The sequence below is a fragment of the Pelodiscus sinensis genome, chromosome 3 (assembly GCF_052426305.1).
Source record: "Pelodiscus sinensis isolate ZL-2025 chromosome 3, ASM5242630v1, whole genome shotgun sequence".
In the NCBI taxonomy this organism is placed as follows: domain Eukaryota; kingdom Metazoa; phylum Chordata; order Testudines; family Trionychidae; genus Pelodiscus; species Pelodiscus sinensis.
Genome location: NC_143054.1, coordinates 188,387,927 through 188,676,284, shown reverse-complemented (window position 1 = coordinate 188,676,284; position 288,358 = coordinate 188,387,927). Strand labels below are relative to the sequence as shown.

Below are 288,358 nucleotides of genomic sequence, written 5' to 3'. Positions count from 1 at the left end.
TACACAATGGGAAGTTACATTGATTATAACACTTTTGCAATCAGCCAATTCCCATAAATTTGCATTCCTTAAACTATTGTATGCTAGCAGCTAAAAGGTTTTAAAAGTGAGGCATTCTCTTACTGTATATTAGCCAGGAATTCTGCTCTAATGCAAAGTATGTTATAGCAAACAGATCCATATTGTTGATGGTAAAAGAAATAAAACCTCTTTTTTCTGAAGGCTTGGTTTGGCACACACCCATTTCTTCGTGCCAAGTGTAACTAAGACAGCACTTACACATAAGGAATGCAAGTAGTTTAGCTGTTGTGAAAGTTAAATGGTTGGAAGTAAAGTTGTGTTACAGAAGAATACATGAAGTAGAGGCTTATCTCTGCACCTCTTGGTTCTTGAGTGAATAATGATGATTTGCCAGGCATATGGAATCTCTCTTGGGCCATTATCCAGTGTAGTTTGCACTGTTTTGTCTCAAGTTGTCTAACAGTATTGTACAACATGAACGTCCACTCATAACTTGAATGCAGTACTGCACTAGTGGGTGTCCCGATTGGATGGCATTGTTTTCTTGCTTCCCAGAGAAACACCAGCGAGGCATGGGAGAGATGCACCCGTGCTCTGAGAGGAGGGTGTTGGTTGCTCAGTATGCAATTCGCTCCTGTGGGAAGCATCTTTGGTTCCAACCTCACTGGAAGCCAAAAATGTGGAATGGTAAAAGCAGTCAAAGGAGAAAGGTGTCAACCACATGAAAGGATAGACTGGAGGCGTGACAGGACGAGAGCTGTCTGGTTCAGTTAGAAATCTGTTTTCAACTCATGGACGAGGAGAGGTGCTGACCACAGAAGCCAAATGGAAGCGGTTTGCGTAGAATAAAAAAAATGGCCCCTTCAAAGAGACCTAACAACCTCAGTAACTAATGTTCGTGAAGTGCTTGAAGTCTCAGATGAAAAGACATTATACAAATGCCAATATTTGCATTCATAGTGCAGCTCACCATTAACTTATTGGTTTGTAGCATGGGCACCCCTAACCTTCAAAAGAGAGAGGCTCAGAACCATCAGCTATTATACCTTCTGCATGACTGGTATAGAACTCCTGCTAGAACAGCTCATATCATCCATGCAGCAGTTTTGTCCCCAGTTCTGGCTCTATCTCAGCATCAGGAATATTGACAGCAACAAATAGCACTGGCAGATACTTTAATTTTTGGCCAAATGAATAATGGCGCTAGACCAGTCAGACTAACAGTAAGAAGGGAGAGTGAAAAATGGCCGGTGCATAAATGCATGGGACACCACACCACCCACATTAATAACGCTGGTAGATACATCTGCATATTGTCCACAGACCAATAGACAAAATAAGGAAATGCGAGAGGTGGAGGCTCAGAAAACTCATGTATAAAAGCAGGACAATATAAAGAGGAAGGAAACAGCTGTGCAGGAATGAGGAAAACTGCATTGGAGGTTAATATACGATCAGTTCGTTTTTTGAAGAGCAGAGTTTGAGGCTTTGTCTCAGGCTGCAACCAGTGCTGGAATAGATGGCATCATGCAATCACCTCAAACTGAGGCCCATTGCTCAGATCAGAGAAGAAATTGCAGGTCCAAACTAAGGTGAATCTGCCATTGTGTATAGGGACATGAGCACAGTATGGACTTACACTGCTTTTCCTTTATCCAAATCCATGTGTGTGTATAAAATGATCCTTGTTATATTTAGCGATGGCATAGTTTCTACCCACACACAGAGGAAATTGCTATGGAAAAAAGATAAATAGACAGAATGCTAGTTGAAAACTTAGAAAATACTCAGCAAGCATCTTAACAACTACTGCCCTGAGAGTCTGGGAAGCTATCATATTTAAAATATAAGCTACTTGCATGCATGGAGGGGAAATGCTTTTCTTTTGGCCAAACCAAAACACTACTCAGGCCCAATGTCTTGGCTCTGCTTCAGGATGGAATCCTTCAGCCTTCACAAAACAGGCAGGGGGCATATACGGGATTTTAGGGCAGCAAAATGTCTTCCACTAGACTGTCCCTATTTCATGGGCACCTTGCCGGTCCCCACTTTGTGGGCATTCTGGGTTTGTATGTTCTGCATCACTTGCATATTCTCACATCTGTTAGAACTCCAAGTCACAGTTGTAATTGGTGCGAGTATTCCCAAGCAGACCCAATATATTACAGTTTCAAAGGAGACTTTGAGCCCCGTTGGGCTGCAGGGCCATGTAGCTATTGTTGAATAGAGCGGAGATTGGAAAACAGAAGCTGGCTGCCGATTAGGAACCCACTCTTAGCACATCCAGACTCTTGAGAAAGATAAACATCCCCTTTGGCACAAGCATTTGGCTGGGCCTGGAGAGTAGAGGCCCAATGTGTAACACTGCACTGTTCATGGAGCTGTTTGCCACAGGACCGGTCTAATGAACGATGATTGCAGTTGGTCCTGAGCGTGGCAGATGACTGAAACCTGATCACACATCTATTTCTCTTGCCTCATAACAAGAGGCAAGCCAGCAGAATGATGGCTAATGAGGCCAAGTCAGAATTTCTGTTATAAACCCTTGTTCTCGGTGGTTTATAACTTGGCTGTAGAAACTTCTTGTGGGCTGTGAGGTAAGATCTCAGCTAAAGAATCTATTTATCGTGTTAAGAGCCAAGGTGGTTTTGTTGGTTTTTTTAAGCTACTTGGCCATTTTGAAGCTAAAGGAGAGAAGATATGAATGTTTACTACTTTCATTATGAGAGTCTTTAATCATTCTCACAAACATAAAACAACTTTTAGTCCCATCAACTTTTTTATTTAAACAAGTGACTATTTTAATATTGGATGCTGCACAGTGGCCTTGTTAATAAACCCCAAATTCTGCTTTCCCACCTCTTGCCAACAGTCCACTGAAATCACTAGTCATATGAGTTAGGCAAGGCGAGCATAATTTGGGCCAAAGCTCAGAATGGTTCACTATACCTTTTACCACAGACTCATTGATATTAAGGGTCATATCATGCATTCCCATGGATAATACACATCTGCTGCATATCTCAGATTTTCTCTGTGGGCCAGAAAATATACACTTCATAAGGTATCTGATTCACGAGGTAGCCTTTATTTTGCTAAGTACAATAGGGGATTCAATGAGTCGCATGCATTCTGGGTAGCATTTTTTAAAAGGATTCAATGCTGCTCCCACACTGAAGTGACTAAAAGTGACTAAAAGCAGAGTTAAAAATCCCCCACACTGGCCTTTTGCAGCAAGAGGCGCTCCCTGCACTCCATGCATGAAACTTATTACCAGGCAGCAGGGGGAAGTTCCTATTGTGGATGCTCAGACTTTGCCAGTCCGTGCAGGACACGGAAAACGTCAGTCTCCAGGATGTCAATCCAGCAGCCTTCAGGAGCAGTAGATTTCATCTGAAAATATTTTAAAGATTATGGGGCAGAAGGGAGAGAAGCAGATGTACAGAAAAACCCATTCACTGAAAATAAGAATTTACATCCAGCCAAAGCATTGAATCCTTTTAAAAAATGCTACCCAGAATGCATGCATGTGAAATCTCAGGTTGTCAGGAATTCCAGGGCAGGCAGGCAAAGTGATTTTAACTTATCTGAACCTAGCGGTCATTTCAAATGTATTCAGCATTAAAATTCTGCATGAGTTCAAAATGGTGTTTAAGTAGGAAAACATCAAAGAAAATGTTCAGAAGTGAATCACCACAACTTCCTTTTTCAAACGCCCAGGTGGGTAGGGGACCAACTTCTGTTGGTTTCTTGGCTTGGCACCTAGACTGCCAGCCACCACAAGACTACCAAGTGGTGTTGGGTTTCCCTCCAAGACCTTTCCCACTCGGCTTGTCCAGAACCTTGTCCAGTTCTGAAAGAACACTTCAACCAGTTCTCTCTATGTTCCGAAACACTCCAAGTCTGGATTTCATCACACAGGTTCTTTAATTCATGCAGCAAAGCTACACTAAGTGGATCAGACTCAAACAAAGGGCGTTGCTATAGGGAATACCACCCATCCAAAATTATACATCTTTACCTTAGTCTACATTTACACATCACACCACACATTTTTGGATTGGATTGGTCACTTGGAAGGAATCAATCCCCAGACAGCATGCTCTGTCCATGTGCCGGTCACATGGAAACTGATCTTTACCTTCCAGAATTTAAGTTGTCCGTGTCTCTGTTATTTCCCCACCCTTATTCCCATCTTTCTTGCTGTGACCTTGATCCTTATTCATGGCCATCTTTCTTCTGGCACTGGGATGGAGTAGTGCATGGATCTCCAGCTCTTCGACTGACAGGGTATCATTCTAAAACTAAGGTCACTAGGATTGTTCTAGCTGACCTTCAGTTTGCTGAGGAGCTATCCTTACTCATGTGCCTATCATAGCTTGGAACTTTCCCTCAACATTGGGAAGACTAAGGTGCTTTATCAGCTTGCCCAGCACAAGTTGCTACCAATTGTAATTGGGGGTGAACCAACTTACAGAGCCTGGCTACTGACACACTAGAGTGAATTGATCTTAATGTGGAACTTATTTTAGACACCTTGAAGTGTTTTTGCTACCTTTAGATCTGCAATTGTGTGCCCAGGGAGATTGAGGTAGCCATCCTGCCGCAAAAAAACTTCAAGACCAGACTTCAAAGAGAAACTGCTGAGCTACAGTTCATCTTCAAGTTTGACACAATCAACTCAGGATTAAACAAAGACTGTGAATGGCTAGCTAACTACAAAAGCGGCTTCTCCTCTGTTGGAATTCACACCTCCAGATCAGCTACTAGAAGTGGGCCTCTTCCTCCCTGATTGGATCCACCTCGTCATCTCTAGCCTGATTCTGGCCTGCATATTTATACCTGCCTCTGGAAATTTCCACTACATGCATCTGACGAAGTGGGTCTTTGCCCACGAAAGCTTATGCTCCAACACTTTGGTTAGTCTATAAGTTGCCATAGGACTCTTTGTCGCTTTTGCAGATTCAGACTAACACGGCTACCCCTCTCATACCCAGCTGTGCTTGTTAAAGGTCAGTGTCTTGGTTCTAAATGTCTTGGCCTTCAATCCTAATGTTACAGTATGGAGAACAGGTCCAAAGCACTAAGGCTACGTCTACACTGGCATGATTTTCCGGAAATGCTTTTAACGGAAAAGTTTTTTGTTAAAAGCATTTTCGGAAAAGAGCATCTAGATTGGCACTGACGCTTTTCTGCAAAAGCACTTTTTGCGAAAAAGCGTCTGTGACAATCTAGACGCGCTTTTGCGCAAAAAAGCCCCGATGGCCATTTTAGCCATCGGGGCTTTTTTGCGCAAAACAGTACTGTGCTGTCTTGTGATTTGCGCAAGAGGGCTTTTGCCCGAACGGGAGCAGCATAGTATTTCTGCAAGAACACTGACGGTCTTACATGAGATCATCAGTGTTCTTGCGGAAATTCAAGCGGCCAGTGTAGACAGCTGGCAAGTTTTTCCGCAAAAGCAGATGATTTTGCGGAAAAACTTGCCAGTCTAGACGCAGCCTAAAAGCATATATAGTATGACTGGGAAATTTCCACTTTTCTGCATAAATTCCAAAACTGAAAAATTGCAGCAACAAACCCCAAAGCTTCTGATTTGAAAGTGTTTCTGAAAGTTCCACAAAAATAAAGTAGCCGTGGTGGCTCATGGGAATTTTATTTCAGGTGCCTCATTCACATCACCTCTAAGGACTGAGCTCCCTGGCCAGACTAAACCTCTCCATGCTGCATCATTGTCATATTTTGCTGAGTCATTGTGATGCATCCCTGACTTCCCAATTATGATACATCCTGGAAGATGTAGTGGAGTAGGAGAATCCAGCCTAATGGGGGAATGAATATCTGAACTAAAACTCTTAGGAGGCACTGGGTGACATTTATCAATGAAAACTTTTTTGGTGTGTGTGTGTGTGTGTGTGTGTGTGTGTATTTCTTGCCAGGAAGGCAAAATTTTCTGTGGAAAGCATACACATGTTCTTGTGAAAAAAATCATTTCGCTGAAAGCCCAGATTTTCCAACAAAATATAGTTTTGATATTTTAAAAATGGCCTGCCATAATACATGGTATATACATAAAGCACTATATTGTCAACACTAGGCATTTGCACAATTTAATTGATGCAGATGTAGATGCTTGTTTAGATACAAATTTTATTCTTACACATATATTGGATGTTTGCATGGACAGATGACCAGTTAGGCACTTAACTGACCATGTGGGCATGCAAATACCCAAGATGTATATGCAAATCAGGTGTTTGCATGTACAAATTAAGCAGATGTAATGGCATATGACAGTTTTTGAAAACCTGACCTTATGAATATAATTAACACATCATATGGGAGTGTCTTACATTTTGACATTGTATGTAATGCCAAGAAGCTTCACATGTGCATTCAGGAATCATGAATTTTCAGCAGCCAAAGAGTGCCTACAATTTCTGTGTTTTGTGAGCAGGTGCAGTCAGGTGGAAAGGTTTCTTTAGTAACACTGGGTCACAAAGAAAGTGTTTGATTATAGGAAGACTGCTACTAGCAGCATATTCCGCCTGCTCATCTAAACCCATTTTGGGATGGCATTTATGCCTCAATTAAATTGGCATGCTACTCTAAGCAGGCATCACGCCATCCCTCCTAACAGATGGGCATGGTCTGAAAGCAAGGCAATGATCATGCATGAGTATCAAGAGCATTAGTTAAGGGCAGAGTGCCCAGTTGTAAATGATGATGTGACAATCCAGTCTGTGGCTGCAGGACTAAGATTCAAGGAGACTGGACATTGCTTCAGGAGCCGTGCGATTTGAGTCATTCTGAAAAAATTAAAAAATGGCCAGGTATAGTGAGCTTCTGGTTGTGGGGAGTCATGGCTTGTGTTCTGTGGGAGTGAGGCAAAAGGTGGCTCTCACCACCCCTTTTAGCTCCAATGACAAAAATCCCTTCTTAACTGGATTCAAAATACAACCAGATACTCAGTTGTCAGGGGATAGTGCTGGAGGGGGAGATGTGACATCCCATGTTTGCTGACATGTAGAGAACTGTGCTGACACAGAAAATACATCCAATCACAAAGGGACAGAAACCAAAACTTTCAGAATTGTGTACAGTATGTATGTATTGTAGTCAGTAGACTCTGTAGTCAGTGGAACTTTTTCTGTCTGTGCCCTGTTCCTCTCCATATAATGTCCCTATTGACACAAGGAAACTTTCCAGTCAGATATTTTCCAGTGAAACAGAATTTCTTTGGCAAATCCTGATATATGAATCCTGAAATATTTCTAATGCTATTCAATAGTGAGCAATGAGGAAATTGACAAGAATCGAGTCAATTTAACTCAGAGCTTCCAAGGGGAGTGGGTTTTGGTTGGATCCTAAATGAAAAATTTATGAAAACTCCAGCTCATGCAGACTAAAACCGATTTCAAAATATTGACATTTCTTGCACACCAGAAATTCTGAGTACTAGGCCTGTTCTAGTGCAGACAGGGCCGGCCCAAGCCCTTTCGGCGCCCTGGGCCCAGGCATGAGGTGCTGCCCCCGGGCGCAGGGCGCATGCGCAGGCCAGGGCCCCCCAGGGAGCGCGGACATGCCCCCCGGGGTGCACGATGCATGCACTCGCTGGCTACGGCCGCTGGCGTGCAGCCCAGGGCCCGCCCCTGGGGCGATCGGCGCATGCGCTGCCCAGCTTGGCCCAGCCAGCACTGCTGGGGTGCGCACTGGGCTGCGCAGGGCCCCGCAGCCACGGGGGGAAGGGCGCTGCTGGCCAGTGCCGAGGGGCCGGCACTGTGGGAGCCGAGCGCGTGGTACCTGATGGCAGTTGTAAGGGATGCCGCACGCCCTTACAACTGCCATCAGGTGCCCCTCATCTATTGGCGCCCTGGGCAGCTGCCCGGCTCACCCATGCCTCTATCTGGCCCTGAGTGGAGAGAGGAAATATGAAGAACTTTGGTGTTATCAGGGTCTTTATAAGGGGGGAAAATGTATCATTTGGAATCTTGTATAGTTACACTTCAACCTCTTTAATCCAGCAACCGTGGGAACCTGGAGTATGGAGGTTATAGTGTATTTTCCCCAGCACAGCCTTCTGCTTTGGGTCTTTCACCTCCATGGATCAGCTCTCACTGTCTACTTCTGAACCCTGTATATGTCTATACTATATCTCTGTTCCCCTCCCTTCACCTGGTCCTTTCAAGGCTTCCAGTCCATCAACATGACATCTCTTCTGCTCAATGTCCCCTTCTTCCAGCCATTTCCCCCTTTACTCCATTTTCTCAGTCATTGACTTGTTCCACATCTCCCTCAATCCATTTGACTCCCCCCTCTTCCATTGCAAAGTCTTTCCAAAATCTCAGCTAACATAGGCAAGGAGCAAAAAAGAGTCATCATTGCCTGCCCCCTAGCTACCTGATGAAACCAGCATGATGAGGCAAGAGCTGCCCTCCCTCGAACACAGGAGAGTAGGGGAAGAGATCCAAGACCAGGACAGAGTCTGAAGTAACCCAACAACCTTTTCTGCTCTGAAAAGGGCTGTATTGTCTTGCATTGAGACATCACAGCTGAGTGCTATCTATACTACCCTCCAATAGCATGGAAAAGGGCAAGATAAGACCTTGCCTGTGTGTACACAGACTGGTGGATGCTCACACTTGCAGTGATATGTCAGAACCATCACGAATCCAAGTGATAGTCAGGTCTGCAACATGTATGTGATTAGTCATTGCAAAGATACTTTTCTTCAGTCAGCTCCAGACAGCTTCATTCTCAGCAGCCATGCATATGTCCACTCACCTAAAGAGGTAGGAGAAAATGGCTTGTTTTGGCAAGCTGTGAATAGGCATATAGATTTACTGGAGCTGTGCACAAGGCAGGGGTTATTATTATTGTAAGGGGAAGCTTTGTGTGGATGCAGTCATCTGCATAAGAACTAGCACCTGCCAGTGTTGGGCCCAAATGCCCCAGTTTCCAGATGGAAAACAATCTTCGCTGCTACATTTGTACTGAAACTCTGCCGCAGGCTGGCCCTTCATGGCAAGCTGGGCTCAGCCTCGCCTGTGATGTGACTTAGTTATCCCCTCAGGTGAGGCTGAACCCAGCTCAGAGGCCTCTGAGACAGTAGAGCTCCCCTTTATTTTTCTGTATGTCAATATTAAAATGTTGAAATCCTCAGTTATATTAGCTGAGTGCTGATTCCATGGGCCACAGATGCTACTAGCTACACTAAGGGGCATTAGAGTCATTGAAAAATTTTCAAATGCCAAAATAATAATATATATTAAACTCTACTAGGACTTCAAGCATTCAGGTAGCTTTTGCTAGTGGTGCACTGCAAACACATCAAAAAAATAATTATTATTAATGTATTTCTAAAATATATAGTGAATCTTAACCTCTCCACTGATGCTTAAAACAATGCACTATTTTTCATTTTTATTTGTTTAGATCTCAAGGCCTTTATTACCAACACTTGAGATCTTTGAATCAATATGATTTTTTAAAGGAATTTACAGACATACTGGAAGGTTTTAATCTCATCTCTAATATGTCATGTAAAAATCTCAAATATAAAAATATCAGTGCTGTTTGCTAAATAATATTGATTTTTCTTTAGAATGCCACTGATGCATATATTGGTTTTTTTAATTTAAAAAAACTTCCTTGACTTTAAGAACCATATCCAGTATAATTTTCTTTACAAGAGAACAACATGCATACTCTCCTGTGATACAAAGCCTGTGGGTACGGATAAGCAGCAGCAAGCACTATGGTCAAAGAACCTGTGGATGTGACTGCCATATGATGAACTCCTCTTCCTCTTAGTTTGTACTTATCTGATACAACAGGTCTTGTAAGCGAGCACTTCCCTACTGACTTAACTGAAGTCAAACAAGATTGTTATTTACAAGGTTATTTAATATCTGAGCTATAAAGGGCCAGGTTCTGGGGCCTCAAGAGTTTTATACCAATTTCAATTCATTGGCTTACACCAGTGTACACTGGGACTTTAGCAGGTTCAATGGTTACTTGTATGGAAAATAAAGGGCCAAATATTATTCTCATCTAGAATCATGGAATTGTAGAACTGGAAGGGACCTCGAGAGGTCATCAAGTCTAGTCCCTTGCTGTCATGGAAGGATCAAGCACCATCTAGATCATCCCTGATAGATGTCTGTCCAATCTGCTGTTAAATATCTCCAGTGATGGAGATTTCACAACCGCCCTAGGCAACTTATTCCAGTGTTTAACCATCCAGACTGGAAGTTTTTCATTAATGTCCAACCTAACCCTCCCATATCTCAGTTTAAGCCTATTGCTTTTCGTCCTATCATCAAAAGCCAAGGAGAACAATTTTTCTTCCTCTTCCCTTTTAGATGCTTGATAATTGCTATCATGTCCCCTCTGTCTTTTCTTTTGTACACCAAACAAGCCTAATTCTTTCAGTCTTTCCTCATTGCTCATGTTTTCTAGACCATTAATCATTTTTGTTGCTCTTATTTGGACCTTCTCCAATTTCTCCACATCTTTCTTGAAATGTGGTGCCCACAACTGGACAGCCCCTCCCAGCTAGGTATCATTTGCAAGCTTAACCCGTGTTCTTTCTATGCCAATATCTAAATTGTTGATGAAGATATTGAACAGAACCAGACCCAAAACAGACCCGTGTGAAACCCCACTTATGCCCTTCCAGCATGACTGTGAACCATTAATAACTATTCTCTAAGAATGGTTATCCAGCCAGTTATGCACCCACCTTACAGTAGCCCCATCTTGGTTGTATTTCCATAGTTTATTGATAAGGTCACGTGAGACCGAGTCAAATGCCTTAATAAAGTCTAGGTATACCACGTCCATCACTTCTCTCTTATCCACCAGATTGATATGATTTGTTCTTTACAAATCCATGCTGGCTGTTACCTATCACCTTATTTTCTTCCGCATGTTTGCCAATGACTTCCTTAATTACCTGCTCCATTATCTTCCCTGGCAAAGAAGTTAAACTGACTAGTCTATAGTTTCCTGGGTTATTATTCCCCTTTTTATAGATGGGTACTACATTTGCTCTTTTCCAGTCTTCTGGAATCTCTCCTGACTTCCACGTCTTTTCAAAGATTATAGCTAAATTAATGTATTTAATTTTAAAATGATTTAATTATTAAAATCCAGTGTAATTCCATTGATTAATTTCAAGGGTGCTCTCCTGGATTTTCATTGTTTCAAGTGAGGAGAGAATGAGGTTATGAATACCAAACTACTGTTCATGAATAAGTACCCAAAGTTACACTTCTCCTCCTCAGGAAGTTGATTCTGCCCACTTTTACTCATGAGTATTCCCATGGAAATTAATAGGACTAATTATAAAAGGAATTAATCCTTTTGTGTTGGGGCCAACCACCAAGCTCGAGGCAGTGAAGTCTAATGGGTAAAGTCAACAGAATTCCCTTTGCTTCTAGGTCTGTAAGGCACAACAATGGCCAGAATCAATAGCGTTTTATTGGTTAATCCTTCTCAGCCCATTGTGGGGTGGGTGCCCCCATCACATCTTACTGAATTGGTGTGTACAAGACTGTGATCTGCTTTTAATGTCATTAGATGTATTTAAAGCACAAGTAGTCCACAGGCACCTTCTGCAATGAGGGTGGGATTCTCAAGGGGTATGTAGGTGCCTAAGTCTAACCTTGGGGCACTGCGGCCAATCACAAAATCCTGCTTAGCTTTGCCTGTCTTGTAAGTGACACTGTGTTTTGTCCAATAAAGGCCTCACAGGCAGCACTTACATTTAGTTACATAGGCAGGCACGCAGCTCCCTAAATCCTGACACCACCTAGCAGGTCAGTGCTTAAGTCATGTTTAAGCTCCACTAGGTGTTCTTCATCTGTGTTGCCTTTGGGGCCCATCTGGTTGATGGATTTAGGCTATAGTTAAACCCCCACCAAATGGAGGAGGAGGAGGAGGAGGTATGATCCCCTCCATGTCACTTTTAGCCTACTGGCTCAAACATTCCCCCCTCAATGTGGGTGTCCCCACTCTGAGTTTGTCAGCAGGGACTTGAATACAGCTCACCTGCCCCCATGAGGCCCTCTGCTGGAACATCCTATTGTCCATGAGTTAGAGTAACTGCCGGACAATAGGATGTTCCAGCAGAGGGCCTCCTCTTTGACTCTCTTCCAGGGACTAGCATGCTCTACTGGGAGAGCCAGATTACAGTCCTTTCTCCAACGCCCTCTGTGTCATTATAAATGGAACAGCTTCCACAGGGGAGTCTGATAACTCCATGCCAGACTTCCCCAAAGCACAGGGATTAGTAGTTTTTGGAGATCTACTGGTAGATTTTGCCAACATTTGTCCCCAAAGCAAGAATGCTTTTTGACTCTAAAATGTCACACTTAACCGTCTGTTCAGTTTCTACCCTGAGGCATTGCCTAAAGGCTAAGTGTAGAAAAAAGGGGAACATGCAACTGCCCATCTGTTCAGGTTCACTAGGGATCACATCGGGATCTACTGGTAGATTTTGGAGTCTCTGACAGGTGATCCTGACAGGTATGGCCAGAAGGCTGTCAAGTGCCAGCACTTAATCTGCCCCTCAGCACGGCCGTGCTGCTTGTGCTCTCTGCCTTGGAGCTGCCTTGCATCCCCGGGAGCTTCTTGCTTGCTGTGCAAGGCACAGGAAGAAGAGGAAGGGGGGAGCTGATGTCCAGGTGCCCCTCACCCCACTCTGTACCCCATCTCCAGAGCAGAGGGGGACAGGGATAGAGAGAGTTTGTTGGATGCTTTTGGGAATGGTGCAGGGCCTGGGTAGGTGTGAGTCTGCTTTAGTCCCCTGTGCCACCACCCAGAAGCCACCTGTGGTAATCGGTGCCCAGTTGGAACCTGCATTCTGAACCTCGGTCCCAGTCCAGAACCCCTTCTGCACCCCAAATCCCTACCCTATCCCTGCATCCTCTCCTGCACCTCAGCTCCCTATGCCAGGCTCAGTTCAGAACTCCTCCCACACTCCTTTAGCCAAAGATCAGAGTCCACATCCCCCTCCCTGGCACCCCAGACCTCTGCCCTCAACCTGATAAAAGTGAGGGAGGCTGGGAGGACAGAGCGAACAGGGGTGGGGCCTCAGAGAAGAGGTGGGAAGGAGACGGGGCTAGCGTGCTTGGGTTTGAGGTGGATCCTGGATTGCACAAATTCAAAAAGTGATTTCATGCTTAAAAAGGTTGGAGATCCCTGGATTAGGGCATCTGCACGGAGTGTGGCAGAATCATAGAATTGGAAGGGACCCTGAGAGGTCATCGAGTCCACTCCCCTACCCTGACACAGGACCAAGCAGCTCATCCCTAAGTGTCTGACAGGTTAGTGTCTATCTAACCTGCTCTCCAATATCTCCAGTGATGGAGATTCCACAACCCCCTTAGGCAATTATTCCAGTGTTTCACCACCCTGACAGTCAAGAAGTTTTTCCTAATGTGCAACCTAAACCGCCCTTGCTGCAATTTAAGCTCATTGCTTCTTGTCCAATTAGAGAGCTGGGTTCATCTCTAATTGAGGATTTAAACCCAACTGATGGCTCTCAACACTGGGCGATAAGGCACAAGGGAGGTAGCACTAGTACTACTACCAGCACATGGGTTTGAGGGAATCTAATTTTAGACTTTTATCTTTTGGTGGCTTTATCCCTGGGACACTGGAACACAGAAGTGTCCTTGGGACTCTGAGCCGTAAGTGCTTTTGAAAATGTTACCTCCAGTTGCAACACCAATAGGTAGAACCGAACCTGGAACCTCTGGAGTGTAACAAAGTCACTTGCCTGCTGTCGTAGAAGGAATCTTTGGCACAGCCAAGAATTGAACTAATTTTTTCAATGCCTAGTTAAGTTTTCTGGCCACCCTACCATTCCCCTGCCTATTGTAACGAAGAGCACTGCATAATGACAGGGTCTTCTCTTGAAGGGGGAGATTATTTGCAAGCATTCACAGATTAGATATTAAAATATTATTTAAGTATATTTGTGAGAAACACATTACAAGCTATTCTGACAAGAACTAAATGAGACCAGTATTCAGATCCAGAGGGTCAGATTGCACAAATTGCCGAAGGCCTAGTGAACCTGAACAGATGGGCAGTTGCATGTTCCCCTTTTTTCTACACTTAGCCTTTAGGCAAAGCCTCAGGGTAGAAACTGAACAGACGGTTAAGTGTGACATTTTAGAGTCAAGAAGCATTCTTGCTTTGGGGACAAATGTTGGCAATTATTAAAGAGACATCAGAGACAGTGCACTGCTCCAAATGGAAATGACTAATAACCACATGCTCTTAGCAATTCATGAGGGGCTAATAAAATGCATGGAAAGGTAACTGAAGGGCCACCGTTGTCTTATACAAGACACTCCAACTGTAAATTTTAGAAATCATTAACATTCCATTCATAACTGCATAAAAACATCAATTGGAGTTCGGCACATCAGCCCACTTTACAAGCACTTGTCAGATTGAATTGGAAAGTGTCATCTAAGTGTCAGACAGGAACTTAGGATAAAGAACACAGTTCTCTGTTTTGGGTTCATGAAGAGAATCACTCTCACAACGTATAAGACAGTGGCTCCCAGCCTTTTAGAGGATACAGACCCCTTTCAATCAATTAACATTTTACAGACCCTCCCCCCAAACAACATAGGTGTGCCTACAGCCTGCACATCCCTCAGCCTGTGCTGCTTCCTGAGCCGTGTCCCTCAGCCCGCTGGGGAAGCAGCACTGGATGAAGGATGTGCTAGCTGCCAGCAGGGAGCCTCTCAGCTGAGCTAAGAGGCCCCATGTGAGCAGCCAGCAAGTCCCTGAGCTCAAGCCGTGGGAAGCAATGTGGGTTGAAGGACGTGCTGGCTTCAAGAAGCTCTGCACGAGCCCCTCCCCCATAGTACTGCCGTGAACCCCAGGTTGGGAACCACTGTTATAAGGCATTAACTCGCTGGCATTCACCTTCCTTCCTCCCCCCTCCCCCCCCTCCCCCCGCATCCCCCTTCTGTTCTGAAATGTGATTTGTCCTTTTCATATGTGTTCATTTTTTTTAATTGTCTCCTTTGGTATATATGGCTGTGACTATTTTCTTCCACTATTTGATCTGAGGAAGTGGGTCTGGCCCACGAAAGCTCATCATCTAATAAACCATCTTGTTAGTCTTTAAAGTGCTACATAGTCCTGTATTTTGTTTCTGTTATAAGGCATGATTTCCTGGCCATGAAAATGTAACATTAACATGCCTAAACAATAAAACATTTGGAAATATGCAGTGAGAAAGTACACAGCTGTTTCACAGCCATCTATTATGTTTGTGTTCTGGGCCTGGAGTACTCATGGGGAACAATTTGGGGCTGTGGAGCTCCCCCGACAGCTCTGACCTGTTACTGGCTCCACTGACCAAACCCACTCCTGCCCTCCCAGCACATCTGGAACACTACAAACAGCTGATTCATGGCATTTACGAATCTCCAGGAAGGATGGAGAGGAGCAGGAATGGGGCATTATCAGAGGAGGAGGTGAGGAAGGGGCAAGAGCTTGGGGCAGGAAGGGGGTTGAGCACCTGCTGGCTGGAGGGGAAGTCAGGACCTAAGAGCTGTTGGTTTTCTCCCAGAGATTTTACCAGGGCATTTTTTTTCCCATCTTCCCCGAATATGTACAAAGTACAGGTCACTCATCTGAGTTTCCCCATTTCATATAGACAGCATGCTCACCATGAATGATACTACTGAGCGCCATAGATCTCAGAGCTAAGTCTGGGAAACACTGCCATGCCTACGTTGCAGATAAGAAACACAAGTGACCCCAGTCATACAAGGTCACTACCAGCTCAGTGGCAGAGTCAGAAAGAGAACCTAGCTCTTTTAATGCCCGGTCTACTGAACGACTTTGTTTTCTTACATGACACAGAGACACAGCAGAAAGTTGCCTAAGAGAGAGACTCTCGAGAGATCTGTGTACTGACTGTTCTGTGTCAGTTCCCTGTGCCTTTATCATTTTTGTGTTGCAGTATACAACAAATGCTTCGAATTAGGCAAGAGCAGACACTGTTATAACTTGGCTAGCAAGAGTGAGTATGTTTGTGCATATGCTACTAAAGCCGAATATACGCAGTCAGAATTGTTCATCTGTGTCAGCTCTTCCTCTGCTAGTAGAAGTTGTCCTTTAGCCCAAGTGATAGAGGCCTTCAACTGTGATGCAACTGGGTCTGGATTCTAGGTACTAATTTCTGAGCATGAAGAACACCACAGATTCCCAACTGGTCACAGGACACATTTGTCTCTCAAGAGTATGGCATCATTTTATCATACACAGAGAGATGTGCTGAGCAATGCAGTCCTTTAAGAGAACACCCTTCAGTGTTGCTCTATGTCATGGCCCAAATACTGCAATGCAGCCTATGTACATGGAAACAACTGAGCAACGGTGTAATAATTCATCAGTTCTATCTTCTAAACATGAGTTTTCTTCTAATATATAAAACTAGGAGTTCCACAGTTATTCATCCCTTCTAGGCCAAATGGCAACAACTCAACTATGCAGTTGCAATCTCTTGGCACAAAGAAGATGAATTTGTCTTTGACTGACCTAGGGATTTCAAGCATAACTGTTGGGGGATTTGGCTGAATGTGCACTGCAGCTGATAAACATTTTCTAGGTCTGATACTTACTACGCAATTACTTGCAGTTACAGCTGTGTTTCTCCATTGCAGATGCTCCGCAAAATATAGCAGTGGCTTTCCCCCAGCATGGTTAGGTGCCAGAAAATAATACTCAGCGTTATTTCAAGTGGCAAACAGATAATGGGACAATTTATGAACCAGGCATTACGTGCGGTTTGTGGGTAGCAGAATGGTGACATGATGACTAATGTTTAAAATAAACAAGTATATTAGATCTTCAATAATATTTTTTTCGTCTCTCAATTGGAACGTAGGCTTTGAAGCACATGTGAAATCACTTTCAAGGACAGCAATTATGTTTTTTGCATTATAAAAGGCCACTCACAATATAACCCATCACCAATCTACATTTGTCAGTGGCATCATTCATGGGATAAATTACTTCTCACGGGCAGGATCGCACCCAAGATCTGGTCTGTAACTAGAAGGTGCTCTTATCCTAACTGCTTTGATGTTTGTTCATGTGAGCAAAGAGGATTCTGCCACATTTTTGACAAATCAGGGTTTTCTAGCTAAAACAGTTAACAATCTTTAAAAAAAAAGTTAATTTCTCGATTTAAGGAAATTTCCTTCTCCCTTCAGTAACAAAAATATACCAAGCCACGTTACTTGTGGGCAGATGCCTAGTAATGGCACCTTTTCTTCCTTAAATCCCCTGGACAAATCCACTTACTTGCAAAACAGAATAGGAGACAACTCCTGCGCCCCATTCTGACTTGCAGCAGGGCACGGAGTTATCAGTTGGTCCCGTGAAGTTTTCTGTCTCGTGTTTGTCTTCACTGAAAGATGTTTGAGACAAATCCAGGCACAGTAATGATGTACTACAACTCCCAGACTCAGAGAAGTCTCCACCTCCAAATTAGGAAACTTCATAACAACCTAAAACAGGACACGGTCTTCAAAAGACACCTGTGTGGAGGCATCTAAAAATGTCTGGTGCAGGGTGTCTGGCCAAACATACTGGATAGGCCTGTGTCTAAGGACTGGGTGGGTAGCACATGGACATTTTGTTGTTGGGGTGGTTAGTTTTAGGGCCAGTTTTGCCACACTTATGAATGGGCCAGGGCTTGCATCGCTGAAGTCAGCTTTGCCATGGACATCAATGGGTGCAAGATCAGGCATCCATTGCTATACATAACTCTGCAAACAGAGGGAAGACACCATTTGCAGATCGTGCACCAGACTGGGACTTGAGAGAACTAAGTTCAATTTCCCGTTCTGCTGCTACATGATCATAAGCAAGTCATTACACCTCAGTTTCCCCATCTGTAAACAGTCAGTATCATTACCCTCTCCTTTATAAAGTGCTTGGAGATCTGCAGGTGACAGGAGTTCAGTGGCATTACAGAGCTTCATGGTCTAGGGGAGGGGGGCATATATTTGGACCTTTAGGGCTTTGCTCCAAATTCTCTGCTGGTGTAAATGGGCAGAACTCCACTGCTGTGCTCGTGTACACAAGCAGAGAACACGTCCCTTTGCTCATAGCTGTGTACAAGTCCTGCAATGGGAATTTTTCCAGGTGAAGAGCGTTCTTGGTGGGGGTTTTTAAAGTGTGATCTGCCACCTTATGGAGAGAAGTCTATTTTCCCTGCTAGTTTGCATTCTTTAAAACATCATATGTTCTTCATTTAGTCCTGGTTGACACTAGGGAGTTATTTAAAAAAACACATTTATTTCAAAATAACAAGCAGAGTATCCACACTACTGAGCCCATTATTTCAAAATCGTGGTTATTTTGAAATCTCTACTCCTGCTTTCCTCAGGGAATACAGGCAGTCCCCGGGTTACGTACAAGATAGGGACTGTAGGTTTGTTCTTAAGTTGAATTTGTATGTAAGTCGGAACTGGTACATATTGTAGGGGAAACTCTAGCCAAACATTTCTCCAGAGCTCAGTTTTATTCTCCCACACCTCACTTCCCTCAGTCCTTTATTCTCAAACTGAGGTGTCTGCTGAGAAAAGCCGCTCCGCGTCTCCCTGGTCTGCTGGGGGGGGTGCTAGCTTCGCGTCTCCCTGGTCTGTTGGGGGGGGCGCTAGCTTCGCGTCTCCCTGGTCTGCTGGGGGGGGTGCTAGCTTCGCGTCTCCCTGGTCTGCTGGGGGGGGGGCGCTAGCTTCGCATCTCCCTGGTCTGCTGGGGGGGGGGCGCTAGCTTCGCGTCTCCCTGGTCTGCTGGGGGGAAGCAGCTAGTGCGGGGTTGCCTCACCCCGTTTGTAAGTAGGGATCTGATGTAAGTCGGATCCATGTAACCCGGGGACTGCCTGTACTGCTTATTTTGAAATGATTATTTCAAAATAGTGTTAGGGTGGAGGCTCCACTGCTATTTCAAAATAATTACTCCCTAGCGTCAAAGTAATTACTTCCTGGGGCTCTAAGACAAGGTGGCACATCCACAATAATGGAGCCTGCCTTGGACTATTTTTGAGTCTCCCCATAGTGGGGACACACTATTTCGATTTTGTTATTTGGGGAGTTATTTCAAATTTAGTTATTTCGAAATAATTTCCTAGTGCAGTCATGTCCCTACAGCCTGGCCCGGGCAATACATGAAACAAAACTATTCACAACTTTTTACAATGTGCAATATTGGGAAAACACAATGGGCAGCTATAAACTTTGGATTCTCTGCACCTGCAGAAGTCAAATTTTCTTGGGCAGGTGAGGAATTTCCCACCATTAAGGCAGAGAATCATTGCAGTTACAATAAATGCCACAGTGCCGTAAAATGCCACTTTTTAATTGCATCCAATGTTCCAGAATTTCCCTTGCTTTCCTTACCAGCTGGCTTGTGATTACACATGCATTTCTGAACTGGCGTCAGCAGTGGGGAGTGTGGGAGCTGAAAGGACTGCCCTGCTGAGAACAATCTGGGGTAGAGTTTAACCTGTAAAAGGTTCATTGATTGTCTGCTGGGATAATCTTGGGACATCTCAACTAATTAATTCCTTGCCTTTGCAAAGGCCTCAGGCATGACTGGCCCCTTGATCTCCTCTGTTTTCCTTTGGCTTACAACAGTTTAGTTTCCTGAGGACTGAAACGCTTTAATCTAACTAAAATCTAGGGCTTAATTTGGATAAAATTCAATGGTGTGTGATATGAAGGCAATCAGATTAGATGATCTAATAGTCCCTTCAGGCCTTGGACTCCACAAAACCATGACAAACATGCTGCTGAGTGACACACTTCCTTCAGGGTAATCTTCTGCCACCCTCAATCACATCGTGTAGTACTTGACGTCTCAGATGCTCCCATTGACTTCAGTGGAATTACACACATTGCAAGGTGCTATTTAGTGAGAGCACAGCTATTCTGCTCTGGCTCTTAATTCTCTGTGGGGAGGTGCTGCTTTGTTTCATATCGTTCCTGGTCACCTGCGGCTACAGAAAGAGGGAAGTCCAATTGCAAGGCTATGTTTTTCAGGATAGGACCCCTCGCCTGTCATGAGATTGGGTTTCTGTGAAGGTTTCACAAACACACTCCCTCGTGGGCGAAGGTTCACAGGCATTTGAGTCAACAAACGTTATGAGATGCCACAGCCTGATTGTAACCAGCTTCTCATATAATACAAGCACCGAGCTGAAAAAGAAACTCTGTTTAGCTCAACCTAAGGGAACCTCCCTCTAGCCCTCTTGATCTGGAACCTGCTGAGGCCAGCCACGAGGTGGTGGGGAGGGAGGGAGGGCAGGGCAAAAGGAGCAACTGTCCCAGGCCTGGTATTCAAAAGGGCCTAGGGCTCCCCCGACTGCTACTGCGGTAGTGGTAGCCAGAGTCCCTGGCCCTTTAAATCACTGCCAGAGTTCCACACTGCATGCTCCAGGCAGTCCTGAGGACTGACTCGGGGAGGATAGCTCTAGCTCCACCCCTTCTACCCAAGGCCCCGCCCCTTCTGGGAGTGCAGAATTGCCCTCCACCCCTGCTTTGCCCAAGGATCTAGCATGTCTGTCAGCCCCACTAGACCTGCCTCAGCCTCCCTCACAGAGGTCCGTGAGCTTTGAACACCAACCCATTGCTCATATAACCCATACTTTGAATGGAGTAAACCCCAGCTCTCCATATGAAAGTCAGGCTGTGTACATTTCTCTAACAAAGCTCAGAACAGAATAAATTGGATATAGTGGGGAATACTGAATTTACTAGGATTGGGACCCCTGATTGCCAAAGGAACGCACAACTTTCAAACATCTTCCCAATGATGCGATACCTAAATCACATCTTTATTGCATACCAAGAAAGGGTGGCAGAATTATTTTTTTCTAGTGTAGAGTTCAATCAAGGGAAGTGGAAACACTGCTATCTGATTGTAGAAAGAAGATGAGAGAGTATGGTAAAATTACTCAAGTAGTAAGTGAATAATCCCTGGATTATGCCTCTAAAGGAGACAGCAAACACATGCCAGCTGACATTTGGCTGCGTCTCAGCTGTGACTGCAAGTTAATCTGACTGAGGGAGGTACTAAAGTGGGGAAGAACTCACGCCAATAAAATCTCAACAATTAATTAAAACTTAAGACCAGAAGGACATTTTTCGGTCGAGAGCGGACGTCATGGAAAAGCTTGCCAAGGGAGGTTCCAGAGGACTTAAAGGAAATGCAGGCTCCAGTGTCCAAACTGATCATTTAAAAACTAGCCAGGCAACTCACAGGTTGATCATCAGACTAATGTAAATCATGCAGCACAATGGCAGGTAGCCAATGATTGGCTGAAAATGTATAGCACATGAGCACCACTAACATAATAAGAGACAGCTTGCACAGATTTATGCTGCACTAATGTTTGTAAAGCACTTCTGTAGCCAAGCAGTCATGCAGCCAAGATAGATAATGGAAATGACCAACAAGTAGATAACGAGACTTTTTGAAGCTTTTGAAATTAAAGCTATTGGGATTCTTTCCCTTTCCCAGGACAGGCAGGCGGAGAACCCTACAATAATTCAGGATAACAGGCCTGGAGGGTAGTATTGACTCCTTGGCACAGTTTGCTCTTATCTGACACTGTAGATGAGTGCGACTGTAGCTCCATGGATAGAAGACTCCATATTGGAGTAGAGGGGAAGGGGAAGGCATTTAACATAGTTCCATATAGGAAATTATTGGTTAAATTAGAGAAGAAGGATTAATATCAGAATTGAACAGAATAAGGAACTGGTTAAAAGGGAGACTACAACATGTCATACTGAAAGATGAACAGTCAGGCTGGAGGGAAGTTACTAGTGGAATTCCTCGAGGGAGCCAGTCTTGGGTACTACCTCTTAACATTTTTATTAATGACCTTAGCACAAAAAGTGGAAGCATGCTCATAAAATTTGTGGATGACACAAAGCTGGGAGATTTTGCCAATACAGAGAAGGAATGAAATATTGTAGGAGAAAATCTGGATGATCTTGAAAACTGGAGTAATACAAATCAGATGAAATTTAGTAGTACAAAACCATGCGTTTAGGGACAAACAACAAGGTTTTTTGCAGTAAGCCGGGTATTTATCCAAAACTACAGAGATGAGAAAGACCCAGCATATTGGTTGATTACAGGATGACACCGAGTTGTCAATGTGATGTGGCCATGAAAAAGGCTAATGCAGCTCTAAAATGCATTAAGCAAGGTATTTCCAATAGTGACAAGGAAGTGTTAATACAAGGCATTGGTGAGACCTCCGCCGGAATACTGTGTGCGGTTCTGGTCTCCCATGTTTAAGAAAGATGTATTCAAGCAGGTGCAGAAAAGGACAACTAGAGTAAAGAATAGAAAAATCTTATGAGAGGAGGCAAAGAGTTTGTTTGCTTAGCCTAACCAAAAGAAAGCTAAGGGGAGATAGGCTCTCTCTGTATAAATACATCAGAGGGGAAAAAAGACCAGGGAAGGGGAGGAGCTATTCAAATTGAAAGGCAATGTTGATACCAGAACAAATGGATATAACCTAGCTATCAACAGGCTAAATAAAGGTGTAGTAGAGAAAGAGTTTGAAATATAAGGACATGTATCAGAGGCCTGAGGCCTGAACCAAAGTAGCAGTCAAGCTTTATTAATATAAAGTTAACACGTGACAGGCTCACAGAACCTAGCAAGAATAGGGCTGGTATTGCACGTGCAAACACACACACACACACACACACACACACACACACACACACACTCACTTCTGACAAGGGTTAGGAACAAGCCTCTTGCGTAAACACATTCCAGAAGGGTGGTACACCCTAATACCAAGTTGGTACAAACACATTCTCCAAAGACAACAGGATCACATGGACCTCTCAAAGATAAGGTCAGGATGACAGTGTGACAGATAAAAAGTCTCAGAGGAGTAGCCGTGTTAGTCTGTAACTTTGAAAATAAGTAGTCCTGTGGTATCTTAGGCTATGTCTAGACTACATGGCTCTGTCGACGGAGCCATGTAAAATAGTTTATTCGGCATAGTTAAAGAAGTGGGGATTTAAATAATCCCCGCTTCAACGAGGTTTATCGGAGTGGTCAACAAAGGCTTCCCTTGTTGACCGCGCCGCGTCTAGACTGCCGCGCTGTGCCAGATCAGCTGATCGTCAGCACAGCGTGGCAGCCATTTTTATTGTAATGAAGCAGGAATTATTTAAATCCCCGCTTCTTTGACTATGCTGAATAAACTATTTTACATGGTTCCGTCGATGGAGACATGTAGTCTAGACATAGCCTTAGAGACTAATAAAATATATAGAATCATGAGCTTTTGTGGATAAAACCCACTTCATCAGATGAACTGGAGTGGGAATAACAGAAACCAAGACATTATATATAGATGTATACACACACACACACACACACACCAGCAGAAGAAGTACCTGTCAATTGTAGGACCCATGTTAATGAGGCTAATTAAGTGGACTAGATGTGTCCCAATCATAGCCTTTGATGTGAAAATGCAGAAGTTAAGGGCAGGAGAAACTGGCTTTGTAATGCACCAACCAGTAACAGGGTAACAGTGTCAAAATTGTAGATAAATTCCAGTTCTGCAGATTCTCTCTGTAATCAGTGAAATTCCTTTGTAGAATAGCTTCTTTTAAATCCATGTTTGAGTGCCTGGGTAGGTTAAACTGTTCCCCTACAAGTTTGTGTTACCATTCCTGAGGTCTATTTTGTGTCCTTTTATCCTTTGTCACAGAGACTGTCCAGTTTGGACAATACACATGGCAGAGGGGCATTGCTGGCACTTGATCACATGTATCACATTAGATGATGTGCAGTTGTATGAGCCCCTGATGGTGTGGCTTATGTAGTTAGGACCTGTGATGGTGCTGATTTGGCAACAGGGTTTGTTGCAGAGGTAGGTTCCTGGGTGAGTGTACCTGAGATACAATATGTGCATCAACTGTAGCAGTGCCAATCTACTGGCAAGCTTGGACATACCCATATTAAACCTCTAACAAAAGATAGATGCACACAGACAAACACACTTAGAATCTATTCCAGATTTCTATTACCACAAATGAATGTGTTGATGATTGCTTTGAAATTCCTATAGAAGTGAAGTGTCTTGATACAATTGCAATGCCTCTTTTTAAGCTGTTACTGGTCATACACATGTTGGGCAGTCTACCAGTGTAGGAGGTTGTTGATGGTGATGTTATTTTGACCAAAACCACTGGTACTGGTCACAAGCACTAACACACTTTTTAGGTTGGAAAATAAATCAAATACCTGTCTTCTAATATCCTTCCCTTGGATTTTCCTACATACACTTATTCAGCACTAACTTAACAGGCCCAGATTATACAAGATTAATATCGAGTTTTAAATGAATTTTGAAAGACTTTATACTCTATTGAATTTATTGCCTTCTAGTTTTCCCATGAGTGGCACAGAATGGAGATAAACAATTACAGGCAGTCCCCGGGTTACATGGATCCGACTTACATCGGATCCCTACTTACAAATGGGGTGAGGCAACCCCGCACTAGCTGCTTCCCCCCAGCAGACCAGGGAGACGTGAAGCTAGCGCTCCCTCCCCCCCCCCACCCCCCCCAAGCAGACCAGGGAGACAGGGAGCGGCTTTTCTCAGCAGACACCTCAGCTTGAGAATAAAGGACTGAGGGAAGTGAGGTGTGGGAGAATAAAACTGAGCTCTGGAGAAATGTTTGGCTAGAGTTTCCCCTACAATATGTACCAGTTCCGACTTACATACAAATTCAACTTAAGAACAAACCTACAGTCCCTATCTTGTACGAAACCCGGGGACTGCCTGTATCTTTATAGGACTTCACCAGACCCACTCAATCCTGCCACCCTGCCGCAGTGAAATTAAAGGATAGAGAGTTTCTGCTTCAGCAAGTGCCTAGTCTGGTGCTTCTTTAGGCATTATTTTTTTTTGAAGTGCGCTAAATCACATGACTGGTGCTAGATCATTTCATTCTTATCACTATCCCTTCAAGCCTGAGAGAAAAATGGCAAATGCCCTGCTAAAGGGCTTAGGCCTTCCAGTATTCTGTAGCCTAGAATGACCTCTTATTCATTTGGGGCTTTTTATTATTACTTGTCCAGCCAGTAGTTCAGAATATTGTTTAACCATCTTACTGCCATTGCTATTAACTGCCGTATTGTACAGTTCTTACTTTTATTACTATTTTTTAAAGCCTCGGTCTCTACCACTGTTTTACATATTCCTGTCCATGTTTCCCCACTATTTTTTTTAAATCTTGAGGCGGACCTCCTTTGCTGGCTAGTTTTCAACTCTGTAGGGATTCTGAGGGAGGGACTAAGGGGCTCCCTAGCTCAGTTTTCTGCCGTGTTAGATTGTGATTCTTTACAGAGGAGAGTTCACATACTTACTAGATGAATGGTCGGGGCCACAGTGTTGTCAGTTGTTGGCTGCATGTGTTCTCTCTGTGTGCTGTACCAGCCCTGTGCCAAGTAGCCAGCCCTGCTGACCTCAAACTGCCAAAAAAACCATAGAATATGCAGGAATGCATTTACATACTCCGTGTGTTTTAGCAATGCTAGCAATACCAGTACAGAGTTCATGTACCAGACACTGAACTTTCAGGCAAGTATCTGCTTCTGATAGGACCTGCCTTTGGCTCAAAGTACAACTTTTGCTGAATTTGGTTCAGGCCTCAGGTCTTTCAGCATCAGGCTCGTTCTCTCTACTACAAAAGAAAGAGGAAATGAATAAAAATACATTAATTTTCTAAGGGATGGAATAGTAAAATACTCAAGAATTTTAATTTTTCCTTGGACAGTTACACCTCCACTCTTTCTTCTCCCAGCCCAAAGAAATGTACCCAAACTTTATATTCCACTGGGCATAGCAAACTGTTCCTGGTCTACTTTCTTAACAATGGGGAAAGGAATCCTAGCACAGCCTGTTTGTGATTACTGCTGCCTGTTTACCCAGCTAATAAATCTTTTCCTAAGATAGAATGCTTCCACAGTGCCACAGAGAAATGGCAATTTGACCCTGTTGAGAGCCTTCCCAGAATCAGGCAGTAAAACATGAGGTGCTACCTTGCTCTTGACCTCCCTGGCTCCCCAGCCTGTAGGAAATTCAGCAGTTTCCTGATATCATAGCAAGATAATGTCTGCTTGGTGAAGATAAATAATTAATAGTAAATTCCTATCTGATGGAGCTGCAAACATTTCTGTGAGGATCTTATATTGCGTATTAGCAATTATAGAGCTAACTGATTGTGTTTTCTGGTGCTTCCCCCTTTCACTATATATGTACAACAGATTACGATCTGGTATGCACTTAAAGCAATGGCACCTGATGATCAAAAGGGCCCCTATCCACTTTCTCACCCCCTCTCCTCCTTTACTCTTTAAGAGAAATAAACAGGGAAGAAAGTCATTTAAGTCTTATAGGGGCCAGGACAAAAAAGTGAGATGAGAGAGTTAAGGAAGAAAACCTGTTTATGATTGTTGGCAAATGAGGAAGATTGCCTTAAAACCCTCAACTCTATTGCAAAAGAGCAGGTAAGGGAAAACTTGGAAAATCTAACCATGTAAAAATTCAGGTTGAGCCAGGCGATAAATATCCGATAGCACATAGGCATTTAGCTAATGAACTTACTGCACCATTGACAATGAACTAATGTATCTATGAGCAATACTACATGGATGGAAAACCAGCTGAAGCAATGTAAACAATGGGTAATTACAAATAATCTGTCTAGCCCCATGTGCTCAAAACTTCCTTTACTTCTGAGTAGACTACGACACTGGCTCTTTCCTTAGCTTGTCCATCATAAATCGATGGCACAAGTGCTGTGTGCATTACCCCTTCATGGAAATGGGATCACAGAACCTAGCTGCTCTATATTCCCCCATCATAGACATGCTGATAGCATAAGTGTACCCTACCTAGAACTCCAATCCTGTGGGAACTTTGGGCTACACTTTACTTCTCCAGGGCCACATTATAGTGAAGCAGACAAATATGCAGGCTTTGCTCAGCATGAAAAACACTTGTATGTAGGCAAAATAAGAACCCCCTGTTTGCATTTCCCTGACTTAGATTCCTTACCATTTTTTAAGATCTTGGGCCAGAGTCCTCTAAGGAGTTTAGCATTCCCCTTCCTACACATGGGTTCTCCTCCAAGTCTTTCTCTCAGCTTTCCCCATTCTGCCTTCCATCAACCTAACCAGGTAGACCAGACCTAGGCCACATTATACCGACAAAAGCAATTTTAATATATCTAGTCTAGGGCTTATACTCGCATAGCTACGTCAATACAATAAATCATGCCCCTAACCAACATAGTTATGTCAGCATAAGTTTTAGTGTAGACCAGTCTTCAGGCATTTAGGAGGCTAAGTCTCAATGAGCTTTAATACAATTTAGGCTCCTAAGTCACTTAGACACTAGAACATTTTAATCCTTATTCCAACTTTCAGAGCAGACCTGTGACATGACAACATCTGTAAAACAGAACCTCACTTAATATAATTATAAATGCCCTGGTAAACTTCTGATCTCCTCTTCTGACTTCATGCTGTAAGTGTTAAAGTTCTTCTTGAGAGAGTGGTTAATTCTCTTGACACTAATTCCAAGGTATTATTTTGTTGTGCAAAATTTACATATTGCAATAAGAATATTATCTAAGTAATTTTAAAAAAAGGCAAACCAGCCCAGTTCATTCAGTGGAGTGAATGGGAGAATACTTCAGAGTCTCTTCTCTTGCGAATCCTAGCAGCATAAATGCTGCTGTACTGATTTACCGTTATATGGTACGAATCCAGGATATGTTCATGTCCCTGGAGGTTTAGTGAGGCTAGTAGCACAGCTATGAGAAATCTTGTTTTCAGTTTGCAGAGCAGAGAACACATTCACATTGTCTCTAAATGCAAGCCCGCTTTCTGCACAAACCCTTCAAACATAGCCTTCTGGATTTCTTAAGGCTTATCAGCAACATAAATGAACCACTCATTGCGGTTTACCTGTAGCGTTCACACTATCCAGGTTGTTAATACAAGTGATACCATGTTCTGTCTGCACAGAGGAATTTCCTGTTGCAGCTCAGAGTATTTTACATTAGTTCTTCCCTCACAAGAGGAACAGCGATGCTTTTCTACTGTTTCATTCTTTTCCAGCCCTTCCCTTCTTTTAGGATGATCAATCATAGCCTCATTCATGCCATCCTTGCTGGAAGAATGCAGCATTGCAACAGGTTTGAGCTAATCATCTGACGTGAACATTTTATCTGCTGCTTTGTTTCATCCATTCACTGATGCCTTCAAAACAAATCTGCTCCAAAGAGCCCTGGCAGGTTCAGCCTTTGGACAAGGCGAGTGAGGCGGTTGCCTTGGGCCCCGGACATTTGGGGCCCTGCACTGGCCAGCTCCTAGCCCCGCCCATCCAGCCAGGAGCCGCGCAGTTCAGTGTGCTGCCTTGGACCCCCCACACTTTTTGGCCAGGCCTGAGCCTTAGGGTTGTGGTTTTCTCAGTGTTTCTTTTCCAGTCTGCTGTACTTAGTGATATTCTTCACCAGCGTTCCCTATATGTTTTCCCATCCAGAAATAATTTTATGCGCACCATATCAAGATACTGTGCAGATGTGCGCTACTAGTAAAAACCAAAAACAGTTCTCTGGCTAGCAAAAATCCAAGAAAGAACTTTGCATCACTGCTGCAGACAGATTTAGCAGCAAACACCTACTAATCCATTTTAGCTGGATAAGGTTATGCTTCATGAGAAACAAAAGATTATTAAAACTGAAGATCAGAAATCTAAGGGACCTAATATTAAGAAATGCATTCCTTTTACTGCTAACCTCACTGGTGCATGTACATTATTAATCTGAAACCACTAATAATTTGGAAAAAGACTGTAAATCCAAATCCCTTCATAAAACCTAAAAAGAAGCTTGAGATTAAAAATAAAAGTTCCATATAACATTTCTATTGCTCTGTTTTGGGAATTGTTGTAAGTAGTTTTTTAAAGGAATGGGTATCATTTTATTATTTCGTCCCCTCCCCTTTGGCAAAACTGGTCAAAATCAATCAGGCTCTAAGGAATTGAAGTAAAATGTTTTGATATAAAAATAATAAATCAATTGTAAGGAAGACATTATCAAGAGAAACAGAAGGTAACATTTTGACATATATAAGCATCTGATTACCTCTAAAAGCAGCAGTATGAGGTGCAGATAGATGACTGGTGATAAAACGAGCTGAGCTGAAGAACATCAGAAACTAAGCTCATCAAAGAAAGCATTGCAACTCCACACAGAATGCTTTATTTCTTGTGTCACCATCTCTGACTTTAATCCTTGTACTCACTTAACATCTCTCTTTGGAATTATATATGTTTGCTTATGTTTAATGTAATCCAATCCAGTGCTGTATTTGAATCTAACTATTGTATACTATCAGTTGAAGTAAAAAAAACAGTTGGATATGGACTCTTTAAAGAAGCAACAAAACTTCACATTTCTCTGGTTGCTCCACGACAGGGATGGCCATTTCAGGACACATGTTTTGGTGGAATTCAGTATTGGGAAGAGTTTGGAGTCCCTTACCAGTTGTTCACCAAAGCTGGTAGAGACCAGTGGAAGTCTGTGATATTGCAGACTGGTTTTTTGTTTCCATGCATCGGACCAGGTTTGCCCAACACCTATACAAAGTACATGCTTGTTGCTGACTGTGGGCATCATAGCAGAGAGCTACAGTGGCAAAGTCTTAAGAGTCACAGGGTAAGAGATCTCAGAGAGGTAGCTATGTTTGTCCATAACTTCAAAAACAACGAGTAGTCCTGTACTACCTTAGCCCTGGTTTAACTTATTTACCTTATTTCAAAACAAGTGGAACATCCACACTACCAAGTCTGTTATTTCGAAACAAGTGGCTGGTTATTTTGAAATAACTCCTGCTTTCCATGAGGAATAACACAGATTTTGAAACAGTTATTTTGAAATAGCGGTAATATGGATTCCCCAGAGTCATTCAGAGTAATGACTCCCCAGTGTTTCCTGGGGCTCTACATCAAGGTAGTGCATCCACATTAAGGGAGCCTGCCTCGGACTAATTTTGAGACTTCTCTATTGTGTGGACACACTAATTAGAAACAGTTATTTCAGGAGTTATTTCAAAATAAGTTATTTCAAAATAATTTTCTAGTGTAGACATGCCCTTAGAGACTAACCAAAATATATAGAATTTTGCTTTCGTGGGCAAAATACACTTCATCAGATGAATTGGAGTAGAAATAATGGAGATGAAGAAATACATATAACACCAGAAAAAGTGCCTGTCAATTGCAGGACCTGTATTTCGGAGGCTAATTAAGTGGGCTGAATGTGTCCTGTTCATAGCTTTTGATGTGGAAATGCAGATGTTAAAGGCAGGAGAAACTGGCTTTGTAATGCACCAATTAGTTAATATCTCTGCTCAAGCCCAGGGTAATGATGTCAAATCTGTAAATGAATTCTAGTTCTGCAGATGCTCTCTGTAATTGAACATCCACACTGGGTCAGACCAAAGGTCCATCTAGCCCAGTATATGGTCTGCTGACAATAGCCAATGCCAGATGCCCCAGAGGGAGTGAACATAATAGCTAATCATCACACGGTCCCTCTCCTGTCATCCATTTCCAGACAAACAGAGCCTAAGGACACCATTCCTACCCATCTTGGCTAATAGCCATTGATGAACCTAATCTCCATGAATTCATCTAGCTCTTTTTTGAGCCCTGTTAAAATCCTTCACTTCACAACATCCTCTGGCAAGGAGTTCCACAGGTTGTGTGCTGCATGAAGAAAAACTTCCATTTGTTTGTTTTAAACCTACCTATTAATATAATTTGGTGATCCCTAGTTCTTATTATGGGAACTTTTCCTTATTCACTTTTTCCACACCAGTCATGATTTTACAGGCCTCTATCATGCCTCCCCTTAGTCTCCTCTTTTCTAAGCTGAAAAGTCCAAGTCTTTTTAATCTCTCTTCATATGGGACATGTTCCAAACCCCTAACCATTTTTGTTGCCCTTCTCTGAACCTTTCCAATGCCCATATATCTTTTTGAAGCTGAGGCAACCACATCTATATGCAATATTCAAGATATGAGTGTTTTATATAGAGGCAATAAGATATTCTCTGTCTTATTTTCTATCCCTTTTTTGTGCATGTCTTTGATTTGTGTCCAGGTAAGAGGTGACAACCAGTCCGACTTTCACCCCAGAAAATAACCAGCAATAAACCTGGTATTTATATGAGTAGCCAGTATAAGGGACTGGGTATCACAAGGGAATGCTTCTAAAATGCTGAGGGACAGGGATGCTCCTATTTTTTATCCTGAAAAGCAAACTGAAGGCTACCATTGCCCTGAGAAGATTGGGTGGGTGGTAAGAGGCTGGTGTTGTCAGCGTGCTGACACCCATTTAAATACCAGCAAGTGTCTCTCTCTTTCACTGGAGACGAGGTGTGGGTAACAAAGTGACTCTCAGACCTGAGCATTGATTATTGATAAAAACATATGAAGAGAAGTAACAGTCAGTGACAATCAGTTTGTATTCACACCAAGCAAGTCAAAAATCACATTAAGAATGCTTGTGGGAAAATATAAAGAAAAGAGGAAGTCCCTGCACATAGTATTCATCAAACTTGAAAAGACATATGACCAGAGAACTCATCTGAGGGGATATGAGAATGAAACACATTCCTGAGGATTATATCAGACTTAACCAGGACATGTCCAAGGGTGAGGTGACGTTACCATAGCGAGAAGGCCCTATGGACAAACTGAAGAGTTTCAAGTGAGAGTCAAAGCACATCCAACCTCAGCACCAAGCATCTTTTCAGCACTCGATGCTCTTACAGAAAACTTCCAGAGTGTGACGCCTTGTGATTGTTTTTTGCAGGTTATGTGCGTGTGGGGGAAGAGCTCAATAATAGGAGTAATGGTGAGCTGAGCAATGCATTTATGAACAGAAGAGGAAAAGCATGGACTAAACAGAGAGAAGTGAGCAGAATGATTTGCACCAGAAAATGCTTATCAAATGCTACATCAGATCTACACAATAGTAATTAAGCCTGGACTTTTGGACATCTTTGAATGCTGCACACTGAAGAAGAAACAGGAGCAGAATTTGACAGGAGTGAAAATGAAATGTTAAGATGACTGCTTGGAGGTACAAGGATAGATTGTGTTCAGAACAAACCACTAGGGGAACTTGGAAGGTGGCATTACTGAAAAGCTTAGAGAATCCAGGCTTAGATGGTTTGGACATATGAAAAGAATATTGTAAGACTATACAGAAAAAAAGGTGTTGAACTTAGAAGTGGAGGATAGGAAAAGGGTTGAAAGACTCAAAACTACATGAATAGATGTTACACATGAAGATGTGACTACCTGTAGTGTTTCTCAGGAACTGCTTCAAGACATACTGGTAGGGAGAAGGAGGCCTCGAAGAGCCAACCCCATGCAAATGGGACTAAGACTAGAAGTAGAAGAAGAAAAAGTAAAATTTTTAGAAGACTGAAGTGTTTAGGCATGTCTGAAATTGGGACTCAGTTTCCTAGGTCCCTTGAAAAACGGATGGGATTTAAGTGGTTACATGACCTAGGGGCTTGTAAAATATTTAGCCATGCTTCTGGGATGCACATAGCCAGCAAGAGAGAAAACCACACATGGCGTGTTTCTCCAGCCTTAGTCTGCATAACTGTCATAACCAGCCCTATCCCAACAGAGGGGATAATAGACCAATAATCTGCAGTGTCAGTATAGAATGGGCTGGATCAAAGGCTCACTGAGGTCTCTCATTGACCCCAGGAGGTTTTGAATCAGACCTCTGATGCAGGAACTCATTAATATGGTCTCTCAAATAGCATAACTCCTATCATGAAGGCAAGGGTGTCCCTGTAGCAGGAGGCTGACGTGAGAAAACACTCCTGTCAACTTCCCTTACTCCTCATGAGGAATAGGAGTACCAGCACCAACAGGGGTGCCCTCAGCATTCAATGTAGCAGGTCTTTCCTAGACCCACTACATTGAATGCCAGAAGATTGATCACCGGAGTGCTGATCCATGGGAAAGTATAGATGGGACCTAAGTCAGAAAAGGACCTGGGGTTTACAGTAGATGAGAAGCTGGATATGAGTCAACAGTGTGCCCTTGTAGCCAAGAAGGCAAATGGAATATTAGGTTGCATTAGGGGCAACATTGATAGCAGATCTAGAGAAGTGATTATTCCTCTTTATTCAGCTCTGGTGAGGCCACATCTGGAGTATTGTGTAAAGTTCTGGGCCCCCCACTACAGAAAGGATGTGGACACATTGGAGAGCGTCCAGCGGAGGGTGACCAAAATGATTAGGGGGCTGGAGCACATGACCTATGAGGTGAAGTTGAGGGATTTGGGCTTATTTAGTCTGCAGAAGCGAAGAGTAAGGGGGGATTTGATAGGAGCCTTCGACTCCCTGAAGGGAGGCTCCAAAAAGTAAGCAGAGGCTGTTCTCAGTAGTGATAGATGGTAGAAAAGGAGCAATGGTCTCACATTGCAGTGTGGGAGGTCTAGGTTGGATATTAGGAAATCTATTTCACTAGGAGGGTGGTGAAGTACTGGAATGGATTACCTAGGGAGGTGGTGGAATCTCCATCCCTAGAAATTTTTAAGTCTCGACTTGTCAAAGCCTTGGCTGGGTTGATTTAGTTGGGATTGGTCCTGCTTTGGGCAGGGGGCTGGAGTTGATGACCTCTTGAGGTCTCTTCCAGCCCTATGATTCTACGAGAACAGAGCAATGTAAATTGGAAGGGGGAAAAATCCTTGCAAAGTTGAGTGATATCTTTGTAGTCCAATTAAGAATGGTTCTACCAATATGTTACTAAGCAGCAAAAAGATTAAATTAGTTCAGTTCATGCATATTTAAGTACCATCACCTGCATTAGGCTTCAGCTCAAAATGTTTATAATGGCACAATTAACTTTAGCAGATCATTTCACTAGGATCACCTACAATATGTATTTATTTATAAATGACAAAGATGAGAATTAAATTTTAACTTCTCTGTTGTCCAGGAAACAACTGTCTTTTAAATTTTTAATTTTTTAATGTTAAATGTTTGTATTCTCAGCAGAGGAAGTCATTAAAAGTGTATAAGGGGGGAAAAAAACTAGTGCATCTACTTGAAGCAGAACTGATGTATGCTGTAATTACAGCAGGTTACAGAGAAAAATGTACCTTTCATGTTAGACCTTTGTTATGAATGTTTCAGCACATTACTTATGATTGCTATTGCTTAAGAAGTAGAAAATCATTTATTCTGCACATGTAAATCTTTGGCAAAAATTGCAGGTAGGAATACATAATTTACTTAGTATGCTCAAGTTTTTATGTAAAATACTGGAATCATCACCATGAAAATGGCTGCTTGTTGAAGACAGTTTTACTATGATATAAATAGTAATTTATGTATTATCATTTAGTTACTAATACCCTAATTTAATGTGCTGAGAGAATTAGCGGGGAGAGCAAATGGATTTTCTTGGACAAATTTCTTCAGAAGCCTAGGAAGAAATTATACTAAGATACCTTCTATGATGTCTCACCAGGAGAATTTAGAAGACATAAAAATAGGTGAAACTAAGGCCATACATCTTGAACAATATAGAAGTACATTTCCAACTTCTACTTTGATTTCCATGTTCCCTCCCTCTTTCCCCGCCCACTTACCTATAGTACTGTTTTCACTTTTTATGTTTCCAAACTAAGCCATGCTTGTGTTTCCTGAAAATAGTTGCTCAGTCTAGTCAGATAACCAGATTTTGCACCAACTAAATCCTCTCTGAAAATAGTCAACCGGGAAAGGGATGTGGGATAGAGAAAATCCAAGCCTATTATGTGGGCTGTTTTAGGTGGTTAGTGCTGATCTACAATTAACTTCCTGAACAGTCATCTCTGATTCTGGACCTCCTCCTTCACTACAGTATGGCCTTGGGTGTTAGTAGGGCCCACAATGTGCGGGAGGAAGAAGGGTTGGTGATGGAATTCCAGCCTTTCACACTATGGATGATGGTCAGGACTATCCCTGAATGCCCAGTTCCTCATCCATTTCAGAGCATTTCTATGGCCACATGACCCACTCAGTCTTCTGAGCTGTCACCGAGCTGTGGAAGAACCTTCTTGCATCCCCTGGGATCTCTGAAGTAATGCTTCTGACCTCATAGCTGGCTGCAGCTGGGAGCAGATACCAACTGAAGGTTGAAGAGTTGCGTGGGCCTGTGACAGGTCGTGCTAACTATCACTGGATACTGCCATCTACTGGTGGTTCTGGGGATTAGTGCTGCTAGGCAGATGCCCCTCCCGCTGTTGCATGCAGTCTCTCTCTTAGCCCTCAGCCGTTTGTCAGTCCCAGAGCTGCTGTTGCCTCTTTGTGAATTGCACGTCCAGCCACATTCCTCAGGGTTTTCCCCTTCCAGAGTTTACCCACGTCCCTTCTAGCCAACAGTCGCTTTCACTGACCCTATGATGCCAATCCCTCAATGGCTGGCAGAAGAACCCAAGCCTGCCCTATACTCTAATTTGCAGCTCAAAGACCTGCTAGTTCACAGCCTAACTAGACCTCATTGCCTTTCCCTGTGCCCTTTCCGGATGTAAGCAGGGTCTGAACCACTGCTTCCAATGCAGCCAGCTGAAAAGGGAAAGGAGTCCTGGGTGTGGTTATGCTCACACAGTTGTTTAGCCCTGCAAGGTATTCAACTGTTATGTAAATACAGCTCATGCTGGAATAGGAAAGAAATCCTGGGTATGGTTATGTAAATCCAGTTCAGCCAGTGCTATAGACCTGAAGGATGGTCAATTGTTAGAATGGAATTGTGTGTATTGTAACTAATTTGGCTTCTGTGGGGTCACAAACCATGTTAACCCTAAATGTAGGAATTGTAAAATATGACACCAGTGCTTGCAGGAGAGACAGTCATTGTAAAGAGTCTTTCCCTTCCAGACTCAAGTGGATTGGATTGGGGGGGGAGAGCAGAGTTTAGCTCAGCTCTGAACCAGCAGGCTACATGCCCTCCACGCATAAGCTGTAAGACTTGTTCAACCTGTTTCTCTCCCCCCCCCCCCCCCCCCCCCCCGTTCTAATGATAGAACTAAAACAGACTGGCCTGTGTTGTCGGACAAGAGCTGAAATCACCGAGAAGCTAAAAATCACAGAGTTGAAATCACTAGGTTTGGCCCAGATCCAAACTCATTGGCAGCAGGATGACTGGCAGGAGCAAGCAGCCAGCAGGAGCAGCAGCAGGCGGCCAGCAGGGCAGCTGGCAGGAGCATGTGGCTGGCAGCTGGCCAGCGGGAGTGGCAACGGGAGCGGCAGCAGGTGGCCAGCAGGGCATGGCTGGCAGGAGAAGCAGCGAGTGGCCAACTGAGTGGGTGAGATGCCTCCTATTCCCCCCCACAAGAGTGGGAGGTGAGCTCTGAAAATCACCTCTGAGCTCTGGTCTGCCTTGACCAAGGGCAGCAACTGTGAGTGGAGTACAGAGAAAGGTTGGGCAGGTGAATGGGACACTTATATTACTGGATTTGTGAGCCTGAGAGGCAAAGGACATTGCTCAATCCGCTTGAGCTAGGCTGTTTACTCGCGGTTTGGTTATGAACCCTGGTTGTGGTGTTTTCCTGTTAATGCCACGTTACTTCTTTCCCTCTTTCATTAAAAGTTTCTTTTCTAGGCTCAGACTCTGTGCTTGCGGGTGGGGAAGCATTGCCTCCCAGAGGCGCCCAGGGGTGTGTGTTACTTTCCTAGGCTACTGCTCGAGCCAGTTCTGTGTGGGATGGATGAAAAGGAACCCCTAGATATTGAATCCGGCCCTGGCTGCTGCCAGCACTATCTGGCAGAAAGGTTACACTTATGATCCAGCGCCCCTCCCGCCCCTTTTTTGGGAATGCCCACCCCCAACTCCCTCCTCACAAGGAGTAATTGTAGTCAGGCTGATTGACAAGAAGGGGCAAAGGGACCAACTGCCTCGGGGCCTGGAGAGTCAAAAAGGCTGGGGGCTCCCAGCTGCTGCAGCAGTAGCCAGAGCCCTGGGCCCTTTAAATCACCACCAGAGCTACAAGCAGCGTGGAAAGGCTGGGAGAGGGAACCTACCCCCTAGACTGTTCCACCAGAGGCCCTGCCCCACCCAGGAGTGCAGAGCTGCCCTCTCACTTTGCGTAGGGGCCCAGCAATTCTGTCAGCACCATTGATCGTAGGCTGTTCCCGCAGCCTCCAAACATGCCTCCCTATTCCCAGGCAGTGACAGACTTTTCCAGCTACCTCCTCTGCCTCCAATTTCCTCTGTATCTAGCCCAGCTTGTTCCTGCATAAATGGGCTACCTCCCTGAGTTAGGCAAATTTCCTAGCCACCTGATTCCTCTCAGCAACAAAGGGCAACAAAAATGATGAGGGGTTTGGAACAGCTGCCATATGAAGAGAAAATAAAGAGACTGGGACTTTTCAGCTTAGAAAAGAGGAGACCAGGGGGGGGGGGGGAGGGGGAGGGGATATGATTGAGGTCTATAAAATCATGACAGCTGTGGAAAAAGTGAATGAGGAAAAGTTATTTACTTATTCCCACAATAAAAGAACTAGGGGTCACCAAATGAAATGAATAGGCAGCAGGTTTAAAACACACAAAAGGACGTTTTTCTTCACGCAGCGGCAGCCAACCTGTGGAACTCTTTGCCAGAGGATGTTGTGAAGACCAGGACTTCAACAGGGTTCAAAAAAGAGCTTGATAAATTCATGGAGGTTAGGTCCATCAATGGCTATTAGCAAGGATGGATAGGAAAGGTGTCCCTAGCCTCGGATTGTCAGGGGTTGGAAATGGGTGACAGGAGAAAGATCACCTGTTCTGTTCACTCTCTCTGGAGCATCTTCCATTGGCCACTGTTGGAAGACAGGATACGGGTCTAGATCATCCTTTGGTCTGACCCAGTGGGGCCATTCTTACATTCTTATGTTCATCCGTGGCCTGTAAAGTTAATGAGCCTCCTTCTCAATCTACATTAACTTTTTCATAGCCTCTGAGGGGTGAATACCCCATCACTGGCCCATAAAAGTTCTTGGTATATTGGCCATACTCTGTGTCTCTAAATGGGGTTCCCATGAGATGCACAGTGCAGCTGCTCACAGCAGTGTAAGCAGTTATCCCAGAAGTGCTAATCTACTGGAAGGCTTTTTCAGCTGGGCTGAATTTTGAGGCGGAGACGACCTCTAGGTGATTCTAATCCTCTAGCTACTACATTTTGAGGTAGCAGGAACAGTTGAGCATAAAAAGAGGGAGTCTCCCAAATCAGTCATGATTCAGCAGTGGGGCATTATCATACTCACCTCTGAAGTACAGTCGAAAATGTCCTGTACACTCAATCAGCAAACTCTCTCCCACCTGCAAAAAGACTGCACTGGCAACTGACCAACACAGGACTTGCCATATTAGACCTGAGCGGTGTCCATCTAGTCCAATACGCTGTCTTAGTTGTCAGCAGCAGTTCCTTGAATAAGAGACCCTGCAGTGTGTAGTTGTGGAATAACTTGTTTACAAGGAAATCTTCTAATCTCTATTATTTAATGGTTGGCTTTTGTCCTGAAGCATGTTAACAAAGGGTATTATTATTAATTATTATTATTGTTACTTCCATGGGCATTGGCTTCCATTGACAGCCTCAAAGCTCATTTTTCCCTTTCAGAGAAAGAACCCAAATGTATGTTCTATTTACAAGCTGAACCAAGAATAAAAGCCTCCAGAACAGGTATAAGCAAGTTCTTGGATGTTTTGTGACAGAGTTAGCAGGCTGGTGATCCAGTTGTTACTCGGCTATGAAAAAGTTGAGGACATTAAAACATGGATCACAGGTTAACCCCTTGGTGTCAATGGGTTCAGGGCTTCAGTAACTTTCATTTAACAGAGCTGGAAAATCCTTGACATTTTGCACCACCGGGTTAATTTGAAAAGGGATGAGAAATCAGTTTCAGTTACAAGTACAGGTTTAATAATAAGGGAATGAAAATAATAAGTCACCCGGAGACCAGGCAGAGTGTGAAATTGTCTTTGAAGATGCATTGCTATTCCAAGGTGAAAATGGTGGGGTTTTGAATACAATTACATTTGAGGAACAGATAGGAAATAAGGAAACAGCAGATACATTACAATATTTTGCATCTCCGTAAATAAGTGGGTAACAAGGGAATCATACCTATGGGAACAAAAGATCATCTCTGCAGAACTGTGCATTTAACCTTCAAAATAACAGGGATTAAAAGATTATGTACTTCTAAAAGAGCTCTCTGAAGGGAAACCAAAGATAGTGAGAGACACTGAGAAGCCACAGACCAGATTCTAGATGTAATTTGTGAGGAAGTCTTAGAAAATGATCATCAAGTTCACACAGATGAGTATTTACATGAGCACAGCTTCACTAAGGGCAAACCAAGAAGCTTGAGGAACAGAAAGGTGTCTGACACTATTGGGTTATACTAGGGATGCCGGGAAAGCTTAGACCCCAAAGAACGAGTTTCAGAATCAACTCTGGTCTCTCTCCAGTACCACCTTTCAATCCCAGCCTCATCACACCTGGCTTCCTGCGGCTGGTCAGGCAGATGCTAAAGTCAGGGAGTGGCAGTAGGTGAAGGCCAAAAAAGTTTCCCAAGAAGTTGGGGGAGGTTGGGGAAAGAGAAATTGATTGTGTAGGGTTCTTAGATTCATCTTCTTCCTGGCTCAGGGTTCTCTGCAGTAGCAGATCCACTCTCCGGCTCCTCTCTTCCCAGGCCAGGAAAGACAATGATGCAGTTTCTCCGGAGCACTGGGGAAACTGGGCACGTCTGATAGGTTGAAATGCCTCACCTATCAGCACAGTGTTGATAAGTTCTTTGCCAATATACTATCATGATGGGGACACTCAAGGAGTCCATGTGTTCCCTGCTTTCTGTCACAGAACACTAGAACTGGAAGGGACCCTGAAAGGTCATCTAGACCAATCACCTGCACTTTCGGATGACATGAATATAGAGCTGGATTGAAAATGGAAAAAAACCCTGAAGTTTTCAACCAAAATAATTTCCATTCAACCAGCTCTATTTTAAAAGCTTTCCCTCTCCCCAAAAAAGTGTTACCTTGTTTGGCTCCCAATATCAGATTCATTAACCTCAAACACTCATCATCCCGTTTCTGCTGGATTTCTTTTTCCATATTCTTTAGGAAGCCTGCTTTTGCTGTCCCTTTTCGGAGCACACACAAATCACATTGGCAGCAGCCCCTTGTCTGAGAACAGTGCTTCAGCACAGAAGGGAAATGAATCGCAACTTTTACCATCCCTTCTCCATCTTCCATACATTGACTATTACTTTAGTAAACCTTTCTTCCCCACATCTCTCATTCACTTTTAATATATTTCCTTTGGTTTCATCATCAAATTTACATACATTTTGATATTGCTATGAATTTCTCTCTCCGTGGTTCCATCTCAACCAATATGCAGCTTTCTGTACTCAAACAGGGACCACTAATTGAATAGGATAGATGATGCATTTTTTTCCCAAACTGGAAATAATATCAGATATCTCAACCTTCAGCACTTTCATTGTTTCTTTAAATTAATCAAAAGTTTTGAAGTGCTGTTGTAACTCTTCAAGCAAATGCAGCTCCAGTTAAAGAGAAAAAAATGAATATATTTTACTATAATATTGTAATAATATTTTACTATAAAAGTACAATAATACTATGTAATAATATTTTACTATAGAACCATAAAGCCACAATAAGATAGAAAGCCGCACTGCTTTAAAAAAAATCAATGTTGTTTTATAGGGGAAATTGAACCAGGTAGAACAAGACGGGGATTTCACAATCTTCCCCTTGGAAGCCTATTCCCAAGCTTAACAACCCTTATAATTAGGAAGTTTATTCCCTAATATCTAACCTAAATCTCCCTTGCTGCAGATTAAACTTATTATTTCTTGCCCTATCTTCTTCATGGAGAACAAATGTTCACAAACCTTTTATAGCAGCTCTTCCCATATTTGAACGCTTATCAGGCTCCACCTTCAGGTTTTTTCTTGAAGACTAAATGTACCCAGTTTTTTAAACTTTTCCTCAGAGCTTAGGTTTTCTAAACCTTTTATCATTTTTATTGCTCTCCTCTGGGCTCTCCAATTCGTCCATGTAACTTTCTGACAAGTGGAGCCAGCAGCAACAGGAATTCCTTCTTAACACCATAAAACAGAACCAGCTCAAGCTGCCACCTAGTGACCTGCAAACACTAACCACCCCCCATGCTGGCCTCTAAGGCAATATTTTCCCTCTTCCAAGAGCTGAGACTGCACAACAAAAGAAAATTATTAAAGGGGAAAGGGAACCCTGCAGTAATTTGAGAAAACAGCACAACTGTGATTGAAAAGGCTGTGCCATAAGCCAACACCCATCTCAGAGTTCACTGAACAGTGTCATTTGCCTCAGTTTCCCACCTTGAGGTGTGACATTCTGAAGAGCAAACATCCCATTAACTCCCCTTTCCCTCCACTGCACCCTACTCACAACTTGGTCCTTGGTCAGCAAAAGCTGAGCTCAGAGCTGAATTCACCTCCTACTTCCCAAACAGGCAGAGAGACCATCAAGCATTGTGTCATGGTCATTTTGAATTCTAATCCCATTCTCCAAAGTGTTTGGTATCATCTGCAAATTTTATAAGCATGCTCTGTAATGCATCATCCAAGTCATTAATGAAAAGACTGAATGGTTTGTTTCTTTTCCTAAAAATGTGACTGAAAGTTTCCCAACATTATCACTTAGAGGAGGAGTTAGGAAGAAACAATTTTATTTTAGGCAACATTCTTATCTCAGAAAATCCTAAATTCAGTTCAAAATTATTTACCAAGCCCCAGACAAGGGATCCAAGAGAAGAAACCAGATGCTCGTTCAACTAAATCCCAACTAATTGTACTAAGAGAATATAAAAATCATAGGACTGGAAGGAACCTTGAGAGGTCATCCAGTCCAGCTCCCTGCATTCGTTGCAGGGCAAAGCACTACTCACATCCCTGACACGTGTTTGTCAACCACATCTTACGAATCTCCAATGACAGAGATTCCACAACCTCCCTAGGGAATTTATTCCAGTGTTTAGCCACCCTGATAGTTAGGAAGTTTTTCCTAATGTCCAACCTAAATCTCCCTTGCAGCAATATAAACTCATTGTTTCTTGTCCTATTAGAGATTAAGAAGAATACTCCTCCTGGTAGCAATCTTTTAGGCACTTGAAAGCTGTTATCATGGGCAGCCATTAATATAGGCATTGGAAGGCACAGCCTTCCCAAAACTATCTACACATCCAGATGCCAGGGAAGGCTGGGGCTGAGGCACAGCAGCCTTGCTTCCCTGGCTGCTGGGGAAAGCTGAGACCAGGGCTTCAGCATGGAAACCATGGCCCTCCAGATGGCCAGGAAGAATTGGGCTGGGGTGGGCAGGGCTTGGCTCCAGGCGTGGGGCCACAGGCAGAAGGGGGCTGGGTTGGCACTTGTCTTCCCATAGCTTCCCATAGCTGTTATGTGCCCTCTCTGTCTTCTCTTTTCCAGACCAAACAAATCCAATTCTTTCAATCTTCCCTCATAGGTCCGTTTTCTAGACATTTAGTAATTTTTATTGCTCTTCTTCAGACTTCTTTTTGCAAATGAATTCTTTGCTTTGGTCTTCATGTCTGAGGACGTTAGCAAGATTCCCACACCTGAGCCATTCTTTTTAGGTGACAAATCTGAAAAATTGTCCCAGATTGAGAGGTCATTAGAGGTGGTTTTGGAACAAATTGGCAAATTTAACAGTAACAAGTCACTGGGACCAGATGGCATTCACCTAAAAGTTCTGAAAGAACTCAAATAAGAAATTGTGGAACTGTTAACTGTTGTTTGTGACCTATCCTTTAAATCAGCTTCTGTTCCTAATGACTGGAAGCTAGCTAATGTGATGCCAATATTTTAAAAGGGCTCTAGAGGTGATCCTGGCAATTACAGATCGGTAAGTATAACGTCAGTACCGGGCAAATTAGTTAAAATGATAGTAAAGAATAAAATGATCAGAAATATAGATGAACACCATTTGTTGGGGGGGGAAGTCAACATCGTTTCTGTAAAGGGAAATAATGCCTTATTAATCTACTAGGGTATGTCTACACTACCCCCCTAGTTCGAACTAGTTCGAACTAGGGGGGGTAATGTAATCATACGGAGTTGCAAATGAAGCCCGGGATTTGAATTTCCCGGGCTTCATTTGCATAAAGCCGGCCGGCGCCATTTTTAAATGCCGGCTAGTTCGGACCCCGTGCCGCGCGGCTACACGCAGCACGGACTAGCTAGTTTGGATTAGGCTTCCTAATCCAAACTAGCTGTACGCCTCATGGAACATACCCCTAGAGCTCTTTGATGGGGTCAACAAACATGTGGACAAGGGGGATCCAGTGGACATTATACATTTAGATTTCCAGAAAGCCTTTGACAAGGTCCCTCACCAAAGGCTCTTAAGTAAAGTAAGTTGTCATGGGATAAGAGGCAAGGTCCCCACATGGATTGGTAACTGGTTAAAAGACAGGAAACAAAGGGTAGGACTAAACAGTAAGTTTTCAGAATGGAGAGAGGTAACTAGTGGTATGCCCCTCCCCCCCTACGGGTCTGTACTGGAAACAATCCTGTTCAACCTATTTATAAATGATCTGGAGAAAAGGGCAAATAATTGAGTGGCAAAATTTGCAGATGATACTAACCTGCTCAAGATAGTTAAGACCAAAGCAGACTGTGAAGAGCTTCAAAAAGATCTCATAAAACTAAGTGATTGGGCAGCAAAATGGCAAATGAAATTTAATGTTGTTAAATGTAAAGTAATGAACATTGGAAAAAATAATCCCAACTATACATACAAAATGACGGGGACTAATTTAGGTACAACTACTCGAGAGAGAGCTTGGAGTCATTGGGGAAAGTACTCTGAAAACATCCACTCAATATGCAGTCGCAGTCAAAAAAAAGCAAACAATGTTAGGAATCATTTAAAAAGGGATAGAAAAATAAGACAAAAAACATCTTATTGCCTGTATGTAAAAGTATGGTAGCCCACATCTTGAATACTGCGTACAGATTTGGTTACCTTATCTTAAAAAAGATATATTGGCATTGGAAAAGGTTCAGAAAAGGGCAACAAAAATGATTAGGGGTTTGGAACAGGTGCTATATGAAGAGAAGACTTAAAAAACTGGAACTTTTCAGCTTAGAAAAGAGGAGACTAAGGGGGAATAGAATAGAGGTCTATAAAATCATGACTGGGGTGGAAAAAGTGAATACGGAAAAGTTATTTATTTGTTCCCATAACGTAAGAACTAGGGGTCACCAAATGAAATTAATAGGTTTAAAACAAACAAAAGGAAGTTTTTCCTTCACATAGCATACAATTAACTTGTGGAACTCCTCGCCAGAGGATGTTATGAAGACCAGAACTTTAACAGGGTTCAAAAAAGAACTAGATAAATTCATGGAGGTTAGGACCATCAAAGGCTATTAGGCAGGATGGGTAGTAATGGTATCACATGATGATTACCTGTTGGGTTCTCTCCTTCTGTGGCATCTGGTGTTGGCCATTGTTGGGAAGACAGGATACTAGGCTAGATGGACCTGAGATCTGACCCAGTATGGCTCTTCTTATGTTCTAATTTGTCTATATCTTTCTTGAAATGTAGCAACCAGAACAGAACACAATATTCCAGTTGAGGCCTAATCAACATGGAGTAGAGCTGAAGAAATACTTCTCGGGTCCTGTTTATGACACTCCCGTTAATACAACTCAGAATGATGTTTTTTTTTTTTTTTGCAATAATGTCACATTGACTTAATTTTTTAGTTTGTGATCCACTATGACCCCTAGATATCTTTCTGAACACTCCTTCCTAGGTAGTCATTTCCCATTTCGTATGTGCACAACTGATTGTTCCTTCCTAAGTGGAGTACTTTGTATTTGTCCTTATTGAATTTCATCCTATTCACCTCAGACTATTTCTCCAGTGCTAAAAGTTTTAGAACTTTTACACTGAGAAGCCTAAGTCAGTCTGATCACTGAAGCTTCGTCCTAGATCACAGGCAATAAGAAGGAACTATGCTGGAAGTGGTCTGGGAGTCCTCTTTATTCCATTGGTGCAAGAGATAAGAGTGGGATGTATGTGCAGACCACACCGATACTGCAGAAGAAAATTATTCAGTCCTGGGCACGTGCACAACCCTGAAGAGCACTATGCCTAAGGACACTGACTTAAAAAATATATCTTATATACTATCTTTTGTGTTCAGAGTGCTTTACAAACAATATCTACTTGGTTCAGTTCTCTAATCAGGTTTCTCAGACATAACAGCAATGAGGGACAGAGATAGAGAGAAAACCCTCATGGTCTATTTTCAGAGATGATGAGCAAGCCAGTCTCTCATCAAAGCTGATATTAACAGAAGGTGTTCTGAACCTTTGCAAAGCAGCCACTTTGAGTTTTCACAGTGCAGTTTTTAAAGCCCTCATTATTACAATGTTCAATTGGACTGAGAAAAAAACCCACACATGCTTCTGACCATATGCCTTAGCCTTTAATGGCCCAGATATAGGGTGAGAGAGAAATAGTGATGCAAAAAGTTTTTTAAAAAATAAGTGGGATTAATTCATTTACAACAATCTGCATTTTATGTCCTCATTTTTGAGATTTAGCTTTTCTTATATAACTAGCCAATTAGCCCGTCATAAGACAGGATTTTCAGGTCTCTCCTCCATGTCAGTCTTCTCTCCTGAGCCTCTGGTCTCTCACTCCTCCTCCTCCTGCCTCCCCCTCTCTCTCTCAGCTCTCCTCCGCCTTTTGCCTCTCTCTCTTTCTCTTCTCCCTCTCCTGCCTCTCACTCTCTTTCCGCTCTCCTCTGTCTCCGTCAGGGACACACGCTCATCCAGGCCCTGCCCACTGAATGTGTACATCACTGCCCCGCCCCCTTCAACTTTCAGTATGGCACTTGGCAAGGGGGGCGGGGCGGTGATGTTCACGGCCGGGGGTGGGGCCTGGAGCCACTGTCACGCCGCATGTCATCGCCCTGTCCCCCTTTGCCTCCCGCCGTGGCGCTCGGCTGAGTTCTGCACCGCTGAGCCAGGCCACCACGGGGGAGCAAGCGGCCATTTGGGCTCCCCTGTGGCAGCCCGGCTGAGCGGCACAGAACTCAGCTGAGTGCCACAGTGGGAGGCAAAGGAGGGAGGGGTGGTGACGTACAGGGCCAAGGGGTGGGGCCATGTACATCACCGCCTCGCTCCCCTTCCCCTCCTGCCGTGGTGCTCGTCTGAGTTCTGCGCTGCTCAGCCAGGACATCGCGGAGGAGCCCAAACGGCTGCTTGCTCACCCATGGTGTCCCGGCTGAGCAGTGCAGAACTCAGCCGAGCGCCACGGCCAGGGAGCGGGGACATGTATGTCACCGCCCCGCCTCCCTTCTCCTCCCGCCGTGGCGCTCGGCTGACTTCTGCGCCGCTCAACCAGGCTTCTGCGGGGGAGCAAGCCGCGAAGCGGCTGTCTGGGCCCCACACTCCCCATGCAGCACACGGGTGCTGCATGGAGACAGCGGCTCCCAAACGGCCGCTTGCTCCCCCGCAGTGGCCTGTCTGAGTGGTGCAGAAGTCAGTCGAACGCCACGGCGGGAGGCAACAGCGCCCCCCAGAGGCAAAACATAACGCTACAGCGTTACAGAGTCACAGACATTGGGCTACTATATCTATGATTTACAATACTGAAAAATGAGAAAGTTCATTTGTGCAGAAGCAGTTAAATGTTGGTCAAACCAGGAAAAGTCAACAGGTGGACCATGGGCCGAATTCAGACTGCCAAACACTTATTAATGGACTGCAAAATCTTTTTATTTACTTACTAGGAGGCTGCACCCTCTGCTTGCTATTCTTGCCTTCCCACTCTTATCAGCAAAGCAAAAGTGGCCAGAGCCTGTTGACACTGATGATATCTTTCTGTCACCTGTCAGGAACATTCTGTTGTCCATCAGGAAAAACTGTTTTATACATAGAAATTATCTTCATTGTCAATTTTTATTATTTTTTCTGAAGTCTGGGCCCTAAGAATACCTCGACCAAAAACTCTGGACCTTCACAAAAAATAATCAGATACTATGAAACATAATAAGGTAGGAAACATGGGCTTGACATACTGTTTGAGGAATGTCAGATGTTAAATATAGTGGAATACCAATTTCCTCAAGAGCTGTAGCATTGGAGACCTTTGGTTCAAACTATGAAAAAGACCAATGAAATTGAGTTCCATTTCTCTACATAAGATCTTCTTATAACCACATTTTTAAAATGATGCATTTTTAAAATATGTTCCTAATTCTTCAAAATAGCACAAAAAGGAACAAAAAGCAATTATCTAAAATTCAGGATGCATGAGAATCAGCTACTCAGGCTAGATTGCATTATGTAAAGATGGCAGGAGCTATTAACAGGATCTGTGCAAAGCACTTTGAAAAAAGTATGTAGTATAGTACTCCAGAAATGCCTGCCAATGTTATTAAAAAAATATTGCTGGATCTGTGCATGGACACACAAGCTACTCTGCAGGGAGTTGATACGTTTTTACTGTTAGCATGGCATTTGAGAAAAATAGAGGTGCTTATGAAAAGAACAAAGTTACGAGCAAGAAAACGGGGAAAAAATAGGGATTAGTACAAATACTGTAGTATTCCTGTTGCTAAGATGTTTTATGCATTGCAGATGAAATAACACACAGATGCTATTCCAACAGCTTTCTTATATTTTTATTACATGTTAAGAAGAACCCTTTAAATATTTTACAAAATATTTTAACGCTTAATCTGTAAAAGATAAAAGAATATAATTTAATAGTTACTATCTGTAATCTAGTATTTTTGCCAGATTTGAACAAGTTTAAATGTTTAACCACAATATATACATTGATGTCATGGAACTTTATACACTTCACCCTTGAAGCATTTATCCAGGTTTCAGTTCATCATCTCTGTGTTATTTTTATGCTCATTTAAAAAGAAAAACCCCAACATCTACAAATACTTTATACAATATAGCTAATAACAAATCCTCCATTTAAAAAATATAGAGAAAAATATAGTCAGTAGTAACTGGCATATAAAAAACTCAGTTATGATGCTGCAAATTACATATATTATGACCCTGATTTTGAATTAGATTTATATGGACAGACCTTACTCTCAATGGCTACTGGAGCCCCACTGACTTTAACATGGCTCCAGTTCAACAGAACACAAGTTTCTACACACATGGATCTGACTGGAAGATTGGCACCTATGATCACATCAAAAGAAAATTGTATAGAATCCAGTAAAAGTGCAAAATGAAGGTTGGTTTCATGCAAAGATCAGGAAGATAAGAATCTTAGTAAGTTAAAAATAATTTATTTCTCTAATTTTAGTCTTCAATTAAAGAGAAGAAAATTGTCTGCAAAAAAATTGCAGGGCCTATCATAATCTAACACATTATTTCTTACTCTCATGGGCTACATCTACACTGTAGTGCTATTTTGGGATACCTTTGGTATCCCGAAATAGCTATCCCTCTTCTTAACAGTGTGCCCATTATTTCAAAATGTAACGGGCTTGCTATTCTGACAGCCCTGTAAACCTCTTTCCACGAGGATTAAGGGATGTTTCGGAATAGCGGGTTATTTTGAAATTTGGGACTCTGTAAACAGTGCCAAATTCCAAAATAAGCAATTTCAAAATTGACTGCTCAAATTGCATAGGTTATTTTGAGCTACGCATGCAATGTAGATGCACCATATACAATACAAAGTTAAGATGATTAGAAAATGGCAAATTCTGCACCGTTATTACTAAAGTCTCAATGACTTAAATTGAAAACTATGGGATTGAATCTCCAAAGCAACTGTGGGTAAGTTGATCAATGGATTTTTTTTTTTTTTTTAATTTCAAAATTTTAATCACCATTTGCAAGAGTGTCAGTAGAAGTAACCAGCAAAGTTCTACACATTTCTCTCCTCTTCGTGTTTTGTCTCAAATGCCAAGAGGAGACAATAAGGAAGACCTTCACAGAGATAATTTAGGGACAACTTTTTCTCCCAACAATTCTGGTAAATAAATGAAGAGTTATTTCTTTCTGTACCCACCTTAAAATCTGCCTCACATCTGCTGGAGTCTCTGGGTTTTTTGGTGGGGCATGGGGAGCCTCCAACTAGCAGTACAATATAACACTGTCTTGTTACTAACCTCTTTTGTACCCTTCCTAACAGACTGTGTCACCATTGGTTGTATGGCCATGTGCAAAACTGGCTCAGGAACAACAGCAGAATTCACTTCATGCCCTCTGTTGCAGGTAATGAGGTCAAGGTTAAGTTGAGCCTGGAGGAGGTTTAGCAGCAGCAGCCATGAAACAAACAGAATGGACTTCAGATGAACTCTTTGGGGGCGTGGGAGCCCAGTGTGGAGGCTGCTCTTTGGTTTGGTCTCCAGCTTCTAAATGTTTTATTGAACAGTTCACACAGAACATCACTCGTGTACCAGATTAAGGCAACTTTGCCCTCCCTTTGGGACGGCCTGATGGCACAAAGTATCTGTATTGCTGGCCAGGATTTGATTTCTTAGGGTATGTCTAGACTGCATCCTTTTGTTGGCAGAGGGATGCAGATTAGGCAGGTCGACATTGCAAATGAGGCAAGGATTTAAATATCTCATGCCTAATTTGCATAAAAATGGCCACCGCGTTTTGCCGACTCAGCACTTTGTCGGCAAAAAGTGGCAGTCTAGAGGGGGATCTGTCGAGAAAGAAAGCTTTTTTCGACAGATCCCTTAGGCCTCCTGCAAATTAGGAGAGGGATATTTAAATCCCTGCCTCATTTGTAATGTCGACCTGCCTAATCTGCATCCCTCTGCCGACAGAGGGATGCAGTCTAGACATACCCTTATGGTCCAATGTGTTGAATGGAGACACACAACTTCATTTAACAAGTGTAAAAAGTATGGCTTCCATTCAGTAAAGCACTTAAACACACTTTGCTTAAAACATGTAAGTAGACCCACTGAAATTAATATGGCTACTCATCTGGTCAAAAATAAACATGTGCTCAAGGTCTTGCTGAATCTAGACCTGAAGGCTTAATTGTCCAGGCAGTGTGAAAACACAGTGCCCCGCTTTATTTAATAAGCACCTTAGCTTCCCCTCTCCCCTGTAACAAGCAGTTTTGAAACTTACATCATTATTCACAGAGAACAGATGCATGGATTATAGGGCCAAAGGGACCATTATGATCATGTAGTTTGACCTCCTACATAACATGGACCCATAAAAACTCAACTGCAGATTCTGTAATAACTTATGTGAAATATACAATCTCTTTTGGGAAGTGCTCTCATCTGGATTTAAAGTAAATTATTCTAATGGTTAATGACTGTGACTGTTAAAAATCTGTGCCTTACTTCATTTGGATTTGTCTTGCTTCATTTTCCAGTCATTGACCTCATGTCTTCTGATAACACATTTACTCATCTAGCTTTCAAACTGAGGACATATTTTGAAATTGGAAGCAAGTATTCAGTAAGTTTTATTCTGTGATTTTTGTTATGCACACTCAAGTCAATGGGCCAGATCAATCAACATAGCTCTGCAGAGAGAGATTTAGATCAGCTGAGGGCCCCCTTTATATGCACTAATCTGGGTCTGTATCAGATCCACGCTACACAGCTAGAAATGATTCTAGTTTTCAAAATCTAAAATGATATGAAACATCTGACTTACCTATGGGAATCTCTCCAACTCTTCCAGCAGACATATATTTTGTGTGTGGAACATCATAATTGCACTCAGGAAGGTCTGACAAGTACATCTTTGCTTTTTATGGGAAAGCACTGTGATAAACCTAAACAATACTGCAGGCAGTCTATGCAGTAAGCTTGCAGCAATTGGTAAAAAAGCAAGCAAAACGGATTCTTTGGTACATCAGCTTCTGTCATAGATGGAATGCAGTAAAGCATGTTCTTTGTATTCTATTTTAAAACCTCCTTGCTTAAATTCTTTTACAGTGACTGCCTATACAATATTTTATTGCAAAAGCAGCAAAACAATTCTTCCTTTTCCAATGAGCTTTCAGGACAAATTTTCAAGAGCAGCTAAATGATTTAAGGACCTAGATTTCATTTTCAAATGTGACAGGTGCTTAATTCCTCTTGGCTTTCAGTAAGACTTACTCCACAAAGAAAAGAAAACAACCCATCCCAGCGACTATCCAGGACAACCAACTAGAGTGTGGGTCTTGCACAACAAACGTTTCGGCTGTGCCGGAGTCTGGACTCAAACCCTGTTCCTCACCAGGTTTCAGAGCCCAAGCTACAGTCCAAGTGGGAACATCTACACAGTTATTTTCACCTCTGTAGTGCAAGCCTGAGTCAGTTGACCTGGGCTCAAACTCAATTCCACTTTTCTATTTGCAGGGCAGACATACCTCTAGGCTCCTAAGTCACTTTCAAAAATGTTAACTAGGTCAATGAATCACTAAGGTGTTTTTTTAAAATTTTACCATAAAGCTCATATTTACTAAGTAACTGGAATATGCACTAATAGATGTGTATCTTATTAGAACTATTCTATATACTGACAATCTTTTAGGTTTGAAAAGGTTCTAAAAGAGGAATTGTTACAATGATTGACTACAAATGTGTAGTCTAACATTATAAACCCAAGGAGAAAAAGGCTAAATGTTGCCACAGTTCAGGCTGTCAAATGCACATTGTCAGCTTTATCAGCCCAGGTTTTAATTACATGACCATTTCATGCAATATAAATTAGCACTGTTAATTTGAACTAATATATGAAAACTCAAATCGTAGTTCTGATTAACTACATGGCACTTTTTGTACTCATGAAAGTGAGCATGAAAATCTATGACATTTTAATATCTGAAAAGTTGTTTGAGTCCACTTTTTATCTGTCACATAGCTTCTGTACATGTCCTCATTCCAGTCAATGTTGTTTTTTATTCTATAGCAATAAAAAAATGGACATTATGCTGTATATACATGTGCAATTTTAAACAAGTCCCAAATAATTTAAAAGTATTAGTAAAACCTTGTAAATTCTAATTTCTGCAACTAAAATTCAGACAAGAGTTAGTCTACTGTGAAGAATCCATCTATTCCAAAATATATAGCATTTTACATTATTTCTATGCATTGCTGAGAGCTCTGTAAAGTGCATAGTATACAGTTACATTCCAGGTAATCAGAAAATGAGAAAACATGCTGACCTCATTTTTGAATAATGATTGTTTCTTTGTTTTTAATTAATGGCAAGTGATTCATTCTGTATCTGTGTAATGAAGCATGGAAGACTTTCACAGAGTTTGAATTCAAATCCTCTGCAGTACACACTTTATAAACGTTCAAGTCACAGGTACCTTGATTCTTATAAGGAAAATTGTACAATTAAATAGTTAAACGGAACTTTTTGGGATAACTAAATGCCAATGGAGCACAAGTATCATCTCAAATGCCACAATATGTTATGGGGAAATGAAAACTAGGAAACGTTCCTAAGAAACAGCTTGGTAGAAACTGAACATTAGAAAATTTCCCCTTGTGACTACATAACCGCAATAAACAGGAGACAATCTTGCAGTACTGTAACGAATTGTTTGAGCAAATGTAAAGGAAGCACTTTCACTAATGAGTGGATCCCCACACAGCATGAGAATTAGAATTTTTGTACATCATTACCAGAGCAACTAGTGTTAACAAATGTTTGTATATTCCATGCCAAGAAAATGCAGGCACTAAATATGACAACCGCTAAAGGCTGAAGGTTAGCATTGTTGCATATCTGTTTTTAACTGGCAAAATTCCTGATGGAAATTTTCAGGCATGGAGATTGATTTTTTATTTTCATTTTTGACACTCCAGAATGGAAGGCACAGCTTTGGCTTCTATTCCACTGGCAGAGTCCCTGGCCCAGCAGTTACCCAGTCCCATGGCTGCTGTAGTCAAACACTCCTTTCTTGAAGAAGGGGGAGAACTCACAGATGGTATGTTTTGACAGGGTTGGTCCCACTTTATCGATGTGTAACGGAGATGATGGGGACTTGAGCATCATGCAGAAAAAGTTCCTGAGGTATTTCTGGGAAAAGAAATCCACTATGTCAAAGTTTTCATGATCACTTTGGTTACAGTCATGTTGAGGAGTTAAATACAAGGCAACATAAAAAAGTGAAACAAATCTCCATGAACTTGGAAAATCTCATTTTAATATCTAATTATACTTAAATACCAACCTGTAAATGAGTCTCTTGAAATGTTTATGTTGTGGTCAGGAAATACAAAGGAAATGCTTAGAATATTCTTCTCCTGCCAGGACTGATACCATTTTATTCTATCCCTAGAGTAATAGTTTTTGCTCAACATGGCTTACCAACATTCGTGGAAAAGAACACCCAAAGCTAGCAAATATTGTAGCAGATACAAACTTCAGAGCTACTCTGTAGGAATTTCACTAAATATGGATGCAAAACAACTTAAGCCATCTTTTCACCACTTAAGTACCAAGATCATTAAATTGAAAGGGAATTATTTAAAGCAATATACATATGTGTGCTGTATTGTCCAGCTATACCAAAAGGTGAGAAGATAGCTGATATGGCTTTAATAAGGCAATAGCTCTTATTAGAGGCCTAGGACTATATGGCAGATAAAAGCATACTGTGTAGGTAGTCCCATGTTAATTATGCACTGTGTTGGAGTTTCTGCCATCCCTCCCCTCTTTTTTCCATCTAGGTTACCCAGCCAAGCCATCTGTCACCTTACCCACCCCTCCTTGTAGGAGAGTTAAGGTGGGTTATAAGAAGGGGCACTTGGCTCTCTCTCGGACCATTCATAGAAGCCCTTCACTTGTTCCTCCTCCCCACCTGTAAAGCACTATTCTCCCTTTCTTCAGCCAACCAGACAACAGCCCACCCCTGCACCTGCTTAATGGTGCATTGCAGTAATTCTCAGGACTGGGTCCCTTCCAGTGAAATCCCCCCTAAAACTGTTGAAAAGAAATACAAAATAGAACTGAAACACTGCTTGCAAACGGTTAATATTTACCAGCCATTCCACAAACCATATCCATTTACATCTCGTGAAATTGGGACAGAAACAACATGAAGATCACTTTTGCAAAATTAATGTTTTTTTTCCTGTAAGCAAGGTTTTGGAGGGAACATGAACATTTAGTGGGATTTTACAAACAGCACTTGAAATGTTCACAGGAAACGTGGAAAACAAAACATATACTAGGAAGACACACAGACATTTACTAGGGTACCCAAAAAAATAATTTCTCTGATGCCATACAGCTGCAAGGGAAATATTATCTAAAGTAAAAAGATAAAGACTTTTGCTCTGCTAAGACTGGATTAAAAAGATAACTGGCTTGTCATACCTTTAGATATTGCACACTAATCATGTATTCAGGGGAAAGAAATCTATTTAGTACAATATCCTATGATGAATGTGATGTTCAGTTAGCTGAATGCAGCCTCCAACCCTAATCCATCCATTCTGGAAAGCAGTCACCCTAATTAAAGTCCACATTATCTGCACTCTTCTCAAGAACTTCTCCATAATAAAACAAGCTATCCATTTGCTGTTAAGAGTCTTGGAAATAAACTATATCAATACTCTGGAATGCAGGATAACAAAAAAGCAGCTGGCACATAAGCTATTCCTTTGGCAAGACTGGTGGATTTTCTTTTTCTTTATTCAAATCTCCCACAGGTTGTATTAATGTTCACACACAAAAAAATGTCATTACGAAAATGCCTTCAAGATGAATTCCAACAGACTAGGAGATAATTTAAAGCAGGCAACAGATGTTGTGTCAACATTTGTCATAATTAGTTCACAAAGCAAGGTCCTTTAAAAAAAAACCAACCCAATAAAGCCTGAAGGATGAATAGGGAAGTAAATCAAATATAAAAATATAACATAATGCTTGAGTTTTAGTAGTGGAAAGTTACTGCAGTAATTCCAGTTTACTGGGTCTGAGGGTTCACAGAAGGTACCAATTTTTTACTCACAGTCACCAGAAAGGAAATTGTATTCACCTTGGCCTGCGTGGCCTGGTGATTTACTGCTGTGCTTTTCCTATAAAGCCAATATTCTTGCCAGAGGCAGGGCAATTCTAAGGGTAGCACAAAGAATCCCTGTGCTAGGCAAGGATATGCATGTGACATGGAACTGGTAACAGCAACAACTACTGTTTCCTATGATTCTTCCAGATCTTCACAGAAACCATTTGTTGTTCAGGAAAAGGAATGCCTATCTTCATTCAACGCCTATTGTTGGACTTGCTTTCCCTTTATTAAAATGGTAGTCTTGCTCTGAACTGTCCCTCTAGTTACCGTATAATCTGTTAACAAGAGAACAGAGTATTGCCAGTTTTAAGCCAAATTTTGGTTTAAACAATCCACACCGAAAAGCTATTTTCTATGGAAAAGATGAAAATATTATAAAAAGTGGCAGATTTCAAGCTCACTATGAGCATATGGTTTCAATGGCAGCATCTCAGTCAGTGTAAAAAGAATGGAGCTAAGGAGTTACAAAATGAATTAATTCTGAACCACTGGGATGCTACCTAATTCTCATACAGATAATACATAGGGTGGAAATAGGAGGATACTGAGAGTGCTAGCAGAGAGAACTTAGGATGGTTTAGAACTACTGTAGGCAGCAAGACTCAAGTTTCTGTGTTTTCTGGATGCCAGTAATCCTGACAGACTTGATACAGGAATCCTTCCCATTGTGGCTCCCTGATGCCATCCTAACAATTGTTTATTGATCCAGCCCTTAGGCTAGTAAACAGCATGGGGCAAGCAAGTACAGGCAGTCCCTGGGTTACCTACAAGATAGGGACTATAGGTTTGTTCTTAAGTTGAATTTGTATGTAAGTCGGAACTGGCTCCAGATTCAGCCGCTGCTGCTGAAACTGATCAGCGGCTGACTACAGGAAGCCCTAGGCAGAGTTGCTCTGCCCCCGGCTTCCTGGAATCAGCCGCTGATCAGTTTCAACAGTGGCTGAATCTGGACTCCTGGGACCGAACAGCTGGGGCACTGCCGGGTAGGTCCCCGCAGGACCAACTCGACAGCACCCCAGCTGCTCTACCCCAGGCGTCCCGCAACAAAAGCCTGGTCTGCTGGGGAGGTGGGGGGGCGCACTAGCTGCACAGCAGGGAGACAGGAGCAAAGCCGCAGAGGCTGGGGACCCCGCCGCCTGTGCGGCTTTGCTCCGGGGCAAAGGAGCAAAGCCGCACGGGCAGCGGGGTCCCGCCACCTGTGCGGCTTTGCTCGGGTCTCGCTGCTGTGCTGGGGAGTCCCCCCCAGCACACGAGGGAGACCCGGAGCGCAGCTTTTCTCGCCCCGGAGGACGCGATGGCGGGACCGCTGCGCTCTGGGCGGTCCCACCGCCCGCGAGCTCCGGGGCGAGAAAAGCCCCGTAAGTGCGGATCCGACGTAAGTCGGATCTGCGTAAGTCGGAGACTGCCTGTATATTAGGCATGCAGGTCCAGGGATCAGAGAAAGAACTAGAGCATAGCCTGGAGGCATCAGCAAGGCATCAGAGCTTAAGAACATAGAGAGGGGAGTAGAATAGGGTCATGTGCTGTCTATGATAGCACTTTCATTACCAACTACCCACAAACCCACACAGAGATACTGTACTTGCTTCCCAAGATAGACAAACAAGAGAATCCAGAAAGACCTATCATATCTGGCCATGGCATTCCTTTTGATGGATCATTAGCAACCATCCCCAAACCACTTGCCACATAAAGGGCCAGCATCCTCCAGGACACAACTGACTTCCTCCACAAACTCCACAACATTAACAACTCCTCTTAGAACACCATTGTTACCACCAAGCACATCACTTCTCTACACACCAACATCCCTCACAATGATACCATTGCTGCTTCCTTCTAATGTTTACAAGACAAAAGACGACCCTCAGATACCACTCACGTCCCCCAACTCATCCAATTCATTCTCACCCAATAATTTTACGTTCAACAAATACTTTACTCAAGCTATGGGAACAGATATGCAGATGGTTCCCCGGTATGCCAACCTTTTCATGGACAACCTTAAAGAGCTTCTGGACAAATGCATGAAGAACCCAGTGATTTATTTCATCCTCTGGACAGATGACAAACTCCCTCACTGATATTTACCACAACTTCAACAACCAACGATTCATTAAACTCTCTGTAGAACACTTCCACAAAAGCATCAACTTTCTAGACACCACTATAAGCTTCAACAATGGAACTCTATAGAGAAGCTTATATAAGAAATCCACTGATCACCACACTTACCTTCACAGATCCAGAAACCGAGACACCAAAAAATGTTACCCACAGCCAGGCACTAAGAAATCACAGGATGTGCTTTGAGGATAGAAGTCTGCCATATATGCATTAATGTGCTCAAAACCACCTTCACCAAACAAGGAGGCCTCACCATAGAAGCAGACTGTATCATGGAACAGGCCACTCAAACATCCCAAGGGAACCTACTTTATTATAGACATAACCCCCTCCTCTGACTGCACACCCTTAGTTTGCACTTACCTCTGACACCGGTACTCATTCTTGATAGGGAAAGGAATAAAGACATCTTTCCTGAATCCCTTCCTCTGGTCTTCAAACAATCCCTCAACCTCTCTATACTCACAATCAGAAGCAAACTCCCCTTAGACCAGGATACATTCACTCAAAGTGGTTCCAGATCCTGCTAGCTCAACAGATGCAAAACCTGCAAACCTATCTGCAGTGATACATTGATCAACAGTCCCCAAAATACACTTTTCAATGTCCATGCCTATCCCAAAATGTGGTGCATTGAATTCCCCAATAGCAACAATGTGGATGAAACCAGAAAATCACCACTCTCTCAGATGAACTCATCCAGGAAAAATGACAGAAGACAAAAACACTACATCAGCTATGGATTAATGCTGTGATATCTGGCCTATCAGTTCTTACCCTCACATCCTGCACTATGCTTTCAAAAGTCAAGCCTGGAGCTTAAATTCATAACTTTGCTGGACACTAACCATCATGTACTGAAGAGACTCATCGGATTTATTATTAAATAAACTGCTTATTAAAACAACCTATAATCTACCAACAACTCTACCAGCTGCTTTCTCCCACATTTTTTTTCTTTCTTATGACTGATGAGGTGTTAATGGCCCACTTTACAATGCTAAACAATCTATTCCACATTGTATTTAGCAGTGACATTCTGAGGCTTGATCTAAACTACATATGTATTTCAGTACAATTATGATGCTCAGGGGTAGGAAACATCCCTTCCCTTGAGAAACTTAGTTATATCAACCTTAATCACCTGAGTAGCCATCATTATGTTAGTAGGAGAGCTTTTCTTCTGCCTCATGTGCATATGGAGTTTTTATGGGAGTCTTCACCAGATGTATTAGAGGCACCAATGTAAATTTTTCCATGTTCCCTTGCCTAGGAACTCTGTGTAAGCTCAAACGTTTCCCTCTCTTATAAACATAGGCTCAAAACAAGATATTATCTCACTCACTTTGTGTCTCTAAGAGTTAAGCAATCAGAGATACATTCAAGGTTCTCACAAGAACTGGTTCACCCACCTTTGCTAAAAATATATTGGCATCGATTCTTTTCCAAGTTATCTAGGAACATCTTGTAAGATATCGTAAACTCAATTCTAGAGTAAAATTTATGAGTATGTTAACTTGTGTTATTCAATATCGTGAGTTATATTTTATGCACTTTAGATAGCAACTAGTCACCACTAGATCCCCTCATTATAGTATATACAATCAGGTTACCATGGGCAGTTTCAATTTTATATGAAGGGGTTAGTGCCTGAGAAAATATTTAGTGTTAAAAATCTATTATTTCTTTGAAAAGTTGAAGCACAAATGATACATTTCTAGAAATGTTACAGTATCGTCTGGTCCTGTATCTTTTATAGGGAAAGAAACAAATACTGGACACTGATTGTAGCAGTGCTATGTAGTTCTGTAGCTTTGTCAGTAGTGGACAGTTATGGAAATAACATTTTAGTAAAAGAAGCAGTAAATATCTCTGTATCGATTATATTCCTACACGTATCCATCAACCCTAAAATAGAGCCCTCCCCCTACAATTAGATAATTGGTGCAAACACAAAATTAAAAGATTGGTCAGGACATACAAGCGAATGAAGAATGACACATAAATGGATGTAAAGCAGCAGGCCACAACTGAATTAGTTACAATATTAAAGGGAGGGTGACCTGCTCTAAAGTTCCAGGAATTAATTAGGTCTAGTGCTTGGTGAAATAGCCTCATGCTATACAGCCAAAACAAATGGGTTCCTTCAACCAAACTCTTCAATACATGACCCAGCCAAATGCTGAATTTTACCACCTGCCCCTCCCACACAAGCAATACTGTTTCCTGGTGGCCCTGTCTTCAGCTTTTTGACAGTTGACAAGGAGAAGGCTGTTTGCACACATTTTCTAACAATTCAATTGTTTAAAAAAAAATCAAGGCAATCACCAGTTAATATCCAGTTCCACCTCACGTTGCATGCGTTACCACCCACACATTACAATCCTTAGTACCCATCAACTCCACAACAAATTGCCTTTCAGTTGCATCATTCAGCCATGCATAATGCACACAACCAATTCTTCGGAATCTCAGACATGCAATCTTAACTCTGGCCTCACCAAAAATAGATTGTTTTGCTGACACATCTGTTTCAGATGTCTATAATATGCTAATGAAGACAATCCACGGTGACATGATAGGGACACTCCATGAAGGAAGAACCAGAGAGAGAAACTTGCTGGGGAGGTGTATGTGTGTGTTGCAGAACAGACGTCAGGGTGTCAGTGCTTCTTAAGCTGGGTTGTTTTTGCTAGGAAAGCATGAACACAAAAGTTATGATGAATAATGCTAGTAACTTTTTTAAAACGAGTCAATGTTTGATGTGTGCACAGGTACATGCAACCAAACTATAACATGTTAGAAACACCACATTTGTTAGATAATGGGACCTGAACGAAATATTAGACTAAGTCTTTTTTTAAAAATGAGTAATTTAATTCATGTTTGTTATTCTCAAAAAAAATGAATACTGCCCGAAAGTAACTTTCTGGGTGTCTGGCTGATGAGTCTTGCCCACATGCTCAGGGTTTAGCTGATCACCATATTTGGGGTCGGGAAGGAATTTTCCTCCACGGTAGATTGGCAGAGGCCCTGGAGGTTTTTCGCCTTCCTCTGTAGCATGAGGCACAGATGACAGCTGGAGGATTCTCTGCATCTTGGGGTCTTCAAAGTATTTAAAGGCTTCAATATCTGAGATATAGGTGAGAAGATTATTCTAGGAGGGGTGGGTGAGATTCTGTGGCCTGCACTGTGCAGGGGATCAGACTAGATGATCATAATGGTCCCTTCTGACCTTAAAGTCTATGAGTCTATGAGTAAGTGTTGTGACTCTGGTGTGCATCCATAATATTCTACTTACATAACAAAAAGGATTTAACCCCCATTAGAAGTACAAATCTCAGCACAATCTGAATTAAGAAGCACACCATCCTCTGCTGGGGTAAATCAGTGCAGCTCCAGGCAGTGAAGCTCTGGCAATTACACTATTGAAGGATCTGGCGCAGAGTTGTTACAGATGTCTTCAGAACACGCACAAACCACAAAGAACAGGGATAGTATTTTCAAAAGCACATACGTAACTTAGAAATTTAAGTCCAATTTTCAGAATTGATCCAGAATTGATCAACAAACCATTTGTCAGAGTGATAAACAATTTGAATTCAATACATTAATATTCATTTTGGAGATCATACAAAGTATTCTGTTGGAAGCCGGTTAAAATTTAAGGTGAAATTGCTATTCTATTGTTGCAAAATTAAACTTTTCATTATAGCTATTTAGATAATTTTTCTGTTCAAGTCTAGCAGCATGAATGCATTATGTTGAATTATTATTATCTGGCATCAGCTGAATTAACTTCTAAGTCAGTCACAAACTGCAATAATATTCTTCTTGATATTACACTTTAACAAATGAAATTCATTTACAATCTATGGGACTTAATGTTTCTTACAATATCTCTGTGTTAAAAGGTTACATTCATTGCCTTCACATAGTTCCAATAAAAACCATACCCATAGCCTGTCATAGAACAACTGTGATTTACAGTTCCTATATCTGTATGAATCTGCTTTTGGAAGTAACAGGCCATATTAAAAAGATCAAAACAGACCTACCTAGTGAAGGAAATCAATCTTTTCTCCAGAGCACAAGTCAAAACAAATCCTGTCAAAATCTATTCACAGGCGGCAACAAAAGAATTGAATTTACTACGCATCCCTGGGCCAGCAGTGACAGCATGTCATCTGCTGCAATGGCCTTGGCAAATCACTACCAAAGTACTTGACATTCATCACCCTCAACTTCCTCTGGTGAAATAAAAAACTGGAGGCTCACTGATAAACTTGCCTCACCAAACAAAAAAAAAGAAGACGACAGCACTGACATGCACCTAGTGTCCTTGATCCAGAACAGTCGTCATTATCGGAAAACTATATAGATATGGCAACTATTCAGCTTGCTTTGCAAGAGGATGTTGAAGAATTTATCTTGAACTGACAGCAAAAATGAATGCAACTGTTACAAATGCTAAAGTGAAATTAAACTAAGTATGAAATAAGTTAACTCACAAATTTTGTAATCACTCTTAATAATTCCCTCCTTTTTACGATACTCTAAAAAAAATTTGCAAGAAGGCTGAAAATTCTGAATTATTGGTCTTATTTTTTCCTTTGAAAAGACAATGTATTGCACAGAAAAGTTTATATTTTTAATTGCAAAAAATCTGATCTACCTTGGTCCCTCCTATTCTCTCTGCCTATGGCACACAGCAGTTCACATTCCTGAAAGCTGTAATTCTTTAGTGTCGTTCTGGTTGTTGGGTGTAGTAAGAGTAACATACTGGAGGTCAGACGGGGGCTACATCTACACTGCAGGCTTCTTGAGCAAGAACCTTTTTGCGGAAGAGATTTTCTGCAAAAAGTTCTTGCACAAGAAAGCGTCCACACTACAAAAGTGCATCGCAAATGCTTTTGCGCAAGAGAGTGTCCACACTACATGGACGCTCTTGTGCAAGAAAGCTCTGATTGTCATTAACAGAATGGCAATCAGAGCACTTGTGCTTTTTCCAATAGGCTGTTTTTTCGCAAGAAATCCCTGTTTGCCATCCATACACATTTTTTTTTTGCACAAAAAGGCTTTTTCCTTGTAGAAAGATGAATAACTCTTGTGCAAAAAGCACTCTCTTCTTATGATGTACTATCAATTTCCTTGCACAAAATCATGCTTGTAGTATGGACATTCCACGAGTTTTTGTGCAAAACCAGGTGCTTTTGTGCGAAATCTCTGCAGTGTAGACGTAGCCCAGGTATCCTGGTGGCCCTTTTTGGCCTTAAATCTAGGGGATTCCTGAAACAATATTTAGGAACCCCCAAACTGTTTGAGGGGTATTTATAACAGTCAAAAGTAATGTTAGAAACCCAAGTTTGCAAATCACATCTTAAAGTTCCAACCCCATATATGCCAGACAGCAAATTACTTCTGGTCACTGGATTGAAGTGAATCAATCCAATAGGTTATTTCCAGTTACCAATCTATTGATGACTATGGGTATGTCTACACTAGCCTCCTAGTTCGAACTAGGGTGGCTAATGTAGGCATTCGAACTTGAAAATGAAGCCCGGGATTTAAATATCCCGGGATTCATTTGCATGTTCCCGGAGGGCGCCATTTTAAAATCTCCTTAGTTCGAACTGACTGCCCACATCTACACGCGGCAGTCAGAAGTTAATCTGAACTAAATCCTTAGTTTAGATTAACTGTTACACCTCATTGAAGGAGGAGTAACAGTTAATCTGAACTAAGGACTTAGTTTGGATTAACTTCTGACTGCCACGTGTAGTCAGTTCGAACTAAGGGTATTTAAAAATGGCACCCGCCCGGGAACAGACAAATGAAGCCCGGGATATTTAAATCCCAGGCTTCATTTGCAAGTTCGAATACCTATATTAGCCACCCTAGTTCAAACTAGGGGGCTAGTGTAGACATACCCTAAGAGACCCATTTTTAAGGCTACCTGGGGGTTTGAACTGAACTCTTCTAGAAAATAATTATAGAATCATAGGGCTGGAAGAGACCTCAGGAGGTCGAGTCCAGCTCCCCACCCAAAGCAGTACCAATTAAATCAACCCAGCCAGGGATTTGTCAAGCGGAGACTTTGAAACCTCTAAGGATGGAGATACCACCTCCTCCCTAGGTAACCCATTCCAGTACTTCACCCGCGCTCCTAGTGAAATAGTCTTTTTTAATATCCAACCTAAACCTCTCCTACTACAATGTGAGACCATTGCTCCTTTTCTGCCATTTGTCACTACTGAGAACAGTCTCTTGGTCCTCTTTGGAACCTCCTTTCAGGAAGTTGAAGGCTGCTATCAACTCCCTCCTCACTCTTCTCTTCTGAAGACTAAATAAGCCCAAATCCCTCAGCCTCTCCTCACAGGTCATGTGCTCCAGCCCCCTAATCATTTTGGTTGCTCTCTTCTGGACCCTCTCCAATGCATCCACATCCTTTCTATAGTAGGGGGCCCAGAACTGGATGTAATACTCCATATATGGCCTCACCAGAGACGAATAAAGGGGAATAATCACTTCTCTAGATCTGCTGGCAATGCTCCTCCTAATGCACCCTAATATGCCATTAGCCTTCTTGGCTACAAGGGCACTGTCATGGCTCCTTCCCCACTCTGACACAATAAATGCAGAAGTGGGGGCCAGCAAGTGTACCCCAAAGCCTTATCTACCAGGCTTTGGTATAAAACTTCCCCCAAAATCTTAAAAACCTAGATTTTGGGAATAAAACTTTCGCTGCCACCACCCAAATATTAATAACGAGATTAGGGGAAAGATCATTTGGGAAATCTCACCCCTATTATAAATTCAGGACATGCAAGTAACCAATGTCAGGTTAATAAAAAGAAAACAGAAAACTTGTATTATTACAACAATATTCCTGTTGCAAGCATAAGGATCAGATGGAAAGATAACAAAATATACTCATGGAGGAATTACACCATGGGCTAGAACTTAGTTAAAAAGAAAAGCCAAACATCTCTTAAGCAGTGCCAGATATCAGATCCCATACCCAACCCTTAAAACAATAAAGCCTAACGAAACTACCTACACTTTACCCTACTTACAGAAGTGAAGAATTGTTTCTTGGTGAGAGAGAGACATGCTTGTCCCTCCCTGTAGCTGCAGAGGATTCATCCAGAGAGACAAAAGAGGGCAAAAAACCCCATATTCCTTTGTCCCAGTTTGAAAGTCCTACCTACATTCCTATTGGCCACTCCACCTGGCTAGGTGTAGTTAAGCCCTTAATCCCCAGGCTGCTGGCTAACCCTCATAATCATGACAGGCACACTATTGACTCATATCTAGCTTCTCATCCACTGTAATCCCAAAGTCCTTGTCTGCAGAACTGCTACTTAGCCAGTCAGTCCCCAGCCTGTAACAATGCTTGGGATTCTTCCCTCCCAAGTGCAGGACTCTACATTCATTCTTGTTGAACCTCATCAGATTTCTTTTGGTCCAAGCCTCTAATCTGCCTAGGTCACTCTGGACCCTATCCCTGCCCTCCAACATATCTACCTCTCCCCCTAGCTTAGTGTCATCTGTAAACTTGCTGAGGGTGCAATCCATCCCCTCATCCAGATCATTAATAAAGATGTTGAACAAAACCGGCCCTAGAACTGATCTTTGGGGGCACTCTGCTAGAAACTGACCATCAACCTGACATTGAGCTGTTAATCACTACCTGTTGGGCCCAACAGTCTTGCCAGCTTTCTATCCATCTTACAGTCCATTTAACCAATCCACTTCTTTAACTTGCTGGCAAGAATATTGTGGGAGACCGTATCAAAAACTTTGTTAAAATCAAGGTACATCACATCCACTGACTTTTCCATATCCAGAGAGCCAGTTACCTCACCATAGAAGCTAAGCAGGTTGGTCAGGCATGACTTGCCCTTGGTGAATCCATGTTGATTATTCCTGATCACTTTCCCCTCTTCCAAGTGCTTCAAAATGGATTCCTTAAGGATCTCCTCCATGATTTTTCCAGAGATGGAGGTAAGGCTGACTGGTCTGTAGCTCATTGGATTGGATTGGCACTACATTTGCCTTTTTCCAATCATCCGGGATCTCTCCCGATCTCGACGAGTTTTCAAAGATAATGGCCAAAGGCTCTGCAATGACATTTGCCAGCTCCCTCAGTACCCTCGGATGCATGAAATCCAGACCCATGGATTTGTGTATGTCTAGCTTTTTTAGACATTCCTGAACTGAACTAAATCTCTTCCCCCAGTATTATTAGAATACAATATTTTAATATGCTCTGTTCTCTTTGAATCTCCAAGGAGTTTATTCACACTGTATTTCATAACCTACAAGTAGTTCAAGGGAGGGTATGGAAGTCTTTGGTGCATGTAAAAAATCGTACTCTCTTCTTTTTGTCATTAGGAAAAATCATCCAGACAGTGTGGCTACGTCTACACTGGCACCCTTTTCCGGAAATGCTTAAAACAGAATAGTTTTCCGTTATAAGTATTTCCAGAAAAAGAGCGTCTACATTGGCAGGATGCTTTTCTGGAAAAGCCCTTTTCCCGGAAAAGCGTCCGTGGCCAATGTAGATGCGCTTTTCCGGAAAAAAGCCCCGATCGTCATTTTCGCGATCGGGGCTTTTTTCCGGAAAAGACTACTGGGCTGTCTACACTGGCCCTTTTCCGGAACAGTTTTCCGGAAAAAGGACTTTTGCCCGAGCGGGAGCAGCATAGTTTTTCTAGAAAAACACAGACAATTTTACAGTAGATCGTCAGTGCTTTTCCGGAAATTCAAGGGGCCAGTGTAGACAGCTTGCAGCTTATTCTGGAAAAGTGGCTGCTTTTCCGGAATAAGTGGCCCAGTGTAGACACAGCTTACCTGATACAAAGACAAGAGAGCCACCTAAAAATATTGGAATGCTTAATCTCTTCACTGCTGATAGCCGTTACAATGCCCACTATGAACACAACCACTTCAAAGGGAATGTACACCAGATGTCTCTGGGCGACACCAGTGGTGCATCAGGACGCATGAACTTGGTATGTCATATAGCTTCAAAGTGGCTAACAACATAAGCTTTATTTCCTGAATACAAGTCAGTGCTTTATTTATTTTGTTTTTAAAAATATTTTCTTAATGCACATATACCTTATAAGAGGCCCAACCTAGCTATCAATAGCTAAAACAACTATCCTATAAATGTGTTTATATATTTGATATTCACAAATCAACATACTATGCTCTTCTTTCTGGGCGTAAATCTGTTTTTTTCCTCTCGGAGACTTCAGTGCCTCTCTTGTTTTGAGAATTTTTTTTTAAAAAGTGTTCTCATAAATAAGCAGCATTTCAAAGTTCATCCTGAATCTGGAACGATGCAACTGGCACTTTATCCAGTACAGTCAAGTGTTGCAAATCTGCAATTCGGTTTGCTTCTTTGCATGCACGTGTATATAGAACAAAAAAGCTTCAAGTTTTCTTTGAATGTCGTCTCAATATATTAACACTTTAAAAACCATCTGCGAGAGTGGCTTCTAAGGGCAATAGTTACAGTTACACTATCATAGGCCTACAATCAAACTGGAAGAACCACACTAATGAGAAGCTGGCTTTAAAGCTATTCTTAAAGCTCTGATATTAAGGAAGAATGGCTCTGTTGCAAGCTCATCACTAGAATCTAACAATTGTCTTTTAATAATCACTTTGAACTGACATCTAATCGGTAGCTTTGACAGTTCTTTGTATTTGGGATCACTGACATGAAAGTGAACCAGAAAAAGAAAAACTTATCTACAACACTCGACTTTGATTACCACATTTTTATATTCAACACAATTTGCATGTAAATAATGTGAACTCAGTTAGCAAACATACTGGAGTTGGGGTGTTAAACACCTGGCCCATTTAATACAGTTGCAGAAACTGAAAAACTAAGATTTTATTTAAAAAGCTTTTCGTTCTTATTATTGCAGAGAAAACTTTTGAAACAGAGTGCAGATATAGTAGTCTTCCTAAATTTGCAAACAACTTCAAACAATGATTTAGAGAGGTTAATTCATCCACCCTTATTAATCTCATTGGACACTTCTATCGCTAATGATGGTATTTAGATGTCAGCATTAACTAGTTCTTAGCTGATAATTAGCAGAACGGGGAGGGGGGGGGCAGAAGGAGGAAGAGAACACAGCCTTTTTTAGAATGGATCAACTTTGTTAGCATAGTTGTGCCATTTTATTGTGAATCTCTCAACAGCAGTGTTTTTCTTAAAAGCCCCACTTCCTCAAGTCACAGGAATATCAGGGCCCTAGATTCCTTTTTTAAAAAGCACAAATATTTGTAGCCCCGCAGTTGTGTAGAAAAGCTTGATAACGTAAGGCCCCTGTGTTATTTTTATGCCGATCTTCCTTTTTGGAGACTAATTTTTAAATGGTTGGGGGTTGGCAATATGACCTGACTACTTAAATGTTTCAGTAACTGCTAATTTCTAATGCCTCTTAGTGGAATGAGCATAATTTCATCATTTTCTTTGCTAGTGATTTATTTCCACATCTTGCATTAATGCCTACTACTGAGAACCCATCATTGGCCATTAAGAAGTAAGAGATTAAGAACAACTTTATTATTAATTCTGAATAAATTGAGTATGTATGACTATCTTCTGAAGAAGCTCACAGTATAACAGGATGAAAAAAACAATTTACAAAAGATGGATAGCATTTGATCCTTCAGAGCAGGAAGAAGGCTGCTCTGCTAAACTGTAACATTTCAGGCATTTATTTATTCCCTTAGTTCTGTGTGAAGGCAGAAAAATGGAACACACAAGTTTCCTGCTGGCTGAAGAACTACCTGCTAGTGCTTCAGTGATCAGGTATTTTTGCTAGCTTCATTTTGCTGTCCACAAACAGAACTAAGGAAGTTGAGCAATGGGAATACAAAGGGAAATGCTGATAAAGAGCAAAAGACTGTTTTTACAACAGCCTATTGGATTGCTTCCAAAATAACAGTCATGGTGAATGAATACCTTGCTGGCAGCAGCAATAGAAATGGCAGTGTAGTGCAGTAGATAGAACACTGGACTGGGAGTCAAGAAACTTGGGCTGCATTCACAACACTGAAAATAATGTGTGAGACCTTGGGCTTGCTAGTTTCTTACCCACAATCTCCTCTGATGTACAACAGGATAACGGCGTTAATCTATCTTTGTAAAGTGCTTTGAGATATATGAACCTAAGTCTCTGTATTATATAAACTGGGACGTACTTCTCTGTGTTTAGGAGAAGAAAAGCAGTAGATGATACAAATGGGATCTACTGGGAAAATAGGTGGGAAAAGTAAGGGTGGGGGCTCAGTGACATTTCCTTAGCCAATCTCCCCTAACGGGAATGTATCTAGCCAATGAACTAAGCAACCGCATTCTACTAAAAAAACATTTTGCAATCAAAATGGAAACAGCTGAATTTATTGAAACATCTTTTCCATGTTCGTTTCTTTACCACTTTCTTTATAAAAGCAAAACTGTCTACTTTCCTTGTACCTTTCTGAACAAAAATAGGACAGTTTAGTATATCCTTATTTTAAAAAGTGTAATGGCATGAAAGGATATATACACTCTTTTATTAACTTTAATCAACAACATTAGTGGCTATTTCAGTTAACACAGATTTAATTAAGTTTGGGTGTAACGTGAAGTTACAGTTGTTAAGCAGCTGAACAATTAATACAGAGTTTTACCCTAAACAGGTCTCTAAGGAAACAATTAATGGACTGAAAATAGAGTATTTATTGTTAAAAGCCCAGTATTTAAATCTAGTAATTTTGAATAAACTATTAGTATCTCTCAGTTCTTTAGAAGAAAAGAGAATTCTCTGTGCAAACTGACCAGTAGCGATTCAATATAGACACAAGAGATGTTCTGTGTTACATGAAAAAATCCAATGCCAAAAGCTTTGTATTATAAATACGCAGAATAGTCAAAGATTGGAAAGAATACTCTTTGGGTAATTTAAGTCACATTTGCCTACCAATGAATGCACTGAAAAAAGTTTTGAACTTCTAAGAACCAGAACACATTAAGATACATATAAACTTAAAGTAATTTTTACAATAATCCTGTTTTGTAGCCATCACTTTAATTTAAGGCTGTCTGAACTCACCTCATTCAACACATGGCCCAACGTGAGGAGAGCGATAGCTCAGTGGTTTGAGCACTGGCCTGCTAAACCCAGGGTTATGAGCTCAATCCTTGAGGAGGCCATTTAGGCATCTGGGGCAAATCTGTCAGGAATGGTAATTGGTCCTGCTGTGAGGGCAGGGGAAGGGACTTGATGACCTCTCAAGGTCCCTTCCAGCTCTATGAGATGGTATATCTCCATATATAATTAAAACATGTGCTGAGGACTTACACAGACCACAAGCTTCAGTATCTCCTTCTCCTACTTTAAAACATGGATTCTCTCTCAAATGCCACTCCATCTACCCCAGCCAAAATGAGTATCACATGAAGTATCCAAAAAGATTCTGGCCCTGGCTGGGTTGAACAATGCCACAAAAATCCTCATGCTATGTCAGTATTTTTGCTTCCTGTTTTTGCTGGAACCAAAAAGAAATCTATGGAAATTACATTAAACTGCTGCTTGACTACCAGGGGGATCCTGAAAAATAATGCTTTTGCCAAATGTTGCTATCATTAAGCATAAGGAAAACTTCCTTGACCAAAGCCAGGCAAGGTAAGCCAATTAAGGTAAGTGTGTTTAATCATCAGACAGCTTATGCTGCTGCACGAATAAAATTATGCATTTAATTCATTTTGAAGCTGAACAGTGGATAAACAAGCCTGTAAGGTAAATTCCAATTGGAGAGTCTTCACTATTTCTAAACACAGACACGGACAAATTTTGTAATCAATTACTAACTGGATCTGATGCAAAATTGAGGAAGCCACAAGCACCTTTCAGCTGCTGATAGTTCATTCAAGAAATAATTCTTATAGACAAACTGTTGAATTTAGTCTGACTTGGGAATTTGCTTAAAAGACATGATTGCCATGGATAGATACTGAATTAAAAGTTTTTAATTTGATGCTGTCTGCTTAATTCCAAAAAGTAAGAAAAACCAAAACTTTTTGTCTGCTCAAAAGGATTTCTTACTGCTCACCAGAGATGAGCTACTATTTGAATCTAATTAGTCATCAGAGTTTGATCTGTCCTGGATAGACGTTTTCCAGGAAATAATGACTGAAGCCAGAGTCTGTTCAAGATTCTAAACACGACTGGAATGTAAACAGCTGAATATCATTTATGAAGAGTGACCCAATTTTTCATCCATTAGAGAAAAACACCTACTTCTGGTCTGCCTACGACCTGCAAAATTCAAGTTCCAGCAGAACACTGAACTCAGTATCAGCTTATCCAATAAAAACTCAGTACTGAGACTTTGAAAAAAAGTAACACTTTTGTTTTGCAGAAACAATTCAATCTTTCTTCACACAATCTTACATCAACTCTAGATTAGTCATAGCCAATGTCAAAAATAAGGTTCCCCGAGGAAAATATTTTGCTATCAATATTTTCATGCATATTGGCTCCCAAGGCTCACAGGGAGATACAATGTAATGAGTAAGTTGAAGACTACTAAACCTAGGATTCTTCTGCATTGGATTCAGGAACAGAGATTTCTTTGCTGTGGCTGGCTGCAGGGAATGTAAGGATATGGATGAAAAGAAGTTTTCTTAGACTAGATATGGAGAAGCTGATAATTAAGGGCATGAACAAGTGGAGGCATAAGTCTGTTGATCACCAAGGTACTGTGACCGGTCTAACTACATTTCCCTGCCAGAAATGCCAAGTTTTATGTTCGTCTGGTCATAGCACTTCATCACTTGCTATAGCCATTTATTCATTAATCACCTTCAGATGAGGAAACTGAAATGTACCCTCTGGACTTAATCTTGAAGGCTACATGAAAGCCTCCACTATGGCAAAGTATAGCAGCCAACACTTTTAGAGAATCAGTACTTACAGTACAGGCAGTCCCCGGGTTACGTACAAGATAGGGACTATACGTTTGTTCTTAAGTTGAATTTGTATGTAAGTCGGAACTGGCTCCAGATTTAGCCGCTGCTGCTGAAATTGACCAGGGGCTGACTACAGGAAGCTGGAGGCAGAATTGCTCTGCCCCCAGCTTCCTGGAATCAGCCCTTGAGAGCCTGGGACAGAACAGCTGGGCTGCCAGGTAGGTCCCTGCAGGACCAACTTGGCAGCACCCCAGCTGCTCTACCCCAGGGTCCACAACAAAAGCCTGGTCTGCTGGGGGGGGGGCGCACTAGCTGCGCCCCCCACCCCAGCAGACCAGGGACACGGGGAGCAAAGCCTCAGAGGCGCGGCACCCCGCCGCCGCTGCTGCTGCTTTGCTCCCAGTGCCTCTGGTTTGCTGGGGACCGTCTCCAGCAGACCAGGGACACCCGGAGCAAGCCGCAGCGGCGGTGGAGTCCCGCGCCTCTGAGGCTTTGCTCAGAGGCGCGGGACCCCTCCGCCTCCCCGGCTTTGCTCCAGGTGTCCCTGGTCTGCTGGAGACGGTGCCCCAGCAGACCAGGGGCACCCGGAGCAGCTTTTCTCGCCCCGGAGATCGAGGTGGCACGACCGCTGCTCTCTGGGCGGTCCCGCTGCCTGCGAGCTCTGAGGCGAGAAAGCCCCATTCGTAAGTGCGGATCCGACATAAGTCGGATCTGTGTAACTCGGGGACTGCCTGTACATTATACCCACACTTGAACAGGGTATATCTGCTAAAGAATTTGCAGAACCAGGAAGGGCGCTACGGGGTCTGGATGTGATGGGGCACTTATTTGGCGTTCCAGCATCAATTAAAGGCCCTGGAGCTCCAGCTACCACCACTGCTATTGCAGCAGTGGCCAGAGCCCCAGCCTCTTTGAATCAGTGGGCCCTGGGGAAACTGCACCCTTTCTCCTCCCCCCCTCCCCCCACCAGCTGGCTTGGACTTGCATCCCTGTGCAAGGGTTGCAAAGTAGTGTACACTAGCAAAAAATCTAGTGCTCCCCTACCACAAATACCCTATTCCATAATGTTTAATGAGTTATTGATGAAAAGCAGAACCCTTCCTGGTTCCTTGTTAAATAGCTGGAAGGACGGGGCACTTGGAACTGTGTACTGTATACACACCACAACAAGAAAATATGAACAGTATCAGAAACAGCTCTGATTGCACTATAATCAAATTTAATTCTGAAATTAGCTTAGAGCGGAATCAAAGTAAATTCAAAAGAACAGATTACAAATAAAGCTCAATGAAGCCTAAAGACTGCTTGCCTCTTCATCCCCAGATAGTCTGATACAGTAATTGAGATAAAACATGGCAAATCTTCAGGTAATGAATTGAGTTTATAGTAAGCAAGGTTCTTTAAAATCTTACCCTGTATAGAGCCCATCTGGCTACATTAAACATTTACCTCGCCTTCTCTTCCTGAAATAAATATACCTCTGTAGTGAGCAGGGGTACTGCTCACTGACCCCAAGGAGGAGGAACCCCTCTCTGAGCCCAGGTGGGCGAGATGGAGCCTGCCCCTTGAAGTCGATAGAAGCCTACAGGTGGGGCAGGAAGTATAAAAGCCCAGCTCAGGAGCTCAGTGGGGTCTGAGCCACTGGAGGGAGCAGAGGCCTATGCTGAGCTCTCACACTTAGGACCTGAGGATCTGGCAGAGGTGGACGACTGGACTGGACTGCCAGGCCCAAGCACTGAAGAGGAGACTTTCTGTACCCTGTCCCCACATGCGGAGAACCTGGACCCTGCGAACCCGCTGCTGACCGGGAGTCAGGTACAGACAAGGGGGAGTTTGGAAGTGGCCCAGGGAAAGCAGATGATGGTCAGGCAGACCTGACAGCCCTTTGATGTATGTCAGCATGTTTCAGATCAGATTCCCCGCTGACGCCAGTGACTGCCAAGGCTGCTACTGCTAGGGCCATGGGTCGGGACACAGTGGAGTAGGGAGGTCCTGAACCCCCCTGCTACCCCATCTACTGGGTGGCAGTCTCCTCCTCCCCACTTGTGCTGGAAATTGTTTGTTTGCCTACCCCGCCCTGAACCAGGGCCTGGGCTAACACTGACTCTGGGAACTGTTTGTTTGCCCACCCCACTCTGAACCAGGGCACAGGGCTATATTGACTGTGGACTGTAGCGAGTGTTGCATCCTACCCTGTCCTCTGGGCCCACCGTCTTAAAGGGGCCGTTGGACTAGTAGGAATAGGTCCTATCATCAGTTAGGGGCCCAGGACTAAGCGAGACAGCTTACAACCTCCTATGAACAAAACTAAAGATGCCTTAAAAAAAAAAAAAGGCGGCTTTTTTTTTTTTTAATAGGCAAGTTTTATTACTTTGCAATCTACTGTTGCCATCTCCTGTGGTAAATGAAGCAGCAAGCAACTTCACACTTATAAATAGACCATTTAATGTCTGCCATATGGGAATGGTTCCTATTGGTCAGGCAGACAGAACTCTGTCTAAATACACTCTGAAAAGTTTGTTAAAAAAATTACCATTACCTCTAAGTGACTTCGCCGTTCCGCAATAACTCTTTCATCCTTATTTCCAAACAGCTTCTTTGGAGGGAATTCTAAAGTAGCAAGCTGTAATAGATATAAAATAATGTATTGGAACAGTAAATGATAAGCTAAGGTGAAAAAAAAATCTTTAAATCGTGAACTAATCGTAGAGAGGCAAATGACAAATATTCACAAGTTACAATATATGACATTAGATCCAATACCATTATGCCATTCTATTAACATTAACATAATACAGACTGTACTAAAACAACAGGATTGTACTATCACAAGTGAATGATGGCAAATACAGGAATTCAAATTTCTCCATCTACCAAAATAAAAATCAAAAGGTTGTAAACTGAATCTGCATATCACATTGGCTACAAATGAGAAGAAAATATGAGCTGTTCAGGAATTTTGTATATTTTATAGATCAGACTCTATCAGTTAAAATCATTGTAAACTTATCTTCAATTGTGTTACCAACTGTTTCACTTGATTTTGACTGATTCTTTCCATCACTGAATCTGAGCACTTTTACTGAAATCATGCTTTGCGGATAGTAATGCTGGGCTTCAGGTGACCCCAGGTTAGTGCAATTGTTATTCTTAGGTTGTTACTAAAAGTCACTACTGGTGAGCATAAAGACAAGTAAACCTATGATCAGGATATTTTACTGAACAACTGGGCTAATTTTAGAGTACCAAAACCAAATCCACGTGAGTACAGTAAGAGTGCATGTATTGTATTGAAAATGAAAGCTATCAACAGCAGTTTTATTCTAAAATATGACTACCTAAAGATGTCTTACCTATGCAACAGATGCACTGAAGGTAGATGTTCAGAATTTTATATGCTTACTTCACTACTTTTTAATTCTGTGGTAACTAAGAGCAAATTCAGCGAAAAGAGAGTGAATGGGATTCTATTCCCCCCTTGCACATGAAGAGCAATTGCTAACAAATTCTAGTCAATCAGTTATATCTGTTCAAACTCCTAGAAGGCAACAGATTTGCATAAGTGTTACAGAAAGTGTAATTTGGCCCATAAAGTCTTATTTCGGGTGAAGATGCAAATGGAGGAAAGAAACCACCATTACTCACAAAGACGAAGTCTGGTCTGCAGAGATGGTAGTGAAAAATATTTTCACTGATTCATGGACCATATCACATGAAAAAATAATTGTGGCACAAACAAGCAAACACATAATGTTATTGTTAGAGTTGCTTTTCAGAGTGGAAGCACTCAAAAAAAATTGCCTGTTTCCACACAAATTCAAACTGGCTGCCTGAGGATATGAAGAAAGAACAAAAGAAATATCACCAAGAATATAAGTATATTTTAGGACTGAAAGATGTTTATGCACAATATATTAAATTACTAGTTTTATTTTTGCCTTTGAACATTAACACTCAATTTAAGTTTCTGTACATCCTAAACTCAAAACCCCGGTCATCTGAAGAAGTGGGCTGTGCCCATGAAAGCTCATGATACCATCTACATGTTTTGTTAGTCTATAATGTGCTACCAGACTATTTGTTGTTTTTTAAATTTATCTTGTACAGACTAACTCGGCTACCCCCTGAAGATACTCAATTTGAAGGAGTTCTTCAGCAATATCCAGTTTTTCAGCAATAATTCCTGAACCGTATTCTCTAGTTAAACCGTAAGCTGGGTAGTTTAGAGAAATGTTACATTTAATTCCTATTTAAGAACATAAGAACAGCCGTACTGGGTCAGACCAAAGGTCCATCTAGCCCAGTATCCTGTCTACCGACAGTGGCCAGCACCAGGTGCCCCAGAGACGGTGGACCGAAGACAATGATCAAGCGATTTGTCTCCTGCCATCCCTCTCCAGCCTCTGACAAACAGAGGCAAGGACACCATTTTATCCCCTGGCTAATAGCTTTTTATGGACCTAACCTCCATGAAATTATCTAGCTTCTCTTTAAACTCTATTATAGTCCTAGCCTTCACAGCCTCCTCTGGCAAGGAGTTCCACAGGTTGACTACACGCTGTGTGAAGAAGAACTTTCTTTTATTAGTTTTAAACCTACTACCCATTAATTTCATTTGGTGTCCTCTAGTTCTTCTATTATGGGAACTAATAAATAACTTTTCTTTATCAGCCCTCTCCACACCACTCATGATTTTATAGACCTCTATCATATCCCCCCCAGTCTCCTCTTTTCTAAACTGAAAAGTCCCAGTCGCTTTAACCTCTCCTCATATGGGACCCGTTTCAAACCCCTAATCATTTTAGTTGCCCTTTTCTGAACCCTTTCCAAGGCCAAAATATCTTTTTTGAGGTGAGGAGACCACATCTGTACACAGTATTCAAGATGTGGGTGTACCATAGTTATATACAGGGGCAGTAAGATATTCTGGGTCTTATTTTCTATCCCTTTCCTAATACTTCCTAGCATCCTATTTGCCTTTTTGACCGCCGCTGCACTCTGTGTGGAAGTTTTCAGAGAACTGTCCACGATAACTCCAAGATCTCTTTCCTGATTTGTTGTAGCCAAATTAGCCCCCATCATACTGTACGTATAGTTGGGGTTATTTTTCCCGATGTGCATTACTTTACACTTATCCACATTAAATTTCATTTGCCATTTTGTTGCCCAATCACTCAGTTTGGTGAGATCTTCTTGGAGTCCCTCACAGTCTGCTTCTGTCTTGACTATCCTAAACAGTTTGGTATCATCTGCAAACTTTACCACCTCACTGCTTACCCCTTTCTCCAGATCATTTATGAATAAGTTGAAAAGGATTGGTCCCAGGACTGACCCTTGGGGTACACCACTAGTTACCCCTCTCCAATCTGAAAATTTACCATTTATTCCTACCCTTTGTTTCCTGTCTTTTAACCAGTTCTCAATCCAAGAAAGGACCTTCCCTCTTATCCCATGGCCATGTAATTTACACAAGAGCCTTTGGTGAGGGACCTTGTCAAAGGCTTTCTGAAAATCCAAGTATACTATATCTACTGGATCCCCCTAGTCCGCATGTTTGTTAACCCCTTCAAAGAACTCTAACAGATTAGGAAGACAGGATTTCCCTTTACAGAAACCATGTTGACTTTTGTCCAACAAATTATGTTCTTCTACATGCTTCACAATTTTATTCTTTACTATTGTTTCGACTAATTTGCCCGGTACTGAAGTTAGACTTACCGGTCTGCAATTGCCAGGATCGCCTCTAGAGCCCTTTTTAAATATTGGTGTCACGTTGGCTACCTTCCAGTCATTAGGTACGGAAGCCGATTTAAAGGATAGGTTACAAACCACAGATAATAGCTCAGCAATTTCCCATTTAAGTTCTTTTAGAACCCTTGGATGAATGCCATCCGGTCCCGGAGATTTGTTAACATTAAGTTTTTCTATTTGTTCCAAAACCTCCTCTAATGACACTTCAATCCGAGACAGTTCCTCAGATTCATCACCCACAAAGGACGGTGCAGATTCAGGAATCTCCCTAACGTCCTCAGCCGTGAAGACTGAAGCAAAGAAATCATTTAGTTTCTCTGCAATGGCTTTATCGTCCTTGATTGCTCCTTTTATAGCTCGATCATCTAGGGGACCCACAGGTTTTTTAGCAGGCTTCCTGCTTCTAATATACTTAAAAAACATTTTGTTATTTCTTTTTGAGTTTTTGGCTAGCTGTTCCTCAAAATCTTTTTTTGCTTTTCTTTTTACATGTTTACACTTGATTTGACAGTGTTTATATTCCTTTCTATTTGTCTCACTAGGATTGGACTTCCACTTCCTAAAATATACCTTTTTGTCCCTCACTGCTTCTTTTACATGGTGGTTAAGCCACGGTGACTCTTTTTTAGGTCTCTTGCTATGTTTTTTAATTTGGGGTATACATTTAAGTTGGGCCTCTATTATGGTGTCTTTAAAAAGTTTCCATGCAGCTTTCAGGGATTTGGCTCTAGACACTGTGCCTTTTAATTTCTGTTTAACTAACCTCCTCATTTTTGCGTAATTCCCCTTTTTGAAATTAAATGCCAGGGTGCTAGACTGCTGAGGTGTTCTTCCCACCACAGGAATGTTGAATGTTATTATATTATGGTCACTATTCCCAAGCGGTCCTGTAACGGTTATATCCTGGACCTGATCCTGCACTCCACTCAGGACTAAATCGAGAATTGCCTCTCCCCTTGTGGGTTCCTGCACTAGCTGCTCCAAGAAGCAGACATTTAAGCCATTGAGAAATTTTATCTCCGCTTCTCTTCCTGAGGTGACATGTATCCAGTCAATATGGGGGTAATTAAAATCCCCCATTATTATAGAGTTCTTTATTTTGGTAGCCTCTCTAATCTCCCTCAGCATTTCTATGTCAGTATCGCTGTCCTGGTCAGGTGGTCGGTAATATATCCCTACTGCTAATTTCTTATTATTGGAGCATGGAATTTCTATCCATAGCGATTCTATGGAACATGTTGATTCACTTAATATTTTTATTTCATTTGATTCTACATTATCTTCCACATACAGTGCCACTCCGCCACCCACCCGGCCTACTCTATCCTTTCTATATATTTTATATCCCGGTATGATTGTGTCCCACAGATTTTCCTCATTCCACCAGGTTTCAGTGATGCCTATTATGTCTATCTCCTCATTTAATACGAGGTACTCTAGTTCATCCATCTTATTAGTCAGACTCCTAGCATTTGTGTACAAGCACTTTAAAAATTTGCCACTGGTTATTTGTCTGCCCTTCCCTGATGCATTGGATTCCTTTGTATGCGGTTGTTTGTCAGCTCTGGCCCATGGTTTGCCCTCTCCCCTTCTCTCTTTCCAACTACAGCTTAGAGAATCTCTATCAACGGATTCTCCTCTAGGAGTAGTCTCTCTCTGATTTACGTGCATCTCCGCACCAATCGTCTTTCCCCCATCTTTTAGTTTAAAAACTGCTCTACGGCCTTATTAATGTTTAGTGCCAGCAGTCTGGTTCCACCCTGGTTTAGGTGGAGCCCATCCTTCCTGTATAGGCTCCCCCTCTCCCAAAAGTGTCCCCAGTTCCTAATAAATCTAAACCCCTCTTCCCTACACCATCGTCTCATCCACGCATTGAGACTCTGAAGCTCTGCCTGCCTACCTGGCCCAGCGCGTGGAACTGGAAGCATTTCCGAGAACGCCACCATAGAGGTCCTGGATTTCAGTCTCTTTCCTAGCAGCCTAAATTTGGCCTCCAGGACATCTCTCCTACCCTTCCCTTCATCATTGGTACCTACATGTACCACGACCACTGGCTCCTCTCCAGCACTACACATAAGTCTATCTAGATGCCTCGAGAGATCCGCAACCTTCGCACCAGGCAGGCAAGTGACCATACGGTTCTCCCGGTCATCATAAACCCAACTATCTATGTTTCTAACGATCGAATCACCCACTACTAACACCTGCCTCTTCCTAACTGGCATTCCCTCCCCATCAGAGGTATCCTCAGTGCAAGAGGATACCGCAACATCCTCTGGGAGGAGGGTCCCAACTACGGGATGGTTTCCCTCTGCTCCCATTAAATGCTCTGTTCCCTTGAGACTTTCATCCTCCTTAAGAACACTGGGGCTCTCAGACTGGAGGTGGGACATTACTACAGTGTCCCGGAAAGTCTCATCAACATAGCTCTCTACCTCCCTTAGCTCCTCCAGTTCAGCCACCCTGTCCTCCAAAGTTTTGGTGGAGCCCATCCTTCCTGTGACATCTTCAAGAGAGTAATCTGAAGTGGTGCACCGGGGGCAGTGGTAGTGGGTCTCTTTTCCCTCAAAATTATATTCCTCAACATTCACCCACCATTTTCTTTTAATCATTTGCTTCCATATGCTTGGTGGATTAGCAGCATGTTGCTTAATATTATTGTATAAAAGCAATTATGTCCTTGGTAACAATTCTCATTGTATTAATCACTTTTTTTGGTTAATCTATATAATGATATACATAGACAACAAAAATTTCACCTCTGAAGAAGTTATGCTGTATTAAGCATCACTCTATTATGTGTCCACTAGGTATACTAGTCAGACAAAAAAAATCTCCCAAAGGGATATTTTGGTTTTTAAAAACCATATTTTACATTATATTTTGGGATTACTTCTTTCTAAATAAAAAGAGCTTACACAGATATGAAGTGTGGCCACTTTTGACATTTGGCCTGAAGAGTAAGAAAATACTGTATTGGCTGAATGCAGGTGGGTTTCCGCTACCTAAATTCAATTTGAGATTTAGTAATCTTGCTGGATTACTGACTCAGGAAAAGAAGGATTATTCCATCAAGGTGTGGGATGGACAGCAATCCTAAAAATAAGTTTTGTAATGCATAAGCTTGTGGGAACCTGTTTTAGGAGCATAATCTTTGTTGATTTTTCTAGAACTAGAAGGTTCTCCAAAATCAGACGAAGGTACCTTAGGAACTCGTACAGTTTAACCACTACATAGCTCTGGAAACAGGGTACCATACAAATCTTTGCAATGAGGCAAGCAAGAGATCATTATACTGGAGATTAATTCTATATATTAGAGGTGGGCCTTTATCTCTAATAGAGCCAAACAAATGCACTCTGAACAGGACCCAGATCAGAATACCATGGGTCTGAACACCCTGAACTTGGGGACCAGGGTAAACGTCAGCATCTGGATCCAGATCACTGAGGCTCAGACCTATCTTTCGTATACAAATTATATAGCGTAAGCATCTTGTATTCTAAAAAGCCCACTAGGTCTAAGTTATGCAGCATTGACCATCTTACACCATTTAAAATCCCTTTAATCCAGGCCATTCGGTACATTGTTTTATTAATTTATTTTGCTATTCAACTCATTTTATCATATTCTACATTGACACACATTTTAAATGTGCTGTAAATTTTTGTCATGTTTGTGTCTTTATACTGACAACTAATAATATCACTCAATGAGCTACCCAGAGGCTTTGGCATGAAGGTAAGTGACAGCGGGAGGTTTTGGCATTTGGGTAGGGAACAGCTGGTGATTTTTTCTATCTAAGATGATGTGGAAGATGGTTTTGGTTTGGGGTTTCCAAATAGTAAATCTTTCGTGGTGGGGTTCACAAACATTTATTCCCTCCCACTTTCAGGGGAAGGGTTAAATTTGGAAGGGATGTGAATGAAATTTTTTCTTTCCTCTTATAACAATTCTTAAAAACTATTAATTATTCCACTCCACCTCAATATCTGTCAAAACAGCCAACAAAAGCATGCATATTAACTTGATGTTGCTGCTAAAATGATAGACAGTGAACGTTAATATTGATTACATTTCAAGAATAACTTATACAATGAAAAGCAGTGGAAGTTACTGTTGAAAGGTAATCAATATTGACGTTCACTGTGGACAATTTTAGCAGAGTGTCAGTCTTCCTTACTAACAGCCCACTGAAACAAAAGGGACACATTCAAACCACTTAGAACTCATGTTTCAGCCTGGCTGCAGACTCAGGCAGCTATCAAGCAATCAGATAATATCCAATTCACATTCCAAAGGTCACCTTTGGAATCATGAGGGCTGGAAACACTTTCCTGATATTACATAAGTGGAAAACAAGTTCATAATTATGAAAAAATGTAAACATTATTTGTAATTATGTAGTAGCACATATGGTTATATATTATTAGCAGTGGACTCCTTACAGCTGCCATAATTTGTAAAACCAATTAGAGTAAAAAGGGAAGCATCTTTTGCATTTTTGTGGAGAAAAAAAATCATTCTTCTTAAGAAGGTTCTACTAAACACACAACTGTGCTTCTAATCATATCAGAACTGTGAGTTTATAACAAATAAAAAGACTAAAGAAAAATCCCATTAATAGGGACATATTAAGCCATGAGAAATTTTGCACAATTTTTTACAAGCAGCACCTGGTTCGGGCATGCAGTTTAACATGAGGTTCAGAATCAATTAAAAGAAAATGTCACTCAATTCAGCAACCTGACAGTTCAAAAGTTAAAAAAAGAAGCCTCTACAGGCATAAACTGGGAAATGTATCTGAAACTACTAAATTTTTAAAATATTACTGGTATTTGAGCTACTAATGGTAGCAACATTTTAATGCATAGTGAAATTTTCGTTGGCAATGTGGAAAGCTTTTAAGAAACTGTCAAGCAACTGCAAATTATATTACATTTGCCAGACATTATCACACTCCTGATATTTATACATCACTGAAACTCACTTGCATTCATTTCTTCATGGACTCAAAGGCACAGGATGTCTGAGGGGACTAGATTATGTATATGGATCTCTGCCTCAGCTAAAACAAGTGTAAAAAATGTATATAGTATACAGCTCTGAAGACTGTCACAGATATAAACTAATTCCTTTGAAAAATAATTTGACCTTTCATTTACCACCCAGCTGAACTCCTAGGATGAACACCTTAGCTATTTGAACCAACTTCTCTCTAGCAGAATTTAAACAATGCCACACATTAAGACAGCAGCACAGGAGTTCTACCTTCTTACTTGTCTAGGTTTCTTCTTCAGTGACTTTTTTCCACCCTTGCTGCAGTAGTGTTGAAAATGTTTGCCAGCAGTTCTATAGTTTGGATGTTTTATCATTTTCTTGGGCTCCTGAGGACGTGATATGTGTTTTCTGTAGGGCAAATTAAAAAACCTATTCCCTAATTGATAGGAATAGTGAGTTAAAAGATTTCCTGAGGGGAAGTGTCCACGTGTGGCATGCAAAATTTCTAATCTTTTATTTTGGCTGCAGAGGCATTTCTCCACCATACTTATCGTCATCCTGATACAAATTTTGTTACGCACAGATGCACACTCAGAGCTAAATTACTCAGAGCTCTTCTGCTTGAACTCAAAGAAAATGGTGAATTAAATAATACAAGGAAACAGCTGATAGGAGACTGTATATCAGTGCTCTCTTAACGTGTGTTAGCAGATGGGTGGGGACTCTGTTCCACACTAGGTTGGTAGGGCCAATTAAAACTTCCCAGTGGACCTGGAGGAGGACCAGGGAGCAGGCCACTAATTATTAGCAGGCTCAGCTATGCAGGAAGTGGAGGGGCCAGTATATAGGCAGCTAGCTGGCTACTACCAGGACAGGGAAAGGCTGCAATGAAGTGGAGTCCAGTCACTACTGAGTGGAAGAAGCTGAAGGCTGGTAAAAGCCCAGGGAAACTGAAGCCAGGACTAAGGAGTTATAGACCTATAGGCTACCTGGGATAGAACACTGTGTAAAGGACAGATCTGGATTCACCTACTGGCCACTGGAGAGCGTAATAGGAAGCAAGAACCTGAAGCATGGCCTGGTACAAGACCTGAGGCCTGAACCAAAGTCAGCAAAAATTAGGCTATGAAGAAAAGTCAGGCCCTATCAAAAAGCAGATGCTTGCTGACATGTGCATTTGGCATAGGAACCAGTATCACTGCTAATACACACTGGATATGTAAACACCCCAATCCAGCACAAGATGATTTGAAAGTAGCAATGAATGTAGATGCTTTGTCTGAAGTGTCAAGGGGAGGTAATGAACATGCCATGAAATATGTAAGGTGGGATATAAGTTTATCTCAGATTGTTTGTCTCAATCTATCAACATGGAGGAACCTTGTTCATATCCTTTGTCTGGCATAGAGGAGAGAGGAAAGTTGTGTTACTCACTGAGCTGATCCATTGTAATAGAAATACATGTGCTAGTGCAATGGTCCCCAAAGTGGTGCTCGCGGGCACCGTGGCGCCTGCCAGGCCATTTCTGTGCGCCCGCTAAGTGAACGGGGCCAGCCCTGCCCCCAGGCGCACGGGGAGCATCGGCCCTGGGCGCACAGCACGAGTGGCCCTGACCCCAGGTGCAGAGAGTTTGGGTGGCCCTGCCTCAGGGTGCACGGTGCAAGGGCTGTGCCAGCCCCGGGCACGCAGCACATGGGCAGTGCTGGCCTCGGGCGCCCAGTGTTTGGGTGGCCCCACCTCCAGGTGCACAGCACATGGGATGTTCCGGCCCTGGCGCACGGCGTATGGGCAGCCCCATCCCTGGGCGCGCGGCACAGGAGCAGCGCCGGCGCCGGGAGTGCAGTGAATGGGTGGCGCCAGCACCAGGCGCGCACCGTATGAGTGACCCCAGCCCCAGGCACGTGCACAGCCCCGGGTGCGTGCGTGGCTCCAGCCCCGGGTGCCCGGCACATGAGTGGCTCCAGCCCCCGGGTGCCCGGCAGCCCCAAAAAGTCGGGGACCACTGTGCTAATGTAACAGATTACATTGATCCAGGGAGCTAGGACTGTGATTCGTTGACAATAAATCTGACTAAGTACCTTTGCCACTGAACTGAGTCTGTGGTCTCTTTGGGCAATTCAAATTGAGGTCTGGTGGACTGGCTATCAGCACGGAGAGAACGCACATGCAGCCAACAACGGAGAACCCTGGTAACCCATCTGCTCATCTGGTAAATAGGAGAACTATTTACCAGATAGAACTACTGGTATAGAAACTGTGATCTGACAGGGCAGAAAACTCCAAGTTAGGGGACAGTTTTATCTCCTCCTTTCAAATCCAGCATTTGAGGAGCTGTAGATGCACTGGGTAGCCAGCAAAGGAAGTTCATATGAGTTCAAAAAAGAGAATGGGAAATCATGGACTGGAATATGTAATTTGATGGCAGAAACTGAGGCTTTAAAAATAATAGGAGTAAGAAATGTATAATGCTACAAACTATAACGACAGCTATTAAATGGCTAAGACAACATGCCACAGAATTGTTGGGGCAGAGATAAAAAAAGCTGAAAGAAGCACAAGAGCCCTAGAAACCCCCTCTCTCAACAGGGTGAAAAGCAGCCCAGAGACATGATACGGTACAGAAAGAACAGGAACAAAATAGGAAATTGGAAACAGCTGCAGAAAATCTGTAAAAAAAAGTGCCATCCTTCCATTATAAATCTTGTTGCGTTATGGCCGTGGTATTTATACAGTGCCTGAAGAGTGGGGGGAGAAATGGAAAAAGGTGAACCTAACAAAATTAAAAGATGAAATGCTGGATGATGGCAATGTGAACATGTGGAATGACCCAAAAAAATCACCTAACAAGCCATGCACAGAGGCCACTACATTGAACCACAACCATATGATAACCAGATTAAGGTGAAACCTAAGCCACTTGTGGTACTGGCCACTGTTGGAAGGCAGGATACTGGGTGAGATGGACTATTCATTTAAGCTAGGACGGCCATTCTTAAGAAACCAAGACTGATACCTGTCAGAAAAGGAGAAGTGGTCACTGGATTGGTAAATTTTCCAAGTAGGGAAAAAATAGAACAGTTCACAGAGAAGAGGAGACACAAGGAAGTAGATAAAGAATTTCAAGGTAAAGAATCTAGAGTGAGTGGGTTAACATATAAAATTGATGCATTAATGCATGGAGTTGCCCAGAAACAGTTAACTGCAGCTTCTTCTTCTTAGTGTATGCACAGTGTGCCTCAGATGGCACACAACCAGGATTCAACACAGAATTTGGTTCACTGGTTAGATCATTAGCTTCCCTGGCTTGGGCAGTATATGGATGGGGAGTGCCACAAGAATGCTGATCCATGCCGCAGCAGCAAGGAAGGGCAATCCTGCAATCCATTTGCCATGCAGACAAAAGCAATAGGCAGTAAGAAAATGCAGGTTTTGCGAGAGCAGATAATCCATACTCTCCTCTCCGAGCCAGCATAAAAACAGGGATATGGGTTCTGAACCTCTTTAACTCACAGAGCCCCACTTCTCACTGAGAGCTAATACAATCTTCTTTCTGAAACATTTTTACACACCAGTTACATTTTTCTTTATATCCTTTGTTTGCTAAACATGCTGTTATTGCCCGCATTTTACGATTGCTTGACAGAGTTAATCAATCACTCTTGGCTCAGGTCTCCCTCTCTTACTAGGTTGCTCCCCCAACCTCTTTTCTTCTGTTTTACAGAAACCTCCATTGCTGAAAAAAGGAAGCAACTGAAAATAAAACATATAAAGAGAAAACAAGGTAAAAACTTTAAGCAAGACCAGAAATTATTTTAACCCTGTAGGAATGCAACAACTGGAAATATCCTTACTTAGTTGCCAAGCAACAGAAATGCACACTTTTCTTCCAATCCTAACCGCTAATATTAAAAATGTAGCTTTTCTAAATTGTGTAGCAGAGTTTTAAGAATAAATATTAATATAAAGTAGTAGAAAATGTCTAAGTATAGACTCAATACAAGTGGGTAAATAACAGTATGAATTTTAAACAAAAAGGTTGGTTATTTGTTTAACTCTTCTATTTGTCTATCTTCTAAAATATATTACCCTAATAATTAAGCTCTTAATACCTTATATTGTATAGTTGTGAATACAATTCAGAAGCCATTTCTCTTAAATTATAAGTGTGTCGTATACGTGTGTATATACAGTATATATATATATATATATATATATATATATATATATATATATATATATATATATATGTTGTCATTTTTAATATGTTGTGAGTCACATGACTACTTTTCTGTCTTAGTTTTGCTGGAACTAAAGTCAAATTTATTTTAACAGAAGTGGTATCATACTGGTTTAGTATCATGTTTGGGATATAGCTATATAATACCACTTAACTTTTTATAAAGCTCAAAAAGACCTCAGCTATCAGAATATACACACATATATTTTTTCCTATACAAAAATGCAGTTGCTAACAAGAAAATTGATATTATTAATCACAGGTTGGATTGTTTGTTTGAGTTTTTTCTAAATGCAGGAGGAAACCTTAACAAATACAAAAGTAAATGTTAACAAAATGTCAATTTCTTGTTTGCGATTTGTAAATTTGTTTTCCCCTTTATTAAATATTGAAATATAGTTGTAAGTAGGGTCCTACTTGAATTGTGGGATGATAGTCCATAAACTGGGGCTGAGTTCCAATGAATTCACTCTCAAGAATTAAGGTTGAAATGTAACTATGAATCTGACATTTCCTTATTTTCTAGTGCTTGACTGTGCAACCTTAGTAACAGTCTTAACTTTTCTTTTAAACGTAGTTTCCTTAATATGGTATTTCTTTGTTGTTTTTTCATAAGAAAAAAGCCCAAAATTGCTGGATCGAGCAAGACCTGCATGTTTTGGGAAAATAATACAATATTTATTCATCAAAATTGTGATGAAAGGCAAACTCAAACTCTCTGAGGCTATGGTCTACTGCAGGGCTGCCCAAACTTTTCCTCTTGGGTCCCCCCCTCCAGTAATGGAATATGTCCAGGCCATTACCCTCCTCTCCCCCGGGCTAGGAGTGGAGTGGGGCTGGGGCAGAACCAGACCAAAACTGGTGACAGAGCAGGACTAGACTGTATTCTCTCCCCACCCCTATGAGGCCTGGATCCTATATTACCTTCCTTTTACCCCTGATGGTTCCTCTATGCTCCCCTAGGATGACATGCCAGTTTGGGCATCTAGTGGAAGACTTAGGGAAATTCCTGTCCTGTATGCTTCTTACTGGTACAGTATTTATTTGTGCTTAAATTGATAATATTCTCATTCCAAGTACAATGCCAAGACCTGATTAGTTTGTTAGATGTGCATTCACTGTTCCCATCGACTTCATTGAAAGTGATAGGATAATTGGGCCCCTGGAGCTCTAAACTTACACACTGTATTGCCATTTGACTAATGTGCCTGACTTAAGAACAGAGATAAGAACTCTCTCTAGCAGTTTTAACAGGTCATCCAGAAATGATTTGCCTGTTGCATACAAGCTCATCTAAGTGACATCTGGCTGCATTTATGACTCTTCCTTGTCTCGTGTGACCAACTAATGTTGTAAATTTCAGTCACCCTTGCCTTTGAGAAATGCTAATAATGAAAACTCAGAGGACAGGAATAATTCTTTCTGGTGAACAGACATGGATTTCTGACTACTCGATATTAATGGCAGATTTGCAGGTTCTTAAAAAACAGCTGCCACAAAGAAATATACCTGCAAACAAATAAGCAGTATTTCTCTAAATTGATTTGTTGTAGGCATAAAGCAGCAACTCTTTAGGATAAAGTAGGCTGATTATTGAGAGAAACAAAATAACTTTATACATTGCTTAGAATGGTAAAAAAGGGAAACATTCAAAATAAAGAACCTATAAGCTAAAAGCCTCGTTTTTAAGTGGCGCTTTAAATTTAGATTGCTTACATATATATTTTAATTTATGTTTAATCTTTAAACAGATTATGAAAATGGCTGCTTAAACACAAAATTCATATTATAAGGTCTCTTGCAACTCATTCCCACAAATCATCAACTCTCAACTGTCTATGAGAGAGAAACTCAAAAGATAGTAACGTTTCCTAGCTGGACAACTATATTAAGAAAGAAATGGATTCTCGGGGACACACTTGGGGCAGAAGGCATTTGAAGTCAAAGGAGAACAAGCCACTGGGGGGAACAAAGGACATGAGTGTTGAGGACTCGCTAATTTATTGGGAGTCTTAAAATATTTTATAAGGTCTCAAATCCTACAGACAAATTAGCAGATGGGAGGATCTTCACCTCAATTTATTTTATGTTTCTCTCTCTCTCTCTCTCTCTCTCTCAAAATAAAGATTATAGGTTTCCTGGTTTCAGAGACAGCTTTGGAAGTTTGACACAAATGTGGCCTACAAGTTCAAAGTCCTAAAGGCAAAAAAATATATCCCAAGATTTATCATTTAAAATTTTCTGATTTTTAAAGCACTCATAATTTTGGGGCCTGATTCATGATAATTGAACATTTGGTTTTGGAAATACTGGGGCTTAAGTCAATTTCACAAGCTTCATGACTATGGAGTCATGGCTAGCACAATATATTACAGTACTTCCCGAGTAACATATATTACATAGCCAAATTAACATAATGGTGTCAGCCCACTTGTATAATGTTTGCTAATCCAGGCAAAGAAGATGGCACAAAGCTGCAATCACTTGAAAACATCCTTGCCAAGCTACTTCATCCTCAAAACACACACAAAATTATGTTATGTCAAGAAATCATTGAGCTCAGTTAGACAACACAACTGCAAGAGAGACTATGCACACTTAATAACCTCTCCTCCTCCCCCCTCCAAGTAATATTAAATCATTAACAATTTTGTGTTGGTTAATAGTTTGGCTGACTTTAGTGTAAATGATATGGTTATTTATTTCCACATAACAATTTTATCATTGGAATTAGAGTAGAGTATATAGACACCTGTGCTTAAAAACATTATAAGGCTCTTACTTCCCAACACAAGTATTACAAGTCTAGGAAATCCAGCAATATGTTTAAAGATAAAAGAAATCCACACAACATGAAAATACACAACTGAGGCACCCAAAGAACCTTAACTCCACCCAGGTGGTAATACCATGAAATAACTAGATGATTATAATCCACACATAACATGTATAGGTCCACATTAGAAGCAATTGACTTTTAAAGACAGAGTATGTATTTTATTGCTCATGGTCACATGCACATTTTACAGATTGAAACAGATCAGACAGGTTGACCAGAGAGCATATGTGAAAAATTAGGATGGAGATAGGAGGTAATAGGTATCTAGATAAGATGACTACTTCTTCTTAAACTCTTGTACTCCGAGTGGAGCATAGGTCATCTATAAGTCTCCTCCAATTCACTCTGTCTCGAGACAAAACTTCTAGCTGACTCCAGGAGTACCCCAGTTGTTGTCCTTCAGTCTCAATAGATGTTTTCCACGTTGTCCGAGATCTTCCTCTTTTGCATTTTCCTTGCGGATTCCATGTGAGAGTTTGATGGACTATGTTGGATAATGGTTTTCTGAGTGTGGCCTAGCCATCCCCACGTTCTTCTCTTGAATTGAACGTCAACTGGTTCTTGTCCTGCTCTGTTCCAAATCTCCTCATTTGTGACAAAGTCTTGCCATTTGATGAGAAGGTTGTACCTCAGGCATCTGTTTATGAATGTCTGTAGCTTGTGATTTGAAGACTTTTTAGTACGCCAGGTCTCGCATCCTCTTCACATCTGTGTTGAAGATCCACAGTTCTGTCTTCGCAGATAGCATTTGTAAGCTCCATATGGGATGAAGATAAGACTAAGCCCCAAATATTGAGACTGTCCCTATGAAATCAAGACATCTGGTCATCCTGCATTCAGAGATGGTCTGATCTAATGCCCACTAAAGTCACTGGGAGTGTCTCTCTTCACTTAAATGGGTGCTAAATCAAGTTTTAAGTACGTCTGCGGCAGGATCAAGAAAAGTACCAGAATCTGACAATATTCTGCTTTAAACATATAGTCATTTTCCTTGTCCTCTCTTCATTCAGCACTCTATTCATTCATTTTAACATTACCTTCAAAAGTATATCACCCACCGAGATGTGATGGGCACTTTTTAGCTGTATGATACCCCCAACCATCTTCTCTAAAAAGGGATTTTTTTCTCATGCGCGTTTCCAGTTACCTGTCCATTGCAGTATACGTTCTGGGCTACGATTTTGATATATTCCTTATTGTAAATCTGATTGCTTTGCTCACTTTTTATTTTCACCCCTGCTTTGTCCATGAAATTTTCAGTTCCCCAATACAGCTCAATTTATTTCACTCAAACCACTGTTTCTTTGTGTATTTTTATATTAAGCCACGGAAGATTGTAGTCTATTGATTTTATCATGCAGGGGCTTTAGTAACTTTTACTGCAGTCTCTTGCTTTGGGCTTTGTAGAGGGCATAGACATTCTTAGGAGGCAAAACTGTGCCTTCTATATGGCTTGTACTGCAGAGACAGGCGATGAAGAATTCACTTGATTGATTCTTTATTTAACTTACAGCAATCCAGACCACTGTTCTGAGAATGCCAAAGTGAGATCTCACTGCTCAGACAAAACTAAATATTCTCTAATTCACTAACAATAAACTGTTCTCAGCTCCAGAGTAGCTAAGAAATTAGTCATTTTCTTTAGTTACCCTATTTATTTAAAGAAGGCAAGGCTATGCTGTTCCCTATAGCCCAAATCTGAAAGTTCACGACAGAAAAATGTCTCTCACCATGAATGAGCTCACATTCACAAGAGATTCATTTAACCTGGATGGAATAAGGAACATGAGAGTTTTGTTCACAAGCAAAGCTTTTAATCTAATACTCACTGGAAGACATATCAAAAAATCATGACTGACCAAATATAGCTAGGTACATTTAATCAAGCCTATGGACTCCTCTAATAAAAGATACACACAGGTACCATTACTAAGAATCTGACGATGGTAGATCCCTGGCTGACATAGGCTTTATGCAAGGCACGTGGCCAGATACTCTGCATTGAAGGTGATGTCATGGTCAGAAGACGAAATGGAGCAGTTGCGTTTGTCTCTTCCATCCCACCCCCAAACCCTAAGGTGTCTTTCCTTTGTTTCATGAAGGAGAAAGAGGAGATCAAAGAGCCCAGGAGGCTGGTGTGTAGAAAAAGGCGGGCGGGGGAAGGCAAGGGAAGGAATGCATGTAATTTAGAACCATCTGACTTCCCCTCAGTACTCTCTGTATCTTCTCTTCTATTTCTTGTTCAGTGAAGGCTGAGTGGAGAGCAGATGTTGTCCCTTCATCCCATTTTGGGCTGTGCAGTGAGAGTCCAGGGCTTCCCTGTGAGACTGACAGGGAGGACCCTGGATACCCACACCTACCCCACTGAAAGCAGAGGGTCTGGATAGGAAGTACAAAAAGAGGGCACCGCAGCTCAGTTGGGCTGGAGCTGCCAGGCAGGATGGACACTTTTTTCCTACTATTGAAGTGAGAGCTTGAAGATGGCCCCAGCAGGGCTGAGGACTCGCCAGAACAGCCAGCCAACAGAGATGCCAAGGAGCTGCTGGTGGTGTACTCAAGGGTGGAGGAGGATGACCCTGAGGTATAGGTATACCAGAAGGGGAGGGGAGGAAGTAGCCCAGGGATACTAGATGATAGTCAGGTTGTGGTGTTGCTGGAATCCAGGTCAGTGTGTTTCAGCTGGATCCTCATTGACCCAGTAGCAGACCACTCTTCCATTGTTAGGATCCTGGACCGGGACACTGTGGAATAGGGTGGGCTTGGGTCCAAGCAATCTTTTCAAATGGGACCTTTCAGCAACAGAGAGGAGTAAGCATGGTGACTGTATGAATGATTTAATTCTGTCAAAGTAAAAAGTTAGTGCTTGTCTGATATCCAAAGTGTGTTGCATGGCCTCATGCTGGTTGCCATGTGGTTTAGGGAGGAAGTAAGTATGGTATTATACCCTGGATACTGAGGGAGATGCCAAAGGGTTGTACCTGGTTTTAGTAAAGGCTGGACCCCAGGGAAAATCTGAGGAATCTCCCGTGAGAAGGATGTATGGTGATATGCAAGTACATGTCTTGGAAATCTACAGGTAACAGTTGCAGAAGGTGGTTTATTTCTTCTCACAGAAGGTATTTGTGAAAAATGTCTTTGAAGAGAGAGGAGGAAGGTGGCTGAGAGAAGAATGGAACTGAACTGTCGCTGACTATTTGCAACAATTATTTGTTGTGGGGTATCAAACAGTTACCAAACTGATGGACTAACGTGTATGGTTGCAACATCTGGATTGGGGAAGCATCTTGGGGCCTCGACCAAATTTAAAAATTTGGTCTTTTGAGATAGATGGATGGGGAAGAGCCATCTCTGTTGATGTGTCTGAATTTTGGAGCAAGTCTCTGTTGCCTGCATTGTGGATCATAATGCCATTGAGGGGTGAAATATGGAGGTTTGGCTGACACATATCTTGTCTTTTCAGTGCAGGTGTGCACATGCCACATGAATGCAGAGTAACTCTGGAATTCTTCAATGAATGAGGGAATTAATTCATCTGGTGAACAGTGTACTCACCAAAGAGTTCAGACCCTTCAAACAGAAAATCATATCTCTGCATGGAAAGAGCAGGTTATGGGGTACACTCATTGGTACCAGTTTCAATGGATTCCCCAAGATCAGAACTAGAGTCCATAGTACAGGGTCTCTGACCTCCCTGCATGGTGATGGAAAAATGATTGACAGGACCCACACCATCCTACGCACCGGCATTCATGATGTGCCAATTTGCGCATCACCTTGGGGAGGTAGATGAGTCCTGACAGGACCTGGAGCAGTTTTGGTCAGTTTTATATGACCTTCTCCTTGGCACGCTCAGTGGGCAATGACACTTCCAACTCTTCAGAAAGGCATCAGCTCCAGAACATGAAATGGTAGCTCTCTCCACACATGAGAGCGACCTCTGGTCTGATGGAGTCCTTGGTGCTGAAGTAGATCACATATCCTGTTCGAGTAAATGCTGCTTAAGACAAATATCCCTCACTTCAGTCCATTTTGTAAATGGATTTGCAAACTGAACACTGCTAGTTGGTGTTTGCTTAGACACAGCAAGTACCATATATGGGGACTGCTGATGGGGATTGCCTCCTCACATGATGGACAATATTTATACCCTGTGGATATCTTCAGAGAAAACGTACACAATTAACTAACAAATCTAACTATACTCTAGATATTAAGTAACTATATACAATATGAAAACACAGTCAGTAAACAGAGGAATGTGAAGTAAAACCACAGAGTTGACTCCTGATATGGACAGTAAGGAAGAACTGAGGGAGGGCCGTAACTAGGTGAGGGCTATAGCCATGATGCATGAGCACTGCCTATCTACCAGTGCGGGCAGGCAAAATTCTGTGACTCCTGAGTGCTAGGTGCACACACATCCAAGTAGAATAGATAGCAGCATCTACTCAAAGAAGAATATTCTTCCAATATCCAATGGCTGGGGGGACAGCTTCATCTCTTAATTGATGTGATTTATGTGAGGAAAAAACTGGACAATGAATAACCTAGTTAACGTGAAGCCCCTATTTGGGTAATGAGGGGTCTGAAGACGGCATAAGCTTCCTTAGTACAAAGAGTGCGTTCGGAGTCTCTGTGGGCGAGGTCGTGCTTATATGGCACTTCAGGTAGCATTGATGAGAAGGATGATTTCAGTACCTAGGGCGAGTTAGGTACTATGGTAAGTTTGTACAGTGGCTCCAGGAAGTCTGATAAGCTCCCAGAACTAGAGCAGCTTGGACTCTCAGTGGTACCCTGTCTGGGACATGAGGTATCAGAAATAGTTTCAGTAGTGCCCTAACCATTTTTGACAAAGGCTCTCCATGAGGACATCTGGAAGACCTATTCTTGGGAACCTGTTTGGTATTCTCCATACTCTTATGCTATGTAGAATTCAGTTTTTCAAGTTAGCAGTTTATTCCACCTTGACTCTGATATGATCTTGACCTATGAACTCTGAAAAATCATGTGTATGTATATGATCTGGTAACTAATCTTCTTAACTTTAGTTTTTAGTTACTAAAGGATTACCATCAGCAAGATTATTGGGTATGAAGTCTAGAGTCTGGGTGATGAGCAAAGGGCTGGAATGCCTAATACGACTGCGTTTTGCACTTCCTGTTAACCAATGTAATGACAAGTTCACTTTCATTACAGACTTGGTACAGTCCAATGATAGAATAATCACTAGTTTCGTTTAAGTTTGTCCTATTTCTCAGCAGTCTTCCTAAATTTGGCATCTTCATCCATGACCCACTAAGTTACAGAAACATCATCATTAATCTTGCATTGAACAATATAAAGCAACAAAGGTTACAGAATTTTACAGTTTATTCATTTTAAGAAGTGTGTCTGCTCATATACATTTTCAGACTAATTTGCTGAACAAAGTGCTTGCTTTTAAGTAATCTAGAGCAAAACACATCCCTTCGCATGTGCAAGCCCCTCCTCCCAAAGCCAAAAACCTCCAACAATACCTGCACAGCATGGAGCAAGTACAGGACTATTTTTAAGCTGCTTTGGTAACTTGTGAAAACTAAAAGATAAACTATGAGCTGAGTATTTTTTCAGCAAACAGCATTTTTGCAAAATATGTGTTCTGAGGGGCTCTAAAACAAATTGTGAATAAAATATAATTCAATGAATTGCGTTGGTTGAAAAAGTAAAAACATTTAGTTTACTCTTGTGTCCCAAAACAATATTGTGTTTTGAAATTTGCCTTATTTAAAAAAACCCACGTAAGGGCAAAGAAACCACCCAAAATATAATGGATTCAAAATGAAAAACATTAAAAAATAAAAATTGCCTATGAAAAATGAGTTATTTGCTGACTTCGAATACAGACTATTCTGTGAGTACAAGAAAGAAAGGAGAGTCACTAAATGTGTAACAATTATGGGTTGGAAGAGCGTTTGTGATTTTAGTTTTTGTTACAAAAGCATTCTTCACTAATACTTCAATGATATATGAATATATATGATAAAATGGAAAATTATATATACTATAATTTGTGCTGAACAAAACTAATGCTAATAGTCTTTTAAAACAGTAATGTTCATAGACAGCTATGTATTTTTAACATTACTGTTTTGTTATTTTGCTTTCAATATTTTTGGAAAATGGCATCTTGAGCAGGGGCTAAACAGGAAAATTAAAATGAGGTAATTCATCCTTTTATGAACCATGTTTCATATAACATCTTGTTAATGCTTTTCTTTGTTTGACATAATTACACTGCCATAGGGCATCTTTACATGTATGATGCTTGCTGGTCACAAGCACTATAGTTAATGCTGCAAACCATTTCCTTTCTAACCTTGTGCTCTCACAATGAATTTTCTGTAACAGTCACCTTTTGGGGACAAAGTTTCTATTCTGCACCGTTAGCGAATACTAGGGGGCTGCACCCCCTGCTCACTGTACTCGCTACCCCCCCCCCCCCGCGCTCTCTGAGGGCAGGGTTTCTGGCCAAGAGGGGAGGGGACAGGAGCGGGCTAGGGATAGGTGTCTGGCTGGGGAGGGGGAAAAGCAGGAACAGGCTGGGTGTGTAGGGTCTTGGAGGAAGGTGAAGGGGCTGCGGGGAGAGAAGAGATCAGGCTAGGATGTCAGAGGCGGCATAGGGCAGCTCCTGGTGGGAGGGTCAGGCTCGGATGGCAGAGGGGACCCAGTCCTAACAGCTCCACTCTGGCGGTGCAGCCTCCCTGGGCATGACGCAGGACACGGAGCTGGATCAGCCCATACACGCTGGGGAATGGTGCCAAGGCTGGCCACAGCAAGCAACTAAGGAGGTGGGCAACGGCAGCAGCATGAGGATGCAGATGATGTCACTCGATCGTCCAGTAGGAAACTTTTTTATATAGAGAGATAAATGTATAATTTGGGAAACTTGACACAATCATGTCATTTCTCTGTGTCAAAAGGGCAATGCCATAAAAATACATTTTCAATTGCTAAAAAAAAAAAATAAATAAAAATCTAAGTACACAGTTCATATCAGGAAGCATTCTTTAAATGTCAATTATAATCATTCTGTTAGCTTATTTTTATTGGCACTGGGTAAAATTTTCAAAACCAGCAATGGAACTAGGATCCTTAATCACTTAGGTGTTTTCAAAAACAGTAGTCAATGACAATTTATTGTTGTGAGGTTGGTTGCTCTTAAAAGGATCTTCAGTATAGAGTTATGTACTATATTGGTTTAATTGAATAATTGTAGTAACTAATATAACTCTTTATAGCTTTAATTTACTTTTAAAACTGTCATTAGTTCACTGCTGAATTTGGGGTTAGCTAATAAAACTTATAAAAACAGAATAAACTTCACATTTATGGACTAAGGCCTCAATCCTACTCTGAGATCACCGCAGGATCAGGGCTTGTGCATAAGCAATAAGCTTCAAACAAATTCTTAGAACTATTTGACAAGTGTTTAATATAATCAATGTAAGCATTGCATTTTACACATCTTTCACACAATATAGTAAAATAATCAAAACTCTACATTGGTGCACTTAAAATGCACATACTACATAGGCCTGCACAGTAAGCATATGTTTACTGATGACAGTAATTTACACACTACAACAGCAAAACCAGAAGAGATTCAATCTCAGTGGCTCTGAAGCAAGGAGCTTTCAAGTTCTGCTGGCAAAGCAGTTTATTAAACCCACAAGCTCAATAGCTGCATGGCAATGGGCTTAAAAGCTCTGCAAGCTAAGTAGCACAAGGTTATTTCTCTCCTCGCCCTTTTGCTGCTAAAATAATCCCAGGAGATTGAATACAAAAAGCTGTGTTAATGAAACTACAGCTGCCCCGTTAAAAATTAGAAAGTCAGGAAATGGAATATTTAAGGTTCCAACAGAAACGGGAGCAAAAGGCTTTTGAAAAACCCAGAAAAGTATAAATAGACTGACATTTAATTTTTTCCCTGTACAAAAGCTAAGTCAGCCAGACTAGCCTGCTCACCCCCCAGACAATGGGAAAGTAAAGGGATTGGAGACATATGGGGCCTGGCTCCATCTTGCTGAGCCTCTGTTTACATTCCCTCCTCCCCAACATGTATGTGCCCACAGTGTCACATCCCTGCTTGCCATTTGGTCAAGATCACTGTGATGGGCCTAGAAGGATTAAGATCACATACAGGGCCTAGAAGGGCTAAGATGGCTAGCTGGTCCAATTAACTGCCCGGGCTGCATCTGGAGGAGACAGGAAGCAGTGATTAAGTACAAAAGGCTCATCTGAGCAGGAAGAGGCAGGATTTATATAAACCAAAACCCAGGCAACAGAGGGGGCTGAAGAGAAGGAGCCGTCCGTCACTCGCTAGAAGTAGGGAGAGATGGCTAAGGCTACTGACTGGTTACTCCCTGGGAAGAGGGAATGTGGCTTGGCAAGATCAGAAAAGGACAAGAACCAGAAAGGTACGCAAGGCTTAAGAAAAAGAGCACTGAAGTATGGTGTAGATCAATTGTTGGCTATTAATGAGGGAGCTTCTTAAATTGGGACTCGGTCCAGTGTTGCCTCTAAGATTTTCTAATGATGAGTTTAGTGACTTTTGGCTTGTGCACCAATATTGAGGTCTGGTATTTTGGCTTGTGTACCAATATTGATATGTGCACGCTGGTTTTGATGCATGCCACCCTGGCACCTAATTTATTAACACACATATTCCCGGCCGATGGAGTAGACCCCACCCCCAATGAGGCAGGTCCCGTTCTCCCCCTCCCCCGTGGCATCCTCAGCTACCGGAGCAGGCCTCCCTCCCCACCACGCTGCTGTGGCAGGTCCCGCCCCAGTGGCTCTCTCACTATGCTGTCTCAGCCGGCCCCCCCCTGCTGTAGCAGTCACCTGCCATGCATATGCTGTTGCCCAGCTCTCCAGAGGTGAGCACTTGGAAGAGGGGAAAGTGATCAGGAATAGTAAACACTGATTCACCAAGGGCTAGACGTGCCTGACCAATCTGATTAGCTTCTATGATGAGGTAACTGGCTCTGTGGATATGGGCAAGCCAGTGGATGTGATATACCTTGACTTGAGCAAAGCTTTTGATACGGTCTCCCACAATATTCTTGCGAGCAAGTTAATGAAGTATGGATTGGATAAATAGAGTGAAAGAGGGACAGAAATCTGGCTAGACTGTTGGGCCCAATGGGTAGTGATTTATGGCTCGATGTCAGGATGGCGGTCAGTTTCTAGCGGAGTGCCCCAAGGATCAGTTCTAGGGCCGGTTTTGTTCAACATCTTTATTAATGACCTGGATGAGGGGATGGATTGCACCCTCAGCAAGTTTACAGATGACACTAAGCTAGGGGGAAAGGTAGATATGTTGGAGGGCAGGGATAGGGTCCAGAGTGACCTAGGCAGATTAGAGGACTGGACCAAAAGAAATCTGATGAGGTTCAACAAGGACAAGTGTAGAGTCCTGCACTTGGGAGGGAAGAATCCCAAGCATTGTTACAGGCTGGGGACTCCACGAGGAGTAACGGTAGTTCGAACTAGGAAGCCTAGTTCGAACTACCTAGTTCGTGCCCCGTGTAGCCGCGCTGCATGGGGTTCGAACCAGCGGGGTTTTAAAAATGGCGGCGCCCCGCTTATGCAAATGAAGCCCAGGAAATTCAAATCCCGGGCTTCATTTGCAAGTGCGGTATGCCTACATTACCCTCCTAGTTCGAACTAGGAGGGTAGTGTAGACATACCCTGGCTAAGTAGCAGTTCTGCAGAAAAGGCCTTTGGGATTACAGTGGATGAGAAGCTGGATATGAGTCAACAGTGTGCCCTTGTAACCAAGAAGGCTAATGGCATATTAGGTTGCCTTAGGAGGAGCATTGCCAGCAGATCTAGAGAAGTGATTATTTCCCTTTATTCAACTCTGGTGAGGCCACAACGGGAGTACTGCGTCCAGTTCTGGGCCCCCCACTATAGAAAGGATGTAGACGCACTGGAGAGGGTCCAGCGGAGGGCGACCAAAATGATTAGGGGGCTGGAGCACATGACCTATGAGGAGAGGCTGAGGGATTTGGGCTTATTTAGTCTTCAGAAGCGAAGAGTGAGAGGGGATTTGACAGCAGCCTTCAACTTCCTGAAGGGAGGTTCCAAAGTGGACAGAGAGGACTATTGTTTTCAATAGTGACAAATGGCAGAAAAGGAGCAATGGTCTCACATTGCAATGGGGGAGGTCTAGGTTGGATATCAGGAAAAACTATTTCACTGGGAGGGTGGTGAAGCACTGGAATGGGTTACCTGGGCAGGTGGTGGAATCTCCATCCCCAGAAGTTTTTAAGTCTCAGCTTGACAAAGCCCTGGCTGGGTTGATTTAGTTGGGATTGGGTCCTGCTTTAGGCAGGGGTCTGGACTTGTCCTCCTGAAGTCTCTTTCAGCTCTATGATAGGTGGGCGGGAAAAGAATTTTTTTGTGTATGGCCACACAGGTGCACACCTTAGCAGGAACACTGACTGGGTCTCCCACCAGCTGCTAAAAATGAGTCAGTGAGCAGGACGACTTCCTGAGCCCATTTACCAAGAAGGACTATGATGTCCCTGAAGGGGAGAAACACATATAGGCTATGTCTAGACTGCAAGCCTCTTTCGAAAGAGGCTTTTTCGAAAGATACTTTTGAAAAAGCCTCTTTCGAAAAAGAGCGTCTAGACTGCAAGCGGAACTTTCGAAAAAGCAAGCCGCTTTTTCGAAAGGCAGTCTGGATGCTCTCTTTTGAAAAACCCCTGTTTGCATTCAAGAACGCCTTTTTTCGAAAGCACTTTCGAAAAAAGGCGTTCTTCCTCGTAAAATGAGGTTTACCACCGTCGAAAGAAAAGCTGCATTCTTTCGATTTAATTTCGAAAGAACGCGGCTGCAGTCTAGACGCAGGTGAAGTTTTTTCGGAAAAAGGCTACTTTTTCGGAAAAAAACCCTGAGTCTGGACACAGCCATAGTGACCTGGCTGGAGGACCAAGTCATGAAGAGGAGGCTGTGGCTCCTGGAGTGAGACGGAATCACTGGAGAGAGGATTTAGCTTCAGCTCAGGTACTTCTGCTGACTAGTACACCTCACAAGGAGAAAGGTTTCTTCCATTTATACTTGCCTAGTACCATAAATGCACATGACACTTGACGACATAAGACCACCTCTGCCTAGGTGAACTAAGACTGTAAGTTAACAAAAGGAGATGACACATAAGAAGAGCTCAGGAAGATGATTAAAACAATAAAAACATATTGTTGCTTGAATGAGCAGTTCATGCATCTTCAGTATTGTTATATTTTAATATGACCATAAATATGACAATTTATCTACCTTCCTGAGGAAGTTTCCAGAAGGGCCTTTCAACACACTTCTAGGATACTTGGGGGGGGGGGGGGGGGAGCCCTGTTTTTTGTATAAGTTAATATCAAAGATTTAAATAAAGCTAGGTGTTCATATATAATGTGAGGTTCAAAAAATCTGAGGGGGCTTTATTAGTATACAAAGTGCTTTATAAGAAAAGCTTATAACAATAATTTCATAGTGTGTAGCTCCTTAATTTAATATGAATAAAATCATTTGGCAGTTTATATCCCAGCATGCCAAGAAAAAAAAAGTTTTACATCTGTGCATCAGAACCACTGAGCTCTTTCAGTAACATTTTCTACTCTGAGTCAGAAATAATTCTTATAATCATAGAAAAACAGTAGAGAAAGGTCTATTAATAATCACAGTTGGCAATGACCTTAGGTCCTGTCAAACAAGAGTACCCTAATCTGTCAGACAAAGGCTTCTGATAAGTGGAGGTCATTGACCTGAGAAATGAAGAGGTGGTATCCCAGGAACATATAACTATTATTCACCGTACGGAAAAAGTCTTTCCTCTAGAAGGTTAGATTGATAAAACATAGACAATACCATTACTACAGAAACACTTCCCTGAAGGTTATAAAATGCAATTTTTATTGTTGGAGACATAAGGCAATTTGAAATTCCATAGAGAACCCCTACAATAACCGTGCCTATTCCTTTTACCCAGGGTTAGCAGACTTACTCATGGAATGTTCCGTGACCGTGCAGTACATCATAGCCAATTCATATGTATGGATGAAATAAAGGGGGTCACAGGCTATTCTGTCTTCTCCTGAAGGCACAGATTTACACTATACATTCAGCACCTTCAAACCTGGATATTCTATAGCCAACCAATCATGCAAAAGTATAAAGACAGGCTGGCTGAAGATAAGGATGTTAAAATGCGGTTAATTGACTAGCCAATGGAATTTCCGTCAACTAGTCGATAGGCACTTCAACATTCCTCCTTTGAAATATACAAGAGCCCCCACTGGAGCTGTGTCTCACTGCCACTTTGAAGTACCCCTTTCCCGCCCCTGGCCCCTCGCTGCCTCTATCTCATAGGGGGCAGCTCCCCCTCCCTGCCTCTGTCTCATAGAGGCAGCAAAAGGGAGGGATATCGACGAGTCAAAAGACTATCCCGATAAGCAAATGCTTATCCGATGGTCGACTAGTCTTTTACATCCCTAGTTGAAGAGGAAGATGCACAAGGGAAGGGCTAGCTTAATCACTGCTCGAAATGCTTTGAAAATAAATATAAGAAACAGTGATTTTAGTGTGTGCATGTGCTCAGCTACTGCACGTTATAAGATGAAGTTACAAAAATATTGTAGGGAATAGACAATCCCAACTTCCCAGGGAAGAAACAATATAGGAATCATATAAATATATAAAAAAGTGATTTTATAAAAAGTAAATAGCTTCAGTTTTGGAGTGTTTCTGTCAACATTCCTCATGTCTTCATATTTTAATTAAAATAGGTATTTCATATTTTAATGGATCCTGCATATTTGTAAAGATGCACATTAGCAAAAAGAAGAAATCCATTAATTTAGCCATTCAGTACTTCCCTGAATAACAGTTAGAGGAACAGTGAGAAAAGAAGTCCTCACTGACTGACAGCGTCTCTCCCTCAGCAAGGTCTACATTGGAAACAATAGGCCAGATCATGTCAGTACATTGGGATCTACAAGAAAGGAAAGCATCCTGAATGCTTATTACTGGACACCCAGACCTTGGGTTTAGGCATGGAGAGAGAAACAAGGACTTACTAACTGTCCTTCTGTGCTCACATTCCATCAACCTGTTTTTTGGGCACCAGTCAGGGAATAATCCAAATGGAACCCTTTGAGGAGGTGGGCTGAGCTCAAAGGGAGACCTTCCTGCCACACCCATCCCAGGAAGGCAGCAATGGAAGGATCCTCCAAGCAGGCTACCATGTCTGCACAGGAAGCAACCAACCAGAGCCCATGAGGCTATATAAAAACGAGTGGCAGAATATATCAAGGAGAATTGGTAAGAGCAGTTGGGCTGAGCTGCTATTAGGACCTGGGAGGAGACTGATTGGATGCCCAGCTGCCTGAAGGAACTATAGCATAACCCCAGCAAACTGTGGGCAGGAACTTGGAGAATAAGAGGCTTTTGTTTGGCTGCTTGGACTGAGTAAGGATTAAGCCTCCTGGGGAGGGCCTCAGGAGAACAGTGCCCCCAAGGTAATTAAAGAATCAATGTAAAAAAAAATTGAGACTGTTTAAAACTATTATGAAGACTTAATACAATACATAGAGTTAATACCAATGTACGGTATTGCCTGTAGCACTTAAAATCTCACACTGGTGCATGCCGCTTTGGTCTTAAAATTTCCATGGAATGCATTTCAATCTGATAAATTTTTATGAAAATCTATTTATTAATCTAATTTTTAATGTGTTGCTAAGTAAAATAATATACTGCATATTTTGAGATGGCAGGACATTAAGCAGCTTCTCTTTCTGAAATGTGAGACATTCTGCCATTCCAATAAATCAGTTTTTCAACACATTCCTTTTGGGAATTCACTGGCAGTAACACAAAATGCAAGATCGACAAATTATTAAAATACTGATATAGTAATTCAAGTGAAGTAACTAATCAAGTTTACTTCTAAAAGCAGGGCACTGTATATATTAAGCATGTACACAATATTTTTTGTGTTTATAATAAATAATTTAGAGTTGGAAGGTGAACTACATGAAATAATTAAATTCAAATAGATTTTTATGCAGCTGCTTTTTGGAACTGAATTTATTTGGAATAATTCATGGATGCAACTTTTCCAAACTTTAAATTTAAGCACTTGTTTAATAATTCAATGACAACTTATGTCAGTGAGAGATCAGCAGGAATTTAAGAGTGATTTTCAATTAGTTAAACTGAGAGTGCTCTTTTTTGACATTGCAAACTAAATTTGAAAGTATTTAAAAGATATTTAAATAAAGGTAAAATATAGAAATCACCTATTTAATGTAAGCATTGCTATTAATGAAAAAAATAAAAATATAAAAACCAAACAGTGCCTGGCTGCACACATTCCATGCTGGTTACCTCATGTTAAGTTTTGGTAAGCAAGTTTATTTCCCTACCCCCACCCTCAACCTTGCTTTCTTAAATAAACATGTTTGACACAAGAGTACTGTGTGCGGACATGCTGACAATTAGAAATCAAGCACAGATGTAAACAAACATCCCTTTTACCCATAAATTGGTCTCTTAATATTTGCAGTACTGAAAGTTGCTAAATAGAATTAGTCCCCACTGTGTCAGGTGAAAACCCCCCACACACAAGATGACATAGTTGCTGCCCCAAGATACGTTAAAATCTAGAAATTATCTATTGCTATAGACAAATGGAAAGCTGTCTCATTATCTTAGTAACTAAATAAATATTAAAATATATTGATAAAATTATTGTACCATTCTTTAGAAACAAATATGATTATGCAGGTTCTCTTAAATAATATATTTTATTGCAAAAATCATCACTAAGCTGCCCTCTTTTTTTTGCAAAAATTATCACTGTGCTGCTTTAAGAAAATATCTCATACTTCAAGAAAACGTAAAGTCCCATGAGAAATGGCAATGACTAATATACTGGGGCTGATCATCAGTGAAAATAGTTAAGAAGGGAACAAGTACAACATACAAGTCAGTTTATGTTAACATCATCCACATGGTTAAACAAGTATTTCATTTATAAAATTTTGGACCAGTCCCCAAAATTTTACTGGCTATATGTATCAAAATGGAAAGTGTCAGCAACAAAGCAGATTTGAGAATATTGACCTTGTGAGTATGATGATGGGAAGGAGCTAGAGAGAAGAGGAAAATTGCTTTATATTGCAAACATATATTTGCCAGAGAAGAGATAATTACTTACATGAAATTATTATTCCCCAAAGATACATAAATATATTGCAGCTCAATACTGGTAAGAAACTACCTCTACGCTGGTCGGAAGCTCACAAATGTCTAAGCTGTAAGCTCCAGCAGGGGGCCTCGCTTGCCACCCTGTAGTGGAGTTGCAGTGACACCTAGTGCTTCCGATTATCACTGCATTTAAAATGAAAAGTGGAAATTTGTGAAATTTGGAAAAATAATAATTAAAAATAATTCCACTCTGAGAGCAGGTAAGTGGTGGTCAGTCTGGTTACACCTTAACGTTAAATACAGGTAGGTGATTATCTCTTATCCAAAGATGCATGTTGTATTATATTGCTACGCAAAGTGCCATCTTGTAACAAAACATAAGTACACGATACAAAGACAAAGACATACTGCAAGGGAAAACATATGTTAAATAACATTTAAAATGTAAAGGAAAGAGAAAGCTAAGATTTCTTAAAAATTTGTACAGCAAAATCAGGAGGTGGCAAGAGAACTGAGATATTTCTAAACCAGAAGTTCTGTAACACCAGCAAGCCTGCCTTTGATTTTTGTTCAGGCAGTGATCAAACAATAATGTTGCTTTGAGAGCAAAAGTCTCTTCCTGAATCTGATAATTACACATTGCATTGAAGACAGTCTCCCTTATTCGGCTATGGAATGTAATGTCAGGGAAGATGTCTGTAACCCAGACTCAGATAAAAACTATTGAAACATGGAGTTTGTTTCTGGAGGCTGGTAGGAGGTGCATGTAGATCACTCTGTAAAGCTCCTTTCTATTTAAAATTGGATGCCCGGTTGGTAGATTTTTGAGCAGCTAAGAGGACTTAAGACATCAAACCTTGCACCTCTACTCTCATCAACTATGCCAGGATAATGGGAATCCCAGGCTTGGATTTAGATAGGGGAGATCTGGCTTGGCATGGTGAGATACAGCAAGACAGTCTGGGCATGCCTAAACTACATGTCTCTGCTGACAGAGGCATGTAAACTAGGCTACCCGACATATTCAAAGAAGCCGGGATTTAAATATCCCCACCTCATTAAAATAAACCTGGACGCCGCACTGTGCCGGCTCAGCTGACTGTCGGCACAGCACGTGAGTCAAGATGCGGATTGGTTGACAGGGGAAGCCTTTGTCGACCACTCCTGTAAACCTTGTTTCATGAGGCATAAGTGAGTGGTCGACAAAGGCTTCCCCTGTCAACCAATCCGCATCTTGACTCGCGTGCTGTGCCGACAGTCAGCTGAGCCGGCACAGCACGGCGGCCATGTTTATTTTAATGAAGCCAGGGATATTTAAATTCCAGCTTCTTTGACTATGTCGGGTAGTCTAGTTTACATGCCTCTGTTGGCAGAGACATGTAGTCTAGACATACCCTCTAATGGAACCTGGCACTGCCATCAATCACAGGGCTGACATTTGTATTATGCAACAGGAAGTCATTAGACTCTCCTAAGAGCTTCGTCTCCTGAGCTTGTTCAGAACCTTTGCTACTAGAAATACCAGAGGAAGTCATATGTGAACTTTTATAATCTATTTTTAATAAGCATTCATTTCTAATCTAGTCTATGGTGATTCCGGCTTTGGCATTTACAGGAATGATTATTATTTCATCTGATCAAAAGATCAACAATTGTGTCTATTAGAAGAGCTAATCTGTGATAGTGTTGTATTTTCCTGTTACACTGTAACTTTCTATGAATTTGGCTTCTATGAGGATCTAGTGTATAACTGTGGGACCTATCACATCAAACCTGCACTCACACAGACCTGGCTGACACAGGAGTCAACGCATACAATTAGGTATGTGACTTGAGAAGAGACTGGCTTAGAAATTTTTGGATGGAACTTTTTTTCTCTTGGAAATTCTGATTTGTCAAAAGTGACATTTCTGCTAAACTTTTTGAGCTCAACAAAATTTCAATAAAATTGATATATAGCATTTTGATAAGGTTGAAGTGAGAACATTTTGAATTTCTATTTTGAAACTAATTTTCACTTCAATTATTTTATTTTTTATAATATACTACAATATAAACTAACACCACCAGAAACAAAGTTTTAAATTATATTTTGGCGGAAATTTAATTGAAGAAGGAACAATTTATTATTGAAATTATGGAAATTCCTACAAAATGGACAAATGTGTGTTCCTATCTGGGTCCAATTTAGACTTGCAGCCTCAAAGCCCTCCAAATGGTTTAGTTTTTCTATTCACAGGAAACGCCAAGGGAAGGAAAGTGAGCCTTCCGGAGCTCATCCCAGGCAAGACCATAGTAATTCCTATTATGTGGTCCACCCTAAAATAAACCAAGCATGTTTGCCTGAAATGTGGCTCACACAGGGATATTCCTGAAGCTGTTGGGATGCTTTTTTATGACAATGGGGGAGTGGGGAGGGTTAAAAATAAAATGTTAAAAGTGAAGACTAGACTGTTATAACAACACTCTGTGTTGAACAAATGCACTGAGACACTATTCCTCAACAAAGTCTTAGTACTCAAAACCTTATACGTTAAATCTCATATGTTACAGCAACCTGCAAGGCACTATTATAAAAGGAACAATGAGAAGTTGCCAGGATGACTCAATGAGACAACAGCTGTGTTGCAAGTGAACTTCAGAGAAAAGCACAGCAATTCCCATGCAGCTCCAAGAAGGAATTAACAGTTTGTGGCAACATGATTTGTTGACAAGACAATGGCTACCTTATGAGACTTAGTGAATTTGAAACTTCAAACTATGTGCAGAGTCCTATACAAGGAACACAGATCTGAGAACAAGGAGCTACAACAGCATGTATATTTGGAAAACCTCTTTCTTTTCAAACCTCATTCCCACTTTAGCCTTCAAAACAAGAATCCCAGTGACTTACCTCTGGGTATTTTAACTTTAAAGTTTTATGCATTTCTCGAAAACGACTATACCGCCTAAATACTGCCCAGGTCTCATCCAGGACTGTTATCTATTCACCAGAGAACAAAAACAAAACAAAAAAACAGCGTGTCATTAAAAGAATCCAGCAAATGGAATTGCCATATAAAGCAGACGACATTCGCTCCCATACATGATGTGATGGACAGGAGGACTGCTGGCCTTTTCAGAACATCCCAGCATTCGATGACTAAAGGGTTAAGCTCAGGTAGCTAGGGGGTGTTTGCACCAATGGGAGAAAGTGTTGAGATCTGCCTTGGAAGATATACCTGCCTGCTGTTCTTCTTTGCATGAGTTTTAAGCCAGGAGTTGGGAAATAAAGATGAATTGAACGAGGCAGAACTACCATGCCTACAAAGAACACTAGGCATGGAAATGGATTGGACCTTGAAGCATGGATCATAAGTACATAGGGAAATTTCTATTTAGACACGATCAGGTTATTTTCTTTGTTTTGTTGTTTGGATAAAATTTTCTGTGCTACGTTCATGTGCCCTTCTTCCTTCCCCATACGCTGTACTTTAAGCTGTATCTCAAGGATAGAATTTTCTCTGTGTTTTTAAATTTTTCTTTTCTCAGTTGCTTTAAAACACCTAGCAACCAAGTATGCTTTATGAAGTATATCTTTTTGTTTTGTTTAATAAAATCACAGTTTTTAAGGCGGTAATTTGATTCTTGTGTCCTAGAAGGTAATAGGAGGTCTGTGTATGCATGCCTAAAATTAAGAAGTCAGCTATCAGAGATTACCGCTTGCTTTCTCTTTTTATTCAGGATCTTGTTTGAGAAGAGCTTGGGTTCCTCTCTGGGAGAAGTTCCAAGTGCTTCCCGGACTGAAGAAGAAAGGGGTTTTTCACTTGATGGTGGCAGCCTATCTTCCAACCAGGAAATCTGTGATCTTGGGAAGGTTTTAATCAAAAACCTACAGAGGCAAGGTATTTTTAAGGTCTTATGCGGGTCCCCACCTTCTGCACTCAGAGTGCCAGAATAGGGAACAGCTTTCACACACGACACTAAATATTTTGATAAATATTAATGCTTTATGTTTAATTTGTTACAGTGGCAGAATGTATTGGGGAAAACACCACAACTGGCTTTTGACAAAAAAAAAATTAATTAAATTACACAGCCAAACCAGCTTTAGCCATATTTGTTCAGTAACAGAGACTGAACACTTTTATTGCATTTTCAGAGCGATTTTACAGATCTGTAGGCATGTAAAAATATCCCCTCAAAATCTTTCATTGTGCAGTTAATGCCTTTAGACACCAAAATAATTATTTAAAATGAATGAGTGGGATAATCCATTACATGACAGAACACAGCATTTGATTTGTGTCTCTATACATGTATATATTGAGCACACACACTCTCATGCCATAATTTGTGTGTATTTAACATCTGTAAACTACATTTTAAATGGTCATGTAATTTTCTAGGCTTCAATTGAATATATTTCTTCAAAATGCAATGGACTCTGTGCTCATATGGGTTTGCACCTTGCTCATATGAGTAGTTTCACTGAAGCCAACATTATATTTCTTAAATAGGTTCTTATCAGTGTCACTAAGCGAGGAGGGGAGGGGAGAACCAATCCTATTGTGAATGGGAATACCCGAACTCCCTGTTTCAACTGAGAAATTCTTTTACAAAGTAAGTTTTTCATTCTGTGAAATTAGTAGAATTGATAGCGATTCCAAATTCTTAACCTATATACACAGCTAGTGCCTTAAATGAAATCTATTAAAGTGGTTCCTAAGAGTTACAGCTAGGGCCCTACCAAATCCATAGTTCACTCTGGTCAATTTCACGCAGAACACAAATACACAAAATATGCAGCAGCATTGGCCACCCAAAAATGTGGATCACCTTTAGGCCTTAATGTCCACCCCCCCTCCTCTTCCTATCCCTGGTGCTCTGCTTTCTCCAGAGAGGATCTAATTAACTTAAAAAGTGAAAGCCTGCAAGACCTATTAGCAGACATAGAAACTGTGAGAGCCATTCAGATGGTAATGAAGTAATTTAACAGGCATTTGCCAAGCCCAGGCATCTGCTGTCAGCTTCAGACTTTACTGTGTTAGTTTACAGGACTTCCATTTAAAGTTTCCTTTAAAAATATGTCATTCATGTGTTGCTGAAGATTATAAAATTACATCTATAAAAACTGTCAGCCTCCCGCCCCCCCCCTTATGGAATGCCATTGAGTATAGGGGCACCAGTTTCATGGTATTGCATAGGGCCCCATAAATCATAAGGACAATCCTGATATCGTGGTTCCAGAGTCTTAAAAGACGGCAATTTCACAATTTCCAATGTGTACATCTGTTGTAACCATGGGGGTCCTGCTCCAAAAAGGATTGTGGGAAGTCCCAAAGCTGTTGTAAGGGGTTGCAAGATTACCATACTAATTTCTGTGCTGCCTTTAGAGCTCAGCTGCTAGTCAGGGCCCGTGGAGGATTAAAACATGAGCCCATGGGACCCATACCCAGGGGCCCTGGACAATTTGAAAAATAAGTGCTTCAGTACTGGCAAGAGCCACAAAGTGGAAATTCTGAGCCCCAAAAGGCATTGTGGGAGTTCAAGCCCTGAAATTAGGTGCCCTGATCCATGACTGGACCCTTGGGGGTCGAGGGAGAGAATCCTGGAGCTAAGGTACCCTGAATCCCTGCCAGAGCCTTGAGAGGAGGAGGCAGCAGCCCCGATCCTGGGCAGGAGCCATGAGGAAGGGTAGAAGTTAAGGAGATGAAGTCAGGGAGCAGAAACCTGGAGCTCAGGCAGGAGCTGCAATGGGCAACGTTCCAGGGGACGCGGCAGCCCCCAGTCCAGGTCCCTGAGCCCAGGCAGGAATCAAGAGAGAGGGGATGTAGCAGCTTTGAGCTCAGGTTCAGGAGTTCTAGAGTATATCTAAAATAATTAGTGGTCAGTATTGATCAAGCAATGTGGTTAAAGCATTGGAGAAAAGCAGACAAGACAGCATAATAGGGGAGAGTGAAATGAACTTGGAACAGCAAGACCAGAAGGAGCTTGTGCACTAGTTTATTTGGTCACAGCTAAGTCATTAATACCATATAAATTATGACCCTTTCATTGCCTCGATGTGCACATTACAGTGGCATTACACAGTGATTAAAATATTGCAAAAAATTAAAAAATAAATGTGCAATGTCTAATACCTAGGAACAAGAAGAAAAGGATATATAACAAATTGAACTCAAAATATTCAGTTCTCTTTTTATTAGAGTTAAGAATGTGGGTTTTCTACCACTCTATGCCTTTAATAAGCAAATTCATTACCATTCCCCTTCTTTCAATTTTTTTTTTATAAAATCCATCTTTCATGTCACAAATTTGATCAAATGCTACTGAAACATAATAAACATTTCTGCATGATACATTTCATTTCCTTATAAACAATTCATACTCAATTGCATCTCAATATTTTTTTAATAAATGTTTCAAAGCTTTAAGAATTGCCAGAATGCACTTACAGTATATATTTATTTCAAACTGCAAACAGTGAAAGAAGATTCAACAATTTTACCCTTTCAGTCAAATGGTTTATAATTTACCTAGATGATAAGTAGCTAAGCAAATGTTAAACTATACTAGAATGTCATTCACAATTCAAAAATGATACATGGGATAATAATTAGCAAATGTTTGAACAGCTATTATGCTCAGGTTGTTTTACTGTTTGTTTAAATTATCTACCTCAGAGATAATAACTGAATGGTAAAATTTCACTCTGGGCTGACACACTTAAGCTGACAAGAGCTCAATCCAGAAATTTCAATGGGGGGGGAGGGGAAGAGAGTCTTAGCAGCCCAATGTAAGCAGACCACACTTCTCTTGGAAGAGCCAATGTCAATATGCCAAAAATGTCTGTCATATCTTGTGCTGCATCTGAGAACTGCATAGGTTTTAAGAAAGCAAAGAATTACCTAATTCAAAACTGCCTCAAGATGACCCCACATCTTAATTATCATCTCTCACCTCTATCCATTGAGACTTCATCAAAAGCTCAATGACAGTATTAACTGTCTTGCTTGATGTTGATGGAGTTGAGGTAAGTAGAAAGCAGTACAGAAAAGCTATGTTCCAATGCTGGTTTAAAAAGATGACATTTGATGGGTAAGAAGTGGGGGCTTGCTCTAAGTCCATGGTGTCCAACACACTCGCCACATGTGGCTATTTGGCCAGTTGAGTGTAGCTAGTTGGCTTGAACAATGTGGCTATTTGGCCAACAGTGTGACTAGTTCACTATGGCAGAACTGGTTGGACCCCATGGCTCGAAGTCATATGGCCTCTTTCGCTAGCATCAACCCAGCAGCCAGAGAAAGTGAAAAACTTCAACCCATTTCTATTCTCAAATTCTTTCTTGGTCAGTTGGTTTCTGCCACCCAGTGATACTTTCCCCCTACCCTCAATGCTGGGATTTTATGTGGCTTTATTTCAGTGTGTGGCAAGACCTTAAAATACCCAAAAGCCCTGTAATCTTACTGAATATTCATAACAAGACATATATTAGTACAGGGCAGTCTCTCTCTCTCTCTCTCTCTCTCTCTCCCCGAAAACAATGTAATTTTCTACATCCATTACAGAGGGCCTGATCCAACCGACGTCGTCAAAAGAGTCATTTATTTTTATAGGAATTGGACTGCTCTTCTATGGCCACACAGCCAAGAAAAACTGCAGAACTTCCCCAGAGCAATAACACAAAGTTAATTTGAGCTGGACGAGGCAGGTCATTTTTGTGCTGCTGCAGTTTAAAAAAAATCAATTTTATATCTGAACCATACAGACTATTGGTCCATATGCAGAAAGGTTAAAGGTAAAAATTTCAAAAGCTGACCTACAAAATGGGATTTAATTTCCTGATTCACAATAATGGATTATTTTTTTTAAATTATGGTATGTTTTGCCATAGTTTATTGTAAAATAATTTTATATTTTCACTGTTAGTATCTGTATACAAACAATTGCACATAATATATTTTTCCTATAACATTTTAAACACATTATTAACATTGTGACACTCGCTGCAATGCTAAAAATGGATTTGTGGAAATTAAGCAGCTATTTTTGGAACCCCCATAATCTAGCCAGATAAATATACTTTTACATTATTACAAAACAATAAATGAACATTTGATTATGTAGCCAAAAACTGTAGTTTTAGTTCTGCTCCAGATTCAACAGGGTTATTTTCTTCCTGAAAATCAGGTTTATGGAACGAGGATACGACAGTATAGACTGCTAAATTTTTCTTCTGCTTGGTGACAGAAAGAGTAAATGATCTAATCAACATTTTATCTTGATTTCTTATCAAGGTACTCACAAGGAAACTGTAGACATTGTGTTTAAGACACAGACAACACACACTACTGAAAAAAAGTAACTAAAAATGTACCTTATCCTGAAGCCAACAAGAAGGGAGATTCTAAGGTAGGAAAAGCATAGCTTGTTGAATTATTTTTGTGAAATTACTATGCAGTTATTTTCTCTCTGAAAATTAAGTTTGTCAACTCACCAGATGTGCTCCTTGAAAATAACTTCTGCAAGCTCTAGTTACAGAATTAAGTTATACTATTTTTACTCCTGTTATCATAAAAGAACAGGATTCAGCACTAGAAAACCAGATCAGCTATAATTGAGTGAGCTGAATCCTTCTCTGGTTGATTTGCCATCTGCAGAATTAAGTTTGATGCTATTTTGCAGTACTTTTTCCAGAGTATAATCACCTTTTAGAACATGAGCATCAGCCAAGAGGTCCAAATGGTATAGTAAGTGAAGGAGTTGAAGGAAATTCCATATGGTACTCTGCATGGGTACATCTACACAGCAGCATTATTTCAGAATAACAAAGAGCGGGTCTACACAGCAAGCCATTATTTCAAAATAATGGTGAGCTGGAGGACTTCCAATGCCTGTAACCCTCATTTTATGAGCAGTAAGGAAAGTCAAAAGAACAGTGTTTTTCCTTTGACTTCCTGCTGTGTAGTTAGCGCCAAAAGCCAAGTTAAGCTATTTTGACTTAAGCTATGCAATTGACGTAGCTGAAGTTACATAGCTTAATTCAGCGTTAGCCCTGCTATGTAGACGTAACCCAAGATCTTTTCCTTGGAAAAAGATTCCATCTCCACATTAGTGATAGCACTTCTCAAATGGGACTTTAACATGGTAGGACAGGTGACCTGTTTGGTTTTTGAATCAGTATGTTTTTGATCCAATAATGAGAAAAGCAGAAAATTTTGGTTACCTTTTTGTTTCTGTCACAGGCTATGAACTCAGCATCCGAAGATCTAAAATTCAATCACCCTAAATTATAACAGGACTTACAAGTCTCTCTTTTTTGGAAGACATTTTTTACATTAAATTCTTTGCTCAAGGGTGAACTAGGGATATTTTTACAAATATATGTATATGTATTGCATTTAGGAGGCTCTATGTGAGATTTTCCCTAAATCTATTTTGTATCTATTTTGTGCTAGCAAAAGACATTTTTCACCCTCATTTTTTTATTCTGCTTCTTCAAATTATGGTAATATCAAAGGTGCTGGCCACATTATAATTTAAGTATCTTCTGGTAAAAATGTATGTTACCAAAGATCCACAGCAGCTTGCTTATCTTTAGAACTGTGGTCACCAACCAGTCGATTGTGAGGAGTTCCCAGCCCCCCCTTGCTTCCCCTCATCCCCCAACGAGGAGCCCATGCTGGAGCTACCTCCTGCAAAATGGAGCTAGCGCCAGCTTCCTGTGGCGTGAGGGGAAGGTCCCATGGCTGCGTTCCAGATCTGGCTTCTCAGGGTATGTCTACACTACCCCGCTAGTTCGAACTAGCGGGGTAATGTATGCATACCGCACTTGCTAATGAAGCCCGGGATTTGAATTTCCCGGGCTTCATTAGCATAAGCGGGGAGCCGCCATTTTTAAATCCCCGCTGCTTCGAACCCCGTGTAGCGCGGCTACACGGGGCTCGAACTAGGTAGTTCGGACTAGGGTACCTATTCCGAACTACCGGTACTCCTCGTGAAACGAGGAGTACCGGTAGTTCGGAATAGGACCCTAGTCCGAACTACCTAGTTCGAGCCCCGTGTAGCCGCGCTACACGGGGTTCGAAGCAGCGGGGATTTAAAAATGGCGGCTCCCCGCTTATGCTAATGAAGCCCGGGAAATTCAAATCCCGGGCTTCATTAGCAAGTGCGGTATGCATACATTACCCCGCTAGTTCGAACTAGCGGGGTAGTGTAGACATACCCTCAGGAAGCATGTGCTGCCCCCCCTTTGAAGGAAGGCAGGCATCATGGGAAGGAAGAGAAAACAAGAAAGCACATGTGCCTTCTTGTCTTCTCTTCCTTCCCCATGCTCTGAGGCGGCGGGAGGCCGGGGGAGGGGGGGTAAGATGGTGGCACAGGATCTGGAGCAGCTTTGTCCAGCACTACTCAGAGACCTTCATCCCTGGAGACCCCCAGGTACCGGCTGAGTTGCCCCTGTTCCCTCCGCCTGGCCAGGCCCCCACCAGCACCCTGTCCCCTGTCCAGACCCCCATTTAGCACCCTACTCCTGCCTCCTGGCCAGACACCAACTAGCACTCTGCCGCTGCCCAGACACCCATCAGCACGCTGCTCCTACCCCCTGGCCAGACAACTACCCCCAGTTTGCTCCTGTATCCTATTTTCCACCTAGATTCTGGAGCCCCATCCCTATCTCATTCACTGGCAGCCCTGTTCCACACACTGGATCCCTCATTTTTGGCCCCACAAACTCCACTAACCCTAGAACCCCAGAAGAGTTAATCTGGCCTGAGGCCTTAAACCTCAGTCCTACCTACCCTTTCCCCATGGGGCTGGAGTTCAAGGAGAGAGAGGTGTCTCAGTTGGGGCCACATTAGTGAGGCTTGGGGGCTTGGTTCTTTGCATCTCACTTATGTGGTCCCCGACTGATTTTTCTGTGGCTCAGTAGCCCCAGACCCAAAACAGGTTCCCAGCCACTCTCATAAATAAAGACAATGCTGAAACATTTTGTTGGACATAATATTTTATTTAAAAATGAAGCCTGGCTGCCAAGCCCCCATCTGGCCACAGCATCATAACACTCCTACACCCCCCCACAAACTCCAACCCTGAGCCCCCTGCCCTGAGCCCCCCACAGCCCCAGTCTTCTGCCACCACACTCTTCCCCAATTATCATCTCTAATACCATTAGCTCACAGACATTTACCTGCCCCTCCCCCCCCCCCGCATCCCTCTTCTGTTCTGAAATGTCATTTGTCCTTTTCATGTGTGTTCATTTTTTTAATTGCATCCTTTGGTATATATGGTTGTGACTATTTTCTTCCACTATTTCATCTGAGGAAGTGGGTCTGGCCCACGAAAGCTCATCACCTAATAAACCATCTTGTTAGTCTTTAAAGTGCTACATAGTCCTGTTTTTTGTTTCAGCTACACCAGACTAACACGGCTACATTTCTATCACTATTATACAACTTAATATTACTGATAATTGACATGATGATTAATAATAGCATAAATGGAACACTGTACTCAGAGTTTATTTAATGGGACTTCTGCTGCTGAGGGGTGCAGGAGTCAGGGTGCTCAGGGCAGGCTGTTGGTGTGTGGAGATTCAGGAGATAGGGCAGGGCACAGAGGATGGGAAGCAGAGTATGCTGGGCGCGGGGGGGGGGGGGGGGGGGGGAGAAGAGAGAAGAGGATGCTGGGGTCAATTACCTTATCTGGCCGGAGCTAGGCTGCTACACCAGGACAGCAGTGGCTGGATGAGGTGCTGGGCCAGGATCACCACAGCCAGATCACGGCCTCCCCTCCTACCAGCATTGCAGCAGGAGGACTGCCACCAGCTCTGCCTATGGCCAGATGGGGGCTAGACTGCGGGTCCTGTCCCAGGACCGGAGCCAGGGACAGGACACTGCAGCCAGATGGGGACTTGGCCCCAACTAAGGCCTTGTTGGCCAGGCTGCCCCGGCCAGAGCCCAAGCCAGGCTGTTGCAGGGTTGAGCCACAGAGCACAGCAGCTGGGGACAGACCGCAGCAATCACATGAGGGCTGGAGCTGGGCAGCCACATCCAAATAGAGGTATCTGCCACTGCCGGCCCCTCTCACTATCCCGGCTGGGAGCGCACATATGTCCCTTACAGCCTGCTCTTATGTACTTAAAAAGTTACGTTTTTTAAAATTTTGAATTAATTTTTCACTTTATTTGAAAAAGTTGTGTGTATTTTGGGCATGGCAAAAGAGTCATATTTAGTTCTGTACTGAGCCATATTTGGCTTGACAGCCATAGATTGCTGACCCCTGCTTTAAATGATTTCTACCACCTGAGCACATCGATCTGCCCCTAGAGTCCCAGAGATTCCAGAGCGTCTTTCCTTGCCATTTAATTTAACATCTCCCTTTTTAAAGGATGATCGGGAGTAAATAAGTGTGCTTGAGTTACCTTTCCTATGGTCTCAGAGGGGTAGCTATTTTAGTCTGTAACTTTAAAAACAAATATTTCTGTGGCATATTAAGAGACTAACAAAAATATAAATAGTATTATGAGCTTTCATGGGCAAAATCCACTTCTTCGGATTAGATGGAGTGGGGAAAAAATGGGATCCCAGAATTTATAGCAGAAAAAGAATGGAGAAAGAAAAAAAATACCTGTCAATAGCAGTGCTGGTTCTTATAAGGTTAACTGAGTGGGATGGAAGTGACCCACACTTAGCTTTTGATATAAACGAGGTGTTAAATGTATAGAAGGCTGATTTTATAATGGGCTATCTAGTTAATGTCTCTGTTCAAGACCAGGGAAAGTGTCAAATTTGCATTTGAAGGTTAATTCCACACACTGTATAATTTGCTTATGAAATTCCTTTGTAGAAGAATAGCTATTTTTAAATCCATGTCAGAGTGCTCAGGCAGGTTAAAATGTTCCCGTACAGGTTTGTGTTACCATTCCTGATACCTGACTTGTGTCCATTTATCCTTTGTCGTAGAGACTGTCCAGTTTGGCCAATATACACAGATTTGATAATGGGGTTTATTGCAGGAGCAGGTTCCTGGGTGAGTGTGTCTGAGGTATGGTATGTGGCTGATTAGAAAGACTTTTTTTTGTTAATTTACAGTAATCATTTCTCTCCCACTAACAGTCATCTCTAAAATCCAGAATGGTTTCTGTAGTCAACACAATGAAATAATACATTTCCTTGGGATGATCCTGCTGATTTCTAATGTGTAATATTTTTTAAATGGGCAGTTTTCTTTCACATTGTTATCTACTGCTCTCTGTTTCTGTACTGCTTGCAGCACCACAAGCAGCAGTGAACTCAGTTATATCTACACACTATGGCCAAATGTATTTCAAAATGTTTTCCACCTTTGGAACTCTGATGGCTGGGCAGAGCAAACTAGTAACCATTTACATGTGAACTAAGAGCATTTTTGCTTTTTTCTGTTGCTTGGTAATGGCATACCAAAGAATCATACATGCAAGAAACCCAAACGCGAAAGAAAGGTAACTGAAAAATGCTTACCTTTATCTCAAACTCATAGTGCTCATCTTTTCCCTGCCCGCAAAGGACATAGCGCGGAATGCTAATTTTAATTGGGTCCTTTAAGTCATCTGGATTTGCTCTCAGAGATCGACAGATCATCCGCTATTAAGTAGATATCAAATAGGAAGAACAAAGGAAGACAAGAATCACCACATGGAAAATACTTTAATTGACTAGAAATAGGAAATTTCTCTTGGACAGAGTAGAGTAGAAAATAGAATAAAGGAGGCACAGGTAACTTAGAAAAGAGAAGGATTCTTTGAACGAAAAATGATAATCCTCTATTGAACCATCACATCCTTCTTTTAGTTAGAGAGAGGTAGCTTAGAAATAAAAAACTAAAAAGGAAGCGTTACACTTTATACTTTGACCTTACTAGATAATAAAAATATAGGATTTAGGACATTACAACCAAAATTAACCTTGTTTGTTTGTTTACAGACATCACACAAAGCTTGAGAAAATCTGGGCAATCCTAAAAATATATTAAATTCCAAGGCATTTTTAGAATTCAATAAGGTACAAATAACATTTTAATCCATTGTCCAAATAATTTCCTAAAATATCCTTTAAATTGCATCAGATTAACAGAAAAGTCAAATATAACAACTGTTCATGGTCTGGGCAGCAAGGCACTGAAGGTTGACTTATCTGTAAAGAAGTCTGGAATGAGAGCACATTCTTTTGATTAATAGCAAATAGGATCTACAATTTAGCATTCTTGTATTTTCCAAAGTTGTGTCAAAAATAAAATATTGTTGCAGTTCAAGACAGCCATGTTTTACACTGTGCATGTCCAAAAGTAGCACAAGAATTTATAACGAATAAGTACATTAATTATGTTATTTCTGGTAATATTAAGCTTTCCATCTTCTTATAGGGAAGAATTTCGTCTGAAAAGCTTAGTAATTTAAGTTTTATTTTAAAAAGCAATAGCACTGAGAGAAATACAAGTTTATACTATAGATTTTAAAACAACTTAATTTTTGCTAACACTTTTCATTTTTGTACATAATGATGTTACCCAAGGACATTTAGACCATCACCCATCTTCAACACTTTCCTGATGACCAACCGAGACTATGTTCTTAACCCCCACACAGCAAACCAACAAGCTATTTAGAGGTCTTATTTCTATAAATATTACAAACATCTGATTTATATTGTAAATTGATCTCTAAAACCAAACTATCCTGCATAATTTTATTATATTTCTATACCACATGTAAAGCAAGAGAGACAAGGCAATTTTCCATTATTTAGTAAGTGAAATCCTTATTTGTCTCATGGTGGATTGACAATCCTAGAAACCTAAGAGGAGCCACTACAGGATTACATGATTTCCGATGCTTAAATGCTCCAATTCTGATCAGCACTAACTTTATCTAGGGGAGAATAAGAGACACTGTAGTTCAGTCTTCAGCTCACTAACTCTTTGGTGTCGGCATTACAACTGTCTAAGCAGTGGTTGTTCTTTCTAATTATGATCGTGGTTTCTGTGCTGTGTACCCGTATGTAACAGGAACTGGACCAAGACTATCAATTCTTTCACATAAGCTTCTTTCTAGGGTATCTGTCTATAGATAACTTTTGATTACTTACAGATTTATCTGGCTTGAACTGGCTACCTAGAGAAAAAGTCTTTCCTTCTCTTCCCTATTACTAACCCCAATCTCAATCTTTTTCAGTATTATTAGGGCTGGTCAAGGAATTTTTTGTCAAAGTCTTTTTTCAATAGAAAATTAGGCTTCTGACTAAACTAAGTTTTTCACACAAGCCAACTGCTTTCTTGACATTTTTTTTCATTTTTTTATTTGAAAGCTATACTTGAAAACCAAAAGTTCTTCCTTGAAAGCCGTACACCTCAATAGTTTTTAGATTTCACAAAGGAAGGGAAAAAGGTCTGATTTTTTTATGAATTAGTTAACATCCATCTTCAAAAGAAGAACATTTCCCTGAGAGTGACAATTTAATCTGTCTAAAATAATATCACAAAAAGTAACTCTCACTACAGAGGGAGTTTTATTCAACTGTGTGAAAAATACACTGTTTTACTACTGAGAATTTACATACAGACAATAATTTGGAAAAAGAAATAATATAGTACCAAACAAAATACAAAGACTGTCCTAACAAATTAACAGAGCTTAGATGTTGATCAAGTAATATTTAAATTACAGTGGAATAGAAGGAATTTTTGTGCAAGACTGTTCAATGAAAAGTGTAGATTTACATTGCCTTAGATTTGAACACAAGCAATATTATAGAAATTCTGTGGTATATCTAACCAAATGCGGCCATACAGTAGATTATTTCTATATAATTCCGAAAAGTGTTACATACAATATGTATAGTCATATACAGTTTTAATTACAGCAGTTCTCTCAATTGTTTACTTTGCAAGTTCCAATGAAATACACTTGGAATGTCTTCTTAGCATAAGGTCTTGTCTACATTATCCAGTTTTGTCAGCAAAAAACAGCTTTTGCCAACAAAACAGTGGAGATGTACACACGACGGAGATACTTTTGGCAGCAAAGCTCTCCTGTTTTGTGACAAAAATAAAACCACTTCGATAAGAGACATAAAGCTTTTTGCGTTTTTTTTAAACTGGTATAGTTACACAGTGTTATTTTGGCAACTAAGATTTACAGAATTTTGCAAAAGCCTAAAATACTGTGCATAGAATTTTTATTTTTATTTTTGGTGCAAAATTCTCCCAGAAGTACCAGAAGTATAAAAACCTGTCCATCTATTCAAAACCTTCTTTATTGTCTTTGCAATTGTTTGAAGAAAATGTTAACATTTCAAATTCCTGAAGAAAACAGACTGATAGGCTTTTGTTTGTGGGAGACTGAATTGGGGTTTTTATTACTATAAATAATCATAACACACTCTCTCTAACTTTATCTATCTTTCTATCTTAGATCTCCCAATAAGATTTATTTTTTAACCTTTAAAAATTACATTATTATTCTAGTTTAACAATTTTAGGAATTAATGTATAATGTGTTTATATTAATGAAGAAACCGCACCTCAACTGGAGAGAGATCTTTACAACTAAGAATTTCAGATTAGACACCATCAATTTTTCTGCTAACGGTCAATTCCCTCAGATGATGCAGACAGCACATTCAGCCAATGAATTAGTGTCTATGTACCACAAAATATTATTAAATCCACAAACATTTACTCCTCATAGAGAGAAATGGGAAAAGTAAAGAGACAAGAGTTGTTGCTTTTTTAAAAAAAAAAAATCTGATATCTGTAAGAGAAGTAAGGAAGGGGTAGTTTTTTTTTTAAATATATTACAGTCATGCCTATGGGTTAATGGAACTTTCATAACAAGGAATCGGGTGGCACTTTAAAGACTAAAAAATTGATGAGGGTAGTAGAGCATAATGAACAAATAAACAGTTTCTGAGATGAAATGGTTACTTACTGCAGCTGTGATTCTTCAAAATGTGATAGACAAATATTGTAAGTAAGAGTGTCCATGCCCCTTGTGACATATCCAGAGACCTCTGCCTTGCAGTACCTGGTGCTTTTACTTCATGCCTATTGCCCAGCCTCTGGCTATATGGCTATACAAGACTCTTACGCAGAGGGGAAAGAGGATTAGTCATGGAATACACATCTGCATCACCTCTCAAAGAACCACACTTGTAGTAAATAACCATTTCTTCTTTGAGTAGATTCAGACATATATTCCAAGTAGATACTGACCACCGAGCAGGACTCTCATCCACAGGGGAGGCTCAGGGTCTGTCTAAGAAAGAATTGCGTAGCTACTCTTCCAACTCTAATGTCTGGTCTGGCAGAAGCAGTGATCACATAACATACACACAGACACTTGAACTCTATTTGCTGAGTGAGAATCAAGGCAGACTTCGTGGTGATTAGAATTAGACCCAAATGCCAAACGGTCAAATAAATGTAGCACAGTGTTGGTGTGATCAAGAACTTCCTCTCTGAAGCACCTTTCAGTAACTAATTGTTGAAGCAGGGGAAAATATGGATTCTCTTCTTTATGAGGTATGCTATAACTATCGCCATGCATTTGGTGAAGATTTGGGGATAAAAGAAAGGCCACACAAGAGAACAAAGTACTGAAAAAAAAATCATATTTGTAATTTCTTATAACAAAGCCATTTCCTGTGACTCACTAGGATGGATACATGAAAATAAACATCTAAGTCCAGAGCAGTGAATTAGTTATTGTGAGAGAAAGTCAGGAGGATAACAGAACAAGTGACCATAACGAACTTCATATAGCTGATGAATTTGTTGATTCCAAAAAGTTCAAACATGGCTCTCATCTTGCCCTTGAATTTTGGTATCAGGAAATACCAGTAGAATCCATGAACCCAGTGTCCTCATGGAATCTCCTCCACTGCTTCCAACATTAGCAGATGCAGGGATGGGATCTGGGAAGAGTCATGGAGAAGAACTGGATGGTGCAACCTGATCTGACAATGACTAGGACCCAGTTGTCTGAGGTAATTGAGACCTAAGCACTGTAAAAATGGACCAGTATGCCCTGAAAGAAACACGTAGATGACAAGGGAGGAAGAACAACTGAAACAGTGATCTGGGACCAATGAGTCAAAATGGGTGCTTAGCAAGTACCAAGGAAAGGCACACAGACCATCCTGGCCATAAGCCTGAATGCTTCCTCTTACACAACATTTCCCTCTTCCTGTGTGTGACAGACTGCTGGCTAAGCCAGAACTCTGCCACTGTAGCCTGGCTAAAGAGATGGAGGGGAAACAGCTGAGCAAGCCCAGGCTGAAGGGCTATTAGAAGCAGCTATTCAAGAGCAGAGGGCTATATAAGGCAGAGGAAGTAGGCCAGGAGGGGACAAGGAGAGCAAGGAGCTGGGTGTGCTTCCAGGTAGACGGAGGAGCTGGCTGAAGTGACTGTAAGCTTTGTAAACAGAAGGTGGTGGGAACTAACAATAAAAGTATGGGTGACTGCACCAAAAGTGTCTCTGGCTGATTAGTGGACCAGAAGGTGTCCCAGACCAAGTGGCCTGAGCAGGGACTCCACCACACCTGGTACCAGGAGAGGGGTGCAGTGCCAGCAAATGTGGTTGGTGGCCCAGAGATGGAGAAGAACCTGCAGTGGCTGGTCAAGCAGCAAGAGCAAGCACAGCAGGCCCTGTAGAGCTCCCAGCAGTCCCACCAGATGGAGAGGCAGGCTTTGCTAACATGCCAGGCAGAGCAGCAGCAAAGCCTGCAGGAATTTATAAAAGAGCAGGCCAAGGTGCAGCAGCAACTCCTGAAATAACTGGTGAGTCCTGGGGAAGAGGATGGTACCTGACCGTCAGGCCTGGAACTCTGTAAAATGGGGTCAGCAGATGACCCAGATACATTTTTGAGGACATTTGAGCAGGTAGCCATTGGTGCTGGATAGGACAGAGCTACCTGGGCTCTGTGTCTGGCTCTCTACCTGGCAGAAGAGGCTCAAGCAGCCTACTTGGCCTTGGGGGACAATCAAGCCCATAACTATGTGGCCGTAAGAACAGCCATTTTGGACCAGGTGGGTTTGTCCACAAAAAAGTACCGGTAGAAGTTTCAGTCAACTCGATGGACAGCAGCAATGAGGCCCCAGGCATCTGCCCAAAAGCTATTAGACTGGGAAATCCGTTGGCTGAGGCCAGAGGCACAGACGGTGCAAGAAATACTGGACTTACTCATACTCGAGCAGTTGCTTCAAGCTCTTCCGGAAAGTATCGTGTGTGGATCAGGCGCCACCAGCCTGACACAGTGGATGTAGCAGTCAGGTTGGTGGAGGAGTATGTCGAGGCAGAGGTTCCCCAGAGAGAAGGCCGACCCTACTGGGACAAGGAACCAGGGAGGAAGCCAGAGAAGACCCTTTCTGGGAAAGGCCCAGAGAGGAGGGAGTCACCTCGAGGAACACCTGTAGGGGCTGGTACAATGACCTGCTGGCAATGTGGGAGGCCAGGGCACAGAAAGCAGGACAGCCTAGACAATATAGATTGTGGACACGTGGGGTTCTGTCGGTTGACACAGATGAGAGGACTTGACAGGTGAAGTCTGCCCACTGTCCACACACGGGTGGGGAGAAAGGCCCGTCGAGAGCTAATGGACACTGTATCGGCCCTCTCGCTCATGTGGAAGGAGCTGGTGAGGCCACACTGGATGCTCCCTGGAGTAAGAGTGACACTAGGATGTGTCCATGGTGACAGAGGTCCAACCCAGTAGCCGCGGTGCCACTGGAAGTGAGAGGCCGGTTCCAGTGGAAGTGGGTTGGGGTAACAGACCAGTTACCATACCTGGTGGTGGTTGGTCGGGATTGGGACCAATCTGCCACAGAAAGCAAGTGGGGAGCCTCAAGGAACGTCAAGAGATCCTCCCAAGGGAGACAGAAACATAGTGATCGGTGCTACTGGTGTGGGGAACTCGGACACGTAGTTGGGCAACCCGGTGGCGACAGAAAGGTGGGAAGTGAGTCTGGCGGTAATGAGTAGCCCTTCTCCCTCCTACGGAGAGGAGGCACAAGTAGATTGCTCCCTAGAGCAGCCCCCAGAAAGAGAGACCCTAACTCTGGTTAGGGAGATGTGGGAAACTGAGGCACAAACAGTGCTGCACAAAGGGGAGACAGACCTTGATTCCCCAATGCAGGTCAGAGCAGTACCAGAGGAAGGGCACCAACAAGGATGCGGTTAGTGTGAGCACCTGTGGGCAATGCCTGCAGTATATGGGCCAGGCCCTTTCCCCTGTGATGGGGAGGGAACAAAAGAGCCTCCTGGAAAAACCTGGAGGGAGGGTTTAGGCACAAGTGGGGATTTGCCCCAAAGGGACTACCTTGGTAAGGACCCGAGTGGCCCACGGAGGGTGGAACCCAAGGGCAAGGGAGAGCTCCCCAAGTAGGACCCCAAGAAAAAAAAAGGGAAAGGCCACCTCCAGGAGCAGAGAGAGTTAAGCAGTGACAGGCCCAAACCAGACACATCACATGGGGGGAGAAGTGTGACAGACTGCTGGCTAAACCAGAACTCTGCCACAGTAGCCTGGCTAAAGAGACTGAGGTGCAACAGCTGAGCAAGCCCAGGCTGAAGGGCTATTAGAAGCAGCTGTGGGCTTCAAGAGCAGAGGGCTATGTAAGGCAGAGGAAGGAAGCCAGAAAAGGGCAAGGAGGCAGGGTGTGGCTGAGTGTACTCCCAGGTAGACGGAGGAACTGGCTGAAGTGACTGTAAGTTTTGTAAATAGAAAGTGGTGAGAACTAACAATAAAAGCATGGGTGACTGCACCAGAAGTGTCTCTGGCTGATTTGTGGACCATGTGGTGTCCCATAAGAAGGGGCCTGAGTGGGGTCTCTGCCACACTGTGGCCGTCTTGGGCTTTGTTTACACTGCAAGTTTTTGTGGCGGAAAATATGCTAATGAGGGACTCATTAGCATAAGTCACGATATCATTAGCATATTTTCTGCTGTTTCTTTTTGCGCAAAAACCCCATGGGCAAAAAGAAGCAATGTAGCCACTTTTGTTTTGTGCAAAAACCCCGTTTTGCACAAGATCCTTATGCCTCTCCCAGACAAGTGACCAGGGACTCATTAGCATATTTTTCTGCCGCAAAAACTCACACCGTAGACAAAGCTTGGCTATTGTGGAGGTTGTGGATGTGCCCCATAATGGCATCTTTGTATAGGTGTCATGTACACCGCTAGAAACCTTAAGATAGACTTTGAATCCTTAAGGAATGAAGGGTTTCGTCGGTCTTGTCCAAACACAAAGTTTGGCCATTGAAAGGAAGGTCTTCAATTGCTTGCTGGACATCCACCACAATCTCATAATTCTAGAGCCAGGAATCCCTCCTCATATAATTGCTGAGGCCATCACCTGGCCAAAGTGTCTGTTACATCAAGGGCAGATTGCGGGGACATTTCAGCCACCAAGCACCCCATAGGTGATAAATGTCCAACATTCATCATGAGTGCTAGGATGGAGGCCTCCATTCTGGCCTCGAGGTGCATGCCAACCCTAGTAGCTCTACTGATCTACTGGTAGATTTTGGATCTCCTCTGGTGAGGTGGAATAGGAGGACAAAGATTCTGAAACAGAGGACTCTCATATCTCAGAGACATGGGGGAGTAACTTCAGAGACAGTCAACATATGACCTGACTCAGAGCCCAGAAAGCAGTTATAATTGGCAATCCTGATATAACTGACACCACTGGTACCAAAAATGTTAGTACTGCAGGACCAAGTGCAAATATTGGTGCCCAACTGCCTCGATATCAGAGGTCGCAATAACTTCTATAAGACTATCTGCAGCATTAATTGTGTCAGTGCCAAAGGAGGACCCGGTACTGAGCAACTGGTATTGTCTCTCATACTGTATCAATACCAACCTCAGAGAGGGGTACTCCCTGCTATAGTGCTGAAGACCCAGAGAGTTCAGTGACATGCTCCACGAAGGCTTGGACTAGTAGCGAAGACACTACCAAAAGACAAAGTAGGTTCACTGCAGCCAGGTATAAGGATGTCACAGACACTGTCAGTGCCAGCTTAATTCTTGTTGGCACTAAATTCAATAGTTGCCTGGAGGCCAGACTGAAGTCAACAAAATGGAATGTCCTATACCAAGAGAGGATCAGAGGCACCTGAATCATTTTGCATGCCAGAGCTGGTCCTATGCCAGCCTGCTCTCTTGTTAGAGGAGGCAGAAGAATCACCCTGGAACCTGGATTGCTCACAAATGGTCTTATGAGACCCATTTTATGGCGTCAGCATTGGAGAACAACTCTTGTGCCTCTTCGGAATGACCACTGCCCCAGAACTGGAGGCAAAAATACTTTGAGCTACTGGGCCCAAGTGAGGAATTGCCACTCCACAAAAAAGGGCAGTGAGGACATCACAAGGAAGCCCTATCACTACTCTATTGTCTATAACTTTTCCTCTGACACTAATTAACTACACTATTAATAAAGTACAATAAAAGGAGGCTAAGGGTATGAACTGCAAGGTTATGAAGCAACCACCACACATAATTCTGACTCCAGCTGATAGCTCTGTGCAGCAGCGCTGCCCCAATGCCCATTGGAAGGGCTACAGGCATCTGTGCTACCCCCTATGGGTTCTGCTAGTAAAAGTCTCTGCTTCCAACACATGTGGTGTGTACATGTACACACACACACACACACACACACACACACACACACACACACGGAATATATGTCTGCATCTACTCAAAGAAGAATTCACAGAGTTTTTGCTCCTTAAAATTAGAAAACATTAGGAGAGGCCCTGCAATATTTTCAGATGGGGTTGTATGAATTAAAAAAACAACCATTATTAAGATTAATGAGCAGAACATTCATATTCAATTTTGACATTTCAATTCTTTCCCTTTGAGAAATGAGCTAAAAATTAAACCTTTAGATGCTGTCTCACAATCTCCGGACTACCAACATAATGATTTTTAGAAACTGTACACATACATCTGTAGGGTTCCCAGGAGATAATGCACATCTTATGGGGTTAAGTACACTCTGGACCATGTATAACAACAGAGTAAAGCTAATAGATACCACAAACATGAATACTGAGATCCTATCAACACCACCACCAAGTGGATGAGGCCTCTGAAATCAGGAGGCAAGAGATATTCATTTAAGCAGTTAAGAGAGTCCTCTGAAGGAGGATGTGATTCAGGTGGCAAGAGTAAGGAAGACACTAACAGGAGCTTTCTGGTGAAGTTGGAATAAGAGATGGCAGGAGTTAAGAGTCAGTACCAGAGAAGAGAAGGATGAATATAGTACTAGTAAGAGCAGAGAGTGGTTACTTGTGTATCAATTCTGATCCATTCACCAAATCACACAGGTGCACTTTAAATGTATAAGCCTTTCCAAGAAGCTGTATGCTCATTATACTACCCATACAAGGCAAAAAAGAAACTAATATGAAATGTTGGCAAAATAGGTATGTACCTCCACAATATACTCTACAAAACTCAAGTCCTAATTTTGCTATTTTGCTTACTAACAGCAATGATTAAAAGTACTTTATATCAATATTCAGTCATCTGTCTACTTTTGTTGTATCTAAAATCTATCTGGATTTCTATGCCTCGTCAAATACATAATTAACCAAATGGCGTCTTCATTTGAACTGAAAGTTAATTTCCAGATTTCCAATGGAACATTTAAATTGTCTTGAAAAAATGATGGAATAAGTGTCAGTTGAGTATTTGTTCCTTGTGAATGAGGTTTAGAAAAACCAATCTCTAAATGAGAGCCAACCTTACTCATTTTAGAAAAAACAAGCTCAATTTTTGTTAAATTCTCTTTATCTGGGACAACCACACACCAGAGCTCATTCAAACAGTACAACTGAATTTTGTCAAACTGGGGCCGCTGAGGTAAAGTGTGCAAAAAATTAGGAATAGGATGAAAAACCTTATCTTCCTTCATGAGTCCTATATGAGTTGTTGTTAGAACTAGTGATCTATAGGTCATTTGTTTAACATGGTCTTCTATCTTCACTGTGGTATAAAGCAATACACGAACATCTCCTAAAGAAGGTTTATTACTTTCCATATTTTCATGGACTAAGTACACCAAATCAGCTAAGGCACTCTGGAAATTGCAGGACAACCGTAGTCCACTTGCAAAAACTAAGTCAGTAACTTCTGATGTCCAATGAAGTGACAACTGCAACAAATCCCCTTTTAGCAGCTGGTGGTTTAAATAAACGGCATCATTTGATGTAGTAATCAAACTACTTAATATATTGTGGCATATTCTCTGAGTGAAGTCTTTATTATAGGTAAATATTGTGAGCAAACTATCTTCAGAAGAGCAAACAAGTCTGACAGTCTGTCCAGCAAAACCAACTTCAATCTGTCTTATCATGGTGAATGGAAGAACATGAAAAATTGCCAAAGAATCCTCACAGTTGTCTTGTCGGTTGACTGATAAAACAACAGCATACAAAACAGAGTTAAACAAAAGCAAACAAGCTGGCTCTGGATCAGGTTTCTTGCAATTGCCAACAGCAAGCCAGTATACACCTTTTAATTGATCCATCCTGGCACAAACTTGTGGTAAAGAGAAGATCACATACTCCAATAGCTTTTCAAGAGAACAGACTTGAAGTTTCAGTAACTCATCTGGAAAATGCACAAGTTTTTGCCTTAACACCAAATTCTGTTTCATTTCTTCATTTCCATAGCAGTAAACAGATCTTTCAGAATAATCTTGTGGATGTGCACTCAAGATTTTTGAGGATACACACTTCACCATATTCTCTGTTCGCAGAAGGTTTTCTGACTGAATGCTGCTATCAATGTGAACTTTGGCCTCAATGGAGGGAGGCGAAGCCTTCTTCATATCTGATTCAAAAGGTACCTTCACACGTAATATATTTTTAAACAGCAAATTTTTCAGCAATGATGCCATTTGTGCACACACCTCATGTCTGTCATACAGACGGCCCAGCTCTTTTATTTGTTTAATAACTTGGGTACTACTGAGCATTTGACTACTGGTGTTTTTGTAAAGACAAGATAGCTTGTTGAAAAGATAGCTCATGCCATAGATCTGTGCTGGTTTCACATCTGAACATGAAACTTCTGACTTTGGGGAGATTATTTTACTAATATCCAGGTTTTCAACTGTCTGCTGAGAAATGTGAGGTTGGTTTGGAATAGTATGAAACAGTGTGTGAAATGGATTTTTCTGTTTGGATGCTATTTCAGAAAGTATGCTGGACTGAGAGAGAATTATGTAAGATGTACTGTTAAAACTAACCTGCTCATTCCCACAGGCTAAAGATTCTGAGCCAGAGAGGTGTTGAGAATGGGAACAATCAAATTTAGTTGATGCAGTGTCCCAGTCCAAAGAAGTAATTTTTTCATATACAGAATTATTGAGATTCACCATTTTATACTGTGAATGCTTCAGGTTGCCCAGACCATAATTTTGTGAAGAAGTGAATGTAATATTTTTATAATGAATTTTCTCCCCAGTAAAAGTGTTAGTATTCATAGGGTGATTCAGGTCATATTCAGTATCATATAGGCAATCAAAGCAATCCAGTTCTGACCGGTTCCTTTCATTTCTAACTCCCTTTGCTAATGGAGAGGGGTAACAGATTTGATCAGGATTAGAAAGTAAGCTCCACATCTCTGGACATCTGTTGTGTCTTTTGAAGTCTGCTATTGTATTTTCTCCAGCCAAGTTTGAGCCAATATTGTCATCTTTAAAGTCAAAAGGGAGACTGTAATGTGGCTGCCAAGGTCGTCTTTTCTGTTTAAAAAGTCAAAATAGGAAGCATCTTTTTAAAAAAAAATTATTTGAAAATTTCTTGAATTCAGGTTTAATTTTAATCAGGTTTGTGTATTCATTCACAAGTAATCAAAACTGTGAGACTAGTTCCAATTAGACTGATTGAGGTCTGATTCAGGAACAATCTTAATGTCTGCACCCTGCACCATCATTGTGTGTAGTGTACAGTATCCATTTCACGTTGTCTAGTACTATAGTTGATTTCCTCACAAGAAACAGAATAAGTTAACTAATTTTCTATATACTCTCAAGAATTGTATGATATAAACTAGGATAAGAAAATGAGGAACGGATTAGGGGAATAAAACATGGTATTGCCAAATACAACATTATAGTCCTGCAACACTTAATGGTAAAATACTTCCAGATTGTCTAACATTAAACCATCAGGACACGTTTATAAATATGTGCCTTGTAGTACTGCTAGTATTATGCTCTGATAGTAATGCTCTGATATTAATAGGACAATTGGATATTAGATATGTTAAAGGGTACTTCGTTTAGAATTTTTTTCCTGATCATACATTATTTTTGTTCTATAGATTTAGGAAAGGGATACTGTTCCAAATAAAGAATTATGAAAAAGATCCTTCACCACAAAAATACGCTATTTAAGTAAAGCAAGAACTGTACCTAATATGCTAGATTCTGTTTATTTTTTTGCCAGAAAAATAGCGTGCCTTCCTATTAGCTATTAATCTTACTATGAATTTGAAATTCTAATTATGCAGTTAAATATTAAGGAATTTAATTACTGAGCATGCCATAATTTCAGACAACTATTTCATTCTGATGAATTATAACCTACCTCATACTTCAACTTGCGTTGAACAATACCATTATGAAGTGCTTCATTATCCTAAGAATCAAAAAGGTACATGTGATTAAAAAAAGTTTCCTTCTTGTAAAACTTGTACTATTCATAGCAACACAGACCTAAAGTAATCTGCTTAATTGTCAAAAATACCTATCAACTTCTACTGGTGTTCAATTAAAATATAAGACAATATCTTGGCAAATTAGGAATTACCAATTAGGAAAAGGGAAATTTTAACAAAAATGGTTCTTTTTGTACACATTCCTTTTTAAGCATGCATTATTAAAAACACATAGTATTCATTCTGATGGAACTTTATGTTGTCATGAACAAAAGCATAATAAAAGCAGAGGAATAAAACTCTTCATTATTGATTTGGAAAAGTTATGGGCTTTCAGAGAATGCTTCCACTGAGCTCTACATATATGAGAAAAAATTTAGATTAAGATGCAGTTCACTGAAAATAACCACAATGATGCAGAACATAGATATCCTGGGTGAAATCCCAGCCCCATTGAAGTAAATTGCAAAACTATCTGACTTCCATGGAGCTGGGATTTTACTGTTTGATTTTAATTAGTGACTGTCTATACAGTGATTGAGCATGTGGCAAGCTCGGAGTACGTGAATCTATGGTACACTTGCATGCTGTGCATTAAGAAGCTAAGTACACACTACAGCTATGTACAAGTTTCATAATATCCATTGATCTACTGCTGTTTGAAACCCAAGTATTTCAACCCTTAGACATTTGAACCTCCAGATATACAACTACGCTCCTCAGAAATAATTTGAAAAAAGAAGTTACTCACCCTGTGAAGTAACGATTGTTCTTCGAGATGTGCCCCGTGGGTGCTCCACTCTAGGTGTCGGGTCCCGTCCCGGCGCCGCGGCTCGGAGACTTTTCATAGCCGTGCTCCGCCGGCTCGCGCATGCGTGGTTCCCCAGGATAGCGTTCGCGCCTTTAATCAGCCGCGCGCGAGCCGGCAACCGTCAGTTCCTTCATCTGCTCATCTGCAAGAAACATTAAGAAGAAATTTCCGGAGCGGGGAGGAAGGGCGGGTCGTGGAGCACCCACGGGGCACATCTCGAAGAACAATCGTTACTTCACAGGGTAAGTAACTTCTTTTTCTTCTTCGAGTGGCCCCGTGGGTGCTCCACTCTAGGTGACTCCGGAGCAGTAGCCAGAACAGAATTAAAATGCTCCGGAATCAAGACTACCAGCATGATTCAGTACTGCTGTAGCCACAGAATAATCTGAAGTAAACTGATCGATTATGGCATAGTGCTTCACAAAAGTCGCATGCGAGGACCATGTTGCCGCTCTGCAAATGTCACGAAAGGACACCCCACTGAGACAGGCCGTAGTAGCAGCAACTGCCCTAGTTGAATGAGCTTTGGGACGAGAGGGGAGAGGCTTCCCTCGCAGCGAATGGCACATGGATATACACAACACTATGAGCTTGGAAATACGCTGAGAAGTTAAAGGCTGTCCTTTTGAGTGATTCGCCACTGACACTAGCAAACGGTCTGTTTTCCTAAAACCCCGCGTTCTGTCAATGTAAAACGCTAACGCTCTTCTCACATCCAACATATGTAAGTGTGCTTCTTGCGTTGAGGTATGGGGCTTTGGGAAGAAGCATGGTAAAACCACCGGTTCGTTTATGTGAAATTCAGAAGACACCTTTGGAATAAACGCTGGATGGGTTCTCAACGTTACCGATTCTTTCAAAAAAAACTGTATAGGGAGGCGAAGCAATAAAAGCTGCTCTCACCCACTCTGTGAGCTGAAGTGAGGGCTAGGAGAAATACCAGCTTGACCATAAGTAAGTGCAATGATACTGTCGCTAAAGGCTCAAAAGGGGGACGAGTCAAAGTTTGTAGGACCAGATCCAAGTTCCATGAGGGAGGAGGAGATCTCCAGGGAGGGTGGAGATTTGAAAGTCCCTTCAGGAACCTTTTTGTAGTAGGGTGAGCGAACAAGGAAATATCGTCATCCCTATGGTGGTATGCATTGATTGCTGCCAAGTGTACCCGTAGCGATGTAATTGCCAAGCCATTGTCGTGTAGTTGTAAAAGATAATCCAATATACACGGTAAGGATGCAAACCGCGAGTCCACGTTATTGTCCGCACACCATGCTTGGAACTTTGCCCACTTAGCTGTATAAGCGGTTCGTGTAGATTGTTTTCGACTGTGCATCAACACTTGCTTGACTCGCTGGAGAGCAGGATTGCTCAGAGTCGGTAAACCAGCCAGCATCCACGCAGTGAGGTGTAGAACCTCTGGTCGTGGATGACTGATGGATCCGTTGTCCTGGGTCAACAGATTCGGAATAGAAGGTAGAGGATATGGCGTTTTCACTGACATCTTGTGGAGCACTGAAAACCAAGGCTGATAAGCCCATGCTGGCGCTAGAAGGATTACCCGAGCTTTCGAGAACCCTGGGAATTAATACTGTCGGTGGGAAAGCGTACAGTAGTGCCGTTCCCCAGTGGAGAAGGAAGGCGTCCCCCAGCGAGTGGTGTCCTATCCCGGCTCTCGAACAATAATTGGGACATTTCAAATTGAGTTCTGTCGCAAACAGATCTATCGTCGGAAATCCCCATCGAGCGAAAATATGTCTGAGTACGTCCGTGCGAATCTCCCACTCGTGGTCATGTGGAAAACGCCTGCTGAGAGAGTCCGCTACTAAATTGTCGACACCCGGCAAGTAGGAAGCTGTTAGAACAGTGTTGTTGGCAATACACCAATTCCATAAACGGATGCTCTCTGCGCAAAGAGAGCGGGACCGGGCACCTCCTTGCTTGTTTATATAAAACATAGTCGCCATGTTGTCCGTTAAAATCCTGGTCGTTGTATTTTGAATGTGCGACTGAAAATGCTTGTGGGCATGCCGCACCGCTCTCAACTCGAGCAGATTGATGTGCAGTAGCATTTCTCGTGGCAACCAACGTCCCTGGACCGTGGAATTGCCCATGTGAGCTCCCCAGCCTATGAGGGAGGCATCTGTAGTTATTTGTATAGTAGGCTGAGGGCGATGAAATGGGACGCCCGTGAGAAGATTGGTCGGGTTGGTCCACCACTGCAGGGATTCCCGGACATACTGTGGTACCACTACCGGTCTGTGGACACTGTGTCTTGACGGGATGTAAACCGTGGCTAACCAGTGCTGGAGGCAACGAAAACGTAACCTTGCATTGTACACTACGATGGTGGCAGCAGCCATATGCCCCAACAGCTGTAGACAGACGCGTGTGGGAATTGTTGGAGCATGGACCACTGTGTGTATCAAATCTTTGATTATTATAAAACGTTCCATCGGTAAATATGCGCGCGCCATAGCTGAATCGAGGCGTGCACCTATGAACATGAGATTTTAGGATAGAAGTAGTGTTGACTTCTTCAAGTTTATGAGAAGACCCAGAGTAGCAAATTCGTCGGATACTGTCCGAACCATATGACATGCTTCCATATAGGTCATACCCCTGAGAAGGCAATCGTCTAAGTAGGGGAATATTGTCACCCCTAGTCTGCGTAAGTGGGCCGCGACTACTGCTAACATCTTGGTGAAAACCCTGGGAGCACATGCCAGGCCGAATGGTAGGACCCTGTACTGGTAATGCTTGCTTCCCAATTGGAAACGAAGGAAACGTCTGTGCGCCACGTGAATTTGTACGTGGAAATAAGCGTCTTGCAAGTCGAGGACTGCAAACCAATCCTTCTTGTTCAATGACGGAAGAATGGTTGATAAGGTTACCATCTTGAAATGCTGCCTCCGAAGATGCCGGTTTAGCTTTCGAAGGTCCAGGATGGGTCTCCATCCTCCCGACTTCTTTGGTATGAGGAAATATCGGGAGTAAAAACCATTTCCCCAAAACTGCTTGGGAACACTATCGCCCCGATGGTGAGCAAACGTTGAACTTCTTGTTCCAACAGTTTCTCGTGAGAGGGGTCCCTGAAAAGGGACGGGGGGGGGGGGGAGGAGTGGTAGGGGGAATAGAGAGAAAGGGGATGGAGAGGCCGGATTGAACTACCTCTAGCACCCATCTGTCTGTGGTGATCGTAGACCAGTGGTGGTAAAAAGAGCGTAGACGATGGTGAAAAAGATGATGAGCTTCCGTATTGACTATGGGCAATTGGTTTGCATCCTCGACAAGCAAGTCAGCTCTGTTGCTTAGACGACTGCCGATTACCCGAACAGTTCTGCTGTGGTTGTTTACGCTGGGGGCGCTGTCTAGGACGCTGGTTGTCAAAAGGACGTGATTGCGGTCTAGCAAAATTGAAGTCATATCTATGTTGGTAAGGGAAATAACGTCTACGTATGAAGGAAGGCGTGTACATCCCCAGTGTACGTAGCGTGGTGCATGAGTCTTTTCCCCGAGTGGAGGACCTCATCAGTGTTTGCTGCAAAAAGTTTAAGTGTGTCAAAGGGCAGATTCTCAACCTTGCTTTGCAACTCCTTCAGCGCCCCTGCTGACGAAAGTCAAGATGATCTCCTCATGGCGATACCAGTCGCAGCGGCCCGTGCTGCTGTGTCAGCGACATCCATAGCAATCTGAAGTGCAGCGCTACATGACGCGTACCCCTCCTGTACTATTGCTTTCAGGAGTGGTTTCTTGGTGTCTGGGAGATGGTGTAACAAATCTGCTAGTTTGGAGTAATTATCGAAGTTATGGTTCGACAAATGGGCTGAGTAATTTGCAATGCGAAGTAACAGTGAAGCCGAGGAATAGACTTTCCTCCCAAAAATATCCAATTTTTTATTGTCCTTGTCTGAAAGGGTATTTTTGTATTGTGGCACCTTACCCCTACATTGTGCTGCGTCTACTACCAGCGAATTGGGTTGGGGGTGATTGAATAAAAAGTCCAACCCCTTTGCTGGAACAAAATATTTCTTATCAGCTTTTTTACTTGTAGGTACAACTGATGTTGGGGTTTGCCATATTTCGTCCGCCACTTCCATAATCGCCTCATCGATTGGTAACGTGACTTTCGCATGTTGTTGAGGGCGGAGGTTCTTCAAAAGACGATGTTTCTTAACAGGCACATCTGCTAGCTGTATATCCTGCGTGTCTGCCACTCGTTTGAAGAGATCCTGAAAATGTTTCAGATCATCCGGTGGGGAGATTTCAACTGTGCAGATCGCTTGATCCGGGGAAGACGATGGGCAGTCCTCTGGGGAAGCTTCCGTCTTAGGGTCTTCTGTTTCCGATAACTGACCCTCCTCTGGTTCGGATTGGTCTAACTGAATTGTTGGGCTCTTAGCTGGAGAAGGTGAGCGCAGTGGTTGTGATCGATGAGGTAAGTATTCCGCTAATGGTGATTGGCAGATGCGAGAAGATCCCCAATACGATGGTGGTGAATGGTGACGCTGGGGACAATCGACATACGATCTATGATAGCGCTCACAGTAACATTCAGAGCGTGACGGAGAGGGGTATCGAGAAGAACGTGCGCTCGAGGGGGAAAGTAGTCGCGATAGCGACTTCACCTTTTTGGTGAAGCAGATGGGGAAAGAGATCTGTCCCTATAATGGGTCTTTGACAATTACTTTCTATATGCTGAAGTCTCATGCCTTGCCCGAAGCACAGGGGAACCAGGCACCAAGTGAAGGTGAGACGGTGCTGGAGAGGTCAGCTGCTGCTGATCTGGAGTCGGTGCCGGCAGGGCCCCCGGTGCTGGGGTTAGCAATGGTGCCAAGTCTGAGGCACTGGCGTGTCCCGCCTCAGGTCTCGGTGCTGAAGGAGACAGTGCCGACGTCACCGCCGGGGCCGGAGAAACAGGCGCCGATCTGCTGGGTGCCACAGAAGCCGTTGAAGCCAGTGCCGGGAGGCTGGTCAATTGCGTCGCCGGCGCGCTCGTCAATTTCAATGAGCGGGCGGCTGAAGCCGGTGCAGGCTTGCTTGTCAGCTGCAGCACCGCTCCCGGTATCAGCGCTGAAGCCGCTCTCCCTCCGGATGGTGGGGGCTCACGTATGCCAGCCCCAGCAAGTTGTCCGGACCCCCCGGGGTTCACTTTAGAAGCTGCTGCTGGGGTTGAGACTGCCACAGGGAGGGAGCGCGTCGGGGACGGCTTTGACGCTCTGGAACCAGCCGGACCCGGAGAAGCTGCTCTCCTCTTGTGATGGGAGGGTTTTGTGGCTGCTGGAGGGATAGGATGTTTGCCTTGCCAAACATCAGCATCCTTATCTTCATTTCCCGCTCCCTCCGGGCTCTTGAAGTTAACTTACGGCAATGGGTGCACTTGTCAGGGACATGAGTCTCGCCCAGGCACCTAATACACGTGTCATGGCTATCAGCCGTCGGCATGGCTTCATGGCACACTGAACATTTCTTAAAACCAGTTGATCCTGGCATTGTGCGAAGAGTTAAACAAAAAACTGATCCCCTCTGCTGAGGGTGGTCAGTTTCACAGTCTAGCGATTCACCGCACCGCTTCTGAGTGAAAAGCGGGTTTGAAAGAAAAACTTTTTTTTTTTTTTTTAAACAAGAGTACACGTAACAAGTAACAGGACACAGCTAACACTAAAATTTTTAACTATTTACAGGTAAGCAACTATCTAAAACCATAACTGAAGAAGAAATCAGGGAGCTCCGACTGCGACCTGAGGCGGTTGAGAGGAACTGACTGTTGCCGGCTCGCGCGCGGCTGATCAAAGGCGCGAACGCTATCCTGGGGAACCACGCATGCGCGAGCTGGCGGAGCACGGCTATGAAGTCTCCGAGCCGCGGCGCCGGGATGGGACCCGACACCTAGAGTGGAGCACCCACGGGGCCACTCAAAGAAGAATATGTTTTTTTTGCCTTTCACAAAGTACATTCACTATACATATATTATTGTATAAACTAAAATTGCATGTAATCCAGAGAAAGAATGTGGAATGTGGATAAAAGAATTAAACCGATGATTCTGAAGGTCTTTAAAAGTGATGTTTTCTAGCTGACTTTACTCACCTTTAGAATTTCTGTAGACTGAGAGAGGTCCATACTGTTATTTTCAGGTGTGTGGTGAATATTCTGAAGACGCCTTTGCACTTCTTCTTCAATTAATGCATTTATTCTTTTAAAAAAATGAACACACATACAAAAAAAATCTTTTCTTAGACAGTACTGTATAACTTAAATAGCAGAGCCTTCTGGATAGACTTTATTGGCTCCTATAAATTATGATTTTTTTCACCAGTTTTTGTTTAACTTTAAAATACACAAGTATTAACTGTCTGAATCACAATTAGTGGACCTCTGGCTATGCATTTTATTAATGTCTCTCTCCATTTACACACTACATTTCCATGTTTTTTTACTTTAACCTACTTGTTCCCTTTCAGCATTTTTCCAACATGTGCACTGTAAACAGGCCGGCTAAAATTTTTGGCCTTCACACAGAGTGAAAGTTTCAAAAGTCTATACTAATTATTGTGTGCACAAGTGTAAAATGAAATGAAAGAGAAAATCCTATAATTAATTTGTTTAATGTTATGCTATGCTGCTTCCCTTAATACAGTTTTTATTTACTTTGTCACTTTCAGTATGTATATGTGTCATGCAGACAGTTAAGCAAATCTAAACAAATAAATTTAGGAATAATTTAAAATAAGTATAAACCAAAAATTTCTTCAGGTGCTATTCTAATACAGAATATATCAGAAAAACATTTCAACATGATAAAAGCAGAGCATGTTTCTATCTAGTTTGCAATTAAAGTATCGTTTTGATAATATACTAAAAGATCCAGTCTTGGAAACATGCTGAGTCTTATTTGGAATGTTTCAATAATACTTTAAAGTCATTTAAAATCATGTTAAATCTGAATAAAATCAGTATATCTACCTGTCATCAACCAGTGGAACAAAATGGGATTGTGACTTTGTAGGGCTGGTAGGGGAACTGGAAATGGAGAGTCTCTCCTCTACTGTTCCATGATACCCTTTTTGTACATTATCACCTTCATATATCTTCTGCTTCAGCTGTTGAATTTCCTGGTCCAGCCTAGGAGTAGATTTTAAAATCTATTTCAATATCTATATTGTTTAAAAAAAATAATTCTACCTAGCTGAAGTGTTGTTTACAATACACTGTTTACAGTACACGGATTCCCAAGAATATCTGCATGAATATAAGACAGGAGATAAGTATGTGATATTATAATTAAATGAGGCTCTTCTAGTCTATATCTTTGTAGTCACAGAAATACTAATAAATATTATTTTAATAATGCATATTTAGATAGTGAATTACACACGTATCTGAAAACCAGACTTGAATAGAAACCTGTAGTAAATTACCAAGTATTAAATACAATGTCTAGTTATTCTTAAGACCAAAAAGGTATGTAAAAGGACATTCAACTCTATCAATGAATTAGTTTATTATATATATCAATTCCCAATTTTATATTATGTTTCTCTGTAATGATAGCTAGATGCTTTCTGACATTTCTCTAGTTTGCAGTTACAACTACTAAGTAAAAGCGGTGAGGAGTCCTGTGGCACCTTATAGACTAACAGAAGTGTTGGAGCATAGGCTTTCGTTGGCAAAGACCCACTTCGTCAGATGCATGTATTGGAAATTTCCAGAGGCAGGTATAAATATGCAGGCCAGAACCAGGGTAGAGATAACCAGGTGAATCCAATCAAGGAGGATGAGGCCCACTTCTAGTAGATGATCTGGAGGTCTATAAGGTGCCACCGGACTCCTCACCACGTTTGCAGATTCAGACTAACACGGCTCCCCCTCTGATAAATGACTAACTAGACTTTCGTGAGTGCCACTACAAGCTATATTTATCTGATTGAGATGAGGTACCCAATACCATGACATCCTTCCTTCATTTATTTAACATGATTTCCAATTGTTTTTCAAGATGTAAAACAACATTTATGTATGCATTTAAAACCACTGATAATTGTTTCTGTATAAATATAGCATGTGTGTTTGGATCCTTGCTCAGCTGAGCTCTCTGGATAGGAGAATATTATCCATACTGGGATAATGGACACAAATACACTGCTGATAAAAACAGGATAAGTAGCTAATAGAGCCCACTTGAAAAGCAAGAACTATAGTCTTTAGAAAAAGCTCAAAACTACACTCTCTTACTTCTGGGGACAACTACCTAAAATCATGAGTAGTGTGGAGAAGGCCGATAAAGACAAGTTATTTATTAGTTCCCTAAATAGAAGAACTAGAGGACACCAAACGAAATTAATGGGTAGCAGGTTTAAAACTAATAAAAGAAAGTTCTTCTTTACACAGCGCGTAGTCAACCTGTGGAACTCCTTGCCAGAGGAGGCTGTGAAGGCTAGGACTATAATAGAGTTTAAAGAGACGCTAGATAATCTCATGGAGGTTAGGTCCATAAAAGGCTATTAGCCAGGGGATAAAATGGTGTCCTTGGCCTCGGTTTGTCAGAGGCTGGAGAGGGATGGCAGGAGACAAATCATTTGATCATTGTCTTCAGCCCACCCTCTCTGGGGCACCTGGTGCTGGCCACTGTCGGCAGACAGGATACTGGGCTAGATGGACCTTTGGTCTGACCCAGTACGGCCGTTCTTATGTTCTTACCTGAAGTGCATTGTGGAACTGGAACACTTTCCTAATATCTAAAATATAGGCAAAACACACTTCTTTGTGTATAATCTATTAAATTGGTGTTACCTATAATCCTCACCTTTCTCGATCCTGTTCCAGGGCTTTTTGTTCAGCTTCTAGAGTTGCCTGAAGACCTGCCTGTTCACTGCAGCTGCTGTTCAGAATTGCAAGTTTTTGTTTTTGCTCTTCAATTTCAACATCTATTGTGGAACGACGCTGCAAAGCTGAGTGTCTCCTTTCCAACTTAGCCACTGCTTGCTCTAGCGCCTCTCTCTGCTGTTTTTCCCTTGATTCAAGAATTTCTTTTTCTTTTTTCCGAACTTTTTCCTCCTGACGAGCTATGTTGGCTGTAAATTCAAATGTTTCTTGAAGCTGCTGTAGTTGGTTAGTGCTGGCTCTATATTGTGCAAGCTGTTCTTCTTTTTCTTCCATTTCTTTCTCAACCTGATAAAGAGTATTGTCTAAACCTAGCAGACCTCTATCAAGAACTTCAAAGGCTCTCTGTTTTTCTTCCAACAAAGCTGGTAAGTGATTGTACATCAGGTATTGAAGCTGGCGCTCTTTATATTGTAAACTGTATTCTGCTGGCTTTATCTTGTCAAATTCTTCAACCATCATCGCAGCATCCACATTTTCATCGTCTTTCTTGAGATGTAAGCATTCTTTGTGTGCATATTTTAAATGATCCAGAGTTTCACATTCATCTGCTACTTCCTTTTCTAGATGATCTCTCTGTTGAAATAAGTCTTTCTCCAAAATAGTTAACTGTTCTAATTGCCTTCTTTTAAAGTCCATGAAATTATGCTGCGCTTTTTCTAATTCTTCACTGTCTTCATCACCTTCAGATCTGGCTTCCTTGACCCTCAAGAGAGATTCTCTAATATCTTCAAGTTCCCTTTTCTCTTCTTCCACCCTTTGCACATCCCCTCTTTTGAGTAGTTGTATCATGACCTGTTTCTCCCTAAGCTGTCCTTCTAAGTGAGCCACTTGCATTACCTGCTCCCTTTCTTGTTCTTCAAGCCTCCTCTTCTCTAATTCCAGCTTGATATACTGCTCATCTTTTTCCTTTTTAAGCTTTTCTAGTTCTTTGAAAATCTGCATTTTCTCAACTTTTTCATTATGATTAAGTTCTTGCAAGCGCTGGAGTTCTTCCTTAACTCGAGCAAAAATTTCTTCCTGTTGCTTCTCTCTCTGAAGTTCTATCTCCTGCTGTTCTCGTAGTCTTTCTTCTTCAAATTTCTCTTTTTCGGCCAGCAAGTCTTTTAACCTGCTTTCAATGTGAACACTTCGCCGCTTCAGACTCTCTTCCTGTTTTCGGATTTCCAGTTGTACTATTTCTGTTTCTTTGCGCTGTGACTCCACCTCTTGCTGCATTCTTTCTAGTTCTGCCTTGTCAGATTTTTGTTTTTCTTCCATTTCTTCTATCAGTTTCCTAAAATAAAATATGTACAATATGTATTTGAAATGAATACTTCCAAAAGTTCCTTCCTTTTCCCTAATATGTCAATATTCCTAAAAGTTAATAGCATTTGGAAGAGGATCTAAAAACACAAACAAAACAATTCAAATTGGTATAAGAGACAATTTTATTTCAGTCTTTTTTTATTTGCCTCATGTTAGAAATGTGCCTTCAGAATTTAGCAGCTTACAGTTAACTGTTTTTCTCCAGAAATTGAGGTATCAGATCCAAATTACTTCAAGCAAAGCTTTATTTGACAAGCAGATAGTTCAGTATATTTCAGTTCTGCAGTGTATCATTACATTATCTTTAAATTGTAGGTACATGAAATTACATGAAGTCAATTCATGTTAGTAGTAGCATAATTACATGCTTAAACCAGAACAACACCATCCAATGCAATAATATTTATTAAACACACACTGCGTGCCTGCACTGCATAATAAATTTCAGATATGATTACATTTTTAAAAATTGTATGCTCCAATCTTGTTTTAGTCAACTGTTTTAATCCAACAAAGCTCACGCTTTTATGCAACCTTCATTTTATAAATGGTACATTTTGTTGGAAGTGTTGGAATACCTGCTGTCGCCTAGAAACAAACTGTCTTCTCTTTCTTAATACACAAGATAATCTTCCTCTCTCCATTTTTTGAGGACGGAAGGGGGGGTTTCAAGATTAGTAATGAAGTAGAGTAGCAAAAGCCAAGCTACACATATTTGCATAGTGCAATGGCCTGAAGAGTAGTATAATGGTATTGTACAGCCAAAATTTAGCCTTGAATAAGTAAAATATTCAAACCCAGGCAAAATAAGAGAACAAAAGAAAATACATATAGAGAACAGATAATATAATCTGAACTCGGATCATACATATGCCTTCATATTTACTCAGCCACAGTGAGTATAGTGAGGAAGGATAGTCATAAGAATGACCAGACATAATAGGTCAGACCAAAGGTCCATCTAGCCCAGTAACCTGCCTTCCGACAATGGGCAATGGCAGGTACCCCAGAGAATGAATAGAATAGCTAATCATCAAGTGACCCATCCCTATAGTCCATTACATTAGGGCTTAAGCTTCAAAATCCCTGGACTTCCTGTGTCACTTTAGACAAGTAACTTTGCCTCTTTTAGTTTCCCATCTGTAAAATGGGGACAACAGTACTTACCTACTCAACCGGGATGTTCTGAGGATAAATTCATTAAGGACTGTGAGACACTCGAACATTGAGATTATGGGGGACAAATACCTCAGATGGGTAGTAGACAGAAGTTACCTTTTACTTTCTAATTTGTCCAGTTCCTCTCGTTGTTGTCTCTCAAATTCAAGTCTAAATAAAAAAAATAGGGGAAAAGGAGGGTTATTTCTTGAAAAATCACAGAATGGAAATAAAGCATGGTTTATTTTACATCATGGTGTCTGTTTTAAAACTTTACAATAAAAGTGTGACTGGCAAGTTTTCCAATAGCTTAATATGCTCTATAACAATTGAAAATACTTCCTTAAATATGGCCACAAATTAGATTGTGTGCTGCTGGGCACTTGTATGGATGCTGAAAAGTAAATGAACTTCTGGAAGAAACTATTTTAATAGTAAAGTTAAACAAGACAGATGAATGATTAGCAAGCCTCTTGAGTTAAGTATATGCAGACATGGCAATCAATATATAGAAATTGAGTTTCTCTACCTTAGACAGATTGGTCCTTTTACAGGGAATAGACTGCCACAGGAGGTAGAGAGAAACAAAGTGATAAATTAAGAAAGGAACTGATAGAAAAAATGTCAAGAAAACAGCAGTGATGAATATATTAAAGCCAACAACCTATCTACAAAATTAGCTTCAAAAAAGAGCAAACGTTCAGACTGTTAGTTTTGCTTTATCAGAGGTTACATTTGTTAGGTTCATATACTTCAAACAATAGACAATGACACTAACTCTAATATAAACATCTATTCACATAAATTCAAGTTATTTTTCCAACGCATGCTTTCATATGCCAATGATTGTTATTCAACTTTCATGTTCCTTTGGCTTATGAACTGGGCACAAACTTGAAAAAGCTAAAGGTATTTGAATTTCAAAAGGCCCTAAATAGAGCATGAAAGCTATTTTTTCCTCAGAATAAGCAAATACTCATTGTAATTCAGTTGTTATAATACAGCTAAGAAAAAGATGATTAGGCCAACATAAAATGAAACATGTATAAAAACCCCATTTCTAGGCATCAAAATCTTTGGATTCACAGGGGTTTTGGTAACTGGGGCTGTTACAGGTATTTTTAATACTGCTGGGAATATTATGTGACATTAGAAGTGTCAAGTGCCTGAAGCTCTTGAACAGCCGTCTCTTTTAAAAGTATTTAAATTTAAATAAAATATTGATTAAAAGACTCATGCCCGGGGCCATCACCTACATTTTCATGAGAAGTAATTTCATATTAAGGACTCAGCTGAAAAATATTTATATAATACATAATCTATACTTTATTTAATATTGTTTTCCATATATAATAAAACTGTCTACTACAGAAAAGGAAAAATAGGCACTGAATGGGACAGGTGTAACTGGAATGTAAAATATACAGCAACAGTCTATTGTTTATATTTAAAAATTGCTAAAATGGATTTCTTGTACTCTAGGCACCTCAGTTAATCTGTTAAATACAGAAAAAATCAACACTACTTCATAAACATAACCTCAGTGACTGTGAAGCTAAATAGAATTCCCACCTTCTATAGGTATCAGCCCTCATCCTCAAAAGTTCCATTAATGAGAATAAGAATACCCTAAACATCAACAGATTTGAGTTACACATTTTGGTCTACAGTAACACATTCCAAAGGAACAGAGCCCTCAGAGACCACCCTGCCAATAAGCCACTACTGTTCATATCAAGGGAATGACTAATTAGCATGCCTCTGCTTATTTCAACTTCAATAGTATGGTACAGAAAGGGAAGAACTCTCTCCAGAAGACAGACTTTAAGCTACTTAGCACTGAACAGGTCAATGCCAACACCCAGAACACAAGAGCAGATCATGAACCACAAACTGCATGTGGTTTTGATGGGGTTCCTCACTGAGGCATGATATTCTGGACTAGCTTTAGCTCAGAAAAGGGATACAAAGCAATATTGTAGTGTAATGTCAGGGTTATAAAATACATGAATTACAACAGTGTAGACTTGAACAAAAAAAAAAGATGCAACCTCTTTGGAAAATGAAAAGGAAAGTGAAAGCTGCCTTGGGTACCAATGAATGATGGCAACTCAACAGGAACTAGGAATGTAATCAAACCATCAGATTGTGGACACAAGTAATACACAGTGGGGAAGTGTGCCTGACAGACATTGAAAGATACAAAAGCTTCAGAGGGGTAGCTGAATTTCCACCCCCCTATACCGGAAACCTACTGACTACTACACTTACCATCATGCCTCTAGTTTCCGTCCCAGACACATTTCTCAATCTATTGTATACACCCAAGCCCTGAGAGACAACTGTATTTGCTCCACTCATTAATGGATCTCCGAGTCCCCATTTTGTTTCAGACCAATTCCACAAGCCAAATACACTGAGAAGGGTTGGACTTAAGAATTAAACTTGGGAATAAAGTTATGAAAATGGTATGAACTGGGATACCAGCTGGCTCCCACATTATCTTCCACATCTTAATGACTTAACCAAACAAACAATGAAGGTGCTAATGGTTCTTATCAGCCTCTTGTGACTATTTGAACTATCTACTCACTATCTCTTTTTTTCTCTCCTCTTCCTCCCCCCCTTTTTTACTCCTTTTTTTTCTTCCTTCCCTTCCCCCCTATTTATTCTTGGATCTGGACTTCTAACACTTCTGTCATCTAAAGTAGGTTATGCCCACGAAAACTCATGATACCATCTATATGTTTTGTTAGTCTTTAAGGTGCTGCTAGATTTGTTGTTTTTTGACAGATACAAATTTGCCATATTTCTCATTGCCTTCCTCCATATCACCTGTAACAGCAGAACTGTATGAGACAGTTAACTCTCATCCATACTCAAATCTCAACCAAACACTGGGAAAGGAACTCAACTACACTGCTGGGGTTGTACTACATACAGCTAGTGTACTGCACATTAAAAACAACAAAGGCTTATGCTTCCTTATTAGTAGACTCATACACATATTATTCATGTGAGAGGAGAAAAGTGACCTTTGGGGAACTTCATGTAAGAGCAGTCTCTCTTTACAATAATCCCACTTAGAACAGTGCTATCTATCAATTCTTACCAAGATTAAAGCAAATCAACACAGCCTCAGGGTCAATAATTTCAAAGACAGCTAGCAGATCCAATACCAGAATGAATAGTTAGAACCAAGATTAAACTGGTATATTGGTGATTTAAGTTGAGACAGACTGATTTAATTAATGTATCTCTAGAAAGTAGTTAATATCCAGACAAAGATCAGTGAATTTTGAGGCGTTAACTGCTGCGAGTTACCTTACAACAAACTTGTCAGTAATCCTTACCACAAGGAGTTGTAATGATTTCTTGAGCACAAGTCATACTAAAGACAAACATCTGGCTGCCAGCGTCTCTCAAAAGTAAATATTGACAATTTCCACCAATACAAGAGTAAGCATTTCCCTGCTGGGCTTCAGCAACTAATAAAGACATGGATTCATATTCTCACAACACTTTCAATACCTAGACTGCCATTACAGGCAGTCCCCGACTTACGCGGATCCGACTTAGTCCAGTCCGTGTCCTCCGGGGCGAGAAAAGCTTCTCCGTCTCCCTGGTCTGCTGGGGGGGCCCAGCAAAGCCGCTGGACCCCCCCAGCAGACCAGGGACACCCGAGCCAAGCCGCCCAGGCGGCTTTGCTCCTTTGCCCGGGCGCAAAGCCGCCCAGGCGGCGGCTTGGCTAGGGTGTCCCTGGTCTGCTGGGGGGGGTCCAGCGGCTTTGCTGGACCCCCCCCCCAGCAGACCAGGGGGACAGGAGCAAAGCTGCGGAGCACGCCCGCAGCGGGACAGCCCGGGCGTGCTTGGGCTGTCCCGCTGCGGGCATGCTCCACGGCTTTGCTCCCCGTCTCCCTGGTCTGACCAGCAGACCAGGGAGATGGGGAGCAAAGCCTCGGACCACGCCAGCAGTGGGACAGCCGCAGCGCGCCTGGACTGTCCCACTGCCCGCGTACTCTGCTCCGCGTCTCCCAGGTCAGCAGACCAGGGAGACGGAGCAAAGCCATGGAGGACTTGGGCGGTCCCGCCACCACCGTCTCCCTGGTCTGCTGGGGGGGGTGCAGCTAGTGCCCCCCCCAGCAGACCAGGCTTTTCTTGCCTACCCCTGGGGTAGAGCAGCTGGGGGCTGCCAGGTTGGTCCCGCAGCGCCGCTCCGGACCAACCCGGCAGCACCCCAGCTGCTCTGCCCCAGGCATCCTGATTCAGCCGCGGCTGGTCAGTTTCAGCAGCGGCTGAATCAGGATGCCTGGGGCAGAGCAGCTAGGGTGCTGCTGGGTTGCTCCAGTACCGCCGAGGAGCCGTGCTACTGGAGCAACCCAGCAGCACCCCAGCTGCTCTGCCCCAGGCGTCCCCAAGTCAGCCGCTGCTGAAACTGACCAGAGGCCGACTACAGGAAGCCCGAGGCAGAGTTGCTCTGCCCCAGGCTTCCTGGAATCAGCCTCTGATCAGTTTCAGCAGCAGCTGACTTGGGGACGCCTGGGTTTCTTAAGTTGAATCTGTATGTAAGTCAGAACTGGCATCCAGATTCAGCCGCCATTGAAACTGATCAGTTTCAGCAGCGGCTGACGCCAGTTCCGACTTACATACAGATTCAACTTAAGAACAAACCTACAGTCCCTATCTTGTACGTAACCCGGGGACTGCCTGTACTTAGAATTTGAGCAGAGATGATGCAGCATTTGCTTCATGTCACAGATGCACCAAGTTTGGCTCGACTCACAATACAGTTTCAACACAAAACATTTTCATTTCAGCTACTTAAATCATCATTCGGTTTTGTGAATCTTGTCTGTGTCCACTTGTCTACACCTCAAAGTGAAACTGATTTAGACTTTCCAAAATGCTTCCTCAAGACAAAGAACATCTAACTTGTCCTCCCACACAAGTGTTACATATGAGATTTTAAATTCTGTATGAGTTGATAAGTTTCTCTCAGACTTCCATCAGCATTCTAGCTCTCATTGTCTTCTTTCTCTTTCGGTTGCTGTGGGACATTTATGAACAAGAATGACTCTGAAGGGAAAGCCAGGGAGGGGAAGGTATAGAGGCCACCTCATCAGTGGCTGAGGATAAGAGAGTTGCAGAATTGCAAACCATTTATTCAGTGATCCATCAGAGCAAAAGTTTTCCTCCTCAGAATCCTTCAAAAATGCTCTGGCACTATTAATTTCCCAAAAGAGATCAATGAAAAGGTCAACTGAAGTTTAAATAATTTACAGATGTTTCCACATTTTCTATTATTTGTTAGTAGAATTTGAAGTTAAGCAAAACTAAACAACTAAAATCAGCTTCAAATGCATATTTTTTTAAAAGAAGTCACCACTTACGAAACTTGTTAGATATGATAGTGTCACTGTCAATTTTACAAACATAAGCATGCTAGCTTGCTTTTTTTCATTTTTCTTCAATTACAAAATGCTTATATTTCCTTCACATTCAATAGTTATTAAAATCATGAATAGTATGATCAAAATAAACAACTTTGACATTAATTTTAAAATAAACTAGGGGGCTGTGCCTTGCTCGTTACACTCGCCAACCCTCTCCGAGCCTGATGACGTTATTCTGTTGTGTGCCAGGAAAAACTTTTTTTTACATATAGAGAAAAAATAGACATCAGGGATTAAAAGCTCCCCTTGTTTGTATGCACAATTCCTACAAAGGAATTTAATCTGATTTATTTGGCACTAAATGGTCACCATTATCCCTCAAGAAATAAGGCTTTCAGTATACTATAAAACAGATAAGAACTTACATTGTGGACGTGCTACAGGGTAAATTAAGCCAATTCTACTAGTACAATACTCCAATAACTTAATTTAGGCAGCACAACAACTTGTACTGTTGCTGATGGATAACTATCTAGACAAGACTGAGTGCTGTCAAGAATGCATATATGTTACAATGCTAGTTTAGAACCCCAATTTATATGGTTAATGAAAAAAAAGCTAAATCTTTGACGAGACCAAAATTTCTCATAAGTGGTTTTAAAGTTAGGGTAAAGTTAAACTTAGACAAGGTTCTCAAGTGAAATTTTCAATGTAAATCTATTTTTATCCAAAGCTTATTAACTGATGACACCAGGTGAGTGTAAACAGAAGAACACAACTGGGACATTACACCAAAATTCTATTTAATATGGCATTACAATTTTCAGAACAAAAGTAAACTAGCCCAGTGTGAAGGCATCAAAACTGAACAAAAAGAATCTCTAAGAAATTCCTTAGAGAACTGCATTATTATATGAAAAGTTATCTTCTTTATGAGGGTTCTTCTTTATGAGGGTTTCACACAGAATTCTCACTGTGTGAAAACAGCAAAGAGAATGACCCATTTACATAGAAAAAAAATTCAAAAAGTACAGCAGTCTCCAGCAATAAGCCAACATTTAGCAACAGTTACCATACAATTGTATCAGGGATAATGAAGTAATAACCTGGTTTATGGGTAGACTAATCTGTATCAAGTAACACCGTTAGCAAATGTTTTAACTTTTTAATAGAAACCACTAAATCATATTACATTATTGCTATACTAGTAAACATGAATGAAGTTCTGTTTCTGCTGGAGAAAAAAACCTTTCAAATTAGGGTTTTTTTTAAATACCGTAATGCAATACGGTAATTCTCAGTTTTAATATACACAATACATTCACAATTATGTTAGCCCCTATCACCACAAAAGAGAGCAATTGCCTTCCTAATTTGCTATTTTTACCTGCTTGCACCTTTGGTTTGTCTTCCTGTCCAGTTTAGCAGCAATATGTATTTTAGCTAATAAATGAAATCGCATGCCAATGCACTGAACACCAAAGCAGTTAATAACTGCAGTGTTTACAAGGCATGAAGCTGGACAATTTAAAATAAATACATCTTTCATCTTTTCTAGTCACTGAGGCAAAAGGAATTATTTCCCACCTTAATATTCTATCCTTACTCTTTAAGATCTTTGTATACTATACCTCATTCTTCTCTTGTATTCTTAGGCCAGGTCTACACTAGACCCAACAGCTAGGCTTAAGGTACGCAACTCCAGTTGTGTAAAATACGTAGCTGGAGTCAGCTTACTTTAAGCCAAGCTTGGTGGCATCTCCTCTGCAGGAGGCCAATGCTCCCATTGGCTTCCCTTACTCCTGGCCATACTCTGTTGGGGCATCCTCTGAGTTCAATTTAGCAAGTCTTAACTAGACTCACTAAATCAAATTCCAGTAGATCAAGCACGGCAGTGGTGCTCTTCTGTGGAATGAAGACACGACCTTATTGTATCTATTCACTACTTCTCCCTTCCACTTTCCTTTTCTTACTTTCTATGTATTAATCTATTCCTACTTCATTCCTTTGTTTTCTTTTACTGTTCACTTCATTCCCAAACTTTTAGCCTTTAAATAGTAACTAATCTCTCCTTCCTCAAAAAATACTCCTTTTATTGTTTCAAACAAATATCACCTGTCACAAGTTAATCGGTAGCCTTAGTTTTAGAGGGGTATGGTTTTCAGAAGGTCTCAAGCTGCTTCAGAGCTGAAGGAGGACTTGCAGATAGCCTTGAAAGATCTACATTTAAGCACAGGTCTTCTGTTGTAGGAAAAAAAATATGGATGCACGCTTACTACATTCAAGTACTTATTGCAAAACCTGATAACTGAGCATAAAACAAGTGTTGTTACATGTGCATAAGTGCATAAAGTAGCCTACTACAATATAATCGGAGTTACAAATACCAGAGTTACGAACTGACCAGTAAATCACACACCTTATTTGGAACCAGAAGCACATAATCAGGCTGCAGCAGACACAAAAACAATGCAAATACTGTACAGTACTACATTAAACAATACAGTACTATATTAATAAAACAATACAGAGTTTTAAAAGATTTGACACAATAAGAAACTGTGTTTAATTTGAATTAAGATTAAAATAAGCATTTTTCTTCTGCTTAGTTAAGTTTCAAAGTTGTATTAAGTCAATGTTCATTTGTAAACTTTTGAAAGAACCATAACATTTTGGACAGAGTTACCAATATTTCAGAGTTATGATCTCTGTCCCCAAAGTGTTCATAACTCTGAGATTCTACTGTATGCGATAAACAGGAATTCTGATAAGCATCAAAATGTGCTCCTGTCATTCTAAAGACAAATCTAGAGCAAGAAAGCAAGTGACCTTAAATGTATTAATATCCATTACAATTTAACAAAATAGCTATTAAAAGGTCCTTATGCTACCTGGCTGAATTTACATGGCATGAAAATTTAAAAAGCAAACTGTCTACATTTAAAGCTGTGTTTCAACCTAGGCAAGAAAGAGAAAGGTGGTACGACTTATTGTTTATCCTATTCAAAGGATTGTTTCTCTCTGATAGCAGTCTACCTGCTCCTTATTAGGATACAAAATATCAACCTGCTTTGAAAGCAGAGCTGGTTAAACTTAGAGCAAAGTGTTTTGAGATCAACTTCAGGTTGCTACAATTTTATTAGAATACAGGGATGATTCTCATCACAGGTAATGTCTCTTGCCTACTGTTCTTGCTGTCATCAATCCCATGTCTTCCTGGATTCTCCTTCTGTTCTAAAGGATTTGTAGACTCTAAAGTTTTACATTATGTTATGGTGTAGTAATAATTTCTACATTTGTAAGTTCAACTTTCATGATAAAGAGATCCCACTACATTACTTGTATGACATAACAAAAGAAAAGGTATTTCATTCATCTTTTTACAGTGCAAATATTGTAAATAGAAATAAAATAAAGTGAGTAATGTACACTTTGCATTCTGTGTTGTAATTGAAATCTGTACATTTAAAAATGTAGAAAACATCAAAAAACATGTAAATGAAAGGGCATTCTATATTGTTGAACTGTGCAATTAAAACTGGTTAAACATTTAATTTTTTCATCACTTGACAGCCCTATTAGGATTCAATTAAAAAAACTACTTGGTGCTTTAGACAGATTCTGAGACGAGCAAAATAATCTTAAAATGAAACCTCATATGGCATCCATAACATTACAGTGTCCAGGGAATGACAACCAAATGGCTTTCAAAAAACCCAACTTCAACAGTGGAAATAGCAATAAGCAATTCTAACTTATAAGCTATTAAATAAAATGAAAGCAGAACCCACTGACTCTTTTCCATTGACTCTCCAAGACACCAGACCTTAAAACTTGTTTATTGTAATCTACAGAAAATGTATAGTTAGCTATGAGCCCTTACATTATGAATGGTTGAATCCAGAAAAGAACCACTAAAATAAATCAAAACTGAAAGACAAAGGAGCACTCTAGACTGTAAATCACTCATTTCCACATGGTGAGATGGAGATTCAGAGTAGAGATTTTTGGACACTTATAAAATTTCAAACCTCTAAATTTTAATATGAAATACATTTAAGAATCCACAAAAAACTTCATCTCTCACTGCTTCATACTTCTGTATGTTCTATATGCTGCTTTGGAAATATATTCTCAAATGTCACAGTATTGAGTTACAAACTAACTGTACTTTTACAACATAAAAAGTTTTGAAGTCTTTTAAATTAAAATAGCTACTAATGTGAAACTTTGTATTTATTTCTTGTGAAAATGGCTGTTAGGATAGATGAAAGTATAATACTGATGTAAAATGAAGTTTTGATTCTTCAATTAATATTTGAGATCTCTCTGCCTGTTCGGCTGTAACCTGCAAGGACCTTGAAAATACAGCCTCCTAAATTTATGAGTGTGGGAAATTAAAACATGCCTCTAGGTGCTTCTTCACTTTGGAGGAAGAGGGTGAAAGATAATTTCAGCCTAGGAAAGGACCAAGGATATGACATTGTTGACCTTTAGAAATAATTCTTAACCTGCAAGGTGAAAAGACTAGACAGAAAGAGAACAATCAGGAGGGTAAAATACTTTTTTAAAAGAGCTGTAATAAATTCTATAGTATATAATATTCATCTTGACAGTTGGCCCACTGAAATCAAAGATAACCTATGATGACAATCTTGGCACCATAACATGATCTGTGTAGGTTGGAAATGTTTTATGGCTGTAGACTTCATGACATGAGTGCATTAACTTACACTGACATATATGATATACTGTTTTGACGCTGCATCCACCACTGCTGCAATGACAGTAAAAGAACTCCAAGTGGCCGTGGGGGAGGGGAGGCTGTGAGAAAGAATGTAGCCTTCCACAATGCAATGAGAAATCAATGTCGAGACACATTGCAAGGACAAGCCCTGCCCCCTGCAGCATTTTGCAATAGCAATAAAGAGCCACGCCAAAGCCAGGATGGCATGGGTGTGTTGAAGCTAGAAAGCCAGAACCCAGCAGTCACAGAATGCACCATTTTCATGATGGGGGAACGTGCAGTTTGGGGCAGAAGACAGATGCTTTGCCTAAGGAGGAATGGGGAGATCACATTGTGCAGAAATTTGGGGTGCAGGATTAGGAAGACTCTCTCTCTCTGTGGAAAATTGCATGACAGGGCAAACAATCATAGCCATCAGCTTGCTAATGTGCCACTGTGACTGATCATCTTCAAATAGAGGTGGGCAAGGGAGCAGGTCAAAGAGGGTTCATAGGGTGCTTTAGTGAGGGCAGAGAGGAAGATGTTCAGGTCTTCCGAAGGAGTAGATTTATGGATCAGTAGAACGGTATTGACCAGGCCTTTAAAGAAAGCAAATGGTGGACAGGTGAGTAAAGATAAAGGAACCGTCCACAGCAGTAAGGAAGGCACTGAGAGAGTGAGGCCTGTCGATTTGAACTGAAATAGATAATCCAGGAGGAAGGGAATGGAGATGAAGTCCAGAGGGTAATGGTGACAGTGCACCCAACTGGCATTTACCCAGTCTCACTGGGTAAGTCTTAACAGTTCACTAGGACAAATACCTCCTCTGATGCTGCCTCTGAGGCAAAGATAGTGGCAACTCTCTGTGGCAGATGGGGGTGTGGGGTATGGCAATACCTTCAGTTGAAGGCAGTGGTTCTCAAAGTGCCATCTGTGGAACACTAGTGGTCTGCAGCTGCCTCCCAGGTGGCCCCGGGCTCAAGCTTAGTGTGCCCTCCCGCTTGGAGGGCATGGGGCGGGCGGTGAAGGAAGCCCTGGCCTGCAGAGGGAGGCAGTGTGTCTGTTGAAAGGTTTCTGCTGGATTAGCAAGTGGCAGCTGCCCTGCCACCTCCTGCAGCCTCACTCCAGGAGCAGCCTGAGCCCACCTACCGCTGATGACTTCCTGCTACTGCACTGAGGACACAGGCAGCGGAAGAAGAGGACCCCGCATGGCTCTTCCCAGTGACTGGGTGGTGAGCGCAGATGCTCCTGCCACCACCATAGCCCAGGAGCTGCTGTGCTCTCCTGAGAAACACTGCTGGACAGAGCAGGCAGCGGCAGAAGATGTGGCCAATGGGAGTGGAAAGCTGGCTGCCCCGCCCATGGGACTCAGTGCTCCGGTGAGCAGCTTTCTCCAGTTGACCTGGTGCTGTGGGGGAGCAGTGCAGGATCCCAAGAAATGCTGGCACTGGCTCAGGCCGCCCATCTCCCTCCCAGAGGAAGCAGTTCCACAGTCTAGCAGGGTGCTCTTCCTAGAGTTAGTGCTGCCGCCCCAGCTGAGCTCAAGGAGTTGTCAGAGCTTCCTAGCCTGGAGGAGGGCTGGCCTCGGATGGCTATTTATCTCCCCCCCACACAAGCCCACTAGCCTGATCAGTTTGTCCTTAACCTGGGATGGGGGCAGGGAGTGCTGGGGTCTCGGCTGCTTTCCCTAGTGGTTGTGAAAAAAGGCACAACTCTGCTAGCTGGCTCTAGCTGTAGGATCATTCTGGGATTTGTTCTTGTCAAGGATGAAAGCTGAACAAGTGATGAGAACAAAATGTCCAAAAGCAATCTTGAACCTAAGTTGCTAGCTCATGTATTTCTCTGACCAACGGTATCTTGATCTGTCATTCTCCATGAGCTAGTCTGCCAGGGAAGTTTGGGGCTTTCTTCACCTCCTCCTTCCCACCCACGTGCTGTCCGAATGGGAAGCTGGAGCAGCAATGCAGGCTCCCTGCTGTGTGGAGGAGGTGGGGGGGGGTGAGCTCCCCCCTCCCTGTTCCACTGGGGGAATAGCAGTGCAGTGATATGCTGGCTGGAGACTTTCCCCACTTCTGCCATTGGCCATCCAATAGGAGCAGCAGTGGGCACAAAGCCACGCAAGCGTCCCCCTTCATACCTACACCCGCACATCCTAATCCCCCTCTCTCACTTCCCTCCCTCCCTCAAGACTTCACAACTCCAGCTTATTCCTACACCCTCCCTCCTGGTCAGGCACTCTACTTCCAGCCTTCTTCTGCACCCTGCCTCCTACCCAGAACTCATACCCTCCCCCTCTCCTGCACCCCACCTCCTTCCCACATGCTGCATCCCATCCCAATTGCCAGCAGCCCTGTCCCACACACTGAAGCCTTCATTTTTAGCCCCAGCCCAGAGCCTAGGGGCCCACAAAATCCACTCACCCTTGAATTCCAGAAGAGCTAATCTGGTGTGAGTCCTTCCTGCGCCCACCCCCCTCCATAGGAGGAGGGGAGCACCAGAGAGTAAGGTGTTTCAGTTGGGGGCCACATCAGTGAGGCTTAAAGGGGGAAGGGTGTGGGGTTTTTTTTTGGCGGCCTCTTACTTTTGTGGTCTCAAACTGATTTCTCTGTGGGTCAGTTGCCCCGACACAAAAAAGGTTCTCTATTGCTGCCATAAATAAAGAAAACATTGAAACCCTTTGTGTTGGACATAAATTAATATTTTACTTCATTTAAAATAAAATTTGATAAACACAAGAAAGTAAAAACACTTAATCTGTTTAATTTAAATTCAACCATTCTCTCTAGCTGCAGCACTAGCAAAATGGCTCATGTATCATTATGTAATTAATAGTGAGTTTCTATCAGCAACTGGTAGTCTATGGAAAGGTTTATATTGAGCCAGGTGGTCCTCGGGCTAAAATGTTTGAGATCCACTGGTTTAAGGCAATTAGCAGTTAAATATTTTGTTGGGATGAGATAAATTGCACACGTATAATTCTTAAATAGAAATATCTTGTACAGGAAATTAGAACACATTGAAAATGTATTACATCATGAATTCTACTAGACTGTCTTGTTTGCACTGGCAAAACTTGTCTTATGAACTCCACACATTGCAATTTTACTAGTGTCAAATTCTTAGGTGGGTGAGGCTGCTCGCTAGAATAGTGGCTATTCTCACGTTTAGGGGTTGGGTTCCAGGCAGGACAGGCTGCTCACTGAGGCTGTGTCTACACAGTAGCGTTATTTCAGAATAACTGACATTCAGAAAAAACTAAGAGCGCATCTACACAGCAACCATTATTTCGAAATAACGTCGAGCTGAGGACTTCATTCCGACACCTGTAATCTTCATTTCACAAGCAGTAAGGGAAGTTGAAGGAAAAGCCGAATTAAGCTATTTCGACTTCAGCTAGACAATTGACATAGCTGAAGTTGTGTAGCTTAATTCGACTTTTGCCCTGCTGTGTAGACGTGCCCACATGCAGTAAGGCTCTCCTTCTGTGGAGCTGACATTTTGGTTTACAGGTAAAATTTTCAAAAATACTCAAATAACTTTAGTAGCTCTTAATAGCCCAAGTCCAATTTTCAAAAGTGATTTAGAAGCCTAAGTCACTTGGAATCTAAAAATGTTATCCTGTATTTCTGACAAACATAATAGTGCACACAGTAAGTTAATCAACTGACCATTTCATCTACATTGATATTTAAAAATACAGTTAAACTAACTTTTCCAAGAATGAATTGTTGCTGTTGGGGTAACTACTGTTTAGAATGTACTTACCCTGGATTATAAAGCATGATAGTTGAGAGATTCTCACAAGATTTTGAAAGATCAGTCATAGATAAACTAAAGGAAGACAGCAATCCACTCTAACAGAACAGAAAAATAAAATATTATTACTAATATTTAAGAAACTTTGGTTTCCTTACAGAAATATCATTTCGCCACTTGAAAAAATGTGTATTATTTTAGTGAAGCAGGCAAAAAATAATCTAAACTAGTGAATATTTAAATGTATTAGATACAAAAATTATTACAGAATTTAAATTCCTCAGTTACCTTTCTTTTCTCTCTCAGTTTGGCAGCTTCCTTGGGATGATTAAAGCGAAACATATTGGTTCGCCCAAGTAGTATAACAGCACCTGGTAGGAAGAAACACACAGAGATAGGTTTATTGACAGCATACTATACCAGGAGATATCAAATCATTTTCTCAGTCATCTGACAAGTACAATGATTTCTTTAAAGCAAGACAAAAAGGAGAAAGCTTTCTTCTAATAACTAAAGTTTCTTTTTAATGTTTAGACAGAGCTATATTAATAGCTTTTGTAGTGTATTCCTTGTTCCTTCCTAGATGTTGTGTCTTTTACAAATAAATAAATAAATAAATAAATAAATATATATATATATACACATACACACACACACACATATATATATATATATATATATATATATATATATATATATATATATTATCCAAAGAACAGATGAAAGGAGTGGAGATGGCAGGATGTCTTTGTATACTACAAGACCCATTTGGAGAGATCTCTTCTACGATTAGAGGATAGTTTTGTCTCCAACCCATTTAATCTCTCTACTTCTTTCTGAAAGGCATCCGTTATTGTCAAATATAACTTGTCTACTAGCCAGCACAAGAAATGGCAATGACTTTCAATCACTAAGGATCTGAGAGATTTAAACCAGTGACTTGTACATATAGAAGACTCTACTAACCCATCATCATCATCATCATCTGTGCTCTCAGCCATTCGTTCCTCCAACCAAAGACAGGTAAACATTGATCCAAAACTCATTATTATACAAATAGAATAATCTCATTATGATGCTAAAAATCTATTTCATGAAGCAAAGCCATGAATCTTCTCAAATTATTCAATAGCCCTACTCCCATTACATTCAGATAGATGTTCTGTGTTTAATCAATTACAGATGGAAAATGAAAAAACATTTCTAGGCAACTACTGCCAGATTTGGGGGACATTACGACCAATTTTGATAATACTCCAATAATAACTCCATTGTCAGTGGTATCTTACTGCTGTAAGAAAAAAGGAAACACTTTTCAAATAGCTGTAAATGTACCTTGTTTCATTCCTGGTATATAAGAAGCACTTCAAATAGCTCTACCATAGTTTCTTATTAGGCTTGTGATTATGGTATTTACTTAAGATGATTTAGACTTGCTAACAAATATATAATGGCAATGAGAGCAGCAACTCTATTGGCCAAAGTAATTGTACAATTAAAATTTAAAATTGAGATCTTCAGATGTGAGCAATTAAACAAATTTGCCAAGATTTATTTCTGGTCTGCTGTGAGATCTGTAATATTCAGTCTGAGTATTTTGAAGGGCATGACTATCAGCTGTTATAGTCTCCACTGATTCTTCAAGTATGTATTCATGTTTGTTTCCAATGCAAGTCATTGTGAATATTGTATGCTGCAGGTTGAACATCTCTAGTCCAGCACTCTCTGGTCCTGCAACATCCATGGTCCAGCATGACTTTAGTTAGCCAGATGTCCACTTATGGGCGTGGCCAAGTTTCCCGCAGTCCCATAGAGTTGGTTTCCAGCCACCAGTCCTGGCTCTTAGTGTTCTGTGCTGTTATTTAGCTCTAATTTACCCCTAAATGTCTTCTAAGAGCCAAATAAGCAATGGAAGTGTTGCTAATGCTGCTAGGCAATACTGACCTCATATGGTCTAGCACATTCTCTGGTTCAGCATTGGTCAGGTCCCAAGGACTAGAGAGGGTCAACCTGTAAAGGATTTATCTGGTGTTGCTCGTATCTAACTCAAATAATGTGTTTTTCTTCATTGCTCTGGGTTGGGATGGAAGATGAAGGGTTCATTATGCAGGCCTCCCTGGGGAGAGTGGATTACTCCAGCAGGTACAGCCAGGGGAAGGACTGCATGTCTCCCAGCTAGGGAATAAATAGACAGACAAACTCTCTTAAATATGTAGTAGATAGCTGTCCCTTTCTCCACCCCTGCACACTTCTGCCCCAATGGGGTGATAGCTGTCCCCATCTTTGACCCTGTGGTTATTACAGAATATAACTATTCCTGCTAGCAAGCCCCTCTCTTTCAGAATAATGAAAAAAATTACATTCCACACACATCGCATTGTCCTGGCACGACTAAACCCTTACTTTAAGTTAAAAGAGGAAACTGAAGTCTTACTGGTTTAGGAGGAGGTCTTGAACAAACACACACACAGACTCTCTCAAATATATAGTAGATAATATGAATGCCATCTTGTCCCATGGCTTTCCTTCCCTTTTGCTCTACTGTATTTGTGGATATTATTTGTATTTTGATAAGGCCTAGAGCTTCCCCTTAAAATAGGAACTTGCACATCCCAAAATTCTTTACAATCTAGATAAATTTAGCTAAGGCACAAGTCAGGGAAGTTATACCCATTTTTCCAATTTGAAACAAACACAGCATGCCCAAGGTCAGATCTACACTACACTGCAAGGTTGACCAAAAGGTACACAACACCAGCTATGTGAATAGTGTAGCTGGAGTTGACATTCCTCAGGCTACGTTGCTATTGGATCTCCACTCTGATGGGGTCAACGGGAGAAATCTTCCATTGACTTCCCTTAAGCTTCTAGTTCCAACAGAGTACCGTGTCAATGAGTGAGCGGTCGGCGGTCAACTTAGTGAGTAGGGATGTGAAGGACTAGTCGACTATCTAGTAAGCAAATGCTTATCAGACAGTCAACAAGCTTGTTGATTAGTTGCTGCCCCATCCCCTTTGCTGCCTCTATCGGAAAGAGGCAGCAAGGGAGGGAAGAAGGAGGTTTTTCAAAGCAGCAGCGCCACGTGGAGACTGGGTCCATACTCTGGGCTCCACGTGGCGCTGCCACTTTGAAAAGCCATCACAGAAGCCCAGAGTCAGGCTCCTCCTGGCATTTTAAAGTGGAAGGGCCACATGGGGTCCAAGGTCAGCTGACCTCAGGCTCCATGCGGTGCTCCGCTACTTTGAAACGCCACAGGGAGCCTGACTCCGGGCTCCTGTGGTGGCATTTCAAAGTGGCAGAGCCACATGGAGCCCAGGGTCAGCAGGGAGACCACATGGCGCTTTCGCCTTTAAAATATAGCAACAGCCCTAGGGCTGGTTCTACACTTCAAAGGCAGAGACACCCTATCAACTGTTGAATTGTCGATGCAAAATAAATCGACTAGTCGATAAATCAATTACCTGCACTTTAACACCCCTATGAATGGTAAACCTGCTCTGAGACAAGAGATAGGGAAGATTACACAAAAAGCTTCTCAAGCTCATCTCATCTGAAGAAGTGGATTTTGCCCACAAAAGCTCACAATTTTTATTTATTTGCCGGTCTCTAAGGTGCCACAAAACTTCTCATGGTTTTTCAAGAAGCCTGTTGCAGAGCTGGACATCTAGCCTAGATCTCCATCACAGAAGTGTAAGGGCCTACACAGAAGACCGTCTTCCTTCCACAGAGGAGGAAAGTTCATTAGTGGTCAGTTCAACTGTTTATTGCAGTGGCTTGGTTTTTTTGAACTGCTGTACCAAACTATCAATTTGCTTTTATCAGTATTCAAAGAGTATTTATAGGCAATATTTGAATATCAAATTGTAAGAACAAGAGTTTAATTTTGTAACTATGTAAACTGACATACCATGAGACTTCCTAGTTGTAAGGCAAAAGTTATTTTTAGTTGAATTCTATAAAAAATCATTTTATGTAAAAATGTGTATATTGGAGATGGTATTTTAGGCTAAATCTAAATCCAAATTCAGATAGATTCAAAACAGAAAACAAGCAAACGTGTGGATTTGATGGTGCTGAAATTCTTGTACGATGTTTTTATTAGGTGAAAATGTTATAGTAGGTTGTGTTTAGACAAAAGGCACAATTAACTAGAATTTACAAATGTCTGAAGTAATTTGAAGAAGGAAGTGATAATTATGTGCATTTATTCTTAGGGAAATGTAAACACTGTAACACATTTCCAAATAAATGGTAATTTACTAATGGAAGGACACATTTAAAAGTCTCAGTGGTATATTAGATATACCTGGAACAGATATTTAAAGGTGTTGAGATTCCAGGTTGAGAGAGTAAACATTAATAATCAGCGCTAAGATGTGTGTGTAACAGAACAGCATGACAACTAGCAAGCTCATTAGTTATGCTATGTACATATACGTAGCTTTAGCCCCAAGATGGAGTCTGCTCTGCAGGCATCTGTGGTCAAGAACAGACATTTGCAAGAAAATGCATTCAACCCCAGAGGCACCTCTTCTTCACCCCCACGAGTAAACATGCATACATTGGAATAGTTCAATCTATTATATATTTAAGAGTGTGTGTCTGTCTGTCCTTCTGTCTGTTCTTTCAAGAACTCCTGCTAAAAGCTATAAGATTTAGGACCACCAAATTTGGTATTCAGCTTCCTCCTATCATAACTTAAAACAAGGTAAGGGTTTGGTTGTGCCAGGAAAATGGAATGTGCCTGGAATAAGATTGTTTCTCATAAAACCATACAGAAAAAAGAATCACCAGGCAGGTGAAAAGGGCTCCTCCCCCTGTCCGGAACTGCCCCGCCCTGAAATTCCCACCTACCCCCTCAGACACCCTTTGGGGAGAGTGGGGTGGGCTGAAGCTCTTCCCTCCCCAATTTGTACCAACATTGCTAGCTGTTTCCCTTTGTCAGGGAGTGAGGGGGAAGAGCACAGCTTGCTGCATTCCTCACTCTGGTTGGGGAGCTCAAAGAGCAGATGAACATGGACCTGCTGCAGCCAGAGGACATGCATCCCTCCCCTAGCTGTGCCCACTGGAGCCTATGGAGAGATGCTTATCACCTGGCCCCTAGCTGCTGTGGTGAGAGAACTAGAGTAGTCCTTTCTCCCTGGGGAAAAACCCCTCGTCCCCAGCCTCAGCCCAGGACAATGATTTAAACAAAGCATATCCATTTTCATTTTATTTTCCAAAAAACAGAAATTGAGTTAAGGACTCGAGCAATGTTGGGTAAATCTTCTAGTGAGTATATAAAAGATAAATATTGATTTACAGAGGGATGAATAACAAAAATGCCACAAGGGGACAGATTAGGGGAGCAGTAAAACAGGGTTACTTCCAACATGAGGCCACACAGGACCTGTGGTACCACAATATGAAAGGGTAGGCACAAGCAATGAATCTACAAGAGTCCTGGGCAAAGTTTTTAATGAATGGAGATTGCCCATCTCCTAGAACTGGAAGGGACCTTGAAAGGTCATTGAGTCCAGACCCCTGCCTTCACAGCAGGACCAAATATCATCTCTGACAGATTTTTGCCCCAAATGTCTGCCTCAAGGATTGAACTCACAAGCCTGAGTGTAGCAGGCCAATGCTGAAACCACTGAGCTATTGCTCACCCCCTCCCCCAAGTTCCAGTTTGGCAATGAGCCATGGGTGTTTTTGATCATCTTTGACATCAGTAAGAACAAAACCCACTGGTGTGGTCTCCTACTGCTCTCTGGAAACCCACACAGAGCGACAACCTACCCACCTAACTAACTATAGTCTTCTTCCTTATTCCCATTGCAAGGCCACAACCCAAGGTACTCAAACCCAAACCTCTCTGAACAACAGCGAGACTAGGTCAGGCTCCTGTTTGTCCTTCTTCAGTGATCCCTCCCTGCACAGTGCTCCTCCTGGCTCCGGTCCTGGGCCATATCCTGTTGGCCACTCTGTCCCTCCTGGGTTTCGGGTAGGTTCTTGGCTGCTTTACTATTGTCATGGCCTACTCACTGTAGCCCTCTTATAGGAAGCTACAGACCCACACACACCCTGTCCTCTTCCATCTCTCCATGCCTCTGCAGCCATCAGCACCTCCACTGTCTCAGGACAATGTTTTAAAGTGGCCAAATTATCTAAACCCCAATGAGGTATATATAATTGCTATCTTCCTATTTGATGTAGCTACACAAAGTCTCTCATATATTTCTGGCAGCTCTCAGATAAGGTGTGGGACTGCAGCTCATGGAGAAATGTGCTTCTAGCCCTTTGAATTGGAGATCCAAATAGACCAATGAGCAAGCTTGACAATCCCTAATCAAACCAACAAGTTCTCTTGTCTCTTTCCCTAATCCTCATGACAGAAACAATCATTACTTCAGCTTGCAGAAAGGAAATAAAATTCAGATTTGAGGTTGCATTTAGGGCCCAGCTGAACTTCACTCCATTAGAGGTGGGGCAGGCATTATGCTGAAACTGAACTCCTTCACACCTTTGTTGTTGAAAGGTAGTTTGCCCTTTCACAGCAATATTTTTAGAACAGGAGTCAAAGATAAGATTCAGTTTTTAGATTCTTAAAATAAATTGACAAATAAAAGTGCAAATAACCTTTTAGTTAAGGTGAACAGAAAGCAGTAGAGTGCTTCTTGTCTTTGCCAGTGATAAAGGCAGGCTAAGGGTTACTGAAGTTCTATGAACCCATCCCCTGCTTTGCAGCATGGATCCAAGAAGCAGAGGGACTGAAACATCAAGTGCTCCCCACCAACCTTCTTATTTTTTATTCTCTTGTCTATGAATAACCTTCACTTACAACATGACTTCCCTCTTCAGTGGACTCTGGTCAAAATATGTACCATAGTGTGCTGCTTACTGGCACTGAAACACTCCTAGGATATACTGCAATAGCTGGAACAGTAAAAGAAGGCAGCATAGAAAAATTTTGAAACAACTATCTTTACAAAGAAACCCAGTGGTTTCTTCAATTAAACTATTCTGAGTTTTATGAAATGGAAATACTGTAAACATGTAAGCCCCGATTCATAGTTGTATGTCACTACAAATAATGAAAGCTACAAGCCTCATACTATTTGGGCAACATTGTACTCTGTGCTTCAACTGTTATGATCATCATATTGGGACAGGCTACTGCCAATCAAATAAAAGCAATTCCTCTCTTATGATGCCATTAGCTGACAAATTCATGACATGGCTGTCAACATTCAAGAACAATTATTTACAGGCATTCAGGAGAGCCTGAATATATGAAAATAGTCATTTTCAATTCACCATCAAGCTCTGGTAGCAAAGAGACTAAGTAGAATTAAAAGAATTACTTGAGGAGACTATAAAACAGGACTGGGCAAATCACAGACCATCACACCTTTTAATCTTGCCCTCAAATTCCATGGGCCTGCTCCAACCAGCAAGCTGGGTTGGGGTTTATTCTGCTCCACCCACCTGACCACACTGACCAGAAGGAGTGCTGGGTGGGTGGCAAGAGTGGGCCAACCTCCCAACCCTGCTCCCCGGCTAGAGCACTGTATAGTGGAGTGGGGCAAGTGATGGAGTGGACCTGGATAATAGGTGGGTGACTAACATACAACTGATGTTCAGATAGGAGCAAAATTTTGTAGTAAAATCAACAAACATTTCAGTAATGTAATTCTAATAACAAACTGTTCAACAGAATTATTTTAATAACATGAACTGTTAATTTCATGAGTGTTCATAGCCTACCATACAATTTCCCAGATGTGACCCTCGGGCCAAAAAGTCTGCCCACCCCACCTTTATTATTTGTCAACGGAAGCGTCACAACCACCCAACTCTTCATGAACTGCTCTGGGGTAGGGGTTCTGGAGTGGTCCTGCAATGGCTTCTGTTTGAGATCAGTCTATAAACTTGAGCTGGTGCAGAATACATCAGTTGGTGTGTCAAAACGGCAACACGATGCACCAGGGCTCCACGAGCTATACTGGCTGGTTTCTCAATTAAATTTAAGGTTTTGTTTTTAATCTATAAATGTCCTAAAAGGCTTGTGATTTTCCTATATTGGATATTGCCCCTTTCCTGATACCCTTCTTCTGCAGCTACAGGTGTGCCCAATTACGACAGCCATCTTTTAAGAGATTGGCAAGACTGTGTTCGCCATGAAGGGTCTGCACCTCTGGAACAAACTCCTTCTGCTCAAAAGGAGTCCTGCTCTGTTGGCCTCTAAGGATGTTTGTTTGTTTGGTAACAAAAAATGGACTAGCATTCCTTTTTATTATTCTAGCAATACAAACCACCTTTCCAAAACTGCTCTTCTTGTACAAAAAAGAATGTGCTTGTTAAATATTCTCTTTCCATTACAACACCTCTCAACCAAAGAAACCTAAAATAAAAGCTATACTGATTATTTTGGGTAGCAAAGGAGGAGGATTGGAATGCTAAAATTAAAATGGAATTTATGATGCAAAGGTCTTTCATGATTATTATCAGGGAGAAATAAAACATGACTAAAGAAAATATATTTCTCGAAGCAAATACCTTGGTTTAGTTGTGTGGCCTCTGTAATCTGAATTCCATTCACAGAACACTGTGCTCCATTCAGTGGTATTAAATTCACTGTACCGCTGAGATTTTCAAACACGCAGTGCTCACTTTCCAAATCAAGACCATGAAGAACTAAAATAGTCACAGGTAAAGAAAATAATTATTTTCATAACATCTCCTGAGACTTAGATTTTTTTTTCATTGATTGTGGGCGCATATCAGCAGGCATTTGAGTATTTATTATTCTGGAAAATATTCTGTATTCTCTCTCTACCAATCCATGTGGACATTTGATTTGCTTCTTTTTTTGGTAATAAATTTTCTTCTAATTTCACTGGACAATAATGCTTTACAGAAAACTCTTAACTTGGGAGAGCAATTATTTTTATCTGCATTTGTAACTTGGGGCAATTATATTTAATTGGAGAATACATGTTATTTACAACGTATAATACTTAATACTTGTCTACAGTCATAACTACTAAAGGAGAAGTGCTACCAGACCATTTGCTGTTATTAAAGGAGAGTCAAGATAGAATTTCAGGTTTTCCCATCATTGTGCTTAATTCACTGGATCACATAGAAAGTGAGTGGGAGAAGGAAAAAAACTATGTGGCTACGTCTACACTGGCCCCTTTTGCGAAAGGGGCATGCTAATTTAAAACTTCGGAATAGGGAAATCCGCGGGGGATTTAAATATCCCCCGCGGGATTTAAATAAAGATGTCCGCCGCTTTTTTCCGGCTTGGGGAAAAGCCGGAAAAAAGCGTCTAGACTGGCCCGATTCTCCGGAATAAAGCCTTATTCCGGAGGATCTCTTATTCCTACTTCAAAAAGCCCTATTCCGGAGGATCGGGCCAGTCTAGACGCTTTTTTCCGGCTTTTCCCCAAGCCGGAAAAAAGCGGCGGACATCTTTATTTAAATCCCGCGGGGGATATTTAAATCCCCCGCGGATTTCCCTATTCCGAAGTTTTAAATTAGCATGCCCCTTTCGCAAAAGGGGCCAGTGTAGACGTAGCCTGTGAGTTTTCATGGGAAGATAGTTCCTGCTTTTCATCCCAATTAGATAATGACAAATACTTCATATGAAATTGTGTCAGACTCTGGGATCTATTCTAATGGAAGCTTTATACCTGGTTTTGTGTTTGTATTTAGACCAAAGAAAGCAGTTATAAATATTTGCCCAATTCACATTTCTCAGATGAGGGGAAAAGGGTATGGTTCATCAACAGAAATTACTCTCAGTGTCACTTTACATAACATATGCCATTCAGTACTGCAGAAATAGCTTTCATTCCAACATCAAGAGACTACGCTGGTCAGTAAATAAGCCTTGTCTCCATCAGCGTAGGGAGCTTACAGTAAGACAATACAAAAATACCATCAGCACACCAACAGATTAAGCAAAGGACCATGAAACAGCAGTTTACTATGCAGAAAAGGACAATATTTTTATAGGGCAGTTTCAGTTTTACAGTGACCAGGTTAATAATGCATCTCATAGTGCACAAATATGAAGGTTTGTCAAAATCCATTAACTACAGGCAGTCCCCGGGTTACATGGATCTGACTTACATCAGATCCCTACTTACAAACGGGGTGAGGCAACCCCGCACTAGCTGCTTCCCCCCAGCAGACCAGGGAGACGCAGAGCGGCTTTTCTCAGCAGACACCTCAGCTTGAGAATAAAGGACTGAGGGAAGTGAGGTGTGGGAGAATAAAACTGAGCTCTGGAGAAATGTTTGGCTAGAGTTTCCCCTACAATATGTACCAGTTCTGACTTGCATACAAATTCAACTTAAGAACAAACCTACAGTCCCTATCTTGTACGTAACCCGGGGAGTGCCTGTATTTTAAAAACTGTACTATTAGTCACTGCTTGACTCAAGTCTCAATGAGGATAATGAAATCACTGTATTACAATGCAGTTCTCTTGGGGGATTTTTTTTTGGTTTTTTGTTTTTAAAGATTATGAATGTACTAAGGATGTTAAATTGAATGTAATCAGCTAATTGAGTAGTTGATGGAATTTCCATTGACTAATCGATTAGTTGATAAGGGGGAAACTGCAGAGCTACAGCAGGGTTAGCTCCTGGCCCCATGACTTGACCCTGCTGTGGGCTCTGCCTTTTAAATGTATTAAGAGCCTGGTGGTTTTTAATACATTTACAAGGCAGAGACATGAGGGTGGACTAGGTGCGAGCCAGAAATCAGTTGATTCCCACTCCCACCCAATCACTCTCACTGCACCTCTACTTTACATTTAAAAAGCAGAAGAGCAGCGTCCAGGCTCTGGTGCAAGCCGGGAATCAGATGATTACCGGCTCGTGCCCAGTCCCAGCTATGTCTCTGCCACCTCTGCCCTCTCAGATGGTGCTGGGGGGGGGAGGGGGGGGGAGGGGGACTGGCATTTAAGCCAGCTCTCCCCAGCACCGGTTTCTGCTCCCCCTGCTTGCTGTCTGTCTCTCTCTGATAGAGGCAGCAAGGTAGGGGGGAGGAAGTAATTAGTTGAGTTACTACTCAATTACCTGATAAGCACGTGTTTATCGGGTAATCAACTAGACCCTTACAGCACTAGAATATACATTCATTATTAACAATATATATAAATATCACTAACTAAATAGGAAGGGAAATTTTAAACATGTCATATGTTTGGATTCTGGAAGAGAAACAGACATTCGAAGAATGGATGAATATGAAAAATGTCATGGCTTTCTTACCAATATCCTGTTCTGTCACAGCATCTTCTCTGCCAACATATGTTTGGCCCTCCTAGATAGGAAAAAAAGCTATATTTTTAAACTTTAAAATAAGGTAGGATACGTTTTTTATTTCTCCCCTTCTCCCCTCCCCACCTCCTATCTCCCCCCAGATTTGGGTCAAATTATTGTTCACAAATTGTATTTTAAATAATCTAGTAACAATTTTAAATTGCTTTATCATACAACTTTGTTAGTTCAAATTTTACTTCTACTGAGCAAAAACCAGCTTGATGGTTCTTACACTATCAACCTATATTTGGATTTCAATCCAAGCTTTACAACAAGGTGAATATAAAACCAAAAGGTACAGCTAGACTGGGGTATCCCCAAAAAAATCCACCACATCCAGGGAATGCATTTGCTCTTCTACCTTTTTTTTGCAGAAGAGCAAACGTGCTCTTTCTGAAGCCTCTTTATTCCTCATTCCACAAGGAGGAAGGGGGCTTTCGAAAGAAGGTTTTTTTTCCCGAAATTTGGCCCAGTCTAAACAGGCCATATTTCGGAAAAGCCTCTTCCGACAAAAGTATCAGAAAAAGATATGCAAAATGTGCTCCACATTTTGTGTATCTTTTTCCGATAGATCCTTGCTGTCTAGCCATATCCCAAAAGAGCGGTAAGAATATCATACACCTATTATCAGGTAAAGAGTAGCCTCTCCGGACAGAGCTAGGCACTAACTGATTGATATTTTAAGTTGATCAAATTATAGCCTTTTTACAGGTGAGGTCACAGTCCTGGAGAAATGATTCCTTCATGTAGACTGCAAATTAACACTATAATTAAAGTTGACCATTAAAAAAAAACAACACACACACACACACAAGAGGCAGGCTGTGGAAGGTATATTTACCTTCAAGTGATACAAGATGATCCCAGTGCTGAGAAGATCATCATCAATGCCAATGAGGTGAGGCAGTTCTGAATCCAAAACGACACCAATTCCTTCTTTCCTTAGGGCTAAGGTTTGTTCCTGCCATGACAAAATAACAAAATTTACTTTTTCCTCAAAGCAGACAGATTGTACTACTCTTAATTCTGTATTTTAATTAACACTTTTTAATGAATCAGGAAGGCAACATCTACGTTACACATCACTTGCAGATAAAGTATATATAGCTGCACAGAAAAAAAGAAAAAAAAAAGGAAGTGACCATGCCGAGGTGGGTAAACACGTGTGTCAAAGGAAGGCTTCAGCTGGAGGAAGGCAGAGAGGAAAGACTCTGGCAGCTTCCCACTATCCATGCCCTTTCCCCACAGCAGTGGGGAGCTGCCAGAGCCTGATACCAGAGTCTTTTCCCGCTGTGGGGAAAGACTCCAGTAGTAGTGAGGCAACTAGATTTGATCCTAACAAACAGGGAGGAACTGGTTGAGAATTTGAAAGTGGAAGGCAGGTTGGGTGAAAGTGATCATGAAATCATAGACTTCACAATTCTAAGGAAGGGTAGAATGGAGAACAGCAAAACAGAGACAATGAATTTTGGGAAGGCGGATTTTGGTAAACTCAGAGAGCAGATAGGTAAGGTCCCATGGGAATAGACAGAGGAAAAACAAAGTTTGGCAGTTTTTCAAAGGGACATTGTTAAGGGCCCAAAAGCAAGCTATTCCAATTAGTTGGAAAGATAGAAAATATGGCAAAAGACCGCGTTGGCTTAACCACGAGATCTTGTATGATCTATAAATAAAAAAGGAGTCATATACAAAAATTGAAAGTAGGACAAATTACAAAGGAGGAATATAGGCAAACAGCACAGGAATGCAGGAGCAAGATTAGAAAGGCAAAGGCACAGAATGAGCTCAAACTAGCTACGGGAATAAAGGGAAACAAGAAGATTTTTTATAAGTACATTAGAAGCAAGAGGAAGACCAAGGAGAGGGTAGGCCCACTGGTCAGTGAAGAAGGAGAAACAGTAACAGGAAACTTGGAAATGGCAGAGATGCTCAATGACTTCTTTGTTTCGGTCTTTACCGAGAAGTCTGTAGGAATGCCTAACATAGTGAATGCTAGTGGGAAGGGGGTAGGTTTAGAAGATAAAATAAAAAAAGAACAAGTCAAAAATCACCTAGAAAAGTTAGATGCCTGCAAGTCACCAGGGCCTGATGAAATGCATCCTAGAATACTCAAGGAGCTGATAGAGGAGATATCTGAGCCTCTAGCTATCATCTTTGGAAAATCATGGAAGACAGGAGAGATTCCAGAGGACTGGAAAAGGGCAAATACAGTGCCCATCTATAAAAAGGGAAATAAGAACAACCCAGGAAACTACAGACCAGTTAGTTTAACTTCTGTGCCAGGGAAGATAATGGAGCAAATAGTTAAGAAAATCATCTGTAAACACTTGGAAAGTAGCAAGGTGACAGGGAACAGCCAGCATGGATTTGTAAAGAACAAATCATGTCAAACCAATCTGATAGCTTTCTTTAATAGGATAACGAGTCGTGTCAATAAGGGAGAAGCGGTGAATGTGGTATATCTTTAGTAGGGCGTTTGATACCGTCTCGCATGATATTCTTATCAATAAACTAGGGAAATACAACTTTGATGGGGCTACTATAAAGTGGGTGCATAACTGGCTGGATAACCGTACTCAGAGAGTAGTTATTAATGGTTCACAATCCTGCTGGAAAGGCATAACAAGTGGGTTTCCACAGGAGTCTGTTTTGGGACCGGCTCTCTTCAATATCTTCATCAACGATTTAGATATTGGTATAGAAAGTACGTTTATTAAGTTTGCAGATGATACTAAGATGGGAGGGATTGCGACTAATCTGGAGGATAGGGTCATAATTCAAATTGGAGAAATGGTCTGAGATAAATAGGATGAAGTTTAATAAAAACGAATGCAAAGTGCTCCACTTAAGAAGAAACAATCAGTTTCACACATACAGAATGGGAAGTGACAGTCTGAGAAGGAGTATGGCAAAAAGGGATATAGGAGTTATAGTGGACCACAAGTTAAATATGTTGCAAAGAAAGCAAACATGATTCTGGGATACATTAACAGGTGTGTCATGAGCAAGACATGAGAAGTCATTCTTCCGCTCTACTCTGCGCTGGTTACTCTCCATTGTTAGGCCTCAATTGGAGTCTTGTGTCCAATTCTGGGCACCACATTTCAAGAAAGATGTGGAAAAATTGGAGAGGGTCCAGAGAAGAGCAACGAGAATGATTAAAGATCTAGAGAATGTGACCTATGAGGGAAGGCTGAAGGAACTGGGTTTGTTTAGTTTAGAAAAGAGAAGCTTGAGGGGGGACATGATAGCTGTTATCAGATATCTAAAAGGGTGTCAATATGAAGGAGGGAGTAAACCTGTTCATCTTGGCCTCTGAGAATAAAACAAGAAGCAATGGACTTAAACTGCAGCAAGAGAAGTTGAGGTTGGACATTAGCAAAAAGTTCCTAACTGTCAGGGTGGTCAAACACTGGAATAAATTTCCCAGGGAGGCTGTGGAATCCCCATCTGTGGAGATATTTAAGAGTAGGTTAGATAAATGTCTATCAGGGATGGTCTAGACAGTATTTGGTCCTGCCATGAGGGCAGGGGATTGGACTCGATGACCTCTCGAGGTCACTTCCAGTCCTAGTATTCTATGATTCTATAACTGCAGGACACTACACTGCTATTTTTAAAATGGGTAGGCAAAGCCCAGTAGGGTACATACCTAGAGAGTTCAGATGTGTCTATGCTCTCCTTAGCTAAGTAGTGCCTCACTGTCTACACTATTATTTCCCCATTTTAGGGGGCCTGTAGCATATGTATTCTATATATCATCAAATGGAATGTGCAGTATAGATGTACCTCAAATGGTCCCTGTTGAAAGGTTTACTAGGAAATAACCAAGACTGAATATTTAGATTTCAATTTTCAAATGTAAACTCCAAGCTTGCTATTCAGAAAGTCTAAAAAGGTATTATTTATGAATAGGCGGTCAAGAAGCTGTATTACAACAGATTAGGAGGATTAATCAAAAGAACATTGAAACTTCATTCAGTCAGCATTATTAATGTACTACTTCTGGTGTTGTTTAGATATTCATATGGAATTTGTAAGCATAAGGGATGGAAAATTGAGAGTTCTATTTGGCCACACTTTAAATAAACAAGCTTCCTCAATAATGAGCTTGGAAGAATGAAAAATCTAAAATTTTGCATAATTAGCAAACTATAATATAAAAGCAGCACAAAATATTGACAGTAATAAATAAATATAAGACTTACAGCCATAATTTTAACTGTACATAATCGCCAAATACCAGATTCTATTCAGACTACTCACAGAGTATAGTGCCATTCAGCAAAAGTGCAACCTTTAAAAGTGATAAATGATTTCTGGTAACATTTTTAAAACACAGGCAATACTATATCAATGTATCTAATGAATCAAATTAGGACTGAACAAGGATTTAGAATGATAATCTCACTACAAAGGCAATTTTCCTCTCTTGATATTCAAACCTCCCCATCAGGTAACGCGAGTCAGACACATCAACCCTGACAGAATTGGCCTGATTAATACCGATCCTACACTTGATAATTAACCCCCTTCTTTTGATATATTAGTGTACACACACACACACACACACACACACACACACACACACACTTTTTGTGATAATTAGTACACACACACACACACACACACACACACCCACCCCTCCCTGCCTCTAATTTCCACTCCAATGTACCTGATGAAGTGGGTTTTACCCATGAAAACTTACGCACAAATAAATCTGTTGATCTTTAACGTGCCACAGGACTCCTTCTTGTTTTTGCCGATACAGACTAATGCAGATACTCTTATGAGAAATGTGCCTAATGTATATAACAAGACTAGAGATGGCAGTTTGTTTTGAAATAAAGTTTAATACTGATCTACAATTAAACAACAGTGGTAAGATGTAAAGGTACCCTTATTATTGAAGTTTGCTTTGGACATTTTTGGTTTGTTTTTTTTGGTATAAACCATGCAGGAAAACTGCAAAGAAATTGGGATTTCTTTCATATATAAAAGAGAATCTGATATTGTAAAAAGGGGAAATTTACAAATCTCACAACGGTGTATCAAAAAACATGCACTTTTCTAATGGCATTTCTAAACCCACAAGACCTATCTAGTGACAGTAAAATGACAGTTCCCTATTTAATGGATATGTATTTTATGAAAATTTCTCTAAATACAGCAGGTTGACACAAATCTGAACAAGATTTTTCTAATATTAGCTCTTTCAAGCCTAAATGTTACCGTGACATGACAAACACCCCAAACCAAAAATAAATAAATAAAAATAAAAGAGATACAAAGTATAAATTCAACTTTTCAAGCAATCAGAAAAAGTCAGCTTGTTATTAATGCTGCCCTGAAGCTCTCTGACATTCAAACTACATTCAGCAACTCCTTAATACTGTATAAGTATCACCTCAAAACTAAATCATTGTTCAAGTGAAAAAGTAATTTCAGACAAAAACATCTATCACACATTAAATATTTACTGAGTAGGGTTTACTTATATACATAATTTATAGTACACCTATATGACATGACTGAATACTCCAAAACCCACCAGGATGATGCTGTTTGCAAACTGCTGGCACTTTTAGTCCAACACAACAGATGAAATATTTAGAGCTAACCATATTTTCTCAGCAAAACAAATTATTTGCTAACATCCCTTGGTGAGGAAAAATTAGGCTTGCTAGGATGTACAGAAATCATAACTAGGGAAGAAAATCACTTATGAATAATTAAAAGCAATGAAAAAATGTTTCTCCTTTAGGCTGGTTAACAACATTTATTAACTACTATTAAAAATAAAATGATTAATTATGTGATGTGGTGTTCATTTATTCAGATCTAAAATAGAAAACCAAATAAGTTCCATTATTTTGGCTATATTCCTGAAAATTACATACACATAATGCATTCCATTGCAAAATGCATTCTAGACAGAACTTGTAGCATCATCATAGTTAAAGTTACCTAACACTTTCCTTTGAAGATACTGTTTTGTGGTATTTAAATAACTTTGCTGAACTTAAATCATTTGGGCTGAAAATTTTCCATGCCAGGTGCCTGCCTCAGACTGAAGGTTTTTTAAAAACTTTCAGCTAAAATGTTTATCTTATTCTCAGAAATGGCTAAAGGGGAAATTCATGATTTAACCATAGTTAAAAATAGTTCATTGAGAAGGTCTACCACCTCTAATGCTTTAGAACAGGGACATGAAGTTTGGCATAGGACTGCCTTAGCGTCAGGGATGTGCATTTTGCCATCTTCGTGAAAATGTGCTCAAATGTGGCCATGTGAAAAGCATCTGGAAAAGAATATCAAAGATCACATATTCTTGGTAGTGATAGAGATTTAATCCTACATAGCTTCTCTGAGCTGCTGGCCAAACTGCACATACACCTGGCATTGGCCAGTAGGCAAATAGAATACTAGGCTAGATGGACCTTTGGTCTGATCGAGTATGGCCATTCTTATGTTCTTACCAGGAGAGGTTTACTAGTTACAGTTAACTAGTGGGAGCTGAAACAAGGGGTTCCTCAAGCCACATGAGGCCTGCCGTGGGCAGGGGAGCTCCAGCCCAGGAAGAACACCCCCTCTCCTCCCCCCATTTAATTGGTTAACTGGTTAAACATAATACTTAACCAGTTAACTTATTAAACAGGATTTTACATCCCTATCACAAGGATCTCTTCAGTGTCTTATGTCACCCCAACATTGTCCCTAGTACACGGACTCCCAAATATGCACAGAAGTTCTGAGAAAGGAAGGCATGACATCTAACTTCAAGAATGCTTTCCATATGAAGTTGGAACACTCATTAAAAAAGTACACCAAGAAAAGAAACTCTCTCAGAACCGAAGTAGTACAATTGAACACCATTTTTTTCATTGGGGTGGCATCTGTTCGCCCATAGTCATTCTAGTGGTTATTCCAGCCTCGATTCCAGCAGGTGAGCCCTACACAATACTATAGAGAAAAGTGAAAATTCCCCTCTAGTTTAATCAGTATGCTGTGGGTGAGTACAGGGATGAAAGGTGAAGAGAAATACATCTAACCCCAAATTAGGTAATCATTTTCATCCTGATCACATTGTAAATAAGTATTGAGTATTGTTATCAATTACTATCTTAAAGTAATGAAAGCAATAGTCTTTTTCGCACACATACCACACATATTTTGCTATATCGATACAAGAAAAGTGGTCTTGTCCTGAAATCCGTAGTACAGTAGGGGAAATCGGAAAAGCAAAGAAGGACAAATACATCCTACTCCTACTGGCAACTTCTTTTAACTCTTGTTATCATAAGGAATGATCAGGTGAGTTTTTGTACCAAGACCTGCTGCTGTTTCCTCAGTCCTGTCTCCCCCTGCACACAAGATTACTGGAGGAATGTTGTCACCCAAATGTCAACCTTTATTTTGTGGAAAACTAACAAGTAAAGGGAAGGCACCAGAAGGGAAGCCAACGAAGCAGAAATAACCCTCGCACAGGTCACAATAAGTTCAGTTCTCATAGAGGCACGATCCTCATTTTCAAGTAAGTCAAAGGTCTGTAAGTATGCCATATGTAGGAGGCAAATAAATGTTTAGACTTGTTCCATGGCTTGATTCACCTGGATTTGTACTGCAAATTTTCAAAAGCTGTGAAATCAGACACTCCTATTATAGAGTAGGGAAAAAAAACAACAAATTGTAATTTTGAAAAAGGATAAACACTCGGGTTTCTACTTCTACAACTTGAAGATACTGCATGCATCTTATCTTCATTTACCACTGACTAGGAAAAACAACATTGTAGTAACACAATAATAAGAAAACAGAGTAGAACACAAACTATCAAGCAATAACAGAATAAGCTGTAGTTTTGCACCAAAAACGTCTTTGTAACAATTACATTTTCTTTTTAGGTCTAACTTCCACATCAAAATGTGCTCAATTGACAGCTAAACCCTCAGATTCAGGAGAGCATCCCTATTCAAGACATTACTTCAGCATACTTAATTTGAGCAATGATAAAAGCCACTTCCATGAATAAGGGCCACAACTAATGGAATTTAGTTGACCTCTTTCTTGTTCTCGCACTATCATAAACAAATGTTCTGACATTGCAACTTCTTTACCAATTCGGTGGAAGATGTGAGTGTCAAGACAGAATTCCACTCTTTCCCCCAGAACTACATAGTCTTTAGTGCTTATTAGGAGTAAAAGTTTTTATGACAAAATCCTGCAATGAAGATCTAGTCATTAAATTTCTGGGAAGTACGGTGCTAAAAAACTTGTTTGTATCTTGGATAAGACATGTTGAACCGTATCAAATGTGTACTAGAAACTATGCAGTTTATGTAGGAAGAAAAATTCAAACATTGTTTTTGTACCTTTACCTGAACGGAAAATGCAAATCACATCTCATATAAGTTTTCTTTAAAGCCAGCAGTTCAGCTACTTCAGGAAATGTAGAGCGTCCAAAGGACGCTTCAGATATTCCCTGATCAGTGTAACATGGTATGAAGCATCCAATTAGTCACACTTGCTAACGCCACTGGCACTACACATATTAAAATGGTAAATAATCATGACACTGCCCTTTTAATAACCTGCTCCAAGACATTCAGCTTAATTTCAACTGCACTTTCCACTGCAAAAATTTAATTCTTACTTTAAATATTGAACAGTTAGCTGCTGGCACACTGTTCAAAGAATACATTATGCCGACATTACTGGTAAAATAGCACATTACTCTGAGTAAATTGTCCAGATATTTAAATTATGCAAAAATACGTAATTCCAAATTAAAGAAATTATGTGTAAATATATGCAGTTGCAAAAGTCCCTACATTAGTAGTCAAAAAGACTGCATAACCAAAGCAGATTCTTGCAGTAACTAGAATGTTGGGTGTATTCAAATAAAAATGTGCTATAATATCCTGGATTCACAATGTTTAAAAGTTTTCTGCAGTCTAGCATTAATATTTAATGCCATATAAAAATGCATTCACAACTATGCACAAAAGTAGTTCTTAATTCAAAACTGATTTTCCTCCAAGAAAATATTCATGTTTTGACATGATCCCTTTTAAACACTTGGAAACTTGGAACTCATCTGTTGCTTCGGAAAAGAAAAAAAAATCTCCATTATTCTGCAAATTGTAACTTGCTCATGAATACCAGCCTCCTAAAATAGTGTTTATTTTAAAATAAAATAAACAAATAATTTTTAGAGGAGAAAGCCTATGAAATTCTGTGTGTGAAAAAGAAAAAAATATTAGTGAAACAGTGGCCTCTTGTTTATAGATAAGTGGAGTATTCCCTTTCAAGTGCAGATTTGAATGACAGTTGCTTGTCATTTCAACCAGAAAGGACACTGTCTGAATGACCTGCTAACCTGCATCCTACTTCAGAAGACATTCAAATCTGCACTTGAAAGGGAATCCTCTGAACTGGCATTCATGCTAAAATTCGACACTCTCCGCAGGGGAATTAACAAAGACTCCAACTATCTTGCCCATTACAAAGATAGCTTCCCCAATTATCACCTCTAATACTATTAACTCACAGACATTTCCCCTTCCCCACCTCTAATATCATTAACTCACTGGCATTCACCTTCCTTCCCCCCCACACACATCCCCCTTCTGTTCTGTAATGTGATTTGTCCTTTTCATGTGTGTTCATTTTTTTTTAATTGTATCCTTTGGTATATATGGTTGTGACTATTTTCTTCCATTATTTGATCTGAGGAAGTGGGTCTGGCCCACGAAAGCTCATCATTTAATAAACCATCTTGTTAGTCTTTAAAGTGCTACATAGTCCTGTATTTTGGAGAATAAGGTAGTTAGTGGGAAGACAAAGAGAAGGGGAGAGGTCCAAGGAATGGTGACTGTGTTTCCCTCTGATCTCTTACCCCGACCCACACAGGAACAGAAACGGGCATTTGCAGTTGGCTGCTGTTGCAAAAAGATCTATGACTGGGAACCCCCATTGTTGGAAGATTGGGAGGAGAATGTTGAGACTGAGCTGTTCTGTGAAGTGTCTGCTCAGTTTGTCGGCAGTGGTGTTTTGCCGGCATGGTACGAACATCGCAGTTGAGGTAATGTTGTTCTTCTGACACCAGAACAGGATTGCCTCTGCACATAGTGAGTGTGACTGGGAACCCCATCAGCTGATGTAAAACAGAGAGTGTGTTGTTCATGAGGACACAAATGGTTCTGCCATGGATAACAGGGAGGAAGTGGACACATGTTTTGCGGATGGCCCTGAGTTCTAAACTGTTGATGTGGAGCTGCATCTCACAGCGTGACCATCTGCCCTGAACTGTTTGCATTCCACAAGTGCCCCAATCCTGGAGTGATGCGTTAGTTGTGATCACTACTGATGGGTCTGGGCAATGGAAAGGTATGCTCCTCAGAAGATTTCATGGGGAGGTCCACCATTCAAGAGATTGGAGAACTAATGGTGGGAGTGTAAGATGTCTTGAACAGCTATGTTGGTTGGGAATGCAGATGGCTGCATACCAGGACTGTAGGCAGCACATATGTAGTCTCACAAAGGAGACAATGAAGGTAGCGGCTGCCATGTGCCCTAGAATTAGAAGACATGTGTGAGCAGTCGTAAAGGAAGTATATTTGATAAGGTCGCATAAGGTTTGGAATCGTAAGAAGGTAGGCTCTGGCTATCATGAAGTCTAAGCTGAATAGTTTCTGTACCTCCGCTTGTTTAAGGGGTTCATGAGAGTGGTCCCTGAAGAGGGACAGGTTAGGGAGTACAGATGTAAAAGGAATTGTGCAGCCCAAGTTGATGATCTCAAGGACCCTGTGATGGGGGGACTCACCCCCGCACTAGTGGACACGGGATCTGCAGCCCCGCGCGGAGTGTCAGCCGGCGCGGCGTGGCGGGGCAGCCAGCAGGGTCGGGGGAAGCCGGCACGGCTGGCACGCATGCGCCCGGCAGTCCAGAGGCTAACAGGTGGGTTTTAGGACCCAGGAAGCTGGCAGCGGCCCCGGGAAGGGCGGGGGCTGGAGGAACGCCGAGCGGGGAATTTAAAAGAGGGGAGAAAGAGACAGGGAGGAGGGAGGCGAGCGGAGAGCAGGGGAGATTCTGCTCTCAGCCTCTTCCGCAGGACCGACCGCGAGACCAGCTGGGGGCACAGCCAGGAGAGGACGCGGAGGGAAGGCGACCGACGCGGGCGTCCGGAGAGAGCCGATGGGAAGCCCTGCGGTAGTGGCATTGACGGACCAGCCAGCGATCTGCAGCAGCGGCGCAGTGGACGGGGAGCAAAAGGAAGACTCCGGTGGGATTGGCGGGGACGCGAGGAAAGGACTGTTAGGAGTGGACCGTGGGAACGGTGCATTAGAAGCCGGGGGCAGGAAAGGGGCGGGGTAGTGACCCTCGAACAGGAGGGTACCCCAGGGCCCCTAGCAGGCCACCAGGTTACAGACCCACTTGTCCGAAGTGTTAAGGGCCCATTGTTGATAAAAGGGTCTCAGAAGAGGATGGAAAATAGCATTGGTATGCACTGGATCGATGGAGTGGTCGCCCAGACCTTTGACTGCAGCTTCAAATTTCCTGTTTGGTCATAGTAGATTGGTTGTTGAAGGACTGGTTATATTGTGCCCTCCTTCTGTAAACACTGTTTGGGCCTGTTATCATATGGCCTCTGCTGCTGTCTCTGGTAGCTCAAAGTCTCTCTGCTCCTTGACGCTACTGGACCAACCTGGCAGCACCCCAGCTGCTCTATCTCAAGTGTCCCCAAGTCAGCCACTGCCGATACTGATCAGCGGCTGACTCCAGGAAGCCCGAGGCAGAGCTGCTCCGCCCCGGGCTTCCTGGAGTAAGCCGCTGGTCAGTTTCATCAGCAGCTGAATCGGGACGCCTGGGACCAACCCGGCAGTGCCCCAGCTGCTCTGTCCCAGGTGTACCCAAGTCAGCTGCTGCTGAAACTGACCAACAGCTTACTCCAGGAAGCCCGGGGCGGAGCAGCTCAGCCCTGGGCTTCCTGGAGTCAGCCACTGGTCAGTTTCAACAGCAGCTGACTTGGGGACAGCTGGGGTGCTGCCGGGTTGGTCCCGCAGCCCCAAGGGGCAGCGCTACGGGACCTACCCGGCAGCACTTCAGCTGCTCTGGCCCCAGCTTCCCCGATTCAGCCGCTGGCCAGTTTTAGCAGTGGCTGAATCGGGAAAGCTGGGGGCAGAGCAGATCCAATGGTCCGGCTGCCCGGAGCACTTCCGGGTTCCTGATGGTGCCGGACCATCAGGAGTGCTGGACCATCGGAGTTTTACTGTAGTAACAAACTATGATCTAACTACACTATCTTTCTTTTCATCAGAAAGAAGAGCACTGCTGTGACTTTGTCTTCTGCCGAGGACAGTGGAAAAGGAACTGAGGGACACTCGTGCTACGCGCTCACTTAACAGACAAAAACTGCATGAGACAGCAGCTGTGCATGCACGGCTTCGGAAGGCACTGCTAGGCAAAAAATCTCCAATTGCCAGCGCGAGGACACTCTGAGATGTAAGCAGAGCACCCACAGGGACATTACTTGAAGGGGAATGTTCGATTTCAGATATTTAAATCTAAAATTTCATGATGTAAAAATAGGGGCCCTGACTAGGGATGTTAAAATGCATTTATTTAGGTAAACTGGGAAGTGCTGAAAATCTCAGCCGTTACATGTTTACCCATGGGGGAGGGAAGCAGCTCTTGTGGAGCCACCTGCCCCCCACACTGTTGCCTCTATTAGGGGCAGCAGCGTGGGGACAGAGAGGTGGCACCCCACATGCACCAGCTCTTGCCTGCCACACTTGGAGTGGGAGCAGCATAGGCTCATCGGTTAACCGTGCACACGTTTACACTTTCACCCCTAGACCTGACCCAAAAAAGAGTCAACATAAAAATATAAGAAAAGCCATACTGGATTAGACCAAAGGTTCATCTAGCTCAGTAAGATGCCTTCTGACAGCAGCGAATGCCAGGTGCCCCAGATGGAATGAACAGAACAGGCAATCATCAAGAGATCCATCCCCTGTTGCCCATTCCTGCTTCTGCTAAACAGAGGCTAGGGATACCATTCCCACTGATTCTGGCTAATAGCCATTGATGAACCTATCCTTCATGAATTTATCTAGCTCTGTTTTGTACCATGTTAAAGAACTGGCCTTAGCAACATACTCTAGCAAGGAACTGAGTTTGACCGTGCACCGCATGAAGAAATACTTCTTTTTAAAAACCTGCAACCTATTAACTTAATTTGGTGATCCTTTTCCTTATTTAATTTCTCCACAATGGCCATGATTTTACAGATCTCTGCCATATCCACCTTAGCCTTTGCTGAAAAGTCCCAGTCTTATTAAACTCTCATCATAAGGCAGCTGTTCTATACGCCTTCTTTCAGTTTTGGGCAAGGTCGTCGTGTGTGTGTGAGAGAGTGTGAGAGAGTGTGTGAGAGAGAGAGATTATATAACGAGACAGTGTCTTTGGAGTTAGGTGGCTAGAAAGCAGCAGCTCCTGGCCATGAGTCCAAATCTGAAGGCAGCAGTGATACAGTAGAAAGGGTTGCAATGGGCAACTGAAGAGGGTGGCTGCTGGCAGAGGGCCCAGCTCCCAAGGCAGAACCACATACTTACTTTTGCACTGGTGCTGGCAGTGGTGTTGCCTTCACAGCTGGCCCTTCAGCCAGTAACTCCCACTCTCCAGCTGCCTAATTCTGAAGGCAGTGCAAAAGGAAGGATGGAAATAGAATGTCCTACCCCCGCCCAGTACAATAACTACCTCTTCACATGAACTCTTTAGGGTCAGGATCTCCAGTTTGAGAAATGGCGGTCTCCCCTGTGAAATCTGTATAGTATAAATTAAAAGTGCACAACCGATTTGACGGTCCATAGCACATTTTTCACACCTTTGAATTTGGTAGGGCCCTAATCATATCCTAACACCATCACCGCTTTTAACTCTTTGGCGTATATGAAGACTGGGATGTGACTCCAAGAAAGTATCTATGAAGGTATATTGATGAAGGAAAGCATGTGCTTAACGGTGAAATTAAAATAAACCTTTACAAAAAGAATATTTTAAAAGCTAATATAAGAAAGGAATTATATGCTGCAGAAGTGTTTATGTTTTATCTAAATTAGCTGAAGTGCTTTGCTCTTTTAATTAAAAGAATCAAATTAAGTGTTCTTATCTCATTAGCATGGAATTTTTTCCTTTTTCTGAACAATAAGTTGGGGAATATGCATAAACACAAAGAATGATATAGAAAGAGAAAAGTAAAAGGTACAGATCCCAATGAGAAACAAATTAAGTACTCAAATTTGATCTCTCTAAAGATACATTTTAAACACTATGGAAAATGCAAACTGTACATACAAATACAAAAGCATAGTTTCTTGATTTGAGCTTTGGTTTACAGTAGCTAGTAATTCAGTTAAAGTGTTAAAAACTATATATGAATGTCTACAGAATTTTCTCCCTTTCCCCCCCTATATATTTATTTATTTATTTATATATTCAACTGTTTTAATGAAAGCTGTAATAAATTCACCCAGAAAAGTAATTCCATTCTTTTGTACTATAAAATGTAACTGATATATAACTCTGAAGCAAGGACTAGCAAATACCAACAGGACTTCATATATGAAAAGATTGCTCAGTTCATTCATGCCACAAATCTTCCTTTTCACATTGCTAACAACTAACACCTTCACGGACATAGAGTCCTTACAACCAGGATACACTTCACCTGGTAGAGCAGACACTGGTGGAAGGTTGCTAGATACAGTGCATGAGAAGGAACTTGAACAATGTGCATGAAATGCTGAAGGGAAATTTGCATATTTAAGCCTTCATGGGTGTACACAATGAGACTATGTGACAACAGAAGATGAGGTTGCAGATCTTTCAGAAACAACAGACATCTGTAAATGCCCACAAAACAGAATATTTAAAAGAAATGGCAGGGAAAGCTGTAAAAAAAAAAAAAAAAAAAAACACTATGAAAAAAATTAAGCTCACATGTGCCGTTTTGTCTCAGACAATGCTGCAAATACGGCAAAGATGAGAAGATACAGGAAAACTCCATTGGTCTGGCATCCAATGCTCCGGCACTCCTGATGGTCCGGCACCATCAGGAACCCGGAAGTGCTCCGGCTGCCGGACAATTGGAGCTGCTCTGCGCCCGGCTTCCCGGATTCAGCCGCTGCTGAAACTGACCAGCAGCTGACTCCAGGAAGCCCGGGCAGCTCCCCTGGGTCCAAATGTGCCGGATTATCGGAAGTTTACTGTACTTAGAAGACGAAACCGAAGGATGCTTCTAAATAACATGGCTGCAGCACCCTTTTAATGCATCTTTTAGCCAAAAACTTAAGTCTGCCTTCTCCAGGAATACAAGAAAACATTGAAATCACAAAAGATTTCCATAATAACCATTTTGCTTGAGCTTCACTGAAGGGAGCAGGAGGATCCAAACTATTTCTCCCTCAAGATATTCAATGGAATTCTGTGGCTGATTTGAAACACTTATTTAGACCTTTGTGAAGAAAACTGTGATTAAATAGAAGAAGTATCCCATCCAAAGTATCTAATATTGGATTAAAGAGAAATGTAGTGGATATGCTCAATATACGAAAGCCTATATCCATAGATTTAAACAAATTGCAGAGAAATTGCTACTGCAATGCTGATGCTGTTGGAATTTGGAAGGCACTTCAAGATATATTGACAAAAGAAATGCATCACCAGAAATAAAAAAAAGAAATGGATCAAACACTAACTCCACCTCATTTTCTCGTGAGTATTCCTAACTCGAGCTAAAAAGGTAGATGCCTAACTTTTGAACATGATGCTGCTGCCATGGCATGGGCATCTCAAAAATCACTCCTCAGGCCAGTCATAATAAGTTTTAGGCCTGGAGCAAAACAATTTAATCAATACAGGTTTATTGATGATGTTTTGAACAAAATCACTCCCCTCCGCTGGTGGAAATCATTAGCCAGGCACCTTGAAACAGAGTTCCTTCAGTTGCTAAGCCAACTTTTCACAGCAGTAGCTTCCTCTGCAGGCACAGAGAGAACATTTCATTGTTTGGAATTCTTCACTCAAAGCTAAAAAAAAAATCTACTGGGAGTTGAAAAAGCAGGAAACCTGTATTTCTGTTTCAGTCTGTGAATCAAAATGACAGTGAGAGTGGAGAAAATGAGAGCTACTTGTAGAAGTTTTAAGGACACCATACATTTAGTGTTCTGAAGACTTGTCAGAATTAACAACATTTGAAAATTAAAAAACGGTTTAAGTCAGCAGCTCAGAAAACTGCTGCAATTGCAAATGTGAAAAATGTATGTAACATTTAAGATTTAGTTTAATAAAATACAAATCCTATTGTGCTTGAGTGTGTGATTTAGTTCTTACCATTCCTAATTTACTGCTGCTGCATCTGAAGCTTGACACAGGTAATGAGTATTATGAGCTATTTCATAAGTTAATAAAAATCAAGTTATCTAAAAAAATTACACAAAGTATACTCTTAGATTATGTAAAATGCTGTATTGAGTTGTAAATTAACTTGTTTTAGTGATCAGATATGCACCACTGTTTAAGAAATATGTGAAGAAACATCAGTGGAAAATATGATTTAAATCAATGATGTTTTTCCCTGTTGTTGATTTAAATGGCCTTGATTTAAATCAATTCACACTGGATCAGAATATTTCTTGAATCTTCCTCTGAAACATCTGATGCTGTCCTCTTTCAGTTTTAATATAGATTTATGCTTTGAAGGCCAACTTCACTGGCAAAGCAGACCTTTATCCTTAAATCTTGTCAGTGTTCCTGTACACTGTAGTCCACCAAGATTAGGCATGATTTTGAGACCCTCTACAATTCACCTAATCACAAGGATGTGAAAAGATCAGAACAGCAACTCTGACTAATATCTTTATGTAGCTTTCAATGGTTAGGTCCACAAGACAACATTTTAGTGGTAATTTTAACAGATTTTTGTATTACTTTGGTGTGGGAAACAGTGTTTATAATGTGTTTTTTTTCTGATAGTTGATGAGAGCACTCATCTTACTATTTTCCTAGAAATAATTTGTTCATTTTCACCAAGTCAATGACATCCAGTTCAGCTCATCACTCAAGGGAAAGCAAATTAAGAGTCTATTAAAAGGTCAACAAAGAACAAAAAAATATATTTCTTTTGATCTCAAGTCAAACAATCAAAGATGTTACAAGGACAGAATAAGATGCCCTTTAAAACAATCAATTTGATTGTGTGTACTGAAAGCATAAAATAATTGACACTAGCACAAATGTCATTAATAATTGGTTCCGAATCTCAAAATGGCTATGGATTTTCATTCTTTCCTTTTATAATCCAGTTTCACTCACAACAAGAAGGGTCAACTCCAGTTACCAGGGATGTCAAACTGCCCTCAATTGTTTATTTCACTGAAAAAAATCTAGGCACACACTTAAATTCCATTATGAATGTAATAACAATTATACAGTCTACTCTAACCCAGCATCTCTCATATGTGGCCACTGAGGCTACATGCATCCACCAGGGGGGCTTTTCTTGCAACCACAAACTCCTGGGCTGTTAAAGAAGGGAGTGCGGGACATGAAACAGTGACTCTGTCCTCTCTCCCTAAAGCTCCTGAATGCACTGCGTTGGTGGTGGTTGTTGGGTCAGCCAGGGTTTACCCTAGGGGTGGGCAATAATTTTTGGTGGAGGACTACTCCAAGATTTTGGAAAGTACTCAAGGCCCGCACTTTTGTGTGGAGGAGGTACGGGATCTAGGATGGAGACTGAGTGCAAAAGAGTGAATGGAGTAAGGGACTGGGGTGCTGAGGACAGTGTGAAGTCTGAGAGGGACTTTGGGTGAAGGAGGAGGTTGTGACCTGGGTCAGGGATTAGGGTATAGCGTCAGGGAGGGAGTGGGGGTACAGGAGAGGATTCTGGCCTAGGGAAGAGATGTAGGAGAGGGTGCAGAGTCTGGCGGGGGGGAGAGTAGAAGGCTTGGGAGGTAACTTGGGGGAGGAAGTTGGGGTGCAGGAGGGGCAGGGTTGCCAGAGGCAAGCTTTGGCTTGGAGGTGCTTACCTAAGCATCTCCCAGCCAGCAGCCCTGCAGCACCCCCAAGGCAGGCTGGGCTTCCTACATCTGAAGCCCCAGAGCATTGAAAATGCAGCCTGCTCCCTCCATGTGGCTCTCAACTCTGGGAGGGGGAAGACGCTTGTGCTGCCCCCATCCCCAGGCTAATCTCTCAGCTCTTATTGGCTGGCTGTTTGACCAATAGGAACTGAGGCTTGGGCTGGGCTGGGGAGATCACCCGAAGCCTTCTTCTCCCTCCAGAGTAGAGAGTCACATGGAGCAGCCCTGCATTTAAAACAGTGGCTGCTGCATGCTTGAGGGTCCCGTGAGGGGGTGTTTGCAGGCCGGATCCGGTGACTTGGTGAGCCAGATCCAGCCCATGAGAGATATCTTGCCCACTCTGGTTTACCCCCAGGAGAAGCAGGCAGCCAGTGAATTCCCCACCTTCCCAGTAGCAGTGGGCACAGGCTTTGAACTTCAGTTGAGGTGATAGACTTTTAGCTGCATGGCTTCAAGCTCCAGCCCTAGACTCCGGTGGTGTAGTTTTGAGCTCCATCCTCCAGTCACTTGGGTTCAGGCTACAGTACCCTGCTGCTCCTTTGGCCCTCCCAGCAGCCATCCAGGGCTTAATTTGTCCTCAGGCTTCCTGGGACAGAGAAAGTCTGCTAGGAAAAGTGACATGTGTAGTTAATACCACTTTTCACAACAGGCTTATTAGCGAGCCATGAATAAATTACTATGATTTCAACAGGTATATGTGCATATTTATTTTTTCCTAAAGCTAATTAAGTATTTTATGGAACAGTGTCACTGGCTACCAGGAAAAGTTGGTGGCGACCAAAAAATTTGTCCTGGGAATCCTTGCAATCTCAGTGACCATCTAAATTGGAGATTTTACACCATCTAGTAAAAAAGTCACAAAAAGACACAAGTCTATAAACCAGAGAAGCAAAAAGTCATTCTGATCTAATAAGAACATTAGAAGGTTTACAATAAAGTCCATGTAAGAGTTAACAATTCCTCAATCTAAACGTTGAATTATAACTATGATAGAAGGGCCTCCATTTCAGTTGTGGAATACAACGTAGCTCAAAGATTCATGGCATGAAAGACAAAGGTGTTCACAAAACATAATGGACGAACACAAGCAATAGGTGATAAGGTATATATGGTAAGATCAAAAAATGGAAATACAAGTAATACCTCCCAAAAATATATTCCCTTGGGAAAATAGAGTAGCGGTCCTCCAATTTTTTGTATTGGTGACCCCTGTTGGTTTGGGCATTGTCAAATTATTATGAATTGCTATCACTGATATGAATAAATATGGTGAGCACAAATTTGGTGTGGCTTAGGATGTCTGAACTGACTAACGGATTTTGGGACATGATTCTCTTAGTAAATTTCTACACAAACTGTCTGATGCTGTTAAAACTGCACTTGAATGATTAGATTGAGACTCCATCTGTGCATGTTTCAACATGAAACTTTGAAACATGTCAGCCAATTCACCACCTTACAAAGTAAAGAAAATGCAAAAACATGCCAATATCAGTAGACGAAGTATAGGTTGACCAGAGTTGAAATAACCCCGTTTTGCAGACATAACATTAGGAGCTCAAGTAAATGATTAAGGAAAGGGTAAATGTCAACCGATCTTTGATCTGTCTCCATTTTACAGCCCCCTCCTGAAATATGAATTAGAAATATCAGTAATGAAATGTCCACAGGGCATATTTCTGAAACATTGGACTCCTTTGAGAAGTCCCTGCTTTGGGGGACACTGGGGGGGACACTGATAGACCAAAGAACCTGAAAAGAGAGAAGAAATCTCCATCTAGGACTTGAAAACTATAGCTGCTTTGTATGCCAACCTGTAAACTATGTAAGACCAACATAATTGATGAGGGTTAATTGTTGGGGAATTAAGACTTATTAGGAAGATGTGAATTATATAGCTGTTACTGCTTGTATGATTCTTTAATCAAATAAATTACTATGCATTAAGCATACAGTACTCTAATTTTCACTGGGACCAGTAACAATCTGTTCAGCATTGGGCCACTAAAAATGTGTTTCAATGCCTTTGAGACAGGAAACTTCCAAGTACAACCTCCTTTGTAAGTTAACACATTTTTATATTTAAAATTTTAAATGCTAAGTTTATAACCCTATTGCTTAAAATTAATTTACCTTTTCTCACCACTTTTAAATTAAACATTTTTGTCTAATTATGGTTGTGAGTGTAAGTTATTTTTAAAAACAATGAGCAGTTCTGTGGCATCTTACAGACTAACAAATATATCATGAGCTTTTATGGTTAAAAGTCACTTCATCAAATGAGTTGGAGTGGAAATTACAGAATACAGGATATATATAATAGGAAAAGCAATTACCTGTTAATTATAGGACCAGGATTAATGAAGCTAATTGAGCCAGGCTTGATGTGTCCCATTCATAGCTACTGATGTGCAAATGTAAATATCAAAGGTGAGGGAAATTGCCTTTGTAGTGCATTAACCAGTTAATATGTTTATTCAAGCCCAACTTGATAGTGTCAAATTTGTAAATGAATTTCTGTTCAGCAGTCTCCCTCTGAAATTCGGTGATAAAATTCCAAAAATACAAATGAAAACAAAGATTCCAAAGAGATGACTCAACAAGACAATTCCTATACAACTGATGAAAATTCAAGGAAGGAAGTGGAAGAATCTACACCATCAAAATTAACAGACACACGTGAGCCTAAAAAGGCCCACATGAATTTAGGTCCCACTCATTCAGGTTTGGGATGTGAAAGCAGTGCCCCAACTCTAGGTAAGGGCTGAAGGATTACAGGTGATTCCAAGTTGACATGCAAATGCATACAACTTGATAATTATAATCAAATGGCATGAGTACCTAGTTTTATTTCGGGTCTAATTTCTGGAGCAAGCAAACTAGTCCAGCAAGATGGTACATGGATCTGTGGACACAGTATTGTCCACTGAACCCATAGGCAGGTGACCTATTTATTTGAAGATTCATACCTGGGCAATTGGAGAGAGGCAACCCTGAGTTGGCATAAAAAGGAGGGGTATGCTCTATAGCAGCCAGAGAAGAGTCACCAAAACTATTATTTGCCTGAGTGAGAATGATTTGCAATTTTGTAATGAAATCAGGGTAAAGAACGATTTGGTGAAGATCCAAAACTTCTTCCTGGAATGATTATAAAATTATTGTGAAATATACTGCAGCAGAGAGCATGGTGGTGAACTGCCAGGCCTTGACAGGTTTACAAAGCTGGAAGGGACTCAGTTTGTAAGTGAACAGAAAGGATGAGTAATTATCCATCAGAAAATTCATGGGGGGTGCCAAGTTTTTAAGAGTAATGGGGTACAAACTCTGAGTGGGGAGTAGATATGTATTCAGATGATTTCAAGTAAAGAATATTTAATTATCTGGAAACCCAGCCAAGGGTAATGAGGCAGCAAACATGGTGCCTCTGTGGCAAATATTTAGTAAAAGTGCATGTTCCACAATGGTACAGGCGCCGAGAAACTGGAGTTGGAAGTGTACCTAGGGAAAGACCTTCAACCCACATACAAAGAGAAGGTGGTACTGTAGTTTCCTGGCCAGGCTGGGACCAGAAGAGCAGGGATATTAGCAGCCATCTCAAATCGGTGGAAATGATTCAAGAAAGAATGTCGTGCATTGCACAATGTATTGCTAAGCATTTCCCAGATAAATTAATAAAATTATTAACTGTATTAATAATAAACCCACCCTACCTTACCTAAAGGGCATTCCTTATCCTGCCATCCTAATGCGAGAGCCAGCTCCATCTCTGGGGCATCTAGTGTTGGCTTCCAGGCTGCTGCCTAAGTGGGGGTCAAGGAGGCACTTGAGTCCACCACCCTGTGCTCCAGATGTTGATGCCTGTGGCCTAATTTACATGACATCCTTTGCATCCTGTCTGTCTTCCAGCATGGCTGAAACAATGTCCTATCTGCCAGAAGTCACTTTTAACCTACAGAATGTTGGTTTTGTCCTACCTTTAGCCTGCCTGGTCTATTTAGGTTGTATGCTCTTCAGGGAAGAGATTGTCTCTTGCTAAGCATATGCATGGCATCTCACACAGTAAGACGATGACCTCAGCTAGGCTGGGCAGTTTGGACTTGTAATAAAAATAAGTTACATTTAAAAAAATTAAACTTCAATAGAAGGATAATATTACAAAGTTAAGCACTGAAAGGTTCAAAAATACTTGTGCAACTTTAAGTCTGCCTCCTTGTGGCTATGCATTATAATATAGGCTTTAATTGCATAACCCCATTTTTCCACAGGACCCCAGCCTCAATCAGTACACAGAATAAACAATGTTCAATAAATGGGTACATTCTGATTTATTTTTCATCGTTCATTGTGTGGCCCTAGGCCTTACTTACTGCACATCTTTCAAACTTTGCACTAAATACTAAATTAATAATGTATGCATAGATGTTTCCACTTTATTACCCTGAAGAGCCAAACAACCAATTAATTTATCTTTACAACATCACTATAAAGATAAGAGTCTATTGCTCTCCCCATTTCACAGACAGGAAATAGAGGCACAAAGCAGTTAAGGGTAAAACTATTCACTAATTCTGAGTGCTTGACTTGTGCAACTAAGGACTAATATTTCAGAATATTTATTAATTTTATAGCACTTTGTTCAACCCACAGTAGCAATAGACATTAGGCATTCAGCACTTCTGTAAATATGGCTCCCCAATGCCTCCAGATACTTGGAAAATGCATAACACACAAAGTGGCCCACTGAACATTTTGGTTTGGGTGGCTTGTCCTTACCACTTCAAAAATCTGTGGCACAAGCAGGGATAGAATCCAATTCAGCAAGGTGACAATTCACCTTTCTTAATCTGAATACTATCCTTTCTCTTTCTGCGATCCCCAGCTACATTCACTACACACCTTCCAATTTCACCAACAAATGAGGTAATGGTGCTACTGATGACAGGCTCATGCCTTACCCAACTCCAATTTATTCAGAGAGCTCAGTCCAGCATGATTAGGAAAAAAATATGAGAAAATGTTGCAAGGGTTTGAAATGTATTACTATTTTTCTTGTCACCTGAGGAACTAGACTTTATAAAGGAATAAAAAAAACTATAATGAAAGGGGTCAAAATGATATTTTCTAAAATACAAATCTTTAATAAGTAAACTATATGGTGGTATATATTAAGACTTTGTGAGCAGCTGTTTAAGTTGATATGCTTCACTACTTCTGAGTAATATAGTCATTACAAATTGAAGCTATGAACTTTGTGTACCCCATTATATTTTTTAAAAGAACACCATTCACACTAAACATTTTCTCACACACGTACATGAATAAATGCAGTGCTTTTGTACTGAATTAAAATTCACAAGCTAAGTAATTCATTTATGGTTCCCACAATTTTAATCTAATCTTTCACTCAGTTTGTACCCCAAAATCATATTCTTAATCAACTGAACAAAACTTATGTCTCTATGGGGGTAACATATGATCCAGCTAACACTTCTAAGTTTGTGAACTGCAGATGTTCCCCAGAAGTGCAATTTTCCACATACCACATTGTCAGCTCTAATTCCCAATGGAAAAATTTCTTCATGTGAGCTGATGAATGTGATCAGGATGACACAGTTGGGGTTGGTCCTGCCTACAGCAGGGGGCTGGACATGATGACCTTCTGAGATGTCTTCCAGCTCTATGATTCCATGACACAGCACTCATTAAGACAGGCAGAGGCTCTTTGCTTTTTTCTCCTACAACCAATACACAACTCTTTCTCTGACGTGTTTGGAGATCAGAAAATTTAAACCACATCCCTTTGCATCTCACCCCAAATCAGTTAAATAATCAGTGAAAGTAATAAGAAGTCTAATTGGATTTATCAGGACAAAGACCATTCTTAAGTCTGTAACATTTAAAGGCAAAACTTATTGCTATGTAACATTTGCATTGCCTTTCATGTGTTGATTCTCTCAGGATTCTTCTTTCAAAACAGTGGCATCACATAGGCTACTCCAATACATTTGTGTTGTTAGTGATACGATGTAGTTTCCGTTCTACCAAACTTTTGTGCTTCTTCCACACAGCTACTGTGAACACTGTTCCATGCAACATTAACTCTGACTGCTGGATTCTTAGCCAGTGCCTGAAAAAGAAACTTGGGTACCTCTGGATCATTGTAAAGGCTAAGCAGTCGAGATAAAATACACATACAAAAGTGAAAAATTCAGGAATTGAACCTCTGTATGACTACTTGGGGACAGGCAAATGAATGTATCTTCTTTTGGTGAAAGCAAGTACAAGTCAGTACATCCCTTCAAAAGCAAAGCATCTGTTGTGGCTAAAGTAAAAAACAAAACATAACAAAAAAACAAAGAGGCAAGGAAACATGTCTGAAAATCTGCTGGACCAGTGTATCTAGTTTACCGTAAAATCCCTTTTTCATACAAGGTATAAAATTGTTAAGTATCAGTGAGCTTTTGCAACTTTTCCCCATAAACACTGTGTGGGAAATGAATGAACTCATCATGAACAAATTCTTCACTAAGAGCATGTCCAGTAATCATGGGTGAGGTTTTTGCAGAAATGAAAAGTATCATAAATATATACAGGAGATGTTTAAAAAACCCTCCGGTAATAGATAAGTCCACAACTTCAAGTAAGCTTTGAGTCTTGGTCCCGCACTTCAGTGCTGTGATGGGAAAGCTCACTATCGTTCATGGCTACACTATTCATCTGACTGACTGTTCAGCTACAGGCATTATCTGAAGTCACAATTACTATGCTGAAAACCTCCTGCAAAACAACTAGATCTCTTTTGCATCAAAAATTACCCCTGATATTTGGGGAGAAGGCAATTCAGAGTAGCCATCTGCCTCTTAACTCTAACCAGAACTTAATCTAGCATAGCTACTCTCATGGGTGTGGATTTATTTGCTGGAGAGCAGCCAGAAACTTCAGTTGAATTAATCAACTGCAGGAGTTCTTTGATAATTTATTGGCCCTCTAACATGTCTTCCAAGGATAAGAATGAATTCATGCTCAGCATAGACTTCAGTGGATCAGCTGGTCATCACTTACAAGATCTTTGATATCATCCCATGGGATCAAAACAGCTATCAATCAAGGTTGCCTGGACCATAAAACACTGTGCTCTGAACTTTTCAGTAAATCCTCCGCAGACCAAGAAAACAAAGCCCCAAATATAATGACCTGAAAAACATCCCGAACCTCTGAGTTCCTGCGTAACATAGCAATCAGATCTGGCACTGGATCAAGCTTGGAGAGCCATTAGGACAGCTACACAGAATTGACACAGCATTGCCAGGTCACTCACAAATGGATATCAATGCAGATTTGTGTGTTTACATCTACGAGTAACCCATCAAGATCACATGCTGAAAAAGGCAGAACTTTCTCTTTTGGAAATATTGAATTGCATCTTCAATGATGTGCACAAATTCGTTTGACAGTTTTCCAGAAGTTTGGAATATAGCACAGAAAAAAAAGTTGATGTCCACAAGGGTCTTCTATACCCTAGTCTCTGATGTTCATGTTGATACCACTGAATATTCAGAAGTGGACAATGCCAGGAGCCACTGACATCTGAAGAGCAGGCCTCCTTCTGAAAACATACTCTGAGGCCTTAGGTCCCTGAAAGAGCATCAGTATTAACAGAACTATCAGTACAAGGGTTCAGAATGCAGGCACTGCAAAGACAAAGACTTTAAGAAGATTACAGTTCCCATTGCCCCAGCTGAATATGAAAGAACATTTGGAGCTGACATGATCCTGCAACAGCTTGGACATATGAAAGGAAGGGCAAAGGTGAAATCATGCAAGACACCAAATTGTAATAGAGAGGTAGCCGTGTTAGTTTTTCCTTTTGTTTTAGCAAGATCAGACTATATAGCACTGTAAAGACTAACGAGATGGTTTAATAGATGATGAGCTTTCGTGGGCCACATCCACTTCCTCAGATCATATTCTGGAAGAGAAACTTCAGAACTTTCTTTCATGCTGAAATTTGACACACTACCAATGGGCCTTAACAAAGATGCTAATTACCTTAACCATTACAAATATAGCTCCCCCACTTACCACCCCTGATTAGCCATTCATTGACTCATAAATAGCTATTTCCCTCCCCCCCGTTCAGTACTAAATCTGATTTATCAGTTTAATAATGTGTTCACTTTTTTCATTGTATTCCTTTGGTATATATGGTCATGCCAATACTCTTCCAGAATATGATCTGAGGAAGTGGGTCTGGCCCACGAAAGCTCATCACCTATTAAACCATCTTGTTAGTCTTTAAAGTGCTACATAGTTTTTCCTTTTGTTTTAGCAAGACACCAAAGATTGTGAGCACAAGAAAATAGGACAATACAGTTATTGGCAATCATTCTGAAGACACGAAAAGGGAGATGACAAGTTCAATATCCAACTCGTTGAGTAGGAGCTGGTCACAGGACGTTTAAGAGGAAGACTCAAACATTGTCACAGCAAGAGCACGTAGGCAGCAACAAACATCTTACCACAAAAATCACAGCAATCATTTAGCAAGACTAGTCAAGAAAAAAAGCAGCACTTGTATCTAATTGTGATTGACAAGACAATTACAACCAAAAACTGTTCCAAGAAAATGACTTTGACAAATTAGAGATTCCCATTAAAATGACAAAGACATCCATTAAAAAGGAAGAAACTGATTCACTATGCCTTGTACCAATGAAGTTGCTTTCCTCATTATCAGGATCTGTTAAAGATTCTTTGTCTGTATTGCATAATACTGTATATATATATACACCATTAAGTTTATGCCCTACTTTTCTTTTGTTCACTGAGACTGAATTCTTATTCCAGAACAGTAATTCTGAATTTTCTGCCTTTACACATTTAAATTGCCAACCATAGCAGAGATTTCTTAGAAGCTTGCTGCTACCTCTTGTGTTGAATAGGGAACAACATCACTAATGCTTATAGTGAGTACACGTTGCACCTTTCTAAATCAGGACTCTGGTCCAGCAACATCCATGTTCCAACAGGAACACGGATGTTCCAGGTAGAGATGCTTAAATGATTAACCAATAAGCTTGACTACACACACTCCTCCCGTGCCCCCCATTTGCTACCTCTACAGAGAGAAGTAGCAGGCTGGAAATAGTACATGTGGTGTGAAATCTTTCTATCAGAGGCAGCAGTGCGGGGGGAGGAGGAGGGAGGAGGCAGATGGGAGCCAATAGGCACAGGGAGCTGACTTTTAAGAGGCAGCCGGGGGGGAAGAGAGGGACGGCAGAAAGGAGTTAGTCCTCGGGGCAAGGGGGGGTGCCAGCTTTTAAGCCGGTTCCCCCCAAACACTGGCTTCACAGAGCCACAGACAGAGGCTCATCTGTGGGATGCCGGCGCAGCCTCTGTTCACAGGGAGCATGGGCATCCCATGGACAGAGGCTGCTGCCTCTGTATCAGAGGCAGTAGCATGGGGTGGCAGGCAGAAGCCAGTCTGCATGAGGAGCCAGTTTTTAAACCAACTTCCCTCATAGACCAGCTCCCGCCTACCACCCTGCACTGCTGCCTCTACCACATGCTGCTTCCTCTGTATCAGAGGGGGATCCCCCTGGGAGTGGGGCCAGAAATGCACAGGCTGCCAGCTCCGCCCCCAAGGACCATAGAAAAATCACATAACTGATAAGACTGGTACAGTTTAACAATGATTAAATTAAACAACATCTAACATCCCTAGCTGCAGGACCAAAGAGTCCCAGTGGGAGCCTTAAGAGTGGCAGGGAAGTGGGCTGCTGGTAGTGGGGCTGCTCGTAGTGGGGCTGCTCAGGGGGGCCGGAAGCCTGGTTTGCGGAAGCAGCACAGCAGGACCTAGAAGCCCAGTGGGGCCAGCAGGGCAATGTGGCCAGCGAGGGTGTTGGGAAGCAGCTGGCTGGGAGGCCAGTGGCCGGGCCAGGACTAGGGAGTCCAGAAATGATCTTCCCTTATCCAGCAAAATCCCCCATTTAGGGCTGGACCAAACCCTCCTCTCTCAAGTAACAGTGCAACACAATAAAACTTTCCTTATTCCCTAGTGGATTCTATTTCATTGTAAAAAGAGGTACAACCAACATAGTTTCTTCCAGAAGAGTAAAGTAACTTCCACTATTCAAAGCCACAAACAAAAAACCACAACTGAGAAGAAACTTCCTAATCAGTTTTTTCTCTGTTTTAGTGCTTTAGGCCATACCACCCTCATCAATCAAGAAACCCCATTAAAGATTCTGCAGTTACCAAGATCAGAAAATTGTTGTGAACAGCTTACTGTGAAAATGCAGGTGCTGCGGCAGCAGCCCACGCAGGCATCAACTGCTCTCTGAAATGAATGTCAATTAAAAAGGCGGATGCAGACAGCAGAACTGTCCAAATGAGCGAGTACTGGCATAGTGAAGCTAAAATGATGGGAAATTAATGATGCTATTCCTTGCAAGAATATTGGAATTACAGGATCAGTTATACATCTCACAAGGTCAGCTTATCTTTTTCCATTATTTATTGTTTTTCTCTTCCAAAGTCTGCTAGCCAGAGAATTACACTGTTTATTAACACAGAAAAACTGCCATTATCCTAGTGACACCCAGAAGTGCCACAGCAATGAATGTTCTGTGAGCACTTCCATTATAAACCTTCAACAGATACGAATAATTATTCAGGAAACTTGGTCTTCACTCCTAGAAGTATGTGAATTAATGTAGTAAGTTAAAAGGTCTGATCTTCGACTTTACACAGACATAACTTCCACTGATTTCGAATATGAAGTATTGAGATAGCTGTATTGATCCAAGGATATTAGATAGAGAAAAGGTGGTGAGGGAATATTTTTTTATTGGACCAACTTGTGTTGGTGAGATTCACACATTTAAGCTGACAGAGCTATTCTTCAGGTCTGGGAAACTAACTCAGGGCAAGTCTACACTTAAAATGCTGCAACGATGCAGCTGCACTGTTGTTGCACTTTGAGGAATTGACCAACCAGTCCTTATTCTCAATGACAGTTGCATGCTACTTTAAAAAAGACAAGCCTGAGAGTCTAAATTAATGACTTTGCTAGACATTAAAAACCATAAGTAAATAGAGCCACTTGATTTACAGTTTATTACAACAATCTATAACCCATTTACAACTGCCCTCCCAGCTGATTTCTCCCCCTTTCTTTCCTTCCTGACTGGAAGGGCATTCATGGGCCACTTTACCTTGAAAGGTCTTATATAATGTATGTTAATTACTTATGCTAAACAATCTGTTCCAGCTTGTATTTAGCAGCGAAACACTAAGACCATGTCTACACTGGCAGATGTAAAGCATTGGCAGTTACAGCGCTGCTCACAGAGTACAGCAGTGAAAATGCTGTTGAACAGCCACGCTGTCAGCTGCCAGAGAAGTAGCATGATCACACTTGTGGCAATTGCAGCGACTTCCAGAGCAGTGCATTCTAGACAGCTATCCCACAGAGCACCTCCTCCTCTCCTACTGCAGAGGTCTGTGGGAAGGCAGAAGGAAGGCACAGGGCATCCTGGGGCCTGTCCCAATGCCCCATGGTGCATTGCTTTGCATCCCAGCAACCCCTGCCCTTCTGTTCACACTGGCATCATTTGTCAATGGCCTTTGTGCTGCATGCTCTGCCTACTAGGTCTGTGGAAATAAATCCCCAGTGATTGACAAAAATACTGAAAGACCTAACACATCACGAATGGCAGTCAAGTTATTCCAGAATTGGCAAAGACAACAAGGAGGCCATGCACCATACCTACAACACGAGATTTTTTGTGGGATTCACATAGGTGGTGAGCACATTTTTGGGCTTGGGAAGCAAGCACTAAGTAGCGGTATCACATCATCATGCAAGCCTCAAATAATGAGCAGTGGCTTCAGAACTTTTGGATGAAGAAAGTCACTTTAATGGGACTGTGTACTGAGCTTGCTCCCACCCTGTAGCACAAGGACACAAATGAGAACTGCCCTGCCAGTGGAGAAGTGCATGGCAAATCGCACTGTGCAAGCTGGCCACTCCAGCACCTTTTGCTTGGTCTCCAATCTGATGAGCTTCCCAAACTGGAGGTATGGCATGGGGAGGGAGGGAGATAGATGGCACATCTATCTATCAATCAATTCTGGCACCAGACCATCTACTCTCTGAGTGCAGTAACCACAGGAGGTATTTCACCATGGTTCTGCTAAAGCTAGCAGATCACCATGGGCGTTTCACAGGCATTAACAGACTGGCCCAGAAAGGTGGAGGATGCTCGTAACTTTCAGAACAGTGGCCTGTTCAGGATGTTGCAAACGGGGACTGTCTTCCTGGACCAGAAGATCACTATAGGGAAGTGGAAATACCCAATGTGATCCTTGGAGACCCTGCCTACCCTTAATGCCATGGCTTATAAAGCCATACACAGGGAACCTTGACAGCAGCAAGGAGCAGTTCGTCAACAGGCTAAGCAGGGTCAAAATGACTGTGGTGTGTTCTTTTGGCCATTTGAAAGTTGGCTGGTGTCATTTGTACAGGAAGCTCAACCAGGATGATGATGACATTACTGTGGTTATCACAGTGTTCAGTACCCTCCATAATATTTACAAAAGGAAGAGATGAAAGCTTCACTCAAGGCTGGACTGTTAAGGCTTAGCACATGGAAGCGGAGTTTGAACAGCCTGAGACAGGGGCTATCACAGGAGCACAGTGCAGAGCTCATAAGGATCAGGGATGCCTTGAGGCAGCAATTTGATGCTGGAAGTCAGTAAAACTTGTTGCCATGCATGGGAGTGAAGTGGCTGCACTGTTAGGAGATTATTCTCATTGGTACATGAACTTAGCACTACAGTGACCACAGCTTTGCTGGGATACACTTGATTACTCGCTTTCATGTAATGGAACAAAAACTTTAACACATGAATGTCCATTTATTAAACACTGTAAGCATAGGATATATGTAAAGCATGAAACATCTACAATTGGGGGAGAGGAGAGAGTCAGGAGGTGAGGCATGCCCCAGGAGTTTCACAAATTTGTACATATCCATGTTTCATATGTAGTTCGGCCATCTGATATGCTGTGCTCTCAGAGCTAAACTGCAGGAGAATGACTGTTGAGTGCATCGGAAGCCTATTGGGAGAGTACTGCTGGGGGGGAGGGAAGGGGAGGAGATCATTAGTAATGGCCACTCAGTTTCCACAGACTGTGTTCATCCTGGAAGACATTTCACTGCTTAGCATAAGCAGTGAAACAAGGGAAATTCTTTTACTCAACTACAGGTTACGTTTGGGCCTACACAGCTTATCTTTGTGCAACGATGATCCCTCACTCCCCACTCACAGCACAGTGGCAAGGGAATGTTATTCTTAATGGGAGGGAGCACAGGAGCATTGCCAACAAATTTACACAGAGGTCAGGCCCGGCAGCTGTATGACACTTGTGATGAGATCTGTAAGGCAGATGTCCGTGAAGTAAGAGACTGCATCACTGACCTGTTCTGCGTCTTAATAGCAGCAACACACAGAACCAACCTCCTTTCTGTAACCCTAATGCTCCTGGCAACTCACTCGAGTGCTTCCAGAAATCAAACCAACTAACCAGGTGCTTCCTCTGCAGCCACGGAAGGCTACAACTGGCTCACCTCATCAGGGGTACAAAGCAGCTCCTGACTACAAGCATCTGTGAATGCCAAGTCATCTTTTAGCTCTGGGACCCCCTCAGCACATCCATCCACGATCTCCTTCTCCTAGCTCAGTCCATTCTGGAATGGCCCCTGAGGCCCTGAAGAATCCCCGGGGAATCTTTGGAGCAGAGGTGGGATCATCCCCAAGTATGTCATCCAGCTCTTTGTTAAGCCGACAGGTGGCACAGCAGTTTGCTTCCTGTTCCTTGTGGTAGGAATTTTGCATTTCCTTCACTTTGACACTGCAGTGTCATGGCCCCTTTCAGTCATGCATCTCAAGAACTGTTCATAAGTATCATCATTTCTATGACTGAACTGCAACTGGAACTGGAGTGCTTCCTGTCCCCAAACGCTGCATCCACAACACCAAGGCATGGCTCCACACAGGAGATCTCCTGGTGCATGGAGCAGGCATAGCCAGCTGGGGAGATGAGCTGAGAACACATCACACATCACTGAGCAAACAGGTTGGGAACTTTCACATTTCAAAAAGAAAGCAAAGGGCAGGCCTGAGGGTTGGTCACCTGAGAGCAGGGCAGTAGAGTTCAAACAATTTATTATTAGAGAGGCAAGAGCAGATGTTGAAGGAAGGGTGCCAGAGGCCAGTCACGACAATACTGCAGCACGGTGTCCACTCTGGCACCCCAGCACCATATAGAGAGCGCAGCAAGCTCTATGCTTCTCATGGAGGAAGTTTACCTAAAGCACAGCAGCTGTGGAGCTAGAGCACACAATGTGCCTTTCCAGCATGGACATCTTGAAAGTTGCAGGTGTGGGAGCTGATTTACTGAACCGTAACTTGCACTAGTGTAGACATGGCCTCAGTTAAGACAGTTGCACAGGTCACAAATGTGATGGTCAGTGCAGCAGGAGAAAAGGGAAGTCTCATGGTTAGAGCAATTTCTCGTTTCAAAAAGTTAAATTTTGCAAATATTTCATTGGTTTTCTTTGTTTTGCTATTGTACTTTCTCTAAAAAGCCACCATTACACTTAGTAACTAGTTAGCTTCACATATTTCTCTCTGTCCTTCAAATATGGTTTGTCCTTTCCTGCTCCCTCAGGCTCAGAATGCAGCAGACTGCTCAGGGAGACTGAGTAATATACTAAGAGCATGTGCTACACAATAAAGTTCCAAAGGAGTTACCTACCCTCCACCTTCAGTGGTGCTTCAGGACTATGAGGGTTCACCGGCAAAATCCCCCATGGAAGAAGATGGAGCAGTAGGAATTTCTAACCAGTCTCCACCACCATATCTTTGATGTTACTCACAAACAAAGCAACTGAGCCACTGAAATTAAGTGACCTGACCAAACTCTCAAAAACGAAGTCTCAGGCACTCAAATAGAGCAGTGATCTCCTAATTCCAGTGTCTTAACCACAAAATCTCAAAAGACAGTTTACCTGTTCTCATAACCGGTGTTCTTCAACATGTAGTGTTCACATCCATTTCAGTCTGGTGTATGTGCACCAAGTGCATGAGGGTTGGAAACTTTTCCCCTAGCAGCTCCCATAGGGCTGGCTGTGGAGACCCCTAGAGTGGCGCTGCTATATCAGCGCACATATACCATAGCCAACCCTCCCCGCCCTTGGTTCCTTCTTGCCAACTACTCCAGCAGTGGAGAAGGAGGGTGAGTACTGGAATGGATGTGAACAACACATCTCGAAGTATACCAATTATGAGAACAGGTAACTGTCTTTTCTTCGAGTGCTTGTTCACATCAATTCCAATCAGATGACTCCCAAGCTGCTACCCCAAGGAGGTAGGGCCGGAGTTAGGAATCATAAATTGGAGCACTGTCCTACTGACACAGCTACATCCTCCCTGGACAATTTATCAATGGCATAATGAGCCATAAATGTATGAATAGAAGATCACGTGGTGGCCCTACAGATTTCCTGGAGGGGAACTTGCACCACAAACCAGTCAACAAGGAATGCACTCCAGTTGAGTGGCCTGTGACCAGTGGAGGAGGAACCCCTGCTAGGTCATAACAGGTGCATGTGCACCTTACTATCCATGACAATATGCATTGCGCAGAGATGGGGTATCCTTTCATTCTCTCTGCTATCGCCATGAATAGCTGCATAGACTTTCTAAATGGCTTAGTATGGTCTATGTGAAAAGCCAGGGCCCTCCTTATGTCTACCGTATGTAGCACTCTGCCTAATGCTAGTGTGTGGTTTGGGATAAAAAAATGGAAGGAAGATTTCCTAAGCAAGATGGAACTCGGAGACCACCTCCAGTAGGAAGAACAGGTGCAGTCTAAACTGAGCTTTGCCCTTGTGGAAAACCGTATATGGGAATTCTGAGGAGAGGGCCCCAACTAGACACTCTCCTTGCAGAGGGGATAGCCATCAGGAAGGCCACCTTCATGGAAAGATGATGCAGTGAGCACTCAGCCATAGATTCAAAGGGTAGTCTCATAAGTTTATGGCGCACCAGGTTTACACATCAAGTTAGTACAAGTGGATGATAATACAGATACAATCTTTCCAACCCCTTCCTGATGCAAGTTACCATGGGGTGCCCAAACAGGGAATGCTGTGAGCAACCTGACTGAAAAGTGACACGGCCACCAAGTGCTTCTTCACCAAAGCAGGTGCCAGACCCTGTGTCCCAAAGTGCAATAGGTATTTTAACACCACCGGAATGGGTGCCCACCCAAGGGAGAAACCCCTTCTGCCTACCAGGTAAAAAACCTTTTCCATTTGGCCAGGTATGCTGCCCCGGTAGAGGGCTTTCTACTGCCCCATAGGACCTCCTGCACCTGTGTAGAGCACTGAAGCTCTAGTGGACTGAACCATCCAACTTCCATGCCATTAGATGGAGTGAGCACAGATCTGGGTTTCTGAGATGACCCTGATGTTCTGTCAGAAAGTCTAGGTACAGAGGAAGGGACACTGGGGCCTCCACAAACAAGTTGATTAGGGTGGACAACCAATGTTGGTGCGGCCATGCCAGCGCCAACAGGATTAGATGCATCCTGTCTCTGCAGGCTTTCAGCAGGACCTCATGTACCTGGGGGATGGGGGGGGGGGGGGAGAAGGGGTTGAATGCATACAGGGGGACTCCTCCTCCCGAAGTGGAGCATGAACGCATCTCCTGTGGAATCTTGACAGTGATTCCACAACAAACCAAAGTCTCTGTACTTTTTGTTCTCTGGCATGGTGAACAGGTCTAGACGGGGATTTCCCCTCCTGCAGAAGACTGAACGTATCACATTTTCCCTGACTGACCACTCAGACCATAAAGGTCCTGCTGAGGACGTCCGCCAATGTATTCTGCAGCCCCAGGAGGTAATGGGCTTCCAAGTGGATCTTATGCTCTATGAAATAGTGCCACAGGTTTTGTGCCTCGTGACAGAGCTGGGTCAACTGTGCCCCTCTCTGCTTGTTTAAAACATCGCAGTCATATTGTTCATACAGACTGACACACCAATCCTGTATCTGCAGCCAGAATACCTGGCAGGCCAACCTGACCACTTTTAGCTTCTTCACAATAGACCTTGTGCTAGAGCTGTTCAGAGCCCTAGGCATCTTCCTCAACCCGGAGAAGTCAGACCTGAGTCTGGTGCAGAGATTAGAGTTTATAGGGGTGACTATGTATTCGACCTAAGGGAAAACCTTTCTGCCTGAATCCCGGTTTCAGGCAATACGGGACTTGGTGCATATACACCCTCACCCAGTGCCCTATCACAAGGGCATGGATGTGCCTCAGACTCCTAGGTCACATGGCATCATGCTGCCATGTGATCAGATCTACACTTGCGCGTCTGCACTTCAGACCCATCCACCGTTGGCTCGCCCCAGTTTATGGGCTAGATGTGTTGGTGTCTATCCCCTGCAAGGTGGGAGAGACTCTTGACAGGTGGATGAACCCACTGAATCTGTCAGAAAGGGTACAGTTCGTCCCCACCCTAATACTGGTGATGGACACTTCAGACCTAGGGTGGGGTGCCCATTTAGGTTATCTGATGACACGGGCTGTGGTTGCCGAACGATCTGAGACTCTACACTTTTAGCTTCTTCTTGAGATGTGGAAATATGCATCCTTCATGTCGAGGGCAGCAAATCAGTCTCCCAGATTCAGGCAAGGGATTATTGAGGCTAACATGACCATCCTGAACTTTTATTTTCACTATAGCAGTTGAGATTTTTCAGATCTAAGATTGCCTTTTGCCTTTGGTATAAGTAACAGGAATAAAAAACCCTCCACTCTTAACTGCCAAAGGGACCTCTTGTATTGCTCCTATTTCAAGAAGCAATTGGGCCTTCTGTTGCAGGAGAAGCTCATGAGAGGAATCCTGAAGGAGGTCTGGGAAGGGAGATTGTGGGGCTATGGGAATGCAAACTGCAAGGAATATTCCACCTTAACCATGCGGCGGACCCAGTGGTCCAACATAGGACTAGCCTGACCCAGGCATGGTAGAAGTGGGATAGTCTTGCCGAAAACAAGGGGAATGGATCTGGTAAACTTAGTGTTTTGCCCTTGGGCACACCCTCAAAAGGCCTGTTTTGGACCTGGAGGAGTCTTGGAGTTGTTCCCCTGGTAGGTTTGCCGGGATGGGATTCTCCTCCTGTTATTGTTCCTACTGCACCTGTGTTGCTACTCAAGGCTGTGTCTAGGCACGAACCTCTGCTGTGGGGGCTGAGGGCAGAACAGGCACCTTTGGGGTGCTGGGGTGTGCATCCCCAAGAACGTCATTGTCACTCTAGTGTCTTTGAGGGAGTGCAACTTAGAGTCCATCTGTTCAGCAAATGGACTCATACCCTCAAAGGGGAGGTCCTGTAAAGTGCACTGGATCTCCAGGGAAGTCCTGAGGCCTGAAGCCAAGCAGATCAGTACATAGGCACTCCAGCTGACTCCAGGTCTCCTCTGGCTACCTGAGTTGACCTGGTTAGGAAAACTCCCTTCTCTCATGTCTCTCCCCTTCAACAGCCTGTAATGCCACTTTGGTTCTCTGACCACTTGAACTTTGTGTTACTACTAGATAATCTAACTCAGTAGGTGTTTTAGGGTTATGATTGGTTTTCATTTCAGTTCAGTTTTAAAAGGTTTCTTTAAGTTAAAACCAGCTGGACTCTCAGAGAAGCACAATTGGGAGCAGCAGCTTCTCATCTCACCAGCAATGGTTTAGGGGCAGAGGTGAATAAATTAGTTGATCCAGGCTGAGCACTCCAAAGAGGGCCTTTCAGTTTCTGGGAACATCTGTGATTCCAGGCATCTGGCTGTCAGTGTTGTGCGTATGATTGGTGGGCTGCTACACTTGTGGATTACTTACACCATGTTTAGCTTTAATCCACCTCTGGGGATTGTATGCATTTTTCAAATGGGCAGGAAGGGAGGAGAGAAAGAGCTACTTTTAAAGCTCATTTTACAGTCCCGAAGCCACTTGTTCATCTGTTCTTTCTGTGGACCTCAGATGTTTTTCCATTCATTTACTTGTGGAAATATGCTAAATTGAAAGCCAAGTAAGCTCCTGATCTAACATTTTTATAAAGAGAAGCAATAAACTATGCCTATCTGCTAAAGAAGCAGAAGAAACATGCAGAGTGGAACAGGCAATCCTATTTAGGCTTGGGTATGGGAGGAAGAAGAAACTCTTAAACACCAACCTTTCAAAAGATGCAAACATGCTTCCCCCCACCCTCACGTCACAAATTATTTCATTAGTAGTGAGGATATATCTGTTCAGTGAGATTAGGTTACACTAATGTAAACTACCAGAGACACTTCGTTATATTCACATTCTAGGATGTGTTCAGTAGCATATGACTTGGGTAGCTTAAATACATAATGCCGTATGGTGCCTGATATGTGTATTAACTGGCAGCTAAGCATATCCTGGACTTGTATTGCTATATTGTAGTTCTAATGCATTTAGAGATGAGGCATTGGCCCTGTACGTTGCTCAAGTACATGGACTATGTTTGAGATCTGCTAGAGGATGAATCCATTTTTCTTTTTAGAGTGCTTGCCCACGTCAGGCAACTATTTCTTTTGAAACCCATTTTTGACTGCTCTGATGTTCCCCAGGTGGATGGGCTACTTTCAAAAGTGTTTGTATTAAGGAAAGACCTATAGATAGATCTGTAACATCAGCTTTCAATTTCCCTTTTCTCCTCCTCCTCAAGGCTTCAAGTCAATGCTGAAACTGGCCAAAAAAACCACTGAGTGCAGTGAGGAGGGAAGAAAGAGTTCCAGGAGAAGAACTGGAATTCTTGATGATCTTCTAATTATTTTATGATACTTGTATCTATTGTATTATTTCCCCTTCTTAATGTATACATATGGTAAGTAACAACAATAAGCAAGTGAGATGATCTGGTGAGGCATTAAATCAGTGGTATGAGTTCATCCACAGACCCAGCTGGTATAGTAGAACATTGTTTGGATAATCTATTCCAAACACATATTCAAAGTCAAAATCTGTGTATTCTGCAATGGAACAATAGTTACTGAGCTTGTAAAAGCCATACTATATCCAACACCCTCTATTCTACATCTGCCCTATTGAACAACAACTTCCGAACGATTTTATCCCAAGTTTTTAAGATATGTTGGTATTTCTCATGTCTCTCCTATAAAACTAGATCATTAGTACAAGTCTAACTACATAGACTTTCGGAGTGGAGGAAAATTATTTGTTCTTCAATAACAAATTCTCAATCTGAAGGTCCATAAAGGGATACATATGTATGTAGCTCCAATACTTGTTTTCATAGATAAAAATAAGAAAATAATGAGTCTTCTTTGGAAAGAGGGGGGGAAAGAATCATTTCTAAGAAAATGATTTATAATAAAATGGAAAACTAAAATAGGAATTAAAGGTCATTACCAGAAAAAAAAATAGTACTGCACAAGAGTTTACAATGGTTAAAAGCTGATTATTAACAGCCACGTGGGTTGAAAGCTCCTCTGTCACAACTACAATGCCAGATGCAGGTAATGAACATTAGAAGGAGTAGGCAAAAGAACAGATTACATCTTAACAACTTCAAGCTCTATAATAAATCTATTGATGTGGTGGACGAGAAGAAAAATGTTTGAAAAGCAGTTATAAATGGAAAATATACATCATTGCCATTGGCAATTCTGTAAGTAGAAAGTAAATACAGACTGGCTCTTAAGTTTTCAGCTCTAGAAGAATTAGTCAAACTTTTCAGCCCTTACAAAATTTAAAAAACAGCTGAAAATGATGACAAATAGCAGCAATATTCTTGAATTTATATAGAGAGCCCTATCAAACTCATCGTCCATTTTGGTCAATTTTATGGTCATAAGATTTTAAAAGTGATAAATGTCATGATTTCAGATATTTAAATCTGAAATTTCACAGTGTTGTAATTGTAGGGGTTATGACCCAAAAAGAAGTTTGACTAATCTTTTTAGAGCTGAAAACTTAAGAGCCAGTATGTATTCACTTTCCACTTACAGTATCTTGTTATTGTAGGGGGACTGTGGTTTTGTTACCTTTACTTCTGCACAGCTGCTGGCAGCAACATTGCCTTCAGAGCTGGGCAGCTGGAGAGCAGTGGCTGCTGGCCAGAAATGCAACTCTGAAGGCAAAGCTACTGTTAAAAGCTACACAGTAGTAAGGATGGCCTTGCCACTTTTACTTCTATGTTGCTGACTGCAGAGCTGAACCTTTAATTGGCAGCCACGACGCTCTGAAGGCAGCAGTATATAATCAGGGCAACATGGGTATGATTTTGCCACCCTGCCTTTTGCATTGCTGCTGACAGGGTGCTTCCTTCAGAGCTGGGCACTTGGCCAACATTACAACCACCGCTCTCCAGTTGCCCAGCTCTGAAAGCAGCACATAAATAAGGATGACAATACAGTGACCCTCCTAAACTAAACTTGTGACCACCCCCATGCACCAGAACTCCCTTTTGAGTCAGGACAGTGTTCCCTGTAAGCTGTGCATTTGTGCAGCCACTCAGGAGAAATTCAAATGCTGCCCAACTGATTAGCCAAGCACCGACACCTAGGTTTTGTGTATCTATTGGTGCTGCACATTCACACATGCCTCAGTGCACATTAAAAAAACGTATTCCAGACATGGATAGAAAAAACCTGCACATAGATCGAAAACATGAGAGGGAACATTGAACAGGATCTCCAATTTGAGAAACGCTGGCCTCCCCCATGAAATCTGTATAACAAGGTAAAAGTATATAAAAGGACAGATTTCACAGGAGGACTCCAGATTTTACAATCTGTGACATGTTTTGCATGGCTGGGAATTTGATAGGGTCAGATAGATATACAGATATGCAGATATAGATATATTAATTTCTATCAAAACAGCTAGTGTGATTCATCAGGGCTTGTCCCTACAACATTTTGGCATTTTCATGTTTTTATGTCTAAGAATGTCTACATGGCAGTTAAAGTCATAATATCGCAAACCATTTTACCTTGAAAAGTCTATATTGAACAGGCACAGATAGCTGATTTTGATATCTGCAGTGACATCTAGTGCCAAAATATAAAAAAAGTGCTGAAATAAGTTTTTAGAAAAAAGGGGAACCCATGGTAATTTGTTAGGTCTTTATCACTGAAAAGGTACAGACATCGAAAAATAAATACAAGAACCAAAAACCTAATATCTTTCTTTCCCCACAGCCTCCAAAGCAACTGATGGGAGAATTTTTCTAATTTGTAAATAAGAAGTGATATTTGATGCAACTATCTTTACCTGTCTTTGTAATACAGATGTAGTTCGATAAAAGCAACAATATTATATATTCCAGTTTTGTTTTCTAAAGGAAAAAGATCATCAATCCAATATTTTAAAAATTGGTTTTAAGAAAACACCTGAAAGAGACTCTCCTTGCTTGTTTTTACAGCTGTACAATCATACTTATTTCTTATTTGTTTTACTCCAGCCTATTACCAAGTTAAAGATCTAAACAGAGAAAACTGATTTTATAAGGGAAATTGCAAAAATGGCAGCACATAGATGTGTTATCAGAGACTATTAGAGCAGAGTCAATCTTCCCTATAGTGAAGACATGGCCTAAGATTGTAGAACACCAATGTTTGCTTTCCTTAATACTGTCCTTTTTCACTCATATTAAGTAAAAGATGTCCCCGAAGAAGCTTTCCAAAGGTTAGTATAGGAAGCAAAAACCTCTGTTGCAATCCAGCTTGCAGCAAGGGCAAATTTGATGAAAAAATATCTAAACAAAGCAACACAGACTGAGCTTTAGGCAGCAGTGATCATCTGAGTGGAGAAAAAATTGAGGCGCAAAGAATAAATGATGCAAGTCCTATTACTGTGGAATTAACAGATTCCCTTGAACATAAGGAATGGAAATGTGAGGAAAATGATGGATAACTGTCCGGTTTTCCTGGTGGCATAAGACAGTGTGGAGATGATCATGGTAATGAATGTGGCTCTCCCACAAAAAGGCGAGTAAAATATATATATATATTATATATATATATATATAGTTTACAATGAAAAGGAGAAAAACTATAAAGAAGGATCAGCTTGCTCTGCCTCTTTCCATGAGCTGGATCTGACAGGGAAGGTCAGTGCTTTCTTCACCTCTCCTTCCCACCCCTAACTCCCATGTACTGCCCGACCCAGAAGCCGGAGCTGGTGCTGCAGCCTCTCAGCTGCGCGGGCTCCCCGTTGCATGGGGAGGGAAGGGGGCACGGAGATTGAGCTGCAGACCATGCTTTGAGAACCGCTGCCTTAATAAGCTGCCAGTGGAGGGGGAAAGCTCTTGAACACTTGTATGACTCTTCACCAGACACTAACACATGGGGACTGTTTGAACACCAATGATAAAGACCTTTAGGTTGAATAGGACAACAACCATCACATCTTGAAACACAGGAAGCACTCTCCATTCCAAGTTCTCCAATTCATTCATGATGTAAAGCTGAAGAACACTTTTTCTAATGTGTGGATAGCTTTGAGGATTCTGCTCATGCAGTCACAAATGGTGAGCACAGCTTTTTGAAGATCAGGATCATTAAAATATACCTTAGTTCAATGATGGCCAATGAAAGCCTTACATTGCTTGCTATTTTATCAGTTAAAAATGCAATCTTTGGATCTATCTGCTTTAGTTTGCCAGAGCAACAAGTAAAGCAAATTTTGGAATTAAAAGAATAGAGTATAATATTTTAAGGCTAGTGCCTACTGTAACTATTTAATACTGGCATATTCGTGTGCAGTCCAGTTTCTTCATATTAATACATTGCAGTTATTCTCAAAAATCAAAGGTTTCTATAAGCTAGTAAAAAAAAAATTATTTGCTTATACACAGCATTAATATATGCAGTCCCTAAATGTATTGTCTCATCTGACATGGATAAATCATGAATGCAAATCATGCATCAGTCATGACATGGGTTAAAGTCTCCTCATTTGGGATGCCACTTCATCTAGGGGCCTTGTACTCTATCATTATGTGCATTGCTCATTCAGGTCCTAAATATGTATAGCTTCACACCTGGATCCTGCAAACACTTAAACACATGCTTAACTTCACTGGGACTTCTCACAGAATTAAAAACACCTTAAAGGTGCATAGGATCTGGGTCTTACACAGTAAGTGTTGCAAATCTCTGAAAACTGCTTAATTGACTAGTAAAATAAATGAGAAATTACATTAATCAAAATTAAGGCCCTATCAATTTGTGTTTATGTAATAATAGCAAGTTAGATTTAAACGAGGGTGCATTAGTGGATTCTGACTACAGGCAGTCCCCGGGTTACGTACAAGATAGGGACTGTAGGTTTGTTCTTAAGTTGAATCTGTATGTAAGTCGGAACTGGCGTCCAGATTCAGCCGCTGCTGAAACTGATCAGTTTCAACAGCGGCTGAATCTGGACGCCAGTTCTGACTTACATACAGATTCAACTTAAGAACCCCAGGCATCCCCAAGTCAGCTGCTGCTGAAACTGATCAGCGGCTGATTCCAGGAAGCCCGGGGCAGGGGCTTCCTGTAGTCAGCCACTGGTCAGTTTCAGCAGCGGCTGACTTGGGGACGCCTGGGGCAGAGCAGCTGGGGTGCTGCTGGGTTGGTCCAGTAGTGCCGCCACTCCTCGCGCTACTGGACCAACCCAGCAGCACCCAAGCTGCTCTGCCCCAGGCGTCCTGATTCAGCCGCTGCTGAAACTGACCAGCACTGGCTGAATCAGGACGCCTGGGGCAGAGCAGCTGGGGTGCTGCCCGGTTGGTCCAGTAGCGCCCGGAGCGGCACTGCGGGACCAACCGGCAGCGCCCCAGCTGCTGTACCACAGGTGTCCGGAGCGAAGCCGCGGAGCACGGGGGCAGCGGGACAGCCCAGACGCGCCGTGGCTGTCCTGCTGCCCTCGGGCTCCGTGGCTTGGCTCTGCTTTGCTCCCCGTCCCCCTGGGCTGCAGACCAGGGGAATGGGGGGGGCAAAGCAGAGCCAAGCCACGGAGCACGCGGCCAGCTGACAGCCCAGACACGTCTGGGCTGTCAGCTGACCGCGCGCTCCGTGGCTTGACTCTGCTTGGCTCTGCTTTGCACCCCCTTCCCCCCCCCCCCCCGTTCCCCTGGTCTGCAGACCAGGGAGGGGGGGGGGGGCAAAGCAGAGCCAAGCCGCGGAGCGCATGGGCAGCGGACAGCCCTGTCCGCTGCCCACGTGTTCCGCCGCTTTGCTTCCTCTCCCTGGTCTGCTGGAGACCAGGGAGAGGAAGGGCCCCATTCCTAACTGCGGATCCGACATAAGTCGGATCCGCGTAACTCGGGGACTGCCTGTACTATGTCCATTGTGAATTCAGATTCTAGCACTTCAGCAGTTGATGGAAGTTGTGCGGAAAATAGTTTGTTTGCTGAAGATACTCTGTCACAATTATTGCAATTCAAACACAAAATAAGCACTGCAATCATGAATTGTCATCAACAGCTGGTGATGGAAGACATATTGCTAGCTTTATGGCTTATGGTTTCAAGAATCTCAGTTTGAACAACTTGTCTATTAGAAGTCTGTTAAGTAGACAGCTGATTATTGGAAGGAAAGATTCTTTGTAAGCATAAAGGGTATCTGCTGAAGGGCTGCATTTTAAATGAGGAGCAAGTTAAGAGAAATGAGGGAACATCTTTACATCTGTGTTTTATTTCTGCTTATTGTAACCTTCTATTGTTTCCACAGTTATAACTACTACTGTTCAGGAATAAAAAAGAGAACAAGTGTATGTTGGAAAAGGCAGACAGACAGAAATGTAGACATATTAAGTTGTATACAGGCACATGGGGAACGCACATGAAAGCAGGGAAAAGGAGGAGCACACATCCTAAGTCAGGGAAGAAAAGAACAAAGAAAACAAGTGGAACTTAGAATTTAGCCTAGGCCACTGAGGCAAGGCCACAGAAAGAAAGGCAGGCAGAAAAGAGGAAGACAGGAGATCAAGGAGCTCAAGTAAGCTCTGACATGATTATTGGCAAATTCACGAAGTTATGTAACAAAGAGAATAGGGGAAACTAGTATTTAGCAAGGGACACTGTATTGCAGAAGAACAGAAAACAATTAAGAACAGAAGAAGGACAAAAGAGGCAAAACTCAAGTGACACACAAAAAAGGGTGAGAGGAGGATCAACAATCAATTATTACAAGGAATGCTTGCATGCAAAAGAACCCAGGAGATGCAATGAGATCCCAGGGTCATCACTGTAGTACAAAACTTATTAGACCATCAGAACAAATGCAGCAAGGGTAGATTTAAGCAGCTCAGTGTAGAGTAGTCATGCGAGGGTTTATTATAGAAATATTAGCAAATAAGCAAGACAAGAAAGGAAGTGATTCCAAAAATTAATTGACTATTGTTGGCAAGCTAGGTTAAGAAGAAAACCAGAGTACTTTTGGCTTCTTGTTCTTTCAATATCTGGGCTGGTTGGTGCTAAGAGTTATCAAGAGGGAGATCTCTTGTGCTTAAACTCCATTCCCAAGGAGTCAAGGGAGTTTTCTGCATGAGTCTGCATCTGCCAAGCAGCCTAATTTGGGAATGGATGTAACTGTTTCTAAAGTGAGCTTTATCTATTCTTTAGTGGAAAAGAAAGTTGCTGAGATGAAGAACTTGAGAGACGAGCGTGAAGCATAAATGCTTAAAACTTGATAGATGTTTGGAGCATGAATAAGGAAAACAATGGAACACTTCTTCCACCTCATCTTGAAAAAGTAATGAGGATTTTAAAGGAAAATAGGGGCTTTAAATTAGAATATACCTGAAAGGGCACAAGCAAGAAAAAAGGCTGTTTAGACATAGATGCCCAATATTTTCTTTGTTCAACATATGGGGGAGGGATAACTCAGTGGTTTGAGTACTGGCCTGCTAAAACCAGGGTTGTGAGTTCAATCCTCAAGGGGGCCATTTAGGGATCTGGGACAAATCTGTCAGTGATGGTACTTGGTCCTGCTGCGAGGGCAAGGGACTGGACTTAACCTCTTCCAGCTCTAGGAGATAGGTATATATCCATATATTTATTTATTTATAAAGGACTAGGCAAAATTAGTATTATTGATTAACATGTTACTCAACAGCAGTGTATGTCAGGACACATGAGAAGCCAGGACACAGGACCATGTCCTTTCATGTTCTTTGTGCAGACGGATGTTTGTGCCTTACAAAAGTCAGCTGAGTCCTTCCACCTGAAGCTCATTGCAATGTTGTGGCCGAAGACAGGACAATGGTATAGAAGGACCCTGTCTCCAGCTATTGTCTCATGTTTTATACTTAGATTGCAAGATCTTTGTGGCAGGGTCTGATGTTGTTTGTAGAGCACCTAGCGTAAGGGGAACCTGATCAACAATTAGGGCAGTTAAATGAGTGTCTTTTCCAAATATAAGTACATCAAAAGGGTGTGAGAATCACACGAAATACAGGAGAAGACAGCTAAGCAAGTAAAAGTGATTTGTACCACAAACACTAAAGAAGAAAAGCAGGGATTTGAAGCAGAGCTACAAAGGTGAAAAAATGGACACATCTTTTTATGTATTTAAAAGTGTTAGAGATAAAAACTGATGTGTGGGACTTCTAAAGGTTATTGGAAGAAATTTGAAACAAGCACACAAAAGCAGATTCCAGAAAGGGAAATGATTTCTAGGCAAATATGAGAAAATTGTGTCTGCTAAATTCCGCTGACATCAAAAGACTTCTATATCAATCAAAACCTATGAAGAGAGTCAAAGATCAACAACTGGATGAGTTACACTTAGAGGATGACAAAAAATGAATCATGGGACTCAAAATTGATCTTTAATAAAACATTGCTGATAGATCAAGACCAGAAGAGAGCAAATATAATCCTAATTTTTCAAAACAGAAACAGGCAAGAGCAAAAACCTGTAAATCTGACATGGATATAAGCAAATTTTTCAAGATAGTAAGAGATGTCACAAGACACCTAAAAATATGACAGCCCATGTTAAGCTGCATTGTTTCATAATTTCAAGTCTTCTCCACAAATGTCATCAGTATTGTGAAGATAAAACACAAAGCAGATCAGATTTAAGCAGTCAACATAATCTACTTTTCAAAGCAGCAATTTACAAAATGTACATAAGGTTATTAAATATGGCATGAAAAGTATTCTCCTTGAATTAGATAAAGTGACCAAGGGCAGATTCTTATAGCTAGGTTACGTCAGATTGTACTACTAATTACTGTGCACTGTTTTCAAATACAAGGACACCAATGAATGGAAAAGCCACAAGGATGAGCATCAAATCAGTGCTTTTCATTCTAGACACAATTAATGATGCCAAGAAGCTAGCATGCTAGAAAGACAACGGATGCTTCTAAGGAGATGGGCAAAATATCTAAAAGTCAATTTATAGAGTTTCTTCCTAATCTTTCCATCACAAATAATTAATAGAGAACTTGGTTCTCTAAATCACCAGACAAGCTCAGATCCACGTGAATCTTCAGACATCTACAGAAGCCCAGCCCAGCTATGGTGGCAACCCCTCCACATTGTAGCATGGCCCCTCTTAAGAGCTATGTTCCCATGATGTTCTCGCATGAACCTGTTCATAAATCCTTCTCTGCCCCAACAGGATTTTCACATGCCTCACCAATGCTACTGGCCAGTCATGTCAGATACTATGTCAGACATCCAGCAGGTGTAAACCTTATAGCAACTACAATGCATCCCACAATTCACAGTCACAGCTTTTCTTGATTACTAGTGCCCCATCCCTAGCAATCTACCAGCAAAGGGACTTTCTTCCCTTGATTCTGAGTATCATACTACAGTCTAACTGCTCCCGCTCTTTATGTTTCCCATCCCAAGATACATCTGATCTGGCACCTGTCGACAAAAGGTAGTCAGGGCAGGACTGGGCCCAACACGCTGAAGTTTGCTTATAATGCCAAACCAGGTGGGAGTAGAATCAAATCCAAAAGAATTCTATAAAAGCTGCAGCAATAGCAGACAAAATAGCTCATTATGTTCAATTTGAATATTCACACTGTCATAGTTTGATGTAAGAAATCATTAGTGATACATATTAAACATATGAATCCTACAAAAATACAGGGCAAAAAGTGACAAGCAGTGAGTTTGTTATATAGCTGCATGAAATATGCAGGCAGAACATTGTGATGCTCAAGTTTTAAGTTACACACACAGCATTAACGCTGTTGCAACTGCTGTGGTGCAGCTAAACATTTTCACCTTTTTGAAGCATTCACCGCTTGGACTGAAATTTTCCATACTTGGTCTCCATTTTAGAACGTTTGAGTAAAATCTCACCAGTCAATGTAGACAGAGTTAAACATTAAATGATTTCCCCCAGCATATTGTGAAAATTATTTAAAAAACAACCAAACGTGGACATTTCAAGTCAGATGTGTGGATAAACCTTAATAAGCTATATACTCTTTGCTAAAAGCTGAAAAATCCTTTTAAGAAGTTAAATATTAGAAAGTGTGTAACTGAGCATAGTAAATAGTATGAAGTGTTTGGATATTAGATGTATACAGTACCTGCAAGTGGTGGACCTATGTTAGAAGTATTTAACAAGAGGTATTTAGTTACAGGAATTTGATAGCTCAGCAGCTTTGGAACAATGCGTGGAGTATGTAAGGGCAAAAAGCAATTTAATACTACATATCAGTCAGTTTCAGCTACTATGGGGCAGGTAACAAGAAGTACCAGGACATTCTGCTGAGTTAGCTTGGGTGGGAGAAAGAGGACAAAGCATTCTCAGGCACCCAAAAACTGGATTGGTATTGCGGAAAAAGGGGTTTTTGCACAAAAAGGAAACGTCCACGCTGCTTGTTTTTTGCGCAAAAATCCCTAGCGCAAAAACCGAACAAAAGAGTATAAAAATGAAGCACGAGAAAATGCTAATCCGTGCTTCATTTGCATAGGCTCTTGCGGCAAAACTCGTAGTGTAGACGTAGCCTTAGTCTGTGTGTACATGAAGATTCTTCTAAATTCCACCATCATTGTTTTGTAATACTGCTAAATGCAGTTTCCAATAGTCTTGAGTAAAGCATCTAAAAATCATGAGATTATTTTTAAAATCTTATGACTAAGCCAGTACATTTTGGGTTCATTTTTTGAAGCTTTTCTCCCCAAATCCATGAGCTAGGAACTTATTGGTGAAAACACCAAAACGCCAAAGTTTCCATTTCATCACTCCACTTTCTGGTAAACTGGGTTAAAGAAAAAACATCACATATTGTAAGATGTGATAAAGTTGGGAGAACTGGAAATCCAGGTCTACCAGTCAATTTCCCTGGTGCTTGAAGCAGTGGGTGAATTTCAAAAAGTCCTAAGTATAAACAAGGTTACTCAACTCTCTACCACCCAACTCTTCCAGACACAGACAACAGCTTGGATACTGGATGCTAAAACCAGCCTTGACTTTGGCCATGTCTATACTTACAACTAGACTGGCACTGCTGCGATTGATGCAGCAGTGTTAATTTAGTGAGTCTAGTGAAGGCCTGCTAAGTCAATGGCAGAGTGCTTTCAAGGTGACTTCTCTATTCCAGTTCTCTAAGGAGCATAAGGTAAGTTGGCAGAAGAGTATTTCCTGTCAGAGTATAGTGTAGACACCACTGCAAGTCAACCTAATTTAGTCGTAAGTAACTAAAGCAGTGCAATTTATGTCAATTTACAATTTAAAGCTTTTTTAGATAGCATTAAAAAAAAAGTGGCGGCACCTAAGGACAGGTTAAGATCAACATTTAAAAGGTGGGACGTAACTCCAGTTCTTACACAAAAAAAGTCATGAAACTGTAAAAAGGGAAAGTTTCAGAGCAGTGACATTTTCAATCCAATTTTTCTTATAAAGTGTAAATTGATACATGACAGTAATAACAGTCAGGCTGTGGGAAAACCTCTCTGGTTTTGGAGGATCCTAACTTCTGAATGTTTAGCTTCCCAATGGTGACCTTTTTATTGCCATTTTGCTTCCCTTTCCATATTTAATATTACATATGTAAAATGATAAACAACAAAAAATTATTGAAACATTTGATAATGGATTTGAGACATTTTCAAATCAGAGGCAGTTCTGAAATATTTTAACATTTTATTTCTTCAAGAGTTTACAGAACTACAATAAAAGTTGTATCCAGTTCTGAGCTCTTGAATATTCACTCAAAAATACACAAACATGCTAGTCACCACAGACTAAAGCAAATAACCCAAACAATAATATGAGCATAACAAATGAACTAACTTCTCCACTGAATCCATGGAAGAGTCAAACCTCACCTGTACCCAGCAAGGGAGAAAAGTTGAAAGAATATGGGCTCTTCCAAACCTGGAGACCAAACAAGTTCCAAAGGCCCTAATGGAAAATGCCCAGCTGACTAAAACTTCAGCAGGCTTATCTACATAAAGAGTCCACAACAAGTTGGAATGTGAATCTACTTTGCACTAGTCTGCTACACACAAATTGTTCATGTGACCACTGTTATGTTCCGTAGCTTGCTTTAATCTACCTCATTTTGAAATGGGACTAGATCAAAACACACTAAGGAACAGTTAACACGAGACAGGCTAGCGAGGCTTAGATTAATACTCCAGTTTGCCACAGGTTAATTATTCACATAGACAAGTCCTTCAACATAGTGTGTCTCAGAACATGTACGTTTTATATGTCATAACAGAGTAACGGCCCCTTAAACGAAATTTGGCTCAGCTCTCCTGCTCTAATGCAGGTGTGCCTAGTTTGGTATAATAATAAGGGTGGGGATGCCTCTGGCAGTTGTACAATAAGAGTCCAGAATCCAGAGATGGCTTGCTTAGAGGGAGAACCCAGAATTAAAATAAGAAAAATATGTGGGCTGAGAGCTTCCGGGAGGGAATGCCATCTGGCAAGCAGTTTCAAGTTCTGTGCTATACTCCAAATTACTTGTATTTTATTTTGAAACAGATACAGTAAGTTACTTGTAAGTCAGATAACGAGTAAAAGACCTAGGGGAGAATTATGAAATACTTAAGGAATCAAAAGTTATGCAAATCAAAATAAAGAAAAAAAGTCTCAAATCAAAGTCATACGATATAAATCCGGTATCTCCTCTTCAATTGTTTGCTTGTATTATTTTCAGAACTCACCAGCAACTGCACCTTCAGCATATTTACAAAGATAGGACTAAACAAGTACTACACTGGAATTTTAAGATTTAATTTCATCGCTCAACTAAAGGCATGTGGCAAGAAATTCTATACTTGATTGTGAGAGAGATCAAGTGGAGAGTGATAGTTACACTTTGGACTGATAAAATCAGAAAATGAGTTAGTTGATATTTTTAACTCAGTATCACCTATTAATAGTCTAACAGCATCAGAAAAATCTTTGTAGGCAGAATGAGGAAAGATTTAGATGAAGGCTTGGCAACAGTGGTTATAAACAGAATTTGTAGCAAAATTTCACACAGAACAACTATTCTGGATGGTGTTTCCAAAAGCACCTAAGGGATTGCTGAGCATAAGTCCATCTGAAAGATTCTTCCAATTTCATACGATATTTTAGAATAAGAGTGAAGGGAACAGATGTGCCTTTTCTTAGCGTGGATGTGCTATGAAATAATTGTGCCATTTCCCCCCTAACATTTTCATACAAATATAGAGATGGTCAGTCTTTACACAAGCTGTCAGTAGCAGACATAAGGAGGAGAATTAAAAAACAGAACAAGTACATAAGTATTTATTTGGCAGAGTCTAAAATGGAAGTGATCCAGCATTGGTAAGAAAATCTAACAGGTTGTGCTGTAAACCTATTCAATTTTATTTGGAAATAAAATGTGTCATGGACTTTTAGTCAAAAACTTATTTTCAAAATAGGCAAATCAAAGTGAGAATTCTATGCATACTATTTTTGTTAACATATCATTTAAGAACCTTATCTTTTTTAAAAAAATTGCATTTCTGCAAGTTTACTTAAATAGTCAAATGAGAAAATTGTGCATTTAAAATCATCCTTACTTTTAGAATATTTTGGGTTTCATTCCACTTGTTTGTCCACTCTTTGGTCAGCTCTTGCACCTATCAAGTAAAACAAAGAGACAATATCTGTTTTAAGCTAGTCATTTGAAATAGCACACTTTCTCTCACAAATGGCTTAACGCAGAATTTCATAGAACAAGTTAAAATGCTAAGTATTTGCCAACTTTGCTGCTCCCTCCAACTGATCCACTTCTAATATTGGGATAGTAATTCAGTTTCACCAAAATCTGTTACAGCAGCCAGTTAAACATTCCTCTCCAAAGCCTTACTTATGCATTTGCGTAAGTATTAATTAATTTCCCACTAAACAGTAAGACGACAAAAATGATGGGTCATCAGACCTCTGATTTTTATCTTTTTAGAACGGAAAAGATATTTAAGAGTATAAACGACGTATTGAAAATTCTTCTTCATAATGTTTCATAAGAACAAAAGCACACCGGGATGGTCACTCAAATAAGGATTTATTACATCCAGCGCAGAGTCAAATCTCTGAAATCTCACAGATCAAACTAAACATTATAGCTAAATTTTACCATGAATTGTATACTTTTAGGATGAACTGTAACTGTGATTATACCTGGTAAGGTAAGAGTTTTCATGATTCAAACCATATGTTGCCCCAAAAAGTTTACAACGCTTATCTTATGATATGTATTAGAAACTTTGTGGCCTGACTGTCCGTCCATGAGTCTGTTTGTTCAGAAACTCCTCCTAAATGGTAAGAGCTACAACCACTAAATTTGGAATGCAGTTTCTTCTTATCATAAAGAAAGGCAAGGGTTTGGTTGTGTCAGGACAATGGGATGTGTCTATAATCTGATTATTTCTCATTAAACAGAAAGGGTGGGGCCTGACAGAAAAGGAAGTTATGCTCTGCAATGACCACGGGGGACAGCAAGCATGGGGAACATTTATACTGCAGAATGACCACATGGGGGCAGCTGCACCTCTAAAACACTGGTCAGCTGGGGGTGGGGCTCTGCATATTGCCAGCAACAGGTAAGTGGTCTCCTTACCCCAAAACCAGAGACCACTATTCCCCCGCCCCAGCTTTCAGCATAGCCCTCACTCCCACAGCTCCCCCAAGGATCAGGGGACCAGGCAACACAGCAGCCACCTTGAGAACCAGCTGCAACTGCACTGCCCAGTTAGCTCTCAGGGATACCCTGCCCCCTACTTCCCAACCCTCTGCTCTGAGCTCCCCATCCAGAACGTGATGTGTCCAGAATGGGATGGCTTCTCATAAAACCATACAGAAACCAGAGAGAATCACCAGGCAGATAAAAAGGGCTGGCTGGGGGCACCAAGCCTTCCACCTTCCAGGTGCTCTTTAGGGAGGGGAAGGTCAAATCTCCCTCCGCCCCAATTTGTATGGGAACATTGCTGGCTGTTCCCTTTCAACAGGAATCAAATGGAAAGTGCTCTGTTTGCTGCATTCCTCACTCTGGCTAAGAAGTGCAGGGGGCAGACAAACCTGAACCTTCCCCAGCCGTGGGATGTGCATCTCTCCTTGCATCTGTGCCCAATGGAGCTGCAGTGGCCTTCAAGAGGCGCTTCTCACCTGACCCCAAGCCGCTGTGGTAGTCCTCTCTCCCCAGGGCAGCCTGCATACTGCAGCCCTCATCCCCAGTCCCACCCCAGAGCAATGATTCAAATGAAGAAAAACAAATTAATTTGAGTTAAATGACCTGAGCAATGCCAGGTAAATCTTCTAGTATTTGATCATTACTTTTCTTGATTTTTTTTAACCCTGGAATTCCATTTATACATCTTTTATTACCCGGATCTACTTTCAAGTGGTGACAAGCTTAAACTCAAGACTAACTGCTTTTTTGTCTAGTTTAAGATTTACATGTAAATTGATCATATATTTGGAGGGGAAAATAGCAATGCTCCCCTTCATAGCGCTGCCCAAATGACCTCAATTTTGACTTGAAGCTGTGTCCTTCATTTTCACAGTTGACTTAATTTGTAGTCCATCCACAAAGAAAGATAGACTGTGTGACTGTTCCATAGTATAGTCAACCCCCCACAAGGGAATGCATTGAAATAATAAAATGAAGTAAGTAGCTCATTATCACTTGCAACCTAGGATTTAAACTCCAAGAGAATACTTCTTTCCTCTGTGCCATTTAAGTCCAGTTTATTACTCTTATTTATTTTCTTTTGTCTTTCACAGAAAAAATATTAAGGAATTTGGATGCTCATCACCTCTATCTTCACCATTTCTGAAGAACTGTTACTGCACATGAGTTGTTTAAAATAGTTCCTGTAACACAGCAATTCATTCATTCACGAGAACTGCTGTAAAGTAATCAGTTAATTTAAATATGGTAATAAAAACTTTAGATCTGCAGAATCAAGTTCACGGTTGCAACCATTCTGTTACAGAACAGTTTTACCCTTTGTAATATGTACCTGGAATATACAATAATTCAATAATTATGATTATGGAAATTATCTTAAGTAGTCATCACATAACATATTAATACGGTTGACAGAGCACAATAAAATATACTCAATAAAATATCCCACACAGTGAGAACAACACTCTTGAACAGGACAAGCAATGAATACTACCAGAGCATGAATAACGTGTTCCAATTAATACGATATATTCAGTAGTTTCTACCACCCATTTAAACATTTATAAGAGCAATTCTCAGGTAACAGTAAATTTGTTCAACGCAATTCAGTTCACAATTTATCTAAATTACTATTCTTGAAAAAATATTTTGAGGAAAAGCACTGTGGGTATGTCTACACTACAGCACTAATTCGAATTAGTTAATTTGAAATAAGCTAATTCGAATTAGTGCATCTAGACCTAAAAACTAATTTGAATTAGCGTTTTGCTAATTCGAAATAGCGCATCCACATTGAGTGGACCTTGAACCGAAGTTAAGGCTGACTGGAACTAGTGCCGGCAGGGCATCAGGTTAGGACTCAGAGTGTAGAGCTGCTACCTCATGCTAGCCGAGGGCTGTGCTTAAAGGGACCTGACCCCCATCCCGGACAGACAGGTCTCAGGGTTCCCTGCTTGCTTGTCTAACTCCATGAGGGACAGCAAAGCAATCCTATCTTGGAGTGCCCTGAGTGCCCTCACTCGACACATCACAGCACTCTGCCATCAGCCTGGCTGCACTTGCCGCAGGCTGCCATCCGGAGGGGGTCAATCGCGGGGCTGTCAGGATCCAGGAGGCCCTGCAGGAGAGCTTCCACCCCAAAGAGCCCGCAGAGCCACCCCAGGCCTCCCCACCGGGGGCTCGTGCCCCATTCCTCCCTCACCTCCTTCCACTTACCCCTCCCTAACTCCCCCACCCATGTAAAAAATAAGGGACACGTGTTCAAAAAAAGAAACTCTCTTTATTTAACAAAACTGGGGCGGGGGGGGTTAACCTCTGGGGAGACTGGGAAAAGGAGGTGGAAGAGAGGAAGAGAGAGGGTGGAAGAGGGGAGGGGGAAATCTGGGTGGAGGGAGCTGGAAGGGGGAAGCCAAGGGAAAAAGGAAGAGGGGAAGTATAAAACTACGGTATGCCATATCTTCAGTACTATGTACAGATGTGGTCTCCTCACCTCAAAAAAGATATTTTGGCCTTGGAAAGAATTCAGAAAAGGGCAACTACAATGATTAGGGGTTTGGAACAGGTCCCATATGAAGAGAGGCTAAAGAGACTGGGACTTTTCAGCTTAGAAAAGAGGAGATTGAGGGGGGATATGATAGAGGTCTATAAAATCATAAGTGGTGTGGAGAGAGTGAATAAAGAAAAGTTCTTCATTAGTTCCCATAACAGAAGGACTAGAGGACACCAAATGAAATTAATGGGTAGCAGGCTTAAAACTAATAAAAGAAAGTAGTTCTTCACACAGCGCATAGTCAACCTGTGGAATTCCTTGCCACGGGAGGCTGAAGGCCAGAACTATAACATAGTTTAAAGAGAAGTTAGATAAATTCATGGAGGTTGGGTCCATGGAGTGCTATTAGCCAGGGGGTAGGAATGGTGTCTCTGGCCTCTGTTTTGGAAGGCTGGAGATGGATGGCATGAGACAAATCTCTTGGTCATGGTCTTCGGTCCATCCCCTCCGAGGTACCTGGTGCTGGCTGCTGTCGGTAGACAGGCTACTGGGCTAGATGGAGCTTGGTCTGACCTAGTACAGCCATTCTTATGTTCTAAGCTCAGGGTCGGCGGTCTCACTGGACCAACTTGATTTTCATGCAGACCTGCTCCTGGGATCGCATGTGGCCTTTGGTGGTCAGGCTGGCAGCTATCCTGCCCTAGACGGCTGCTTTCCTGTGCCTAGTGCCGACACTGTGGACGTTGGAGGCCTCCCGTCAAACCTCGATGTGGTCCACGATCTCTGCACTAGACCAGGCGGGCGCCCACCTCTTGCAGCCCAGGGCAGGCTCCTGTGAGCCGCCAGCCTGGTCCTGGGAAGAGGCCGAGGGCTGGGTGGCAGCGGGTGACTGGCTCATGCCGTGCCAGGTGCAGGGTCTGCTGGCTGGGTGCTGGCAGGCTTGCAACTGGCACAAGCACTGTAGCCAGACCATGCCCCTTTAAGGGCTCCGGGGCAGGGAGGGGGGGCAGAAGAGTTTCCCTGGTTTGGCCCAGAGTGGCCACCAGGGCAACTGGGGAAGGGCTAGCCTCCCACTAGTTTGAATTAAGTGGCTCACAGCCCTTAATTCGAACTACTTAATTTGAACTAGGCGTTACTCCTCGTAGAATGAGGTTTACCTAGTTCCAATTAAGCACTCCTCTAGTTCGATTTAAATTCAAACTAGTGGTTTGTATGTGTAGCCCCTATTAAAGTTAATTCGAACTAACAGCTGTTAGTTCGAATTAGCTTTGTAGTGTAGACATACCGTTATAACTTAAACGTCCAAGCTACTATTATTTACATCTTGTCGTAAGTACTCAACAGTACTGAAAGCTAGTTTTTGATGACTGCTATAAATGAGCACCAAGCAGAAACGTGGCTGACAAGAGGCCTAATTCTCCTCTGTTGCTTTTATTTTACCTCAGTGAATATACTACTTTGTCATAGCTAGTATCAAATTTAGAATAGCTAGAATTTAAAAAAGAAACCTAGATGATCTGTACTTTCATGTTATTTAAACAAAAATGTAAGTAGTTTCTCAGATAACATCAACTTGCCCTAAAAATTAGTACTAGGATCCACATCATACCTATGTACGTACATATAGTATCAATTAGTTAAGTAAAAAATTTGTTTCCTAAAATGAATGTACTACTCCACAGATTTTTAGAATAGTGAGTACTTAAAATAAGCCATATATTCAGCCTGCTTCAGTGGAATTTTACCAGTTTACACCAGCAGACGAACTGACTCAACGTATTTGATCTTTTGAGTAAGGTTGCCAACTTTATATTTGCAGAAAATTGAACACTTTTGCCTCAACCCTGCCCCAAGGCCATGCTCCTGCCCTTCTCTTTCTGCAAGGCCATAGCCCTGTCCACTCACTCCATTTCCCTCACCTTCCTTCACTTGCTCGTCCTTACCCTCACTCATTCACTCTCACTAGACTGATGCAGGGGGTTGTGGCGTGAAAGGGCTGAGAGCTCCAGACAGCAGTGTAGGCTAAGAGATTTGAAGTGCAGGAGGGGCTCCAGGTGGGGACTCCAGGCTGGGGCAGGGAAGTGTGGGCTCCAGAAGGGAACTTGGGTGCAAGAGGCAGCTCACAACTGGGGAAGGGGGATGGGGCACAGGAGAGGGTTCAGGGTGTGGACTCCAGGCAGCGTTTAAACTCATATGGTTACCAGAAAGCTGTTAACATCTCCTTCTGGCTCCTAGGCGGAGGCAGAGACTGGTGGCTATGTGTGATGGTCCTACCTGTAGGTACCATTCCTGCAGTTATCATTGGTTAATAGTTCCTGGCCAATGGAAACGGCTAAGCTAGTGCTCATGGCAGGAGCGCTTACAGAGCCTTATAGCCTCTCCTATGTCTAGGGGTCAGAGAGATGCCTGGGAGTGGTATGGCACCAGGCGTGCATCCTGCTTGCCCTGCTGTGGGTTATCAACTGGACTTACTGTCAAATTCTCAGCTATGAAAGCTAGAGATTCATTATGACAAGACTCATGTTCAATTGCCACTCTAACACATAAATAAAGCTAATGAGATATCTCAACAACCATTTGCTTATATCAGATCAGAACCATTTCCTTATACCAGATCTGCCCCAAAATTTTAGAACATAGTATGACAAATTTATGATCAATTAGAAACACCAATTAGTCCAACATTAAACCAGAATTTAATTAACATTTTAATGTGTGTACTGTACTCACTCTCTCTCCATATTATAGTCTCTCAAAAAGTTTTCACATTTTTAAGACTATAAAAGGAGTTTTTCCCAAAGAACAAAAATTTCCGTTATTCCAACGTGAGATAGCTACACTTATTCAAAAAAGCAAGCAAAAGTATCTATAATATATTTTCTTCTGTGTTATACTATATTTCGTATAAACAGTGCAACAAGAAATAATATTACGAATTCTATTTATTACGGTAAGTTAGAATAAAAATAAGTCTGAGGTTAATGTTCTATCTAGTTTAATAGAAGAAAATGCTGCTTTGTAAAATAAATAAATAAAAACAAACAAACCACAATATTAAAACCAGTGCGTATAACTGTGTATGCCCAAAAGTCCCTGAACATGAGCTATTACTGCAGCAGCATTCAGGTACCATTTATCTCTAAAATTATCATCCAATTATAACTTACTCTTGCTTCATTCTGTTGAAGCTTTTCCTCCATACTTAAAGCTGTTGGCGAATCCAAGAGGGCAATCTAAGTTGTAAAAAACATACATTAGTACATAGTAAAATAGATTAAAAACTATGATATATTATGATGTATATAATTTAATAAAGATATATATTAAATCCAGTTCTAATCTTTATCTACAAAGGATGACGTTTCACTTTTATCCATATCTAATATTCACATTAAGGAAATCTTGTCAAAGTGCAAATGAGAAATACAATCAGTAATTTATAATTTTATGCACACACTTTTGCTGATTTGTCTAGATTCATATTGAAGGCACTCAGCATTCTGAGAAATTGGATACAAAAAACATAATTTTTTAAAAAATTCCACAGATGACCATTTATTATGCAGAATAGTCTAGTTAACTATTCTGCTGTAAACATTACTGTGAACATGGCATTTGTACTGTAAAAAACATATCTTGTTAAATTGATTGTGGAACATGAAAATTATCCATCCTTACAAAAATGTAAGTAGTTTGGTTTGTTACTTAACACTCTACAGTGACTCAAATGTTGGCTTTTGAGTTAAAAAACAAAACAAAAAAAACCACACTATCAATGAACCATAGTGGCATTTGCAATAAAATATTCTAGGAATGTAAATTACACCAGGTTTTATATTCTATTGTACTCATTTGCCACCATATGTGGTTTTAATTTTAACTAATTTAGTCTTGCTCTGCACTGTATCCTTCACAGACATTTATACCATGAGAACTGAAATTCACTGGAATTCTTCATAGTGTAGTCATATTTACTTTGTGATAGCTCCTCTTTTACTCTTTGAATAATGTCAAAGTATTAGACCTTCAAAGCCATTTAAAATATGTGTTCACAGAGTTTGCAAATTAAAAAACATATTTTAGAAATAAAAATTATCAGCTTTCCAGCAAAATCATTCAATCCTCCCAGACAAGCATCATTCAAACTTTTCTCCCAAAGACAAGACAAAGCACAGAGTACAACAGAGTAATTCAGCCCTCAAGGAATGTTTTCGGTTTTACTATTTGCAATATAGCAAAACAATAATACTTCCTTTAGTAACTTGCAAACGTGATACTTTTCACAAAATACACAGGAGGGCCTCCTCCCATTTCTCTGTAAATACTTAACCAGGATACTGTAGACAATTACATTTTCATTCCATTTTGTTTTACACAAAGTCCTATAGTACACTGACTAGCTTTTGATATTTCATTCCATAACTAAACTAAAGTATTTGTATTCATAAAAATCATAAACTATACTAAAATTGTTTTTTTTCCATTTAACACCCCTTAATCATTTTTGACTCATTACAAAAACTAGTAATCCAGAATAGCATTGTTTGGGAATCTCAATTAGCCAGGTTCTACTGTAGAACTTTTAACCACATTCCTTAATTTCATGACTCACCATGCTAATATTAGTTTGTACTTATCATCCAAAGACTGATATTCAAATTAATCACATTTTATAGCACCCAAAAGAGATAGAACAAACTAAACTGAATAAGGACAAATAGACACAAAAATAGACATATTGCTATAAACTCTTGCTGGTAGTTTCTCTGATAATTTTTCCTAAAATACTTAATTAGCTTTAGGGAGGGAAATGTGTATATATACATATCCAAATCACTGTAATTTATTAATGTAGGGTTTCTTTTTGGTAGACTCAAAAATAATGTACAATTATTTTTATTCTTTACTGGACTATAACAGAATAGAAACGCAAATAAGAAACTTTACACATTCTTGTCTTTGTTGTTGTTTCATTTGTTTTGGCTGCTTTTTCTTTAAAAAAAAAACCCGACTTGCTAGCTAGTAAGTCTGCTGCTACAAAAACTAATGGTTGTATGTTGTTAATATCAGTTTTCAAAGCAGACTTACTAGATAGCTGGGAGGCAATGAGAAGTAATATTAACGAACAAACAAATATCAATTTTCACAGCGGACTTATTCAACCCTCACAAGATCTGGTACAAATTAAGCCCTGGATAGGGAGGTAGGCAGGGAGACAGCAGGGGCCTGAGGCCACGCAGGGGTTGAGGTGGACCAAGGACGGCTGCCAAGTGGCTGGGGTCCAGAATTGGAGACTAAAGCCCTTGATTAAATCCTGCTGTCTACAGCCCCAGCGCTGAAGCCTGAAGGCTTCACTGCCTCTGGGAAGGTGGGTGCTCCCTAGCTGTTTGCTCCACCCATGTTTCTGGCTCCACATTGGGGGAGAGCTCAACCTCTGCAGGGGGCCCCAGGGCACGGTCCATTGTTCTAGTCACTGCCCAAGAGGCTGCGGCTGCAAGAAAAGCTTCTGGTGAGCACATGCAACCATTGTAGACACATTTCAGAAATTCTGGAATAGCGTAACTATTAGATGGACAAAGCTATAAACACCTACAGTTTCTTCAAAGGTTCACTGATAGCTGAGTGAATCACATATTTCAAATCCAGGCGCCATTCTTAAAAAATTGTCTTTAAAAAGGAAATAAGTTTTTTTCTTCAGTCCAGCAAATAGAAAGTTAAGCAGCACAACATGAATGATCAACAAATTAAAATATAATTTAACAACTGCCATTTCTGAACCTATTGAAAATAGTCACCTTGCCAAAAAAGTAGAGACTCTGGCAGTATAGGAGCCAATATCAAATACTATTTTTAGCAACTTTCTGCTTTCATAAAATGTCAACCCTTCAGTGTTAAAGAAATGTAAAATCCAGAGTTTATCTTCAAACTATAGCCGGTTTTACCACCTTTAATTAGGCTCTCATACTTTTAGCTGTGCAAAATCTCATTTCCCTAAAACATAACCAGCAATAGACTAATAGCAAGACTAATTAAACAACTATTTTTCAAAAAATATGTATATGTCTAACATGCTCAAATGTGTGATTAGAAAACTGAGCAAAATGGGTGGAATGTGTCATTTTATCTTTATTCAATAATCCATTTATTTTATTCATTGTTTTCACGTTGTATTATATGGCCATATCAGCAACGTTCTTAGATGTTGTTTGCTTATCATATTGCATGCTCTCTGAAGTACTACATAGTCAAAGACACTATGGTTACTAGCTTTTCAAATATCTTACCTTTCCCTACAGTATAATAGTTACAAGTCTTAACATTAACTTAATCTTATTTAAAAGTTAGATGTTCAGATATTTTGATATCTTAAATAATCTTGTTCTGTAAGACATGAACAAGGGTATCTTTTCAATCCATTAAGCTAGACATACCTATTTCTTCCCTGTAAATGGGCTGGCACACCTAAAAGTCCCTAAGCTGAAGTGAATACTTACCCCCAACATATTACACTTCTTTTCTAACCATATCAATATGAGGTTTAAAAAAAAAATGTACACAAAACCAGATACAGGCAGTCCCCGGGTTACGTACAAGATAGGGACTGTAGGTTTGTTCTTAAGATGAATCTGTATGTAAGTCGGAACTGGCGTCAGCCGCTGCTGAAACTGATCAGTTTCAACAGCGGCTGAATCTGGACGCCAGTTCTGACTTACATACAGATTCAACTTAAGAAACCCAGGCGTCCCCAAGTCAGCTGCTGCTGAAACTGATCAGCGGCTGATTCCAGGAAGCCCGGGGCATAGCAACTCTGCCTCGGGCTTCCTGTAGTCAGCCCCTGGTCAGTTTCAGCAACGGATGACTTGGGGACGCCTGGGGTAGAGCAGCTGGGGTGCTGCTAGGTTGCTCCAGTAGTGCCGCTCCTCGGCGCTACTAGAGCAACCCAGCAGCACCCTAGCTGCTCTGCCCCAGGCATCCTGATTCAGCCACTGCTGAAACTGACCAGCAGCGGCTGAATCAGGACGCCTGGGGCAGAGCAGCTGGGGTGCTGCCGGGTTGGGACAGTAGCGCCGAGGAGCGGCGCTACTGAAGCAACCCAGCAGCACCCCAGATGCTCTGCCCCTGGCGTAGGCAAGAAAAGCCTGGTCTGCTGGGGGGGCACTAGCTGCACTCCCCCCCTCCCAGCAGACCAGGGAGACGCGGGTGGCGGGACCGCCCGCGTCCTCCACGGCTTTGGTCAGTCTCCCTGGTCTGCTGACCAGGGAGACGGGGAGCAAAGCCGCGGAGCACGCCTGCAGCGGGACAGCCCAGGCGCGCCCAGGCGGCGGCTTTGCTCAGGTGTCCCTGGTCTGCTGGGGGGGGGGGGGGGGGATCCAGCGGCTTTGCTGGACTCTCCCCCCCCCTCCCCCCAGCAGACCAGGGAGACCGGGAGAAGCTTTTCTCGCCCCGGAGGACACGGGTGGTGACCCGCCGCCCGTGAGCTCCGGGGCGAGAAAAGCCCCGTTCGTAAGTGCGGATCCGACATAAGTCGGATCCGCGTAAGTTGGGGACTGCCTGTATAGTGGACAATTGGAAGCCAATTCAAAAAACAAAATTACATTCATTCATGACTTCACAGCACTTGTTTACTCTGGTCAATATAATGAAAAAAGATAATTATCTCATTAGGATTTAGAAATAGAGGATATTACTCATATTATAAATAAATCTATAACTAACCTGATTTCCTTGAGCGAGCAAGGTTTTTAATCGGACTATTTCAGCTCGCAGCTCACGGATTAGTTTGACATTAGGATCCTCATTAATAGTAGGCTTATTGATGATGTTTTTGGCTCTATTTGCATAGCGAAGAGTACTTAAGGTTTCTCCATAATTGACATCAGCAGGTGAAATAGCTGAGAATTAATTCAGAAATAGGTTAGCCAGCACCAGATGTTTCATTTAATAAAGTTGGTTAGTAATTTCAAATGTCAAATAAACATCTTGAAGAGGGAGAGAAAACAAGATCAATTATTTAGAGATTTTGTAAAAAAAATACTGCTATCAACTTAGTTGACTTTTAGAAAATTCAACATATCAAACTCAATGGTGAACATAATGTGCTTCTTGAATGTACATCTGCTAACAATATAGTTCAAACTCTGAGAAAAACAGTAGAAAAATGTTTTTATTCTAAGTCTGAATACCATCATAAAATGAAGAAGTTGGTTCAGGAAAAACAATACTAATTGTCTGTTTCTGAATGAAAATTATAGAATACCGTGACAGAAACTAGACAGTAAAATGAACAGAGAAGATGTCATAGCACGTACACATAAATGTAGTTCTTGGGCTTATGTGTAGGTAAAAGGCAGCATACATGACTATACCAGGACTGTTTTCAGTGCTTCCAAGGCCCACATGATATACATTGGGTTTCCAATTGTACTTTTCTATGGAGGCAATTTTATGAGGAAGAGCAAGAATATTTTACTGTATCCTAAGTGGGGTTTTTTCCACATATTTTTCAAGGATAACTTCTAAAAGCAAATGGACAAGATAGTCCCAAGGTTTTTAAGACATGAATCCTCAAATACAAGTAGCATAGCAAGGTATGGGACAGAGATTCTACAGCAGCATCTAACATCAAAGCAGAGCAGAAGAGAATACCATTCAGAGAAGAGAAGGGATACTGACATAAGTTCCTTGTAAGATGTGTAGCTGTGAAGCTGCCTACTTAGCCCTGCACAAGTGCTCAAGGCAGGGAGAAGAGGTGTCTAACACCCAACCTAGCATCTAGCCTGGTGGCGGAGGGAGAAATGGCCTCTCCCCACAGCCCTAATGCAACCACAGCCTGGGTGCTCAGCCCCCTGCCGTGGCCAGACCAGTCCTGGAGAAGACATCCTGCTTCAGATGGAGCAGCCCGACTCTAGAGCAGCCCCCCTGCCGCAGCCTGGCCCCAGACTCCCACCTCCCCCACCACACACACCAGCGCCACGCACAGAGCAGCCTACCGAACTAGCCTCATTCCCCCTTCCCCCCCCCCCCCGCCACAGCCAGAGAGACCTGGGACCAGTGCCCCCATGCCCTGGTTTGGCCTGGCCCCAAAGGCCCCACCCCTATACTCAACTCCAGAACCCATACTCCAGCCAGAGCCCTGGCACACCAACCCTCTGTCTCATTCTCAGTCCCATCCCATACTCAAAATCCCTTGATCCTACCCCCACCACGTGTATTTTGTATGTGCACCAATATGAAGGTGATGTGTCACATCACCTCCGTGTTGTTCATCACCTCCATATTGGTGCACATACAAAATTCATTCTGTTCAGAGGTGGAAAAAAGTAGAGGAAACACTGATCCTGACCTTCATAAAATCATAGAATCATAGAACCATAGAGCTGGAAGACACCTCAGAAGGTCATCAAGTCCAGACCCCTGCTCTAGGCAGGACCAACCCCAACTAAATCAACCCGGCCAGGGCTTTGTCAAGTCGAGACTTAAACACCTCCAGGGATGGAGACTCCACTACTTCCCTAGGTAACCCATTCCAGTGCTTCACCACTCTCCTAGTGAAATAGCTTTTCCTAATATCTAGCCTAGACCTCTCCCACCACAACTTGAGACCATTGCTTCTCGTTCTGCCATCTGTCACTATTGAGAACAGCCTCTCTCCATCCTCTTTGGAACCTCCCTTCAGGAAGTTGAAGGCTGCTATCAAATCCCCCCTCAATCTTCGCTTCTGAAGACTAAACAGACCCAAGTCCCTCAGCCTCTCCTCATAGGTCATATGCTCCAACCCCCTAATCATTTTGGTTGCCCTCCGCTGGACCCTCTCCAGTGCGTACACATCCTTTTTTAGTGGCGGGCCCAGAACTGGACACAATACTCTAGATGTGGCCTCACCAGAGCTGAATAAAGGGGAATAATCACTTCTCTGGATCTGCTGACAATGCTCCTCCTAATGCACCCTAATATGCCATTAGCCTTCTTGGCTACAAGGGCACACCTGTTGACATATCCAGCTTTTCATTCACTGTAACCCCCAGGTCCTTTTCTGCAGAACTGCTACTTAGCTGGGTGGTCCCCAGCCTGTAACAATGCTTGGGATTCTTCCGTCCCAAGTGCAGGACTCTGCAATTGTCCTTGTTGAACCTCATCAGATTTCTTGTGGCTCAATCCTACAATTTGTCTAAGTCACTCTGGACCCTATCTCTGCACTCAAGCATATCTACCTCTCCCCCTAGTTTAGTGTCATCCGCAAACTTGCTGAGGGTGCAATCCATCCCCTCATCCAGGTCATTAATAAAGATATTGAACAAAACCGGTCCTAGAACCGAACCTTGGGGCACTCTGCTAGAAACCGATTGCCATCCTGACATCAAGCCATTGATCACTACCCGCTGGGCCCAGCCTTCTAGTCATCTTTCTGTCCATTTATTCAATCCACATTCCCTTAACTTGCTGGCAAGAATATTGTGGGAGACCGTATCAAAAGCCTTGCTAAAGTCGAGGTATATCACATCCACTGACTTTCCCATGTCCACAGAGCCAGTTACCTCATCATAGAAGCTAATCAGATTGGTCACGTACAACTTGCCCTTTGTGAATCCATGCTAACTATTCCTGATCACTTTCCTCTCTTCCAAGTGCCTCAAAATGGATTCCTTATGGATCCCTTCCATGATTTTTCCAGGAACCGAGGTAAGACCGACCGACCTATAGTTCCCTGGATCATCTTTCTTCCCCTTTTTGAAGATGGTCACTACATTTGCCTTTTTCCAGTCATCCGGGATCTCTCCCGATCTCCACGACTTTTCAAAGATAATGGCCAAAGGCTCCTCAATAACATTTGCCAACTCCCTCAGTACCCTCGGATGCATTAAGTCCGGACCCATGGATTTGTGTACGTTTAGCTTTTCTAAATAGTTCCTAACCTGTTCTTTACCCACCAAGGGCTGTCCCATCTTGCGTCACTTAGCGCATTAGTCCGGGAGCCGACCTTGTCCTTGAATACAGAGGCAAAGAAAGCACTGAGTACTTCAGCTTTGCCCACATCATCTGTCACTAGGTTACCTCCTTCATCCAGTAGGGGCCCCACACCGTCTCTGATCACCTTCTTCTTGTTAACATGCCTGTAGAAATCTTTCTTGCTATCCTTCACATCCTTCGCCAGTCGCAATTCCAATTGCGCTTTCGCCTTCCTGATAACCCCTCGGCATTCTCGAGCTATACATTTAAACCCCTCCCTGGTCATTCGTCCAAGTTTCCACTTTTTGTAAGCTTCCTTTCTGTGCTTAAGTTCACCAAGGATTTCCCTAGTAAGCCAATCCGGTCTCCTACCATGTTCGCCTCTCTTGCTACGCATAGATATGGTTTCTTTCTGTGCCTTCAATAAGGCTTCTTTAAAATACTGCCAGCTGTTCTGGATTCCTTTCCCCTTCATGTTAGCATCCCAGGGGATTCTGCCCATCAGGTGTCTGAGGGAGTCTAAGTCTGCTTTTCTGAACAATGAGAACACCACCTTCACTAACAAGATGTTTAAAACCTTTACAAAACTGAATAAAGAACAGCAGAACAAGACCCCGGAGGCGCTGAGAAAATAACTAAACCATCATCTGTAGAGAAATGTGGTATTTTCTTTTTTCTGATTCTATATTTATCACAAATGTATTTGCTTTCTCCTATCAGTGGCTCACACATTTGGGGTTAGACGAAAAATGGAAATATTTTCCTCGGCTCTTGCCCTGTATGCCCACTCTGCCACAATTGCTATCATTTCTCATTTACTCTACCCATTCCAGTGGTATACCATATACTTATATGCACCACTTTCACAAAACTAAGGTAAATTTTTTATCAAGTATGCCCCGAAAAATCGTAAATTTTCTGATTATTATTGCCCCGGTAAAATGTGGCAATACGGTGTAATGTTATAAGATTCTACTATATGATGTTACTAAGACACATTCCAAATCTATAAAAACTGCCTAGTCCAGTTCCAATTTAATCATCTCAATCAGCAAAATCAAATAGACTATCACCTGATTAGGAAACCATTCTTTGGCAAGAAAATGGATGTGAACAAAAAATTTACATTGTGACAAACAGACTTGCTGTCACCTGAACCCCAGCTGGAGAGGATTCTGAAAGTGGAGGAAAATACAACAAGCAAGGAACAGAAGCCTCAAATCAACTCTCTCCTCTCAACTCTATTCAGGGCATCAACAACATTTGAAAGATAAAAGCAACATAATTGAACTGGAGGACCAGTCCTGGGTGAAGGAATCCAGTTAGATTACTAAAAGAATCCTTTTGCTTTCAATTCACTTAGCTTGTTAGGCTAGATATTAATTCAGGTTTTACCTTTTATGTCTGTAAACAAATCTGACTTCCATGCTTTATTACTGCTGATCACTTAACACCAATTTTTCCATAATTTGTTTTATTGTATATCTAAACCAGTGAGCTTAATTGATGTGTTTGGAAACCTCAATTTGAGAGATTCATTTGTGCATACTATTTTTTATTAATGAAATGACGGACTTCCTGAGTCTGTATTTTCCAGGAGGATGCTGGACAATGTAGCTTACACATTTATGGGGACAAGTCGGGAATGGAGAATTTGCTGGTGTCACTAATATGTAACACCAGCAGTGACTAGCTAGAAGCATTTATATAATTCAGTTGGGAGTGATTTTGCACACTACAGGATGTGTGGAAATAGACCAGGAGAGGTTGTCACAGTAAAGCAGTGTAAAAGGCACCTCAGCTAGAGAACTGAGTGAACACAGCTGTTCAACCATCCAGACTGTACTTTAGGGATACCACAAATCCCATACAGAAAAATCTTTTCTAATATTTAATAGGGACCATACAAACATGAGGCCAGACAGCCCGCCTCCATCACGTCCATCTTATTTGCCTCTCTGAAGCATACAGGACAGAGAAGGAGCAATAAAATCAGCATAGTCTATGCTGGCTCATCTGATCCTGAGAAGCTGAAACATAGATATGAGGAGAGATCAGGATATGCGAGACTGCCACCAGCTGACACCTATGTTGATTCGAACACACACACAGTCCCTGGAAGAGCAATTTCCCACTGAGAAAACAATGTCCCGTACTTCCAATTTAATCATCTCAATTCTCTCTTACAAGTGTAAATTAAGTTCACAACTCCCTTGTAAGAACTGGTCTCACAGCAGACAGACCAGCATCAATTGGCATTACAGACAAGAAAGAGAAATACGTGACCCCATGGGTATAAAAGATGGGCCCAGCACACACTCACTTTGAGTGTCATTCTACCCTCTACCTGCTGGTCGGGTTAGGTGTTTGACCTCCCGAGGTTCTATGGGGACGCCCAACTCGTATTTTCGTCTTTCCTAGGAATTGAGGGACCAGCCCTGGCCTGACATGCTGGAGTCGAGAGGCACAGAAGGGGGTAAAAATGGTACCTGGATGTGGTCCTCTGTCTTAAGTGTACACACAGAAAGAGTAAGCTGTTACTTGGTACCATTATTTCTATTTTCCTATCTTTATCTTCTTTGTAACCGTTTTAAGATCTATATTTTGCTAATAGTTAAGAAATAGAACAATAGCCATTGCAACCATATGATTTATAAGCTTCCTCAATAAACCTGTAACTGTTTAAGTTTTAACCTGACTCCTTCAGTTGCTGTAACAGAACCAAGCACAATTTAAAAGAACTTCAGCCGGTCTTAAGGGACAGATATAGGGAGCCCTGACCATCGGCTGACAAAACAGCACTGTAAAGATTTTGCATTTGTTTCTAATATAGCTGTCAATTGCAGTTCTCAAGAAATTAACTCAAAAAAATAATCAAATTAAATTGCAATTAAGCACAGTTTTAACCCCACTGACAAAAAATAGAATATACACTGAAATTTATTCAATATTTTTGGATTTTTTCAACCTTTGCAAAGTGTACATTGCTCAAATCTTATCATTATGTAGCTAAAATATTAGCAATATAAACAAAAGAAATAGTATTTTCAAGTCTCCTCATGTAAGTACTATATTGCAATCTTTAATGTGAAAATACAAACCACAAACATAATTTTTTTGTTATATAACTGCACTCAAAAAACACAGTGTAAAACTTTAGCACCTACTAGTACTAAAGCACTGTCTCCTGCAAATTGTAACCAAACTTGTCTGAGTGATTGGCTGAACCAGATGTAGGATTGAATGGACTTGTAGGCTCCAAAGTTTTCCATTGTGTTATTTGTGAAGTGCAGTTATATTTTATCTGTTCAACTCTCATGATAAAGAGATTGCACAATAGTACTTGCAATGGGAGATTTGAAAAATACTATTTACTGTGATTTTTACAATGCAATTATTTGTAATCATAATAGACTACAAAGTGTACAGCGCTCACTTTATACGTTATAATTTAAATCAATGTAGCCAAAAAATGTACAAAACACCCACAATATTTAAATAAATAGTATTTTACATTTAACAGTGCAATTAATTGTGTGATTAAACACAAAAAAATGTTTTTAATCATTTGACAGCCCCAGTTTCTAGCAGCACCCATAAGTGTTAGGTGCTTTTAACATATATGAATCTCAAAAGCCAGATATTTGATACTGAGCTTAGCCAACTGCACTAAAAAAAACCTCTTCTATCAGTAGTATGAGGTGGTCTTCCTGATCTTTGCAGGTCTGGTTAAAGACAATGCAGACGAAACACATTTATGCTGTGTGATGTTCTTACCGACAACAAGCTTAGGGGACTGTAATAGACGTCATTGTAACACGAGCACTGAGCTCTATATGCTTCCACCATGCTATCCGTAGGATAGATACTGGAGCGAGAGACAGAGAACAACTACAAGGGAGAGAGGGAAGTCATCCTAGCAGAAGTGACATTGGGAGAAGGGGAAGCAGCCCAAAGAACAGTATCTTGGATGGTGCCCAAAATGGCGTGGACACTGAAAGTTGTTCTCTTTTAAACTGATTGACTAGATAACTATAAAAACCACACAAAGGAAGAAACAAGTAGTATTGTGAGCAGACTGTTACTTGGCATTCAGGAGACCATACTTCCAATATACGCCCCTAAAAGACAGCATGTAAGAAGGGAGTGGCACATAGATCTAAAAAATGTCAAGACTGTGCACTAAAAGCACTTATCCTGATGGTGTCAGTCCATTAGGCAGCTCTCATCTGCTGTGTTATATAGAAATAAATGTTTGTTTAATCAACTGAGCCATTATTAAAAACGTTTTATTTAAACTGTAAAGAAGTTCTAACAAGAGCAGCTTCTACATAATGAAGTTTAACCTAACAGATTAAAGTGCTGTTAGTGTCAGAAGAGTAACTATTTAGCTATGAGGAAGCGAGGAAACAGATTAACTGAGGCAGATGTGTACCCAGAAGCCTTCTACTACAAGAAAAGCGCAACAAAGAAACCAACAGAACACCACTGGCCATCACCTATAGTCCTCAGCTAAAACCTCTCCAATGTATCATCAGTGATCTACAACCCATCGTGGACAATGATCCCTCACTTTCACAGGCCTTGGAAGGCAGACCAGTCCTCGCCCACAGACAACCCGCCAACCTGAAGAAAATTCTCACCAGCAACTATACACCGCACCACAGTAACTCTAACTCAGGAACCAATCCCTGCAACAAACCTCGGTGCCAACTCTGCCCATATATCTACACCAGCGACACCATCACAGGACCTAACCAGATCAGCCACACCATCACAGGTTCATTCACCTGCACATCTACCAATGTAATCTACGCCATCATGTGCCAGCAATGCCCCTCTGCTATATACATAGGCCAAACTGGACAGTCCCTACGTAAAAGAATAAACGGACACAAATCAGATATCAGGAATGGTAATATACAGAAACCTGTAGGAGAACACTTCAATCTTCCTGGACACACAGTAGCAGATTTAAAGGTAGCCATTCTGCAACAACAACAACAAAAAACTTTAAGAACAGACTTCAAAAACAAACTGCTGAGCTACAGTTCATCTGCAGATTTGACACCATCAGTTTAAAATTAAACAAAGCCTGTGAATGGCTAGCCAACTACAAAAGCAATTTCTCCTCTCCACATCATCTCCACATCAGCTGTTACAAGTGGGCCTCATCATCCCTGACTGAATTGACCTTGTTATCGCTAGCCTTACTCTTGATTGGTACTCCTTTCTTATACCTATATATTTATACATGTCTCTGGAATTTCCAGTACATCCATCTAACGAAGTGGGTCTTTGCCCATGAAAGCTTATGCTCCAATAAATCTGTTAGTCTATAAGGTGCCATAGGACTCCTTGTTGTATTTAGCTATGGCACATTCTTACTCAATAGATCTGCTTCCTGTGTGTATTATGAGTCAAGTGTGACCAACAGGCCAAACTATTCATTATTATTATTTTCTCCTATTAATACCGCAGATATAAGAGTTACGGGAAAGCATAGTAGCTCATACGTTAAAAACTGATGGGCACATTCAAATTGCTGGATCTCTATTACTGATGATGATATACATGTCAGAGGGAGGGAAAAAAGTCTTGACATTTAGGGCACTGATTGAGGGTGTTAGGATGGAGGGCAGTTAAAAAAAACCTGATAAACTAAATAGTCCTGAAGGCAATTGAATCACAAGATATTAGGCATGTTTGAGTTCAAGCTTAATTGATCGCTATTAACTGCATTTTTAATCTTTAATGTTTCATTTCTAAAGGCGGCACAAAAAGTGCTTGTACATACATTTATGCACTCCCTACTCATTCAATAAGTACCTAATGAATGCAAATAAAGTAGGTATTTGGCATACAGATTCAGTTAGACACAACTAGTGATATGCGCACACAAACATCTAATTTGCAAGCACAAATATATGCAGTTGCACGTCTTCTTGAAAATCTGGTTGTATTTACTGAAATAAGTGGAGAGAGGGTCAAGCACACAAATATGTATCCCCTGATTGCACTGCTAGGGACCCATGCTACAATTTTTTTTAAAAGGACGACGATGTTCCTATCAGACATTATGAAAAAGAGAATAGTTAGTGAAAGAATTTGGACTGTATTAGGAAGATTTGCTTCGCAAAGTAATCATTAATTTAACAAGGTGTAAATAACACCATTTCTTAATGAGGCATTTGGAATAAAAATATTTACGACTAATTTGTATAAACTGATAAGAATGAAGGTAAGTAATTTAAAACACTTACTGGCAATCATTATAGTTTTAGAGTTTCCTCCTAGGCTATCTTTCAACAACCAAGTCAACACAGAGTCTCTGTAAGGCACAAATACTTGCTTCTTCTTTGCAAGAGGATTTGCTGCATCCTGAGACAAATCAGCTGTGAAGGAGAGGAGGAAAGCAATTCTGTATTTTGTTTAATTTTTCAAAGGAATTAAAACCATAGCACTACTATCCATTATTGCTATTTAAATGCCAACCAACTAAGAAACAAATACCTAATACTAATGCAGAAAGAAGACAGAGCATGAAAGAAAACAGAGACGTACCTAAGGCAGAAATGACATTTCCCAGAGTAACTAGAGATTTGTTAATATTCCCTCCTTCTTTTAATCTAACCCCTGTAGCACCAGTGGCATCTGCTCTCTCACTTCCAGCAAGATCTACCAAATGGATCTTGCTAACAGTCTCACAAGGCATTTCAGCATCAAATTTTGCCTAAAGAAAAAGACAAACAAGAAAATAAAAGATAATGGGTTAAGCTACAAAGTCTTACAATCTTACTCAATTGAGTCTGTATCTTTCATGTCATTTTTTTGAGATTCCATGTATATATTTACAGTAACAGAGCTGTACTAGAGATACCAAGGAATGGAGTTCATTCACAAGCAATTGCATAGTATCCACTTAGCTTTAATGTGTGAACTATTACTTTAAAAAAATCAGTTATTTACATAAATACAGCCATCACAAATGTCTTAAAATGCATTATTTTAAAATAATACAGATAACAGGCGAGTTTGCTGCATTACATTTTTGGGTAACAATTAGAGTTACCATTTTTATGCGCACACACACACACACACACACACACACACACCCTCTTCATTCAGATTTCCCATCATCCTTTTTTTAATAGTTTCTTTGAACAATATATTAACACCAATTGTTGGCTAACCTCCCATCTTTTTCTAAAAGCTGTGAGCTGAATAATTCAGTGCTCTGAAAATATATTTTTTGCAACATGCTATGGGGAAAAAAAAACAAAACACTGCATCTATGCCAAATTCTCTCTCTCTTCCATCTTCCTTCCATAAAATTCTGCATAGGGCTACTATTCCCACACCAAAAAAATAGTACACTCCCTTTTGTATGGTTGACTGCTAATAGGAATTGGAATGGAAAACAAACACCTAGAAAAATGTATTTCATCACCCCCTTAGTCCGGAGACTAATATGGGGAACATAGGTATTCATCTTGAGTACCCAGAAGAGGACCAGTTAATGGTAGAACAAAGATAAAAAATTTGAGCCGTGAGACTATTGTACAGTTTGGGCCATGAGACTATTTTCGGAGGCTATGACCAATATTAAGGCATAAAAGACAGTCATCATTTTATGCAAATCACGTAACATGCGGAAATTTTGTCATGTGTATCCATGCATGTGCAGATGTGCACAAGCAGAAACATATGCTGTCAGCCAAGGGCGCTCTGTAAATCATTTAGATAACATCTGAATCTCTCCTGAGTGGCCACCCAAGTGCACAGATAACAGGGAACATTGTAGGTGGTGAAGAGCGATATCCTCAATATTAAGGAAGGGAGACACTCGAAGTACACCAGATGGTTACTTCCCATGAAAGTACACCAGATGGTTACTTTGAGTCTGTTGGCCAGTTGTACAAGAGAGGTGATGACTGGCCAACTGCCCCAGCTCTAGGGATTTAACCTGGAGACTGTGCCACATGGAGCCTCTTTCAGCTCCATTTAAGCAACTCCTCCCTACCCATTCTGAATTAGAAATGGGAATCCAGAATGGCAGAGAGGTTGGAGGTCAGAGAGCCAACTGGCAGAGACCTGGGGAGGTTTTTTCCACTTTCCTCACAGCTCCTTCAAGCCACAAGTGGCAGTAAGAATGTGTTTAGTACCTAGCAGAGGTACTTGGTTGAGCTGTTAATTCATCTCAACCTGGGGCCAGTTTTCAGTACAGTTGAAAGTATTAAATGAATGGAATTTTGCTAATGGGTCTTAAGAACATAAGGAAGGCCATACGGGGTCACACCAAAGGTCCATCTAGCCCAGTATCCTGTCTTCCAACAGTGGCCAATGCCAAATGCCCCAGAAAGAGTGAACAGAACAAGTCCTGTCATCCATTTCCAGCCTCTAACAAGCAGAGGCTAGCAACACCGTTCCTGCCCATCCCAGCTAATTGCCATTGATGGACCTTACCTCCATCAATTGATCTAGTTGTTTTTTGGTCCCTGTTAAAGTCCTGGTCTTCAGAACACCCCCTGGCAAGGAGTTCCACAGGCTGACTGTGCACTACATGAAGAAATACTTCCTTTTGTTTGTTTTAAAACTGCTGCCTATTAAAGTCACTTTGTGACCACAAGTTCTTTGGTGAGACTTCGTGGTCTTCAAAGGCTTAAGTCTGAACCCTTCTGCACCTTCTGTTCCCCTCATGATGGTGGAGGGTAGCAAGGGCCCTCCAATTGAACTGAATGCAAGTGGACAGACTAGGGAAAGCCCATTCCAAGTTAAGAGTTATGTGGTAGGCGCTCTTGTAACCTCCCCACTGGGAACATTTAAATGCCTCATAAAGAAGAGTATTGGTGATGAGCAGATAATACCCCTCCCCCAGGTTTAAGCTTAATAAGAATTGCAGCCTGACACTTAAAATCCATACAAGTATCTGACCTAATTTAAATAGAAGTAACCAGTTCTCCCAAGTTGCTGATTTGATAGTAAGGATGTTAATATTAGATCAACTAATCAAACAGACCATGGAGTTTCCATCGACTAGTGGATAAGGGCACTTCCGCTCTGAAATTTAGCAAGAGCCCACTGGGCTACATTTCAAAGGCGGAAGTGCCACAGAGAGTTCCGCCTTTGAAATGTACAAGAGTCCCCGCTAGGGCTCTTGTACATTTCAAAGACTGAAACATCACATGGAGCCTGGAACAGCGGGGGCTCTTGTACATTTCAAAGACAGAACACCGCTGCTGCGTCCCTGCCCCTCCCACGGAATTGGAGCTGGGAGGAACTGACTTTCTGATAGAGGCAACAAGGGGAGGGGGAAGCAACCAGTCAACTAGTGTGTCGACTATCCAATAAGCTTTTGCTTATCAGATAGTCGACTAGTTGATTAGTCACCTACATCCCTATTTGACAGTTACATGAATCAATTAGCAAGTAAGTTGTTAAATGTAAATATTTAAAGACAACACAATTATTTTTACCTTAGTGAAGTTGATCGTGAAAATTGCATGAGACCTGCTGCTAACATCATTCATTCCAGTTGCAGCAGTAGTTCGATTTATGTTTCCTCCTTCCATGAGTTCTTCTACATCGCTGTAATTCTGTACTAAATGTTTGGACAAATCTGATCAGGAACAAAAATGAAAATTAGAACAAGAATACCTATGAAGGTACTGTGAACTGATAGAGAATCCAGTCCACCGCAATACAACGCAGCAATGCTTTAATTGCACAGAAAGTGTGTAAAGTCAATTACCTTAATTTCTTTGAAATAGAAGAATGAGACATTGTGCAAAGAATACCAGACTATTATTAGAATATTTACAGTAGAATAGTTTTTAAAAGTGCCTATTTCTCTTCAAAGCATATACAATATCTCTAACTTTTCGAGGGTCAAGAACTTGCAATGTCAGAGTAGCAGACTAAGATAGTCAGATTCCAATAGGCTCTTTTCACTTAAAAACATCCACAATTCCTAAGATAGCCCCAATGCTTATTTAAAATCAATTAGCAGAGCTTCACTTCAATAAAAAAGTGTTCTGCTTTAGAGGGGTTTGGAAATGAAAAATGCACAAAAGGCTGTTCCCAATAATGTTTTAATATTGACAATTAACTGTATTGTCTTTCACTTTCATCTTTATTTGCATAAACAATTTAATGAGAAAAATAGGATTATACAATTAAACACAAAACATGCAAATATTCACAAAATAGAAAGTACTGAAGTGGATTTTACCCTCAACATAAGGCCCTTCTTTTGGATGCTCTCTTATTCTTAAATTATATGTTTTTGATGACTTCCGTCTAAGCAGATCTCTTACACGTTCGTTATAGATTTCCAGATAACTGAAACAAAAGTATTTTAATTTAGAAAAATATTAAATACAAGATTTTAAAAAGCAAAATTACTGGAAAGAACTCCTTCAAATGGTAAAATTAAGCTTCAATCCTACCAATTTACAGATGAGTTATTTTGCCCACATTAGTTCAAATGACTACTCAGTCACTCTTGCAGGACAGATCCCAATTTGTAAATTTTTTACCAAATTGTGATACCATTTATAACATAAACTCTATGGTAACAGTACTTCTAAAGATGATATAATGATACAAATATCTCCATGAGTTGCCTGTTTTTTTCTGTAATGTAATATGCTTCCTAAAGTAACACCATTTCTTGATGCAAATCCCATTACTACAGGTAGTTGTAGCAGCAGAAAAACAGTTGATCTTCTTTGCTTTTTAGTCTCTAAACATTAGAAAATGGTCTAGTAAAAAATTAAAAACTTGATTTCATCATGGTCAAGTGATTAATCGGATGTAACTGTTACAATTGCTGCTTACAAAAAGCCAAAAACCTGCAGAATTAAAGTATTTTAAAATTATTACATATGGTGCATATAGCAACAGCTGAAGTTAAGATTCTTTAAGTGTTCCCATTCTCAAGAATTATTTCAGCTGTCTGTAAATCATGACAAACTTTTAGCATCTGAGATGAAGTTTCCCAGGTTCAATCTCTGTCTGCTGTGAAATTTTTGAATGCAAATGGAAGGATTAATGAAAGCCAGCAGAAAAGTGCTGAAAACATTTCCAAAAAATCCATTTTCAAGCTGAGAAACATGGAAATTTATCCCAAAATCCACATTGTACAAAAAGATACTAACATGAAAACAAGGAGTTTGTAACAGAGTTGATTCATTCCCAGCAATCTTTCTAACACAGTGAAAAACCTACCTGACTTCCGTTCGAAAGGATGCTTCATTCCATCTTGTTTTTTCATTTATTCTACTGAATAAACCTTCGCAAATTCTAGGTATTAAACCGGCATCACCCTGCAAGAACAATTTTGGTTTTCTACATTGCTACATGCACATGCCGTATATTTTAAGAACAAAAGCCAAGAAATCACCAGTTTAAATTGACAATACCCAGAGTTATTGAAAGATACACACAGCAGGGAATTATTAGATATTTTTAATATCATATTTAACAGCCATAGCAACTTGGAGGTTAAGCAGATTGCAGTTCAGATCCTAGTAAGAGCCCTCAGTTTTGGGTTACATTTTACTGTGTACCCTACACATTTCATCCATACAATTCTCAGCTACCTAAGGCACAGAAAGAATCCAGTTCTCCAGAGCAACATTTAACTGCCCTTAACTATGAGGCCATCCTTTCTCTCCCTGAAACCTTTTGCCTCATTCAATATACACCTTCCAACATCTGCAACAAGAGAAGCAGGGGTCCTACAAACAGCCTCATGCACTACACTACTCTGATCCATCCCCAGAGTAGATCCATCTTCTGCACTGAGTGAGGCAGAGGGCCTTTGGAAAATACAACATGCAGTAGTGCAATTAAAGGCTATTATAATAATATGTGCGTAAGGGAACCAAATTGAAGCAATTTTAAGTCTTGCATTTCTCAATTTCGGAGTACTCGATTTTGTGACTTTAATGTTCTTTTTGCACAGGTTTCTGTGTGTAATTTCCTACATCTCTGAAAACTTTAAAAAAAAACAAAATTTGAATAATCTTGTGGCAACAAATTGACATGTGCTGATGGAGGAAAAATACAGAAGTGAGACAGAAAGACCTCCAAAAATGCCAAATTATTACATTAAATGAAATATAGAAGCTAAACATTAATGTAACTGTCAAAGAGTTAACACCTTTTGTTCATGTATTATAGCTAAATTAATACAACATACCCATGTGATTTATCACCACAAACCTCTGCCAACTGAGTTAACAGAACCCTGGTCTACAATAGGGAGTTATTTCGAAATAAATTCCCTTATTTCAAAATAATAAATCTTGCTTTCCACAAGGAACAACACTTACTTTGAAATAGTTATATCAAAATAGCAGTAGTATGGACACTCCACTGCTGCTATTTCAGAATAACTACATGCCATTCAAAGTTAATACTCCCCAGTGCTTCCTGGGGCTCTAAGTCAAGGTAGAATATCCACATTAAGGGAGCCTGTTTCGGACTAATTTCAAGGCTTCCCTGTAGAGTGGACACGCTATTTTGAAATAACTTCCTAGAGCACACAAGCCCAAAATAACTAACAACAGTAGTAAGATATCATCTTCTGTATAGAACAACCACTAGGGAGCAGCTGAGACACTTAAAGAGTTTCACAGATATTTACAGAGAGCAAAGAAATTCTGAAACACCAGAATCCTTAGTTTTCTTCCAGGTTCTGGAGGACAATATGCTCAAGTGCATTGGTGCCCACACTTTTGCATGCTCACTTCTGTTAACACAATGCCCAGAATAAGAAAACCTGCCCTGCAAAGTATGATCTCAAAAATGTCAGTCATAGCATTCATGGGAGGCAGAGGGACAAAAGGAGAAAGACTGATTCTGCCTCCTTCTGGGAATAAGGAGGCTAGGTCTTTCCCAGGCAAAGCAAGGTAACAGTGGCTTCTGGGAGAAACTGTGCAGGACTCTACTTGTCTCCCTGGTAAGACAGTGTGACGTAGTGGGGGTACTTGCTGGGCTGTGATGACCCCTGCTGTCTGGAGCAAGACCCAGCAGGGAAAGCCTCACTAGGCAGAGGTAATGCCAAACTTGTTGAACCAGTGGCCAGACACCCCCCATGGAGAGGAACAAAGGAAGGTGGAATGCTGCCCTGGCTGGGGGGCAGGGCTTGGAGAGGGTTAGTTAGTTCCTATCTGGAAGGCAGGGAATAAGGAGCTGGGGAGGGGGCTGGGACTCCCCTATCTCAAGGGGGGGCACTGAGGCCTCTTAGCCCCAGTTCCTGTAACCAGATTACATCTGTGCTGCGCTGTGCTGGAGGAGCAATAAACCACCCTCAATTCCACTGGCTGGTGCAGTCTGTTTGTGCCATTTCGGGGTGCAGGAGACGGGGAACCCCCAACGCGCCGTCACAGACACTACAGGTGCTCTTGGTCCCAGCTGTCTGTTTTCAGCAGCAAACACATTTGTACATGGGGCAGATATACTGGTCTCATGGGGGAAATCCATTCAGAATTGTTAGCTCAGGAAGGTGAAAATTAGTGACACCACTACAGCTCCTGTAGCTCAAAAAGGATTTAACCGACAGGGCAGGTGGCAGCTTTTCCTTCTTAAATTCTGCAATGAGATGGCAGCTTTTATTTTAGCTAAGCAATACAAGAGAGTCCAGATAGTAGAGAGTACTTCTGGAATGCATCTAATCAGCATGCTATTGGCTGCACTGCTTAAAAGTTCTCTCAACCAGTTCCCTTCCCCTCTTAGACAAGCATCCCCCCCCTCACTGGAATCAATTGTGAACATCTCCCCTCGAGTTTTAAATCCTTAAAATTAAAGTCTGTGTAATATTTTAAATGATAGCTTAAAAACATGAACTCAGCCATTATTCTCAGACCCTATTCCCAACTTGAAGGTTTTATCTTCAAATAGAAATCAAACTGTCATCTTGATGTTTTTTCTTTCAGAACCAAGCAGTTTTCATAAAGTGATAATCATACATTCTCTCAAAATCACAGCTCCTTTATGGTGTCTCAATTTGAGTACCCAAAAATCAGGAAGTCACTTTTGAAGATTCTGGTTCTGATCTGTGCATAAACAGCTTATGGTTAGATGTATCAGCAACACACACGTTTTTTTCCTCCCCCAATTTAAAATTTTTCCCACATAACTAACAGGAACTTTGTAGACTCCCAGCTAACTATTAGAAGTTAGAATTAGCAAAATGCAGACAAGATAGAAGAGAATTATGGTTCCAAGAAGAATCCAAATGCACAATAAAACTGAAGTCTGCAAAACATGACATACAGTATTTCCCATCATAGTGTACGACTTCCCAGATCCAGTTTGTCCATATGCAAAAATACAAGCATTATAACCTTCAAAAGCAGATGTAAGGACATCTGTTCCAAGATTTTTAAAAACCTAAAAACAAAAACAAAAACAAAAGGTTTTTAAGAGACTGAATAGTTAAAATAAATTATATATATGGAGTAGTTGTCATTATAGTTTAATGTATTCTGTTCAATGTAACATTGCAAATAGTATAAAACAGCAGAAATATACTAACATATACAAGCTATCCATTTGGACCAGTGATATTAGCTAGAAAGCATTTTGATTAAATACAGAAAGTCACTAGTATATTTAGCTTACAGCAACACCAAAGTATTCTTTTCACTCTCTCTGCCAAACCTAGATTTTCCTGATACTGTTCAAAATCATCAGAAAACTACCCCTTTCTCCCGTTTTTTTTAATGTAATCTCAAACACTATTTAATGACCATCTTTCTGCTACGTTAAGGCTTCCTTTATACCGCTAGTATCTCCCCCAATGCTACAGAATTTGAAAGTGTCTACTCCTTTTCTTGAAAAGAAAACTCTTTCTTGATCCCAAGACTATAAATGGCATTTTTCACCCAAATAGAAGAGGTAAGTGGCCTTTTTCTCTTGCCAATCACTTCTTACATTACAGAACCTTTGAATTCAATCTCAAGTTTTCTTCTGGCCAAAGTACAGAATGTTTCTTCTTTGTAGTAGTTACCTTCTTTCCTCAAATAGCCCCTTCTTCTTTTGCCCTCACATTTCACCAAATCTGATATTGCAGAGAGCACTCCATCATCCTGGATCATCTACATAGCCGTATAGATGTGCCTGGTTCCTTTCTCTTATGGTGGGGTTGGATGGCTCCAGGCCCCATTACCCCTTAAAGAGGACAAACCACTCTGTTATAGCATGCCACACTCAACATGCTCATGTATCAGAGTTTTGGAACCGGTTTTAAACAATCTTAAGCACAACTCTTGACTCTCTCCCAGTTACAGTAGACTTCCAATAATCCAGAACCTATGGGACCTAGGCGGTGCCGGATTATCCGATATGCCGGAGAATCAGGAAGTACTATAAGCTGGTTAAGTATATACTGTATATAGAATATACTGTATATAAAGTGTTCTTAACCCTTTTTATTGTACATACTGTATACAGTATGTTTTAGTTTTTTTAAACCCTTTTTCGCTCAGTTCAGCTGCTGCTGTTACCTTGTGACTCATTTTTTGCCAAAGCTCACTCACTAAGCTCTTGCCATTTTGATGTCGGACTATCAGGAGTGCCGGACTATTGGAGTTTTACTGTATTTAGAAAGTGTGTCCACTTAATGCCATTTTTTCTCCTGGGCAGCCTCAATTTTTCCTCCTTTTGCATATCTTGAGTCTAAATCTCCATCCCACTATCTCTACAATACTGTCTATAGGTGCCAAATTCTGGTGGTATGTTTCTTGAAATCCTCATCCATACCTGCATTTCTTGATTGCCTCTCCATCATAAAGTTCTACAAACCCTTGTGCATGAAGATTGCCACTATCCATCTTCTCAAACGTTGAAAAATAAGTCACTTTTATGATCGCCAAACAATTCCACTGAAAACTTTATTCATTTTATTCAATTCAGTTCAAACTTTGCCTTATTTTTGGTAATCTCTCTGAGTATGTTCAAGCCTGCCTCGTGGAGTTGTTAATCATTATTCCTATAGGGAGGTCTAACCAGTGTTCCCTGTAAGTTGTGTGCTTGAATTGCTGCTCAGGAAAATTTCAAATGCCTACCCGCTGATTTGCAGAGCCACATAATTAGATTTTGTTTTTCAATTGGTGGTACACATAAAAAAATTATTCAGCACATGGATAGAAAAGATTGGAGGGAACATTGGCTGTATCTCATCATTTTAGCATCCCAAGCAAGTGAGCATATCTGCACCCCCTACTCATTTTTATTCTGCATTTTTCTACCCCATTTTACCACCCTCAACTCTGGATCCTATATGGCTGCCCCACTTGTCCTGCCCTGGTGACAGCCCAGTTCCTACCCCCACTCCCTTCATTAATTTAGTACTAGTCTCTTTCTTCCTATACAACCTGGAAAATGTGGGGGAACAGAAACATCTTTATGCAACAACAAAAAATGTATTATGCTATATAACTCTTCAAAATTTAATCAGGTTAAAGTAAATCAACAATGTTTAGAGTGAGATTGCCACTTTCTTCATTATTGCCTAAATGGAGCAACTTCAAGAGACCTGAATTTATGGATAGACCTGTTAATTTCAGGACTGAATCACTGGGGCAGTCTGTTAGAGGTCAAAGGGCCAGTACAACTGACAAATTGTCTGTCTTCATTCTTGTTGAACAAGTATTCAGTTAAAGATCGGATGGTTAAACCTTCTAGTCGAATTTGAGTCACTGTAACAAAACTTATGTCCACAAGAGGGCACTGACAGGACACATGAGGCTGGATACAGTCTAATTTATCACTCAGCTACTTGTCTATAGCACAAGTTTAATGATTATGAACCAAATTTGCAAGTAATTCAGGTATCCAGCAGTAATGCAAGTATCCATTGTGCTCCACCACGAGCTGGACGTGAATCCTTCAGAAAGGTTTCTGTGATACTGTGGTGTAACAGAGTGGAAATTCTGTAGCAGCTTGATGCAAGTTAAAATGTGTAGGTTTACAATTCTACACGAAAATGAATAATACAAGGCAGACAACGTATGTAATATTTATTTTTAAGGCAAGTCAAATTATTTGAAGATGGCCTTCAGCTCTCCATATGCTATAGGACTTGTTATTTAACACAAATGCATGATAGGCAATGGAGGGTTTGACAGCTTGGAGGCCAGTCTTTCTGAATGGCAATGTTTTCCATATCTGAGGCCTCAAATTGACTTTGAGAATTTTTATGAAAGTTTTAAATTACAACCTTTCCTTCACTTGATTAAAATTAAGATCTTATTTATTTTTCAAAGCATACATGGACAGAAACAAAATATTCAGAAAACAAGTACACGGTGGCAACTGCTGCAATGGAAAAAAATTAATTTGGCAAGAATTAATGACTTCTTTAGTTACACACAATCAAGTGGTTGAACTGATTCACGTATTACTTAAAAGTATAAAATTAACAAGGACTTTTAAAAATGGAATCTACCTGCTTGTATTAAATGGTTAAACAGAAATCTGAGAGTGGAAATTTCGTCAAATTGGCAATAAAAGTAGACTAGAGGAGCTGAGGCCAGGAGCTGCATGCTGATAGCAGCAGCGGCAGCCCTGGGGACAGACAAGGGAGCCAACCTAATTAACAGGTTAAGAATTAGGTTAACCTAATGTTTAAGTGGTTAACTAATTAATCGGGTATCCATAAATTCAGCAGAAATTTCCAATATTTTAATATATGAGAAAGATTTCAGGATAGAAGCAGAGGAGCAACTGTCCTAACTTGCTGGTAGAGATTCAACAAAGGAAAATGCTTATACTAAAAAACACTGTTAGAGAAATTAAATTTGGATCTGGAAGGGATGATGCAAAGTCATAAGCATCCAAAGAACTGTATAAATTAAATTACCTCAAAAAGAGGAGAGAGGGGTGAGGGCTGGGAACAAGGACTAACATCTTTCCCAGCCCCGCTTGAAGGCAAGATCTTGCCCTCATGTTGTTGTATTATCTCCTGAGTACGAGGCCTGCCCAGTTAGGACTAAGACCTTTCAGCTGCAGGTGTTGCCTGCAGCCATTATCAGGATCAGGCTTAAAGCCAGGAGGCTGCCGCTGGTAGCGGGCCACTCCGAAGGGGCGAGCTAAAGGGTACTTCCCTTTGGGGAGCCCTTCGGGACAGACTGAGGGGCAAGGGTGTGTGCTGTGGTGGTGGCAGCTTTATGTGTTATAGTGTAATTTTTGAGTGTGTGTGTTCTGGTGAGAGTAGCACACTTGTTGGTTGTGTGGTAGCCTATTCAGTCCCTAATGAGAGCAGGGAGGGTTCTTGGTGGGAGGAAGTTCCCCTTACCTGCCTACACTGAAGTTCAAGGAAGGGTTGTATTTATTCTCTTTTTTCATTATGTTCTTGACACAGACCGAGTGGATAAGGGGGAGGGTTCAAATAGCACTGTAGCAGCTATGACAGGTAGGAAAGATATGGCAGTGAGATCCGGACTGGCCAGTCAAGGGGAACACGGTTTAGACACTTATGTGCTATTCCTTGTTCCGGTCTTGTTCCTAGCCTCAATAACTCTGGGAATCTTAACACCTGTCCATCAGCCCTGAGCGTGCTTCTGCTGAATGCCAGGTCAGTATCTCACAAAACAGCTGTCATCCATGATTTAATCCTGGCTTGTATCATAGACCTGGCTGGGAGTGGAGTGAGGCACTCACCTTTCCCAATTGTGTCTAGCTGGGTTCTCAGTACAGCACCAGCTGTGGCTCGATGGTTGGGGAAGTGATTGTCTATCAAGATACCTTTCCACTGGCTAGGGCCTTGGTCCCACAAAGTGTTAGAGTCGAGTGTTTGTACCTGATGTTGGGTGACTGAGATAGGCTGGGTGTGCTGCTTGTGTACTGTCCACGCCATTGTACAGCAGACGCTCTGCTCGAGCTGACTGAGGTGGTCTCAGAAGTGGCATTGAGGCCCAAGATTTTATGGATACCATGGGCCCTAGGACTATCCCAAGAAATAATTGTCCCCACGCATGTTGCAGGTCATATGCTCTATCTGGTCTTTTGGAATAAGGGTGATAGGAATCTTGGGATAAGGGATGTGGTTACACTCCCTTTGTCATGGACTGATCACTGCCTGGTCAAGTTTAGACTATCTACTAACCCTCCCCTCCACACAAGCGGGGGGCCTATTAAGATGATCCGCCCTCAGAGGCTGATAGATCCAGAGGGCTTCCTGAGGTCCCTGAGAGATTGTTCAGCCATGATGGCAAATGGTCCTGTCAATGCCCTAGTCGATATATGGAACATCAAGGTAGCCTGTGCAGTTGACATGATTGCTCCTAAGCGCCTTCTTTGGGCTAACCAAGCCAAGTTTGCTCCCTGGTTTTCTGGGGCAGCGAAACGGTCTGTGTGACAGCTAGAGCTGAGTCTGATCAATTGCGGGTTAGAGCGGAATTGCGAACTTACTCTGTGGCAGTGCTGACAGTGAAGAAAAGCTACTTTTCCACCAGTATCACATCTGCACAATACCATCCAGCTGAACTGTTTCAAGCGGTGCGTGGCTTGTTACAGTCTGGCACTCATGATGAAATGGAAGAGCTCTTGGCTCCCCACTGTTATCTGTTTGCAAAGGACTTTGCAGATAAGATCGCTCGCATTCGGTCTGATTTGGACTCTGGCTGATATGTAAGTGGGGCACAGAATGTGTTGAGCACACCACTCAGTCATTTTTCCTTTGGAACAGTTTCAGCTATTGCAGACTGAGGATGTGGACAAGGGGCTTGGAAAAGTGTGACTGACCTCGTGCTCGCTCGACCCCTTATTAAATCTAACCAGGAAGGGATGACTGGGTTCAGGGGAATTAATGCATCTTTTAGAAATGGTATGGTTCCTGCCGCCTTGAAAGAGGCAGTGATAAAACCACTACTTAAGAAGCCTTCCCTGGACCCCACATGATTTGAATAACTATCACCCAGTTGCTAATATTCCCTTTTTGGGCAAGGTACTCAAGCGGGCAGTGGCATTGCAACTCCAAGCTTTCTTGGAAGAAACTAATTATTTAGATCCATTTCAGTCTGGCTTTAGGCCAGGTTTTGGAATTAAAACCACCTTGGACACCCTGGTAGATGACCTACACCGGGAGACAGACAAAGGGAGTGCGTCTCTATTAATTCTCTTAGACCTCTCAGCAGCTTTTGATACCATCCACCACGGTATCCTTCTGAAACGCCTGGCAGAGCTGGGTATTGGAAGCACTATTTTGCAGTGGTTCCGGTGTGACCTGTTGGGACACTCTGAAAGTGGAGTTAGGGGGCTGCTATTCGACACCATTGTGATTGTGCTACAGGGTCCCGCAAGGTTCCATCTTGTCCCCTATGCAGTTTAACATCTACATGAAGCTGCTGGAAGAAGTCATAAGGAGTTTTGGAGGACGGTGCCATCAACATGCAGATGACATGCAACTATTTCCCTGTGACATCAGAACCAGGCATGGCGGTGACTGACCTAAACTGGTGTCTGGAGGCGGTGATGATCTGAATGAAGTCCAACAAGCTTAAGTTGAATCCAGATAAGACTGAAGTCCTGTGGATCAGGAGGCCATTTGTTCGGGAATATGGCATGGTGCCTGTTCTAGACGGGGTTACTCTCCCCCTGAAAGAACAGGTACGCAGCTTGAGAGTCCTTCTGGACCCTTTTTTAACCTTTCCTGAACAAGCATCACTTGGCCACAGTGCACATGCTTTTGTTACATCCCAACTGGATTACCGTAATGCTCTTTATGTGGGGCTGCCTCTAAAGAGCCTTCGGAAACTTCAACTGGTCCCGAATGTGGCTCATCGAGTTTTAACTAATACTTGTTATACAGAGCATAGGCAGCTGCACTGGATTCTGGTATTTTTCCGGGCACAATTTAAGGTCTTAGTTATGACCTATATAGGCCTAAACAGGGTTGGGTCCGGGGTATCTGAAGGATCATCTTCTCCCATATGAACTGCCCAGGGATTGAGATCAACTGGGAGGCTCTGCTCAATGTTCCCCTACTTATGGAGATAAAATTAACATCTATGCATAACAGGGCCTTCCCAGCTTTTGCTCCCAGGCTATGGAATTCTCTTCCTCGGGATAGTCGCATGGTGCCAGTGTTAGCATTGTTTCATCATCAGGCTAAAGCCACTCTTTTTAATTGTGCTTTTATTGGTGTTTGAGTCTGTAATGTGTGTGTTCCTCCTCTCAAGACGTTTTTAGCAGGTTTTATGTCTCTCTGGGGTCTCGTATTTTAAAGTTGTATACATATTTGTATTGTGTTTTTAAAATATTTGTAAGCCGCCTCGAATATTTCAAATAGAGGCGGAGTATAAATATTTTAAAATAAATACATAAATAAATAAATAAAACAAGTATGACATATTTCAAAGCGAGTAGCATACAAATGTTCACATACATTAGTGTGCCTAAGTTAAGTGCAAATGTGTAGTGTGTATGCAATTACACATGACTTGTCTTCAGAAAAATTGTTTCCATACATTTACATTTGGGTTGAGTAAACAGTCACCAGATGTCCATAATTAGGAACGACAGTCAGGTATGCAGTCTTGTGGGTGAAGGAAGAAAGATAATTTAGATGGCCAAGTCTAAAATAGTACATTAGAAAGCTGGCATGTAATACTCTGGGGAGATGCATCACAAACCTGTTTCAAGCAGAATCTCAAATGCTTAATAAATCTTTTGTTGAAATAGGATTTACTTGGAAAAAATGTTTCTGACTTTTTGAATTAAGCAGATATATTTGTCAACTAAAAACTTATGAAGAACAAATGTAAGTAGCAGGATAAAAGTTGTATTGGGGATTTCACTAACATAACATAACAAAATAAGACAAGAGAGCCGGACAATGGGCATTTCTTCTGTATTGTGAGAAAACATAGCTAGCTGTACTGGCTTTCTTATCGCTTCCCTTAAACATGTAGGTAATTTCCAATTGGAAATAGGGAACTGTAAAAGAAAGGAAACTTTATATTCTTTCAGTATAAAAAACAATTCTAAAGAAAAACCTACCACTTCTTGAGACACATATGAAGGACTTTTACTATCTGCTGAAAAATAGGAGAAGTCATAAGTAAACGTTTTTGTCCGTTCTCTTCCTATATCTCCAGTTCCTCCTTCTGGTATCTACAGAAGACAAAACAAAACAAAACAAAACAAAACAAAACAAAAAGAGTTGGCATGTTGCGTGATAATGTAATTAATCCTAAGAACACTTTCCAATATAACTGACTGGAAAGCAAACTTCATACCAAAACACAAAAAGAATCTTAATGAAAGGCTATCCCTTTTTTTATTTTAACAAACATACATGCAATACTTAGTTATGAAAAAAGTTATCAAGTAACATCAGTTTTTATAAGTAACGGATAGTCTTATTAAAAGGGCACTGTAGGCATGACACTATTTTAATGCAATGGCTCATTTTTGTTATGTTACTTTATAACGCTTACCATTACTAATTACTACAAGTTAGAATTTTAGAATTTAAGACAATATTACAAATACTTAATAAAGAAACACTTTGCCATGTACATGCTGAATTGTATTTGAAAGAACAGGTGTAATTAAAGCCATCATATATGCCTTCAGCTTAAAGTTATCATCAGGTTAGAGACAGACTGCTCATTAACACTAGCAATATGTACTTCTATCTGAATTACACACAATTTTCTTCCCATGCAAGGAGCACAGTGTAGTAAAGAGCTGGGGGTTATGCATCACGCATACTAGATTTTATCACCATTTCTGCCACACATTTCACTATGTCATTTAAGCAAAGTATTTCAATTTCTGTGCTTTGGTTCTTCAGCTGTAAAATGGCTATAAGGCTTAAACTCATGAAAATTCATTAGGCAGAATGGTGTTTATAAATCACTGATACCTTCAGATGATAAGGTGGTACAATAGCACTTCAAAGACATACATAACACAGAGACAAAAGGCCTCTCCCTAATATCAAATGAATGCCACCAATTACCTATTTAGCATAACCTTATTTTGATGGCTAGCTTGGTTATAATTTTTCCTTTTCAAATGAGAACACTCACCTTTATATTTGTGATTGTTGTTTTATTTTGTTCCATTGAAATAATAAATTTAGCATCCAGGTCCTTTTCCCTGTAAGTAAAAGAGTCATGATTACAATATTCTGAACATTTCACAAAGACAAACTGTTTTTATTAACTTCTTAGCACTATATATGAATTAGTCAATTTCTTTTTTCATTGAAGCAAATTACATTTCTGATATATTTGTGTTGCCTGGCCTTGTTTCCCTTCTGCCTTTTCAAATGCCAATATATCTTTTTTGAGATGAAGTGACCACATCTGTACACAGTATTCAAGATGGGGGCATACCATACTTTTACATGCAGGCAATTAAATATTCTCTGTCTTATTCTCTATCCCTTTTTAATGATTCCTAACATTGTTTGCTTTTTTGACTGCTACTGCACAGAGTGGATGTTTTCAGAGAACTATCCATGACTCCAAGATCTCTCTCAAGTAGTTGTACATAAATTAGTCCCCATCTTTTTGTATGTACAGTTGGTATTATTTTTTACAATGTGCATTACTTTACATTTATCAACATTAAATTTCATTTGCCATTTTGCTGCCCAATCACTTAGTTTTGTGAGATCTTTTTGAAGATCTTCACAGTCTGCTTTGGTCTTAACTATTTTGAGCATCTGTAAATTTTGCCACTAAATTCTTTACCCCTTTCTCCAGATCATTTATAAACTGGTTGAACAAGATTGGTCCCAGTACGGACTCTTGGGGGATTCCACTAGTTACCTCTCTCCATTCTGAAAATTTACCATTTATTTCTACCTTTTGTTTCCTATCTTTTAACCAGTTCTCAGTCCATGAGAGGAGCTTCCTTCTTATCCCATGACAATTTACTTAAGAGCCTTTGGTGAAGGACCTTCTCAAAGGCTTTCTGGAATCTGATTACACTGTATCCAGTGGATACCCCTTACCCACATGTTTGTTGACCCCCTCAAAGAACTCTAGTACATTAGTAAGACATGATTTCCCCTTACAGAAACTATGCTGACTTATCTCCAACAAATTATATTAATGCATGTGTCTGACAATGTTATTCTTTAATATAGTTTCAACTGATTTGCCCGGTACTGGTCGGGGATGTTAAATTTAGTTTAATCAACTAATTGTCTCATTGACGGATTTTCCACCAACTAGTCATTTAGTCGATAAACTGCAGAGCTAATCCCACTGCTCTTGAGCATTTTGAATGCATTAAGAGCCAGCAGAGTCACAATGTCTGGGACTGAGCATGAGCTGGGAACGAGCAAATTCCAAGTTTGCGCCCAGTCCCTGCTACCTTCCTATCTCCCTCACCCCCCGTGGAGAAGGTGCTGGGAGGAACCAGATTTCAAACCGGCTCCCCCCCAGCACGGGCTCCTGTTCCCCCCCACACACCTGCTGCCCCTGACTGAGGCAGCAAGGGGGGGAAGTGACTAGTCGAGGGACTAGTCAACTATCCAATAAGTTTTTGATTATCAGATAGTCAACTAGCCACTTACCTCCATAGTACTGATATTAGACTTACAGGTCTATAATTGCCAGGATCACAACTAGAGCCTTTTTTAAATATTGGCATCACATTAGCTATCTTCCAGTCATTAGGTACAGAAGCTGGAATATTGGCACCTTTTCCTCTGGAGTACCAGCACCTTTTTTTTTTTTTTTAAACAAAAAAAAGCACTGCCACAGCCCCTCCCTACCTCCTCCCCTTTCCCTTCCTGGTGCTTTACAGTGGGAGGAGGGGAAGAGCACAGACCCTGTGAGGCCCCGGAGAGGCCCACCACCATCTTCCTTCAGCAGATAGGGGCAAGAGCACGGGGCCTCGGTGGTGTTTCCCCCTCGTGCGGGGCAGGAGCCATGCAGCCTTTTTTCCTTGTGGGGAGGGGACTGGGACCAGAGCTGCCAGCTTCCAGTCACATGGCCTTCCCCCCTTCATGAGTCCCCACGTGGCCAGAGGGGAGGAAGAGAGCAGGGGCAGGCCTTTTCCCCTTGCTGCGGCCATGTGGCTCTGGCCCCAGTCCCGTCCCCAAGGGGGAAAGGCAGCACAGGTCCAGCCCTGCGCTCCCGCGGGGGAAAGACCACCCAGGGCCTGTGCTGTGTTCTCCCCCGCACGCCCCGCCAAGGAGGCAGTGTGGGGCTTCACAGGCCCCGTGCTCTTCCCCCCAGCTGCAGAGTACCAGGGAGGGAAAGGGGAGGAGGTAGAAAGGGGCTGCGAGATGCTGAGTAACGTGATGACATCACTGTCATACTGCAGAAAAAAAATTTTATATAGAAAGGGAGATTAATCAAATCATATCAGCTGCTACAAAAAGAAAATAGATCTATAGTAACCTAGCAAATAAACAATCAAAGTGACATCAAGTCTCGGCTTGACAAAGCCCTGGCTGGGTTAACTTAGTTGGGATTGGTCCTGCCTTGGGCAGGGGGCTGTACTTGACCCCCTCCTGAGGTCTTTTCCAGCCCTATGATTCTATGACATGCAGCAAAGTAAAAGGCGTTAAAATAGTAACCTTGTTTTCAGGATTATTTGATATTTTTTAGGCCAGATTAAAATTAAATAAAAGTAGAAGTAACTTCTTCTCTTTCCCTTCCCAACCAAGGAATAACGTTGCCAAGCACAAACAGACCAAAGGCAGACTTTTGGTTCCTTCCAAATGGTACGCTATTACATGGCTTTTTAATCCTTGTTCCTTTAAAAGTCACTCTTTACCTCATTCAGTCTCTTTCTAAAAGTAATTGTGAAGGAACAGGAGAACAATTTCAAAATCTCAGGCAAAGAACAAAAGATAATAAATATTAACCAATACAGATGCTTATCTATATATCAGTACATTACTAAGTTATATTCTAACCTAATAATGAACAGACTTGTAATAGTGTTTAGTTAATGCAGTAATTTGAATTTAGGTTTACCAAAGCAAAACACTAGAATTGCCTTTGAGGAAGATCTCTGTGTATCATTGATTCCCACCCCTCCTCCCACCCCACAATATCCTCTTGCAGCTCCCTGATTGACTTTATACAAGTTGGACCTCTCTGGTCCAGCACTCTCGAGACCTGACCAGTCCTGTATGAAGGAATTTGCCAGATATAGGGAGATCTCCTGCCACTGGCCTCCCAGAATACTGCCCCTCCCTCTGGCTGGCTCTGCTCCAGCCCCACTGTCAGTGGGCTCCATCCCTGCTGCTACAGGGCTTGGGCTCAGCATGCTGCCGCCAGCCAGCTGGAGCTCTCCAGGGACGGAACTCCCCAGCCACCACAGACACGCTTCTGCCCCACCCAGCCAAGGCTTCTTGGCAACACCACGGCCCTGCTTCTGTCCTGCCCAGGGCTTCCCAGGGACTAGGCACTGTGGCTACCCTGCTGCTACCATGTAGGAGTGGGATTTTATATTTATATTTTAGGTTTAATAATGTAGTAATGTAGGATTTAATTTCATCCTGCCAGCCACCCTCTCTAGGTCCTTTAGTTAAATATACATTTCTTTGTTTTAAGGTTTAGTAAGTAAAAGACAGGATCTTGTATTGTGTCTATGTTAATAAGATTAGAAGAATATTGAAGGCCCAGACCACAATGTGAACTGTTTTGATTACAAGATTTAGTAAGGTTTAATTTATAATGCTTTTTTGTTGCTCAATATAAAACACTGCTGTTTGTTCACCTTTGAAGGTCTCTATAAAAGACTGTGTGAATGAGAGGTGTATGTATCAAAAAGAGATACGTGTGAAGGTGATTGTTAAAAACCAGGTGGTCAAGAGAGGAGGGGCGAAGAAACTTATCGACGCCAGCGAACCAACAGCACGTATTCATGATTAAGGAGGGGGCAGATTGACGACTCTAAGGTGGAGCTGACACCCCTAAAGACAATTGATTAACTCAATCCAGGACAGGATGACCCTCTCGAAGGTGTTCTGGAATGATAACATCAAAAGATAACACCAATCAAGGAGTAACCGGTCACAAACAGACACAGAAAAATCCATAGACTTCAACAGAGAAAAGAGGATTATAAGAGCAGGGTGCTTTGCCATGAGACTTTGGGTTCATCTTGCTACCAACTCCAGAAGCATCGGATCGTGACCGACAGAGCCTGGCTCCCCTCTGCAATCAATCTGGCTGGCCACTAGATTGATCCAGACTCTGGACTGGTAACTATAGCATCGACTGGTGGGACTGCATGCATGGTGTGTGTGAGAGAGACTGAAAAGCATATGCTAACTGCTGTATTCTCAATAAATGCGGCGTACTGCCTTCTCCCCAATAAAGATCTCTTGTGCTTTGTGTGGGCATAACAACCACGCCCCAACTGGGCTTTCCAGGGATGGGGCTCACCAGCTGCTGGTGGTCTCACTGCTGTGGAACGCCACCAGGGTTCCCCTGGGATGGGGCTCTGCAGCTGCCCTGCTGCTAGCACACTGGGATGGGGCTCCACAGAGACAGGGCTCACCAGTCCCATTGCTGCCCCACCCAGCCAAGGCTCCCCTGACCGGGGCTCTCTGGGGACAGGGCTCATCTGTCTGATGGGGGGCTCCCCTACACCGGACTCCCTGACGGTTTGTATTTCTGGGAGCCAAGGCTCTCTCATCCAGCAACATCTGTGATCCTGCCAGACCAGAGATATGGCCAGACCAGAGAGTCCTGGATTTAAGAGGTTCAACCTGTATTTACAGATTGAAGCAAAATAATTCTGATACTGGTGGCAGACAGAAGAAATGGAGAAAGCTCTACAGTGGTATTGTTACCAGGAGACAGACAGAGAGCATTTCTTATGCCACCATCCAACACGAGAGTAACAAGGGCCCAGTTCCTGCTCACTGTAACTGTGTCAATTAAGTTTCTTGAACAAGTGGTGATCCTACAGTGCAAGGGAGCCTGGACTATCCTGCCTTGATAATAAACGGTGATGTCTGCCATGTCCAAAATGCAGATCTCCAAAAGCAAAATCCAGGTCTGTCTCAAGTCCGGTGTACATAAGCACGTATGCATGGCTTGGGAGGGAGAAGCTGTGAAATGAAGGAATGTTTTGAACAACAATGCAGATTAAGCATGGTACGCGAGACCACATCAAGAACACACGACAAGCAAGCCTGTACTGGTCCTTCTGTTTCTGATAACGAAAATTACAGATGCAGCCATACAACAGTCAACTACGCACATAGCAGCAACATCCTGAGCAGGATGTACTCCAAATAGGGGCATTGGGCATTTTACATATCCTACGCAATACGTAATTAATTGGTAAATATTATTAGAATGATGAAGTCTCGCTTCACTAAAAATGGGCTTAGTAAGAACAATCAAGAGGAGGGAATAGGCAGAATTGACCCACAGGTCCTGCTCGATGTAACGAGAAGTAAACCAGCCCTTCACACCAGCGATCCAGTGCATAGTGTTCCATTGCATGGGAAGAAAAGGAACCACGACCTCCTGCCTGGTACTGTAGGTACCATACAGGAGAAGTGTAAGTGAATTAGGCTTTATTATTGTATTATAGTAGATCTTATATTAATTGCTTTTGCATTGTTTTGCACTGTATTAATTGCTATAGAATTTATAGTATTTAAAGTTTAAATTATATAGTAATCGTTTTTAAGACTTGTAAAATTTAAACAACTGAATTAACTGCTTAAAGCTTCCAAGTGTCCTGGTTTCCCTTGGATCTAAAATAAATCTAACCACACTACATACGATGGTAAAAATAAATTGTATTATAAATATTCTATTTTAATATGAAGTTTACTTGAAAGTATTTTTGCAATCCATTCTCATTTAAAATTCTACAAGGCATTTGTTTCTTCTGGAAACAAACATGGGCCAGGATTACCTTGTTTTTCCACTGAGGGATATTTTTGTTTTAAATCTTCATTTTGCAGGAGGAAGCAAGATGAACAAAGGAGATCCGGGGAAGAGAGTTTAACAGTTGTTTCACTAAATTTAGTGAACTCGATGCACGCAAAAAACCCCACAAAATCTACTGGGTTAATGAAAAACTTCTAGACTAAACCAGTGGTCCCCAACCTTTTGGGGCTGCGGGCGCCTGGGGGTGGGGCTGCGCACGTGCCCAGGGGCGGGGCCACCCATACACCATGTGCACGGGGCCGGCACCACTCCTGTGGAGCATGCCCAGGGGCGGGGCCACCCGTACGCCGTGCGCCCGGGGCCGGAACAGCCCATACACTGCATGCCCGGGGCTGGCGCCGCTCCTGTGCTGCACACCCAGGAGCCGTCAGCACCCATGCGACGCATGCCCGGGGCCGGCACCACCCCTGTGCCGCGTGCCTGGGGGCAGCCCCAATCACTCGGTGGGTGCACAGAAATGGCCCGGCGGGCGCCATGGTGCCCACGGGCACAGCATTGAGGACCACTGGACTAAACAGTACTACCAAGAAGAGTTTAAAATATAAAAAAAAAGTATTCTTGTCACAGGGAATCTATAGACACTTATTTTTTGGTAATACTGGCAGCATATAAGGTGTCAATTTTTTACTTTTACCCTACAAGATTGTCCATAATAGAATTTGGATTAAGAACACTTTTTTAAAAAAATTCAATTTATAAAAAGGTGGCCTGCAAAAAATAAAAAAAGGGGTGTTACTCTTGAGGTTAAGATATGGTAAAAAATGAACGAAGGAATTAAGCTGTGTACTATGCAAACTTAGTAAAGTGCAAATGTAAAGAAAATAAATAAAAAGCTAAAGAGATTTTTTATTCTTTCAGTTTAATATTAGCAATACAAATAATAAATTCTGTAAGCTTCTAACATGATTTTTGTAAATTTGACAGGATCCTTTAAAATCTAAATGGAGACTGATCACAGTCATAAAGCAGTCTATACACTAAAGCATTGTTTGGAACTGAATTTTGCTCAAAATATTTGGAACTGCACACACTTCATGTTTATTACCAAAAATTAAGCAAAGGAGTAAACTGCCACACTGTTCCCCTACCATTGTATGAGCATTCAAGACCTGTAAAGAAAACAATTGCATTTAACAACTTTTACAATAGACGGTGCTTAAACGCAATATAAGTAGGGCCCTACCAAATTTAGAGTTCTTTTTGGTCAATTTCACTGATTAAAAATCATAAATTTCATGATTTTACCATAAAGCTCTGCTCCAGACCCTTGGGCTGGAAGCAGTGTTCCCTCTAAGATGCACATCTCCACAGCTGTGCACAAAAAATGTTGAGCCCGCCTACCTCCTTTGCAGAGACGTGCAGCAGCACTCACTTTCCTGGACCTGGAAAGTGAGTGGCATGGCTGCTACCACGGCCGGGGCTGTATGGTGGTGGGGATGAGGGAGGGGACAGAGACAGGGCCGTGACCATGGTGGAAGGGGACTGCTCTGGCTGCTACCAGGGCCAAATCCATGTTGGGAGAAGCAGCTGCCACCAGGACCAAGACCACGTGATGGGTGGCTGCCGCTGCCTGGGATTGGGGCTGGCAGGTAGCTACTGCCAGGAGTTGAGGCCATGGAGTTGATGGAGGGAGCAGTGGGGATAGAGGAGGAGACAGGGGTGTTAGCTATGTAACAGGGCAGAAGATGGGGCAGAAGCTAATGCATCTGCACAGTAAGTGGGGCTTCCTTCCAGCTGGCCATGACGGGCGGGGGGCTGCTCTAGCTCAGCAGGCAGGAATGCCTCCCACATACACACATTTAATCAATTAAACTTAGCATTTTCATCCCTTATTTAGGCATGAGCATCAAAACACTCTCCAAAAAAGAAAACAAAAACACACCACCACAAATAAGATACAAGCCTCTATTTCAGTTCCTTCCTGCCCTTCATTATACAAAGTTAAATAAAGGAATGGGCTACCAAAATGAGTTCCCAATTTATACATGGAAGAGAATTTATTTCCTCTGAAATCAGATATATTCTCAAGTGCTCCACTCCACTTTTCAGCCTTTCACTACTGCCACTTCATACTCTACGCCTAGTTCTATAATTAAATTTGCAACCCTTGATCTCTTGGCTCAGAACCAATATTAATGTGATCTAGGCAGGCAAACTGCTTGGCACAGCCATTAGGAAATCTCAAGTATTTAGTTTTAACCTTCTATTACTATTATATTCAGATATTCACCCATAACATAAAGGGAAAAAATTCTGGAAAATTATTATAGATATTGCCCCTTGTTTCACTATCAAGCGCACCACCATGAGGAATTATACGAACACTAACATCAGTCTCTATGTCTGACAAGTGGATTATCTACTCAAAGATTTAATAATTCTTTACTTGTATGGGGCTAGAATGTGACATTCGACAGAGCCATTAGGGGGCTGGTACATAAACTAAGAAATTGTTTGATTTAGAGAGACACTTCTAAGTCATGTTTCCACCTTTGCTTTCTTTACGCACTGCATTACTACAGATTCCCCATAAAGATTCTAGTTCACTGCTCAACTACTCCATAGAGGGAGAAAACAGAAGTCCTCTCTATATACTTGGACTTTAGATCTGGTCAGCCGACATATGTGAAGTGATCTCTACTGCATGGGCATGTTATCCAAGTCAAAACCATTTACACTAATCTCTCACATTTCAAGGAAGAGAGCACAACCTCATTACATCATCTTCTGATATTCCTGTCCTTCACAAGCCTTTGTCAAGTTTCTCCCACAATGAAAGGGAATCAAGAAATGTAATGTTCTAGCAGAGAGAACATATAAATAAACGAAGGGGAATCTTGAGAGGTCATTTTGTCAGACTGTCTGGCTACATCTACATTGGCAAGATTTTGCGCAAATACTTTTAACGCAAGAGTTTTTGCGTTAAAGTATTTGCGCTAGAGAGCGTCTACACTGGCATGTGCTTTTGTGCAAAAGCATCCATGCCAGTGTAGACGCTCTCTTGCACAAGAAAGTTCCAATGGCCATTTTAGCCATTAGGCTTTCTTGCACAAGAAATTCATGTAGCCTGTCTACACTGGCCTCTTGCGCAAGAGGGCTTTTTCCTGAGTGGGAGCGTCATAGTTCTTGCACAAGAAGCACTGATTCCTTATGTAAGCGGGAGAATGATCCCGCTATTGTGGGGAACTTTCCTGGCTTCTATACACCCCGGTGAAATGAACCAGCGAAAGGATCTGAGTCCCCGCTCCCACTTCCTTTACCCCACGGCTCCCTGATCCTGAGGGCTCCCCCTCCACTCTCCTGAGTAGCAGAGCCCTTGAAACCCCAACAAGGCTGGGCCCAGGTTTCCTGGGGCTTAATCCCTGACCTTGTAGTCACTAGGGGCAGGAGTTAGGGTGTCCCCACTCCGAGGTGCTCTCTTTACACTGCAGGCCTTCTTGGCCCAGTGATCACTTCATAAGGTTCAAAGTAAATACAATTTATTAAACATCAACTGATTAAAGAGAAAAGAATAAGAAAAAATGAGAATGGTTAAATGAGAACACACAGCCCTACTCTGTAGCACAGGGACATCAAAACAGCAGTTTGCAGAGTGTAAGGACAGTCCACAGTCTCTTTCTTAGAGGCCCTGGATATTCTGCAGGGGGGCTACAGGCAGGACACGCTAGCTCTGGTAGTGACCACACAGTCTCAAGCTCGAAGTGGCCAGACCCCTCTCCCAGTCCAGAGCCTTTCCCCACACTTTGCTGGTCCCAGGTGCTCACCACATCCAGCTGCAGGCTGTGCTGCTTGGCCAGTTCCAGCTCCTTGTGTTGCTTCTCTGTTCCTTTTGGCTCTCTGAGCACTGCCAGTCTGCTGCTCAACATAGGGTCTGCACTCCCTGTGCTGTGTATGCCTGGCTCTGCTGTTGCAAGACAGTCTCTCCACACAGCTTGTACTCCTGGCCTGTCTGTGTCTGGTTCTGTCGCTGCAGGACTTCTTCATACAGCTTGCACTGCTCTTTCAGCTCTCTGTCTTTTTAGGACCTCTTCTGCACACAGCTTGTTTGTTCAGAGAGAGAGCCAGAACAATCCCAGCTCACAGGGAGGACGGGGCCTGGCCTCTCCCCTTCCTCACTGGCCTATCCAACCTGTCAATCAGGCTGAGCTGGAGTGTTGGCTGCTTTCCATTGTCTCTGGGGTCTGTCAGCCTCCTGAACCCTTCCCCCTCTGAAAGTGGGAGCTGGCAAACCAAAAAACTCCCACAGAGTTTTAGTAAGGGGTAACAGTCCCCTTACACTTACATTAAAACGTCAGTGTTCTTGCACAAGAACTCGCGGCCAGTGTAGACAGGTGGCAAGTTTTTGCGCAAAAGTAGTTGCTTTTGCGCAAAATCTTGCCAATGTAGACACAGCCTCTGTGTTTAGTTAGAGGAAAAGTCCAGGCTGTGATGGAGACATTTGCCAGATTGCTTTCTGGGGAAGACAGCTGACAGGGTGGATCCTGGGAATAATTCTCTCTCTGGACTGATGGATTTTGACAGTCTGGAATACCAAGCCACTGGACAGAATCCCTAGTGCAGGGGATCCCTAAAGCAATAATTTTTGCCCGAGGGCCACTTCAATAATTTTTGAAATAGCCCTGGGTCACCCCAAAAGGGGCGAGGCCTAAACAGGAAGGGGCAGGGCTACCCCACCCCCCAGACCATGATTGGTCGGGGTTGGGGGAGCCCCTTTGCCTCCTCTTCCCACTAGGCACCCATGCCCTGTAAGAGGCTTGGCATGTTCCCCCTTCCCCAGGCCAATCAGGACCTAGAGGAAGGGGAGCACAGAAAGCCTCCTCCCATCCTATGAGAAGCACATGGTGCTTGGAAGTGCCACGGGCTCCTCGTAGGACCGGGGCAGGGCAAAGGAAGCTCCATGTAGCTCCCCCGCCCCCAGACCCTGATTGGCCTGGGGATGGGGGAGCGCGCGAAGCCCTCGGCCATGCGAGCAGCACGGAGGCCCAGATCCGTGTATGGCTCTCTCCCCCCATACACATTTTATTACACAGCCTTCGCCTCTCTCCCTATATTGCAGTTGAAAAGCAGTTGGCAGTCTAGTAGGATTCCCACGGAATGATGGGATTCAGAAAGCTGTATCTTGTAATGCTGTACCTGCACCATGAGGCACTAGAAACCCTTTCCAAAATACCTTGTGGCCAGCTGCAGTGAGATAGCTACCCACAGTGCACTGCTCTCTGTGGTCTGCTGACATAGGGGGGATAGTGTGGACATGCAACAAATTAATTGAAGTGGCATAATTGTCAATAAAGCTCTGAGAAATTAGCCATCAGTCTTATCGTTGGTGTGTGATCCACAGTATATACTGACCTGTGGTAAGTGACCCACACTTTGGGATTGGTAGTAACCTAATATGAGGGGATTTTTTGTTTTAATAAACTTTCATCACAAAGTTCCCTTAGTCTGGGTGTTAAAGAGGGCCTGGGGAACATAACTGGACTGTCTGTGGCGACATGATAAGCCATATCATAATCCAAGAGCACACATTTGTTACTAGCTTGGTAAAATCTAAATTGGACCAGTTTGGGGTGTCTGCTCTGTGCTCTGACAGTGTGACCTGAAGTTGTAAGCCATACCTGACAGCATAACAATTGGCATAGTCAAACAGGATGCACATACCACAAATCAACTGGGCTTAAAGATCAGAACCCAATGCTATTTAACCCTTAAAACTCTATCAAATTTAACGACTAGTCACAATGGGTGGACCACATTCATACGAGAGTATGGCACAAAAGACCTTACGAAACTATGTAAAGAAAGGGGTTTACCCTTTGTGGAGAAGATCTCAAATCAGAAATGGAGAATTTTTCACATGCACTTTGACCAGAAAGCTGTGACTCAAGCCACAAGCCACAAATGCTCCTACAGCAGAAATGGTCTGGATGCAGATCCTGATGGTCAAAGCATAGGAGCATGAAATAAACATGCCAGAAATCCAAATGAGGGAGGAAATAAGCAATCAATAAGATGGAGAAGGAAGCCAATCAGAGATAAACAAAGCAGCTGGAACCTGAGAAAGAAGTTCACACAACTCTACTTTAGATCCTAGGAGAGCCAAAGGATCAGCCTCAGTATGTGGGTACATTTCTTCCTAGCAACGGGAAATGGGAAAATGCCTGCTCAATGCATCATGAGGCCAATGGCACTGAGAATTCCTATCTACCTCAGAGAAACTGTGTAATATTATCCTTAATATTCCAGATGATAAATGGATATCAATCATTTTAACCCAGCTAGAGCAACTCCCAGGGGCTTCTGCTCCCAGCTGCACGTGGGGCCATGTGGGGGGCAGCTGCTCCCCAGCACCAGTTAAGCATTATCTAGGAGGCATCACTAAGGATGACGCTTACCAGGTAACCAGCTATCCATTAACATCCCTATGTTATGCTCTGGGCTTGAGCATAAAAACAAAAGGAAGATTTATGTCAGCTCACCAAGCTAGCCCTACCCTGGAACTAGAAAGGTCAGCTCAGAATGATACCCTAACTGTGAAAAGAAGAGGAAGGGGTTATTTTTTTTTTAAATGAAAAATGGTTTATTATTTATGGGGAGGTCTGCAAGCTAATAAGAATTCCTGAAGGATACAGGAAAGATATGCGCTAAATAGCCCATCATGGCCCAATCACGAGCAGGGCTCACCGAACCGCAGTGAGCCCCGCTCGCCAGCCGCGCTGTCCGGCAATCTGCGCATGCGCACATCGCCCAAAACACAGCTCTTCCGGGTTACAATCTACTCGCCCGTGGCGAGTAGATTGTATTATTTGTTGAGCCCTGATCATGAGACATGGGAGTGGAAAGACCTGTGACAGGTTAAAATGAAACTTCTATTGGCCTCAAACATTTTAGACAATGAAAGATCCTCGGGAAAAGTTGTGACTTCTCAAAGAAGCATACATAGTAAGGCACCTCTGCAACCTTTGGCTATTATTACTGTGGCAAATGCCTCTATCTGTAGATGTTGTGGGACCTCTCACTAAACATTGTAGGAGCAGAAAAATATATACTACTTGTGGTGGGTTTTGACATCAGGTATCCTGAAGCCATTACCGCCTCTAATACTGAAGTTCAAATAGTGGGCACAGTTTACAATTTTTAGCAGAGTGGATTTTCCCAGAGAATCCCAGTCCCAGTCCACCTCTCTGCTCATGCAAGATTATTCCTTACAGAATTTTGAAATATTTTATCAAAGAACTTTAGTCTCCAACTAACCATACTTTTAAAACTTCCCTTGGGGACTATTCCACAATCTAGAAAAATCTCTATATTAAGATGCATTTCTTTATACGCAGTTTAAATTGTCTTTATTAATTTCATCCCATTGCTCCTAAAATAAGGAGCTAAAACTAATATTTCTTCCTCCTTGGTATTTATAGTCAAATAGTTGTAGACTTCAGTCTTCTAATCTTTGCTGGCAGTCACGATATCTGGTTATAAGCGCTGGGCAAAGGGTTGCAGATCCAGCCATTTGTCATGCCTACTGCTCATTAGAAGAAATTAGAGTAGGCTGGAGAGAACTTAGCCCTAACTGGGGAAGCAGGGACAGCTTTTCCGTTAAAAGTATTTGCGCAAAATCATGCCAGTCTAGACGCAGCCCTAGGGGTATGTGCAATAGTGATGGGAACATGCTTGTAAATAAATAGCACAGGTGGTTACTGAATCCAAGGTCTCCAAGTATCTTGTGGACTCAAACAGGGGCAGAGCTAAAGTGGCCCTGTTACAGCTACATATTCAGTTCAATCTTTTCTTTCAATTCAATTTCTTTAGTCACTTGTGTTGCTCTTAATGCCCTACGATATATTTTAGAGTTTGTCTGTCTGATTAAGAACTCCTTCTAAACAGTAAGAGCTAGGACTACCAAATGTGATATACAGCCCCCTTTTATCATAGCTTAAAGCAATGTAAAGGTTTGGCTGTGCCAGGAAAATGGAATGTGCCTAGTTTTTATGAGAAACAAATTCCAAAGAGACATGAGACAACTACCAGAGCAAGTACAGTCCTCAAAATTGACATAATTCAGTGAATGTTGAAGGAGACTGAACCAAGATGTACCAGAAAAAACAGGCCTGTTTCTCAATGACCCCACACACACACAAAAAGAGAAAACAGAGAAATTTGGAGCTGTGTTCTGGTATGACACAGCTTAATCAATGCTTAAGGGTTGAAAAATAGGGAAAAAATGTTATTGAAAACCACATTGACACTAGCCCTTTTTTGTTAAAACAAAGCAAAGGATAACTGTTTATAGAGATAGAATCATAGAACACTAGGACTGGAAGGGACCTCGAGAGGTCACCGAGTTCAGTCCTCTGCCCCCATGGCAGGACCAATAGACATTTATCTAATCTACTCTTAAATATCTCCACAGATGGAGATTCCACAACCTCCCTGGACAATTTATTCCAGTGTTTGACGACCCTGACAGTTAGGAACTTTTTCCTAATGTCCAACCTCAACCTCCCTTGCTGCAGTTTAAGCCCATTGCTTCTTGTTCATCTTGGCCTCTGGGGATAGAACAAGTTTTCTCCCTTCTCCTTATGACAGACTTTTAGATACCTGAAAACTGCTATCATGTCCCCGCTCAACCTTCTCTTTTCTGAACTAAACAAACCCAGTTCCTTCAGCCTTCCCTCATAGGTCATGTTCTCTAGACCTTTAATCTTTCTCCTTGCTCTTCTCTGGACCCTCTCCAATTTCTTCCTTGAAATGCGGTGCCCAGAACTGAACACAATACTCCAACTGAGGCCTAACCAGTGCAGAGTAGAGTGGAAGAATGACTTCTCGTGTCTTGCTCACAACACACCTGTTAATACATTCCAGAATCATGTTTGCTTTCTTTGCAAAGGCATCACACTGCTGACCCATATTCAACTTGTGATCCACTATAACCCTTAGATCCCTTTCTGCCGTACTCCTTCCCTGACTGTCGCTTCCCATTCTGTATGTATGAAACTAACTGATTGTTCCTTCCTAAGTGGAACACTTTGCATTTGTCTTTATTAAACTTCATCCTATTTACCTCAGACAATATCTCTAATTTGTCCAGGTCATTTTGAATTATGACCCTATCCTCCAGATTAGTCGCAACCCCTCCCAGCTTGGTGGTATCTGCAAACTTAATAAGCGTACTTTCTATACCAATATCTAAATCGTTGATGAAGATATTGAACAGAGTCGGTCCCAAAACAGACCCCTGTGGAACTCCACTTGTTATTCCTTTCCAGCAGGCTTGTGAACCATTAATAGCTACTCTCTGAGTATGGTTATCCAGCCAGTTATGCACCCACCTTATAGTAGCCCCATATAAGTTATATTTACCTATTTTATTGATAAGAATATCATGCGAGACCGTATCAAACGCCTTTCTAAAGTCTAGGTATACCACACCCACTGCTTCTCCCTTATCAACAAGACTCGTTATCCTATTAAAGAAAGCTATCAGATTGGTTTGACATGATTTGTTCTTTACAAATCCATGCTGGCTGTTCCCTATCACCTTGCCACTTTCCAAGTGTTTACAGATTATTTCCTTAATTACTTGCTCCATTATCTTCCCTGGCACAGAAGTTAAACTAACTGGTCTATAGTTTCCTGGGTTGTTCTTATTTCCCTTTTTATAGATGGGCACTGTATTTGCGCTTTTCCAGTCCTCTGGAATCTCTCCTGTCTCCCATGATTTTCCAAAGATAATAGCTAGAGGCTCAGATACCTCCTCTATCAGCTCCTTGAGTATTCTAGGATGCATTTCATCTGACCCTGGTGACTTGCAGGCATCTAACTTTTCTAGGTGATTTTTAACTTCTTTTTTTATTTTACCTTCTAAAACTACCCTCTTCCCACTAGCATTCACTATGTTAGGCATTCCTACAGACTTCTCGGTGAAGACCGAAACAAAGAAGTCATTGAGCATCTCTGCCATTTCCAAGTTTCCTATTACCTTTTCTCCCTCCTCACTGACCAGTGGGCCTACCCTCTCCTTGGTCTTCCTCTTGCTTCTAATGTATTTATAAAAAGTCTTCTTGTTTCCCTTTATTCCCGTAGCTAGTTTGAGCTCATTCTGTGCCTTTGCCTTTCTAATCTTGCTCCTGCATTCCTGTGCTGTTTGCCTATTTTCATCCTTTGTAATCTGTCCTACTTTCCATTTTTTATAGGACTCCTTTTTTATTTTTAGATCATACAAGATCTCGTGGTTATGCCAAGGCGGTCTTTTGGCATATTTTCTATCTTTCCGACACATCGGAATATCTTGCTTTTGGGCCCTTAACAATTTCCCTTGGAAAAACTGCCAACTCTCCTCAGTTCTTTTTCCCCTCAGTCTCGATTCCCATGGGACCTTACCTATCAGATCTCTGAGCTTACCAAAATCCGCCTTCCTGAAATCCATTGTCTATTTTGCTGTTCTCCCTAATGAGGGAGATGAAGGAAAAGATACATTTGATGGAATTCCTATTTTTAAAAAGTGTACTAAAAATAGTTAAATGGAAAAATTAAGAAATCTGGGGGAAAAAATACAGTTATTTAAATCTCTGGTGTCCAACACTCTAGCCACTAGCCATATGTGGTTACTGCTTTCAGTACTGGTTGGACCCCACTATTTAAATCATGTATGCTTTTCACATATTTAAAAAAAAAAAGTTAATTGAGTTAAGAACCCAAGCAATGCTGGACAAATCTCCTAGTTGGTCAATATTTTTCAAGTAATAAGGTGCCCAAAAGTGAACACAACACTCATGATACGCTCTGACAAGAGCCACACTGGTTCCTTCAAGCTTGATGTGATGCTTACATGCATGGAAGTCAAAGTGCATTGCCCTTTCAGGAGACCACATTGTTGCAAATTCAGGATCCCACATTCTAAATAGCAAAACTTCAGCATGCACCAAGGGAGAAGGTGAAGAAAATTTGAGGTGATTGATGAACAGTTACTAAGTTTAGAGCTTGTCAAAAGAGAGAGACTGGGGAAATACACACACCACATCAGAGCTCCAGAGGACGATAATCATTAGCCAGTGCTGTGTGTACACACACACACACACACACACACACACCTCCTCCTCCTCCCCCTCCCCCCCCCCCTGTAGAACTGTTGACACTGGCAACTCTCTTTTGAAGTTCAGGGAGCATTCCCACTATCTAACAACTTGTTGCAACACATCCTCTTTTATCTCTAAAATACTCTAACCTGCCATTTCTCCAGTTCTCAGCCTAACATGTCTTTTACTGTCCAGCTACATCAGAATAAAGGTAATAGGCAACAGTTGTGGTTTAATTAAGCAGCAACATTATTCACCTAAAATATCTAGGAATACTGAGCAACAAGTTCTACAACACAAATCAATCATTGTTTCCTTACTCATTTCCACACAAAAAAAAAAAAACAACCAAGTCGCAACAATCCTGCTTTTGATACCTCACTATCCTCCCCTCATAATAGGTGAAAGGGAGGTTACAAAAAGAGGTTACTTGGTGGCCAATTGTATAGTATTCAAGAATCCTAAAATCTTTAAGGGAGCTGAGTTGGGCAGGTATATTTTCCTTCAAATCCTTTTATGATCCATTTTATCCAACAACATACCCGTTCCATACCAGATACATATAGTGGATATCAGGTATAAGATGGCAAGCAGCAAATTGCTTGGCTGCCTCTCCCTCACCAAGTTCCACAAATCCTTCTCATCACTCGATTGGCCTGTTTATGATTCTGAAAGTGAAACTACAAGAAAATCTCTCAGTCCCTGGGATATTCTGACCTGTTTCTCCAGTTCTCAGCCTACATTGTTTTTCCTTCTGACCCTTACCTTTAGCACAGCTTCCAATTTAATCAGCTAAGTCCACTTCCTTTTTAACCTTTGTCCCTGATGTAATCTTCCAACAATCTCCTCCACTCCATCTCCTACAAAATTTGTATATAAAATTGTGTCGTTGCCGTGGTATATGCCCATCTGAATGTGACAAACTTTTTGAACCAGGGACAGTTCCTTGTGTTTGCCAAGTCCCACACACAATATTCCATAAATAACAATTACTAAAATGAAGAATGTAGAGTAATTTTTGCTTTTTAAGAGGACACTGAAGACATGTCCTACTTTACACCCCAACAAGTGCTCAGTGAAACTACTTTAATGGCTTTATATTCAAAAGTCAGGGGATAAGTAGAAAGGTATTGTATACAAAGGAGAAAGCTTTCTCACTCAGGTTACTTATTTACAAAGTTAGGTGTTGCCAATTCTTAAAATAGGACATGACTAGTTCTCAACATTACAGCCTGCTCCATACGGAAAAATGGAAAAATCAAGGTAAAAGTGACATATTTCTATCGAGGAACAAGCTGTCATGGCAAAACACGTAATGGCCATTTGAATAATGTATTATCTATTAATAAAAGAAAATCAATCCAGAATTTAAGAAAATAAATTGAGCCATCTCCAGTTAGGACCAACAGTTTTTTCCTTACCAATTCTGTTGCTGGAGAAGAAAAAATATATACATACATATATATGTACCAAAAACACCACAGTTCATATTTGTCCAAATACTTATTATTTAAATGCATGCTTCTAAGTTTTAAACAAAATTTGGCCCTAGAGAGTGAAAAACTGTATTAGAAATCAGCACAGTTAAACTACTTTTCAGCAACATGGATTTCTTTAACACCCATTCCATTTACTATATTACATCCTTATCTCATTTTTTCCTTCTTTAATATCTTTTCTCCTTGTGTAGTACAAATACATGCTACAATACTGTTTAGTTCTATTAACTCTAAGTTAAAGAGCTCAACACGACTATTTTAAGTGTAGTTTACAAACCAACAATATGTTTATTTCATATCTTTCATTCCCTATTATCCCAGATAATAGTGTCCAGCTTCTTCAAATTGCTATCCAACCCTGTACAGAGAAGTCTAAAGAGCTCTCTGGTATCTTCTCAAGCAACAAAAATAAAAGGAAGAATTGAGAGAATTTCTAAGGCACAGCACACTGCGAACAGGACATCATTCCAAAGAATGATTTAAAAAGAATAGTCCTGTATCACCTTGGAGACTTTCGTGGGCAAAACTCACTTCCTCAGATGAAAAAAAGGGGGGGGGACTTCCAAACTTATAACAGAAAAAGAAGGAAGGGGGGGAGGGGAGAATCTGTCAATAATAGTGCCTGTGCTAACGAGGCTGAGTGCACTAAGTGTCCAATCCTTTTGTTGTCATTTGGGTGCTGAATATAACCGTCCATCCAGTTTAAGTCTTAGTTCAAGCCGTGAGAAATTGTGTCAAATTTCCATATGCAGGTCAGTTCCGCATTCTCTCTCTCTAACTGGTTCCTGAAATTCCTTTGTAGAAGAATAGCTACTTTTAAATACATTAATGAGTGCCCAGGTAGGTTAAAATGTGCTTCTACGGGCTTTTGTGTTTTACCATTTCTGATACAAACTTGTGTCCATTTAACCTTTGTTTATTATTCTTATTGCCACTTCTTACCAACATCCTGCTTTCTTCAGTACCCTTCCAATCCAATGCCTTACAGCCTGAAGTTTCAACAGCTATTTCTGAAACTAAACCTCAAAGATAACCCTATACAAGTAAGTGACAACTAAGACCATTCCATTAGCCTGTATATTATTTCAGCCACATATGAATTCCAACTACAGTAAAATTCCAGTGGTCCGGCATCCAATGGTCCGGCACTCCTAATGGTCCAGCACCATCTGGAACCCGGAAGCGCTCTAGACAGCTGGACAATTGCAGTTGCTCTTCCCCCGGCTTCCCCAATTCAGCCGCTGCTGAAACTGACCAGCGACTGACTCGGGGAAGCCCGGGGCAGAGCAACTAGGGTGCTGTCAGGTTGGTCCTGTAGCACCGCCCCTCAGCACTGCAGGACCAACCCAGCAGCACCCCACCTGCTCTGCCCCAGACTTCCCCAAGTCAGCTGCTGCTGAAACTGACCAGCGGCTGACTCTGGAAAGCCCGGGGCAGAGCACCCCAGCTGCTCTGCCCCGGGGTTAAGTGGCTGGTCAGTTTCAGCAGCGGCTGACTTAGGGAAGTCTGGGGCAGAGCAGGTGGGGTGCTGCAGGGAAGTCTGGGGCAGAGCAGCTGGGGTGCTGCAGGGAAGTCTGGGGCAGAGCAGCTGGGGTGCTGTCGGGTTGGTCCCGCATCGTTGAGGGGCGCATCCCCCCCACTCCACCTCAGACTCCTCCTAGCCCCCACTTCCGATAGTCCAGCATTTCTCATAATCTGGTACCCCCTGGGTCCTAAAGGTGCCGCATTATCGGAAGTTTACTGTACATTGTTATTCTCAAAAGCAGTTAACTGCTTTTTTCTTTCTATGGCTCAAAAGATTGATTTCTAAGCTATTTTAAATTGCAAGGATTTTTTAAAAAACAAAGACCTAAAAGGTTGCTGTCACAATGACAGTAATGGCACTTGTCCCTATTGACTTCCACAAGATAACATATACGTGATCAAAAGAAAAAAAAATGAAGGCTTTGTGGAGACTTAATGTGGCCAAAGTGGTTTGTTACTACATAAGTTCACACCTGCAATTTGGTTTTAGTTTAGATTTAGGAGCTAAACACTCTACCTACCACACTATTACTACTATATTATTCAGTAGGAAAATTTTTCACTCAGTTTTGTCACACATCTTTCCTATAGATGATACACTTTTGGATATGAATTATTTTTTGAGAGGCACAAGAGGAAACAAAGAGGGAGACTATAGCAGCTCCCAAAAGTATGTGTCCCATTTCACAACAGATGCCAATGACTAAAAAACAATGAAAGGAGGAAGTACATTAAAAAGTTAATTGTTCATAAGATGGAATAGCAAATAATATTAGAGTAATATGTTCCCTCCGACTGCTTACCTCATTCCAAAATGCATATATGAAACATACTATATAGTTAATGCAGCTGTTGCGCTAATTGGCACATCTGTAATAGACAACATACAAATATGGCCTACAAATTTCAAGAATTAACACTGACATAGCACACATTAATCCAACCAATCCTAGTGTCACTTAAAATCTTCTTTTAGAGAGAAACCCTTATCACTGTAACATTTTAAAGCTATTTATCTTATGAAAGTAAAACTGATTGCAATCATTGTGAATCACTATGTAACTGAGCAGCATATTCTCTATGTATTTTTATCTTTTCCTTCAATTGGTTTGCTAAGTATTGAAAACAAATCCAAAGAAGAGTTAAAACAATTTTACAAAATTCAGTAGCTTCCAATTTAGTTTTAGTAATTCAATATTCATCTCTGTTTTCATATTCTGCAACTGCATTTAGTACAAAAAACAAAGTACTTAAACAACCTTTGCTGAAGTCTTACCAATACGCATTTTGGAACAACCATACTGCCCTGCCTGTTCTAAAAACGATCCAAATACAGGCAGTCCCCGGGTTACGTACAAGATAGGGACTGTAGGTTTGTACTTAAGTCAAATTTGTACTTAAGTCGGAACTGGCATCCAGATTCAGCCGCTGCTGGAACTGGCATCCAGATTCAGCCGCTGCTGAAACTGACCAGCGCTGACTACAGGAAGCCCGAGGCAGAGTTGCTCTGCCCCGGGCCTTCCTGGAATCAGCCGCTGATCAGTTTCAGCAGCAGCTGACTTGGGGACACCTGGGGTACAGCACCTGGGGTGCTGCCGGGTTGGTCCCCGCAGCACTGAGGTGCGGCGCTGCGGAGACCTACCCAGCAGCGCCCCAGCTGCTCTGTCCCAGGCATCTAGATTCAGTGCCATTTTAATAAACTACCAACTTTCTACTGAACCTCTGGTTTCCCAAGGAAGTTTCAAATTGAAATTTTGACCAGCTTAAACCCTACAAGATGTGATGAGAACAAAATCTGCTGTGGTATTTTTGCAGACAGTGAGACTTGACTTCAAAGACCAATCCTGCAATTCAGTGTGTAAACAGACTGCTTCAACCAGGCCATCAGAATGATCAGTGCCTCGGTTTTTTTTAATTAATGGTTAGTACTGAAACTCCAGCAGCTGGTCATGCTGCCCTGATTAGTAACCTAGGCTAGCACATAGCTGTCTTGCTGTAAACAAGTTGCAACACTTTCTTGCAGTGCACACAAGAATCCTCAACCTCAGCTTTATAAACTGGATATCTGGTTCTCCTTCCTGTTCACTCTCTGAATCTTAACACATCCCAGTATATGCTGCCTAAAACACCAGCACTGCTTCATTGTTTCCATGTGCTCTCCATCTGTTGCATCCACTTGTTGTGTTTAAATTATAAATTCTCTGAGACAGTGACTGCCAACTGATGGTGTATTTTACTGTGCATAGCATAATGAGGCCCTGGCACATGAATTAGGACTCCTTGGTGCTACCACAGTACAAATAAACAATACTTTGCACTTTTATTTTAGCACTCTCAAGATTTTTATAAGTGTGTATAGATCTTCTCTAAGGATTTTGCAAATTGATAAGGAGATAAGTTCCACTTTTTAACTGCTTTAGATAACAGAAGCCTGATTAGCATTTATAAATTTAAGGCTTATCTTTTTCTTGTAAAAAAGAATTACATCTCTTCAGACCATTGGCATAAATGAAAAGATTTCCCAGAGAACCCAATGAATTTAATATATCCAGTTTTGTTTGCCTGTCTTTAAAGCAGTAGTGGGGTTAGTTCATTAAAAAGTAACTCTGTACATTTAACATTTACTAAACTAGGGAAAACTACATTTATTTTCTGGATCTCTCTCAAGAAGTATACATTTTATAACAATCAATTCAGCAAATGGCCTGGGCAGTGTCCTTTTAATGTATGTTTTCCAGTCAAGTAGTAGTCATTACCTATAAAGACTTCTGAGTGAGATCAATTTTTGAAAGTGTCCAAAAATTTTACTTTCCAGATACTTGTCAGTTTTCCATTTTTTAAATAAAAACCATCAAGTGCCACTACATGAGCATTTTACAGATCTTCCCCTATTGCAGGCCAAGTGTAGTTATATTTGTACTATGCAAATAGCTCTCTTATTAAAATAGGCAAAGCAGCTAGCAATCCCTATCTGGGAACCCCCCCCAAAGGTAAGGGTAAGAAGAACAATCTCCCCTCCCCCCCCCACCCAGGAGCCATCAGAGAAGAGGGACAAGAGGGGGATAAAGAAGAATAAGGAAAGTGATGGCTGTGACGGACCTTCCCCCCGCCCCCCCGACATGCTTTATGAAATGTACTTGTGGACATGAATATACATAATTCAAAGGTGGTTTGAGCGAATTATTTAATGTAACCCATCAATCTTCATGTCATGATCTGCTGGTTGTGTTTATCTTACTTTGTTGTGTATAGCATTTGTGTGGGGAAAATTAGACACGTGGGCTGCATCTAAATTGGCAAGATTTTGTGCAAATACTTTTAACTGAAAAGTTTTTCCATTAAAAGTATTTGCGCAAGAGAGCGTCTATATTGGCATGTGCCTTTGCACAAAAGATTTGCTTTTGCGCAAAAGCATCCATGCCCAGTATAGATGCTCTCTTGCACAAGAAAGCTCTGAAAGCCATTTTAGCCATCGGGCTTTCTTGCGCAAGAAATTAATGTTCTGATAATTTAGCCATCGGGCTTTCTTGCGCAAGAAATTAACGTTCCTGTACAAAATCAGTGTTTCTTGTGCAAATTCTCACGGTCAGTGTAGACGTGTGGCAAGTTTTTGCGCAAAAGCGCCTGTCAGTCTAGACGCACCCATAGAGTAGGAAATACTTTGTGGGTTTCAAACACGTGAATGAGAGACACAGAGGGTGCTACCCTCAACTGTTTAACTTTTGTCCTTTAGTCAGAGCAGTGGTTGGAAGGGAGGGGCCTCAATTCTTTAACAAAAAGAATAAGAGAGGAGAGGCCTTGTTCTTTTTGTCTGGGCTGCACCTGAAGGAAGGCGGGGGAGGGGGGGTATAGAGCCCTGGTTTACTGTGGCAGCTGGAAAAGAGGTTTTAGAGTGAGTCTGAACTAAGGGTTCAATGTAGAATTAGTCGAGCAGTTTTGTTTCTTTTGATTTGTAACCTACTTTACTCTGCCTGCTTTCACTTGTTACTACTTAAATCCTACTGCTCCAACTTAATAAAACCATTTTTACTTTCTATCAAACCCAGTGTAAGCGATTGCTACCTGGGGAGGGCAACCCCTGTGCACATTTCCCTTTTCATTGCTAAAGGGAGCTTACCTAATTCTTTGGGGTTTAATCCCATCTGGGGAGTGCTCTCTCAGAAGGATATGCCCTAAACTGCACTCTCCTAGGACGTGAAGTCGTTCGGTGTCTATGCTGCTTCTCAGTGTGGGGCAGGGACCTCAGCTCGGGGCCTGGGCTGGGGGAGACCAGCAGAGCGGTGAGGAGCCCCAGAGAGCAGGAAGGTGAGTGGCAGAGGCCGTCAGCACCTTAGGAAGCACCCCCAAGAGATCGTCTGTGACCGCACCCCCGCACAATGGCCCTAACCCAGTCCGAACTTGGCCCCACAGACCCCAGGGAAAGGGACAGGGCGGGAGGGGGGAGAATCTCGGTCCCGCAGCCCCCAGGGAACGGGACGGGGGGGGGGAAGAATCTCGGGCCAGGAGCCCCCAGGGAACGGGACGGGGGGGGGGAAGAATCTCGGGCCAGCAGCCCCCAGGGAACGGGACGGGGGGGGGGGGGAAGAATCTCGGGCCCGCAGCCCCCAGGGAACGGGACGGGGGGGGGGGAAGAATCTCGGGCCCGCAGCCCCCAGGGAACGGGACGGGGGGGGGAAGAATCTCGGGCCCGCAGCCCCCAGGGAACGGGACGGGGGGGGGGGAAGAATCTCGGGCCCGCAGCCCCCAGGGAACGGGACGGGGGGGGGGGAAGAATCTCGGGCCAGGAGCCCCCAGGGAACGGGACGGGGGGGGGAAGAATCTCGGGCCAGCAGCCCCCAGGGAACGGGACGGGGGGGGGGAAAGAATCTCGGGCCAGCAGCCCCCAGGGAAGGGGACGGGGAGCGGGTGGGGGGGGGAGAATCTCGGGCCCGCAGCCCCCAGGGAAGGGGACGGGATTGTCCCTCCCCCTCCCCCGCAGCCCTGAGGCGGGGAACGAGCAGCAGGAGCCGGCGGCTCCGCACGGGACCCACCTGCGGTTCATGGGCCGGACGCGGACCGCCACCTTCACCGAAGCCATGTCTCATCCCTGCCCTGGCCCGGGCTGCTCTGCCGGCTAGGGGACAGGCCACATCCCCGCCCCCGCCGCTAGTGCATGCTGCAGTCACGGCGGGCGGGCGGGCCGCCCAAATCACTGCGCCGGCCGGGCCAGCAGCTCCCCTCGTTGTCACGGCAGCCACGGGGCAGCGAGCAGCCCTGGTACGGCGCCAGCGCAGGGACAAATCGCGGCGGGACGCGTTACTCCTCCCCTCTCCCGGCTGCCGGCCGGAGCCCCGCCCACTGAGGCGCTCCCTGAACAGGGCGGGGCGAGCGAGTGCTCCGCATTGAACCCGCTCGCCGCGAACCCAGGCAGCAGAGCAGGCGCGTGCGCGCACAGACTGGGCGGGCAGGTGCAGTCTCTTGGGTGCTACAGACTCCTGCTCCGAGGGCTGCGGGTTTAGCTCTTATTGGCTCCTTCCATCGCTGAAGAACTGTAGGGTTTGTGTAATCCCACAGGGTGTCTAATCCCAGATGATGGAGTTACCAGGCACTGCCCGTAATTTAAACTGCGATGAATGATAATCCCAGGCACAGATAGCTCTAGGTATACACTAGCAGATTTCCCCAAATTGCTCAGCTCCTTTACCCAAAGAGTTTTTTTAATAAAAGGAAAACGTACGTGCTTTTTTAAATTGTTATATTTTTCAAAATACAGTGTTATTGTGAATCATTTTTATTTTGATTTCTTTAAAAATGGATGGTTAATATTTGTCCTTTTAATTTTTTATGGATTTTTGTAAAATGGGAATTCCCTTTTTATTTTCTTCATCCCTATAAACTCTTATCATTTGCTATGTTTTAACAAAAAAGGGTGGTTTCCAATAACTTTGTGGTATACTTTTCAAACTTTAAACATTGATGTAGCTGTGCCAAAACAGGGCACAACACCACATTTCTCCGTTTTCTCTCTTTTCCGAAAGGTTTATTGAGAAGCAATCCTATTCCAGGTTCATCCTATGCTTCTGGCTCATCTTAGTTGCGTCTCTTTCAATATTTGCTCCACTCTGTCTATTATTATTGATTTGGTGATTCTGTCTCATTTCTGGTTTTTTGTTTGTTTGTTTGTTTGTTTGTAAGAAGCAATCCCCATTTCAGGTGCATCCCAAATACTTACCTTGCTTTTAATTATGATAAGAGGAAGACGTATACTGAATTTGGTGGTATAGCATGGGCCGGCCTGAGCCCTTTTGGCACCCTGGGCCAGGGTGCGCAGCATTGCCCCCGGGCGCAGGGTGCATGCGCGGGCCCGCCCATGGAGCACAGGCCCGCCCCCCCCAGGGTGTGCGGCCTGCCTCCCAGGGCGCATGGCGCATGCACTGCCCAGCCTGGCCCGGCCAGTGCTACTGGCACACGCGCCGGGTTGTGCAGGTGTAGTGTGGTTACTGAGTACTGCAAGTGGCACCTAGACCACTGCAACAGTTAAGATCAAGAGACCTCTACAGCATGGGCTGGGAGCCAGCTGGCTTTTAGCTCAGAGGGTAGAGGTTCCTCTAGTCAGCTCCTAAGGTCCCAGGTTCAGATCTGTCTTGGTGGTGGTTACACAGGGCCCCACAGCCATGGGGGGAAGGGCGCTGGTGGCCGGCACCACGCGGATGTGGGCACGTGGCTCCTGATGGCAGCTGTAAGGAATGCCATGTGGTTGGCACCCTAGGCAGCTGCCCAGCTCGCCCATGCCTCCGTCTGGCCCTGGGTATAGCTCTTATATTTAGAAGGAGTTTTTGATCAAACAGACAAACTCTCTAATCTACTATATAGTTGAGAGAATTTGTGCATCTTTTTGCCTGTGTATCCATCCATCTATCAGTGAGTCCTTTTGTTCAAGAATTCCTAAGCTGTAAGAGCTAGGACAACCAAATTTGGTATGCAGTTTCCTCTTGTAACAGAAATGGAAGGGATAGTTATACACCTGAATGACCTCAGAGCAGCAGCAAACATGGAGAACAGTAATACACCCCAATAACCATTGCAGGTGGGAGAAAGCCACCGGTGAGGCATCACAGCCTCCAACACCCTGGCTAGCAGCCAACATCTGGGCCATGTGCCCCCCCCCCCCCCACACACACACACACACTAACCTGGGCTAGTCTCACCCCTTATCTGAGCTCACCCATCCCCTGATCTGACCCCTGCACCTGCCACCTTGCCCAAACTCCTCTTCACCCTCCAAACCTGAGTCCTGCGCCAAACACACCTCAAGCCCCTGCCGTGAAGGACCCAAGCAATTCCAGGTAAATCTTCTACATATTTGGGTTCTGGTCCATACCCAGCGAAAGTAGTTGGAGTCTTACTAATGGGCTTTGCATCAGGCCTTTGATGCACGGTGGCATAATAATTGTAGTTCTTCTGTATAAAATCTAGTGGAGTGCCAGGAAGAAAGGACGTGAAGAAGAGCCACATGCTGCTCAAGATGAAGACAATAGGAAAATGTAATGTAACACTGTGACGTAGTGGGGGTACCTGGCTGGTTTCTATGCTGCTGGCTCTGGGGTAACCCCCACTGGCTGCCGTGGGTACCACCACACAGCAAAACAGGATGAGTCACTATGCAAAGGGATCTCTCAACCAGTATGGCCAGACACCCCCCATGGAGAGGAACAAAGGAAGGTGGAATGCTGCCCTGACTGGGGGGGGCAGGGCTGGAAGAGTGTTGGTTAGTTGCTGTCTGGGAGCATGGAGGAGACAGCCTAGGGAAAGGGGCTGGAGTTTAGGGGCCCAGTCTCCCCCATCTCAAGGGGGCCTGAGGCATCCTAGCCCAGCTCTGTGACCAGATTACATCTGTGCTGTGCTGTATCCTGGAGAGGCAATAAACTTCCTCTATTCCACCAGCTGGTGCAGTCTGTTTGTGCCATTTCGGGGTGCAGGAGACAGGGGACCCCCAACGCGCCGTCACAAATGCAGTACTGTAACCTCTTGCAAATATATTGCAAATACAGGATTTTGACCTCTGCTGCAGACAGTCTTTCAATAATGCAAAAAGTTCTAAAAGACTGTGTCTTTGGACAGTGACTAGTGCAGCCCTACTAGGTGCTACCATAACACAAGCACATTACTATTGATAAGTAATGGGATTATTATTACTAATGGATCAAAATAAATGCCCAGATCCCGTACAGGATCAAAGCAGTTTTGTCTGTGGAACTGAGGGTTCGGGCTTGCAGCTCTCTTTGTAAAAATGGGACACAAAAGTAGTCACTTCTTTTATTGATTTATTTGCACGTGTTATCTTGCACAAGAGGGTGATCCCTACTGATAAACTCCTATATAACATCATGTGCTGCAAAGAGCCATAGGAGACATATTAAAGAGCCTCTTGTGGCTCATAAGCCTCAGTCTGAGTATCACTGAGCTAAGCAAACCTGGAAGGTATTCATGAGCCATTGGTTCTTTATCTTACTAGACCTAATTAGCTTTTTTTCCTTTATATTTAACATTAATGTAAACAAAAGGACTCATCACCATCTTAGAACTGAATTTACTATTCCTGGTTAGTTGACTAGAGCCAGCTATCAGTGTGAATGTAGTAAACACACAAGCCAGTCCATTGACCCTTGCCACTGATCTAGCTATAAATCTCCTAAGGAAGACCATCATTACACACAATCCCTTGCACAGCACTGAGTACTGTAGGTGCAGAGATCCTGCTGTGAGTTCATGAAAGGTCTAAGGAAAGCCATCATCAGTTGTCTATTCATTGAAATTAAACTGCATGGCAGGAAATTTACTGTACAAATGCAGGTTCATCATTATTGGGAGTCAGTTTGGGACAGAGCATACACACTCACCTTTTATCACCTGCCTTGCACTTACAGAGTGGATCCTGTGTACAGAAACTCAGTAATCATCTCGCCGACAGTTTCCTTAAGCCAGGTCTACACAAGGGGAGAAAATTGACCTAAGATACACAACTCCGGCTATGTGAATAATTTGGCTGTAGTCAACATATCTTAGATCAAATTTTGGTAGCGTTCCACTATGGGAGCTAAATGAAAGAAACTCTCCTAATGACTTACCTTACTTCTTGAGATCCAGTGGAGTACCGGAGCCTATGGGGATGTCATCAGTGGTCGATTTACTGGGTCCTTACTAGTAGGGCCTGTCCTAACCAATTGGCGGCCCGGCTCACCCATAGGGTTGCCAGATGGTTTAAAAAAAATGCCAGACAAAAATTTGTAGGGGAAAAAAAAGGGGGAGGGGGGAGTCGGGAAGTAACCAGGGAAACCTGGGAGGAAGATTTGGGGCAGTCGGGCCGAAATGTAGTCACGGCCCACTCCTAAGACCACTCTGTTGGCGGTCCCTTGAAAATGGCGGCCCCGGACAATCGCCCAGCTCGCCCGCCCCTCCCGCCCCTAAGACAGGCTCTGCTTACTAGAGCTGCTAAATCGAACTGCTAGAGACTGATGTCCACAGTGTCTATCTCCCATTAAGTGGAGACAAGCTCTCAATTGTGGGACAGGGAAGAGAAGGCGCCTTCCTGTGTGCTTCTCCACCTGTCTGGGAGATCCAAGAGAGGCTGCAAGAGGAACAGCTGCTAGTGCTCTGCTTCTTTCACTGCTGCCCCTGCCAGCCAGGAAATGAGCAGAACTCCTAGCCTCTCCCTGTCCTTCTACAGTGCTGCTGTGTCTGTGTACAGGGCTGGTGGGGGAGGGAGGGGCTGGCAGTTCTGCTCCTTTCCCCATTGAGGAACAGCAATGAAAGGAGCAGAAATGAAAGTGCCAGCTGCTGCAGCACTCCCAGTTCAGCCCCTCTCCTCTGCCCCAATTCTGTACACAGAGATGTGGCAGCCAGTGGAGGGTCTGGGGATGACCGGTAGGCAGTCTTTCCAGTACTCCCTCCTGGCTAAAAATAACTTGTCAGTAGGGTGTACCTTGCACCACTGCTGGAGTGTAGGTTGGTGATCTTGTTTCTTCCCTGGTCTGCTACCAAATTAGCTGTTTCTCCACCTTTTCACTCCTCCTCCTGGTAGCACATTTCCTACAGTAGGGGCAAAATTGCATGGAGCTGGCTCAGCCAAGAGTCATCCCTTACCCAGGGGTGGGCAAAAGGGCCTTCACGGGCTGAATTCACCCCCTCCAAGCAGGTGGATCCGGCCTGCAGAGGCCCTGATGCTCCTGCACCCCATGTGCCACGTGTTCCTCGCAGGGCGGGAGGAGGCTTCCCGCACTCCCCCACCCCCGGGCCCTGATTGGCCTGGGGGTGGAGGAGCGTACCAAGCCTCTTCCAGGGTATGGGTGCCTAGTGGAAAGGGGGGGAAAGGGACCCCCCCAATCATGGTCTGGGGGTGGGGTAGCCCCGCCCCGTTTAGGCCCTGCCCCTTCCAGGCTACTTAAATTATTTTTATTTTAGCCTGGGGCTACTTACATTTTTTTTGAAGTGGCCCCCCCAGGCAAAAATTATTGCCCGCCCCTGCCTTAACCCTTTGTTGCTCAGTATGGGATTTGCATACTCCCATCACACAGGCCCTTTAAATAATAACACAGGCCTGCCAGAAATAAGGCCCCCTCCCCCTGCCTCCATTTCAGTTAACGATCCTGACAAGAAAGAGTCTAGTGCATAGCAAGGGAAATGAAGAATAAGTGGTTATAGCTGACATTTAATTTCTACACAGTTGGAGAGAGAAATGAGATTGTCTGTTGTTCAATTCATTACATCCCTCAGCCACCCTGGGAATGTAGCAGTTTGTTGTTTCTTTATTAAAAATAATAGGGAGATGTTTTGATAACTTTTCCTTGTAGAGTTCTCATTCTTCAAAATTCATATCCATTAGCAGCCAACAATCTCTCTATTTGTTCATCACGTTATTGTTTATTTCCCCCAATTAACATGATGGCAATTTATTATGTCTAAAAGGTTATATGACAAAACTTGATAAGCAAGCAAGCTGCAGAAAGATCTAATAACTTTTTAAGAGTTACTACACCATTACTGACAGGATTTTAAAGTA

General features: G+C 41.9%; 1 protein-coding gene across 8 annotated transcripts; it reads right to left on the bottom strand.

Moving 5' to 3' along the window:
- Window positions 1-47,907: 47,907 nt before the first annotated feature.
- Window positions 47,908-282,656, bottom strand: KIF16B (kinesin family member 16B). Of its 8 annotated transcripts, none has more exons than XM_075925622.2 (27): window positions 282,351-282,641; window positions 257,367-257,436; window positions 256,330-256,443; window positions 248,602-248,718; window positions 245,548-245,645; window positions 244,550-244,659; window positions 243,795-243,937; window positions 240,883-241,051; window positions 240,582-240,713; window positions 231,088-231,263; window positions 226,539-226,604; window positions 219,772-219,831; window positions 169,357-169,476; window positions 168,465-168,516; window positions 165,736-165,873; window positions 157,486-157,568; window positions 157,207-157,295; window positions 143,852-143,884; window positions 143,440-143,493; window positions 140,780-142,132; window positions 138,940-139,098; window positions 138,064-138,169; window positions 131,099-131,149; window positions 117,958-118,080; window positions 107,370-107,459; window positions 73,936-74,019; window positions 47,908-53,286 (listed from the first exon to the last, which is right to left on the bottom strand). In XM_075925622.2, the coding sequence occupies exons 1-27, from the start codon at window positions 282,395-282,397 to the stop codon at window positions 53,128-53,130; spliced, it is 3,996 nt and encodes a 1,331-aa protein (XP_075781737.1). In that variant the 5' UTR covers window positions 282,398-282,641; the 3' UTR covers window positions 47,908-53,127. The 8 variants fall into 8 exon arrangements, with proteins under 8 accessions (XP_075781737.1, XP_075781740.1, XP_075781741.1 ...); XM_075925623.2 differs by lacking the exon at window positions 47,908-53,286 and adding an exon at window positions 59,946-60,101 and having other exon boundaries at window positions 282,351-282,642; XM_075925625.2 differs by lacking the exon at window positions 73,936-74,019 and having other exon boundaries at window positions 282,351-282,642.
- Between the last annotated feature and the right edge of the window lie 5,702 nt (window positions 282,657-288,358).

Coding starts and splice junctions, on each gene's coding strand:
- KIF16B (XM_075925620.2), bottom strand. CDS start 282,397: ATGGCTTCGGTGAAGGTGGCGGTCCGCGTCCGGCCCATGAACCGCAG. Junction 168,517..169,356: donor TCATCTTGTATCACTTGAAG/GTAAATATACCT, acceptor TTTCCTATCTAG/GAGGGCCAAACATATGTTGG. Junction 165,874..168,464: donor TGTGACAGAACAGGATATTG/GTAAGAAAGCCA, acceptor TGACTATTTTAG/TTCTTCATGGTCTTGATTTG.